We start from the raw sequence: 288,358 nt of genomic DNA, 5'->3' as shown, positions 1-288,358 counted from the left end.
CTTCTACCACACAGGAAACCCTTCCAATGTATTTAATGTTCATCTTTTTATTTGTATGTGTTCTTTGGTGGTCCATCCAAAAATTGACTTTTAGTAGTACTGTATTCTGTACTTCATTCTATAGCTTTCTTTATTTCCATTTGTGTTTTTAATATTATACCTGTTGCTATGTGTATTTGGATTCTGGCTTTCTAGCTGCTCAACCATCACCTTTCACCTTTGCATGTCTTCGCCTCCCCCATCTTGGGGACTGAGCCCCTGGAGAGCTTCCAATATTCTGTCCCTATGGACAACTTTGAAAGTATAGCCTCTTGTATGTCCCCTTATGGATGTGTGCGAGCCTGTGTCTGTGATAGGTACTCAGGAAGGGGGTTCTAGATGTTTACACACTTGACCTGACCAAATGGTGCCATTGATTTGCCAGGTTGTATGACAGAATGTGCGCCTGTCTACATGCCTGCCGGCACAGCGTGATATTGTTACCTCTCCACCAACACTGGGTATGACCCAGCTCTTTAGGATCTGCCCATATTAGAGAAGTAAGATATGGCCTCATTTTGCTTTCCTTATTTTATTTCTTTTAAAGATTTTATTTATTTATTTGAGAGAGAGCATGAGCCAGTAAGCACACAAGCAGGAGGAGTGGCAGAGGAAGAGGGAGAAGCAGGCTCCCCATTGAGCAGGGAGCCCGATGACACAGGGCTGATCCCAGCACCCTGAGATCAGGACCTGAGCCGTAGGAAGGCAGCTATTTAACCAACTGAGTCACCCTGATGCCCCTACTTTTCTCATTTTAAATTGACCTTATATTTTAGAGCAGTTTTAGGTTCTTAATAAAATAAGGGGAAAGCAAAGAGAGTTCCCGTCTATAATCCTGTCCCCACACCAGCCGCCTCCGCTGTTAATACCCTGCACAAGAGTGGTACATATGTTACAATCGATGAAGCTGCAATGACACATCATAACCACACAAAGTGCAGGTGTACATTAGGATTCACTCTTGGTGTTGAACATTGTGTGTTTTGACAAATATATGATGACATATATCTACCATTACAGCATCATACAGAATAGTTTCACAGCCTTAAGAATCGTCTGTGCTCTCCCCTGATTCATTCTTCCTCCTTCATAACCTCTGGCAACCACTGTTTATTTTTGTTTTTGTTTTTATTTTTTTATTTTTTTTTTTACTGTCTTTTACTTTGCCTTTCCCAAAATGTCATATACTTAGAATTATACAATATGTAGCCTTTTCAGATTGGCCTTTTCCACTTAGTAATATGCATTTAAGATACCTCCAGATCATTTCATGGCTTCATTGCTTACTTCTTTTTAGTACTGATTTAACCACAGTTTACCCATTTGGCTACTGAAAGGCATCTTGGGGGCACCTGGGTGGCTCAGTGAGTTAAAGCTTCTGCCTTTGGCTCAGGTCATGATCCCAGAGTCCTGGGATCGAGTCCCGCATCAGACTCTCACCTCAGCGGGGAGCCTTCCTTTCCCCCCGGCACCCCCCTGCCCTGCCTCTCTGCCTACTTGTGATCTCTGTCTGTCAAATAAATAAATAAAATCTTAAAAAAAAAAAGACATCTTGGTTATGGTAGTTACAAATAAATCTACTATAAATATGGGGGGGGCATGTTTTTATATCAATTTTCAACTCATTTGAATAAATACCAAGAAGGGCCATTGTTGGATTGCATGGGAAGAGTATGTTTAGTTTTATAAGAAACCACCAAACTGTTTTCCAAAGTAGCTATTCCATTTTGCATTCCACCACCAATGAATGTGAGCTCCTATTCCTCCACATTTTCACCAGCATTTTGTGTTGTTGGTTTGTGGATTTTAACTATTCCAATAGGTATTAGTGTCATCTCACTATTGTTTTAGTTTGTATTTCTTGAGTGATATATCATGTATAGTATCCTTTCATATGCTCATTTACTGACTGTATATCTTCTTTGGTGAGGTGTCTATTTCGGTCTTTTATCCCTCTTATAAATCAGGTTTTTAATTTTCTCACTGTTGAGTTTTAAGAGTTCTTTGTGTATTTTGGATAACAGTCCTTTATTAGATGTGTCTTTTGCAAATAATTTCTCTCAGCCTGTGATTCATCTTCTCATTCTCTTGACAATGTCTTTTGCAAAGCAGAAGTTTTTAATTTTAATGAAGTCCAGCTTACCAATTATTTCTTTCATGGAGCACGCCTTTGGTGTTATATCTAAAAAGTCATCACCAAACCCAAAGCCATTTAGATTTTCTCTGTAGATTAGACTTAATAGATTTTCTCTATTTTGTAATAATGGCTGTGTTTAGCAATCAGCTCACAAAATTCCTGAAAATTTAACAATCATCTCTTATGAGTTGGCATGAGCCTACTCCAGCATACCACTGCATGTAGCCATATGGGAATAGAGAAAATTGGATTCATTATTTACAGTATGTGCCAGAATAAATTCCAAATGGATCAGAGACATAAGTGTAAAAATAAAATGAAACCATACAAGTACCAGGAAAGACGTGGATAAATTCTCTATAACCTGGGAGTGGGGAACAATTTCTGAATTATGGCTTAAACTCCAGAAGCCTTAAGGGAGGTTGGATTATATTAGTTTCATAAAATGAACTGAGAATTTTTCTTTTTGCATTTTTTGGAACAACTTATATCACATGGGAATTGTCTTTTTAAAAGTTTAATAGAGTCCATTTAAAAAGCATCCAGGTCTAGAGATCTTTGGGATGGAGTTTTAACTACCAGTTCAATTTCTTTAATCCTTCTGAATCTATTTTAAATTACCTTTTTCTTTTTGTGCCAGTTTGGCATTTCGTGTATTTTCTGGCAATTTGTGCCTTTTAGCTATGCTTGCTCTAAAATCTATAATTATTTCCTCCTCTTCAATTTTTTATTGTGTTTTACTTAGTTTTTTAACTCATTTATTTTCCTACCAGTCTTTTTAAATTTTTTTATTTTTTTAAAGATTTTTTAAAATGTATTTTTCAGAGAGAAAGAGGGAGAGAAGGAGGCAGAGGGATAAGATGGCTCCTGGTTGAGCAAAGAGCCTGATGTGGAGCTGGATCCAAGGTCCCTGGGATCATGACCTGAGCTGAAGACAGACCCTTAACCAACTGAGCCTCCCAGGTGTCCTAGTCTTTTTTTTTTTTTTTTCTCTCTCTTAAGAATGTTATTTATATACTTGGGAGACAGACAGCTCACAAACGGGGGTCGGGGGGTAGGGGGAGAGGGACGAGCAGACTCCCCATTGAGCAGGAACCCTGATGCAGGGCTGGATCCCAGGACTCCAAGATCATGGCCAGAGCTGAAGGCAGTTGCTTAACTGACTGAGCCACCCAGGCGCCCCTCCTAATAGTCTTATCAGTCTTGGTTATCTTTTCAAAAACAGAACTTTTAGTCTTATTAATCTCTGCCACTTAAAAAAATTATTAAATTATTATAGTGTTTTTTTGTAATCAAATCCTTTCTAATATTCTTTTTTCTTCTTTGAGTTTCTTTTTTTCTTTTTTTTAAAGATATTTATTTATTTATTTGACAGAGATCACAAGTAGGCAGACAGAGAGAGAGAGGAAGGGAAGCAGGCTCCCTGGTGAGCAGAGAGCCCAATGTGGGACTCGATCCCAGGACCCTGGGATCATGACCTGAGCCGAAGACAGAGGCTTTAACCCACTGAGCCACCCAGGCATCCCCTTTGAGATTCTTTTGATGTTCTTTTTTTTAATCTCTTCTTGAGTTGGATGCTGAGCATATTTCTTTTAAACTTTTATTGTTTCCTGATAAACACATTTAAATATATATGTGCTCTTCTAAATTTCTTTAATGATGCCCCATATATTTTGTGTTTTTATATTCATTTAATTCTAGATTTCTTCTCCTTTTTTTTTTTTTAAGATTTATTTATTTGAGAGAGAGAGCTCATGGGAGAGAGAGAGAGAGAGAAAATCTCAAGCAGACTTTTTGCTGAGTGCAGAGACTGACTTGGGGCTCAGTCTCATGACCCTGAGATCATGACCTGAGCCAAAACCGAGTCAGGACAATGAACCAACTAAGCCACCCAGGTGCCCATAGATATTTCTTCATTTTGATTATAATTTCATTTTTAACTTATGAGTTATCTAGTAATATGGTGTTTTCAAAATATGAGACATATAAAGAAATTCTATTATGTATTTCTAATATTATTTCATTATGTTTGGAAGATATAATATACAGGACATTGTTCCTGGTGAGTTTATTGAGACTTCCTGTAGATATGATACATTCATGTTAATATGTGTATGTTTCTAAAAATGTATATTTGCTTGCTATTTGTTGCATGAACTATTATGGCATGTATATATCAGAAGATATAGATTATGCACAGCATACCATCACAACATACCTATTAAAGATCTGGACAGTATAATTAATAGCATTAGATAAAAATCTACTTAATTTTTATTTTCTTAATGCATTTCTGCTAATTGCATGTTAATAATTACAACTATTTATATGTTTCTGTCTGTATGCTGTCAGTTACCATAACCTGTTATTAGGTCCATATAGGTTTGTGATGGTTATATCTTCTTACTTTATTGTTTTGTTTACCTTTCATCTCAACTTCCTTTTTGTCAGCTACTATCATTGATGTTTTTTTGTGTGTATTTGGGTTTTATGAACGTTTCTCACAGACAATATATTTTGGATTTTGTTTTTTTAAGATTTTATTTCTTTATTTTGATAGAGAGAGAGAGCATGAGCAGGGGTTAGAGGCAGAGGGATAAGGAGAAGCATACTCCCTGCCGAGTAGGGAGTTAGAGGTGGGGCTTGATCCCAGGATGCTGGGATCATGACTTGAGCCAAAGGCTGACACTTAACCCACTTAGCCACCCAGGTGCCCCTGTTTTTATTTCTTAATACTATTGGAGAGCACTTGTGTTTTTACTTGTGAGTTAACTGCATTTACATTTATTGTGATTGCTTTTGTGTTAGAAATTAGCTCTCCTACTGTGTCTCTTATTTTCAATTTACTGCATTTTCTTTTTGTTTTCTGTTGGCTCAAAAAACTATTTTGTTTTTGTTCAAGTGTGGTTGTCTTTAAGCCCTTTGTTCATGTTTACTTGTTCTTATTCTTTTTTTTCTAAAGATTTTATTCATTTATTTGAGAAAGAGAGAGAGAACATGTGCATGAGCAGGGAGAGGGGCAGAAGGTGAGGGAGAAGCAGACTCCACACTGAGCAGGGAGCCAGATGCGGGATTCAGTCCCAGGACCCTGAGATCATGGCATGAGCCAAAGGCAGATGGTTAACCAACCGAGCCACCCAGGCATCCCTCTTCTTCTTAATTTCTTAAACTTATCAACATCTGTATCTTTCTCCTAACTAGACAAGTAATTTAGTGAAATTGTGTGTGTGTGTGTGTATAATTGCTATTTTACACACACAAACACACCCATGTCATAATGGTTCTGCCTCTCCGATTGAACTCTATTATACCCAAATACAGAAAGAGAGCAAAAGTGAAAAAGAGATAAGGAAAACCCCAAACCAAGAATCATCAGAGTAAAACTCAAGACTATCAAAGACAAGGAAAGAATTTTAAAAACTTCCAGATAAAATGAAGAGATCATTAACAAGAACAAGAATCAGGTTGAACAGTGGGCACAAGATGACAAATGGAAAAATACATTCTAAATATTAAAGGAAAATAAATTTGAACCTTGAGTTTTATGGTTAGCCAAATTGTCTTTCCAATGTGATGGCTTAAATATAAATATAAGTATAGATGTGTATATATTTTTTAAAATAAGACTGAGAAGGATATGATAATGTAAACAGGTATTGCAAACAGTACTTAATATTCAAGAAATATGGTAAAGGGGATACAATTTCTTGGTCAAGTTTATGTTCTTATTAAGGACCAAAGTGAGAAAAAGAACAACTTTACAAATGTATCCGAAACAAGCTAGAGCTAAAACCGAGATAACATCAGTATGATAGGAATGGGAAAGGGGAATACATGTATTGCAGGGATTTAACCTCATGAAGCATGAACACTGGTCATACAGTGTCTGCAGGAGTGTGGCCTTTGTGTCCAGAACTGCAGCTGTCACACTACAGATCCAGAGGTTGAGAACAGAAGATGGAAGTGAAGTGGGGGTGAACAAGACCTACTGGGACTCAGGAGCTCAAGCTGGAGCCTGTGAGGCCAGACAGAAACTCGCATTAGTTCTTGTTGCCTCTAACCTTAATTGTATGTGTTTCTTACAGAAACCAGAGCCTTTCACCTGAGCCAGGGGTCAGTGACACTGTAGTGAGGATCTGTGCAACAGGCAGAGGTTGGAGGAAACCCCACGGCTGCTTTGCACCAAGGAGGTGAGCTAGCAGGTTAGTGACAGTACCGTTCAAACCCTTCACAGGGACCTGGTTTATGGCCCACGCCAATGGAAATGCTCAGGAAATAGAGTTTGGGGAAACCAGATTTGGCCTAGCCAAGTGGATACAAAGCCACTGCTCCCAGGTGTCAGCTCTCTTGCTCCCACTGTCCACATCTTCTAGCTTTCTTCAGGATTTCCTCTCTTTACCCTTTTCTGCTGACTTCTAGGAGCACTTGTCCATCTGATCTTTTTTCTTTCTTTTAAAAAGATTTATTTATTTGTTTCAGAGAGAGAGAGAGCGCACACACTCCTGCACACACACAGGCCTGTGCATGCATGTTGGGGGAGGGGCAGAGGGAGAGGAAGAGAGAGGATCTTAAGCAAGCTCCATGCCCAGTGTGGAGCCTGATACAGGGCTTGATCTCACCACCCTGAGATCATGACCTGAGCTGAAATCAGGAGTCAGACACCTAACCTACTGAGCTACCCAGGTGCCCGTGTCCATCTGATCTTTCAACTCAGCGATGTATGCATCACCTTTATCCATCTTGCTTTATATCTTAACCATTGTTTTATTCACTTCAGCTATTACATATTTCATACCTTACACTCAATTAGGTCCTTTTTAAAAACAGTTTTCTTGGTCTTACTTCATATTACTGACATCAGCCTTAACTTCTTAGTATATTTATCATCATTAATTTCTCAGTCTGTGTCCTCTCATAATTCTGATTCAGATGATCTATACTATTGAGTTTGCTGTTTTTCTTTGTGTTTTGGTCCCAAGAACCCCTCCTCTGTTTGACTCTCAGTTACCGTACGTGGTTATGGGTTGGGAGGTGGCTATAGCCCAGACTCTAATTGATGTACCTGTAGGTGAGTTAAAACCAGGGAAGAGAGCCTTAGGGGCCATGGGGCAGCTGGTGATTATTCCCATTTGACCACCATCCAGAAATAACTTTTGTTTCCCATTTAAATGGTGAACAGCCTCTAGACTCTGGAAGCAGATCAGTCTCTGTAGATTTGCTGTCCTTGTCCTAGGGGTTTAGGGTGGGAGAGTATTCAGTGGTGGATACCCAAGGGAAGCTGGTCAGTATCCATTCCCGGTCTTCATCCCCTTTTATTCTTGCAGGGCCTTTGGGCTGGCCTCTGCAGCCTCAGCTGTTGCTGCCAGTTTCCGTGGTGATCAACATGCTGTTTGTCCGTGTAGAGGAGAAGCAAGAGGAGAACAGAGAGTTGTCCTTCTCTGGCTGCCTTCCCCCAGGCTGAAGCCATTCTTGCCCCAACCCCCTGCCCCATCCCTGCCCCCTATCCATCTCCTGAGTCTGGAGGCTTCCCAGAGACTTTTCATAGTGTTTTATTTTATTTTATTCTTTGTTGTTAATTCCTCAAATTTTAGTTTCCCTCTGGCTTCTGTGGTTTCTTTAGGGTTGATTTCAGGAAGGAGCCAGTGGCTAATGTAGTTTGTCATCTTGACAGGAGGAGAGAATGGTTTATAGAATGAGCAGGTGTGCCACAGAAAGGGGAGAGAATCTGAGACAGCAGACACATGAATCTTAAGAGAGGAAGGCTACAAATGAACCACAAGAGTTATTTTCTCCTACGTTTAATTTAAAAATTTTAATTAATATGTTTGAGTGTATCAGTGTGTGTGCATACCTATGTATGTATATACAAGACTTTAAAAGTGAAATTATGCTGTCAGGCTTGTGATGGAAAAACAGCAATCTTCACCTTTTCCTACTCCCAATATTCTGTGCCCTCAAGGCAACAATTTTCAACTCCAGAAAGAAACCTTCCTTTAAAAAAAAAAAATAATTTTTTTTTAAAAAAAGCTTTCTTGTGGTGTTTATTTCCACATTCTTAGTAACATGTGTATATCACTCTTTCTTGGTTTTTAAATGTTAGGTACTATGTTTGGCTTCCTAAAGTAGAAGATAAAGAGTCAGGGCTTGTACCCCACTGTGTTCTCCGTTCAGTGCACCTTCCTCCTTCTTACCCCAGCCTTGGGACAGACTTCTGGGCTCCTTCCAACCTCGGTAAGGAGTGTTTATCCTACCATGCCTGTGCAAGTCCTGTTCATGCCTGAGACACGTAGCATGCTAAGATCACATTTCCTTTCTTAAATATCTTTTTAGTTTCTGAGGGTTAATGCTGGCCTGCCCCACCCTCCCTCCCTGCCCTCACCCCCAATTGTTCAGTGTTCTCTGTGCCTTTCATAAGTCCCTGAACACTTTGATATGAGTTGAAAGCTTCGGGTAATCTAGCAGATTCTTCCCCTTCTCCATTCCCATCCCTCTGTGCAGACTTCGTCTTCCTGCTCACCCTGGACTTGGACTTCATCATTGTCTCAGGAACTTCTTTTGCCTGCTTCCTCGTGTTAGATCTCCTGTTTCCTGACTTTATGTCTCTCTCTTCCTGGATTCATTCCCTTCTTTGGTGCTGAAACATCAGTAGTATCTTTTGGTTGCTTTGTTACAAAGAGTCTATAAGAGGCAGAGTTTTTTTAAGTGTGTGTGCAGTGGGCATTTGCCATTCAGGCTGCCCTACGTTTTTGAACAACCCTCCTCATTGTTTTAAGAGTTTCCTGCATTATAAATTCTTTTCTTTTAAGATTTTATTTATTTATTCGAGAGCACAGAGGCAGAGGGAGAGGAGGAAGCAGACTCCCTCCTGAGCAGGGAATCTGATGAGCCGATCCCAGGACCCTGAAATCATGACCTGAGCCGAAGGCAGATGCTTAACCGACTGAGCCATCCACATAACCCTAAATTCTATATTCTTAACAAAGAACATTTTTAGGTCATTTTCCAGTTGTGAGGTTTCAGGTATGTGGCTTTGATTCTACCAGTCAGCTGCATTTATGCTGGAATCAGACTCTGGATCCAGAGCTGTATGACCCGGGAGAGAGGCAAGGCCAAGGCTTCCACATGGCAGGTGCATAGCCAGGTGAGGCAGTCCAGCAGGCTTTTGGAGTCCAGAGTGTGACCGAGGCACCTGCTTTTGCAGCCTCCAGATGATGACAGAGGCGGAGGTTGGAACTGGCCCCTGGGACAGCAGTGTCCCGAGTTAGTGGCTTCTGTCTGAGGCACTGACTCCCTCAGTGGGCAGGACTGTGCTGGGGTGTCAGCCCTAGAAGGGTGGTCCCTTTTCTCCCAGTCTGTGAGCTCTCTCTATCTTCTAACTAGTCTTTTGGGCTTGATTTGGTATCTTAGTTTGGGTTGCTATAACAGAATACCACAAACCTAAAGCCAACAGACATTTATTTCTCGAAGTTCTGGATGCTGGAAGTCCAAGATCAGGGCTCCAGCATAGCCAGGTTCTGGTGAATGTCCTCTTCCAGCTGGCAGCCTGCTGACCTCTCCATGTGGCCTCAGATGGTGCAAGGGACAGGAGAGCCTTCTTGGGTCTCTTCTAGAAGGGCATTGGTCTCATTCATGAGATTCATTCACCACCTCATGACCTCAGCACCCCCAAATGCACCCTCTTCTAATACCATCCACTGGGGGTGAGAATTTCAGCATTTGAATTTGGGGGCAGAGGAAACACAAATATTTAACTGTAGCAACTGTCTAGAATAACTTCTGCTGTATTAGCTTAACCTGGCCAATGTGCCTTGTATGCCTAAAGGTATCTTGGTTCTACAGCAAGACATATGAGTTTGATTGAGAGCAGATTTCTAATTTGGAAACTAGTTTCCTCAAAAACCAGAAAACATTTCTTCATTGCCTCTGGCTTCTAGTGTTGTTGCTGAAAATTCTGAAGCCCTTCTTTTTCTGAGTTTGCATGTGATTTACTTCTCTGCAAAGTTTTTTGTTTGTTTGATCTCACAGTGGTGTTTATTCTTACTTTTTTTTTGTTTTTATATTTTGAAATCTACAAATGGTCATATTTTAAAGAGTCAGTTCTGTGTGTTGTTTTATGAAAAACAACTGTTTTCTGACTTTGCCTCCCTCATTTCCTTACCATTAGAAGCAAAGGCTTTCATCACTAGCATATATGAATACAATTAAATGCATTTTTAGCACACGTGTAATGGATCCCAGAAAGTCTTTCAAAATTCTCGCATTTGGCTTGCTACTCATCTTTAAAAAAAAAAAAAAAAACAACAAAAAACATTACACGTAAAAGTAAATCATTGCTTTGTACTTAGACGGACTTTAGGGTGTAGGGGTTGGAGATCCCATAATAGCAATGGGTTAGTTTTTTCTCCTCTTTCACTCATTTGGTAGTAGGATCTGAACCCAGGCTGGGATCTGAAAATACAAAGAGGCTCTACTTCTAGGGGGTAACAAGTAAAAGGTCTGGTGTTTCGGGGTCCATTAAGTTCCTGGCACCAGCATCTTGGATAAGACTCCTGACTTGGGGAAAAGGCTGGGGAGTGAAATCTAAAGAGCTGAAGTAGGAAGCCCAGGAAAGTTGGTATGGAGCTTCTTGGCTGAGCTGAGCACTAAGAGATTGGACTGTCCCTCCATGGAATCTACAAAAACCACTGTAACCTAGGTAGGGGTGTATACTGGCAGAGGCCAGCCTCAGCCCAGCACTTGGGACCCTACTTAAGCACCAGCAGAAACAGCAGCATCGGGCAGAGGAAGCCATTCCAGGCTGTCCAGGCCTCAGCTACAGCTCTGTATGCCTTTGGTGTGCCTCCTTGTTCTATGCCAGTGAGCTTTAGAAAATGTCACGAATTGCTCTGGCTTTAAGAGAGTACATCTAGTTCCAGTGCTGGAAAATAGTGAAATAGGAACAAGCAGGATTCCCTCCTGAGACTATTTAGAATCCTGGAATTTCTGTATTTATAGAGGTGGGCCACGGAATCCAAGAGATAAACTGATTTCCTGCTAAAAGGACATTGAGTGTGGCATCAGGAACCCTCCTGGGACAAGGCTGGCTGCAAATCAAGAAACCTTCTATGAAATCAGACACTAGCATCTCTGTTGTTATGGATAGAATGTTTGTGGCTCCAACCCTCCCCCAATTCCTATGTTGGAATTCTAACTCTCAGTGTGATGGTATTAGGAGGCAGTCATTTGGCAGGTGATTAGGTTATGGTTATGAATGGGATTAGTGTCTTCATCAAAGAGACCTCAGAGAACTTTTGCCCCTGCTGCCATGTGAGGATACAGTGAAAAGATGATCATCTATGAAGCAGGAAGTGGGCTCTCACCAAACACCACTTCCGTAGGCACCTTTATCTTGGACTTCTCAGCCTCTGGAATTAAGAGAAATAAATGTTTGATGTTTAAGCCATCCTATCCACAGTATTTTTACTATAGCAGCTTGAATGTATGAAGAGACCAGTGCTTGCTTGCTTGCTGTTCGTATGTGTGTGTGTGTGTGTGTTTATGTGTATATATACATATATATGTATATATATTTGTTTGTTTATTTTTAAGCACCTCATGATAAAAGGTGAGGGAGAGAAGGAGCGCAAAGGGGAGGGACTGGACCTGACATGCCTTTCCTTGCCTAAAGCCCTCCCCATGTTTTCCCTATTGAACCAAAGCAGTTTCCACGACTGACAAAGACATAACGACATAAACTGGTCTTTTGGAATATGTTGGTTTTTTTTATGTTTTGTTTTTTAAATCAAATATAGGGAAGAAAAGCATAAGAGCTTAAGACTGAACATAAGGGTCTCTGACTTTAGGTTCCCTGAACAATAGCCAAAGACAAAGCAAAATCAAAAATGGACCTCAAAAACAAAAACAAAAGTAAAAACCTCAAAAACAAAACCCAAACTATAAAACAAAAACCCAAATGAAAAAAACACTTGGTGCATTGCTGGATTCATACACCAGGGTGCATGACACAGTTTTCAACAGACAGTGATAAGCCTGATAGGAAACGCAGGGCGGAACTGGCTGCTGAAGCTTTTCTGGAAATGAAAAGAGGCAAATAGCCCAAACCAGGCCCCACATCTGTGACTCGCACTAAATGGACCGTCTGCTCCATCACAGCTGTTTTCAAGGTCCTGGAAATCTGGACTCTCGGAATCTTTCTGGTCACACTCAATTCTTCTGTAGCTGTATTTGCAGACATTGTGCCAGCTGTCCTGATTCCTTGGGTGACGTGGGGGGTGTCACCATGACTGTGACTAATGAAAGACACATTTGTCCTTTGTAGGCAGGGAGAAAGGGCACTAAAGACCACTTCAATAATTTAAATGGAAGGTGTGGGTTGGAAATGAACAAATGGATCCAATAAGATAAGGGAGATTATTTAAGTTTGATAGCAAGTGGTTATAACGTGAAGAAATTCGAATATGAGAGGTTCTAGTCAAGCATTTTTCACTAGAAAAAGCAAATCTCTAAAGTAAGCAAAAGTAATCAGAATGTATCAACTCAAGAGAGAACAAGATATGGCACTTGGAAAGGAAAGGTAATAACAGGGATAATAATGTTCAGGCTCTGTTATTTTTTGAGGTTGGTTCAATAAAATGTAATGCAACATTAACAATTTCTTGGGAAAAAAACCAATCAACTGCTCTTCTCTTTTTTCTCTATGGCTCTATATTCCACATGAATTATTCACTGCTGTGGTTAGTCCCTTTTAGCTGGTGCGTCCCTGAAGAGTTCTGGGATGTGAAGTAACAAGGAAAGTAGAATTTGCGATATTTTATTTAAGGATAAATGTTAATTAGAGCTTTATTTAAAAATGATCATCTGTTTGTTCTTACATGCTTCCTCATTTCAACTATTGATTTCACTTCATTCAAACCCAGGGTTCTTCACGTGTCTGTTGTCGTCTGGTACATTACGCCATCTTTTTCAATTCAAAATACCCTGTTTACAGAGAGAGTGATTCCTTTCACATTGCTTGCTAACCTGTTATCTTTCCATTGCCTCTGAGGGATGCTGTGTAATGTGTTACACTCACCGCAAAAGAAAGCTCGAGGCATTGTTTTCTAGGCTTCTTTGTTTACTAAAGCTGCACAGCAGCAGAACCCTATCATAATGTTCAGCTTGGGTTTATTTTTCCCAGGTATGGTATTTTTGAGAATCTTTTTAACCAAGGGCTTTACAAAGATAATAAAATAAGTTTTTGAGACTGATTGAAACCAAACCCCGGAATTAAAACTAATGATCAAGTTTAGCAGCAAAACAGACAACAAACTTCCCACTATTTTAAAATGGAATTTAACCTAATTCTCTCCCTCCTCTGTACATATGGCTCAGGGAATATTTTCTGTTAGGGTATCTGTTCTGGGTTCCTCTTTTCCTTAACCACAGTCCATATTCTTCAGTGCCCCAGGCTTTCTGTGACAGGATGGGTCCATATTGCTCTTTTCAGACTGTTCTCTGGCCCTATGTATGTCATGGCTAATTTTGCTTCAGGTCCAGTTCTTACCAGTTGTTTCTGTAGATCTGCTTGGGTGTAGAGCACTCTGGAAAATATGAATCTCCTCCTCTACCTGCATACCTGGGAGCAACTCTGGGTTCTGTGCCCGTCCGTCCCTCCATTCTCTCCTTTTCATCTGAGCACTGTCCCACATCCACCTGCTCTCTTCCAGCTGTGCTGTGGTCCTCCCTCTGTAGTCCTGGGTGATGTGGACGGTTCTATTCACCTTCTTTTAGCTGAAAGAGTTTTCTCCCTCATGGAAGTACAATGAAATAGATTCATTCCTCCACTGAGTAGTTCCAAGATATTTCCTACATAAGTGCCATTAAACAACCCCCTAAATAATAGTGGCTCAGGAGATACATGATTCCATCCTACAACTCAAGCAAGGAAACCACTTAGACACAAGGATGTGTGTTGTGGGATTTAGGGAGAATTGCTTGTTCCTCCATCACCAACCAACCTCTCTTCTTCCCTCTGTCTATTTTGCCCTTGCACTCTTCCTTCCTTGCCTCCTTATTCCTTCCAATTACTTCGGAAAGAAGTTTGACTTACTACATGCTAGATGCAGGATTGGTGGCTTGTTAACCCATGTTCCCACACATTCTCAATCTTGACTGCATCAGATTAGTCTCTAACAGCTTGAGGGGGTGGGGGGAGAAGATATTTGAGCCCAACTTCTAAACTACTGAGACAGAGTCTGTGGGCATGAGACTTAAGAAGTCTGTATTTTTAAAAAAATCTCCAGTCTTTTAAAAATACTCTAATGTGCAGGCAGGTTTGAGAACCCACAGCCTGAATATTGCCTGTGGTAGCCACGATGTGTTAAATGCTGTATCTGATCACTCTGATTGTGTTGGAGTTAATTTAGTTTCATTTAACTCTCTCTTTGATAGCCTGGCTATGGGGACAGAACAGTGGCAAGGAGAAGAGTGTGAACTGTCACATCAAAATACCAAAGTTCAAATTCTGACTCTACCCCAGGCTGCTTCATTGAGCAAGTTATTTGGTCCCTCCATGCTTCAGTTTATTCATCTATAAAATAGACATTAAAAATAGTACCCATCTTATAGCATTGTTGGATGATTAAATAAGATTAAACACATCAAGTACCAAGAATAACACCTGACACACAGGAAATGCTGGTCAAGTCCTAGCCATTACCTTCCTGTGATCATGATGGAGTCATAGACGTCTCTCAAGTTCAGAAGGACTTTGAAAGATGATCTGGCCTTTAGGCAGTTGGATAGTCATGATTCCCATTTTACAGATTAGAAACCTCAGGTTCTCAAGTGATGTGCCTGCCCAAGATGATTCAAGATGAAAATAACAACAATTACAATAACAGAAGTAGTAACAATATCTCTTATGCGGTTCCTATAGACCAAACACTGCAGTAAGTCCTTGGACTTCTTAGCTCATTCCAGAACCTGTCTCCTCAGCCACCACACCCGACTTCATTCATGTGTGTGACTGTGGTATCTATGCCCATTTGGCTTTTCCTATGAAGCAACAGAATGTGGAACAAATGGCATATGTTCCCCAAAGTTTTCAAGTCATGTCCCTACTTAAAGCAGAGTTAGTTATGGAATGTTTTATATGGTTTTAATTCTACATCACAGCCCTGACAGTTTTGGGCAAAATGACCCATCCATGCCTGTGGCTTTTCTTGCCTATAATAGAAAGTCTTAAATTCCAGCTGGTGTCAGACCTAATGCTCAGGTCATTCCTGAGCTATAAAATGGGCTCCCACCTTTTAAAATCCTGACCTTCATTTGGTTCGAACCTGTTTCACCAAGTTTAGAATTTTGGCTCTGTGTACTTAATTTGGATCCATGGCTCTCCTGTACTTTTTTTGTCTTGGCCTATGCAGCAGACACAGAGATACATCTCTCAGACTCCCTCTGAAGAAAGAACGTGCTGCGCACTGTCAAGGACTGGGCTTAGCTGACACTTCCAGCTGTTAACTTCTTCAGGTCCGCTTCAGCTTTGGGGCCCAGGCCAAACCCTTCTCAGGCCCCCAGGCCTGGCCACCTCCTCCAATGCTGGTCCCTCTGAGACCTCTCTTTGCTCAGAGCTTCTCATCTGGCTGGCAGAGATTTTGTCAGGTAGGTGTCCCAGTGTGACAACTTCCCACACCCAATCCCACTCCTCTTTTTGTTTACACAAATGTTACTCACCAGTAGAGTAAACATTTTGTACTCCTAACCATCTCAGAGCTTCTTTCCGGGGGTCCCAATTGACACCTCCCACTACTCAAGGGAGAGATCCCAGTCAACCTCATTCAAGCTACTGACCTTCAACTGTGCTTGATACTCGCAACCAGGACTGGCTGGGTACTCACTGCCCATCTACAACCAGACAGGTGCTTAATTACGTATAGTCACGCAATAAACAGATGCATATTGAGTAACCATGGTGTACTTACACCTTCATAAACGTGATCACCTCTTCTCAATGTCTGAGATAAAGAAGAAATGTGGCAAATTTATATACCATGCCTCTATGTAGCCTTTGGTTCCTGCGGTGAATTGTTGGCCAGAGTTTTAACTTGAGCAATTACATACTGTATTTTAGGATCATTGGGTCCTGCCTACATAATTATAAGGTTTTAACAGAGTGAGGAAAAACAGATGTCATCAAAATAAGATAAGAAGTGACTATGTCTGTGGTGAAGAAAAATACAGTGACCATGAGTCAGCAACAATGAACTAGAGTTCACAAAGTAAATCACGGGCTGGATCTAGAAAAATAAACACAGAGTAAAAGACTCTGAGGGTTGGGTTTTTGTTGTTATTGTTTCTTTCTGTTGGCTTGCTTGTTTATTTTCTAGTTTATTAATACTACACAGAGTACTGAGTCTGGATTATGATTTTAAATTGGGAGGCAAGCAGTTGTCAACGTGATTTAATTTCATGGGCTCTCAGAAAGCTCCCCATATCCCAACATTGCTATTTTGAGGGGTTTGGAGTTTTGAAGGGGGAATGGTCATTATTAAACATGGGGCACTTCCCACAATTATAGGCCTGTGTCATCACTGTTTAGACGTGGTCTAGACATATGTCATTGGAGAGGTGATAACACAAAGGCCAGCTGTTCCAGGGGACAGGATGGGATCTTTCAGTCTCTGGAAAGGGAGAAGCAGCTGAGAGGTGGGGACAGTGTCAGGGAAGAAAAAAGTAAAAGACAAATTCAACTTTGATTAGAGTAGACTAGGTACCAAAAAAGAGTGCTTGAAAACCTATTGAGGGACTCATAAAGTGGAGGGCTGGGCGGTAATATCTGTGGGACAGGCAGAAAGATTTGGAAAAAAAAAAAAGTTTATTAGGCCAAAGAAGGGAAGTGAACTTTCAACAAAATCATGAGTTTTTTCTCCAGAAAGTGGGCTTCGCTTGATGCAGAAAGTGTAATGGGGTTAGCTCTAAAGTAGAATTTCTTGTCAACAAAGACTGACATTATAAATTAATAAGGGAGGTTGTGAAATTCATATTCATCGAAGATAGCGCGAGTATGACCCCACATGAAGTTGAGAAAACAAGACACAATCAGTTTTAAAGCCCTTTTAGCCCCACAATTCTCTGATTTATGGGAAAAATGAACATCTTTACTTTTTTCTGTATCACCTGTAGCCTGGCACATGCAGTAAAGGTCTGAGAGTGTGGTTTTCTGAATTACCAGCCTAGAAAGCCACCAGAGCACACACAGTGAGGTGACTCTGTCACCCATGGAGCAGCTAAAATGACATCAATAAATCATAAAATATGCCCAAGAGGGCATTATAAATCATTGAAAGTTGCTATTAATATTTTAGACTTGTTCATTTTTAGCAGTGTGTTAAATTTTTAGCATTTGCATTCCATTTTAATTCAACACTTGATAACTGAAATAGGAGACTGTTAAAAATGATTTTAGTTTATTTTGTTGTTGTTAATCATTTAGGGATTAGATGGAATAAAAGAACTAATGGTCGTTAGTTTAATTCTCTCTAAAATTCCTACCTGGCGCTCTGGGCACTGGTTCTCCTGGAGTGTGGTAGAGTGATAACCTTTGGTCTTCTGTGGTGACAATGGAGCATTCAGATGCCCTTCTTGGTAGATAGTTCCCCTTCCAGGCTGTGAAGCTTTCACTTTTCAGGGAACATAGCCATGTGGTAGCTGGTAAGGTGACCAGTTCCTTCCTAATTATCCAGGACTTTATTAGTTTTAGCACTGAAAGTCTCAAGTTCCAGGAAATACATCAGTCTAGGTAAACTGGGATGGTTGGTTAATCCAGACTTGTCCCTGAATCTAAAAGAACATTCTTTGACAGTACTGGACCCATGGTGGATTCTAATATATTCATCTTTAGAGCCTTCTTAGTTACTTTCTGTGAACTGCAGTCACTCCGTTCTTGACTTTTTCAATGGCTTTATACCTCCTCACGTTGGTCAGGGTGTCCTATCAGATTATCCTCCTGGGAGTATCTACTCTTCCACATTATTGAAAACCTCCCAAGTTATTAATAAAAACTACTCTTTACTGAGAATCTATTTTGTGCCCAGCAGTGTGCTAAGTATTTTGTATTATAGTATCATAGGTCTTTACAGAAACACTTTGAGGAAGAGAGCGTTATCACGAACATTAGGCTTGCATATCAGGAAAGGTGTATGGTCAACAAAATGTGTTTTCCCCTCTTGAAACATCATGCTTTATTTAAAAAATAAATCTTGATTTTCTTAATACTTATTGCTTATAAGGACACGCAGATTCAGAAGATTAAGAAATTAGGCAAAGATCTCAGAAGTGACCATTGGAAACTGTATTCTAACACCTATGGATTTTGCTTAATCAGAATTGGTCCCCTTACAAATTGCCTGCTAATACTTAGGGCTTCAGTGAGTGGATCTCTGCTAATAGATGCTATTATCTTTGTGATAACTCATACTTCATGAGTTATGACTTATCAACCCCCTCTTTCTAGAATACTCATTTTCTTTTAAGCACTAAAAGACAATTCAGGTAGCTGCTTTCAGGGGACCAGCAGTGTCTCAGAGTAGGGCTGTAATAGACCAAGTGGCTCTATTTTTCCTAGGGTTGGTAAAGGGTAGAGACTGTATCTGCTGAACTCTTGATTGTGAGTGACATAAACTCAACTCACACAGGATGAAGGATAAGAGTGCCTTACTGAGGCTCTTGGGTGGCTCAGTCCATTGAGTGTCTGCCTCTGGCTCGGGTCTTGACCCTAGGATCCTGGGATCGAGTCCTGCATGGGACTTCTTGCTCAGCCGGGAGTCTCCTTCTCCCTCTGAAACTCCCCCATCTCCTGTTCTCCTTCTCTCACTCTCTCTCTAAAATAAATAAAATCTTAAAAAAAAAAAAAAAGAGTGACTTACTGCATCTTGTAACTGAAAAGCATCAGGGTATCTTTGGCTTCAACTGTGACTGATTCAGGTACTTAAAAGCTTCATCAGGACACTGTGCCCCTCCGTCTCTCAGCTCTGCTTTCCTGTGGGTTGGCACCATTAGAGACAGCCTTTCCAGTCACAGTGATTGCTGGGAGCTTTCAGCTTAGAGCTCTCTGGTTTACAAACTTCAGGAATAATCCAGAATTTAGTCTATGGGATGGATTTAAGTCGTGTGTCTTCCTCTGAACCAGTCCCCGTGGCCAGGGAGGTGGAATACACAGCTTAAGCCCTAATCATATGTCACACTTGGATTTAGGGATGAGATAAGGCCAGTCTTGTCTGAATCACATGCAAGTGGGAGGGGCATGCCCCGTGAAAGGAAAACTGAGGTATGTTACCAGAAGAAGTGGGAGGAATTGATTCCGAGCACAGAAAAACTAGAGATGGACACTTGAAATACCTACTTAAATTGAGTTGGTTTGAAGATGAAAAGAGAAAATATAAAAGCATTTTATAAACTAAAAAAGTACTGTTCAGTTAAAAAAATACTTCTCTTTTATTAATTGATGTACTGCTGCACTCAGAGTTTAGAAATGAAAGGCTTTAAAAGCCTGCACTTTTATTTGATTAGATCGCTCAGTATAAACCAATGCAATTAAGCCAGCACAGCCTCACTGGGGCAAGACAGCTGTGGCATATTCTTTGTTTTCTGTTGACCGTATGGGAGAGAGAATCATGGAGACAGTCAGGAGAGGGGAGAGGGGCTGGATAACCTTGCATATCAAGAAAGATCTGTGGTCATCCAAATGTGCTTTCCCCTCTTCAAACATCACACTTTACTTAAAAAAGTAAATATTGATTTTTAAAAAATATTTTATTTATTTATTTGACAGAGAGGGAGAGGTCACAAGTAGGCAAAGAGGTGGGGTGGGGGTGGGGGGTAGGAAGGAGGCTCCCTGCTGACCAGAGAGCCCGATGTGGGCCTCGATCCCAGGACCTTGAGAAAGCAGAGGCTTAACCCACTGAGCCACCCAGGTGCCCAATATTGATTTTTTTTTTTTTTAACAAATGAAGTTTATGTGCAGTTGAAATTATTACTATTTAATCTCCCCCCGTCTTTTTTCTTCTTGGAGAGAACTTTTGTTTTTTCATCAATATTTCAGCTGTTCAAAAACCTACATAGCCACTCCCATGACTCAGGAAGTTTTTTTGCTTAGATGTCAAAACCCAGGTAGGCAGTTTTTCTCTAATTTTATTACCTTCATGGGTTTCCTCAGGAAGAAAGCAAGGGATGCCCACATACCCTGAGCATTCCCAAAATCTTCTCTGCTCACTCGCCTGCCCTGAATTCATTTGGCTCCAAGAAAAAAAAATTCCCTTAGGCCACATGGTTCAGCTATCAGGAGAGAAAGTATCTGTACAATACTTCTCCCTTTCAAATCCCATTTATTCATTCTCCTTCACATTAAATGCTCATCTCCACTGAGAGTGCACTTTAATTAAATGTAGCAACATTTAGAAATGGAAAAACCTGACTCCCAAGAAGACATATACAGAAAAGTGCACAGATATATACATATAATTATAACTTCTATGGACATTTTCTTATAGAAATGTATGTTCATAAAAAATTTTTTTAGAAAGAATTGAAAAGAAGATTTATAAATCTCCAACATTCCATGACTCAGATATCAGCACTATGAACATTGTAGAGCCTGTTTTTTTAGTTTTGGGGGGAGGAAGGAAAGTCTGGCATTTGCATATTTTTTCATTTATAAAAATGAGATCATGTTAAAATGCTCATTTATATTCTGCTTCCTTTCATATAACAGTATCTGATTAATATTCTTTTCTACAATAGTTTATTTCTTAAAGGAGTTATATCTTATTTTTTCCTTATTTAAACATCTACCTTAAATTATCTTAAACAGAACAGCAATTGCTAAACACAAACGTATAGAGATTTTTTTCTTTGCTTGAATGTGTTGCTGCCCCTGCCAAGAGAGATGTTTGTATTTTAATATTGCTCTTTTGTAGATAATGCCCTAGTAAAGCAAATAAATCTAACAGTTGGTCCCATGGGGGACATTTTAAAACAGAGTTCACTCATTATTTTCATTATGACACATAGTCTGTCCATCCATTTGCCCGTAAAAGTGACCTTGCTCTAAAGCAAATACTACCCCTTCTTTCCTGATGAGTGTTTGTGGAGAGAAAGGAGGAATCAGACTCAATATTCATTTTAAATGACATTGATTAAAGATCTTTCTCTTTATGCTCGGCATTGTGTCAATGTTAGCTGCACCCTTGAACGCAATGCATGACTGGTATACCAGTTAGCCACAATCACGTTTAAAAATTGTGCTCCTCTATTCAGTTATCTGTGGCACCCGGTGATGTTAGATTTTGGAAAAGGAACAAAGAGCCATCCCCTACTAGCATATTTCTGTTACAGGTATTTGTCAGAACATTCCTCAATGAACAAATGTGAATTTTTCTTGTGCAAATAACTTTGTAGGGTTGAAATGGCATTTCACCAGCTGGAAAATATCATCTTACTTTAGAATTGAAATATGAGGGGCGCCTGGGTGGCTCAGTGGGTTAAAGCCTCTACCTTCGGCTCAGGTCATGATCCCAGAGTCCTGGGATCGAGCCCCACATCGGGCTCTCTGCTCAGCAGGGGGCCTGCTTTCCCCTCTCTCTCTCTGCCTGCCTCTCTGCCTGCTCGTGATCTCTCTGTCAAATAAATAAATAAAATCTTCTAAAAAAAAAAAGAATTGAAATATGATGATTAACTTGGGTAAAATAATACCAGGGAAGGTGTTTGGAGGAAGGAAAGTTGCTGACTGGTAAGAATGGAAATGCCAGATATTGTCAGACTGAATGAAAGTGGGCTAAAAGGCTAACTTCTAAGAGTCAGAGAATGAGGCTGCATCTTTAATCAGAGCAAGGCAGTGAAGTAGGAAGCAGAGTAGCCTTGGGGAAGAAACTTTATCTGAATATTCCTTTACTTGCCAGGTAGTTTGATTATGGTATCTCTTGAGTTGCAGGGGCCATAGCAAAGTAAGATCGGAGATTCAGGCAAGGTGTCAGGAGGCAAATGTTAGCTCCACATCAATTCCGACTTCATACAAACAGCTGCAGGTGTGCTAATTGCTAATGTCTGGGGTTAGTCTCATCTGGGACCAGCAGGTGAAAACCTATGGCAGCAAGCAGATTAGATATGGCTTCCCAGAAGGATCCTGGCTCAGAGCTAACTGTAAAAACTAACTTTACTCTTAGCAGAAGAGTTCTACGTTGTGGATAGAATAATGGTAAGTAATGCCAAGGGCATGGATCAACGCAAAAGCTAAAAATATTCTAAGAACTCATGTTTTGGCAAGAACATCATGTTTGGTGGGGGGGTGGCAGTCTGACCAAAAACCCAGACGGGACTTCATGGTAATTTTTTAAAAAAAGATTTTATTTATTTATTTGACAGAAGGAGACACAGCAAGAGGGAACACAAGCAGAGAGGGAGAAGCAGCCTTCCCGCTGAGCAGAGAGCCTGGTGTGGGGCTTGATCCCAGGACCCTGGGGTCATGACCTGAGCCGAATGCACATACTTAATGACTGAGCCACCCAGGCACCCTACCCATGGTACATTTTTATATGCTGAGGAATTTGGATGTGTTCTGTGTGTATGGTGGGAGAACTGTTTGGTTAATATAAAAGTGTGACAAGATCGATCCTGCCATGGAGATAGATTATTCGGGCAGAAATATGGGGATCAGAAAGCTAGTGAGGATTAATATAGAAGACAAGGGTGTCCATGATAAGACTAGAGCAATTAAGAAGGACAAACATATTTGTTGCTGCACTATTTATAGGGACAAAACATGTGAAACAATCTAAATATCAACCATCGAGAATGGAGCTCCGTAGCTATGAAAAAGAATAAAGCCATTCCCTTGACATACTTGGAATATTCTCCGAGACCTGTTAAGTGAAAAGAGCCAGGTACAGTATGCATACTACCACAAATATTTGAAAATAAAAATATATGCTTGCACATGAATAAAACTTAGTATCAGGGTTAGCTTGGTGGGAACTTGGGATGGGAAAGGAGCTTATGAGTCACCAAACAGTCTTTTTGTATTGTTTGAATTCTTCATGTGCAAGAATTGTAATGCTTAAAAACTTATCTTAAAGCGTTAGGAAAAAACCTCTATAAGAGGATTTTTCCCTGAAGAGACGCATTTCCTTGAAATCAAATCTCTTAATCACAATTCCTGAGGTTTCTAATTTAGTGTACAGCACCTTGCGCCATTTACAGTTGTTCCAGCATCTCAGCTCTGTCTCACCTGTCTCTTCTGCCCAGGTGGGACATGGCTCATGAGAGAAATTAGAGGAGCAAATGCGGACAGTGGGCATTCTTGGAAACCTTGTCTCCTCCACTGACCATTCTCTGCTGTGACCTCAGATTCCACCTTCTTTCTTCCCTTTGCCACACAAGTTAGCTTTATGGAGATGAGAATAGCTAATAATATTTAGGTAGTACCGTGTTTTGGATGCCAGTATTTGATGAATACTACAAATTTTATTTTAAAAACAGTTGTTATGACAACTGCAGCCAACACTGGGATTTCATGTTGTTAGGGGGGAAAGTTAGCTCTCCCTCCAACCACCATGCCCATCCCTTCAAACCAAGGTTAGGTCTTTGGTGGTTTTTAAAATTTTAACTTCTGGATATAATGTGTAAATATGAAACCAAGCTGAGGTCTCTTTCCCAGTGGGTTATTCGTACGCTTGCCTTTTGTCCAAGATACTTCAGTTTTCTCGTGTTGTTCTAAGGCTTTGTAGGAAAAAAAAAAAAAATCCTAGAACTCTGTGGTATAGATTTTTCAGTCTCCCTGAAGCACCCAGAATTGTTTTTTTTCTCTACCCTTTTGAATCTAGGAAAACAAGCCCCCTTTTTCTTAACATAGTTTTATTCACACATCATTAAGCTGATTTACCATATTATGCACCACTGTAGGCTTAGCAATCCTGGCTTTCTCTCAAGGAGAGAATGAAACAATTATTCTGAGTCTACCATAATAAAGGGATTTTGCCCAATTCTGAAAGTACACACCACTGGGGATTTTGTTTAAATCCCTGATTTTATTAAAGTTTACATGAAGGGAGGGGTGGAAATTAAGTAAATTATAAACGCAACAGATGAAATGCTAAATTGTTAAGCAGGAGTGTGTGGTCCTGAGAGTTCAATTGGCTAACACGAAACATTTCTGAGGAGTAGTTTTTATCTGGGATTTCATCATTCCTTATTTTCTTTCGGGAAACGCATTGTGTTTTGGAGCTCCATCATTTCATTTGCTTTCTTTCTTTCTTTCTTTTTTTTTTTTTTTCAAATATTTTATTTATTTAGTTGACAGAGATCACAAGTAGGCAGAGAGGCAGGCAGGGAGAGAGAGAGAAGGAAGCAGGCTCCCTGCCGAGCAGAGAGCCCGATGCGGGGCTCGATCCCAGGACCCTGAGATCATGACCTGAGCCGAAGGCAGAGGCTTAAACCACTGAGCCACCCAGGTGCCCTCCATTTGCTTTCTCAAGACACACACTCAGTTTTTGTTTCCCTCAGTAAATGCTAGAGTTTAAAATATTCTATGGTTTTCTCTAACATAATAAAGTGTGAAGGATCAAAAGTGATTATCCACTAATGTTGGCCACACAGAGGCGGGATTACACAGAACAATAATCCTGCAACACACAGCACAGTAAAGATGAGTAAACAAGAGACCTCCACTGCCTTCAGCGAACAAACCACCTGGAAGCTGAGACAGTGGCACGTCCTAATCAGAAAAATAAATGACCAGCTGCAAGGTTAAAAGCTCGTCATTCACAGAGCGTCCTTCATATGTTTGAAAGTGTCTGGAAAGTAACCGGCATCGGCATTAACTACAAACTCATTTGTAAGGCTTGGCAGCATTTTTCCACTTGACACCTCCCTAATCACTCATCTCATGGGCTCAGAGTGAGTGGACTCTGCTCGTAAAAAGACAGTAAAAACGGAAAACCTGGAGGATTTCACCAAATGGTTGCTTGCCGTTGCATGCGGAGACACACAGGAGGACCTCAGAATTTTCAGTCTGTATGTTTCCTTTCCCTGCTCTTTCAGACACATCCATTTCCAGCCATCTTTTGACTGCTTTCTTTGTTTTGTTTTTGTCGGTTTTTTGGGGTAAAGATAATTTTTTTTAGAGCAGTTTATGTTCACATAAAATTGAAAGGCAGATCTAGAGATTTCCCGTATATGCCCTGCCCCACACATGCACAGCCTCCCCCGTAGTCAATATTCCCCAACTGAGCGGTATGTTTGTTACAGTTGATAAACCTATTCTGAAACATCATCATCACCCAAAGTCCATAGTTTACATTCTTGGGTTATAGATCTTCCAGGTTTGGGAAATGTATGATGGCATATATTCAGCATTATAGTCTTACACGTAGTAGTTTCACTGCCTGAAGAATCCTCTGTGCTCTGTCCATTCGTCCCGTCCTTCGCCCTCATCCCTGGCACCCACTCGTCTACCTTCGCCTAGTCTGCCTTATCCAGAACATCGTATAGCTGGAATCATAGCCTTTTCCTACTGGCTTCTTTCACTTAGTAGTATGCATTTAAGTTTCCTCCATGTCTTTTCATGATTTGATAACTCATTTATTTTTAGCACTGACTACTAGTCCATTGTCTGGATGACCACAGTGTACCTCTCCATTCAGCTGTTGAAGAGCATCTTGGCAGCTTCCAGGTGTTGGCAATGATAAATACAGCTGCTGTAAATATCCTTGTGCAGGCTTTTGTGTGTATGTAAGTTTTCAGTTCCTTTGGGTAAATATCAAGGAGTGTGATTGCTGGATTGTATGTTAAGTATATGTTTGGGTTTTTTTTAAGAAACCACCAAACTGTCTTCCAAAGTGTCCATACTATTTTGCATACCCAGGAGCAATGAATGAGAATTCCTGTTCTTCTGCATCCTCACCAGCATTTGGTGTTATCAGTGTTGTGGATTTTGGTTGTTCTAAAGGCATGTAATGGTATCTCATTATGGTTTTAATTTGCATTTCCCTGATTAGATGTAATGGAGCATCTTTTCATAGGCTTATTTGTCATCAGTTTATCTTCTTTGTGAAGTACCTGTTAAAGTCTTTGGCCCATTATTTAACTGGCTTGTTTGTTTTCTTACTGTTGAGGATTTTTTTTTTTTTTTTTGGCTTGTTTTGTTTCTTGTTCCTTTTTGAGAAGGAACCAAGTGAAAGGACTTTTCTAATATTCAAAATGAAATTGAAGAAGCAACATGGATATTTCTGTGAAATTAACAACACGGATATTTCTGTGAATTAACTATTTTCTTTAAAAGACTTGATTTAAAATGACAGTACTTATGGTACCTAATATTTTCCAGATGCTCCATAGAGGAAGAAGTATGGATTTACAGTTAAGTCAGATGTATGCTTCTAAATGTCCCTTTCAAGGTGGGGGAGGCTAATTATAAATTGGCAATTTACGTACATCGGAGAAAAAGCCTTCCTGATGAAGATTAGAAATATCCTTCCTAGGAAGGCAGCATGTTAAGGAGCCCATATTATGTTCCATTGATTCTTTGAGATTGTCAAACAGTGTTGTTAACAGCAGGTCCTAAGATGTCACCCTATATAGGTTTTACTGTCCAAAGTAGAAGGTGGGACCTTAACCTCTGGCACAGCACTTTACATCAAAAACTGATCAGCAATTCCAGAAGATAAGCAGCTCTAATGGTCACCTGTGCTTCAGATTCATTGTAGGCTTGAGTTGCATGGCTTCCCCAAACTCATGAACCCATGTTGAGTGTATTTTAGCAAAAAAAAAAAAAAAATCAAAATGTTTGATGACATAGGTGACTTTATATGTGGAAAGTGCTAATAGCAAACTCACTAACTTGGAGCAATTAATCTGCCCTAAGCCTCTGTAGATCAAATGATGAGGCTTCCAGCACATGGCTTGAAACTAGTTGGCAACACTCAGGGACTAGAAATAATATCATTGTTTTAAAGACAGACTGAATTGAATGTATGGCCAACCAATGCCTGCTTGATCTTTGAGAAACCATTTTTTCCAGAGGAATAACATTGATTCTTTCCCGAACAGTTACAGCAGTCCCCTAACAGCCCGAGCTTCTGATTGTAATGTTTATCAGATGAGAACTGCTAAGAGCTGAAGAAAAACCTATTTACAGGTAGGTGAGGACCAGGGAGCCAGAGGAAAAAATATTTTACTTACATACATAAATTCCAAACACAATATCTTTTTCCCTTGAATATACTTCCTGTAACTTTCCAGTTAAGATATCTGAAAGAAAGGAATGAAGCTCAAATATGGAAAGCTGAGATACACTTAGTATCTGGGAACCTTGTGGAGATACTTCCATTCAGTGTAATGTTGCTTTCTTCTTTTTGGATACAGAAATTTATCTCCTTGGGTTCAGACATCCCCCAAAGCAATGATAACATTGCTCAAGTTCATAGAAAAGCAAAAGCTTGAGATGAGTCAGAAAGGATAAATGTTCATGTCAGGGGAGATTTCAGTTCTGCACATGACAGTTGGAGTGGCTCCAATGTGGCCCCTGAGTTTGGTTTATTCTGTTTGGATGAAGAGAACTTGCTTCTTGATTTGAAGATGCAGAGTGCAACTTCTGCTGTGAAAACAGGGCAGATACTCAGGAGAGTGTTGCAGTGATGCTGAAGAAGAACAGAAGCCATCGATTTTCCTTTGTTGAAGGTGGTACCAAATGATTGCCCAATGATTTCTTAAGATATAGAACCCCCAGCTTTATCTCCAGGTGATGGAAAGCTAGCTGAGTCCAGGGGCCCAGACAGTGGCTCTCTAGAGTTCTTGAAAAGGTAGAAAGGAATGTGTGCCATTCAGTCCTTAAAGCTAGGCTTGCCATGTTTTGAGAGTGTGAGCTTGATTCTAGTTCAAGTTCAGTAGTGACCCTCTCACTGGTAGATATGGTGACCTGACAGCTGAACTGACTTGACTAAAAAGGTGCAATATTTGAGCTTGAAAATGATGAATGAGTTTAGAACAAGTCAGTGGAACTACCAGGTCCTTTACATTATGGATTATAAAACCATGAAACTTGTCCCAAGAGGAGAGAAATTGGAGCTAAAGATTTTTAGAACATTTCCATGTTTAGAACATTTCCATGACAGAAGTAAATGTGTTGGTCAGGGGAACTAAAGTATTTGGGGAGGTGTACCTTTTGTTTCTCTAATAGCAGGGCAGGCAGTCTTTCCTTTCCATAGGGTTAGAGTAAGAAATATGGGGTTGAAAGTCTTTTGCGTTAAATCATTCCCTGAGCTGGGTGGTAGGAACTCATCAGGAACTGGAGAAGGGTCTCTCTATACAGTGATCACACATTTTTTCCCCATAGATGGTAGCACAGCTCTAGTTTCTCTGGGACCTCTTTGCACAGAGCATCACCCTTGAGCATGATCCTGGCTCCCTAGCCCAAGAAGGCTGTGTTTGTCAGTACTGATAAGTAAGAAGCATCTCAGCAAAGGCTGGTGATGGCATTAAGGGTCCTGAATGAAGGCTGAGCATGGGGTCCAACTCTCTTCTCACATGGCCTCTTCCCATTTACCTTGAATTTCACTGAAGACACAGGCTCACCACCACTACTTTCCTCACTTTGGTAGAACTGGACCATTGTGCAGATCTCTGCTATCCTCTCTTTCCTTAAGCACAAGGGTTTATGTGATCAGACCTGAACTTCCCAGTATCACAGGTGTTAAAACCCTCTCTTCAGGGGACAGCTGAGGGAGCACATAAGTATAAAAGTCTCAGACAGGTTCCAGCAGCACTAATGGTAGGATGCTACCTAGCATCCTACATGGCAACAAGCAAAGTCGCCCTTGAACTGAGTCCCTTCTCATTATGTAGGTTTCCTGGGATTAAAAAGCATTTGGCAAAACAAGTTTCTAAGCATTGTGATCCATTTTGGTTACATCAAGCAAAGCAATCCTTTTAACGTCAGAAACCCTGAAAGACTTTATAATCTCATTTGAAGAAAACATTGAAAGTCTACATTTGGTGTCCCTTGTAAGAGTGAAATATGACCTAACTGGCCTGGATCCCCCTGCAAAAACCCTGGGCAGCTAGACAGGGTGGCTAAGCTTAGAAGAGGAAGCAGTAATGATTTAGATTTAGACATTTAGCTGCAAGTAACAATGTCCTGAGAAATAATATCTTAAACAAAATAGTTTATATCTTTCTCATATAAGAGAAACCCGGAGATAAGGCAATTCAGGGGTGGTGTGGTGGTGTGGCAGCAATAGTGCCGGGAAACTGTTCTTGTTTTGCTATATTCTGTGTGTGTCTTTCATTCTCAGGGACATCTCAGAGTCCAAGATGGCTGCTTGGATCTAGCCATTATATCCTCATCCCAAGCAGCAGGGTAGAGCAAGGGGAGAGAAAATATGCACCTCTCCCTTACAAGATTTCCTGACCTTGCAACATAATGCTTCTTCATTCAGTCTGTTGGCCAAAACTCATTGTGTCCTAAGCTGACTGAAAAGGAAGCTGGGAAAATTTATTTTCGGTGAAAAGCAATGTATCCTCCTTTTAAAAATTCAGAGTTCTTTTATGAGGAGGTGGAGGAGGTAGATATGGAGAGGTAGCTGGCAGTGTCTGCCATAACTAGGTAACTGTCATGTTTTCCTATCTCATGAGCTCTTGGATTACAGTTTTCCTTAGTTGTGTTTTTTAGATCAAAAGACCCCATCATCAGATGACCAGGCCTTGGCCCTTCCTCATACCAGTCTCAAATTTACCTCCCTTCCCTGCCTGGACACCTGGCATCCCTTGCTTTTGCTCTTTTTCTCTGTGTACTTTCCAGTCATCGTTTGCTACTGATCTGGTTGCAGTGTATAGATAGACCTTTAGTCCATAAAGCCTGATATCTTAGAAGTGGGATGCCACAATATCCCACTCTGTGTACCCATCCTCTTACAGAAGTCAGCTTCTGGCTTTCTTTGAGGAAAGGCCCAGAGACCCTACTTAGTGCCAGCAATTCAAGTAGCATCTTTGTAGCAGAACAGACATAAACCTCTTCTCCTTCACATGCTTTGATGCCCCTGCAACCAGAAGGCTGTGCTGTGAATGGAGTCTCTCTCATTGACCTTGGCTTCATTTATGGACATGGTCCACAAGATGTTTCTCACATTGTGAATTTTAGGTCTTTAGAGGTTGCCAGCCAGAGCAGTGAGGTTGATGCATCTTTCCATAGTACAATTGTTTTGGTGGAATATTTCGTTTCCTAGGTAAAATTTTCCTGCGCTCTTTGGTCTCTGCTGACTTTAATAGAGTCAGTTTAACCACCTGGTTCTTTTCATCCCAGTACATTTGGAGACCAGCAGGAGACTGGGTCAGGAAGAAATAGAGTATTATATGGGAAGAAGAGTGCAGAGCTAGGGCCAGAATGCCATAACCCAAATGCCATGGAAGTGGGAGTGAACGCTCAGTGGCTAGCTTCCAGGCACAGATCCAAGCCTCAGTTCCAGAAGAGCCAGGTCCCCTGCCAGATCTGTTGTTACATCTCATTGAGTTGCTCTTCAGTATGATTTCTTTAATGAGAGAGCAAGAGGTGGAGTTCTAGCTGTGCTTCTGGATGTTTCACAAAAACTTGAGCATGCCCAGGGAATATTACCTGAATGTTATCTGTGAATGTAGTAGGCAAAAAAAAAAAAAAAAAAGAATTGAAAATCATGGGATTAGAGAATTACAGTAGTCCTTATTTGGACCTCTCCAATCTCTTTAATCAGTTTACCCATGACATTCTTGAATTTGACAGAAAAAATGCAATATATTTGAGCCTGATTGAGTTATCATATCTGATGGGTGCTTATTAATGAAAGTGAGTTTTTTTCTTTTTAAAAAACAATTTATTTATTTATTTATTTATTTGAGCTAGAGAGATCACAAGTAGGAAGAGAGGCAGACAGAGGTGGGGGAGAAGCAGGCTCCCTGCTGAGCAGGGAGGCTGATGTGGGGCTCCATCCCATGACCCTGAGATCATGACCTGAGCAGAAGGCAGGGGCTCAACACACTCAACTACGCAGGCACCCCTGAAGGTGGGTGTCTAATGGGTGTAACGAGGCTCTGTCCTTGTTTGATGAAGATACAGAGGCATGCCAAACAAGTTTTCAGGTAACATTAAATTAGCAGTGATAGCTAACATGCTAGATAATGAGTCAGAGAGACTGGGGATCCAAAGCCATCTCAGCATCTGAAATGAACTTAACAGCATGAAGATGAGTGAGGAATACATGTGCTATCCTCTCTAGTGTTCAAACTATCAATTTTACGCATATATGTTGAAAGGGACATGCTTAGATCCACTGCATTTGAGGAACATTTTAACTGTCATTCATTCCTTTATTCGTTTGTTCAAAAAATATTTTTCAACACCTTCTTGGTTCAGTGATGGGGATTTGAAGATAATCAGGATAGATATAATTCCTTTCCTTATGGAAGCAAGTAAATAAGAAAGAAAAATAAAGGATGATGTATGCAATGGTAGAATAAAAGCAATATCCTAGGGAGTGCATAACTTTAATAGTAAGGGAAGTTCATTTTGAGAAAATGACATTAAAGCTGAAATATGGAGAATGAGTAGGAGTTGGCTTACCAGGCAACAGGGAGAGAATGATCCAGCAAGAGGGAACAGCATGGGTAATGGCTAGGAGGCAATATGACATAAAACAGTGAAGGAAGGGGAGGTTTATTAAGACTATAACGTAAAGGGTGGGAGAAATAATGAGAGATGAAATTGGAGAGGGAGCACTAGGGTAGATCTGGAAGGGTTTTGCAAATCAGGTAGAAGAACTTGGGTAGGTTCTTTTCTTTTTTCTTTTTAATTAAAGTTTAGTTGACACACAATGTTGCATTAGTTTCAGGTGTACATCATTGTGATTCAACAGCTCTGTGTGTTATGCTCTCCTGACCACCAGTGTAGCTACCATCTGTCATCATAGAACATTATTAAAATACCGTGGACTGTGTTCCCTATGCTGTACCTTTCATCCTTCTGACTTACTCAACTTAGATGGTTTGTGTATGGGGGAGACAACAAGTGAGGTTGAGAAAGCATGAAAAAGGCTGAAGCAAGGAAGTGACTTAATCAAATTTTCATATTAGAAGTTTCCCACCAGCTTTAGTGTAAAGAAGGGAAGAAGTGGGAGGGAACACAACTGGGTGCCCAGTGACCTGTTTTGAGGGTGTTGCAGTCATTGAGGTGAGAGCTATTGGTGCCCTCCTCCAGTGACAGTTCAGATGGAACCAAGTGGGCAGAGCTGAAAAATAGATGGAAGAGGAATCTGGACTTGGTTTGGGTGTGGAGGCAACAGAAGTTTCAAGAGTGACACTTGGACTTTTGCCTTGGGAAAACTGAATAAATAATGAAAGCATTATCTGATTTGGGAAAGAGGGGGAAAGGAGCATATTTGGGAGAGAAAGTGATGTATTCAAATTGGACATGTTAAATTTGAGATGATAAGTTGTTATCCAAATAATGATGTCCAGCAGGCAGAGGGATAAGAATCTGGAAGCCAAGAGAGATTGATTTGGGCTAATGATACAGATTTAGGAACAAACTCAATCAAAAAAAATAAAGAGAGAGAGAGAGAGAGAGATAGAGAGAGAGAATGAGAGAAAAGAAGAAGAAGAAAGAAAAGAAAAAGAAAAAAATAATTTGGTCTTTGGCCATAGTTCTAAAAGTAGGGAGCCTAAGAATACAGAAGGTGACAATTGTGGCTCTGGAGTATAAGATGGTGCAGGAGCAAAGAGCTCTGGCTCTGCTCTCTGCAGTCTCTGAGTTTTGGTTTCTTCATTATAAATTGGGGATTATTTAGATGAGATACTGAAATGTGCAACTTTGTCACCCGAAGAACTGTTCAAGAGCTTGGGGCTGGCCAGCTTCATATACTGGAGGTTTGAGACAGCAATTTATAAATACACAAAAAATTTCCAGAAGAAAAAGGAGATAGAATTGCCCAGTGGGTTCCTGGAGGATAAAAATAGGATAAACTGACAAGAGTTTTAGGGAGACTGACCTCAGCTTATTATTGTGGGAACCTGTTGATAATCAAGATTCTCTAAAGTTAGAATAGTTTGTTTTTCTGGAAGGAGGACTTCCTCCTTTCTGAATTAGAGATCCTATGATTGCAGCCGGAAGAGTCATAGCTATTGTTGGAGGTGGGGTTGGAATGAGCGCCTCGTTTGAATAGGGTGTTTATTTAGGGCCTGGTGTCCTTAGCAAGCTCATTAAAATTTTTATTACAACCTTCGTTCTCACATTTGTTCTCTAACCATAAAAGAGATTGTTTTCTCCACTAGGGAAGAGGCTGGAATAGGTCAGGGGCTGCAGGTTTTTTAGATAGAAACATCTTCCTCACTTGAGCCCCCATTCTGCAACAGGACAGCGTCCGTGTCCCAAATACACACGGCGCAGCGTCATGGGTCAAGGGCACAGAATTGCCCCGGAGTGCTGCTGTGAGGTTTTGTTTTCTCTCTGACCTCTCTTACCCCTGAATGCTTCATGATCCTTCCCCAGCTGAGCAGTCTTCCTCCTCTCAGCCCTCCCTCCAGGGTACCTCTTCAGGGAAAGCACAGTGGTGTGTAATAAATAAAAAGAGGTCAAGATTTTAAATCTCACCGTCCTGGGTTTATTTTCTGATAGTAAAATGGAAGGAAAATAGAGTGAAACCTCCATGATTTATGGGCTTCCTTCCCTTCAGAGGTTTTCCAGTTGCATCTTTGTGCTATGCTTGACATTTATGATATAAGGGATTAATATCTGGAGAGAAGAGCTGCTGGTGCTAATTATTCAGACCGGCACTGACAGTGAACTGGTGAGCAGCACTCATATGTCAGATCCTATCTATACATTAAGTCTTTAACTTAAAAGAGGTGGGAATTATGAGGCACTATGGGCTTTCTCTGTGTAGATTTCACAGAAAAGTCTATAGGATCTATTAGTAAATCAGCCATGATAGAGTTGCTGAAAAACAAGCCAATAAGTATCTGATATATGGAATCTTCAGGAAAGTCTTTGACTTAAGAGATGTGCCAGAGACAATAAAATGCTACAAAGGAGGGAAAATGGAGATGATGGGACTAACTTTTTTTTTTTTTTTTTTAACTCAGAAAGGAAAATGTTTGCCTCATCTTCCAATTCTTCGGGTTGTCAGATGTGCCTTATTTCTACTAGCTTTTTGTAAAATTAATCATTTCAACAGTATCAAACAGACTGGGTTGTTACACTTGAAAAATTTTTGATGTTAAACCTTTGAAAAATGCGGTAATGTGATTTTTTTTTTCTCAACCGTTTCTTCCCAGAAGCCAGTTTTAATTTGCAGATGCCAACACATGACTAATGGTTTTATCTCAAAAGATTAGTACACATTAAATCAACACAGGACTAAGGACTCATATTTTATTGCCTTTTGTATGCGAGAGTCCAGATTTTGTGATTCTGACAGATATATTGGCAGCCATCTCCTCACTGAGGAATAGTAGTTTTTAAGTTAATCGGTCACTTGCCTGGTAGACCCTGTTGTTGCCTGTCTAACAGCCGATTCTTCTTCCTTGTTAAAGAACACTGATGGTTCTGTTCAGGAAGCAATGTGCTCTGTCTCAGATAATAAGATAATATTGGTATAAGCCAATAAAAGTAAACTATGCTTTTGCCTGTGACCGGTATAGGATCAAGGAGGTGACCTATTTCTGACCAAAAAAATGTAAGAGAGGTAGAGTTTGAATGGGCTCGAGGGAGAAGGGATGATGGTTTCTGGAAAAGAAATGAGAACAGATTATCATGTGGGAGTTAGTCCCTTGTGTCTCTGCTAATTTCCTTCTCAATTTTGGGTGTGGTTGTGGGAAAACTCATGTTGGAATCATGAGTCGAGACCATGGCCAGTGTTGTGGGTGGCAGAAGAGAAACAGAAAGAGCTGGGCTCTTTCTCATGTCATCAAGCCACTAAACCTCGGCCTACCTCTGGATTCCTTTTGAAACAAGTGACATGTGTCATGATATAAGCCAGTCAGTCATGTTTTCTGTATATTACTAACAATTACAGTTAGGTTGGCAGGCTTGGGAATTGTTCTTGCTTTGTTTTTTTAATTTATAAAAGTCATACTTGGATATAGTAGAACGAAACATTGAACACTATATAAAGGCATTACATAACAAGTGAACGTCCCAGCCCCCAGTACCCTCCTCAGAGGAAATTGCTCTACTTTTAATCACTGCTGCTTTTAGTCCTTGATGGTTATGACTATAATTTAATTTGCCCATTTTTTCCATTCTGAATATACTACTTAGACAATATCTATTGCCTCCTACTCTGAAAGATGAGGATTTATCTTCAACTTCTACTCCCGCCCATATTTATTACATTTTCTCTATTGTTTACATTTGAAGCTTTAAATCAACAAATACACTTTCCACATTTTTACCATATAGAATGCAGTTCTATGATACTAAACTATTCAAGGGAGTATGTTGAAGGCATTGGATTCTCTTGCTTCAAATTCACATTCTTCAAAATTATGCTGTACTTTAGTTCATATTTGTACATTGTTTTCTTGAACAACCATATTTGTTTTTCTTTTATCCTAAGTTGCTAATTGTTTTACCTTTTTCTTGAGGAAAATGGAAATGCAAATGTTTACATTATACCACTGAGATAACTTTCTCCCCTTTTTTTAGTTTCAGGTATACAACATAGAGATTCAACACTTACGTACTTTGCAAAGTGATCACTGTGATAAATCTAGTTACCATCTGTCACCATACCGTGCCGTTATATTATTAACTATATTCGCCATGCTGTATATTGCATCCCCTTGTCTTATTTGTTTTATAACTAGAAATGTGTACCTTTAATCCCCTCTCAGCCTCCCATCCTTTCCCCTCTGGCAAGCACCAGATTGTTCTCTATCTCTAGGAGTCTCTTTCTGTTTTGTTTTGTTTGTTTTGTTTTTTATATTCCACATATAAGTGAAATTATGTAGTATTTATCTTTCTTTGTGTGACTTATTTAATTTAGCTTGATACCCTGTAGGTCCAAATATGTTGTTGTGAATGACAAGATTCCATTCTTTTTTAAGGATGAAATATGTATATATATATATGTGTGTATATATATACACATATATATACACACACACGCACACTTATGTATATATATCATTATATAATATATGTTTATAATTATATAATATAATAATATATATAATGCTGCAGTAAACATAGGCATGCATATATATATTTTTTGAATTAGTGTTTTAGATTAAATAGCCAAAGATGGAATTGCTGGGTCATATGGTAATTTTATTTTTACTGTTTTGAGGAACCTCCATACTGGAAGATTAAAGAGGCTGTGCCATTTGCATTACCACCAATAATTCATGAGGGTTCCCTTTTCTCCATATCCTCACCAACACTTGTTATTTCTTGTCTTTTTGATACTAGCCATTGTGAAAGGTATAAGGTGATACCTCATGGTGGTTTTCATTTGTGTTTCCCTGATGCACATTTTTCATGTGTATTTTGGCCATCTCCAATTCTTCTTTGGAGAAATGTCTATGCAGGTCCTCTGCCCATTTCTTAAGTGGATAATTTTTTTGGCTATTTTTTGCTATTGTATGTTCTTTATATATTTTGGATATTAATGCTTTATCATTTATATCATCTGCAAATACCTTCTCTCATTAACTTTTCATTTTGTTGATTGTTTCCTTGGCTGTGAAAAAGCATTTTATATTGATGTAGTTTCATTTGTTTATTTTTACTTTTACTGCCCTTGCCTAAGGAAACAGATAAAAAATATATCTATATTGCTAAGACATATGTCTAAGAGGTTATTACCTGTATTTTCTTCTAGGAGTTTTATAGTTTCTAGTCTTACATTTAAGTCTCCAATCCATTTTGAGTTTAATTTTATATATGGTATAAGAATGTTGTCCAGTTTCATTCTTTCGTGTGTGGTGGTCTAGTTTCATTCTTTGCTTATGGTTGCCCAGTTTTCCCAGCACCATTTACTGAATAGATGATCTTTTTCCCATTGTATATTTTTGCCTTCGTCAGATTAAATGATCATGTAAGTATAGTATTTTTCTGGGCTTTCTCTTCTGTTCCTTTGATCTATATATCTGTTTGTGTGTGTGTGTGTGTGTGTGTGTGTGTGTCAGTACCATACCGTTTCGATTACTGTGGCTTTGTAGTATAGTTTGAAATCAAGGAGTTTAATACCTCCAGCTTTGGGTTTTTGATTTGTTTTGTTTGTTTTTCCCTCAAGATCACTTTCACCATTTGGGCTTTTTTGAGGTTCCATGCAAATATTAGAATTATTTGCTCTAGTTCTATGAGAAATTTGATTGGTATTGTGATAGAGATTGCACTGAATCTGTAGATTGCTTTGGGTAGTATGGACATTTTAACAATGTTAATTCTTCCAATCCATGAGCATAGTATATATTTCCATTTATTTGTGTTATCTTCAATTTCTTTCATCACTGTCTTACAGTTTTCAGCGTACAAGTGTTTCACCTCCTTGGATAAATTTATTTCTAGGTATTTTATTTTTTTAATGCACTTGTAAATGGAATTACTTCCTGCATTTCTATTTCTAATAGTTCATTATTAGTGTATAGAAATGTGACAGATTTATGTTTATTAATTTTGTATACTGCAACTATACAGAATTCATTTTTTAGTTCTAATAGAATTTTTTTTGGAGTCTTTAGGATTTTCTATATATAGTATCATATTGTCTGCAAATAGTTAAGTTTTTACTTCTTTTCCAGTTTGGGTACCTTTTCTTTCTTTTTCTTTTCTGTTGCTGTGGCTGAGATCCAATAGTATGCTGAATAAAAGTGGTGAGAATGGACATCTTTTCCTTATTTCTGACCGGAGAGAGATAGCATTTAGCTTTTCACCATTGAGTATGATGTTAGCTGTGGGTTTGTCATATATGGCCTTTATTATGTTGAGTTGTGTCCTTTCTAAACTGACTTTGTTGAGATTTTTTATAATAAATGGATGTTGAATTTTGTCACATGCTTTTTCTGTATCTATTGGGATGATCATATGATTTTTACCCTTTTTTTGATGTGTTGTATCACATTGATTTGCAGATGGTGAATCTTCCTTATATTCCTGGAATAAATCCTACTCAATCATGGTATAGTGTTCATTTAATGTATTGTTGGATTTGGTTTGCTAATATTTTGTTGAGGATTTTTGCATATATATTTATTAGGGATATTGGCCTCTAATTTGTGTGTGTATGTGTTTAGTCTTTGGTTTTGGTATCAGGTTAATGCTGGCCTCATTGAATGAGTTTGGAAATGTTTCTTCAGTTTTTTGGAATAGTTTGAAAAGGAGAGGTATTAATAATTTTTCTTTAAATGCTTGGTAGAATTTCACTGGTGAAGATGGCTGGTTTTGGACTTTTGCATGTGCAAAATTGATTTAGTTGTGTTATCAGTCTGTTTAGATTTTCTATTTCTTTTATTTAGTTGTGAAAGACTCCACGTTTCTAAGAAGTTATCTATTTCTTCTAGGTTGTCCTATTTCTTGGCATATAATTATATTAGTTTCTTAGGATCCTTTGTATCTCTGTAGTATTGGTTGTAACTTCTCTTTTGTTTCTGATTTTTATTTGGATTCCCTCTCTCTCTATCTATCTTTTTTTTTTTTTTTTTTGGACGGTTTATCAATTTTATGTGTCTTTTCAAAGAACCAGGTCTCACTTTCATTGATCTTTTCCATTTAAGGGGTCTTTGTTTCATTAATTTCCACTCTAATCTGTATTATTTCCTTCCTTGTATTAACTTTGAGCTTTGTTTGTTCTTTTTTCTAGCTTCTAAGTGTAAGGTTAGATTGTTTCTTTGAGATTTTTCTTATTTGTTTTGATGAGCCTGTATTGCTATGAACTTCCCTCTTAGAACTGCTTTTCCTATGTCCAGTAGATTTTGGACTGTTCATTTCCATTTTCATTTGTCTCAAGGCATTTTTAAAAAATTTATTCTTTTTTTTTTAATTGGCCCTTTGGTTTTTATTTTTTTGAGACAGAGAGTAGGGAGGGTGCAGGAGGAAGCAAGAGAGAGAATCTTATGCAGGCTCCAGGCCCAGCCTGGTGTGGAGCTCCATCTCACAGCTCTGATCATGACCTGAGCTCAAATCAAGAGTCAGGTGCTTAACCAACTGAGCCACCTAGGTGTACTGGCCCTTTGGTTTTATATAATAGCATGTTGGTTAGCCTCCATATGCTCATATTTTTTCCAGTTTTCTCTTGAACTGATTTCTAATTTCAGACCATTATAGCTGGAAAAGGTGCCTGATATGATTTCAGTCTTAAATTTATTGAAAGTTGTTTTGTATCCTAACATGATCTGTGTTGGAGAATATTCCACACGCACTTGAAAAGAATGTGTATTTGATGTTTGACGTTGGATGCTTTGTATATATCTATTAAACCCACCTGTTCTAATGTGTTATTTAAGTCCAGTATTTATTGATTTTCTGTCTGCATGATCTACCCATTGATGTAAGTGGGTTGTCAGAGTCCCCTACTATTATTGTATTATTGTTGATTTCTCCCTCTAATATCTAATAACAATATTTGTGTGATTTATTTAGTTGCCTCTATATTGGATACATAGGTATTTAAATACATAGGTATTTAGTTGCCTCTATATTGGATACATAGGTTATATCCTCTTGTTGCATTGAGCCCTTTATTATTATATAATGTCCTTTTTTGTTTTTTGTTAAACTCTGTTTTAAAATCTGTTTTTAGAGTCTTGTATCAGTATTGCTACACAGGTTTTCTTTTTGCTTCCATTTGCATGGAATATCTTTTTCCATATTTTCATTTCCTGTCTGTTCATGTCTTTAGTTCTGAAATGAGTCTCTTGTAGGCAGCAAATAAATGTTTTTGTTTTGTTTTGTTTTTTGTCCATTCTGCCACTCTTTGTCTTTTAATTGGAGAATTTAGTCTGCTCACACTTAAAGAAATTATTGCTAGTTATGCACTTACGGTTGTTTTGTTGTTTTCTGGTTGTTTTTATAGTTCGCCATTCCTTTCTTCTTCTCTTGCTCTCTTGCCTTGTGATTTAGTGACTTTTTTTAGAGTTATGTTTGTATTCCTTTCTCATTTGTGTTTATGTATCTCTTATAGATATTGAGTTCGAGGTTACCATGAGGTTCATAAAACTTCCTATGTATATAGCAGTCTGTCATCTTAAATTCCATCATGTTCTAAAAGCACTATATTTGTTCTCCCCCACATTTTATGTTTTTAAGATCATATTTTACTTCTTATTAGTTTGTGTATCCCTTGACTAATTATTACAGGTCTAGATGATTTTCCTACACTGTCTTTTAGCTGCATACAGGCTCCAGGGGATTGAGTACATAGGATTTATACATAGGATTTTCTCTCCCTTCTGTTTCTGAGATAATCAGACCAGCTTAATGTGTTGGATGAGATGGAGATTTCCATTTGTCACAACTCTGCGTTGTTAGGTAAGTAGATAAAATGTCCAGGACAGCTTAAGACCAAGTCAGATGTCAACAACCTCAGCCTTCTTTCCTTTCATGGGTTTATGCTTCTTTTCTTAAGTTTAGGTTTTTGGGGTCATAATTTACATTTAGCAAGTTTCAGCCTTTAAAGATATTTAGTTTGGTGAGTTTTTCTAAGTATATACAGTTGTGTTACTACCATCATAATCAAGACAGAGAATAGCTTCATCAATCCAAAAGTTTCCCTTGGGTTCCTTCTCAAATCTCTCATCTTAGCTTTGGATTTCTTTGAGTGTTAGTAAAACTCAGTCCTATAGATAACTGTGACTGCTTCCCCCTGCTGCTGTGTGGTTATCCTTCTCTTACAACTGTCTCTACTAACCAGCAGAACCAGTGATCTGACTGTGAGCTTTGTGGGTGGGACAGAAAGGTCTTCCTTTAGGGCATGTGAGTCCAGAGTGGGTAACCAGCAAGTCTTTGGCTCAAACTCCACAGTATATAGTTCTTTTAATGCAAGGGGATAGGAATGGAGTGGGAAGTGCTACCTGGACCTGATATTTCAGAAATAGTCCTTTAATTAATTACATTGATTATTGCTTGACATCCTATTTCCGCTCCTGTTTCTTTTTTTTTCTTTTTATTTATTTGACAGAGAGAAATCACAAGTAGGCAGAGAGAGAGGAGGAAGCAGGCTCCCTGCAGAGCAGAGAGCCGGACGTGGGGCACGATCCCAGAACCCTGGGATCATGACCTGAGCCGAAGGCAGCGGCTTTAACCCACTGAGCCACCCAGGTGCCCCTCCGCTCCTGTTTCTTGTCATCTACACATTTAGGGGCTCCTAGGTCTCTCCTATGAAGAATGGCTCCCACCTCCGTGGTAGCCTTCTTGCAGCTGTGATCTGGGTCTCAACTTCCTTCATTCTGGTTTATCCAGTAATACAGTCCCTTCTTCTTCTTTGCCAAGAAATTTATCGAAATATATTTCTTACCACTATTCTTCCCCCTAATCACAATGGTGTCATGACTTTAATACAGCTGTATTTCTTTATCATATGTGCCATGTGACTTCCTTGAAGGAATGGAAGAAAACACATGCTTGGTGTGTCATCTTGAAGTGCAGGTCTTCAAGAGACCGATTCATAGGATTCTATGATATATCCAAGAGGTCAGCAAGGAGACAAATTACTTAAATGTCTTCTTAGATGAAACATTTCAGGTAAAAGAGGAAATGTGATCTATACCACTGAACAGGCTTCGTGACTCACATTACTGTTAGTATGTACTTTGGCTTCAACATTAGAGTCATTTATTGATTGATTTTCAAGTAAAAGGAAGTAAAATCTTAATTAAAAGAAAAATGAACAGACTCACAGTTTCATGAAGCACCCCAAAGATGCTTATGTATTGGCATCTTAGACAAGTATAGTTTAGTTTTCACTGTACTACAAATACGGACTTAGAGTAGGTTACTTCACCAACCCACATAACATGTTTGTGATATAGACGGAAGCTATAATTTAATCTTTACTGATGTGGAACCTGAAACAAGTCAGCTTGATCTAGGTCATAAAGAAATTTAAAAGAGAGTCAGGGCATTATATTGAAATCTACTAAAGTGAATATAAAAATACAGGATCTACAATGCCTCACCTTGCTTCCCACTACTTTTCTTTGGGGCAGGAGAAGCTTTAGAAAAAGAGAGTTAATTTAAAATCAAAAACAAAGCACCCATTTCTCTTTCTAAACCATAATTTATCACTGAGATATCTTTAATTTTGGTCTTCTCTTTCTCTTCATTAAAATTATAGGGAGCAGAGAAAGGGAATGATATTAAAAATATTCTGTGTTTGCATTGCAGAGAAAGAATCTTCCTGCAAACACATTTTTCTAGTGGATGGTCTACAGTCTTCTCACCATGGGCTCATACAGTTATAATTCCATCAGTAAGGACTCTGTATTCAATGAGGAGAGAATGGAAGAGAGGGAGGGCATCCCAGCTTTGAAACCTCTTGTGAGAGGTCGGTGCCCAGTATGTTCTGTAGGTGAGAAGGTGGTGAGGAACTCATGTTGATCACCTGTTTTTCTGTTGGGCCTTAGCTGTCATCTCTTCCCTGTCCTTCCTTCGAGGACCTGGACATATTAAAGAGCCATAGTACGGGCCTAATATGTTTGATGTTGAGATGGTGAGAAATCCAATGTTTACCTTGCAAAGCCCTACCAGAGATGCTATCCTGCATGATAACTTTGCTCCCGATATGTACTTTTATGTAGGTCAATGATGTTTTGGGTAAGCTCTCACTGCAGCAGTAGAATCTAACCCAGCTCTGTCATGACCGTCTGTCTGATGAGAGCAGTCTGCTTACCCTTCACATGGGCTCAGTTTCTCACCTCTCAAGAAGGGGTTGTCATGTAGGCCTGTCTTACATGAAGTAACAGGTACACAGAGGTGCCTCAGTTTTGGAAGGCACAAATCTCACTGCAAATATAAGACTCTGATACCATGGCTTCCCTCTCTCCTGTTCCAGTTCCATGCCTGGCCCTGCCCATAAAAACCAGCAGTCTTTTATCACCTGTGGTGGCATCTTGGGCTCTCATGCATTGGGCTTGGTCAATGTCTGCCAGTAGTCACTCGGGTCATTCACCGATTATGTCCTCCCTGCTGGGGGCCTGGGGCAGTATTCCAGCAGCCAGTCTCTCTGCAGTCAGGCTCTGCCTCGCCTTCTGCCTTGTTATCACACACTGAGACCTTGTCAGAGCACAGTCGCCACCTCCCAGTCCCAGGTCACAAGGTCTGGGAGCCTGCCCTGAGCTGGAGATGAGGAAAGACAGGGAGGTGCTGAGTGAGTTGTGTGTGAGCGTGGCAAGGGTGAGGCCAGGCTGAGCTCACATGTGAAGAATTTGAAGAATTGGGTGTAGGGAGAAGACATAGAACAGGCTGAGGCAAGGGGAAGCATGTGTCCAATGGGTGTGAAGGCAGCTAATGCTGTGTGAGTGAGGAGGAAGCAAGAAGACCAGGATGTGCCATCTGTGAACTCGATGTTGCTTGTTTCTTTTCAAGGCATTTCCCCCCTGCTGCTCCTGGGCCCTGTGTGCACATTTCCCTCCATTGTGTCTCTTCCCCTCTGAACTTAGCCAGGAGGGCGATGGGAGGAAATGTGAGGGTTCAGTTAGGGAGAGAGAATTGCACTGCCCTCCAGCTGCCACAGCAGAAATGACGGCAAGAACCAGTCTGTCTGGAACAAGAAAACTTTGAAAAACACAACCTTTGGGCAATCCTATTATTTGGGCTTTTTCCTGGAAGGAAAAGAAAGGACAAATGAGAGAAGTGAAAAAAGAAAAACATATTTAAAAAAGGACCAGGCTTACTTATTAGTGAATTTTCATGGTTAACATTTTAGTTGTTGTTAACTAAACATGTGTTGAGGACAGCATGTAAGACTATCATCTCCCCTCCTGTAGCATTGTATCTGGTGACTTTCAGTTTTATTTCATTGGCCTGAACTGTGTTACATGGCCATTCGTAGATGCAAAGGAGGGTGGGAATAGTAGCTTTGACCTGGGCTCATTGCTACCCTGACAAAAATCAAGGTTCTCTTAGTAAAGAAGAAAGGAGAATGGTTATTGAGTAGGCACTGAGCAGTGAGTTCCACATTACATACCATTTTGGCATTTTATTCAAGTTAATGTTCCTTCTGGGAGAACAAACCAAACTTTAGCAAACAAAAGTAAATCTTTTATAAGCTCATCTCTTCTCGGTGTACCCATCCAAAAGCATAGAAGTGATTTTTGTTCTGATATTTCCTATGATGCATGTTACAATTTTACTCTGGTAGTATAGATCATCCTCAATTGAGTATATTTGTGGGTGCCTATGTGTAGTTATTTATACAGCTGCCTCTGATGATTAAGCATCTTTTAGTACCTTTCCAACTCTCACTTTCTTATTTTCTATGTGGATACTTCAACCACTATTTCTTTCCAGCTCCCAAATCTGGACATCCGAGCCAATCTTCACTCATGACTCTGTAGTCCAACATATCTACCTTCATCAGGTTCAAGATTTAGTCTCCTGGGAAACTTCATTTCAACATGCCCAAGTAAACTCATTGTCTTTGTCTCCCCAATTTTTCCCTCTTCTGTGTTGCTCGCCTCAATGAGTGTACCTGCCCGGGTCAGAAATCTGGGAATCTTTCTGAATCCCCCTTCACATTCCTTCCTTCCCACAACCATCTCATGTTAGAACCTTGTCCAGGTAGTACACTCCATATTCTCCTATCTTTCCTCTTCCCTCTTCTTCCTTGCCATGTCTTGGGCTCACCCAGTTGGGACCCAGCTGTTTTTAGCTGTTTTGTTGTTGCCACAATAAGTAACTCATGTTAGATTTCATTTTGTGAATAGCTTTGCATGCCATCCAGGATGTGTAGCTCTCTGTGATATTTTCACATTTAGTGTGCTTTCATTTAGATGACATTTAAAAAATCTAAGCAATTTGGGATCACCCGGATGGCTGCCTTAGAAGTGAGTGCTGACAATTGACTTCAGTGCCTGCACAGGCTTTTGTGTTTTTATGATAGCAATGGGCATTACTATAATTACCAATAGCCTACCCAAAAAAAGAAGGCAGAGGGACTTTGTATTCCAATATGAGGCATTTGGGAAATATAAAGTTCAATGAAATCACTGTCTTTTGTTATTTTAACAAAGGTTTTACCTTAGTTTAAATAAGTAAAACCATGGCCCCAAAGGTATAAGTTGCTGAATTCAAAAAAACCTATACTGGGACAATGAGTCCACTGTTAGGAGTGGAAATCTGTTTCCATACCATTGGTATCTTCATTCCAGTTGATACCACTTGTATTACCGGTCACATTGAATATCATTAATTTGAGTGTTATTATTTTTGTTAGTTTAAATTTAATGTATAGATGTTTATCCTTGCACAAGAACTCTAGATGTAAGATGCTCACACATAGTTTAGTTTTGTACAAATCTAAATAGTAATATGCTAACGATATCCAATGGCACTTGAGGTCTATGCATACTCTTAGGGTGAGTCTATCACTCAGGTGGTCTAGAGCAGGGTCAGCAAACTTTTCATGTAAAGGGCTGGGTGGTAAATACTTCAGGGACTGGCAGCTATACAGTCTCTGTCAAAACTGCTTCACTCTGGGGGTCCCTGGGTGGCTCAGTTGGTTAAAGTCTCTGCCTTCAGCTCAGGTCATGATTCCAGGGTCCTGGGATCGAGCCCCGCATCAGGCTCTCTGCTCCGCGGGGAGCCTGCTTCCTCTCTTTCTCTGCCTACCTCTCTGCCTACTTGTGATCTCTGTCTGTCAAATAAATAAATAAAATCTTTAAAAAAAAAAAAACTGCTTCACTTTGACACGGTAGCATGAAAGCAGCCACAGATAATATGTGAAACATATTTGCATCGCTAAGACTTTGTTTACAGAACCAGGCAGGTGACTGATATGGACTTCCTGTCTTGTGCACTGACTCCGGGCTAGAGAGTATGATCCCAGTTCCTTGGCTTGATATAGGTCTGTTTCTCTCTCTTGATTCCTCTCCCACCCACTCTTCTGAAGACTCGCTGTGTTCCAGCCACAACAGAGCTGCTTTATCTCCCAAGCATGTCACACTCCCTTGTGCCTCAGCTCATGTGCCCTGACACTTCCTTTCTTATTTTCTTAAACCAACTAACTCCTCCTCACCCTTGAAGATGAAACTTAAAACGTGCTTCCTCTCAGAAGATGTCTGTGGCCCCTGGTGACTGAGTTGATGCTTCTCTCTGCCCCTCTGGGTTTCTTTAAATTCACTCCGTGCTCCCATAACATTTTTAAGAAACTCATCTGTATTGTAACTGGACATTTATTTAACTATTTTGCTGTCTTCTCATCTAGGCTGAACTCCTTCTTCTCTGTAGCAAATGCTGTTCCATCCTTGCAATTATTATTCCCAGTGCCCCAATTTAGAGGATTGATGGAGAGAACAGAAGGAAATGAGCAGGAGTGTCACATCAATGATGTATTTACCCAACAAAACTCAGAAATACCCACGTTTTCCTGAAATAGGCAAAGTTAGGTATTCTTCCCTCTGTGGGAATGGGGGTTTGTGAGTTTTGTCAGTTTTGAAGAAGTAAAGGGAGTTTTATGTTTATACATCTGGGCTTTGTGACTGCAAATCGATGCTTGGGACAAAAGTTCACCATGACAAATGGAGGAAAACAGTTGAAAAATAAAAGACAAGAAGAAAAAGAGGAAAACCTTTCATGTATGTTTGGGGTGTAGGTAGGTAAACTGAGTTGGAGATGTTAAGTCTGGATTTTGAGCAGGGGGGAGCTCAGAAGGGACTGTTGAGGGAAGCAGGCCTGGAAGTGGTGAAGAGGATGGGAGCAGTAACCCCAGGGAAGGGGGAGATTTGGGGAATCAGGCATCAGCAATACTGGTTCTGTCCCTTTGCCTCTCCTCTTTGCTCCCTTCCTCTCTTTCTATTTCCTCTAGATGTTTCTACCTTACCTTGTCTTTTTCTGAACAAACTATAATATGGTACCAAAGTAAATATTGTATTACTCATTTAAAGTTTTCTTTTCTCACACTCCAAGACCTAGCAATTGCACTATCATACCCCCAAGATACAGATGTGATCCAAAGGGCCATCTGCTCCCAATGTTTATAGCAGCAATGTCCACAATAGCCAAACTATGGAAAGAGCCCAGATGCCCATCTACAGATGAATGTATAAAGAAGATGTGGTATATATATATATATATATATATATATATATATATGAATGATGGAATATTACTCAATCATGCAAAATCATCCAATGTAGCTGGAACTAGAAGGTATTACACTAAGCAAAATAAGTCAATCAGAGAAAGTTAATTATCATATGATCTCATTCATATGTGCAATTTAAGAAACAAAAAAGGATCATAGGGGAAGAGAGGGAAAAATAAAACAAGATGAAATGAGAGAGGGAGACAAACCACAAGAGACTCTTACTCATAGAAAACAAACTGAGGGTTGCTAGAAGGGAGGAGGGTGAGGAGTTGGGGTAACTGGGTAATGTACATTAGGGAGGGCACGTGGTATAATGTATACTGGGGTATTATATAAAATTAATGAATCACTGAACTCTACCTCTGACACTAATAATACATTATATGGTTTTTTTTAAGATTTTATTTATTTATTTGACAGAGAGATCACAAGTAGGCAGAGAGTCAGGCAGACAGAAAGGAGGAAGCAGGCTCCCTGATGAGCAGAGAACCCGATGTGAGGCTCGATCCCAGGACCCTGAGACCATGACCTGAGCTGAAGGCAGAGGCTTAACCCACTGAGCCACCCAGGTGCCCCTAATACATTATATGTTAATTAATTGAATTTAAATTTTAAAAATTCCTTTCTCTGTTTGAAAGTTGTTGTTGTGTTGTGTTGATGTGGGTCAGTTGATCTCCTTTTTTTTTTTTTAATTTTTTTAGAGGCTCAATAAATGTTTATTCAGGAAGCCAAATTGCCAAGTTCGTTAGCTACTTTTTTTTTTTTAAATACTGTATTTTTTTTATTTTTTATTTTTTATAAACATATATTTTTATCCCCAGGGGTACAGGTCTGCAAATCACCAGGTTTACACACTTCACAGCACTCACCAAAGCACATACCCTCCCCAATGTCCATAATCCCACTCCCTTCTCCCAAACCCCCTCCCTCCAGCAACCCTCAGTTTGTTTTGTGAGATTAAGAGTCACTTATGGTTTGTCTCCCTCCCAATCCCATCTTGTTTCATTGATTCTTCTCCTACCCCCTTAAACCCCCATGTTGCATTAACACTTACTCATATCAGGGAGATCACATGATAGTTGTCTTTCTCTGCTTGACTTATTTCGCTAAGCATGATACGCTCTAGTTCCATCCATGTTGTCGCAAATGGCAAGATTTCATTTCTTTTGATGGCTGCATAGTATTCCATTGTGTATATATGCCACATATTCTTGATCCATTCATCTGTTGATGGACATCTAGGTTCTTTCCATAGTTTGGCTATTGTGGACATTGCTGCTATAAACATTCGGGTGCACGTGCCCCTTTGGATCACTACGTTTGTGTCTTTAGGGTAAATACCCAGTAGTGCAATTGCTGGGTCATAGGGCAGTTCTATTTTCAACATTTTGAGGAACCTCCATGCTGTTTTCCAGAGTGGCTGCACCAGCTTGCATTCCCACCAACAGTGTAGGGGGGTTCCCCTTTCTCCGCATCCTCGCCAGCATCTGTCATTTCCTGACTTGTTGATTTTAGCCATTCTGACTGGCGTGAGGTGATATCTCATTGTGGTTTTGATTTGTATTTCTCTGATGCTGAGAGATATGGAGCACTTTTTCATGTGTCTGTTGGCCATCTGGATGTCTTCTTTGCAGAAATGTCTGTTCATGTCCTCTGCCCATTTCTTGATTGGATTATTTGTTCTTTGGGTGTTGAGTTTGCTAAGTTCTTTATAGATTCTGGACACTAGTCCTTTATCTGATATGTCGTTTGCAAATATCTTCTCCCATTCTGTCAATTGTCTTAAAGCATGGGAAGCAAGGGCAAAAATGAACTATTGGGATTTCATCAAGATCAAAAGCTTTTGCACAGCAAAGGAAACAGTTAACAAAATCAAAAGTTGATCTCCTTTTGCTTAAAATAGTAACAACTCAAGCCACTCAACTTTTAGAAATTTTATTTTTTTCTATATTACTTGTTCAGGGAAAAGAAAAAGATCTCTACTATGGTCACACATTTTAGGAAAAACTCAAATCCTAAAAATACAAAGTTAAGGATAATTCTTTTATCCTATTTGATAATGTAATTATTATGCTAAAGGGGAAAATATATTAAAAATTAAGTAATTAAGCCATGACTGACTAACAGTGAAAATACTATATGGAAAATAAAGTAATTTTTTTCAAAAAAGGGTAATGGGATAAAATCAGGGAGAATGGCTGGGGCTGCCAGGAGTTGCACCAACATGCACACAAATATACATAACAATATGGTGAAGTAAAGATAAGTAAAGATACTGTGGCTGAATTGCCTAGTCAGAAAAATGTCTTTGAAATTTGAAAACCAAGTTGCGATTTTAAGATTTATGAGTGATCTTAAGACTAGACGAGATTCTTGATTCATTCTCTGAGCTTTTCTCTGTGATTTAGATACTGCTCTGGGAATTTCAGTATTATATATGTGCTTTTATACCAAACACAGGTCATGTATACATTACTAAGGAACAGGAAGTAATCAGATCCTCCACAGGAAACAACATTGGACACATTTTATTGTTAAGATTATTGCTTATGATTTGAGAAATGTTAACAATTGTCATCTGATCATTAAAATCAATATTCTTCTGTCCTGAGTAGTTCTAATTAGATGGTGTTCATGATTTTATGCAACCATGATGATATTTTACCAGGTTATATTACTAATAGGGTTCAAATTTCAGATTTTTTAAAAAAAGATTTTACTTATTTGAGAGAGAGAGAGAGAGATTGAGCATATGAGTGTGTCTAGGGGATGGGGGTAGAGGCACAGGCAGAGGGAGAAGAAGACTCCCCATAGAGCAGGGAGCCTGATGCAGGGCTCAATCCCAGGACTCTGAGATCATGACCTGAGCTAAAGGTAGACGCCTAACCCACTGAGCCACCCACATGCCCCTCAGATTTTTTTTTTTTTTTTTTTTAAATCAGGAAGACCTAGTATCTTCTTTAGTCAACAGATGGAGGCCAGTCATCCTTGCCTGGAAACATCATCATCACACCTTGTTTTGTACCAGATGTGTGTAGCAGCTCAGTGCTCATGTCAACCATGTAAGATGAGTTCTATGATTTCCCATGTTACAGAGACAGACAGGATAGGTAACTCTCTCAAGGTCACACAGGAAGGGTAGAGCCAGGATGACATCCCCTACGGTCTGGCTTCTGAGGCTATGTGCTTTACTGTACCACATGCTTTACTTCTGCTCATGATTCTAATTCCCACGTATGCCAATTTCCTCTCATCGCTGTAGGATATTCCTTCCTTGTCACAGTCTATTTATGATCTATATGCACCTTTCGTGAATAAAACCGACAGAGCTTTGTCTGTATAAATGACCTGTGTTAATGTCTCTTGGCATTAAGATGGCTCCTGGGGAAATAGAAATTATATTTTGCAGCCCTTGTCTGGTTTCCTCAGTAATGGATTATGTCTACAGGATATGAATTCAACCTGTGGAAAAGCTGAAAGAATCATCATTAATAACGGGACAGCTGACATCATACCACTCCTGATGTGACACACGAAGAAGGACACAACATCATCTATGTGCTGGTACTGCCAACATGTTTTACCTGAATCTAATCATGAGGAAACAATCAGGGCACCGCACATTTAAGGACATCCTGCACATCAGCTGACCTGCACTCTTCAAAGGCATCAATGTCATGAAAGACAGAAAGGATGAGAAACTCTTGAAGATTGATGGAGACCAAAGAGACAGGAAAATGAAATGCAATGCGTAGGCCTCATTTGGGTCTGGATCAGGAGGGAAAAAGGCTGTAGAGGACATCGTTGGGAAAAAGAGGTAATTGTGAATCTGGATTGCATATTTGATGCTGTTGAGTCTCCTGAGTGTGATAATTGCGTAAGAGAATGCCATTGCTCTTAGAAGACAGATATAATTGTGTGTGTGTGTGTGTGTGTGTGTGTATAAATATACCCATATCCACACAGATAGATAAGTTAATAGAATGTTAACAGGGAATCTATACGAATGATAAATTGGTGACTATTGTACTATTCTCAGAACTTTTTGGAGGGTTTGATATGTTGATAAATGCTTTAAAAATGGGATACAGAAAAGGGGAAGTAAGTGGGGATACATATAGATTAAACAGGATTTGTCTTGAGTTGGACATGCTTGAAGCTCGGTGTCAAGTTTGTAGAGTTCATCATGTTATTCTACTTTTTCATATGTTTGGAATTTTCCCTAATGCAAAATGGTGAAAATCAGAAAGACTCAGTCACGTTTCACCATACTTATTCTCAAGAAAGGATAAGGATAAACTGCTATGAAGATTCTCTACTTTTCTGTATCTTGCCTTCACCCCTACTCCTGCCTACCCCAGCTACCATTTTCCCTTGCCTGGATCCTGACTCCACCCCTACGACCCTTACTCCACTCATTTCTTATCCAGCTTGAAGCCAAAGTGATTTTTTATTTTTTTTTTTTAAATCTTACCAAGCCCTACCAAAAGCCCTTCAAGTTCTGCCCACCATTTTTAGAGGAGGCTGCCCACTTCTGCCCAGCCTGGGCCTCTTTTATGCTCCACCTCCTGTCCCTGCGTCCGAGGCTCAGTGCTGTTTCAGATCTCTGCTTCCTAGCCCATTCTTCTCTACACCTGTGGCTCCTCCCTCTCACTGGAATGCTCTTTTCCCTCTTTATTTACTTAGGTGTGTATTCATTCTTCAAACATCAATTCTTTGTGAAATCCTTTCTGGGTCTATCTGCTTAGGATAAAGGCCTAGTATGGGCTTTTAGGGCAGTAGGCACATTTCTCTGGTAATATTTACCCTAACAGGAACAACAGTTCTCTGCAATTGCATTAATGTTTTCTGCTGTCATCAGGTTGCAAGCTCTCTCCTGTATTTGTTTTGCTCACCATTGTGTCCATAGTCAGATCTCGATACTGATACACATTTGTTTTTCTGATACATATATATTTTTAAGATTTTATTTATTTATCAGAGGGAGAGAGGGGGAGAGAGCGAGCACAGGCAGACAGAATGGCAGGCAGAGGCAGAGGGAGAAGCAGGCTCCCGCTGAGCAAGGAGCCCGACGTGGGACTCGATCCCAGGACGCTGGGATCATGACCCGAGCTGAAGGCAGCTGCCCAACCAACTGAGCCACCCAGGCATCCCATATGTACCTTCCAAAATAGTTTTTTCCCACTAAAAATATTTAGAATTTTTGTCTTTATCGAGTTCCATCGTACTTAAAAGGGATAGGCGATTGTCTCCTGAAGCTCTCCATTCCAGGTCTTTTTTTTCCCCCTGTAACTGAGGCTAATTTCAGTTCTTAAGTTGATGTGATCCCCTCTGACAATATAGAAACATTATTGTCATAATGCTCCTTGAAAAATAGGTTAAGTCACTTGGCTTCTGTTTGCTTTCATAATCGATATGACTTCATGCAAAATGATGCAGCAGTTCACATCATTCTGTCAGTCCCTGTGAAGGAAATATTGTTTTCCAAAATTAAAATTGCGAATCAACTCACAGGAGGATGTCATCAAATAAACAAAGAATCATCGCTTATATTGCACTGCCAAGTTTTTGATAAGCTTAATTCCTCTAAATGCATTTAACTTTAATGAAGAGTAATACAATTTAATAACAACATAAAATGGAATCATTTATCTTCCCAGTCCTAAACATTGGGCAGATGTCTTCTCCTTAATCCATCCTTTCACATGCCAACTTTTTTTCTTTCTTCTTCAGATTTGTCTCTCCTCATTTCTGTATATGCAGTTTGGGGAGTGATCCATATGTACATGTTTAATTAAATCACTCATCAGGCTATAGTTTTCACGGTTGGAAATCTCTGGGGTGTGTTATTTCAAGTTCTTGAGGCAATGATATTTATATAACCCAATAAAATTTGGTACTTATTAGTATATTAGTCAAAATTGTTTCAGTTGGAAGTGACATAAAACCAAACTCAAACTGACTTAAGCAGAAAGGGGGAATTTATTGAGACACATAACTGGGGAGACCAAAGGTGGATGCTGGTTTCACAAGCTCAGATGAGGTAGGTAGATGTCTCTCCTCAACTCCTGACTTGCTTTCTTCTGTGTTAGCTTCATTCTCAGGCAAGGGCCTTACTAACACCTGGCAAACGAACGTGTGTGAAGCAACAGTAGGTCGTTCATTGATACAGGGTGACCTTCAGATATGTACAAATGAGGAAACGGTCTTCAGCGCAGACTGGGATTTGGAGTCTGCCTGGATATCTGTTAATGTAATCTGCATTTTCATTTATTTATTTATTTATTTAGGCTTATAGAGAGAGGAGGGATTTTGTTAGAAGGCCCCTGTGAGAGGGGCAAGGTGGGGGAGCCTCACTAGTTTTAGTTTTTTCTCTATGAAAGGCAGAATTATAACAGAAGGTGAAATCACTGTTTTTATAAAGGATTTTATAAACTATGAAGGGAATGTAGCACAATTTTGGTGTTTTTAGGGCATGAGAGCTTTGAAATGCTTCCAGGGGACATTAGTGCAACAGAGGACAGCATCTTACAGAAAACAATGATGTGCGTAAAAGCTTTAGCTTCATTCCTGAACACCCTCTGGAGACTTCCAGAGCTACTCGAGTCTCTGGGGCACAGAGGCAGAGTAATATGGGCTACAATAACAATAGAGTTAGCCCCGTGTTCTGTGGAGGGTATTTCGAATTAGTTTTATATGGTAGATTCCATGACCCCAAAGGTTTTCTACAGAGAGGGAAACATTGTGGAAGACGTTGTCAGAGTTAGACTTAAGTACATGAGAAGATACAAAGGAATAGGTTATTTTGTGTTGATAAATATTTCGCTTTGATAATTCATGCAATTTATATAGTAAGCTAGGGGCATCATCGCAGGATATTTTCCATTTGCTGCCTATAAGAAAGTTGTGTTATTGCTCTGTATGGGCTTTCAAAAATAGAATCAATATTAGAAGAGCCATTTCAGACATGTTGCCACAAACTGAGAAGCATGAAGATTTCTCCACATTGAGAATGCTCTTCCTGAGTAACCTCTTCTCTGGTTAAAAGCATTTAAGATATTTGAGGAGCATATATAATGGGATTGCAGAGATTTATACTTTCAAATCAGCCATGTGATCTGCAAAGTTAACTGTAAATTGTTATCTAGGAAAAAGCCTCCATTACTTCTGTTTGTATAAGCTCACACCCTAAATAAAACTGCTGCCAGCAGAATGCTCATTAAAGTGGATTTAAGATTCCAAATGAAAAGGTATTGATTTCAACAAGGATAAACACTACTAAGCCTCTAGAATCATCTGAAGTTATTAAATTACCAATTTAGTTACTGTCATTATTTTTTTTTTACTATCTTGGTTATTTATTAAGCAAACTTTATAAGGTATAATGTTTGAAATGAAACTGGAAGATATTAGCCAATAGTTATTTTCCACAAACATTTAGAAATTAATGATCTGCTGAAAAATGGTGATGGGTTTGGTCTCCCTCACCCCAAATTCCTGGCCCTCATAAAAAATATAGCCTACTTCATGTCTATGGGAAGGCAAGATTAGAATGGGTGTCAGGTGATAAATTTTTAGCCACCAGCCTCTAGCCAAAAGAGCCTGACTTAGCCCTATCACATTTCCCATGTATATTTATGTACTGTACCATTTGGGTATTATAATAAAAATTTTTATCTGTCCCTGGAGGCAAAATTGAGTTATATATTAAATGGCTATTTTCTTTGTTTTCTGCTTAGGTATGCATGTAATGTGGTAGCATAATATATATTCCACACTTGTTTCATTCCTGCAGAGAGATAATATTTTTGCAGCTGACACAGTAAAGACATCCTGTGCTTCTAGAATAAGAGAGAACATATTGGCAGGATAAAATGCAGATGTTCCCAGTGTTTCTTCTACCTCATGGTAGTATTCATCACAGGTTAACTTTCATAGGCATATTTCTGTCCTTGTTTGGGCAGTTGGACACAAAAGTTTATAGTAGTTTTGAGATTCTAAATATGGTTTCAAGGAAAGTATTTCAAAATGCTTTTAGTGGTAGGAAAGTAACTTAAAGTTTCCTTCCCCCCCCTTAATAAGAATGTTGGCAACAAGGTAACATCCCTGTTTCTCTATAAGGAAAGAATGTGTATAGCCATTTTTTCTCTTAAAGAATTTTACTATTCTTAATATAATACAATACAATGGAAAATTTGTTTTGTTGTAGTTTAAGAAAAATAAATTTCTATGATAAAGATGATTCCTAATCACATGTTTGATCCCTTCCTTTTTCCCATTTCAGAAAGAAACAATCCAGGGAATATAAAGGGAATATGTGTGTATTACTGTCGGAAACATGTCTATGAAGGTGAAGAATTTTGACTGAAAATGGAGCAGGTAGGAGTGAATAAGGGAGCACTGATGAGCCACTATTGGAAAAACTAATTTTTCTGTAAGGTTAACAGAAAAATTTCCAGATAAATTAAGAAACACAGTAATTCAAATGAGAGGGATCAAATGCGAACATTCAGATCAAAGCATCTATAGTAAAACAGACTTCGCATACAATAGAGAGAAGAATGTAGGGATTGGGGAGCTAATTTTCTTAATTAGATTTAAAAGGATCATATATTATTATTTTTTAAAGTGCCAACTTCTACAAAAATGTACAAATTGAGAGGCAAAAAACAAGCCAGGAATAAAAAGAAGAATAACTGAGGAATATTCTTTCAGAATGCACAGCACAAACTTTAAGATTTGGGAATTCAAGAGAAAAATCAAGAGGCAGAAAATGTTGAAGCAGTAAAATTAATATCATGATTATATGGATTCCAGAAAGAAAAAGTAGCAGATGAATGAAAAGCAATAATCAAACAGAAAAAGGCAACTTCTCTGAATTGAAATATTCAGCGTTGTACATGGAGCAGGGTTAGCAAAGATTAGATGGGTATAATGAGAAGGAATGGTACCCAGGTGGTTTTGGCCGGAAGCAGTCAGCTGGGAGAAAAAAGTCACCAAAGGGGGAAAAAAGTTCAAATAGCATTAGACTCCTTATTTATAACACTAGTGTTAGAAAAGCTCAGAGAAAATGTATAGCCTCCTGGGAAAAAAACATTATGTTCCAAGCATTATATTCCAAGCCTACCTATTATCTTAATGCAAAAGCAAATCAAAGCCTGGCTCAGATTTAAAAGAATTCAGAAATTATATGACTCACGTATGCTTTTTGAAAACTACAACTTAAACTAGACCTTCAAGCAAAAACTAATCAAAATAAAGAATTTAATAAAGACAAAGACATGTTTTAGGAAGAAAGAGCAGAGAGCAAGAAAAACTTAGATGTAAATCTAAAGAATTGCTTGTAAAGTGGTTGTGAAACTGTATAATTGATAACAAAGAATTTTAAAAAGAAAATGTATATAATTTTTAAAACCACCTGGAGACATGGGGTGAAGAGAAAGGTGGAGGAGGGAGTGAAGTGTGCTAAAGTTTTTATATTGACCAAGGAGGGTCCATATCAGTAACTTTGTTCTTGATACTGATAGAGAATAAATTAGAACATGTTTTAAAAAATTAAAACCAGATCAAAATAAGGCCATTGGAGAAGAAAGAAAATAAAAAGGGAAATATTATTATTCCAAAGGATGGCAAAGTGTGTGTGTGTGTGTGTGTGTGTGTGCGCGTGTATGAGAAAAAGAGAGAGAGAGAGAGAGGAAATAAGAGCCTAAGAGTGAGAGATAGAGAAATATCAATGAGGTTTCTCTATTACAAGTGTGGCGTTTTTGTTTTTAATTTCATTTATGTATTTGACAAAGAGACAAAGCACAAGCAGGGGGAGCAGCTGGCAGAGAGAGAAGGAGGAGCAGACTCCCCACTGAGCAGGGAGCCTGACATGGGGCTCAATTCCCGAACCCTGGGATCATGACCTGAGCCAAAGGCAGACACTCAACTGACTGAACCACCTAGGTGTCCTGCTCTATTACAAGTTTATTTCAAGTCCAGGGTGGAGTAGCTGCTGTTGGATTTACTGTTCTATAAAACTGAACCAAACTTGTGAGGTGGTTACTTTTAGGCATTGGAAGATAGACTGTGCAAGACTATAGTCTGAGCAAGGCAAGGAATAAATGAGGTGAGTACCATATTCAACTTGGTTTTATGTCTGGGGGCAGTTTCCTGAATTTGCCACAAAGTGGAGCCCAAGTGAACAACATCAAGTCATACTGAAGTGTGGCAAAAATTGCAACAGAGGGGATGAAAAGGCAGGTGAAATTCACAGTATAGAACTTCAGAGACAAATGAGATCTACAGAAGGGAGATTTACCAAGTCTGTGTAGAGATTCTTCTCAGCTTTTTGGCTAGGAGCTACTCTGGGCTTTGCCTGTATAGGTTAAGATTTTGTAAGACCTCATGATTCTGCAAGACAGCAGCTCCTGTGAATGGAAATGCCAGAAGTCATGCCATGCCATGCCAAAATAAATTGAACTGGCAATCCAGCTATGGTAGAAAGACTTTACTGAGCCCACTGGACATTCAGTTGAGACCACAGAAAGGCCACTCTTTTGGAGTAAGGAGTAAGATCATATCCTAGGATTAAGGTCAAAATCAATGTTGATTTGCCCAAACAGAGCATAAAATGAGGCCTGAAAGATGAAGAGAATGAAGCTTATATGCGGTTGCTGACCATAACCAAACATTATACCTTTAAATGAGAAACAAGATGATCCAGATGCTCTCCAATATATCGCCTGTAACATGCAGCATACAATTAAAAAATCACTACATGTGCAAAGAAGCAGGAAAATTGAATTCATAATCAAGATTTTAAAAAGCAGACAATTGAGGGTACTTGGGTGGCTTAGTCATTTGAGTGTCCAACTCTCTATCCCAGCTCACATCTTGATCTCAGGGTTGTTAAGTTCAAGCCCCCCACATTGGGTTTCATGCTGAGCATGGAGCCTAACCACACCCCCCGCCCCCAGAAAAAAGTAGAAAAATAATCAAAGGTGATCCTGAGAATGACTCAGATTTTGGAGTTAGAACACATTTTAAAAATGGTGCTTATAGGAGTGCCTGGCTGGCTTAATCGGCACAGCTTGTGATTCTTGATATCAGGGTTTTAAGTTTGAGCCCCACATTTGGGTGTAGAGATTGCTTAAAAATAAAATCTTTAAAAAATGGTGATTGTAAACATGCTCAAGGAAAAAAATGGACATAATGAACAGGTAAAAATCTCAAAAGAGAAAATATAAGCTGTATAAAAGTACCAATTAAAAATACTAGAAATGACAATTTCCCTCAATGGCTTAAGAGGAGATTGGGCACTGCAGAATAAAAAGTATAAGAGCCTGAAAATAGATTAATTAGAAAATATCAAAACTGAAAAACAGAATAAACTGTTATTTTCTAGTTTCTAAAATGAACAGAGCCTCAATATCTTGTGGAATGATATCATTTGTCCCGTATGTAATTGAAGCCTCAGAAGAAAAGGAAAGAAAGAATGGGTCAGAACTATTTGAAGGAATAACAACCCCAAATATTCAAAACTTAGCAAAATAAATAAATAAATAAATCATTCTATAAGAAATGAATATAAGAAACTCTTAAGACCCAACACAGTGTATCTTTCAAAATAATCTTCAAGAATGAAGGTCAACAACTATTTTGAAAGGAATATAACCTGATAGTACTCATGACACTAAAACAAATGCCAAAGAAAGTTGGTTGGGCTAAAGATAAAATGTAGAATGATAGGATGAAGGAATAAATGGATTTATTTTTTATTTTATGGATAAAACATTAATGGATTTCCTTGTGTTGAGTCATCCTTGCATTAATAATAGTTCTATGTGCCCGGAGCTATGTTAAACACAGTGATTAGATGAATACGCATTTAAGACTGTTGTATCTTCTTGACGAACTGACCTTTTTTTATTACAAAATTTATTATTAACTGGAATATTTAGTGCATTCTCAGTCAATGTAACTATTAACATGGTTGCATTTAATGGAATGGGAATGCAATGGGAATTGTAAATATGTGCATAAATAAGAATTTTATTTTCTTATCTTTGAACTTCCTTTAAACATAATTGACTGGTTCAAGCAAACATAATAATGCACTGTTGTATTTTTAGCGTATGTAATGGTAACACATGACCATAGCATCAAGAGTTGCAGGGGGATTAAATGGAATTCTTCACTTGGAAGTTTCTTATATTCTACATGAAATGTTATAACATTAAGTAGAAGTAGACTGTGATAAGCTTAAGAATGTATACTGGAATCACTATAGCAATCACTAATACACACACATATACACACACAGAGGAAACCAAAGAAGGAATAAAATGGAGTATTATAAAATATTTTATGGGACCAAGAAGGCAGAAAGGACTAACAAAGAAACACACATGAGATGGGACAAATAAAGAGCAAATTGCAGGATGGTAGAATTAAATGCAACCCTGTTAATAGTTACATTGACTGAGAATGCACTAAATATTCCAGTTAATAATAAATTTTGTAATAAAAAAAGGTCAGTTTGTCAAGAAGATACAACAGTCTTAAATGCGTCTTCATCTAATCACTGTGTTTAACATAGCTCCGGGCACATAGAACTATTATTAATGCAAGGATGACTCAACACAAGGAAATCCATTAATGTAATTCATTATATAAATAGATCAAAGGGGGTAGAACTCATGACATTTCAATATGGGCAAAAATGCATTTACTAAAATTCAATCATCACTCTTGATTAAAAACAAGTAAACAATAACTCTTGGCAAGCTAGCAATAGAAGGAAAGTTTTTTGAATTGATAAAGGTTAGCATAAACCAAAAGCAAATACTTGGTATAAAACATTATAGTCATTCCTCTAGTGTTAGAAATAAGATAAATTTGCTCCCAGCATTGTTGCTATTGAATTTTAAAATGGAGAGTCTAACTAATGCAGTAAGACAGAAAAGAATAATGTATCTAAATATTATAAAGGAAAGACATAGGTATAGTTATTTGCAAATAAGAAATTGTCTTAGAAATCAAGAAAAATTACTAGAATCAATAAAGAATTCAATATGAGGTTTAGATACAAAATTAGCATAGCAAAATCAATGCTTTCCTACATATTATCAACAATATATTAAAGAATAAAACAGAAAAAAGGAACCTATTCTCAACAAAAAGAAAAATTACAAAATGCCTAACAAAAGTATAAGATTCATAGATGGAAAATTATAAAGGTCTAGAAAAGAAAATGATCCAATAAATGCAGATAGTCCCTTCCTAAATGGAAAGCTACTATTTTTGAGATATAGATCTTCTCAAGTTAATTTAGAAATGTATTGCAATTCTAATCATTATACATGAAACTTAACTAGCTGATTCTATAGGTTACATGACAGGGAAAAAAAAATGGCAAGTAATAGCCTGCAAAACTCTGAGAAGAAAGAAATTGTACTAACTTCTCTTTCAGAAATTGAAACACATTTGAAAATATAGTTGTAGAAGTATAGGGTTGGTGCAGGTATAGGCAGAAATAGTGATGAATAAAGCTTGGAGTCTGTACACTGTCCCTTGGCATTGTAGTTAAGAGCACTGAATCTCAAGCCAAGGCCTATTTGCTATGCATTCTTGGTTAAGTTACTTGTGGTTGGCTACATAGTTGGCTTAAGTGTAAAATGGGCATTATACCACCCATATCATAGGGTTGTTGAGAAGATTAAATAAGAAAATAAGAAAAGCACTTAAAAGAGCCTGGGATACGGTTAGAACTATGTAAATGTTAGCTTCTATTAGTAATGAAGATGGTAAACAAATTCATAGGAAAAATATTTACTTTTCAAATCAAGGTGAAGTTTGGTTATCAATTTTGAAAGAAATACACCTGGGGTGATGAGTTGTTCATTTTGGAAGAAATATACTTACACACACATGTTACCCAATATCCAAAAAAATAAACATAAAGGGATTAGATGAAGGTATAAAAAATAATTCATGAGAATGGGATGAAGAAATCCTATTTCAGCAAGATATAAAACGTGAGAGTCGTAAAGGAAGATAATGATATATTTAGGGTGGGAGGGAGGGGTGGCTGGGTGATGGACATTGGGAGGGTATGTGCTATGATGAGCACTGTGAATTGTGTAAGACTGAAGAATCACAGACCTGTACCCCTGAAGCAAATAATATATTCTATGTTAATAAAAAAATAAAAATAATTCACAAATAAATAAATAAACAACATTTAGGAAAGTTAAAAAAAATAAAATAAATACACAAAAATTAAAACGATATAATAACAACATTAACAGACAACATGCAGCCTGGGAATAGGTTTACATGATACTAACAAGGGATTAATATCAGTGCGAATCAATAGGGAAAATATAAACACTCTAATAGAAGAATAAGCAGTGGGAACACCTGGCCGACTTAGTAAGTAGAGCATGGAACTCTTGATCTCAGGGTTGTGAGTTCAAGCCCCACATTGAACAGAGTTTACTTTTATTATTTTTTTATTTTTTTAGAGTTTACTTTTAAAAAAGTAAGTAATGGATAGGAAAAATAGTATAGATATTCAACAAGCTCTACAAAAATGTTCAATGTCATGGGTAATCAGAGAAATGTAAATTAATGTGATGCATTTTAAGGAATTTTTACTTATCAAATTTGCAAAAATCTAAAAGCTTGATAATACCCAAAGTTAGTAAGGATGTGGCAAAAGATACTCTGCTGGTAGGACAGTAAGATGACAAAACATTCTTTGGAGGGCAATTTTTCCAGTATCTACTAACATAAAAGCTGTCCATCTTTGTTGGCTTAGCAATTCCATGTTGAAGACTTTATTTTAGAGAATCACCATGGACTAAAGGTCTGTGTGTGAAAATGATCATAACAGGATTGTTTATAATAGTGAAAAAGGGGCAACTGCCAAATACTGATCGTTAGAAGAGCAGTTAAATAATTTCTGGTAAAGCCATAATGTTGAATATCCCACAACTACTAAAAAGGATGAAGTATATATTTCATATTTTTTAAAGATTTTATTTTTAAGTAATCTCTGCACCTAACATGGGGCTTAAACTCACAACCTGAAGATCAAGAGTCACATGCTCTGCCAGTGGAGCTAGCTATATGCCCCTGTATATTTTATGTCTTTTACAACATATTAGTGGAAACGTTTCAAGGCAGGTTTAAAAAAAAGTAAATGTTTCAAGACAATTCCTGGCTTTGTTATTTTACACACACACACACAAGTGTGTGCGCACTTGTATGTTCACCTGTAAATATGGAAGGGCATAAGAAAAATACTGAAACAAAAGTACTCAACTGTTAAGCCTGGCTGTCCCTGGGCTTGTGCTGGAAAGGTAGATAGAGCCTCACATTTTCAGTCTTTACACTTAGGTACAGTTTTAACATTTTATAATGAAAGCATGCTCCCACACATCTTGAATAAAAAAGAACAATGAAACATAATAGAACGCTAATGACTGAAGAAGTTCAAGCACCAGGACGCAGAGTATTTTCTGGGCAGATGCTCTTGATTTAGGAGCTAATTCATATTACTTTAAAATAATTATAGAGCAAACATATGCAATATTTTAATTATTTTAGTATGGCCAGCGTCCTGAAACCAAACCCGACGAAGATAACCCATAACAAACCTACATTTCATACTTAATAGGCATAGATGCAGACATTTAAAATAAAATACCAGGAAATCCAGTTAGTACACCACAATGAAGTAAGGTGTAGTCCATAAATGCAAAAGTGGTTTAACAGTATGGCAGATATTAATCTTTTTTGTAGGCTAAAAGAGACAAAGCAACATCTGACTATGTAGGGGTGACCCGTACATCATGGATTGATACATTCATTCAACAAATTTGTAGAGCCAGGCATTACTCTCTGTTCTGGGATAAAATCAGATGCTCATCCGTAGCATCAGAAACACGCATTGTAGGGGGGAAAACAGACAAGTAAACAAATGCTATTTGCTAAGGTATGAAGGAGTATTTAGACAGGGGAAATATTAGGAAGAGAATAAAAAGATGATCAAATTTCTGTCTGAAATCAATAGAAAACATTATTCATGTTAGGAAACACTAGAAGTCTTTTCATTCCACTTGAAAGCAATACACCTCCTCACTCCATTATTAAAGCTGCACTCAACAAGTTGGAACCCATGCGATAAATGGGTGAAACAAATGAGTCCTCTGCATGGGGAAGGAAAATTGGGATATCCAATCATAATTACTGAAGATAGTCAGTTGGAAAAAATACGAGAGAAGTGTGTAGTAAAGTGGCAAGCTACAAAAAATATAGAGCACTTTTTGAAAATCTATTAGCAACAGTTACACAATGGAAAAACATGTCATTTATACTAGTAAATGACACTGTAACATGCCTTGATACCAATGGCAGAAAATGCGCAAGACCCATTACAAGGAAATGATAAAACTCTGAAGATAAAAATGAAGAAGTCCTAACCATCTTTGCAGAAAGAAATATTTGGAATTATAAAGATGTCATTTCTTTCTAACTCACTTAGAAGCTCAATGGAATTCTAGTGAAAATAGTGGTATAATTTTGGAAATTATATTGGGAAATTGTTCTTATTTAAAATTGTAGTCTTTATTTTTGTCCAAGTTATACATATTAACTTTAAATATGATGAGTTCTGCTAGCTTATAACAGCAATCCTCAGCTTTACTCTTCCCAGCGTTTGATTCACACTCCCCAAGTCAATAGTACCCAACGTTTGTGCAGTTTCTATTTATTTATTTATTTATTTATTTATTTATTTATTTGAGAGAGAGAGAGAATGTGAGAGGGGAGAGGTCAGAGGGAGAGCAGACTCCGCGCCAAGCAGGGAGCCTGCGCCAAGCCGGGACTCCATCCCCAGACTCCAGGATCATGACCTGAGCCAAAGGCAATTGCTCAACCAACTGAGCCACCCAGGGGGCCCTGTTTGTGCAGTTTTTACTGGTGTTTGTATCGTTCTTATTTTTCAATGAGAGGATTTTTCTGCTAATTAAGGTTTTTTTTTTTTTTCCAGTTTTGGAGATGATCGATTCTCTTCTTACTGCAAAAGGTAATAATCACTTCTCTGATCCACTTTTCAAACCTCAACCAGACTCTCTCCCACAGTCACATATTCATCCTACAAATGTGTACATGTACACATGTACAAGCTTCTCTTCCCCCCAACGGTATTTTTGATTCCATCAATGTTCAATGTTATAAGCAGTATGTCTGAGTCTCACAGTATTCTATGCTTTCCCTTCATGAACAACTTGCTTTTCTGGAAGTTAATGACTGCTTTTCTCCTCCCCCTCCTCCTCATTATTATTACGGTGATGATGATGATGATGATGATGATGTAAACTCTACACTCAAAGTGTGACTTGAACTCAGATTCCTGAGATCAAGAGTTGCATGCTTCTACCGACTGAGTCAGCCAGGTGCCCCAATAATTGTCTACTTTTAAATTTGCTTTGTTATTGATACAATGGACAGAATTAAGAGAACAAGGGAGAGGAGAGAGAGAGGAGGAAGAAACAAACAACAACAAAAAACTTCTCAACTCCATCACACACTCGAGAAAAGCCCGAGAATTTAAGTTTTGCTTGAAACTGTATTCTGGATCATCCTTCCACATCACTGTGGACTGGTTCTTCTCTGGACTTGATGCTCAGCTTTGCCAGAACAGCAAAGCTGCTTCCCCTTCTTGGTCATTCTAGGAACATTCCTTTTCCTGGTGCTGACTTTGGCGCTCCTGCTTGCTGGATGCCGTGTCTTCCACTGTCATGGTTTACACTCTTGTTTGCGGGGAGCACTTCCTCTAGTAGGTTCCAGGGAACTGTGGCCTAGAAGTCACCTAGGGAAGAAATGCTACTGCCACTGACTACGTGGCACTAGAGGAAACTGCTGTCACCTTGGCCACTCCACCTCACACCAACCACTGGCAACCCGTGGGAGATGTGTTTGACCTCCCCTCCCCCCACTGATGCCCAGAAGACCATCCATTCCAGCCATTTAGAAACTCTCACTGGCATTGTATTTTGAAATTAATCTGTTAGACCCTTTCTTCAAATCTGTCTTTACAAGCCTGTTTCTAAAAGTTAAGAAATGTTAGTGCTAAGAAAATCTCCTCCATTCCTTCTACACAGGTTGAAATAATTCAAGCTACATCAGGTAGTGCCCCAGAGGGTTCATGCTCATTAAGTTGGTGGGTAAAACCAATCTGTTTGACAAATCTGGTTTGTAATTTTAAATAAACATGCACAGTTTTTTATAGCAAACATTTTAGCTAACATGGTAACCCATAACACATGGTCTAATTCCAGGATTGTAAGCCAACATTTGGTAGAAATATTAAAAATAAACCTTCAAATATTACATGAAAGATTTGTATTTAGCAAACAGACTTAGGCAGAAACTCAAGTTTTTGGTGACAAGGTACAGAAAACTATAGTTCTCATTTAAATTTATCATTAATAGGTATGTACCTAATTGCTATATATTATTCACCAATTTTTAAAGTTGTAATAGCTAGCACATAAAGTAAAAGGACTTTTTAAAAATTCATTGAAAAATTAAGATCTGTTTCTACTATTCCAGTAACATTTTCAATCAAATGTTTCCCTAAAGAATATCATTAATATAGTGGTGAAATACGAAGATGGAATTATTTTCTGCAAGTCAGTGGGTTTAAATTTGTTTTTAATAGAAGGTTGATAACAGGAATCAGAAACCCATTGATCTGCTATTTAACTTTCCTTTTCCAATTGTGTTCGGCATTCTTGCTTTGCACAGCGAATTTCCTTTTCTCTGGAATGAAAACTGGAAAGTTTTCTTCATCTCGGCATAGGGACCAAATGACATTTGTGTTGACATCAGTCATCTCTCCTTGGGGTAATCTATGGCAACGTTGAGGAAATGAGATTGATTTTAAGGGACTGGAACGTAAGTGAGGAAGAAGAAACTTAAGAAACAAGAAGTGAAATCACAATAACAGCTTCTTACAAGCCGTGTGGCATTTAAGTTCACAAAATTAATCAGAAGAAAGAGTTGTAACTACATTCATTTTCCAAGTTAGAGCAACTTTGACTTGAATATTGTCCATCAGGAATTCTTAAAAATTTATTCTTTGCCTCAAATTTGGAGCAATATGACTTTGAAAGACAGGCAAGGAAGAAGGGATAGGGCTGCAGGACCAAATTATGGCCATCTTTCTGAGTTTCTCTTACCTAGTTTTATATATGTATAAATATTTATTTTAGACAAAGAACGGGGCTGAGGGCCCCTAGAGAGTGACCAGCGGTCAGTGTTCTACCATAAGCCTTCTGGTCAGGACTGTACCCAAGAGCCACTGCAATAAAAATTCCATTTGCAAGAGGATGTGAATTTGAGCTCTGAACAATTGCAGATGAGAGGAGGCAGTGGAAAGAGGACTTGATTAAGGTTGATCGTGATCCTCCATTTAAGGTTGATAAATCCGGGATGGGGATGGAAATCCATATAATCATGCTACTCCTGCCACCCACTGGCCGAAGAATGAGTTCTGCGTAATTGAAATGTACCCATTTAGGGTTATTATTTTTCTCCACCCATAACTTCTTTCATTTTTCTATGATCCAACAGTCTCTGTTTTGAGCTTCTGTCCTTTTTGGTAGTGGAAAACTAACCTAGGCAATACATTATCCTTCTCCCAAGGTTTCAGGGCTTTGGGGAAAGGCTTTAAGTTACACTGAGTTGTCAAGTGGACAAGGTGTAACTGCATGTTGTCTTCTAGCCTGTCTGGTATTCGCTGTGATGGAGCAACCCATCTGGGTCCTGGTTGTCATCACCCTCCTGTCATGATGTTCACATTCCTTATGTCGTTTCTGGTTTTACATGGTCATGCTGCTTTGTCTCCTCTTCAGGCTGCAAGGCCCCTCTCAGTCTACCAGCCGCCTCTCAGCTAAATTTCTCAGGGTTTGGAGATATCACCTAGATGATATCTCTTGCCACTCTGGGGCTGTGGGAGACTGGGGAGTTACCTCAAGCCCCATCTGCATAGAGGGACTGCCACTTCACAGTATCTCAGAACATAAATTAAGATGTTTCCAGCAGTAATAGGAAATTTATGTCAAACTGCCTTAAGACAAGTTATTAGCTCATATAAGAAGTCAAGAGGTGAGGTGAGCTTCAAAGTGTGTTGATGCAACAGTTTAAAAATGCAATCAAAGGCTTGGGTTCTCTCCGTCTCTTTATCCTGCCCTCTGCCTGTGATCTTCATGTTGAAGTGGATTCGTGTCTTGGTTGTATGATAGCCGCCTGCAGAAATTACTCCTTTGTCTTTTGTATCTAATCGATGTCTCAAGCTTCTTTCTTCAGAATGAAGTAGAGCATTCCTAGAAGGCTGAGGTAAAATCCTCTTCCTCTTATTGGTGTGGCTGGATCACATGCCTCTTCTCCCCTCCTTTTTTTTTTTTTTAATTGAAAATTTTAATTCCAGTTAGTTAACATTGAGTTTTATAATCACATGCTTATTTTTGAATTATTTTTTTAGCAAAAGGAATGGGATTACTGCTAGTCCAATATCAGGTTGAACCCAGAAGTTGGGATTAGAAATCAGTCTCCTGGAGAAGGGGTGAGTACCTGAAGAAATTTGGAATTTTTTAAGGAGAGAATGAGGAGGATAGCTTCTCTCTAGGAAATAATATCAGCCAGGATTTAGTTAGGAAAACAAACCCCTCTAGAAATTTCCAGCAGAACAAGATTAACATAAGGAATTAAAGCCGCGAAAATCATTTAAAGGTGTAGAAGAGAGAAAAATGAGGGGGTAAGATGGAATTAGTCAATGTTCAGAATTCCAGGAAGCTGCTCCTGCTCCTATAGGAGAGCTCACCTGTCTAACCCCGAATTGCTCTGAGCTGGTGGTCTTCTGCCTCTGAAGACCGAATGCCCTTGTTGCAAGGTCATGCTGCTTCTACAGCCAAAGCCTGGTGTGGCTCTGGCTTCCTTCTTAAAAAAAAAAAAAAAAAAAAAAAGATTACTTATTTATATACCATGCAGTTGAACAATTTTAAGTGTGCAAAGTGTATAATTCATTGCCTTTAGTATATTCGCAGAGTTGGGTATCCACCACCATAATCAATTTTAGAATATTTTCATTATTCCTGAAGAAACGTTTTCTCCTCAGGCATCATCCCCTCACTCGACTCCCAATCCCTCTAGTCATCCTCCCCTCCCTCCCCCATCCTCCCCCTACCCTACACATAAACTAATCTCCTTTTTGTCTCTGTAGATTTGCCTCTTCTGGACATTTCATATAGATTTTTATAATGTATGTTCTTTTGTGATTGGATTCTTTCACTTAGCATAACATTTTCAAGGCTCATTCATGTTGTATCAGGACTTCATTTGTTTTTATTGCTGAATATTCTTCCACAGTATGAATAGATCACATCTTATCTATCTATCTATTCATCAGTCAATGGACATTTGAGTCGTTTCTACTTTTTAGCTTTTTATTATGCTGCCATTAACATCATGTACAAGTTTTTGATGAATGTATATATGTTGGGCAGAGACTTTGGAGTGGAATTGCTAGGTCAGGTGGTAAATCTAAGTTTCACCTTTTGAAGAACTGCTAGCCTGTTTTCCAAAATGGCTGCACTATTTTGTACCCCACCAGCACCAATCCAATGAAGTTTCCATCATTTCTCTAAATCCTCACCAGTGCTTGTGATTATGGTTTTTTGTTTTGTTTTGTTTTGTTTTTTGATGATAAACTTTCCTACTGAGTTGGAAGTGGTAGCCTATTGTGGTTTTCATTTGCATTTCCCTGATGGTTAATGATGTTGAGCATCTTTTCTTGTACTTACTGGCCATTTGTGTATCTTCTTGGAAAAATCTTCAGAGCCTTTGCCCATTTTTTTTTTTAAAGATTTTATTTATTTGACAGAGAGAGAGAAATCACAAGTAGGCAGAGAGGCAGGCAGGGAGAGAGAGAGGAGAGCCCCGACGTGGGGCTCGATCCCAGGACCCTGGGATCATGACCTGAGCTGAAGGCAGAGGCTTTAACCCACTGAGCCACCCAGGCGCCCCACCTTTGCCCATTTTTAATTGGATTATTTGTCTTTTCCCTATTGAGCTGTATCAGTTTTAAATATATTCTAGCTACAAGTCTCTTAGTAGATACACAATTCGCAAATGTTTTCACTGAGATTGTGGATTGTTTTTTCACATTTTGATAATGTTCATTGGTGCATAAGGGTTTTACATTTTGATGAAGTCTAATTTATCTGCTCTTTTTTTTCTTTTGCCACTTGTGCTTTCGGTGTCATATATAAAAATGTGGAATTTGAGATTATGATGACTGACCCTTCTGTAGTCTTCTAAGAATTTTATAGATTTAGTTCATAGCCTTAGATCTTACATCCTTTTTGAGTTAATTTTGGCATATGGTTTGAGGTAGGAGACCCACTTCATTTTCTTGCATGTGACTATCCAGTTGTCCCAGCATCTTACTTTAATCTTACGCAGATTCTTTCCACTGGCAGGTCCTGAACTGAAATCTTCTTACAAGAGGAGACAAGGAAATGTAGCCCCTGTGAGAAGGAGAACTTAGATAGGTTGGAACTAGCCCATAGTATGCAGCAAATAACTTTTAACATCAGCCTTTCTGAGGATTTGCTGTCTCTTTGGTGTCTAGACAGAAAAGCAGGCTACAAGTATCCTTTTATTCAAAGATCCTAAACCTGTCTAGAATCATTTTGACACCCTTATAACTTGAGAAATATAGAGAATATAGGGCTTAACTCACTTTATTCTATTTTTCTCTTCTGTGTTCTTCTTTCTTCCCAGTCCACACAATTCTAAAATTGAGTCTAAGAGAAACCCAGCCATATACTTTTCCAGATAGTTCTGTTTCATGTGCTTTTGTTCTGAAGAGCTATATTTTTCTTTTTAAAAGAATGAAAAAAATTGTAAAGGTACAAGAGATTATTTTAGATACACTATTAGACCATAGAAAGCAGCATTTTGTCTGACAGATTGAGAATATGGTTTCACGAATGTGATGCAGAGCTCCACAGACAGGGATGAGACTTTGGGGAAGGGAGACAGATTCTTAAGGAAGAGATGAGTAATTATAGATAAGGAGCTAAAATTTATAGGTAAGTAGGACATTGATGCCTTTGCTAGAGTTTTCCAGTTATGACCATCCAGGTATTAGGAGCAACTTGGCAATGGTTTTACAACTGTATTTTGCAATAAACTGTAGTATACTAATATAGACTGAACTGTTTAAACATTTTGGAGACTTTAATTTATTCAGCTTAAGAGCTTAGTTGAAGGGAAAAAAAATAATGGAAAGTAAGCTGTGGGATTGCTTTTCCTGAATTCTAAATTTAGCTTAAATATATTTCTAATCCTCTGTGCCAGGGATATTTTCTTGGAAATTCATTTGAATTGTATAATCTGATCACCTTTATTAATGCATGGATTCAGATGGGCATAAACATGCTTACTGTATTTTACTGTGTCAATTTTTAGCCTAGGTAATCCTGTAAATGATTAGCTAATTATATTCCGTCTGATTATCAAGCTACTTAACTTAAATCCAGTATGATTATAAAAGGTGAGTAAATCTTCCATGCCAATAGAGGAGATTCTACACATGGTTACATTTAAGAAGGCAAAGGAAACCACCATATAAGCAAAGCCTGTGCAAGATTAAATCCCCATTATCTGGATGACAGAAACTAGGAAAGAATAGAGTTTGAAGAGCAACACAAATTCACAGCCATCATTTTGAGTCCATCTTACCTTCAAAGACAAATATGATCACTCCCTGAACTGATTGTCATAAAACTAGACAAGGAACATTCCATCACCTACTTTAGGAAATGACCCTCTCTAATTTTAATTAAATTAAAATTAGTTTTTAATTAATGTTCACATTATATCTGGGCATAAATGGAAAACTTCTAAGTGATGGAGAGAAACGGGAAACAGTATGTGAGGATTCAAGAGTATGATTTCGTTTCAGCTCTGGGAGAAATTAAAAAAATGGAAACTAGCATATTCAGAATGTCTTTCACATGCCCATCACACTATCTCATCAAGTGTTCGTGACAGGCCTAAGAGGAAGGCATAATTATCCCAGGATCTCTAGATGGGTGCACTGGATCACAGATATATTAGAATCCAGTTTGTCTGATTCTCAATTCTATGCTCTCATGGTTGTTAAATTTTGACAGCACCCTCTCAGGTACAAAAGACAGAAAGAAATACTATTATAATTGGCTTAGGAAAACCAACTAATTTATCAGCTCACAAACTGTCATGTAGAGACCAGATCCTCCTCATTCAACATTGCCTGCTACAGGGACCAAGAGGAACTCTTCCTTCTACGTTTCATTTCTACCTTTCTCTGTATTGTGCTTGCCATCAGGCAGGCTCTCAGAAGCTTCGGCTTCAGGCTTTAAAGCTTTAATCCCATGGAAAAAGAGATCCCTTTTCTAAGTTGGGGGTAAGAGTTCCAGTATTGAATTCTACTATTCTTTTTTGGTCTAACTAATCTTAACCACACCATGAACAACTTGAAAGGAATGTGAATGTACAGGGTTGGCTATATCAGGAAATGTGACTTGTAATTCTTAAGCCTATGTATATAAGTTAAAGATGCAGATATAGGTGGCAGAATGACTCCACTATTTCTGAGATTTTTTAAAAATGTAGATCATGAATATACCCAGGTAACTGTAGCAGTTGGTGCTGATCATGAAGCTTCCTGAAGTCAACAAAAGCCTTTACTTCTCTGCTACTGAAAAGGTTTTATTCACACCATAAATTCAAACATACAGCCTCATTCAAGTCAATATGAAAATATATTACATAGCATGTGGAAAAGTATGTATTTGAAGGGGAAGAAGACCAACGTTTATTAAATAACTGCTATGTACAGGTAAGACATAGGTACATCATACCTATTTTTTTTTTAAGATTTATTTATTTTAGAGAGAGAGTGTGGGAGAAGGGCAGATGGACACAGAAAGAGAAACCCAAACAGACTCCTTGCAGAGTGCGAGCTCCACATGGGGCTTGATCTCATGATCCCAAGGTCAGACCCAAGCTGAAATCCAGTCAGATGCCCAACTGACTGCACCACCCAAGTGCCCCATGTTATATCCACTTTTATGTTAGACAAATGATTTGGTGGGCACTAGCCACATGTGGCTGCTTAAATTTAAAACTTAAAGTGACTAATTAAAATTAATTTAAAATTTAGTTCCTCAGTCGCAGGAGCTGTACTTTCACTGTTCTGTTGGACAGCTCTGACTATCCACCTCAATTTTCCCCCTTTTGTCAGAATGGAATCTAACAATCTTAAGTCATATGAGATAAGACTATTAAGACATAGCCAGTGTAGAATGTGTATCTTCTGTAAGAAAACCACTGCGAACTCAGAGGAGCCATTGTCATAGGCCAAAAAAGAAGGAGGGGAGGTATTAGATACTAGATATTAAATGACATGATGGAATTATTGTCAGATTTGTTTGGTGTAATCAAGATATTGCGGTCTTGTTAGACTATAGTCCAGCTCTTTGGAGATCTGTGCTAAAGCATTTAGGAGGAAAATTTTGATGTTTTTCTTTTACTCTGGAATGACAGAATGAAAAACAGAGAGATAAAGCAACAATGACACAATGTAAACAATAGTTAAATCTATCTAATTGGTGCTGTTGTTTCTAATTTGAAACAGAATGAAAATAGTTTTGAAAAAGCTAACTTTCTTTTAAGAGTTTTGCCCTTTGATGTCACACTCAGAAAATGTTTTCTTAAACTAGACTTTTAAAAAATAGTTACTGAGGCAATCTTCTAGAATTTTAATGGATCATTTCTTTAAAAGCTTAAATCTTTTATCTGTTTGTAATTTGTTTTGGTGTAATGGGCACATTAAAGATTACTTTTATTTTTATGTAGTTAAATGGTAGTGAATATTTGCTTCGCTTTTAAATTCATTCACATTTTTTTTCCTAGAAAGAGCCCCTGATTTTTCATAGAGAGTTTCACCCTCCCCCCTTTCACTTTCTGCTCGTATGTTTTGGGTAATACAGAAACAGAACATTAAAAGCCTGGTATTCTTTAATTTACTCTCAGCTAAAAAGCCCTTGGGGCAGATACCATAGTCATTTTGGTAGTATCATAGGCAGTTAAAGCATGGGAGCCTGTTAAAACATGAGCAGAGAACCCTTTGCTAGCTACTACATCCTACATAATAGATTAGAAAAAAGTTTAGAGAATATTAACATATCTGTTACCAAAAGCAAAAGTGAAAGTTGTATGTTTCTTTAAATGTCTTCTATCAAAAAGTGGAGTTTCTAGATTTATTTCCTCAGGAGGACATTTCACTCATGGCTCAGGGAAGAACATAAAACGCTGTATTAAGAGGTCTTTGTACAAGGACTCATTGCTCTATTACAGGGGCTGAAGAAGCCTAGGCAACGGCCCACCACTAACTTTTTGGTGCATGACCATGGAAGATCAGAGACCCTCTGCTTGCCAGAGTCATGAACATGCAGAAACCTCCTATACATCTCCTGGTACTTCATAGATCCAAGATGGAGGGAATGGGAAGGGAAACAGAAGCTACTTCAGAAACTGACATTGGAAAGGCCCATGCTATGCCTTCTACTGCTCCAGAGAGAGGAAAAATGACTTGGGGCCGCCCTGCAGTCTTTCAGGATTATGTGAGTTTATTTGTGAAGACAGAGCCTAAAAATGCATTCAGAATGCTGGCGAGGGTGTCAGAGAAACCTACCTTTCAGGCTTTCAGCTTCTGCAATGTAAGGGAGATAGAAAAGTTTTCAAAGGTGGCGGTGGGGCCGTGGGGAATGGGTGCTGGGTGTCACCAGACAAATACTGCAGAAGAGGTGAGGAGCTTTCCCATTAGATTGAAATGTTTATTTTAAAAATTTAAAGGATCATTGATTTGCAAGTTTGAGAGTAGGGTATGTTTGTTAGAGTATCTGGTGAAGGAAACAATTTGAAATTGTAACATATGTTTATCATAGAGGATTGGTTTCACTTACCATTGCTGAAGAATTAACTTCTTATGATAACATGTTGCCTAGCAGAGCTCCTTCCCCAGTGGGTTTCCCACTGCTCTAAGGGTGACTAAGCAGGCTGGGTCACCAGAGGAGCCTTGCAAAGGGCTCTGATCCTTTGTTGATCCCAATATGGCATATGAACGTAACTATCCTCTTAATATATCATGAAAAAAGCTATTAAGTGCTGCATTTTAGTGAAAGTGTCTTCTCTTGATTTAATGTGAATGTTGTTCCTGAATGTGAAAGCTGTGAAGTGAATTAGTGTACAACAAGTATCAGGAAAGACTCTTTGGGGGCATTCCTTGTGTGAATACCTCATGGCCATGTAAAGCTGCAAATCTCAGGATTTAATATTAATATTCCAGAGAGTTATGTTAGATAAATAACAGAGGAGGCTGATAAAAATTCCCTGGGTTTTCAGAAAAGTTAAAGGCTTTGATTAATTAATTCTTTATCTTCATCTCCTCCTCCTTTTCTTTTCTTGCAAGAGTGAGATAGTTATAATCTGAGAGATAAGACAGAATCTACTGAGAGCTGTATTTGTGCAACTCTGTGGTTTGGGCAAATGTGTTAAATGAATGAAAGAAATTCATGTTGAGGAGTCTCTGCTCTTAAAATAATTTTCTACTTAAAAAAGATAACTTCCAAGTGGAAAATAAAAATGCTCTACTGATTTACAAAACTTATGTTTAAAATGTAGTTACTATTTTTGAGACATTAGTATGCACAAGGACAACTCTTGGTGCTTGAGATATATCAGTAAACAAAATAGATATCCCTGCCCTCGAAAAGCTTATATTCTAATGGGGAAAAGACAGATAGCAAACTATAAGCATAGTGAGTAAGTAGATTATATAGGATATTAGAAAGAATAGAAAAATGCAGAATCTTTTTTTTTTTTAAGATTTTATTACCTATTTGACAGAAAGAGCACAAGCAGGAGAAGTGTTGTAGGAGCAGGGAGAGGGAGAAGCAGGCTTTCCACTGAGCAGGGAGCCTGATGTGGGGCTTGATCCTAGGACCCTGGGATCATGACCCAAGCCAAAGGCAGATGCTTAACCGACTGAGCCACCCAGGTGCCCAAAAATGTGGAACATTTTAAAGGGGGATTAGGTGTGTTGCAGGGGCAGGGATGAGTTGAGATATTTGATAGGAGAAAGCACTATTGAGTTAGAAATGAAAGAGATGAAAACAATAAGCTCCCTGTCCGTGAGAGGGAGCGGCAGGGGACCTAAGGGGGAATGATCCTTGGTGTTTTAAAGTAAAGAAAGGAGATCAGTATGTCTGGAACGGAGTGAGCAAGAGGACAGCAGACTACACAAAGAATTCTTGCAACTTACGAAGAACAACCAATTTTGGGGAAAAAAAAAAAAGAAAGCTGGGTGAAGAACTTTAATAGACATTACTCCAAAGAAGATGCAGATTACCAACAGCACATGCAGAGATACCCAATGTCAAAAAATGCAAATCAAAACCACAATGACAAACCGCCTCACATGGCTACTATCAAAAAGTGGGTGGGGCAGGAATAACAGGTGTTGGCAGGATGGGAAGATATTGGAACCCTTGTGGATCATTGGTAGGAATGTAAAATGGTGCAGTCACATGGAAAACAATATTGCTGTTCTTAGAAAAAGTAAAAATAGAATTGCCATGTAATGCAGCAATTCCACCTTTGGGTATTTATCCTGAAAAATTGAAAGCAGAGTCTCTAAAAAATATGTGTAAACCTATGCTCATGGTAGTGTTATTTAAAAGAGCTATAAAATAGATTTCATCCAAATTTCTATCCACAGATGAATGGTTATCAGGTATGGATATACATACAGTGCAATACCATTCAGCCTTAAAAAGGAAGGACATCCTGACCCATCCCACAATATGGATGAACCTTGAGGATATTATGCTAAGTGAAATACATCAATCCCCAAAAGACAAGTACTGTATGATTCCACCTGTGTATCGAGAATGGTTACTTTCATAGAGAGAAGATAGAATGGTATTTGCCAGAGGCTAAGAGAAAGGGAAATGGGGGAGTTAATATTTAATGGGTACAGAGTCTCTCTTTTGCAAGATGAAGAGTTCTCATGATGGATGGTGGCTAAAATAGCCAGGGTCGCCTAAGCAGCTCCATTGATTAAGCCTCAATCAGGTCATGATCTCAGAGTTGTGAGATGGAGCCCTGTGGGGAGCCCCACCAGCACTGGGTGTGGAGCCGGCTAAAGATTCTCTCTCTCTGCCCTTCACCCCCTACCCCCAACTCACACACATGTTCTCCCTTAAATAACTAACTAATTAATTAATAGCCAGGAACTCTTAGTGAGGGAGAGGCACTGTCTCTTTCTCTAGTGAGGCACTGTTCCCCACTGGGTGATTCCCAACAAAATACAAAAACAGTAATACCTCCCACTTTAGAAAACCTTTCTTTGATCCTATATGACCATGGTCTCATTTTTCTGTTGAGGTTGAGAACACAGTTTGGAAAAGTTGTCAATACTCTGTGCCAGATGCCTCCTTCTAGTCTGTCTTCATTTGTCTCCAAATAGACTTTCTATCCACTACTCCACTGTAGAATGGCACTCCTGACATAATTATGTGTAAAATCTACCAGCCTAAAAGCACTCATTGTGTAATACATGCATGTGGAATTGATCTGAGGCAGGAGGGTTTAATTAAATCACATCTTCTTCCCCCTGGCCTGGTTAATCAGTATGGAATAATCTGATAAATTTTCTTACTTTTACTATTTCTATAGTTTACAAGATAAAAAAAATAGGAATAACTTAAGAATATCTACTTTTAATTTCATAATGGAAATTGGCTAAAAAGTTTTTTATATAGATTATTATATAGTATTAAAATAATACATACCTTTTCTTTCAGATATTCAGTTATTATAACTGAACAAATGATTATTTGTTTTAACATGAAAATATATAACTTTTTCTCATAAATCTTCTCCTCTTGTGTTGAGCGTAAGGTAGTTATTTCATGAACCAGGAAGGGAGTTGATGTCAATTTCAATATATTATATCAATTTAAATTTTTAATGGTTCCTAGTAATTCTGCATTATGAATCAGAAATGCCCACCATAGGCCAATATTGCTTTGTGTTTCCATTCATTGGAAGCCAAATTCCATACATGATGAAGAGAGACTCTCCTAGTGATGGTGATTCAGTTTCCATTAAGTGATCACTCACCACAGTCCAATTTTTGCCTAGATTTTGTTCACTTGTCTTGGTTTCACGAGAGCATTTCTCCACTGGTCTTTATCAAGCTCCATGCACATGACCACTTAACCATATTTCTAAGCTGGATATCTTCCTTTAGTATATGTCCATTATCTCAGCTACACCCCCTTTCTGTGTTCTGGATGAACATTCACCTTAACAGGGCTACTGCATACAGACATTCATTGTATGCTCTGCACAAAGACTCCCGCAGAGTGGTCCAGTGGAACTAAAAGTCAAGCATGCTCTGCTCCCAACCCTGACAGTGGCCTGGAATCATTGGAGAAGGGGAAGACTCATTTTGTCGACAGGAGATGTGCGTTTTTCCTCAGTTGTACAAAACAACAGAGGACTATTAGTAATCCAGCTTATGAGACTTGATTTTAGGAAGAGGCTTCCTTTCAGGATAGAAATACAAAGGACAACCACTTGCTTCTTCAGACACTTTTGCAACTGGACCTTGGACATGGGACTTAGGCTCAGCCGATGAGAGGCATGTGCCCTATACTTTGATTCAGAAACTGGGACAGTAGAGATTTCTTGTTGCAACTAGAATAGAGAATGTCAGAAGACCTTACATACAGTGAGTCAGTGTTGTTTCCAAGTTCATATAAAATATATATACTTATTCCAAGTATATATAAAGTATGAATTTGGTCATCATGAAAAATGTGTTTCTTACTGTGGATCACTGTATGAAAAAATTGGAGAGAGAAATGTCAGCAAGATGGCCAATATGACCCTCCTCATTATGTGCCCACCATCAACAAAAATTTGGCATCAATCCATGGGAAGAAGTTACTGTGGGAGCTGTAGGGTCCAGCACCATATCACAAAGGACCAGTGAAGACTCTTACCCACCTGTGCATCAGGTAATAGGCAGACCTTGTCCCTGAATGTGGACCGTTAGGTGATCCATGAACTTGTATTAGCCCCACACAGCCATGGTCCAGGTGACTGACTTAGACAGTCACCCACAGATGAGAGAGTCCTTGGGAAGTCCAGAAGAGTCCATTGGAGAAGTTCCAGCCTACTGTTATAGAGACATAGAAAAAAATATATTTATCTATATACATTTTTCTCAAGTGCGTGTGGATCATATGATAGGTCATAAAGCAAGTCTTGGCAAATTTAAGATTGAAATCATAGCAAATATCTTTTGCTATCACAGTGGTTTGAAACTAGAAATCAGTAACAGGAGGAAAACTAGAAAATTCACGTGTGTGGAAATCAAACAACACACTCCTGAACAACAAATGGGTCAAAGAAGAAATCAAAAGGGAAATTAAAAAAAAAAACTTGAAATGCAAAAATGGAAACACATCATACTAAATTTTATGGGAAGCAGCAAAAGCAGTTCTAAAGGGAAATTTATAGTGATAGATGCTTACTTACTTTAAGAAAAAAGAAAAATTTTAATCTAACTTTTCATCTCAAAGAACTGGAAAAAGGAAAAAACTGAGCCCAAAGTTGATGGAAGAAAGGAAATGACAAATATCAGAACAGAAATAAATAAAATAGAGATCAGAAAACAATAGAAAAGATCAGTGTAGCTAGGAGCTAGCTTTTCAAAAAGATAAAATTGACAAGCTTTTAGTTAGCATATTGTGGGAAAGAAAGAGAGAAGACTTAAATAAAATTAGAAATAAAATATATTACAACTGGTACCACAGAAATACAGAGGATTATAAGAGGGTACTATGAACAATTATATGCCAACAATTGGGATGACCCGGAAAAAATGGATAAATTCCTAAAATGTACACCCTACCTAGATTGAATCATGAAGAAATAACCCCAAACACGCCAATACTCTGAAAGGAGCATGATTTAGTGATCAAAAGTTCCCTAAGAAAACCCAGGACTATCTGGTGAGTTCTTCTAAACATTTAAGCAAAACATTTCAAGAATTAATTCTAATCCTTCTCAAATTCTTCCAAAAAAATTGAAGAGAGTGAACACTCTCAAACTCCTTTTACAAGATCGGGATTACCCTGATACCAAAGCTAGATAAGGACAAGAATTCTATGGACCAATATCCCTGATGAATATAAATGCAAACATTCCCAATAAAATATTATGAAACCAAGTTCAGCAGCACATTAAAGGGACCATACACTGTGAGCAAGGGGGATTTATCATTGGGATACAAGGATGTTACAACATATGCAATTAATAAATGTGGTCTCTCACATTAATAGAATGAAGATGAAAATCATTTGATAATCTCAGTAGATTCAGAAAAGGCATTTGACCATATGCAACATCCTTTCATGATAAAAATTCTCAACAAGTTTAGTGTAGAAGGAATGTATCTCAACCTGAAGACCATATATCACAAGCCCACACTAAAATCATACTCAAAGGTGAAAGGTTCAAAGTTTTTCCTCCAAGATCATGAATAAGAAAAATGTGCTTACTCTTACCACTCCTACTAAACAGAACACTGGAAGTTCTAGCTAGAGTTGTTATGCAAGACAAAGAAATAAAAGACATCCAGTCAGAAAGTAATAAAATCATGTAATAAAGTTTGCAGATAAAATAACCTTATATTGAAAGTTTTCAAGACTCCACCAGAAAACTTAGAATTAATTAACAAATTCAGTAAAGTTGCAGGATACAAAATCAACATACAAAAATCAGTTGTGTCTCTATACACTAATGATGAAATAGCTGGAAATGAAATGAAAAAATAATTGCCTTTACAACAACATTAAAAACAATAAAATACTTAAGAAAAAATTTAACCAAAGAGGTGAAAGATCGGTTCACTAAAAACTAAAGCTGTGATGAAGGAAACTGAAGAAGATACAAGTAAATGTATGTTTGTGGATTGGAAGAATTAATATTGTTTAACTGTCCATACCACCCAAACTGTCTAGACTCAGTACAAAATTTCTATGAAATTTTTCAAAGAAATAGAAAAAAATTCTAAAATTTGTATGGAACTATAAAAGACCATGAGTAGTCAAAGTATTTTGAGAAAGAACTGAAGGCATCACATTTACTGATTTTTTTCAATCTATATTATGAAGTCATCAAAATAGTATAGTATTGGCATAAAAAGACACATAAACCAGTGGAACAGAAGAGACCAGAAATAAATCCATGAATATTTGGTTAACTTACATTTGACAAAGGAGCTAAGAAGTACTAAAAGGGGAGAAAGCACAGTCTTCAATAAATTGTGTTGGGAAAACTGGATAATCACACACAAGTGAATAAAATTGGACCCCCAAAGCAGACTACTCACAAAAATGAACTCAAAATGGATTAAAGGCTTGAACATAAGATCCAAAACCATAAAACTCCTAAAATAAAACATAGGGAAAAGACTCCTTGACATTGGTCTTGGCAATGATTTTTCTGATATGACACCAAAGTCATAAGCAACAAAAATGAAAATAAGTGGGACTACATCAAACTAAAAATCTGCACAACAAAAGGAACAGTCAACAAAATGAAAAGGCAACCCACAGAATGTGAGAAAATATTTCCAAACTTATATCTCATGAAGAGTTAATGTCCAAAATACATAATTAACTTACATAGCTCACGAGCAAGCAAAAAACAAAAACAAAAACAAAAAACAAAACAACAACAACAAAAAAAACCCAACCAAATAATCTCCTTAAGAATGAGGAGAGGACCTGAATAGACTTTTTTCTGAAGAAGACATACAAATGGCCAACAGATGTGAAAAGGTGCTCAACATCACTTAACATCAGGGAAATACAAATACATTTCAAAACCACAATGAGCTACCACTTCACACCTGTCAGAATGGCTTTTATTATAAAGTTAAGACATAACACATGTTGGTGAGGATGTGGATGAGGGGCAGGTACACTATTCATGGGACAGTAAATTGGTTTAGTCATTATGCAAATAGTAAGGAGTTCCCTCAAAAGATTAAAAGTAGAGCTAGTGTATGATTGATCAAACTCACTTCTTTTTTTTTTTTTTTTTTAAAGATTTTATTTATTTATCAGAGAGAGAGGGGGGGAGAGAGCGAGCACAGGCAGGCAGAATGGTAGGCAGAGGCAGAGGGAGAAGCAGGCTCCCCGCCGAGCAAGGAGCCTGATGTGGGACTCGATCCCAGGACGCTGGGATCATGACCTGAGCCGAAGGCAGCTGCTTAACCAACTGAGCCACCCAGGCGTCCCTCAAACTCACTTCTGGGTATACATCCAGATGAAGTGATATTGGGACTCTGATATCTACACCCCCACATTCATTATAGCTTTAGTCACAGTAACCAAGATATGGAACCAGCTTCAATGTCCTTTGAGAAATGAATGGATAAAGAATATGTGGTATATATATAAAATGGAATATTATTTAGCCACTAAGAAGGAGATCCTGGCAATTGCCACAACATGGATGGATCTAGAGTGTGTTAATGCTAAGGAAGTAAGTAAGAGAAAGACAAATACTGTATGATATCACTTAGATGTGGATTCTAATTAAGGTGAACTCATACAAACAGTAGAATGGTGGTTACCAAGGACTAGGAGGTAAGGGAAGTGGCGATATGTGGTCAAAGGAAACAAACTTCCAGTTATAATATGAATAAGTTCTGGGGAACTAATGTACAGCATGGTGAGTATAGGTAGCCATACTGTATTATATATTTAAAGGTTGCTGAAAGCAAATCTTAAATGTTCTCACCACAAAAAAGAAATGGTAATTATGTGACATGATGGATGTGTTAAATAACCCTACTGTGGTAATCATTTCACAATGTAAAAGTGTCTCAAATGATCAGGTTATATACCTTAAATTTGGACAGTTATAGGTTGTATAGCTCAATAAAGCTGAAAAGTAATTTTTAGAGATAATAGGCAAAGTTTAAAAAAAAGAAAAGAAAAAAATTGAAAAACACTAAGCCAAGGGAACTACGCAGGTGGAATTTTAATCCCATTGTTCCCATCTCCCTAAGGATACCAAGATCCTTCACATCTGTGGAGACATCTTACATAAGGGGAGAGAGAAAAGTGCCTCTAACTTCTAATTCATGGTCAAGGGCTGCAGATACAGTTTTCCTGTTTATTGTCCTGTCTCCTCCCTTCTTCCCACCAATATCTTAAAAAGAGAGTAATTTAAAAAAAAATTTATTCATTTAAAATTTTTTTTAAAAGACTTTATTTATTTCAGAGAGAGAGAAAGATCACAAGCAGGCAGAGAGGCAGGCAGAAAGAGAGGAGGAAGCAGGCTCCCCGCTGAGCAGAGAGCCCGATTCGGGGCTCGATCCCAGGACTCTGAGATCATGACACAAGCCGAACGAAGGCAGAGGCTTAACCCACTGAGCCACCCAGGGACCCCCATTTTATTTTATTTTTAAAGATTGTATTTATTTACTTTAAGAGAGATAGAGTGGGTGGATGGAGGAAAGAGAGAGAGGGACAAGCAGACTCTTTGCTGAGCCTAGAGCCCAACATGAGGCTAGATCCCATGACCCCAAGACCATGACCTGAGCCAATATTAGGTCTGATACTCAACTGACTGAGCCACCAGGCAACCCTTATTTATTCATTTTAGAGAGAGAGAAAGAGAGAGACAGAGCACATGTGAGTGGGGAGAGGGACTGAGGGAGAGGAAGAGGGAGAATCCCAAGCAGACTCCTGCTCAGGATGGAGTCTGACACAGGGCTCGATCCCACAACCCTGAGAACATGACCTGAGCCAAAATCAAGAGGCAGCCACTTAGCCGACTGAACCAACCAGGAACCCCAGGAGAGTAATCTTTTTAAAAAGATAAACGGGGGTCATCCTCCATAAAGAAGTGTAAAGAAAATCTAGGTCAACAGGAAGAGACCAAAGAGAGGGAATCTGAGGGAACTTTCATCAGACCGGAACTCCACCTTGCTGTTTCTCCTCATCCTTTGGCTGAGATTTAGGATTAACGGTACAGTCTATTTCCATCTGGCTTGTATTTGTACTGGGGAGAGGGGAATGAAGCTGTATATACCCAAGATCTAGGACTCCTGAGCAAAGGCTCGAAATCAACCCTACAAAGTCCGTTGGGGAGAAAGTAAGTAAACATAGCACTCTGGCAAGAGTAGGAGAGCTGCAGTGGGCTATCAGGAGACAAGAAGAGGTAAATGTAGTTTAGAGGCAGGTGAAACAGTAGAGAGAGCATGGTGTTTGAAATCAGACCTGCTTTTGCCATTTACTAGCTAGGTGAGCATGAATAAGTTAACTGATTTTTCCGAGTTTTAATTTTCTGTAGAACAGCAATAATGATACATACTTCCTGTTGTTAGGATTGGATGAAGTAAAAAATGTGTTGTGCTGTATTTATAAATTAATGCTCTGTAATGTGCCCTCTTCTTCTTTTTCTTTCTTTTTTTTTAATGGGAAGGAAGTAAATTCTATGACCTCTATTCTATTGCTGTAACTGAGCAAGCTTTTAAACCATAGATTTAAAGACATGACTGAGAGCACTACAGAGCGGAAGTCAAGAGTATAAAAAGCTAATCTTGTCTGCTAAGAGGTAGAACTACTAGGCTGACTTGATTTCCTTTATGGGAAGTATTACCGGACGAATAAATTAAAGGCATGAGAATACATCCGCAATTATAAGGTAATAAAAAAAATCATGTGAAGTCCTTGTGTATCTGATGAAGAAAGGGTCTGGATATAATAGAGTTGTAGTGTTTATAAGTGGTTGAATGACATACTACAAGATGAGAATAAATATAAACAGAGAATAGCATCTCTGTTAGAGTATGTCTTTGAATTTTACCTTCTTTCATATGTTTAATAGGCATTTGCTAAAGAGTATTGTGGCTTGTTGATCAAATTTCAAATTCATGATTTTGAGCTGGCTAGCTAACATTCTAGGACAATAATTAACCCCACCAAGATCTCGAATTCTAAAGATTGACAGCATATAGAAAAATGGAATTTCAAAGGACAAAATGAATAGTCCCATAAAATTACTATGAAAGTCCCAACTAATTGTATAAATATTTTTAAAAGTCAGGCTTGATAGCAAATAGGAATCATATTGGAATTTTAGTAGATTATAGATTTCATGTTAACAGAATAGTATAGTTACCACCACCAGCACCAACAAAATCCCATAAAACCTTCTGTTAATAATGCTATAGAGTTCAGAATAAAGGTCAGTAAAAGCCTTGCAGTAATCCAGGTTGTTCAAGGCTTGGTCTGAAATGCTTTCTGTGTTCATTCTGGATAGTGCACATGTATCATTTGAAGGTCTTTGGATGAAAGAAGCAAAAACCAATTCTATTGGGGCACCTGGGTGGCTCAGTGGGTTAAAGCCTCTGCCTTCAGCTCAGGTCATGGTCCCAGGATCCTGGGATTGAGCCCCATGTCGGGCTCTCTGCTCAGCAGGGAGCCTGCTTCCTCCTCTCTCTCTGCCTGCCTCTCTGCCTACTTGTGATCTCTATCTGTCAAATAAATAAATAAAATCTTTACCAAAAAAATTCTATCCAACTCAAGTAAAATAAGTAAAAACATAGAAAAACACAGAAACATATGGAAGATTTTTCTTTTTCTAAGAATAGCTCCAAAAAGTAAAGGAAAAGAACTTTCTTTTCTGGCTATGAAGGACTAGCCTGGCTGGACTTGGGCTCCAGCTTTAAACAAATAAAAATTAGACATAATACAAAAAAACAACAAAACAAACAACAACAACAACAACAAAACCTCCTTTCAGACGTTGGGCCAGAGGACTGTGATCCCTGAGAAATGGTAAGCAAATGCAACGAACCCCAGAATCATTCTGTCTTTCTGACGAGCTGGTTCCTGGCCTACAGTGCAGGGGAGCACAAGAGAGTGGAATTCAGGGAGGTTGGCATGGCTGGATTTTGGAGGACAGTGCACCAAAGAGGAAAGATTTATACAAAGAAAGACTTACAGAAATTTGCATAGGGTCCTTCTATTGCTTAATAATAAGCCATGATGAATGGGCTAACACGGTGTAAGAGTAGGTACATACCAATCGGGAAAGTGAAAGCAGAACAGTTCCCAGAGTGCTGGCCAGATTGATAAGCAGAGTGGAGAGAGAACAGTCTTCAGTGAACATCCAAAAAGAGACCCCCAAAAGGTCATACCTTATTACAGTGCATCAGCCTGAGTCGGATCAGAAGATAGAAGCCACGCTGTCAGTTAAACAGGGGCATTTTAATATGGAGGCTTATTGACTCTGATGAAAAGCGACTGATGATATGACAATTCTGCATGTTACTCTAGGGCCAGGAAAGCGCTTAAGGAAGGATAAAATTGAAAAGGGTTTAGATCTCATTGGAAAAGGTATAGTTCAGTATATACTGGATAGCAAAGAAGTTTGCTGGTTTGCCTAGGCTCAAGCTGCTCTGAAGTCTCTTAGGCATCAGGAAGCAACCCCCTGGAGAGCAGGCAAAACCCTGGTGACGAGTAACAGGTAGTGGGAGCATGCAGAGAGAGGAAGAGCACTGGAATAGCACCAGGGAATGCTCTGGACCACAGATGAGCCACAGAGGGTCCTGGAGAGGGAGCAGAGTCTCAGTAGACACCTCTAGTTCACAGGCAAGCTGGGTGGGAGGTGTAGAGTATACAGGGACTCAAGAGGAAACTTCCAGGCTGCAGACAAGCTGTGGCTGAGATAGTAAAGAGGGAACTGGAATGCTGGTGTGGGCAGGAGTCTTTGGAGTGATGATTTGTGCCAAAGACCTTCAGGGCACTATTTTCTTGGTTGAGAGGATTGGAAAATACTTAGATCGATTTCAAAACATTGATGAACCTCCTGCCAGATGGAGTGATCATGAGAAAATAATAATACAGATCAATATTCCACCATTAGTCATTAGGGATACATTAATTAAAACCATAATGAAATACCACTGTATAGCCAGGAGAATGCTAAAATAAAAAAACTGACGGTACCAACTGTTGATGTAAAACAACTGTCCTACATTGCTGGTGTGAATGTAAGGTGATACATTTACTTTGGATAACTGTTATGTCATTATACCCTTTCTGTATAAGCCAGTAATTCCACTGCTGTGAAATAAGGAAAAGGACATATGTCTGCAAAAGGACTTGTACAGCAGTATTCCTAGCAGCTTTATTCATAATGAGCCTAAACTGGAAACAACCCAAATGTCCATCAACATTTGGTGAATGGGCAAACAAATTGTGATCTACCCATACAATGGAATGATGCTCAGCGATAAAAAGAAACAATCTGCTGATTTAATAAAGATTAGTGACTCTCAGAAACATTATGCTCAGTGAAGGAAGCCAGACACAAAGAAATACATATTATGTGATTCCATTCTAGAACCTCTAGAAAAGACAAAATTAATCTGTAGTTACAGAAAGCAGCTCAGGGGACAGGGATGATGTGGTGTGTGGGAAACTGACTTCAAAAAGGCACAAAGGAGCTTTTTGGCATAATGGAGTCATTCATTATCTTGACTGTGGCTCCATACATGTACAGATTACTCAAAACTCATCAAGTCATACACTTAATATGAGCACAACACATTGAATGTAAATCATGTCTCAATATAGTTGATTAAAAAAAAAGAGTCAGTGGAGCAACCAGGTTTCCCAAAACATAAAGCAGGGTAGCTTTGGGGATTAAGTGACTTGAGCTCATGGTCAATCTTTAGAACCCTGTCATCTGGTCCATCAGTTCTAGATTTTTGGTCCTTGAGCTGTTCTGATCAAAGTTCACATTCCTGCAGAGAAGGTCTAAAGGGACCAGCTTCAGTCAGGTGCTGGCTCTTGAACCTGGAAAAGATGGACCTTTCCAACAGACCTTCTCATCCAGATTGAACTAAGTGTGGCAGGAGTGGTCCCCCAAGGAAAAATGGAGCAGCCCTTAGCCGGAAGAAGTGTCAATAATGTCTGGTAAACAAACAAACAAACAAACAAATGCACACTTCCCCTGGGAATTTCCAGGGGTGACCTAGGAGGATGGTGATCTCTGTATGCTTATTCGTGCCATTCCTTCAAGTGTAATTTTGAGTATGGACTATTTGCAGATGCTGTTACTGACTGGAGACACATACGTATTTGAGATGTCTCCAAAAAGAAAGAGTTCATATTCATGTAAGCAAGAGAAACCTGGTAGGAGATCGTCTGGCGTGAGTATGGCGCAAAAGCCTTTTCTGGAGGGGTGGTGGTGGTGGGAGGTAGCAGAGTTCAGCTGACTATAAGAATTGTCCAGGAGTTTGAGGTTTGTGTGTGCTTCAGTTCGGAAGCGGGGAAATTCTTTGGTAGAGAAGAAGGTGGACAGTTGGAGAAGCAGATTGCAGAATTCATGTCTTGGCCAACCCACAAACGGAGAAAAACCTTTTCATTATTCTTTCTGTGATTTGTCTCCCGGGGCCTCCTTGGCTAGACGGCAGAGGGAGCCATTCCCCAAGAAATCTCCGCGCGAGGCCCGGTGGAGGGCCTGGAAAGATTTTCTGAAGGTCCTGGGAGTTCCCTTTGCCCCGCCTCTGTAAAGCAGGCTCCCTCACTTCCCCCGCTCTCCCCGCGAGTTCCTCGCTCCACCTTCCCAACCACTGTGTTGCCGCGTCGCACACTCTGTCACCACTAGGTCATCCACCCCTTCTCCGTCCTACATTCGCTCTCCTTCCCTGGCACCACTGGGGACGTGCCGTCCATCCAGCTGGCCACTCCGGCGCTGTCCCCAGTACCCCAAGTCCTCAGAGAGGGTCTAGAACACCTCCCACGGACTTTGGCGCGGGGTGCTCACTACAGGCGGGCGGGGGCACTCTCTCCACCACTCCTTGGTTCATTTCTCGCGGTGACCCCACGGTTTGCCAAGTTCGTGACAGGACTATTTGCTGGGATCACTTCTGGGCTGTGGAAGCCGCTCGGGGCAGGGGCAACCTGCGATCGGGATCGGGACTTGGGAGTTGGGCGGGTAGGATCCTGTCGGTGGCACTAGGGAGTGCGCGGCGCCAAGCTACACCCCCCTTCGGTCACTGCCCCGGCGGCAGCAGCTGCGGCAGCGGCAACTGCTCGCATCCCAGCCCCAGCTCGGGTTACTCCGCTCCTCCTCCAGCATCTCGGGCCAGACCAGGAAAACGTAGTTTAAGTTTGCAGCGAGTACTTTTCCCGTGCGCAAAATTAGGGGTCTGGAAACGCTCCGAGACTGGCCTTCTTTCCCGCGTGTGCACATTGAAACCGGAACGGAGACCACCAGGTATCGCTCTCTTCTGGGACGCTACTTGGAGGCTAACTGCGCTGTTGGAACAAATTTTGCTTCTTGGCTGGCTGGCGTGGGGTTGAAAACCGAGCAGAAAGTGCTGTGCTACAAATCTCAGGATCCCAGGACCTGGGTAAGAGTTGAGCAAACTCAGTTCTGGCAGCCAGGGGACCTTGGCCGGACGCTGCCCGGTTTGTTATGGGTTGGGGGCATTTTTTTTTTTTTTTTCCTTCGTCAGGAGACTCGGGGGCAGTGTGAGGTGGGGCGGGATGGGCTCAGACTGGGTTGTTTACGTTGTCTCAATGGTTTATTGTTACTGTTTATATTTGGTCTTGTTCTTTGGAGCCGTATAGGAACTTCCAGGAGTATTTTTCCTGGAGAGACACCTCTGTTACGCATTTTATTTTGCATTGCCTCCTCTGTGTTTGTTCTGTATTGACGGTGTCAAAGCTGGTTGTAGGGAGGTGAGGAGAGTGGAATCAGACTGAGAATGAAAAGCAGTTTCAGCAGGACCCTTTCTTCCAGACCAGCTTTACCTCTCTGGGATCTTAACTTCTTTTCCAAACTTTTCTTTTCCCAGTACTTGATATTCACATTGTGCACAGACTTGGGATGCTCCCCCTTCCTGTGTTCTCAGGGTTCTTTAGGGGTATGGGGAGCAAGCCTGGTGATTTAGACGAGAAGGGTCTTTCCTGGTTGCAATGCTAGGCTCCTCAGGGAATGTTGGGAGGGGACATTCTTCAAGCCATAGAAAGATCTGTCTTGTGTTAGTCCTTTAAATAACTTCGATCTAGGACTTTTAGCCCTGGCTTGAGAGAAACCTTTTGTCTCTCTAGTTCTTTCTGGAATTAAGGATGGTACCCCCAGTGCACGAAGTGTCCTCACTTATTTGATGTTTCTTTAGATAATATCATCATAGGAGGACCCAAATTCTTAGGGGAAATTTAAAGTTTGGGATTTTATTAGCCAAACTTTCTTAGGCAGTGAAATCTGTACTGTTCCTAGGCAGAGGAGAATCACATTCCTTGCTGACTCTTCTTGCCTTTCTCCCTTATATCCTGGGTCTCACTTTATATATGGTCTTCTCAACTAAAGATGATTCTTCATTCCTTATGGATGAAAAGATTAGCATCTGATCTTTTTTATACAGAAGTGCCATCTTCCTGACACTACTGCTCCAAAGGGTTCCATTGCAGAGGTTTTTTTTTTGTTGTTTTTTTGTTTTTGTTTTTTTTTTGTTTTGTTTTGTTTTTTTAGCTCTAAGATCAAAGAGTTTTGTAGAGGGTGAGCTTTGGGAGCAGGCAACCTGAGGTCAGCTTCAACCCTGCCACTTTCCAGTTGTGTGATTTGGGGCAAGTTACTTGATCTCTCTCTCTGCATCTGTAGAATCTGAATGATAATAATAATCCTTCTTATTGTTAGAATTGTGAAGAAGATTCAATGAGTCTATGCCCATAGAGTGCTAAAAGCCTGGCAGGTAGTTAGCTATTACTCTGATGAGGAAATAGCTAATATTATCAACCACTGCATCACTGTAATGTAGCTAAGTGTTAGTTGTTATCTGTGTTGAGCTGAGCTTTGAAGGCTGTGCTCATGTGGGCTTCAGTCCCGCCAGGACAAGATGTGTTGCCAGATTTATCACACACACGATCTTTGTATTGCTTTCTGCTAGGACCCTTTCAGAAGAAAGAAAGGTACATGCGTCAGGACTGGGGCTTTACAGAAGGGGTGATGGTTGGGTGCCAACAGGTGCTTGAGAAAGGCTGGCAGGTGGGAAATCTACACTCACTTTACACCCTGCATACTGCCTTAGAAAGGCCGTGCATTAATATACCTCATTTAACCTGTTTCTTAGAAGTCCATCATTAATTTGTTCAATAAATATTTATTAAGCATCTAGGGCATTTCAAGCACTGATCTAGGTTCCATGTTATTTAAGTTCGTTGGCTTCATTTTTAAAATGCAGAAGTATTTGCCTTTTGTCTCCCCTTCCCCCCACCCCAAGCATTTGAGGGCATCACGTGACACTAGCTCTTCATGAATTAAATCCCAAATACTTTTTAGCTATAATGATTTCAAGATCTGTTAAAATGAGGAGAACATACCACTGAGGAATTGAACAAAATATTCAGTATAACCTACAGCCCAGTTACTTCTCCCATCAGCTTCATCATATGTAAATTTGCGGGGAGGGAGGTGGAAAGAGCTGGATAATCTCCAGCGTTCCTTCTATCTCTAACAATCCTTAGATTAACTGCCTTATTTCATCAGTTATTGCTTTTTAACCTTTTTTTCTTTTAACATTTGTCTTAGGTATATAAATTCTGTCACTTCCATCATTGCGTATTAATCAAGTGGGTAATGGCACAGATAATAAAAAGAAAGAGAAGTATTTAGTTCTGCTTGTATTTCATTAGTAATTTTTAGCTTTCATTAAACTGTGAGAAATTGCCAAAATTCGACCGTTTTTGACCTACAGAAAATGGCGATTTCATACAGTTCAATTTAGTATAAATCCTGGCCCCTTCCACTTTGATTCAGATCCAGTAAGTCTTGGGGGATATGGGAAATTGTGCGGTATTGCAAGTTCCCTATTGCAAACCCAAGTCACAGGCTCTTGTAGTAGCACTGAATCTACCTTCCTTGTGATTGTCTGCTTGGTCTAATAGCATCTTTCTAAGATACAAGTCTCATCGTGTCTTCGCCTTGTTTAAACATCTTTGGCAGCTCTCCAGATGGTGACCAACAGTGTCACCGGGTACTTACTGAAAATGCAGATTCCAAGGGTCCACCCGAGATGCAAGGGCCAGATATCTGCACTGAAGCAGATCCCTAAATGAATCTGGTGGAGATAACAATTGGCCTAACACTGTAAAGAAAGCCTAACTTCTTTATTATGATGCACAAGACCATAGCACATCTTCTCTGGGTTGTTTCTTCTACTTTCTTCTTCCTCTGGCCTCCAGGTAATCTTGATCTGGTTCCTTTTCCTAAAAGCATGCATTGCCTGCCTTTACTTCTTATGTGTGTGCTATTTTCTCTGCCAGAGATGTCTTTGCTCCTCTTTTCAGTCCAATCAACTTCCTACCGATTTATCCTCCAAGACATGTTCAAAGAAGACCCACCCTGTGAAGCATTTTGCAATTCTCTCTGTTATCTCTTGTGATTGCTACTCTACTTTGCAGATGGCTTTCATTTGACATCTATTATATTATGTCATCTGTATTTATGATCTGAATGTTTGGGCAACTGATTGGTGAATTTACCATTCCTTATTTTAAGCCTTCATCTGCATGGCTGGCACATCATAGTTATATGATAATGCCTAAAGAATGGCAGGGAAGATGGAATGAATGAACACTAGTTGACTTTCCCTAGCACACGAAGTATTTGGGATGGTCCGGATATGTGAATTCAGGGCTGTGGAGAAGCCAGTCAAGAATTTACAATTTGGCTAGACATAGTGTGCAAAGTTAGTAAGAGAGCTAAATGGGCAAGATAGATTATCCTAAGACTTATGAAACACTATGTGCCACTGAATTAATGTTACATGTTCAACACTATGGCAGCACTATAATCCAAGAGCTGATTTTATTATACCTTTGGGATGGCTCTGGCTGTGTATAACAGTGTTGGGGCACCAGGATGGAAGTGCCAATGCCAATAAAATAAAGAACTTTTGCCCTGTGCTTGTCAATTTATACATTCTTTTGTCTTTGTTTTTATATTTGATCATAAACGTGGTGACTGGCTTAGTACTGTTTTTCCTACTTTAGTATAGGGTGCACTCTTTTTTTTTTTTTAAGATTTTATTTATTTATTTAACAGACAGAGATCACAGGTAGGCAGAGAGGCAGGCAGAGAGAGAGAAAGGGAAGCAGGCTCCCTGCTGAGCAGAGAGCCTGATGCGGGGCTCGCTCGGATGTGGGGCTCGATCCCAGGACTCTGGGATCATGACCTGAGCCAAAGGCAGAGGCTTTAACCCACTGAGCCACCCAGGCGTCCCTAGGGTGCACTCTCAAAAACGGTCCAGATATTGATGGTGCAAAACCCTACATTTTATAAGGGATGCTGGCCCTATGAGCTACATATATTACCAAATATCTCATTCTAACTAGTCATTTATACTCTGAATTCAGTGTTCACGCCTTTCTTTAATTTTTCTTTCTTTGAACTCTTTGTAATTTTGGTGATTTCCTTCTCATTTGAACAACAGTTGATCTGTTTAAATTCAATTAATGTCTTGATTCAGATGAAATATTTGCCATTTTTGGCATGCCTAATAACCTGCGTTTTTGTCTCACATTAAGTTTTATGAAACCCAGAACTTCCCTTTGTAACTTGAGGCTTTTAGTTGTTTCATTTCCCACTCATTTTTGTGATAATATAAATAATTTCAACGAGTGAATAAACATCACGGGGTAATGACAATGATGGTCGTGTTGCAAAAGTTAAACTTTTAGCTCATAGACAGCTTCACCATAAAATAAACCATGGAAAGTATTCATTCATAGACTGATTTATGAAAGTTCCAGTGACATAAGGCAGGGAGTTAGCAGCATCAGCACACGGAGTATCAACATCCAGATTGTTTGGACTTCAGATAAAGCAATAGTAAGAACTGCCCATGCTCTTTATTTCTCAAGGAAGTATAACTAGTATTCTGTATTCAAAATTAGCTTAATTTTAAGAATGAACTAAAATTCATTAGCTGTTGTTGATATGTCTTCTTTTTCCATTCTGTTTCCAAAGTGAACTTTTTCTACCTGAATTTAAGCTTGCAGCTGAGTGTACTTCTGTAAGTACATTTGGTCTGAATCATTCATTCGATCTGAATTTCCCAAGGTTTTGTATTTATCTCTAGTCTCTCCTTTCTTCACAATTTAAGATGATTTTTCACGGTGGCCTTTCTAACTCTTTTAAAAACGGTTATTGCAGAAGATTAATTTATAGCACTTGATCAGAAGATTTCTCATATGATGGGGGAGAAAATAAGTAGAAACCGGTGTTGTTTCACTTTATACAACTTTATTTGCAAAATTCTGGGTCATCATAAGGATGTCGTTTGATAATGTGTACTCTGCCATTAGCTAGTCTGGAAAGTGTGAATATGATCATGTATCCTGCTGTAATGAAGCTTCATGTCTAGTGATTTCCTCTCTTGTTTTGTCTCGTGACTTATGCTCTTAGATAAAGAAACTATGTAAAGCATTTTAACCACCTCAATTTCCTACTTAGAGGGTAATAAATCGTACTCTTCCCCTCACTTCGAAAACAAAGAAAACAGTATTTCAGTATAGGAAACCTCATCTTGATAGGTGCATGTGCAGGATATTAGCATCTGTTGAAATCATTATCTTTGAGAGCAAGGAGGCCCCATCCTAGAGGCTGACTGAGTGCCTCTTCGTGAACATCCTGGCTGGTCTGGATGAGTGGCACAGATCTGGTTTGTCTCGCACCTCACCACAAGTGATCATCCCACGATGTATCTTTAAATACCTTCTGGTGAAGACTTGCTTGTCTTCTTTAACAAAAAAATTTTGCGGGGGGCACCTGAGCAGCTCAGTGGGTTGGGCCTCTGCCTTCAGCTTGGGTCATGATCTCAGGGGTCTGGAATCAAGCCAAGCATCAGGCTCTCTATTCAGTGGGGAGTCTGCTTCCTCCTCTCTCTCTCTGCCTGCCTCTCTGCTTACTTGTGGTCTCTATCTGTCAAATAAATAAATAAAATCTTAAAAAAAAATATTTTTGATAGCAAATTGAAAACCAAAACACAAATTTACCTTTTTCCTTTAGGAGCAAAACAGAAGTATATACTCTTTGTTTTGGGCCCAGGGGGTCCAATTCTGCAATGAAAATGAGGAATTTAAACTATCTATTTCCACTGGTAGCTTCAGAAGTGTACTTTATGTTTTTGGACAAGGAATTAATGATAAGATGTGACTTTTGTATCCTTTAAAAAAAGAAATGGGTGAGTTTTATTTTTGCCCATCCGTTATTTATTAGGTGTATAGGGCATAGGGATGATTATTATATGGAATTACCAAGATTCTTGCCTTAAAAATAAACAAAGATAAAAATAATACAACTGACTGGGTAAGGCTGGATGTAGTAAGGGCCAGTGGGCGGTTCTGAGAGCTTCTTTGAAAGTTCATTTGGGAGAGAGTGAGGGCTCGGCGTGCTCAACAAAGGTTTCCTGGCATGGTGGGGCCTCAAAGAGAGAGGGTTTGGGTTATGGCGCATTTTAGACAAGGAAATGAGCTCAGCAAACATGTGGCTGCAGACATTCGCAAGACATTTTCAAGCAATAGTAGCGAAACCATTCCATAGGAGTGGTGAGGTAACATTTGAGAATCATTTCGTGGTAACCACACAGGGGCTCTAGGACAAGATTCTGCCTGCTCCCACAGCACAAGGTACACAAGAGGAGCCCCTCAGGTTATGATGCCACAATTTCATTATGTACAGCAGATGTGCTTTAGGGCATCTCTGGGATTCATTTAAAAATGGAGCCCTGTTCCATGAGGAGGTACAAAATGAGGAAATGGCTAATTCACTTAACAACTCTGGGGCTTCTTGGGGGTGGAGGGTGGGGTCAGGGATGTGGTTTTTCTAGCATCACCGGGATCTGAATTCATACTTTCCCGTAAGATCTCCGGTTTCGTGATTATCTTGCCCCACTCCTGTACTATCTCTTTTCACATGAAGTTGTCCACAGAAATCCAGATATCACTTCTCTCTCTCACTTTGTAAAATATCATCGAACGTGTAGCTCTGAGTGGCTGACCTTTAAGGCTTGGGACTGTGAAGGAGGTTCACATCTTAAAACTTAAAGCCATTAAACCATTTAAATGATTAATTATTGTTATAACTATTATATGTTACCTATAACCATTTCATATACCGTCATTGGTTACTATTTAGCAATTAAATTATTTAAAATGAAAAATACAAAATCCCTATGTCTGTCCGTACCATCCAGGGAGCTTTCTTCCTGTCCATCTTTTTCCTAAAGGCTCCAGCCTCTGCTAGATTACTTCTGAGTCTTCCTGCAACTTTTGCTGCCCCTCCCTCTTTGTTCTTGTTGCTGGTCCTCCCCTCAAATTCTTATTCCCTTTGGCCAGCGATTTTTTTTTTTTTTAATTTCCAGTCTCATTTTCCACGTTCTTCCGTGCTGTGATCATTCTGATCCTTCTCACCCATCTTCTCCTCATGTTCCCCCCACCCTAAAATCTGGTACACATGCTATCAGCTATCTCCCATCTTCTCTGCCTTTCTTGAGCAGAGAGACATGCACACTCAGCCATGAGTGAGGTTAGCAAGGCCTCTGTGCAGCCTGTTTTCAAACAGAGGCCTGAGACTCACCAGCAAATACTGGCTCGCCTATCAGGATTTGGACTTGGTAGATGTGTTGCGGGGACCCGGGAGGTGTATTTTCGACAAGATATTCTGATGCAGGTGGTCCATGGACGCTCTGAAATCTCTTTTAGGGCTCTGTTCCTCCGTTCAGTGGGCCCAAGTCTTTTTCCTTTTTCTTTCTTCTTGTAAAATATTTTAGTGACTTGGTCAGAGGGGGTCAGGGAGAATAGCTGGTCTGTGAGAACCCGTGCCTCTCCTTCTCTGCTGGGACAATGCCGTTCATGTGACAGCCAGAGAAAGGGGCCCATTGTTCTGTGGTTGGCTGATGCTACATTCAGCTCTGGCCAGCCATCCAACTGAGCTTGGTAGCCCCAAGGAAACAGACACACTTGAATCGGAGAGACAAAGAAAGGAGGTCAAGGCCTTTCACAGTTAAACTACTTGCAGCAATGTGTCCGAGGTAGGATTTGGGAAGGAAGAAAGTAATTCTGTGGAAGCACCATTAATCTGGCTTGGGAGCGTGAGACGTGGTGTTAGGGGAACAAGTCTGTTAGAACTCCCAGTTGATCTTTGGCCAATGAGGTATTGTTTCCGAGTACGTTCCACTGGCTTACTGCAGGGTTTTATTATTGATTTGAAAAAATAAAAAAGACCTCTCTGTTCATGGGAAGGCACATTTTCACTGCCTGTTCTCCCCAGGTTCATCAAAGACAGGTGTTTGGTCTGAAAGTATAAGGCCTATGACCTCATAGAATGATTCTTTGTTCCAGGGTATGGTTACTGTGTATATCGTGATGTGTTCCTAATCCTTCCAAATCTAGATTCAGATTAAGATTTGAAGCAGAGAAGTTTTGTTTTGTTTTTGTTTTAGATTAAAATACAGTTAATTCCATTAGAAAATTATGGATCTATTTAGACAGTTATGATGTTGGGGGATTCCCTAGAAATCATTTCAATACCACCCCCCACCCCCAACTTCCAAACTGGATTCTAGCCCTGGAGGAAGAGGCTTGCAAACTTCCTGTGAAGATCTAATCCAGAGCTCAACAATTGGCTACATTCTTTGTGTCCCAGGATTCAAATTCAAGGTCATAGCCTCAGCAAAGGTCACAGCCTTTTTCACACAGGATTGTTCATTTAGTCTGATTACTCCCTTTATGAAAAAGTGTGTTATTCATTCAGGCTTTGACTCTGAGTTTCCTTCAAAAGGGAACTTAGTCCCTGGTTCCTGTGGATATTTGTACGTGGCTATTTTTTCTTCCTTGTTCTCTCTCTCTCTCTCTCTCTCTCTTTTTTTTTTTCCAGTTAGGCAGGGGATATAGCCTTGAGTGGGGCAAAAATGGGGAAAGCCTTTTTTGGATATAGTGGGCTGTGAAGAGCCCATTTACAAAGAATTTTCAGGGAGTTGGTGCTCATTGGCCAGTAGGGATCCTTTTGTCTCTGAGATAAGAGGTTTCCTTACTGGGAGGATTAGGCTGAAGGAGGTTTGTACCCAGGAGAGGGCCATATATGATTTTCTCGAGGTCACTTAGAGCTCCTTGTAATTAAGTCTATCATTGCACCTTGATGGTAGACTATCATTGTAAATCCATTAAAGAAGGAGAAGCAAGTGGATTGCAGAGAGGCAAGTGGCTTTATTTTCTTCATTAGACTTCCCCTCTCCCTCTCTTGCAGTTTGTTTATACTTTACTGAGTGGATATTTGCTTTTACCAGTGAGGTAGGTGCCTTTGAAGTGTTGAAGGGGAAGACAAGACTGTTCTTTGCAGGTGGCAAAAGGATTGTGTTAAACATTCTGCTGATGAGTTAATTAATTTTCACTTCATTGTCATTAGGCTGTTCATTTGGCTCCATTCCTGTGATTTGGAAAGGCTCATTCCTCAGTGCTCTGAGGGATGAGTACAGCGCTCTGCTTGAACGTCTGCGTGGACGCAGCTTTTGAAAAAACAGGGAGGTGATATGGTCGTCTTTTATTGTGGTTATGTCCCAGGTTGCACTGAATGCTTTTTTAGGCATGAGGTGTTAGCATGGGGCTTCATTTTCTATCAGAATTAGAGCCCTGCCCCAAGGAAGACTTCTGAAATGCAGACATAGTTGTGTTTAATCTGGGTGTCAGTTACATGTGGGTATTCATTTAGTGGACATATGTTGAGCTGTTCAGTTCTGTTTGTGTTCTTCTTTTTTTTTTTTTTTTTTGTATGGATTTTATACTTAAAAAGCTCAAAAAAATTTTAAAGCCTATATTCTAAATTCTAAAGTTTACTATAGAATTAGAGCTGTAGCAGTGATAGAGAAGAGTAGACTTTGGGAACCCCAACTGTTGTATAGTTTGGATCTTGGTGGAGCTGGGAAGGCCTGGAGCTTTAAACATCCATGAATTTTCCCTTCCTTCCATTGTTGGTAGAGCCCAGTGTCAGAAAGCAATGGACCAGCCACAGCATAGTTGGTTTTTTTACCTTTCTAGGCAGCAAATCTGGTGCCTAAGAAATCAACAGTGTCAGAGGAGACCCGCTCTTGAGAATCTAAAACACAAGCATCCCTCCAACTTGGCCAACTACAAAATCTCACTCCCATTACTCACCTCCTTCCTTGTAATCTGTCAGGAAAAATCAAAGAAGACTCTATACATTATTTATTTTTTTCTGAGTCTCTAGGTAACATCTTCCCTGAAGTCTAATATTGAAATACTTTTATTTTTTTCCTCTCATTTTGCTAACTGAGACTTAGCAGTAGGAGGTATGGGGCCTTGGGCTCCTCTCTCTTTGCTTATTCCGGCCGTCACCTCCTGAGCACCACAGTGAGCTTCAGGAGCAATACTGTTAAAGTAGCATCGCCATAAGCAAGGGGACACTTCTGGCACAAGAACAGTCTGTGGTCCTTGTTCCATCTAGAGGACATCAACCATCACCAGTGTGGGTCATCATGCCTGTGGAACATTCTAGCTTGCTGTTACAATATGGAGCTAGTATACTCAAACAGAGAAAACAGGAGTTTTGGGGTTTGTTTTGTTTTTAAGGAGAACTTGGAGTTCTTGGCTTTAAAATGGTTCTAGTACATCTGTGAGATGTGTACATATCCATTCTGTACACTTCCTTTAGGTATTGGTCTTGAAGGTTAACTTCAAGTTAACACAAGGACTTACACAAACGTGTGATTAAAGTCATGAGTTAAGAGACAAGATTTTGATGGTCTGAATCTAGTCCTGGCTGTTCTCATTTACCATATGACATGTGATAACCTGGCTCAGGCTCCCATGTCCACCTTTTGGACCTTCATGACCCTGGGCAGGCTACTTATGCTCTCCAAGCTTCCTTCCATCATCTGGGAAGGGCAAACAGTATGTACTTTGAAGACAGCTATGTTTAGCATAGTGGGAGGCACATAGTAAGCTCTCTGTCAATATCAGTTATCACTATTTAACACAAATAATCTTAAAAGAGGGAAGAATAATTAATAGGAATAAGGTTTGCATATACCTTTTATGAAAGAATCATCCAAGGGCTTAAGTAAGATCCCATTAATTAGAAAATAGTTTCTGACCCAAAATATAAGCTATAAGAAATTTAAAATATTCTGGAATGCAACAGTTAAATTTATCCACAGGCATCAGTGTTTTTTCATGGAGATAGTATTATCTTATAGTAGGGGATCAGCGAATGAAAGTTTTCCAGGGGCACCTGGATGGCAGAATTGACTGAGCCTCTTGGTTTCAGCTCAGGTCATGATCTCAGGGTTGTGAGGGAGTCTTCTTCAGACTCTCTCTCCCTCTCCCTTTGCTTCTCCCCACTGTGCACGCTCACTCTCTAAAATAAATAAATAAATCTTTAAAAAAAGACATTCCAACAAAAACATGTGCACAAATGTTTGTATCATCATTAATCACAATAACTACAAGGTAAAAACAACCCACATTTCCACTGACTATTGACTGGAGACTGGATGAAAAAAATGTCATGTATGTATACAGTGAAATATTACTCATTCCTTTAAGAGGAGTGAAATCTGATACATGCTATCAAGGACATGGATGAACCTGGAAAACGTGATGCTAAGCTAAAGACACCAGACACAAATGACCACATACTGTATACTCCTATTTATATGAAATGTCCAGAATTGGCAAATCCCTAGAGACAGAAAGTAGGTTAGTGGTTGCCCCGGGCCTAGGGAGGAGGAAATGGGGAGTGATTGTATCATGGGTATGCGGTTTTCTTCTGGGGTGATGAAAATGTTCTGAAATTAGGTAATGGCAATGTTTGCACAGTGTGTTTAAAATGGTGAGTTCTATGTCATGTGTATTTTAACTCAATGAAATCTTTTTGACCTTTATTAAAAAAAAATACACTCATCAGTAGGTGTTTTGCATTTAAATGAGATGTATCTGCATCAGTCAGTCAGTCTCTGCTCTTGATGTGTCTGAGTTAAGCCTTTTGTGTGTTACAGAGAATACCAAGATCTAAATAATACACAGTTGGGGTTCCCAAAGTATACTGTTCTCTATCACTGCTACAGCTTTAATTCTATAGTAAACTTTAGAATTTAGAATATAGGCTATAAAAATTTTTTGAGCCTTTTAAGTATAAAATCCATACAAAAAAGAATGCAAACAGAATTGAACAGCTCAACACATTTTCACCAAATGAACACCCACACATAAACTGACACCCAGATTAAACACAACCGTGTCTGCATTTCAGAAGTCTTCCTTGGGGCAGGGCTCTAATTCTGATAGGCAGGCATGGCCCCTACCCTCCATCTGTGAAGACAGGGAAGGATGAAGAAGCAGGTGATATGTTCCAGGTGAATTCTTCTTAGGAGAGGGAGAGAGTACTGTGACTTGGGTGATGAGAAAAGGCTTTACACCTTCACCTGAGAGAAGGTGATGAGTGAGCTTCATATAATTGGCAAAGATTGAGAAAGTACACCAGTTGGTAGAAATGTACATGGCCAGGGTGAGAGCGGGAGGGGCAGGGGTGAGGGCTGGCAGAGGTACCCGGAGGGGAGTGTTTTATATTGGAGTATCAACGCATGAGGTCAGAGGTGTATGTTGGAGCCAAGTTTGAAAATCTTTGAAATCTGCTTAAATTCACCTGGCAGTGGATAACAAAAGATTACCAGTGATGATAGGAGTAGAAAATCATATAAAAATTAGAAGACAATTGGAGAGAATAGTACAGTAATTTCATGAAATCTCACATAATCTGTTCTTTTTTTATTTAGTAAGTATTATTGAGCACCTGTTTCCATCCATGTGATTTCCCTTGGTCAGAATGGGATGATACCCAAGATAAACAAGGTCCCTGCCCTCTTGGATTTGCACTCTAGTATACATTTCAAGCCCTGACTGCTATGTCCTGTGGATGAACGTACTTGGAAAGTTAATGCCCAGGTCATGGAGTGGTTTTGAATGTGGGTTCTACAACCAGACTTCCTGGATTTAAATACTGTTTTGTCTCAATGTCTAGTAGATGTATGACCCCAAACCACTTACTCCAGACTTCAGTCTCTTTATCAGTTAAGTGGGGGTAATAATGCTAGCTTTCTCATAGACCCATTATGAGGGTCAACTGACATAATGAATGTAAAGGACTCTATCTGGCATATAGTAGATGCTCAGTAAGTTTCATTTGTTTATTTGTATCTGATTAGTTTCAAATCAAGGACTTGTTGAGGTCCCGTCTCTTTTTAATTCCAGAGAGAGTCTTGCAGAGACCTGCTATGGGACATCTCAGGTCTAAGGTCTTTAAGATGCCGTACTATCATGAAGGTTGACTTTGTCAAATTACTTAGCATACAAACCCTACATTCATACTTCAGGAAAACAACAAAGTTCCTCTCTCTGACAAACTATAATCTTGATCTTGGCTTGGGAACAATATTCCAGATAATGCTTCTCCTACATTCTAGATCAAGAAGCCTTTAGGAACATGTTGGTCTGAGTGGTGCTCCCCGGTCAGCATTAGGAGTCTGGTGATGCAGAATGTGGTTGGTGTTGCAGACCTGAGCACCTCAGGTCTCCTTTTGGAGACTTCACCAGAGTTTGAATTTAATTTCACAAGTACCACAGACCACCTCAGATCTCTGTGCCTCTCTCTGTGAAGCAGACTGAAATAGCCAACCACCTTTCAGGAGGCACATTTTGGAGTATGTCTAGAAGGAATCCTTGGAGCTTATGGGAAGAGACGGCATAGACCTTGAGGGCCCTTCTATTTCTAGAATAAATGAATTCTAGTTTTTAAACTCAAGGAGTTTAAAAATGCTATGGACTGAATTAGATCTCCCAAAATTCATATATGGAAGCTTTATCCTTCACTATGACTGTATTTGGACCTAAGGCCCGTCAGGAGGTGATAAAGGCTAAATGCGGTTATAATGTGGGGCCCTAACCAGTAGAGCTGAAGAGGAAGAGAAAGAGACATCAGAGCTCATTCTTTCCATCCTCTAAGAACACAGGGAGGAGGTCATCTAGGAGTCAGGAGGGGAGCTCTCACTGGAAACTGAGGTGGCCAGCACCTTCTCCTTGGACTTCCCAGCCTGCACAACTGTGAGAAATACATTTCTGGTAAGTCACTCAGTCTGTGGTGTTTTGTTAAGGCAGTCTGAGCAGAACCCGGACATGCTGACTTTTTTGTTTATTCTCTTAAAAAAAAAAAAAAAAGTCCAAGAACTTAAATCCTTGTGGGCCTGATTAATTTCAAAATTATTCAGAACTACATGAACAGGACTTTACAGAACAGGGATGTTCACATGAAAAAGTGAACCTGACCCACAGTCCTAATCTTCATTCCAATGGATAATCTTGACTTTGTCACCTGCCATATACCAGCAAGATGGCAAGGGAGTATCACTGCTTGATTCAAACTTCCCCAAGACACCCAGTCTTTCCCCTAGTGGAGGTGCTTATCAGCAGGGGAATAGTCAATGAGGAGTGCACACTGTTGTTAGGAGGACAGGAGGCACGGGAATAGCCCACACAGTTTCTCCACTAGATTTTTGGGTTTTGAACCACTGACCCCCTAGGTACTCTTTAATAATGCAGCAGGACTGAAGGGTAGAGGCTATGAGGGAAGGTGAATAATGGAGGTCGTGCCAGCAAAGCAGCCCCTTGCCTCAGCTAGGAGAGACGAGGCAGTTCCTCACACCAAGGAGTGGAGGTCCTCCTCCAGGAAGGACCATGATTGCATCTGAGCCCCGCCATGGATTCAGGTACAAAGGGTGCCTCAGAAGAGCTGGCCAGATGGTCTACTTTTATTTTGGTGAAGACCTGCCTGGAACAAAGGCAATTTACTTCTGCCGCCGGTCAATACAAAAACAAAAATGTTTATGATGTCAAGCTCAGCCAAGCTAGGGCTGGGGGCAAAAAAATCCTTGCCTTCCTTTCAAGGCAATATGTAAATGATGCTTTGTAGTTTTGTTTGTACAACTTCTGGGGACCATTCAGAGGGCCTCCCTGTAGCCCATCACTTCTGGAGAGTTTAATTTTTATGGTGGTGATGATCCCATAAGCTAACCCTCTGAGTTCAGTTGTCACCTGCCAGCATAACTGTCTTTGGCTGAGGATATTGCATTGTTACAAAGTCCAGAGATCTTCTCAAAGCAATCCCCTAAATTTGCTTTTAGAATTTCAAACATGTGCTTATGGGTCGCCTTCTCCCTAGAGGATCAAACTCCAATCTTTCTCAATTTGTCTGAGTTCAGGTGTGGCAGACAGAGAGATATTAAGTCTCTATCCAAGAAGGATTTCTTATAGCTTGACCTAAGGAAACTCCTGTCTAGCCAGAGAATTTGGAAGAGAATTTTTCATTTTTTGGCACAGTTGTAACTATTTGTAAAAATGGAACCATGAAATTAGAGTCCAGCAGCATGTAGTTTCATTCACTGGCACACACGGGAGACCACAGTGTTTTTATGTGTTAGGGGCTGACGTGTCCTCTCTCTTTCCTTTGATGGTGAGTGTGTCCGGCTCCACTGCTGAGAAGGAGGGCAACCATGGCCTGACAGGCAGATTTCAGAGCAAAATGTCAGTGAGTAAAGAAAGGGCTGTGGAAACCAGGCAAGTTTTGTCATTGACTTCTGAGAACCTGTTCTTTAAAACCAAAGCAGCTTCTCAATCTCTGCTTAGGAGGTGGACCTATCACAACTCAGACCCCAAGCAGAGCAAAGCCTCTTCAGGGTATACTGTGGCCATTTGTTCCACGGTGTGCTCCCTGGTATGTGGGGAGAAGACCACGCCTCTGTCTGGCTCTGGAGGCTGTGCCCACAGAAAGTAAGCCATGCACAATGGCCGGCCTGCCCATTCTTTTTTTGCCCAGCCGTTGCTGGCTGCTGAGAAGCTCAGGAAAAGTGAAGATGCTTGTGGGCGGTCAGTGTGTCAGACCTCAGAAGGATCCCCAAGGCCCCAGTGGGGAGCGTACGGTTAGGGAAAAGAAGTCCAGATGAAGAAAATGATTTAAGGAGAAAGTAACTTTTGGGACATTTCATTCCATTGGTTCAGTTCAAGTTGTTGTGTGTGTGTGTGTGTGTGTGTTTTTTTTTTTTTTAAGATTTTATTTATTTATTTGTGAGAGAGAGAGAGAACACAGAGTCAGAGGCAGAGGGAGAGGGAGAAGCAGACTCCCTGCTAAGCAGGAAGCCTGATGTAGGGCTTGACCTCACAAGTCTGAGATCATGACCTGACCTAAAGGCAGATGCTTAACTGACTGAGCCACCCAGGAACCCTTGATCCAGTTTAACTCTTTCATGCAATGTGCTTTATGCTGAGTTCTGGGAGGTTGATGGAATCCCCCAAGCATGAAATTACAGTACAACCCATGAGTGTAGCTGCCCACTTTTAAAATTGTATCAATGTGAGGTAAATGTTTGTGTTTTCTAATCTGGTGCTGAGGAAAAGCATTAGAAGTGATGCAGGGGCACCTGGGTGGCTCAGTGGGTTAAAGCCTCTGCCTTCAGCTCAGGTCATGATCTCAGAGTCCTGGGATCGAGCCCCGTGTCGGGCTCTCTGCTCAGCAGGGAGTCTGCTTCCCCCCCTCCCCCCGCCTGCCACTCTGCCTACTTGTGATCTCTCTCTGTCAAATAAATAAATAAAATCTTTAAAAAAAAAGAAGTGATGCGGACGTTAAGGTCAGTGTCACTAATCCATACAATTTTAAATTTTTTTAGCATATTCTTCAGTGAAAGAAGTAAACGTTTTTTGAGTGAGGGAGCATATTTCCCCACTAGCACTCTGTTAGGTAGCCCCGAGTGGTGGAATGAATATCTTATCTGGAGATTAAAGATCTTGTCTTGAGATCTAGCTGTTCCTCTATTTGATCTTTGGCAGCTACAAAAAAAAAATACTCTTTGGTGTGTGTTTCCTTATTTATAAGATGAGGAAATTAGAAAGGCCTGTTTGCACTGCTTGAACTTGACTAGGAAGTCTCTTGGGCTGTGTCTGGAGTGTGTGGGTGCCACTGAGTGGGCAAGTGAGAATAGGGTAGGTGAGTGATGCAGACAGGCTGGGTCTAGGAACCGGGGAGGGTCCCCCAAAAGCAGTCAAGAGGGTCCCTGGCTTCACCCAGGATGGAAATCAGGTGCAAGCCAGAGAAAATGGAAACAGAGTTTATTGCATAGTGTCAGTGACAGGCAGTGAACAGCAGACGGAGTGTCTGGGAGACTCAGAAAGGAAAGGAGAATGAGTCTTGTCCCCATTTGGGGCTCGGAATTTACATTAGAGAAGGATCTAGGGTACATGGTCCTCCAGGCTTCCACTGTAGGGTCCAATCAAAGGTGAGTGTCGGGTGAACAATAGGCATTACTCTGAATTACCAAAGGTAGGGATCTTGAGGCCAGCATTGGCCAAGATTTCTTTGAAGCTGGCATCCTGGAACACATCTGGGATCTGGCTCTTGGTGGTATTTGCAGCCTAGGACAAAACTCAGAGAATAATTTACTTTCATGCTTCCCCTTGAAATGGGAAGAGAGCTTTCCAAAATGGATTCCCTTTAGTATTTCTGCGTTGTGAGGGTTCACTGCCTAGCCCCCCTAGAGCAGAGCCACAGTTTCGCCACGGAGCTGGATGGTGGATCTAGACACCAAATGCAAGAAGCACAACTGTGTGACAAAGAGAGCTTACCCTTTCTGCTCCCTTCTGTGGACTGCAGGAGCTGAGGACGAGCTTTGGGACAGCTGTTGTCCTGCGGGTTCCTCCTCTCGGTCGGCTCCTGGTTAGGGCACAGCCTGCGACCAACTGTGGGACTCTTGCCTCTTAAATTGTAACTTCATCGAAGTCTCAAAATTTAGCTAACTTCGGACTGAGTCCAAACCTTCTCCTCTGGATACATTTGCTTCTACTCCATTATGACGGGTCTTTGGGAGAACGGATAAAAATGAAGTATTCTCTCTCTCTTTTTAAAATTGACACACATGTTAAAAGTAAGCAAGCATTAGCTTTTATACATTTTGAGAAGTCTGGTATCTGCTCCTGGTCCCCAAGAGACCCTGAAGAGAGTCAGGTGATGGCACAGAGCCTCAGTTGGGGAGGGTTCTGCCCCACTGGGTCCTAGAGGACTGGGACTCTCTAATCCGCACCACATGCTGTGACCTGAGCAGACCCCACAGGACAACAGAGGTCTTGCTGTCTCCTTGTGGAGCAGTTGCTCAGAAGCCGGGCTACAGCTGTGGCCTGCTTTGTGGGCAAGTGCAGCGTGCTGATTAAACTTGATCTTTTAAGCCCCTTTCTCCCTATAGGTATTATAAATAACAACTGGTCCTCAGGAGTACCTGCCAGAGGGGGGATTGAGAGCTCCATTCTGTACTCCAGAAGGCGTTGTTTTGTGTAACCTTAACTTCTTCAGCCGTGAGAGGGGTGGGAGACTCAAACCCCAAAGCAAAGCCATTTTACTGTGACCCAGAAAATCCAAGGTGAGGAATTCAGAATTGAAATCGAGGAAGGCAAGTTCCTCCCAAACCTCAAATTCCTTAGAGCGTCTCTAGGAAAGTAAGAAGTACACACAAGTACAGCCCTCTACGTGCCTTCGTTCCAAGTCAAACAATCGATTCAGAATTCGGGCCAACAAGTCGCCGAGAGCCAGAACTCTGCCCTGGTACAGTGGCTTTGGGATGTTCGGTGCCCTCTGGTTTCTCTTTGCTTCAAGTTGAGAGACAGTGAGATGGCGCTTTTTGGGTTTCTGAGTCTGGGTTCTGGAGGAATTTTTATATATGTTACAGCTCTGCGGGAGAGCAGGAGAGGTGATATTCCAGCTCGGGGTGGGAGGGGGTGGGGGGGTAGACAGCGATGGGTCTGGGGCCAAGAGAGGATTACACTGTTGTCATTACACTTGCTGACATTTGCCTCGGGTTCTCCCTACCAGATTACAGGTCTGTGCATGAGCCGTGGAAGAATGTGTGAATGTTTGTTTTAATCATGCAGATGGGTAATAAAAAGAAGCAAACAGGAGTCCCCTATCTCTTGGGCAGACATCTGTTACTTCTTAGAACTTGGCTGACTCTAGATAGTTCTTTCCCCCCCCTTTTTTTTTATTGTGGTAAATTAACGTGTAACCCTTTTTAAGGGTAGGGTTCTCCAGTGTTAAGCCTATTCACACAGCATGCAACCCTCACCATCCTCCCTCTCCAGAACTTTTGCATTTTCCCGAACTGAAACCCTGTATCTGCTAGACAGCAACTCTCCATTTTTCCCCTTCACCTCCCACTCTGGCAACCACACTTCCATTTTCTGACTCTATGAGTCCGACCATTATGGATATCTCATATATGTAGAATCATACACTATTTGTCGGTTTTTGTTCAAGATTTTATTTATTTATTTTGAGAGAGAAAGAGAGAGCATGAGCAGGGGGAGGAGCAGGGGAGAGAGAGGATCCCAAGCAGACTCCACCCCCAACACAGTGCCCGCTGCTGGGCTCCATCTCATGGCCCTGAGATCATGACCAGAGCTGAAATCAAGAGTCAGGGTCTCAATCAACTGAGCCCCCCAGGGGCCCCACCATATTTGTCCTTTTGACTTAGTTCACTTAGCATAATGTCCTCAAGGTCCATCCATGTCACAGCACATGTCAGAATCTCCTTCCTTTTTAAGGCTCAATAATATGGCATCATATGTATATACCACATTTTATCGATACATTTATTCCTTCATAGACATCTGTGTTATTTCCACATTGGGGGTATTAAGAATAATGCTGCTGTGATCCTTGATGTACAAATCTGTTTGAGTCCTTGCTTTCCATTCTTTTGGAATATATGCCCACAGGTGGAATTATTGCATCATGCGGTAATCCCATGTTTTAAGGTTTTTGAGGACCGGCTATACTGTTTTCCACAGCAGCTGCAGTATTTCACATGTTCACCCGCAAAGCACAGGGTTCCAGGTTCTCCACAGCCTTACCAACACTTGTCATTTTAGGGGTTTTATTTGTTTTGTGTTTTGATCATAAGCCATACCCGTGGGAGGGAACCACTGACTCTTTGTGATTTTGATTGCCTTTCCCTAATGATTAGTGATGCTAAACATCTTTTCCTATGTATATTGACCATTCCTGTTTCTTCTTTTTTTTATATTATTTTATTATTTTTTTTAAGGTTTTATTTACTTATTTGACAGAGAGAGATCACAAGTAGGCAGAGAGGCAGGCAGAGAGAGGAAGGGAAGCAGGCCCTCTGCTGAGCAGAGAGCCCGATGCGGGACTCGATCCCAGGACCCTGAGATCATGACCTGAGCCGAAGGCAGTGGCTTAACCCACTGAGTCACCCAGGCGCCCTCCTGTTTCTTCTTTAAGGAAATAGCTGTTCAAGTCCTTTGCCCATTTTTTAATTAGGCTGCTTATTTTATTGTTGTTAAGTATAGATATCTTTTTTTTTTAAGTTCTGGATTTTTATCAGATATATGATTTGCAAATAGGTTTTCCCACTGTGTGGGTTGCCTTTTCACTCCATCAGTAGTGCCCTTTGACACACAAAGTTTTTGTTGTTGTTGTTGTTTTTTACAAAGCCCGATGTATCTGTTGGGTTTTTTTTTTTTTTTCCTTTTGTTCCTTGTGCTTTTGGTATCATACCCAAGAGATCACTGCCAATTTGCTTTTAGATATTTTAACATATAGCTCCTTTTTCTCTAATACCACAAAAACCATGACTTGTGGAAATTTTTCTTTTGAAGGAATTTTGCTTGGAAATAGCTCTTTTGTTTGCAGTGGGCCTTAATATAATTTCAGAATTGGTTGACTTCACTTCCGCCATGCTCTACCCATCATTCTTTTCTTCTCAACGGATCACAAAGGCTCACTTGTGGATAAAGAAAAAAGAGAGTGAGGCTTAGTTTGAAAAAAGCCTCAATCATGTATATTATATGGGCTAAGGAGAGAAAGTCCAGATTTAAGAAGTCTGGAGAATATGAGAGGGCCCTGTGGTAACCATGGCTGACAGGAAGTATATGACAATAAACTGGACTGCCATTTGTCTGAGAAGGCTGAATTCTATTTTCTAAAGCTCTTTTTGCCTTCCTCAGGCTGGAAAGATTATTTGAAAATAAGGCAGGCTCTAGAGGCAAACCTCTAGGGAACTAGCTTCCAGTCTCTATCCCGAGAACTGAAAAACTTGTTCCATAGACACTTCTCCAAGTGTATAGATAATGGCTTTTATCAATGTTCATTCCTCTTTAGAAAACACTAAATGTTCCTTTTATTTTTATTAAATGCTGGTAAGACTCTTCTAATAGCTCAGAAAAATGCTTTCCCTGCTTGCTCATTTCTCACACTTTACTTGTTATTATTTTGGGGTTATATTCTGTGCACTAATCACCATTAACAGGAACCATGCATCCAAAATGCCACGCATCTTGCTTGGTAGAAAACAGCAACTGGGAAGTGCATTGTACATTTATACAATCTCATCCTCAAGGAGAAAATTCCATCTGGAGAAAGAATGCCTCCTGGGCCTTCTTCTTTTCACTGGTCTGTTCCAGAAGAATGTATTTACAGGATATCTGTGTTCTAGTATTTTCCTCTGACTTCTGCTGCAACCACATGTCACACTTTCTGGAGCACTGGGATGTTGTTTACTCTAGGCGTTGGTTGTGTGTCCCTACCTGGCATGTGCTCAGGGTAGACGTTGCTCTGACATTCCTGGCTGTCCTGTGGGTCTGGTCTGAAGAGGGCTTATCTGTGCTAGTCACTCCCCCCACACTGCTGCTGCCCACACAGTCACTTGAGTTGTGGGTGTCTGAATTTTTGCACCTTTAAAACATGGAACTTCTTAAAAGTGCAACCCTTTTCAAAGGAGCCATGGATTCATGAGTAGATCCACACTTGCCTGTATGCTCAGACTGGAAGGTATCCGTGATGAGCTTTCCTGGGGACAAGGAAGGGGGGCAGTAAGTTCCTCTGATTTTCACGCTACAGAATGAGATGCTCTTAAAAGCCAAATTTGGTGGTTTTTTCCTAGGACTGGGGATCCTGAGATACCTGCTTCTTGGTGCTGCCTGTGCACTGTGTGTTTTAATGTCATCATGACATCAGAAGCTGGGAAGTGCTTTCCACCTGCCGTGTAACTAACTGAATGATCATCCCCAACTTTAGTGTCTGCAAGTAGGCATTCCAACAAAAACGAAAGCCCAGCCCCTGATGGCCTCCCCTGGCTCCTTTGCCTCCCCAGCAGTGCCCCTTATGTCACAAGCTGCAGGGAAGTGGGGTGGAGGGAAGGAGGGAGAGGAGCAGAAGTCAGAGCAAGCGGACCAGGCCCTGTGACCAAGTTTCCTTGGCACCGGGAAAAAGTGCCTTCAGCTGGCACGGGGGCTTGTGTGCGCCAAGCTTTGCTTGTTTGCCATGGAAATCCTGGTTGTAACAGAGACCGGTGCCATTCAGGCAGTGAGCGGGAAGCTGCTTTTATGGGGAGGCTTTTTTGGCACTGTGTCCGACATACACTCCAGTCAATCACGGGAAAGTGCCTAATAACAGATGTGGTAATTAAGCCTGAAGAACTCTGTCTCTATTTTTCCGTTTTTTTATTGCAGGGAATAACAAAGTGCCTCATTAAACCTCCAATCACGCTGATTTTTGAATTGGGCCCACCGATATTGTCAAAAATGACATCGCTGCAAGGGCTTTCTTCCTAAGTCCTTATCAGCCCGCGGTGCCGCCAGGGAAAGGGTGGATTAGTTTGGGGGAGGATGATCCTGTTCTTTCTGTAGTGCCCTTTGCACTCTGGTACCAAAGCATGTGAAGATTCCAGGGGCACAATCAGATTCCTTCAAGTACCTTCCATAGAAAAAGGTTTAGCTTCTATGTGCTTGTGTGAATATAAAATGCCCCCTGATTCTCTTAGGTTCAAATTATACTGCTTATAGCAAGAAATTAACTTTGGTTTTCAATCCTAGAAAGGTTTCAGATAACCTGAAACCATGGTAAATTACCATATTTTAATAGGATAAATTATCTGGGAAAAAAAGTTTAATTACATCTGAAAAGGTCTGTCTTTGATTGTGACAGTTTCTAAGGCAAATGTCTTCATTAAGGTTGTTTTTCCTTCTTTCTTTTTTTAATGATGAACATGAGTCTGGCTCATCATTAAAGAAAATGAATCTAAGAGTTTAATGACCTGGGACAGGCAGAAAAAATATATGTCCTTAATAGTAAGAGAACATAGCTCAAAAAATTCTCTTAAGCTCCTCTGAATAGTTCAGAGCTGGTTCTGTGTGATTGGGGCACTCTTGGGAAAGAGCCAAGTGCTCTGCCCATTTCTGACTTGGCTCTGTTGGGTAGTGTAGATTTGGAAGCTGCATTTATATTCTGGAGATAATTTTTTTGTTTCTAAAAAATGGCCATAGGCATAGAGATTTGGGCAGACATTTTGTTTTAAATATTTTGAAAAGGCTCGGGCTCCCATTTTCTAAAGATATTGATTCATTTCCTTGATTCCTGATGCATAATTTTGAGTTTTTCAGGATATTTCCAAGAGAATTTCTAGTTGACTGTATTCTTAAATGTAGCTCTTAATCTGAACCACACGAAACAGGTGATTTGTAGAGCCTAATCAAGATTTATTTTCAATTCGTATATTAATGAAGCATAAACGTGACCTACTGGTAATTTGTATATATTTAACATTTGTACATATACATATATGTAAAGGTATACCGACTTGAATGTTACTCCCTCTTTGTTGACTCATCTGACACCGAATATTTGTAATGTACTTTTATCCATAAAGGCAACATTCTCCATCATTGGTGTCAAACATGTTCTTGCCAAATATGAAAGCAGGCATGTTTAGAGTCAGATTTTTACCACATTAAAATTTGTTTTAAGAAACACCGATACTGGGGTGCCTGGGTGGTTCAGTCGGTTGAGCACTGGATTCTTTTTTTTTTTTTTTTAAAGATTTTATTTATCTATTTGACAGAGAGGGCGAGAGCACAAGTAGGCAGAGAGGCAGGCAGGGGGGCTGGGGAAGCAGGCTCCCCGCTGAGCAGAGACCCCCCCCCCCCCCCCCCCGATGCAGGGCTCGATCCCAGGACACCGAGATCATGACCTGAGCCGAAGGTAGTCGCTCAACCAACTGAACCATCCAGGCGCCCCAAGAACTATATTCTTGATTTCAGCTCATGTCATGATATCAGGGTGGTGAGATTGGGGCCTCTTCCTCCAGCTTTGATTTCAGCTCTGAGTCTGCTTGAGATTCTCTCTTTCCCTCTCCCTGCTCATCTGCTCTGTCTCTAAATAAACAAATAAATAAATAAAAAGAGAATAGAAACCCAAAACCCAAAACTCAACAACAAAGATACAGTAGGAAAGACCCAAGGTTTAAGCGAAGATGCTATGGTCAGGATTATTCAGTTGTGGACCAATCAAAGCTTTTCTTTACATGAGAATCAGATTAGTTTTCTTCTGTTTTTCCTAAGAACAACAAGATCTTCTGGGATAAAAGAGCTCATTTGTTAGTTTCAGTTCTCTTGCTGGGGAACTATTTCTATAACTTAATGGATAGGCCTTTTAGAGGAAGTGGCAACTTGGCCAAGTCAGAGCAGCCCTGAGTAGAAGCGCCATCTCCTGGGGGCAAGGTTTCTCAAAGCCCCCCCCAAGTTCCCAGCTGAGGTGTTTGTTTCCCTTCCTACCCTTAGTTATTGGTCTCTTACCTCAAACCTCTGGACTCATGTCAGCTGCCCATGACTCACAGAAGGTGATCCCTGATTGCCCTTCAATCTCTCAGATCACTGCCCGCCATGATGTGAGCGTTCTATGCTCTATAGCCCTAAGTTTTGATCTAGCTTGGTTAATGACCATTTATTGAGCATCTATTATATTCTTATAGATGTGAAGAGAGGTGGTAATCAGGGACGAGTGCAGGAGAAGACTAGAGCAAGACTCGGGCTTTGCTTTCAAGGTGTTTATAGCTTAGGAGATGGGATGGGCTACGCTGAAGACGAACCTGCAGCCGCGGGTAACAAATCCATATCAGATGAAGGTTGTGCAGCTTTAGTTCCATTGGAGGTTTCTATGCAGTTTTTAGGGAGAATACTAAAGGATATTTTTACTCAGGTCCCAATGCATCATTAACTAGATACTTAATGAGAGCATAAATTATTGCAGAGAGAGAAATAAGTTGACAGGAAGCTTATGTAATGGTTTGAATTTCAAACACTTAGTGAGGCTTACATGTTGACCTAAGGGAATTACAGAAATGAATCATAGACCCTTGAAAGTTAGCAGGACAGGAAAAATATAATCTGTGCAAGAAACCACTTCCACCCTGCGTAGATTCTTCAATTGAGATGGTCTTCATGGGCAGTTTAAGTCCATTAGGTTTTAGTTTTCCTTTTTAAATGAAATGATTAGAGGGTTTAACACCTTGAACAAATGACAGTGATACAGTTTATAGGAACTGATTCTTTGTAAGAAAGAAATGAATGTATTCAGTGTGATGGGGGTCAGCTTAAACTGGATTGCTTTCTGTTCTCTGTAGTTTGCATTATTTATGATAAAGTGAAGATGCTATTAGAGATTTTGAAATTTTAAAAAGTGTTAAGGAAGAGGAGTTATAATAAAAGCAAAAGGGAAATGACATTTTTAAAAGAGCTAGAATGGAAGAAGGAAAGAAATTAAACAAAATGTCGCAAATTAGGCCTGTGTTTCTGCAGACTTCAGAGCTCATGCCTTTAGTTCAAATACTTTCAGCTTCTCTGGTTCAGATTGCCCTTTAAAAGTTAGCCAGCATTTGCTTAAAAGCAGAGGTGTTATTCACCATGAAGCCTGTAATTACTTTAATATTAATGTTATAAATAATTAATATTATTTTAATATTAATATTTGCTATTTAACATTTAATGTTAAATATTTAATGTTAATGTCATTTATTTATTTATTCTTAACATTATACTTCGTATGTATTTGTGGCTACCTGTGCTTTTTGTTTTCTTGCCTCATTTAGGTAATGTACAGACCCTTACGTGCATTTAGGATACATTGAAATGTTCTTTATTTGCAGTCACATTGTGAGCTGCATCAAAGACCATCAGAGACCTTAGTTGTTTTTCAAAATTAAGCCTTAAAATTATAGGAACCCCTTCCTTTTCCTTTTGTCTATATTTCAAAAATATATTTTAAATAACCTTCGATATTCTTTGCCCTTTTCTAGCTTGTTTTTATATTACACTTCATGAACTCAATGAAGAAAGGCAGTCCTGTAGTTAACTGTAGACTATAATAATCTGCCAATAAGTGAGGGGTTCATTCTAGGGTATTCCCAGACATTGTTTTTCTGGAGAAGTTTGCAGAGCTGGGTCCCTATACTAGCATACACAGTGCACCCTAGGAATTGTGCTTTTCAGCCGTGAGGCTGAAAGTTTTCCTCTTAGCATAGTAAAGCATTGCCATTGCAAGGTTTGTTCCATTGCTCCTTTCTCCCTGACTCCTATACCATCCTTTGTTACTTCTGTCGCCTGACTCTCAGCCCATCCTGGACCACCCCTTTGGTGCTACCAGTGTATGCTCCTGGTCACTTCCCTGTGGCCATAGCGGAGATGAATACCAGGTCCCTAAAAACATGACTACATGTGGCCATATCAGAGGAGAGCCACTTAATGAGAATACAGGAATGCCAGTGAAAAGAAAGCCTTCAGCTTTCAGTGAATGTACAGAATAACTACTAATTAAGCCCTTGAAAGTATCCATAGAATTCTCTTATGAAACAGCATCAGTTTTTTTCTCTAATTGAACCACATATTTTTCCAGCAAAGTGTTTGTTGTTTTTCTATACTTATAATCTCCAGTATTGTCATCATTTTTTTTCAACGCTGGGATTTTCCTTTGCAGTGGTATTGTTTAGCAATAATGGGACAAAGTTTAGCAATTAAATGGGACAATCTTGACCTTCCATTTTTCCCCATATATATTGAGAAAAATATTTCAAAATTCAGAGAAACTGATTTATGTATTCTGAGCTTTGTCTTTCCCATGGGTCATTTATTCATTCATTCAGTCAGTCAGTAGACAAGAAATATTATTGAGCCCCTCATCTGTTGCAGGAACATGTAGAGTGACCAATGTATTGTTTTGACATGAAGGAATTTACCAGCTGGTAGAAACATGAATAAGACAATGGTGAATAAAATAGCGTGCTTTTCTAGTCTGAAAAAGTCGATGTCATCTACTCCCAGGATGCACCAGGTGGATGGGAATAAGGAAGGATGTTTGGATTGGCCTGGGAGCACTTCTATGGTGGCATTTGCTTCTTGAAGGATAACTGGTAAAGTCAGGTAGCAGGACAGGCACTGCTGAGGTAATAGAAATGATACGTACATGCCAGAGCTTTCTGGGCGATAAGGATGGACTCAGATGATCTTGAGTGAGGAAATGCCAGTTTGGACTTCCCTGAAAAGAAAGCTTGCAAAAACTTTTAAGTATAGAGGTACCTGAGTGGCACAGTCTGTTAAGCATACAGCTCTTGGTTTTGGCTCAGGTCATGATCTCATGGTCGAGAGACTGAGCCAGGGTTGGGTTCTATGCTCAGTGTTGAGTCTGCTTGAGATTCTCTCTCTCTGCCTTTCCACCCCTCCACCCCCATTCTTGCTCTCTCTCTAAAATAAGTGAATAAATCTCTAAAAAAAACTTTTTAAGTATAGATGTGTGATATTCTGATTTGTGTTTTGACAGAATTGGGGGCAGCATGGAGGACCAGCTGGAACTGAATTGGTAAAAAGAATAAATCAGTCAAACTGAAAGCTATTCAGAAGTTAGTGTTTTTAGACTTTGGTTTTAAGCTTGCTATTAATAAAACCTACTTTATCTTTACAATAAAAAGTCAAACTAAAGGACCCGTACCATCTACCTGCTTACTGCTCTAGTTAGAACAGGGAGTAAAGTAGGTGAATGACAAATGACAGATGCATATATTTCTCAACTTTTTATTTCATATTTCTGTGTTAAAATGAAATTTAAAAACTGAATGGCCCTTTCAGGAAGAGTCAACCAACAATTGGCCATTTCTTCACCTCTAATAGAAGTTTCTGCTAAAATATAGAAGTGATCATTTAAGAGTACAATCATACTTAGTAGGTACAGTTGGCATCACTGACTGAAAATGATTTTAAAAGCAGATATGATTTTGAAAGAAGATAAAAGGGTCAAATGATATGTCCAAAAAGGTAAAATCATCCTATAATATACAAAGCTTATAAATGCATGAGGTCGGGGGCACCTGGGTGGCTCAGTTGGTTAAGTTCCTGACTCTTAATTTTGGCTCTGGTCATCATCTCAGGGTCATGGGATCAAGCCCCTTGTTGGGCTCTACGCTCAGCAAGGAGTCTCCTTGAGATTCTCTTTTTCCCTCTTCCTCTGCCCTTCTCCTCACTCTTTTTCTCTTCCTAAAATAGACATACAAGTCTTTAAGATAAATAAATGAGGTAAGAGATGACAGCTCTTGCAACAATTTTTCCACTGGGACATTGACTGATGCCTGAAAAATGATGAAAAATAAATTAATGGAAAGCACTTCCAATTTTAGTATATGTACTGCAGAGGCAAGCACTGAAAAACACTTCCAAAAAGCAGATCAAGTGTAATTGGCTGAGAATAAGAGACAAACTCTAAAATGCCCATGGAAGTTGTAAACTTGCCCTATTTAAATTAACAAGGTCAAAGTCTCCCTACCCTGAAACTTTCAAAAACAAAAAAAAGGTAAGTGTTTTTAGGGTAATTTAAAGTACATAAGGGATGTGCAACTGCCTCATGGTACATAAAAATTATTAATTCTTGAAAAAATCATGACTTGAAATATCTATTTCTTCACCAGATTTTTATTTGTCCCATTTACCAATTCCAGATCTTGCTAGACTCGAGAGGTCTTACTAGATCCAAGATTTTTTTTAGTTCTTTGTTCAGATCCACATATATGACTCCTGTTTATACATTCTATTCTATACAGATACATATGTCTATACATATCTATTCATTAAATTCATTCATTCATCCATTTAGCCTCCCTCTGCTAGGTGTTGCTCTAGGTACCAAACTATCACAGAAAACCAAAAAGCATCATTGCAGTGAAGAAATTGGGGGTGTCCATTTGTCTTTTATCAGCATCAGCTCCTTTGTGACAGCCCTTAGCAGAACAACTATGAAGCTCATGTCCAATTTGCTCCTTTTTTTTTTTAATATTTAATTTATTTGACGGAGTGAGATCACAAGTAGACAGACAGGCAGGCAGAGAGAGAGAGAGGAAAGCAGGCTTCCCACTGAGCAGAGAGCCCGATGTGGGACTCGATCCCAGGACCTTGAGATCATGATGTGAGCCGAAGGCAGCGGCTTAACCCACTGAGCCACCCAGGTGCCCCCAATTTGCTCCTTTGATGCACAGACTGAGTAGACATAATTCATTGTGAGCTCCTCCTCCTTGATATGAAGAGGAGCATTCGTAAGTTGCCTTATGAAAGTCTTGGGCATTTCATCAATATTTTAGTATTAAACTTTTATAAGAATGCTTGGACTTATAATTTGTATTATATTCTATTAAGACTGGCATCAGCCACAGGAAAAAAAATGTAATTGTGTCTTAATTATCTTTGTGGGCAGCAATTCATAATATTGTGTACACTGACAAGATCTTGAATTTGGGGCCAATATTAGCCTAGGGAGAAGCTATTTATGAAAGAGCTTTGTGACCTTGGGCATACACTGAATTTCTCTGGATCACAGTATCATTTACCATTTGTAAAATTAAGAGTATTGGACCACCTTCCTTCTACAGGCTATGTTCATACAAAAGCTGATGAAACTTAGGCATTTTGGAAGTTTGTAAAGAAAGACAAACGGGAAACTATAACTCTATAAGTTTGCTTGCCATTCAAGCTGCCTTCCTGGCTGGTATTTATGAAAGGGAAGTAAAGCAGAGAGAAGATAAATGGCCTGACATTGGTCAGAGTCTGATGCCAAAACACACTAGAATTTTCCTTGGTTGCCATACTTTCCTGTCCCCATTGCATACAGATCCTGAATTACCCTAAAAATGGCAGAGGAAGATAAGAACAGAGACACAGGGACATTAGAAGAGAGAATGATGGATAATGTGAATGAAGAAAGTAGTATGGGGAATGGCCCTTGATTTCCTATCAATATGAGATTGTTCTCGAACCATTATTCAGGGTCAGACAGGGTCACTTTGTGAATAAAAGATCTGTCTAGATACCACAGGAAGTGGTGTTGCTACTTCAGCATGTGGTACTTCATCTACTAAAACAAAGCCCTATTTTAAGAGTCATAAAGTTGGAGTTTGGGTTGTGGCTTCTCATATTTACATATATATGCAGTTGGCGAGGAAGCTGAGGTGGGAGGGAAGGCTGCCCAAGTATTTTCTCCTTAATGGCTGGGCCAAACGCAACTTTGAATAATTATGTTCTTCCGCCTACTTACATTTCTTCAGCAATTTCCTCACATTTTGCCTCAACTCTTCAAAGCCTTTGACCATGTGGGCTTAAAACCATGAGGATGAAAGTGTCCAGACTCTTTTGTGACCATGCCTGCTGTGAGCCATCCCTGTGGTCATTCTGTATCCTGGTCTGGGTTTGTGGTTCTGAATTGAGCAACCCTGGGAAGAATGGCAGTTGAGTCCCGATGTTCCTGATTATTTTAAACATCAGTACAGTGTAAATATGGAAATACCTTTTGTACTTTCTTTCCTTTCCTTTTCTTCTCTTTTCTTTTAAGTAGGTGATGTGCCCAGCATGGAGCCTAACAGGGCACTTGAATTCATGACCCTGAGATCAAGACCTGAAGTGAGATCAAGGGTCAGACACTTAAACGACTGAGCCACCCAGGCACCCCTACCTTTTGTATGTTCTAATTCAGGTTCTCAGTGTTGGCCAGAAGATAGCTTAATCACTTGCAGGATCTAGCTTATAATGAATTTGCATTTTAAGAAGAATTTCTTGCTCCATTGTACAAGTAGAGTGTTATTTTAGAAAGAAAGTGGCACTGTCACTGGATGAAGATGGTTTGCCTGAAATCAGGGGGCCTGACTTCTGGGTTCTAGAGTTGGACCATTCACAAACTTACTCTGTGATATAGCTGAGTCACCATAACTTGGGCCTCCAATTATTTCTTCCATAAAAATGAAAGGATTTTGGTTGAAGCCCGTAAGGCTTTAAACTCTAACTTTCTGTTCTCTTTTTTAGTACAAAAGCTCTCTGGACCCTAAGATATGTGTAGTGCACTGGAAACTTTTGGAAGCCAAATGACTGTTACAAATATAAATTATTTGGCCTGTTATGAAATATTAAAAAAGAGGAATGCTGTGTGTGTGTGTGTGTATCCCTCCTTCATAGAATCTGGACAGATGCATTTGATAGGAAAATTTTCTAAAATCTTGGTCCCATAGATAGTCTTTCCCTCATAGAGTCTTCATTTCTCTGTGTTTTCTTATGTGAGAAATAACCTTCAGGGAAAGGAAGCTTTGAGTTGGATTGTTCAGCTGTGCCTGAATAGTATTTCAGGAACTGAGTGTTAGTACAATGACCCAGAGATGACCAGGTGACATATGGGTGGCCCTTGTCATGCCAGTGATGGGGGCAGAGTGAGTGCCATCATCCTTCCTACTATAGCTCTATGCATCACTGCAAAGGACCTTCCCAAGAGAGGGACCGAGCAACTACATAGGCTTCCCAGTCCTGTCTCCATCCACCTCTGACCCCATGTGCGAGGAAAGACTTAAGATTCTGATGACACCCATCTATCCTGCTGTATGTCAGAGAGATATATTTTCTCCTTTTCCATTGTATTATGATTTGGCTTTGTCTAAAGGAAACTACCTTTTTTGTCATGTATTCTGTTACAACTGGATTTTCTTCCTGCTGGTATTATGTCAAGGGATTGGTCCAACCTGACAGTCAGCTTCTTCAATCCATATTATTGGTTAAAAGAAGGAAAAAGACAGTAGGTCTCTCTTTCTTCTTGGGCTGATCAAGTTCTGTTTTCTAGTTCATTTCTCTCAAATACATTCATTCTTTGCCTGAGGTCTCATGAGGTGTTTGGGTATTTTACCTCAGGTCAATCTTAAACCATGATATTCAGTGCCATTCCTGACATGGCTCTAAAACTCCTTTTCACTCACTTGGTTTTCCACCCTATGTTCCAGACAATCTTGCCCATTTGCCTTTCCCTCTGGGAAGTTTCTTTCTATGCCTTTGTTCCTAGTGGCTCTTCTGGGTACGCCCTTCCTTGCTCCATGTAATCAGCAAAACCTGCAACATTGCTTTCTCTTATGTCTATGCACCAGTTGGGAAGACTTTCTCAACTCTACATACTTATTTGGTAACCCTCTTGGACCCTAATCCCATTTTACATTGCTTTGTCATTATCATAGACATGATACTACTCTCCTATTCGACTGTAAACTCTTTGAGGGCAAAGGCTGCCTTTGCCAGGGTTTGCTGATTGAAAGAACAGTTGTCTGTTTTTTAGCAAAGCCTTTGAAAAATGACTGTGCGAAAGATGATTAAAATAATGACATGATTAGGACAGTTGATGAAATTTGAATCAGGTCTAGATTAGATAATAATAGTGCATCAATATTAAATTTTTCCATTTGGATTGCATCAATGTTAAATTTTTTTCCATTTAGGTAATTGTACTGTAGTTACATATGTGAATGTCTTGTTCTTAGGAAATGCACATTAAAATATTTAGAGGAATAGGGGGCAAAATTTCATGTATAGATTACTCTCAAATGGTTAAGTGTGTGTGTGTGTGTTTGTAAATGGATAGTGGCAAACTACAAATTACTTTCAAATGGTTAAAGGTTTGTGTGTGTGTAAGTGGATGGTAGTAAAGTAAATGTGGCAAAATGTTAGCAGCTAGTGAGTCTGGATGAATGTCATTCTTTGTTCTATTTTCATAGCTTTCAAGTAAATTTGAAATTGTTTCAAAGTAAAGAGTTAAAAAATTAAAACAATAATTAAATTTTATTTATTTTACATATATTTTATTTCTATCAATAAATTTTTATGTATTTATTTCAGATACAATTTATATATATTATCAGAGATAATCATGGAAAACTAGTTCAAAGGCAGGAAAGGAAAAAGAACATTTATTTGTAAATGAAAAAGCAACCCAGAGAAAAGTTTAGAATCCGTTCATTCAATATTTTGTAAGTGACCAGTAGCACTGAGCACATGATGAACTCCTGGTTATCACAAGGCAGGTCAGTTCTTCTAGGTAGTCAAATGCTAATGGTTAAGGGTAAGTGGCAGGATAATCTAGGGCACGACATTGTGTGAAAAAGCAGCAGCTACACCTCAGAGCACAGGCATCTCGAGGTCATGCCTCCCAGAGCAAAATAACTGAAACTGTAATTAAAAGTCAAGGGGCTCCTGCCAGGAGTTACAATGCAGAGAAAAGATTTCAGAATCTTTGCAGGTTGTTTCTGCTTGATGCTCCTGAAGATACCAACAAAATTGTGAGCATTATTGAGAGCATTTTGGAAGTCCAACAAGATATTTTTGGTATAGACATATTAAAATAGAGATGTAGTGGTTTTCTATTGCTGCATTACCTCAGTTTCTGTGTGTCAGGAAATTGGGAGAAGCTCAGCTGGTGGCTCTGGCTCAGGATCTCACGAGGTCATAGTATGCGTCATTGGCGGTTACGGTCACCTGAAGGCTTGGCGGGGCTGCAGGATCCACTCGTGTGGCTGGTGGTGGGACACCTTCCGTGAGGCTTCGCCTTGCTGCTTGAGTGTCCTAATGACATGGCAGCTGGCTTCCTGGCGGTCTGAAAAGCAAGAAGGGAACCGTGTTGCCTCTGATGATGTAGGTCTGGAAGTTACACTCTTGTCATTTTTGCCGTATCCTATTGGTTACACAGTCTATTCATCAAGAAAGGGTCTGACACAAGGCAGGGATAGTCGGAGGTCAGCCTGGAGGTTGGCTACAACCCTGGGGTATAATTAGGGTTGCCAAGGCATAGTTGTTGAAAAAGGAAAGAAAGAGTAAATCTTATAATGGGGCTAATAGAGTAGTTTTTTTTTTCTTTTGTGGACAGGCCAAATAAATTAGGACCCCAGATTGAGAAGAATTAGTGGGAATGTTATTGAGGAATATTAAGTCATGAGAAGTTTAGGAAAATCAAAATGATTTTATTCGCTGAACCCTGGAATGAGAAACGGTGTTTGAAATTTCTTTTTCTTATAAAAAAGAGAGGTATTGTTTCACAAAAGGAGATAAGTAGACTGAACCAAGCAAATAAAAGTGCAATTCATAATGGTTTAAGCCACAGCAGCTGTCCTTTTTTTTTTTTTTTTAAATGAGAAAGAGTGCCCAGCTGAGGGGCAGGGAGGAACAGAAAGAGAAGGAGAGAGAGAATCTTAAGCAGGCTTTATGCTCAACATAGAGTATAGAGCCTGATGTGGGGCTCGGTCCTGGGACCCTTGAGATCATGACCTGAGCTGAAATTAGGAGTCAGTTGCTTGAGCCACCCAAGCACCCCAAACATCTTTTTTGAGTCTGTTCTTATGTCTCTCTTTGTATTTCTGATATTGGGTCTTTTTACTTTCTTTTTTTCATGATCAACATTAGAAGTTTGTTTTCTTAGATTTTTAATTTTTATTTTGTATTCTTTTATTTTATTATTATTATTCTTTTAATTAGGCTCCATGCCCAGCCTGGAGCGGGAACGTGGGGCTTGAACTCACAACCCTGAGAACAAGACCTGAGCTGGGATCAAGAGTTGGATACTTAGTTGACTGAGGCACCCAGGTGCTGCCAGCTGTCCTTGGTATTGAGCCTATTTTCTGTAATTTCTCCCAGTCTCACCAATTCTTTCACTGGTTTCTCACATACTTCCCTTAGTCTACCTTCCCTCCAAGGGCAGTTCCACCCCACCCCTGAATGCACAACCTCCACCTCTTCCTTTGCCTCCAGTCCCTGTTCCCTTCTTTGGATTTTGCACACCCTCTCTGTGTTAATCTCTGAAACATCTCTTTCATATAATAATGTGCCCTGCTCAAAGACTTCAGTGTACCCCACTGCAGGCAAGATAAAACCATATGAGCTCCTTAGCCTGGTGCTCAAGACCCTTATCACTGAGCTCTGCCTACTTTTCTAGCACTGCCTCTCAGGATTCCTTACAAGTCCTCCTGCTCTCCACCCGCAATCTTGGCTCCCACTTCTCTCTTTGCCTCATGGCCCTTTGCCATGGTTTTCATTTACTCAAGGCTTCCTTTTACCCGGATGTGATGCCAAGAACAGATCACAGATGTTGTAGTCATCAGCCAGATTGGTTCAAATCTCTGCTGTTCTAATTGTTGGTTTTCAAGTGAAACATTTAATCTCAGCCAATGAGATTACATATGTGAGGTGCAAGTCATGAAGTAGATACTCAGAGATTTCTAGTTCTTTTTCTTTTGAATGCTTCTGTTCATATTCGACCTCTTTTATGAAACTTTCTTTCTCACATTGGTTTTTTTCCTCCTCTTAAAACCCTGGTCATCTATTTCTATGTCAACTAATTTGGCAAAATAATAGCTTATTTAGAATTTTCATTCCCTAGTCGATTTGGACGTGTTGAGGCTGAGACTGTGCCTTATAAGTCACCATGGTCCCCACAGTTGCTTGAGCTTCAATCCTTAGTGAGTATTGTTTGTGGAATTTTCCATTCCTGGGGGCGGGATTCATAGGAGTGTTTCGTAGTACTACCCAAAGTTGAGGACATGTGGGTGATCAGGGTGTCCCTTCAAACTACCCTTTAATGCCACCTAGATATTACGTGTGATTTCGGCAGGTTAAGTCTATGAGACTGTACCTCTCTGTTCCCACAACAGCCTCTTCTGGGCTTAACTGTGCCGGCATTGTGCTGTATTGAAATGGTCTGTTTGTGGCCATTCTTCATGTGGTTGGTGAGCTTCCTCAGGGTGGCCGGCCCAGCGCCTGGCATCCTCGGGGTTTGTCCAGTTCTTGTTTGGTGTGAAGTATCTAGTGAATGTCAAAACTGGTGTGAAACACTCAACTTCCTGCTAATGTTTAGGGATATATATACATATATATATTTATATAAATATTTATATTTATTATATATATTTATAATATATAAAAAATTTATTAAATCCTATACTACAAACTTACGGTTTTATAAGCAACATATATATGTCTCTTATAATTTATAAATTATAAATTTAAATTATTGTAAATTTAATTATAATTAATTATATTTATATAAATATAAATATATAATATATAAATGAATAACATAATAAAATAAATATAAATAAAATAAAAATAAAGAAATAAAAACAAAATAAATAAATATATAAAATAATTATGAATTATTATAAATTTAAATTATTAAATTATAAATTATAAATAACATTTATTAAATCTTATACTGCAAACTTATAATGGTTTTATAAGCAACATATATATATATGTCCCTATACTACAAACTTATAATGGTTTTATAAGCAACATATATATATGTTTTATAAGCAACATATATATCATGACCTGAGCTGAAGGCAGAGGCTTAACCCACTGAGCTGCCCAGGCGTGCCCCCCCCTTTATAAAGTAAGTTCTACCACCAATATGGAGCTTGAACTCAGGACCCTGAGATCAAAAGTGACATGAGTAAGCATTGACATATTTGGTACCTCTGAGCTGGAGCTCTGATACTCTATTCACAGGCTTGAAGCTCCAGGAAGAACACAGCATGCTACTTGGGTGGCCTTTCTGAGGAAAAGCTAGTATATTATTTATTGATTAATGTGATGGGGTGATCAAGGGATGGGGGTTGTGGAAATGTGACTATTCTTAATCGTGAAATTTATTTTCGCTTAGAAAACTGTGAGATGATTTTAGGGAAATGAGTTTGAGAAAAAACTGGGTGAGGGCACCCAAGTTATTTCTATCAGTGCTCTTAATGATTCTAGGAAGGAAATAGATTTGAAAGGCAGAAAGGATTGTCTGGCATCATTTATATCTCTGTTGTTGCAAAAATAAATTAGCAAGTCAACGCCCCATTATTTATTTCTCCCTAATACACTGATCAACTACTCCCTATCATCAGAACCCAGATTCATCCACTGTAAGGAGTGTATTTAACCTGATTATTTATTGTGGGTTTTGTGAGACTAAGCAAAGCCTCCCTTCCTAGTAGACAGCAAGAGTTAATTCTACCTGCTGTGTTTCTTTTTTCTAATAGGAGCACTTTAGCAATGCTAATCAGTTGTACTGATTTTCTGTTTTGATTTTTCCATAATAATTAAGTGAATGATATGGAATGCAATCAAGTTTGGCACTAGGGGGTTCATGCAAATGACTTTTTTTTTTAACATTTTAAATTTTGTTAAATGGAACCATAACGAAAGTTATTTGAAGATGAAGACTGAGTGGGTGGGGGGTAGCAGAACTCTCCATTTAGAGTTTTGAATATTTTCCAAATGTCTGTTTTAATGAAGCAAATCACTACTGTATTACCTTTTTTTCAATTGAAATAATTCTATTTTTTAAAGATTGTGTTTTGTTTTCATTTGTGCTCCAAAGTGGAAGATTATAGTGTAAGACAAGATAGCACAGCTTAAAAGAGAGAAATGGGGAGAAAATTGTGTCGAACTTTCTTCTTTCAGGGTAGATACAAAGGAAAAATGGTACATGAATTTTACTCAGTGAAACCTATAGAAGAAAACAAATAAAGCAGGGAAAGAGTATATGTAATGCCCCGGACACTTCTTATTTGGGTTGTGTCTCTCAGTGCCTTTTATTCAACAAGAGACAGAACAAAAGGAAGAAGCATCTGTGTTTTTGAATATAGTGAAATGTATTATAGACTTCTACAGCTCATTGACATGTCTATGAATCCCTCCACAGTATATAACATTTGAATTATTTTCTCAAAGGGTTTTAACCTGTTTATGTGAAGTTGCATGATCCCTGCATCTGGGTCTAGCAATTCTTTTTGCTTTTGATGTTTTATGCTCTAATGCAGATTATTGTAGAACTCCATTAATTTCTTATTTTCATTAGGAAAATCCTTTGGGAATGAGACCCGCTGATATATATATACATTTTTTAAAATGTCCTTATATTTTCCCTTCTGTAAACACCTCCAGCAACTTGGCAATGCAGTTAGGTTTTTTCTATGCCAAATTTCAAAAGCACAGGGAAGATGACCAAATTTTGCTTTTTTTTTCTTCCTGCCATCCTCATAGAGAGGTTAAAGACTTCATAGAGCTTCACATCAAGTGCAAAGCAAGAAAGGCTTCAAAAAGATTAACATTAACATTTTTACATTAAAGGAAAACACACAACCTTTTTTCTTTTTCTTGGCAGTTTGATTCATTGCTTGCAGCAATTTCTAACTTTACAGACTAAACATTTCTAATTGGAAAATGAATGGTTTGAGTCTAAGATGGTGACTCACGATATAAACTTTCCAATTTGGGGTAATTGTTGGTAAGTAGATGGCAGATTACTGCTGACTAGCTCTCATTTTGTCTTTGAGGAGAGAATGAAAGTTAATATACATGTTTCACACTTTGCAGCAACAAAACGCTTATCCTGAGGTAGATAAAACAATGAGACAGATATTTGCCATGCTTGTTTGTTACAACTAAGTATATTAGAGGTTTGCTTTTTTTGATGAATGAGGAAAATATTAGCAGTATATTACATGTCTTCAACTGTGAAATGGGGATCATAAAAACACCTTTTTCTTAGGTAAATGGCAGTGAGGGTTGGACAGATCATGCACATAAAATGTTCCGCCCTGGGCCTGGCCCCCAGCAATCAGTCAGGAAATTATTAACCATCATCATCATCACTCTTGGTCACTCCTGTTAAGTGGAAAAACTTCTTTGGTTTTATAATGTTGAGTTTCAGCTTTTACAACTTCATGACAAACACCAATAATTTGAATTGCTTTTTAAACCCTATTTTGGCCTCCCATTTATGCTTTTTATGTTAGAATATATTTTGTGGTGATGGAAACTCCCCTTTTTAAAGATTTCACAACCTCTTATTGTGGCTTGCAGTATCTTTTCATTGTCCTACACATTCATGATAATATTTCCTTGTTCTAAAGCAAATGTTATCTTTAGTTTTAGTCTTTGTGCAGTTAGAGGCAGGTGACTTGTCATGATATACTTGATATACTTATCCTTATAAACAGCCATGATTCCAAAGGACTGAGTACTTCTTCACATGATCTAATGTCTTGAATTTGAAGGATAAACTATTTCCTAAGGTTAGGTTTTTGCTGGTATTGTTGTTTATTGTTCATTTGAAGATAAACTTAACCCCCTCTTTTTAAAGTGATCTCTATACTCAGGGTGGGATTTGAACTCATGAGCCCAAGATCAGGAGGCCCACACTCTGGGGTGCCTGGGTGGCTCAGTCAGTTAAGCATCTGACTCTTGGTTTCAGCTCAGCTCTTGACCTCAAGGTCCTGAGTTTGAGTCCTGAGGAGTCTCCATGCTCACTGGGAGTCTGCTTGAGATTCTCTCCCTCTGCAACTTCCCTGACTCATGAGGAAGAGCTCTCACACACACGTGCGTTCTCTTTATCTCAAATAAATCTTTTTTTTTTTTTTTTAAATAGGAGTCCCATGCTTCACGAACGGGAATAGCCAGGCATCTGAATAAACTTATCTTTTTAAACTACAAGGTCATTATTGAATAAATTTTGCTCCCATTTGTTTCTGTCCCTTGTGGTGTAAAAAGTTAGTGTAACTTCTCAAAATGCTAGCTCTCATCTGGAAAATAACTGCTTCAGTCACATGATCTGACCTATTGTTACTAGTTTTCCTAGTTTACCAATAGGCAGGTTAATACTTATTCTCTTTTTAAGTAGTAAATGGATCAGCTATTTGTATTCCCGTGTCCATTTTTACAACGATTTCATAAAGTCATTTTATTTAAGTGTGGCAATTAAACATTTCCTTCTGACTAAATGGTAAGTTCCTGGAGGTGAGGAGATGGGTGTGAGTTTCAGGCACAGGCTGTGCCTGCTGTGACACACCCGAGCTGGTGAGTCCCGGCACATAGTAGGTGTTCAGTAAATGCCTGCAGATGACTTCATGTGAGTATCTCCTGGGAATCTCAAACTTGTTGTATCTAAAACTGAACTAAAGCTTCTTCCTCCCAGAAGGGGAGGGTGTCTGTGCTTCTCATCTTAGTGAAGGGCACAACACTCCATCCATGGGGCTCTTCCAGCAAACACTCCTCTCTCTTAATCCCATATTTAGTCACCAAGTTCTACTGAATCCAAGTCTGAAAAGTCTCGCAGATTTGCTCAGTTCCCTGCAGCATCTGTGTTATTCCCCCGGTGAAGTTCATGAACTTGGTAATGGTGTACCAAACCTTTGTGATATGCCCGTCTCTTTCTCGGCTGAATTAATTTGCGCTCCCAAAAGTGTGCTTGACCCTGCCTCCCTCTGATTCCTTCTGCATGGAACATTCTCCTTCATCTTGTGTCTCCTTTGTGGGCCTTTTTGGCAAAAATGCTGCTGTTTGTTTTTCCATTGTGTTCCTTCTTCCTCTCAAGAACACGATGTTGGTTTTCTCTAACACAGACCTCTAAACAGACTTACATATTTTTCTGTACACGTGCAAACAAACTTCTGGTTCTGGTTTAGCTGGTTTTGTTTCTGTTGAGCAGATGGGGAATTGGAATCACTAAATGTAAGAAATGAACATGATGATTATGAAATTATACACATCTTAATGGCCAGGGGCAGGAACCGTATCTGTATTTGATGCCCAGTTTTTGCATGGTGCCTAGGATAGAGCAGACCTAGAAGACGTTCAGTGCCCAGGGAATGGATTTTTGAATGAATCTCAGTTTGAGCCTGAGGTGCCTCTCTCTTGAGTCAATGGAGCTTCTGTTTCATCCTTTACCCTCCAGGACAAATGAGGCCAGATTCCTCTGTGAGCCCTCTTCTTCCAGAAGGGAAATATGCTTGGTGAAAGAGTCTGGAAGCCTGCATTGCTCCGAATTGTTCGGGAAGATTCCTTTAATGTTGGTTGGCATGGATGAGAAGGGCTTTTGTTGTAGTGGCAATTAATGATGATTTGCACATTTTTGTAATTTACAAAATGGTGACCACCCTGCACAGCACAAGAAATACCTCTCTCTTGGACCATGAAATCTGGTGACCCTTCTATTTAAACACATGGCTTGTGATGTGTGGTTTAGCCTTAGTGACAAACAGGTTCTGAATGGTTGTTGTACTGAAAAGAATTCTGTTTGGGTCATTTTCATGCTTCTCTAATTTGGATTTTTGTTTTCTTGTAGGTTTTTCTTCCCCAAAAAATGGTTATTTCTTTGAACCCATGCCTGAGCTTTATCTGTTTCTCATTATGCCTCTGGAGCAGGACAGCATCATCACTGAATCTTGAAGACCCTAATGTGTGCAGCCACTGGGAAAGGTAATCATTTTGAAAGTAGTCTGAGAAATAATTTCTAATTATTTTTATATATTGGTATTATCAACCTGATATATAAAATAGACTTGGAGAAGAGTTTATAGAATTACTTTTATGTAAATACCAGTAGTTATAATAATAAATTAGTATTATTGCATATAAAGTGAATTTGAAGGATAACCTATTTCCTAAGGTTAGGTTTTTACTGGTATTGTTGTTTATTGTTCTTTTGAAGATAAACTTAACCCCCTCTTTTTAAAGTGATCTCTATACTCAGGGTGGGGTTTGAACTCATGAGCCCTCACTCTTATGGCATATAAAGTGAAAAAATTTTGATCTATTGATTCTAACACAGGAGTAGTTGTAGCATGCTGGGAAAATATTACTAGCTCCATTCACATGATCTCCCAAACATCTCCCTGCTCTCAGTCTATTTTGCAATAATCTGGGGGAGCTGGACTTATGCATGGGAACCAATGGGTGAGTGGTGAAGGACAATATGAAATAATGTACTGAAGGGTGGCCATGTGTAGTGCAAAAAGTTTGGGCTGTATGTGGCCTGAAAAGGGTGACATGATTTCTGGAGGCACTGGTGAGGGTGCATGGATGTAATGTCAGCTAAGATGCTCTCAGAGACCTGAATAAGACGGAGCGGATAGCAGTGATTGCGTGGAGTTCTAGGAATGGAAGGTGGCCTGAAGCCAGTGCTGTGCAGACTGCTGAGGGTCTTGAGCAACAGATCTAGAATCAGCCCAGTACTGCAGGAAGGCAAGACAGATTAGATTACATAAAAGCAGATGATGTTGTATGCAGATGAAGGCATTATGCAGTGGGAGAAGCAGAGGCAGGACAACCAATAGGTCATTGTCAGAGAGCTCAGAGTCAGTTTTTGGAACAGAAAAATAGGACAAACCATCTAGCGCTACCACAGTATAGTCAAGTGTAGTTTGTACAGCTCCACTGTGCTACTTGCTTTTCTCTTGAAGCATCGTTAGCCACAGGTCACCTTGCAAATGTCAGTTTTCCAGAGAGAAGGTGGCACCCTTCTAGTCCGCTCGAGCACTCCAGAGTAATAGGTAGTTTTGATAGCTGTATGTGCCATTTCATCAAACTCTCTGTCTCTTTGCCCTGTTCTCCTCAGCACCATGGGGAGCACAACACAGGGGACACATTCCTGTCACTGTCATCAGCACAGGTCAAAATGAGCACACCCAGAGCCTTTCAGGCCCAGCAGCTATGTTATTGTAGGGGCACCCTGGTCCCTCACTCACAGCATTATTTTTTTCAGTGACAGCTTCCCCATGTCTAGGCACAGGCTTACAATCACGGTAACAGAATCCCACTTCTCTGATCCATCCATGGAGTTACGTATCATTAGGAAACTTTAAGCTATAGAGGAAATATGTACATGTAATCAAGATCTATGTATCTATGATATTAACTGTATTATATAGAATCAAAGGGGAAGGACCTCTTATTAATTATCTTTACAGTCATCACAGCACCTCCCATAAACATTTCTGCTACCAACTGCATAATAAATATCCATTCAAGCAATTAAAAATGAATCAGTGAATATAAGGATGGTTACCTATCACATTTCAAAAAGGGAGAGGCCATTGGTGATAGAACTTCTGGGAGGATGAACCCTTTGGAATAGAAGGAAATAATCACATTCAGAAGATACTGTGAGATAAGAATCAACACATCTTGTTCATACGTGGATTGTAGGATGGGTAGGAGTCAGCAGAGGTGAGATTTAGAACCTGCTCTGTGGGGCGCCTGGGTGGCTCAGTGGGTAAAGCCTCTCTCTGCCTTCTGCTCGGGTCATGATCCCAGAGTCCTGGGATTGAGCCCAGCAGCCAGCAGGCTCTCTACTCCATGGGGAGCCTGCTTCCTCCTCTCTCTCTGCCTGCCTCTCTGCCTACTTGTGATCTCTGTCAAATAAATAATTAAAATCTTAAAAAAAAAAAAATGAACCTGCTCTGTGAAAACCTGGAGGTGTCATTGCACATACGAAAAAGAAAAGGAAGAGTACTGATTTAAGAGGGAAGAGATGAGTGCAGGTGCCTTGTCACGTCGCTTTGAGAAATGGGTCTGGTAGCGTTTTGGAGCCCAGAATCGGGAGTCTCCAGCTCGATGAGACGAGACGTAAGCGGGTGAACTCCCTGAGGAAAAGGCTAGAAAGAGAAAAGAAGCCAGGCTTCAGGTAACCCAGCACCCACTCAGACATGCGCATTTCATCCTGATTCCCTCCTCATTATTCAACAAAACTTGGCAACACATAATTGCATGCTTTGTTCACTAGGGATAATTTCCAGGGTCCAAAACCCTGCCTTGCTTAGGGCATGTGCTGGATAAATCACTGTTGATTGAGTCCACTCACCTTTTGACAGGCAATGAAATGGCTCAATACGGACGCCAGTGGGGGAACGGGTGGGAGAGGATGGACAAGGGGCACAGTAGTCTCTAAACCTCATGCATTTCCACTGTTGCAGAAGTGATTAGAGTGACCTCTAAAACACTTACTAATGAGGAGGGAAAATGAGGGTGAAAGAGTTAGGGACATGATGGAGATTTTTTTTTCTCCCGACTGTATTTTTTTTCTTTTTTTTTTTTTTGACTGTATTTTTTTTCTATGACTTTCTAGAAAGAAGGATTGACAGCCATACTTTTCTTACTGATACATTTCCTATTTAACACTAGGTAATTATTCTTGGAAGAAAGGTAAAAGAAAGTGTGATGGTCGTGATAAGAATGGAGGAAGGAGCATAAATTAAAATGATCCAACAAGAGTGCAGGGGACACGTTCTGTATTTTCAGACCTGAATTGGGGCTTGAATGGACAGGGGGAGAAGAGGATGAAGGTCAAGGACAGAATTCTTGGTGGTAGCGCTGAGTAGGGCTCATTGAGGCTTACCTTATCTCAACCCCACCTGGATCAAATGGACTCAGCCAGAGCCTTGCTTCTCACAGTGTGGTCTGTGGGGCTGTGACTTGAGCCCTACCTGGGTGCCTGTCAGAAATGCAGACTCTCAGGCCCTGCCCCAAGCCTGCTGAATCATTTATTTTCAAATAAAAGTAGGCCTCATTTTCATGTAGCAATTGTGGTTCTTAGAAGTCATACAGAAAATGAAATTAAGGAAAATGAAATCACTTAAAATACACAAGGGGTGCTTGTTATTAAAGGAATCCCATGCAGCAGCCTTTCAGAAACTGATAATTCCACGAATTATCTGTTCCTTCTCCACATCCCCTTTCCCTGGTCTGTGAGTTTACGTGTCAGCATCTACTGGGGTTTCTGTTAAAGAAGACACAAGAGAAGAGAACCATTCTTGGCCCATCCCCATGGGAGGTGGCACACAGAAGTGGTAATAATTGAAGCAGCAAGTCCTGAAGCGAGCAGAGATAAGGAATGATGATTATTACCATATCTGATTAAAGTAACAAGATCATTTTGGCAGATAGAATGTAATTAACCACTTTGGAATGTGGCCAAGCAATGATGGCTTCTCCCCGCCCTCCCTCTCCCTCCTCCGCCCCCTTCTTTGACCTTAAATTAAATCTTGCTGGGGTTTCTCCCTGGATGATATTTAATAGGTTAAAGTCCCGGTGATGATATGTTTTCAGTGTCTTTGAGAAGATTAAGCACACAAGCAGGAGGTGAAGAGTTACACATCTCTGTGGTGAAAATAGTGTAGAATTGAGATCAGATTCCCTTTATACCACAGTTTGGCACTCATTGTCTGCTTCAGAAGCTTCAGATGTTCTGATGACATCTGAGAGGTGGCACGGGTCAGCGTGGTGTCTGGGGGACACGGTGTTAGTGCTGGCTCTAGGCTGACTGCTAGCTCAGGGTTGCTCATTTGTGATAAAAACAGGATTGGACTAGACAGTCAAGAAGGCTCCTTCCCGCTCTGACTTGAGAGCCGCTGATGAGGAACACAGAGGTGTGGACGGTTAGCAGAGGGAGGCACTGATTATGTTCAAACAGCAGCTTGGAAGTGGTGATAAAGACCCAGAGGAGGCTGGCCTGCCCTCAGAGATCTTTTCCTTCATAAGGCAAGCACACAGCCTCCACAAAGTGGCCCCTTGAAAAGTGACATGTTAATTCTTCAGCCGTAGGTGGGTATTAAGCAAATCAGGTATAGTCAGTTACAGAGTATTTGGCAGTCATAATTTGAAGAATATTCATTATTTACTAACCTGCTTAGGATGCACTCAAGTTTAAAAGTAATTTTCAGAATTATGTGCATAGTGTGATTATATTATGATAAAAGCCGAAAAACTAAACCAACACAAAAAGCTAAAAAACCCCTAGGGACTATAAAAAAGCCAGCAAAATGCTGTTGGTGGTTATTTAAGAGTCAGAGAACTCTCAGTCTCCTAAAAATATTGTTTTCCAAATTCTGTAGTGTGATTAGAATACCATTAAAAATGGCCAGGCGGGGGTGGGGGAGAGCAAGATTGTATGGAAAAGAAAAAGAATGTATAAAAACCAATAGGAAGGAAATTTGGTGTGAAAAGCCTAAAAGCCTTAAAGCCCTTCCCCCATAGACTTCACCAGAAGCCTGTTTGTGATCAACGTGCAAATTAGTTTTCAGTCCCTTCTGAATCAGAGGAGTCAAGCTGGAAGAGAAATGCACAAAGCATAATACATTTTGTCTTTGTGTTTATGTATTTCTCTATCAGAGCCCTGTTGTGTTATTTCTAGCATTATGGGCTGGCCCCTCTTGAGAGCTCTTTGGGGGCGGGAATTGCAGAGATGTTCAAATAACTGTTTGTTGAATTGGAATCCTAAATTGTTTGATGACCCTTTTCTAGAGAAGAGCTTTTTTTCTGTCCTAAAACCAGAGAAGCCTCCCTCAGATGTGTGCTATTAGTGAGCGGCAAGTGGCTAGAGGAAAAAAATGATATATTTCAGCATCTCCTCTCCTTTAAGCAATCCTCCAGACCACAAGAAATTAGTGATTTGCCTGTGGAATCCATTTGCCTGTGGAATCCATTCTTCTGTCCACATTAAATAGGATGTGTTTGGCCAGGACTTCTTTGTTGATTATCACTTCTGCTCACCAAGTCAGACAGACCTTAACCATCATAACACGGCCTTTGAATTTTATGGGAATAATGCATCAAGTTTAGTTCCAACAAACCAATTTATGGGGATAATGCATCAAGTTTAGTTCTAACAAACCAATTTAGTTCTGTTTAATTAGTGCTGTAGAGCCTGGTAGAATATTTTTGTCACCCAATCGGCCTGGATGGATGGTAGTTTCTTTTTTACTCCCCTAGCATGTGTGGACCATAGCTGCTTTGTTCATGGGTAATACAGGACTATACCTATATGCAGAGAACATTCATTCATTTTGTTCTGCACTGAAAATGGAATGGAGTAATAACGCTCTAGGCCTCGAGATTCAGTTATTTACAAGCAGCTGGATAGGCAGGGAAAAAATTGGTGAGAAAGTCTTAGAATTTGCATTAACCTGAACCTCAGAACCGTGCTAGAGGTCAGAAGACATTGTGGTCCATATATACAACGGAATATTACACAGCCATCAGAAAGGATGAGTACCCAACTTTTGCATCAACATGAATGGGACTGGAGGAGATTATGCTGAGTGAAATAAGTCAAGCAGAGAAAGTCAATTATCCTATGGTTTCACTTACTTGTAGAAGATAAGGAATGACATGAAGGACATTAGTAGAAGGAAAGGAAAAGTGAAGAGGGGAAAATTGGAGGGGGAGACGAACCTTGAGAAACTGGACTCAGAAACAAACTGAGGGTTTTGGATGGGAAGGGGATGGGTATTAAGGCGGGCGCATGGGAGCCCTACATCAAAAACTAATGATATACTGTATGGTGACTATTATAACAAAAAAATACCTTATTGTGATAATTCATTCCAAGAACCTTTATATTTTAATAGAGGCCTCTTTTCCCCTAAAGGGGTTGTATCACAGACATGGGCGTTTGTATCGCATATACTCATTGGAACATGCTCTTGGGGTAGCCTCAGGTGGCATACAAGAGAAAAGGAAATAGTCACCTAAAATGCATGGAAGAAATTCAGAGTGCCAAGGAGGAAAGGATCTTCAAGACCATCTGTGATTCTCTGGTTTTAAAGTGTGATACTCAAAACCCAGGGAGTAAAATTATCTGCTGATGGCAGTCTAGTTTCTCCACGCCCAAAGAGGATAACCAGTTATCCTGGTTATCAGATTATTCTGCTAATTCAGTGATCTTTTCAATAGGGCCTGTTGGATCTGCATGAGATTTGTGGAGCATCCTGAAATTAACCTACAAATCAAGTTGCGATGATCCAAAGAATGAAATACACAAAAGTGTGAACAGTATGATTATTTTATGGATTTCCTATTGAAGCCTAAGTGCAGAATAGCAAATAGAGGCCACGTGGAGAAAGAAATCCCCCTGTGGGGGAGCCCAGCACCACATAGCTTTTCAAATGAGAGGGTTGTACTGTGTGTCTAACCTGAATTCTTCATGCTGACGTTTCAGCCACATTCCTTCTGTACATTCTCTAGTCCATAGCTCCTAGTAATGAAGTTGGACTATTGATTTGCTGCAAGTGAGTCCTTTATTGGGGCCCATTCCATTTGCTAGTGTGAATTAAAGATTTTAGTGAAAATCTTTGAGACTGTTCAAGAGAAGAGGATTAACTTATTGGGCCAAGAGGATTCTCCAGGTTTTCCTGTAGGCAGGAATTCTAAGCCCTTGAGCCTGTAATGGACTGCTTTAAAATAAAGAACTATGACATTGAACACTGAATGCTCTTTATGTTTTATGGATGTTTTCCACCTACATTCTCAGGACCTTAAGATTGCATGTTTTTACTTTAACAAGAAGCTGTTAGTGAAAATGTATTCGAAACCAGGCTAAGTAGCAGCAGGCCGTGGATATGTATATTTCAGGCTAATTGTTTCAGTGATATGTTTAGAGACTTTGTAGTTTTTACTTAAAGGTTGCATATATTCTCTCAGTGCCTGAGAAGTAGGGCAGGCACACAAAACCAAATTAATTCAAGTTCCAACCTGAGAAATATGTTCTTTCTGGTTTTCCGGAATCAGTACCAAAATGTATCGCTATGAATATTCACATGGTCTCCGTGCTTATTATTTGCATTCAGACTTAGATGGAAAACTTCCTGTGAAAGGTCTGGATTAACCCTGCATGTCTGAGATAAGGGGATGGAATTAAATACAGAACAATATGTGGCAATCATATCTGTAATCATGTCTGTAAATCATGTAGGATTATCAGAGTTTATGGTGAATGGGAAAGAGAATTCCTTTTATGAAATTTAGAACATGAACTCTTGTCTTTTGCGTGTATCATTAATATCTGTCCTTTCAGTGCTCTGGTTCAAATGGACACCTGGAAACATTCTCTATTAAAAGTCAGTGTAGAGTCACAAGTGAAGATATTAACCTCTGATTTTTTTTTTAATACATGGTATATCATGACTGTAAGAATAAGAAATATTGATTCCTTATCTTTCTTCTTTTTCAGCTACTCAGTGACTGTGCAAGAGTCCTACCCACACCCCTTTGATCAGATCTACTACACTAGCTGCACTGACATCCTGAACTGGTTTAAATGCACACGGCACAGGTAATCGAAGCTCAGGTGTATTTATGAGTTTGGCTAACTGGGAAGGACTGTAGTGCGGAAAATTAAATATTTGATACAATGTGTCCATTTGTCTCATAAATAGTTATTGAGTGCTTGCTGTTATCCTAGCCTTGTTCCAAACCATAGGAGTTATATAGAAAAAGCAAAACTGTTTCTGTGCCCTTGAGGAGCTTACAGAGACAGTGTCTACTAGCTACCATCCTTTGGTTAGCAAGAATTCATGCAGCTTTTGTGTGGTGCATAAATGGGGGAGACCCTCTTGAATATGGACATCACTAGGTACCAAGACATTCATATTCCAGCATATGTGTCTACTTGATTATCTGACTCAGTTTAGACTAACTTAATTGTTTTTTAAGAGAGAGAGAGAGTGCATGCACATACATGCACTGGGGGATTGGGGAGAGAGGCAGAGGGAGAGAGAAAATCTTAAGCAGAATCCACACCAGCACCGAGCCTGATGAGGCCTAGATCCAAGCTGAAATCAAGAGTCAGATGCTTAACCACTGAGTCACCCAGTTGTCCTTAGACCAACTTAAATTTGACCTCAATGTAAGGCACATAATTTTTTTCTATAAATGTGAAAACAGAAAAGGAAAACATCTTAAGTAATAACGTTACTATGGAAGGGAACTGTGATACCTTACTTTTATTTGTAAAATGCTTACAGTGGTGTGAGTCATGGGTCTAAATATGACACCTGTTGATTTATGCTGCATTAAACATTAGGCTCAATATTATTTCTTCAGACATTCCTTATCCACTCTATCTAAACAAGTATTCCCTTCCTGCCCACTCTCTTCCCTTACTTAGGCCTTATTTTTCATCACACCATATAATCATTACCAGTCATTGTATGACATATTTCTTTATTTAATATGGATCTTACTGTAGGTCTGTCTTCCCCAGTAGAATATAAGTTCCTTGAGGGCAAGGCTTTATATTGTTGCTCATCATGAGTTATTTCCCCAGTGCCTAGAGTAGTGCCTGGAATAGAGTAAGTGCTCAGAAAACATGTGTTGTATAGATAAATCAGTGAATGGATGAAGATTTAATTAAATGAGGGTCGTTTGTCTATAACCTTCTATTTTATAGTGGGATGAGACTGCATTGTCATAGATTTTTCAAGGAATTCTCTGAATTCTTCTTTAAAACATATGTAAGGAAAGGATAATTAGATCAGTGTCATATCTGAAATTATTTTTAAAAATTTTATTTATTTATTTGAGAGAGAGAATGAGAGCATGAGCAGGGGGAAGGGTTGGGGCAGAGGGAGAAGTAGGTTCCCTGCTGAGCAAGGAATCCTGCATGTGGCTCAATCCCAGGGCCCTGGGATCATGACCTGAGCCGGAGGCAGACGCTTAACCGACTGGCCACCCATATCCCCATCATATCTGAAATTAATCAATAATTTCCAAGTTATCTCAAGATAAGTGAAATAGGAAAGTCACGAAACTTCTGATCCCTTGAAATAAAGTATAGGTTGACTAAAATGGGCAATTTTAATAAATTCTTAAACAAAAAGATAAGAGCATAATATTGGTCAAGACATGTAGTACATGCTCCTTCTTACCTATTTTAGAATACTTCACTTTTCATACCTTTATTATATTTAATAGCTCTTCTGTATCAAAATATAAATTCCTTATTCCTAATCAAATTGCCAGTCAAAAAAAGTAACAATGTGATTTTTCCTTCCATGCAGAATCAGTTATCGGACAGCCTATCGGCATGGGGAGAAGACTATGTATAGGCGCAAATCCCAGTGTTGTCCTGGATTTTATGAAAGCAGGGAAATGTGTGTCCGTAAGTAAGACCTTTATCCCCTTGTGGGAAGCTTGTGTTTCCCAGTGTTGGTGTGCACTTGTGAATGGCAGCCGAGAGGGAGGCCCGGGGAGGTGGGGCAGCTTGAACCATTCCCTGTCACCCTTGGCTGCTGCTTTCCTGATCTATGGAATGAGGGAAGCATTGCTTTGTCCCTCTGTCCTATCAAAAATCTCCACATGAGTGTCACTTGAGGAGAAAACAGATGTTATAGAAGGATGATTTAGGGCCGGATGTCTCAGTGTTAATTACCATTTTGCAATAAATGTCTCTTTGGAAACTGGTCAAGGAGTCACTAGACTCAGGTCACAGAAGAGAACAGAGGCAGGACTTCCCCGCAGCAGCTGACCGGAGTCCCGAGGCAGCTTCTGAGAGGCCACTGTGTTCTTTTCTGGTGCACAGAATGATGAAGCTTACAAAAAGCAGAGGAGCTTTCACACTAAGAAACAGCTCTAAGTCTGAGTCACAAAGTAGACCTTCTTCTTTGTCATTTTCTGTCTCCCCTCCCCATCTCACCAGTTCATTCTGAAATGTTTCAGGGGAAGTTGGAGATTTTATGATGCACTTTAGAAGACTGTGGAATTTCATGTCAATTAAGTTTGCAACTAAGGTTTCTTTCCACTGTGTTTAGGATGTAGAGAAGAGAGATCAATAGAAAGGGGTGTATTCAAATATTTTGGCTCCGCACACAGCTAGAGGGGCAGCATTGCTTTCTGAGCTGAGGCACTGGTGTTGAGTAGCATCGAGAGAGACAAGGTTCTGCTTTAAACTGAAGACATTAGGAATGGTTGGACACATCCTGGCTTAAAAGAGCCGGGTAATGTAGCACTGGGTGACTTTGGAGAAGCCCTTTATACCTCTTGGATGCTCCTTTGATCTCAAGTGCAGAGAGAACTTAAATGGATAGTATATGTGTCCTCTTTCTTCCAATGACTGGATTCTATTCTTTTTTTTTTTAATTCTATTTATGTATTTTAGAGAGAGAGAGAGAACGGGGGGAGGGGGAGAGGGAGAGAGAATCCACAAGCAGACACCCTGCTGAGCATAGAGCCTAATGCAGGACTTGACTCCAGTCTCGATCCCAGGACCCTGAGATGATGACCCAGGCTGAAATCAAGAGCTGGCCACTTAACTGACTGAGCCACCCAGGTGACCCTGGATTCATTTTTTTATAGGAACGGGTGCAGTTCCTCAACTTTGATTTAGAGCCGGGGCTCTATGTCATAATAAATGTTCATTGAAAAAATTAGAAAATGTAACAAGAGAAAAGGAAAGAAAAGAAAGAAAAAGAAAAGAAAGGAAAGGAGAAAAGAAAAGGAAGGGAAAAAAGAAAGAAGAAAAGAAAAGAAAAATACAGTGTGAATATATTTCTTGGTTAGTAAATGTACTTCTGTAACATATTGCAAATGTCAGTGTGTTACTGAATTATAGATTGTTAGCTAATTTCAGCTGTTGAATATTTATGTGATTTCCATGTTTTACCTATTATGAACTGCTGGAGAAGACATCATTGTGGTTAAATCTTTGTTCATCCCCTTAATGAATAGGTAAGGATAGATTCCTAGAAGTAAAATTGCTGGGTCAGAGGTATACATGTATTTTTCAGATGTTTGGTGTGTTTCCACTTTATGTGGGATTGCTTTCTGCTTATCCCTGTGCCAATTTTCCCTTTACTAATATTTTCTTAATTTGCATGTCTTTGATTAATAAGGATGCTGAATAAGAAAAATTACATGTTTATAATCAAACATCTTGGAGGATAATCACTAACTGATCTCTGTGGCCCCAGCTGATGGGAATTTTCCAAGGAAAGCCCTGAGTGCACACAGGGGCACAGGGGTGGGGGTGGACCTCAGCTGTCTCGGGCAGCCACTTTCCCCAGAAGCTTCAGGGTAGCATTATCTTGGTGCCCATGCTGGGGCTCAAACTTACAAGAACAGTGGTCAGTACAGTAAAGGAGTGATTCTATCTCCCAAGGTTCATTTCTCTTACCCATTTGCCAGAAGTTGCGTATAAAGTCAAGAAGTGACACAGAGCCTGGAGGGCTACCTTCTGGTCATACCTTCTTTCCTTGAAGGCTTGCACATGGGAAGCTAGATTTTACTGGCAAGCTGGTGAGACCGTGGATCCAAGCAGGGTCGGTCGGTGTTTAGAGCTTCATGGTCCATGCCTTCCAGAACCCAGCACCTCTGTCATTTCGTTCAGTACTGTGTCCCATCTCAGGAAGCTGGGCAATTCCCCAACCCCATCATACCCGAATATTACAATGGTAAAAATAACTTTTCCTGTATCTCAAACTAGGCAGGTTGCAAGATGTCCTCCTCACTGCTTGGATGGCTAGCTCTAGCATTTGCTTCTAAAATTTTTCTTTTTCTAAGCCTTTCAACCAGTCAACTGCCCCTGGAGACTGAAACATTTTTCTTTTAGATATGTTAATATATTTAAGCAGCTCTCTGTCTGGTCACAGAGGCCTGGGAGCTATTTGGTCTCTTTAAGGGTATTTTCCATTTCTCCACTCTGATGTGTTGATTTCATAGCTTAACCTCAGTGGACACTCAAGCTTCCCTTACTTCCTTGTTCCAGGAGATGCCTCTGGTCAATCTTCTCTGCCCTCAATAGCCGGTACCAGTGAGGCACCCTTGTGGATAGGAAAGGAAGAGAGAACACAGGATTCTCTTTTTTTCAGTTAGGTTTTGCTGTTGGGCACCTAGTGTCGTCACCATTGTTAACTGTCATCAGTTACCAGAAGGAATAGAAACACAGGAATCAGTACTAATTTTAGTTTAATTTTTGGTAGTAAATTTTCCTAGAAGGCAAAAAAGGGCGATTTCATGCGACTACTTACTTGCATTTGGAAAAAAGTTTCCTTCGGGTAGCTGGAGTAACTCCTTCCGGAGAGCAAGCTCCATCCTCCCAGTTCCTCCCACCCCTCCTTCCTCCGGCCAACGACGAAGCCCACCTCCTGGACTCAGACTGTACAGAAGCTGCTGGTTGGCAGAGTACACTGAGTGTGTTCAGAAGATAGATTATGTCATCAGGCAGGAAGAATCGAAACAGAAAATATAGGGTATGGCGTTGGAATCTGGGTGGGGGAAAAATGGTTGGAAAAATTTCCAAAAGGCAAATATCATTAGACGTGACGATGTCCATGATTTCTTAGTGAGGTTTTCACCTGTTCCTAAAAATAAACTTTTTACGTTTATTCAACTTCCAGGGTTACTCTTCTAGCCTAATCTTGTATTTAATTACTCTTGATTTAGAGAAATTAAAATGTTAATGAAGAAATGCCCAGAGGAATGAAATGGATTTAGTATGTGTGTGTCTGTTTGTACATTGTATGTGTATATAGGTTTGTGGTGTATGTAACATGTATGTGTAGATATGATTTTTTGTTATCTGTTAACTTTTTAAATTTGAGTCTAGTTGACACATGGTGTTATGTTAGTTTCAGGTGTGATTCACATAGTGATTCAGCTTCTCTATACGTTATGCTCTGCTTACCACAAACTTAGCCACCATCTGTCCCCATAGAATGCAATTCCAGTATCACTGACTACATCTCCTATGCTGTGCCTTCTATTCCTGTGACTGATTCCCTCCGAAACTGGCAGCCTCTACGTCCCTTTTCCCTTCACCCGTTTGCCTGTCCTTCTACCTACTTGCCTCTAGCAACCATCAGTTTGTTCTCTGTATTTACAGGTCTGATTTTACTTTTTGTTGTTCATTCATTCATTCTGTTTTTTAGATACATTACACAAGTGAAATCACATGGTATTTATCTTTCTCTTTCTGACTGACTTCACTGAGCACAATACTCTGTAGGTCCATCCATGTTGTCATAAATGGTAAAGTCTCATCCTTTTCTTTGGCCATATGATATTCCGTGTGTATGTGTGTGTGTGTGCGCGCGCGCACGCACTTGCATACATGTGTGAATGCATCCCGTCTTATTTATCCCCTCTTTTTTTTTAAAGATTGGCCACCTGCATGTCTTCTTTGGAGAAATGTCTGCTCAGATCCTCTGCCCACTTTTTAATTCGATTTTTTTTTTTTTTTTTTTTTTTTTTGCTATTCAGTTTTATGAGTCTTTATATACTTGGGATATTAAGCCCTTATCAGATTTATGATTTGTAAATTTTTTTATTAGTAGGTTGCTTTTCATTTTCTTGATGATTTCCTTTGTGGTACAGAGCCTTCTTAATTTGTTGGAGTCCTACTTGTTTATTTTAATTTTTTTTTTTTTAAGATTTTATTTATTTATTTGACAGAGATCACAAGTAGGCAGAGAGGCAGGCAGAGAGAGAGAGAGGAGGAAGCAGGCTCCCTGCTAAGCAGAGAGTCCAATGTGGGGTTCGATCCCAGGACTCTGGGATCATGACCCGAGCCGAAGGCAGAGGCTTTAACCCACTGAGCCACCCAGGCGCCCCTGTTTATTTTAATTTTTATTGCCTTTGTTTTTGGCATCATATCCATAAACTTAACACCACGATTGATGTTAAGAAGCTTACTGCCTGTATTTTCTTCTAGGAGTTTTATGCTTTTGGTACCATGTTCAAGTCTTTAATCCATTTTGAGTTTGTTTTTGTGTGTAGTGAAAGACAATTGTCTGGTTTCATTCTTTACATGTGACTGTCCAGTGTTCCCAGCACCATTTATTAAAGAGACTGTCTTTTCCTCATTATACATTTGTGGTTCCTTTGTCGTAAATTAATTGACCATATATGCATGGATTTATTTCTGGGCTCTCTTCTGTTCCATTGATCTCGTGTGTCTATTTTTATGCCAATACCATACTGATTTGATTACTCTAGTTCCAAATCAGGAAGCATAATGCCTCCAACTTTGTTCTCATTTCTCAAGATTGCTTTGGCTGTTTGGGGTCTTTTGTGGTTTCACACAAATTTCAGGATTGTTTGTTCTGTTTCCATGAAAAATATCATTGGGATTTTGATAGGGATTGTGTTGAATCTGTAGGTGGCATTGGGTGCTTTGGGCTTTTTAATAATATTAATTTTTCTTTTTTTTTTTAAGATTTTATTTATTTATTTGACAGAGAGATCACAAGTAGGCAGAGAGGCAAGCAGAGAGAGAGAGAGAGAGAAAGAGGAGGAAGCAGGCTCCCTGCTGAGCAGAGAGCCTGATGCGGGACCGATCCCAGGACCCTGAGATCATGACCTGAGCCGAAGGCAGCGGCTTAACCCACTGAGCCACCCAGGCGCCCCAATATTAATTTTTCTAATCCATAGCATGAGATATCTGATATATTGAAGTTATGAACATAAAAACCTGGTGTTTCTCATACCAAATTCAGCTTATAGATGTTCTATTCATCAGTCTAACAAACTCTTACAAACACAGTGAAGGGCTTCTAACTAATGTTTTACAAATTTAAACATGATCAAGTTTTAAAAATGGAACTTATGCTTTTAAAATGGAATAAACATTATAGGGTTTGATTGTTTCACACATTTCTTTATTGAATTTAAAATATTCACAAGGCTGAAATATCATTACCCCCTAAGAAAATAATTATGCCATCTCATGTTTTTGCTTTACCGTTAGAAAAAAAAAACTTTTAAAAAAAAGTTTGTTGAAGTTTTTAATTAATTAATTTGTTTTCTTCAATTGTAGTAAAAAATGCATAGCATGAAATTTCCCATCTTCCTAATTTTTAGGTGTATTATTCAGTGGTATTAAGTGTATTTACTTTGTTATGCAACAGATCCCTAGAACTTTTTCATCTTTTAACACTGAAACTTTACACTTATTAAATCTGAATTCCCCCTTTTCCCTTAGCCAGCCCTTGGCCATTCACCTTTTAACTTCTTTCTGTTGCTGGGGTTTTGCTACTTTAGAGACTTTATGTGAGTAGAATCATATAGTTTTTGTCCTTTTGACAGACTTATTTCACTGAGTATCTGTCCTCGAGCTTCATCCATATTGTACCCTTTGCTAGAAATTCTTTTCCTAAGCCTACATAATATCCCTTTGTATTATTTTCTGAAGTTTTTAAAAGCAGGCAATATTGTCCTTGGTAGAAGATACCGAGCCCATTGTCTATTCTAGATGTATTCCATATTCCTGAAATTTGAGACTTATCTAGTCCTCGTCCTATTTTTCAGGTTAGGTTAGAACCATCAACCCAGTTGGTGTCCCTGTTTGATTGAATTTGACATATCACTTAGTCATTAAAATATATAAATGTATTTGTGGCCTAACTTTACTATGGTAATTGCTACAATTATGATTTATTTATTTTCATGTAATTCTTACATTTTATGACACCTATCTCTTGTAAATATTAAAATGATATCTGATGGCCTCTTGCAAATCTTGTGGCTAGGTTTGAATGTGAAATCATAACCTCTCAGGTCATCTTGTTCATGCTCTTCCATCTTGCCTTGATGCTGGTCCCATATACAGTCTGAAGTTTACAAGAGTGGCAGTTGTGTGGCTGTTCTTCCAGGGTATTAGTTTCCTCTATAAATAGATCATCAGTCCCCAGATGCTTTGCATTTTCCATCTTCTCAAACACCCCACCCCTATGTATATATATTCCATGCAGTTCCCTAATTTAGAATTTTGGTCTTGTTCCTAAAGTGAAAAGATGAGTAACACAAATTGACCTAAATGTAGTGGTCAGTTGACCAAGACTATGTATGAACATCTATTTCTCCCTCATTGTTTTGCCTTCCTCCTTGATCCTTCCCCCCTTCCTTCCTATCTACATACCAGTTCACCCATCCAATTATTAGAAACTGAAATAAGTTAGTGGATGCATGAGTATCATTTTGTATCTCACTTTGTACATGTGAGTGATTCATAAGATAAATTAGATGGGATTCTGGGACAAAGGGCATGCACCTTGTATCACTAAGGATCAGGTTCAGCTATGAGATGGCAGTTTGTTTCTTTCTCACATTGGAGCCTAGAGTTGGGTAACCCAGTAGGGTCTCCAAGCAATGTTTACTTCTTAGCTCCACCGTCTCTAGGGTACAGGCTTCATCTTCATATACCATTGTGGATCTCCACGTATCTATCCTGCTCCCAAAGCAATGAATGGAAGAGATGGGAGAAGGGGCAAATGGCAATGCCAGCTGTCTGTTTTTGGGGTTTTTAGTGTTTTTTTTTTTTTTAAGGATTTTATTTATTTATTTATTTATTTATTTGAGAGAAAGCATGACCAGAGAGAGGGGGCAGAGGAAAAGGGAGAAGCAGACTCCCCGATGAGCAGGGAGCCCAGGACCCTGGGATCATGACCTTAGCTGAAGGCAGATGCTTAAGTGAGGAGCCGCCCAATGCTTCCAGCTGTCTTTTTTAAAGAAGGTTCTTTTAAATAAAAGTGAGCACATTCCATTGCCACTTTGTCACAGTATGCCCTAACCTGCAAGAGCATTTTAATTCTGAATGGTCAAGGGCCCACTAAAAATATATTTTTATTGGAAGGAAATAATGGATATGAGGTTGAAGGAGCCGTCTTAACCACATTTTAAGATTTTTTAAAAAAGATTTTAAATTTATTTTCAGCGTAACAGTATTCATTGTTTTCTCACCACACCCAGTGCTCCATGCAATCCATGCCCTCTCCAATACCCACCACCTGGTTCCCCCAACCACCTACTCCCCGCCGCTTCAAAACCCTCAGATTGCTGTCCAAACAGGTTGTAACAACTTGCTTGTCCACTAAAAGTATATGAAGATACCTCTTCTCCACATCCTCACCAACACTAGGTAATACTATTGCTTTTGGCTTGTTGGGGGAAAATGGTATCTGCCTTCCTATGCATTCCCATAAGTACCAGTGAAGGTATTCTCTCCAGAAACGTACATTTATTAGCAATTTATAATTTGGTTCCAAGGATGAGGATAGTCTAGGGGCTACAGTGAGACTGCTTTGTTCATCCTTTCCCTTCTCATCCCAGAGTTCCCCAGGTTCCCCTTTTCCCAAAACCTTAACTGTTGGCAGCTCCAGGGATGGTGTGGAGCCAGGGCGGCCTCTTACCTTCTCCCCGCAGCTCCCTCCATGAGCACTGAGGAAAGAGGAATAGTCTGTGGTCCTCTGGCAGGAAGGGCAGCTTGGAGCAGCACAAGCCTAAATGCAGCGGTGTCCATGGAAAGGAGCTGAGATCCAGACTCACGATGTTTATGCTGCCGCAGTTGTGGAATAAATGAGCGTTTGAGGCAGCTCTAAGGGTCTTACCATTATTTACAACATTGGAATCTCAGGATGATGTGTTTGGAGTACATACAACTGATTTCCAAACACATACTTGAAACCGACTTCTTAGCAAGTAGGAATCTCCTATATCTATAGGAGATACAGATATATAGATATAGATATATAGATTAGATTGGGTTCATGATACTAGGAAAATCTCACAGGAAAAGTAGCCGCAGAGTGGGAAGTTGATGCCTCTCCCTCCGTGGGAAGGATTGGTTAATTCCAGGACAAGGCTGGCCATATGTTCTCACTCTCATGTCCTAGGTTTCACCTTGACTGATGACAGGGACTACAGATAGGGACTGAGCTGAGCTGCTTGGGGCAGCACGAGAATGGACACGGGTCATGGCCAGGGTTCCCTTCTCTAGGCCGGCTCCCATCCTTTTGCCTCAGATGCCCAGTGTCCTTCCTGCTGAATGCTCCTGTAAAAGAAGGAACTACCTTGAGACCTATCTCCTTTGTGGGGGACTTAACTCTGCCTCTCTGTTTTTGTTAGATGGGGAAGGTCAAGTGGTAAGTTCAAATTAAAGCTGTAATGGGGGAATTGCAAGCAGTGTGGCTTGTGAGGAAGACCTAGGAAGAGGTTTGGGGACTGAGTCACCCACTCTATTGCCTTGTAGGCCAACCCTGATGCCGGAAGATCAGCTTCCATGGATGTGCCCTGCATGTCTTTGGCAATCATTAAGAGAACTCTGGAACTGTAAACAAGAAGCCTTAACTCCCACTCCCACACACTGAACAGTATATGATTTCCTGTTCTTAGTAGAGACCAGTGTGACAATTGATTACCGTAGCAGTGAATGAATATTCACAGCTGATTTTTAACTTGGCCAATTTTATGAAAAACAGAACTGGTTGTAGGGAAATAAGGAATTAGTACTGGGGCGCTGTTTATACAAAAAAATAATTACTGCAAATGTACTTTATTCTTGTTTGAATGCCCTGCTTCAGTAAACAATGGGTTTTATACCAAATTTGGGGTTAACGGCTTAAAGACATCTGTAGCTCACTCATGCAGGACTATTTTTCTTCCAGGAAGCAGATAGACCACATAGGTGGCACTTAACACAACCCATACATTTTCCTTCTTTCCTTTCCTTTCATTTTCTCTTTCTTTCTTTCTTTCTTTCTTTCTTTCTTTCTTTCTTTCTTTCTTTCTTTCTTCCTTTCTACTAGAATATTATGTTATGCTAAGCTGGAATCAACAAAAACCTTCTCTTTTGGGAGAGGGCACCATCTCTTAGAAGCAGTGACCTGGAACACCGTACCTAGAAGGATTCTGAGGGGGAGTACCTGAGTGGCACAGTTGGGGAAATATCCAACACTTCGGTTTTGCTCAGGTTGTGATCTCAGGGTCGTGAGATCAAACCCCACGTGGGCTCCACGCTGAGCAAGGAGTCCGCTTGAGATTCTCTCTCCCTCTGTCCCTCCCCCAACCTTTCTCTAAAATAAACAAATAAACCCTAAAAACAAAACAAAACAAAAACAGAAGGATTCTGAGGCCACGTAAGTGCTAAGAGAGAACAGAGTGACTCATCAGTGATGTCTGTCATTGTCATTGGGTGGCCTGAGTGCCTTATACTTGCCATAGCTGTAGTAGACCCTAGTAGCATTCTGTAACATTTTGGACTTCTGGAGTCATGGGGATATCATTTATGGTTCCTGAATCATGCAGTTGGCCATAGCTTCCTATTATACCCACCTTCCCCCTTGAACCATGAAGTCATATACCATTGTTTCTGCTATTGTCCCCAGGAATAGAGCAAGCTCTCTCTTCATGCACTGGAATATCTGCCAGACTTACTCAGGATTATATTGTCAGCAATTTACGGAATTGAAAAAGAGACCCAACAGCCACATTTTGCCCGGTGTCAGCCGTAGGAGGGTCTGAGAGGAGGGAGAGTGCAGGCTTGGGCAAATTGTCCTAATGGGCAAGGCTTTTGGGAAGAGCTGCCCTGTGGATCCTTATTTCCTTCACCTGGAGTTTGTGGAAGAACACAGGAAACTCCTCAGTCTCAGGCTTCATGTCATTTTGGTCTTTTTTTTTTTTTTTTTCTTAAGATTGTATTTATTTATTTGACAGACAGAGATCACAAGTAGGCAGAGGCAGGCAGAGAGAGAGAGAGAGAGAGGAGGAAGCAGGCTCCCTGCTGAGCAGAGAGCCCGATGTGGGATTCGATCCCAGGACCCTGAGATCACGACCTGAGCCGAAGCCAGGGGCTTAACCCACTGAGCCACCCAGGCGCCCCTGTCATTTCGGTCTTTTGCTGCTGCAAAGTTTTGGGCTCAGATTTTTCAAGATGAGAAGAACTAGAGTACAGGGCGAGATGCCTTGTTCAGGCTGTGAAGTTTTTGCTTTTGACAGAGGGCCGTTGATTGACGAGCTTGGTGTCTCTCTAGGGAATTTAGAGGGACAGAGTGAGACCTTAAGGAGAGAGGAACAGCTCCCTGATGCTGAAGGCTATTTGAGCCTTGTGCTATGGATTTGCTTGACTCTCACAGCCTCGATTAATAATAAAGTTGTGATCTTGTGAAATATTTCCAAACAACTGTGGCTGGTAGACCCTTAAGCAGACCCTTTTGAGTCCACATAAAAGCGAGACAATCCTGTTAGGCTAGCCAAAGGGATCTTGAACTGACAGTAGTCAGATGGTGTGTTTCTAAATATACCTACTCATGATGCCCTTTCTGCCACTGGCAGGGGATTTTTTCATGTTTCCATAGGGACCCTGTATTCTGTTGCTATGGAGCCCAACTTGGTGCAGAGGAACCTATCACTAAATACTGGGAAAGGTCCTTTGTCCACATTCTTCACCAGTAGAAATTCCAATTTTCCCACACATCTATTGGAACCTAAACTTCAGGTTTCCACTTTTGGTTTTTGGTCTCAGCTAGTAGTAAAGATAACAAACCTGATAAACAATGCAGAGAAATCTTTATTGGTTTACTGATGGTCAGTGTTTGCTCACTAGTTAGGATTTTATAAAGAGGAACTGTGGATTTAATAATAATAGTAATAGTAATAATAAACCATGAATTCAGGATAACCTTTGCCAAACAGAGGGAAATCATGTCTGCTGTCCATTTTTTTTTTTTTTTTAACTTGAGAAAGCCTGACATTAGAGTCCCATGGAGGCAGGGCCAAAGGGAAGCAATGAAAAATCATTGCCTTATCTCTAGAAAATTAGTTCCTGCAATTTTAGCTTTTGCAGGACAGGTGGAACTCTCACAGGTCTAACAATTTACGTGGTCTCCTTACAGGGATAGATAATAGTTAATAGAAAATCTCAGAACAGAGAAGCATTTTTTATTGTACTGTGGCTCAGAACTTTTTATAGCAAAGTCATTTTAAAATAATGGAAAAAACACATTTAAATCAATTGTTGATTTAAATGACCAACCACAAAACATTGACCTGGCCAGGTAATGACAGAACTTGCATTTTTGTCTTCTGGCATGGTGACTGTCAGCACTTTCACAAATAAACCAGTAGTAAACCTGGTACATCCCTGTGGGCCACACACAGAGTTGCTAAAGGGATGGGGGGGAGTCACGTAATAATATAAGCAGGATTGCATGGACACTATTCTTCCCGTAAGCTGCAGCAATATCCCAAGTTCCAGAGGTGGTTTTTGTCTTGATCAATAATTCTGAAAGGGTTGAAGGAAATCAGCTATAGCTGAACCACCCCAGAGAGAAACAGCCTTCTTAGGTAGACCACAAAGGATAGCATGATTTGAAGATGGGTTTCCCTGGCCTCTTGGGCACATTGGAGGGGCAAAGTCTGTAGGAGCAAGTCTAAAAACACGGCCACCAAACGGATGTTTAAGCTCAGAAGCAACTAGATTGATCTATTGTACTTAACATATAATTGGGCGACAACAAAAGAACTCTGCATGTGGCCTCATGTGAAGTTGATCTGCTGATCCAAGGAGGAGAGTAGGTTTCCAGAAACTTGGACCCTGGGTGTTATCTGTAGTTATATGCCCCTAGTGTGAGCTACTAAATTCCCATCCCATAGTATTCACTGTTGCATTATCCAGTAAGTTTGGGAAATGCCTTGTATTTGGTCCCCTTTCTCAAAGATTTATGGCAGTTTTATAAAGGCTCTGGAAATGCTTGGAGTAAAAAGACATGTTTCAAGTTTATTTGGCCATGAAATTCCACCCCCACTCCCACTTTTCTTCCCCAAGATCCTGATAAAACTGATAGTTCTCAGACTCTACTTATTTGGGAAACAATGCTATAAGGAATTTGGTGTTCTTTTGTATAACCTTAGACTGGTAATTATAAATATTTAACTAATCAGGGACTCGTTGGATCTTTAATTTCTTGGGTTTTCTTCCTAGCTCCCTGAAACTGACATACGACAGGCAAGTTTAAGGTGTACAATATTATAATTTGACACACTTGCATGTACTGCAAGATGATTATAATAGGGTTAGTTAACACCTTCATCATCTTATAGAATTACTGTTTCTTGTTTGTGATGGGAGGATTTTTAAAAAAGATTTATTTATTTGCAAGACATGAGAGAGTGCATGGGGGAAAAGAGAAAACATCCCCAGCGGACTCTGCACTAAGCATGGAGACTGATGTGGGGCTTGGTCTCACTATCCTGAGATCATAGCTTGAGCACATGGTGAGAACATTTAAGACCTACTTTTCTTAGCAAGTTTCTTTATATAATACAGTATTATTAACCTTAGTTGTGATGCTGTACCTTAGAGCCCCAGAACTTGTTACTGCAAATTTGTACCCTTTGGATTGTTTGGGTTTTGCTATTGAGTTGTATGAGTTTTTATATATTTCGGATATTGACCCCTTATCAGACACAAGATTTGCAAATACTATCTTTCATATTGTAGGTTGACTTTTCATTTGGCTGATCGTTTCTTTTGCTGTGCAGAAGCATTTTACTTTGATGTAATCCCACTTACTTATTTTTGCTTTCATTGCTTTTGCTTTTGGCGTCCTGTCAAAAAAAAAAAAAATCACAGCACTCTTTCCCTATGCTTTCTTCTAGGAGTTTTATGGTTTCAGATTTTATATCTAAGTCTTTAATCCATTTTTGAATTAATTTTTGTAAGTAGCATAAGATAGGGGTCCAGTGTCAATCTTCTGCATGTAATTTTCAGGTTTTCTTAGCACCATTTATTTAAGACACTCTCCTTCCCCCACCCCCCTGAGTATTCTTGGCTCTCTCATCAAATATTAATTGACCATCTATGCCTTATGGGCTCTCGAATCTGTGGCAATGGTCTGTGTCCCAATACCATACCGCTTTGGTTATGATAACTATGTAATATAGGTTGAAATCAGCAAGAATTATGCCTCCAGATTTGTGTTTATTTCTTAAGACTGTGTTGGCTCTTTAGGGGTGGTTGGTGGTTGTAGAAGAATTTTGGGATTGTTGTTCCTATTTCTGTGAAAAATGCTATTAGAATTCCAAAGCTATTGGGAAGCTATAGAGAGAACATTGAATAGGCTTTGGGTACTATGGGCATTTTAACAATATTAATCCTTCCAATCCAGGAACACGACATCTTTCCACATATTTGTGTCTTCTAAAATTATTTTCATCAAAATTGCATAGTTTTCAGTGTAGAAAAGTTTCAGCTCCTTGCTTAAATTTATTCTTAAGTACTTTATTATTTTTGATGCTATTGTGAATGGAACTGTTTTCTTTCTTTCTTTTTCAGATATTTTGTCATTACCATACAGAATTGAAACTGATTCCTCTGTGGTCAGTTTTTTGTGTCCTGTAACTTTACTGAATTTGTTGATTAGTTCTGTTTTTGGTGAAGCCTTCAGGATTTTTCTTTATATAAGATTATATTATCTACAAACAGAGACAGTTTTGCTTCTTCCTTTCCAATATTGATGCCTTTTTTTCCCTCTTCCTTACCTGACTGCTCTAGATGGGACTTCTAGGACTAAGTTGAATAGAAGTGGTGAGAGTGGGTGGTGCCCTTGTTTCGTTCAAGATCTTAGAGGAAAAGCTTTCACTTTTTACCATTGAGCATGGTGTTAGCCATGGGCTTGTCATATATGGCCTTTCTTAAGTTGACCTGCATTCCTTATTTACCCAATTGAGAGTTTATATCCTGAAAGCCTGCTTTATTTTGGCAAATGCTCTTTCTTCACCTATTGAGATGATCATTCAACTTACCTTTCATTAGATTAATGTGGTATATCACATTTTTTAAAGGTTATTTATTTGACAGAGAGAGAGAGAGTGATCACAAGTAGGCAGAGAGGCAGGCAGAGAGAGAGGAGGAAGGAGGCTCCCCACTTAGCAGAGATCCCGATGTAGGGCTCAATCCCAGGACCCCGAGATCATGACCTGAGCTGAAGGCAGAAGCTTAACCCACTGAGCCACCCAGGTGCCCCTATCACATTTTTTTTTTTTTTTTAATGTTGAACCATCTTTGCATCCCAAGGATAAATCCCTTTTGCATAGTGTATGTGATCTTTGTCATGTGCTCTTAAATTTGCCTTGCTAATATTTTGCTGAGAATTTTTACTTCTATATTCACCAAGGGTATTATTTGATAATTTAGTTTTCTTGCAATGTCCTTAACTGGTTTTGATATCAGGATAACACTGCTTTTGTAAAATGAGTTTGGGAGTGTTTTCTTCAAATTTGGAGAAGAGTTTGAGAAAACTGGCATGAATTTTGTAAATGTCTGGTAAATTCACCAGGGCAACCTTTTGGTCCTGGGCTTTTCTTTGTTGGAAAGTTTTGTATCTCCTTACTCTGATCAGTTTGTTAAGATTCACTTCATGAGAGGCACCTGGGTGGCTCAGTGGGTTAAAGCCTCTGCCTTCGGCTCAGGTCATGATCCCAGGGACCAGGGATTGAGTCCCACATCAGGCTCTCTGCTCAGCGGGGAGCCTGTTTCCCCCTCTCTCTGCCTGCCTCTCTAACTACTTGTGATCTCTATCTGTCAAATAAATGAATAAAATCTTAAAAAAAAAAGATTCACTTCATGATTCACTTTTGGTAGGTTCTATGTTTCTAGGAGTTTATCCATTTCTTCTCAGTTCTCCAGTTGGTTGATTTATAGTTGTTCATAGTAGCATGTTGTAATCTTTTTTATTTCAGTGTTACCAATTGAAGCATTCTCCTCTTTCATTTCTAATTTTATTTGAGTCCTCTCTATTTTTTCCACAGGTAGTCTATCTAAAGATTTGTCAATTCTGATAATCTTTTTTAAAAAAACCAGCCCTTAGCTTCGTTAGTCTTTTTTACTGAGTTTCAGTCTCTATTTCTTTTATTTCTGCTCTTTATCACTTCCTTCCTTAACTTTGGGCTTAGTTTGTTCCTTTTTGTTTTTGTTTTTTTCTAGTTCCTTAGTTCTTTGATTTTTAGAGTTAGATTGTTTTTTGAGATATTCTATTAACGTCTGTGTTTATTACTATGAACTTATCCTTTAGAACACCCTTTTGCTCTATCCCATAAGTACTGTATGTTGTGTTTCCTCTTTGGTTTGTTTCGAGACATGTAGGGTTTTTTTTTAATTTTGTTGACCCATTGGTTGTTCAGAAGTATGTTGTTATATTTCCACATATTTGCGAAATTTCTACTTTTTCTCCTGTTAGTGATTTCTACTTTCAACCCACTAAAGTTGAAAAGATACTTGATATGATCCCAGTCTTCTTAAATTTGCTAAGACTAGTTTTTGTAACCCTTATCATTTGATATCCTAGAGAATGTTCCATATGCAGTTGGGAACAACACTACTCTGCTGTCTTAGGACAAATGTGTCTTATATATCTGCGTCAGGTCCATTTGGTCTAAAGTAAAGTTCAGATTCAGCGTTTCCTTATTGATTTTCAGTTGAAAGTAGGATTTTGATATATCCACTGTTGAAAGTAGGATTTTGAAGTCCTTCTACTATTGTTATATTATTGTTTATTTCTTCCCTTATATCTGTTGGCATATGGTTAATATATTTAAGTGTTCCTATGTTGGGTGCATATGTATTTACAATTAACTGACCTCTTTAACATTATATAGTAATCTTCTTTCCCTCTTGTTACCCCTTTTGGCTTACAGTCTCAGTCTCTTTTCTCAGATACAAGTATAGGTTGGTACCCCTATTTTCTTTTGGTTCCCATTTGGCTGGAATATCTTTTTTTCATCCCTTCACTTTGAGCCTGTATGTATGCATAAAGCTGAAGTGAGCCTGTTCTGGGCAGCATATGGTTTGGTCTTTCTTTTTTCTTTCTTTTTTTTTTTTTTTTTTTTTTTAAATAAGATCAGTAATTCTGTGCCTTTTGATTAGAGAATTTATCCATTATATTTAGAGTACTTTTCAGTAGGTAAGGACTTAATAATGCTGCCTTTTTGTGTTCTGACTGTTTGGTAGTTGCTTTGTCCTCCTGTCCCTCTGTTTGTCCCTCTGTTGCTGCCTTCCTTTGTAAACTGATGATTTTTCCATAGTGGTATCCTTTGATTCCGTTCCCTTTGGGTATCTTCTGTAGGTTTTTGCTTTGTGATTACCATGAGGCTTATGTAAAATATATTATAGATATAATAATCTCTTTGTGCCCTCTTGTATTTTTCATTCCATTCATTATGTTTTTCAGAGTCAGAATTTCAACTTAGTTCTTTTCAATTATTTTTTGTTAAACTTCTCATTTGTTTGAATATTGTTTTCCTAATCTTAGTGAATTCTTCTTCTTTTGTTCATGTAGCTAGTTGAGCTTCCCTTAACAGATATTTTGAATTCTTTATCTGGTAAATTGCACAGCTCTCCATGTGTCTTTGAGGTTAGTTATGGAAGATTCCTGTGTTCATTTGGTGGCATCATGTTCCCTTGATATTTAATGTTCCTTGAAGTCTTTGTTACTGTTACCTTCACATTTGTAGTACCAGACACCTTCTCAGGTCTTTACTAACTGACTTTAGAAGACAATGTGTTCTGTCAGCCCTGCTAGGGATTCTGAGGCTTTCTCAGACTCTCTATTGATGTGTTTGCTTCTTTCTTCTTGCTCCCTCTTGTGGCAGAATTCTTAAACTTGCATGCCTTCTATTCTGGAACACACCAGGCCACGTGCTCTCTTTTGCTTTCCCAAAGCAGAGTCTCTCCTTGGCCCACAGATTTGGGCTGACTTTCAGGATATGTTCACTAGCCAGCTGCCAAAGCTCATTCTTACCACCGTTGAGAGCATACACAGAGAGCTGGACACAGAGTTTGTGTGGGGAGTAGTTTGAGGAACATGGAGTGTCCAAAGTGTTCATGGGCCGGTTAGGAGAATCCTCAGGCTGGGCATTCCCAGTGGCTCATGGGTGGGCTTCTTGGTGAACTGTGAAATGCAGATGGTAGGATCCACGTTGCTTTAATGCCTTCCAAGATTCCTATCTGCTGCTCTCCCAGCCTCTTCCCTCTCCCCAGTCATGTAGGTCATAACTCTATACTCTGGATGTGACAAGAGAGAAATGGGCCTCTCTGACAAAGTTCTACACATTTGGGGGAGCTGCACACTCATTCCCACACTCTCTCTTTTTCCCTGGCATGAGAAATCACAAGCACAGAAGGGCCCTTGCGACACTGAGCTATGCTGTCCTGGGGGAGGAGTGATGAGTAAAATACAACTCTTCCTCTTATCCGCTCCATTGTGTCCACACTTGCATTTTGGTTTTTTTGTTTTGTTTTGTTTTGTTTTGTTTTTCTTCAATGATGTGCTGGAGCTTCTCTCCTGGAAACCTGGTCTCCCACAAAGGCTGTCTCATCCATGGGTGATTGTTGAAGAGAGTGTTCTTCAGGGGCTTCTGGGCCATGGCCAAGATGGACTGGAGACAGTTCATGGGCCACCACAGGGTCCACAGCTGGGACTGAGGTCTGTATGTCTACTCCCTGATGCATGGGTGGGCAAGACGCCTGGGTCCTTTGGAGTATGGCGCTGAATCCCACAGCTCGCATAAAGGTGATTTTTATGTCCCTGGGGGAGATGCTGAATTGCTTTTGAGGGAGAGTACAATCTTAATATCTGTTTTAACAACTCAAGAAAGGGAAATACTTGGTTGAGTCATGAGAGGATATAGCAGACCTTCTACCCTTCACCATGACATAGAAGATGTACTTATTTCCTGGCTTCACCATCGGAGCCAGCATTGGTGGGGCCTCTCCTCCAGGCTTTGAAGATTATTAATCCAGACATTTCATGGCCAACAATTGTTCACTGAAAATGAAGTCATCAGTGAGTATGCCTATGAAGTTGATCTTGATATTACATTCAAAATAGCTATATAAATGATAGATTTGATTAGAGGGCAAAAACAAAAACTAAGAAAAAAGGACAGTTATGTTAAAAATGCCGTCTGTTAAAGAACTTAAAAGCTGTTTATTCTGAGCACCTTTAGGACCATCACTGCTCTTTTCATAAAGCAGGTCTAGTAGTTTGTGCCAGAGGGGGCAGACCCGCAGGCTGGATGACGTGATGTATAATCATATTTGATTTGGTCCACAGAGTGTTTTACATTTTTTTTTATTTAACATGAAACTTGAGACTTTCCTCTTCCATGGAAAAAACAGGCAATTGGTAGCATTGGCTTGATGTTATTATGTGGCAGGAGACTAGAGCCATTGAAGAGGAGCTGCCCCTTTTATTATTTTCCTTTTATTATTTTTAGTTGAGATATAATTGACATATAACATTACATTAGTTTCAGGTGTACATTTCAATATATATATGTTGCAAAATGTTCCCCACAGTAAGTCTAGTTAACATCCATCACCACACATAGGGGCCAAATATTTTTTTTCTTGTGATGAGAATGTCTTAGATTTACTCTTAGCAACCTTCAGACATACAATACAATATTATTAGTAGAGTCACTGTGCTGTCACTTATTTTATAATAGGAAGTTTGTTCCTTTTGACCTTCTGGAGCTGTTCCTTTTACATGAGCAAATGCTCTCTCAATATTCTCAGGCCTTATTTGACCTGCTTATTCTCATCTTGATCCCACATGACTTCTGGAGGCATTTGAGTTCAAGTTCCCTGGTTTTCGTGGGACATTCTAGTAGCAAAGGTCCTGCTGCCAGTTTTCTCTTGGACCCTTCATCCTCCTCTCTTTGAAGAAGTTCTACCACTTATTTCATATATTTGGCTTAAGTCTTCGATCCTGAAATGCACATATGTCCCTGACAAGGAGATAACCTTTGTTGTTATTATTAGTCATCAACCCTTGGCTATGAGGACTCCATTTATTGCCAGGCTAGTGGAGATAAGGCTGTAGAAAGAACATGAGGGCACCAGAGTCTAAAAGGAAGTGTCCAGGGACTGCCACCAAGGAGAAGGGAGGTGTGAGAACACTGAATGGGAAAAGCAGCTACCATAACTCTGACACCCATTACCCTCTTAACTGCCTTGAGCTGGCCTTTATTATGAATGTGTGAATCAGATGTATTGGCTAACCGGAAGCAAAGTGTCTGGAACCAAGTGACACTGAGATGAAATACGGCAGACTAGGAGAAATGCCGTGTGGCAGAAAACATGCTGTGGGAAAGAGTATTTGTGCAAAAATTCCGTGGCTCCATGGAGAGTGGTCGAAGCAAGAGGAATGCCTTTCCAAAAACTGAGGAGCCTGGTATGGCACTTCTTGTAGAATCATCTCACTTTCCCCACAGACATCCACATGACAGGACCAGGAGGGAAATGATAGATCACAAATGAAGGTGCTCTCCTTCTGGTTTCTTCTCTAAACTGTACACTGATGATTTTGAAATCCTTCTCATATTGAAGTAAGTTGGAGTTTGTCTCATCAGACTGGTTGTAGGCTGAGCTGTGGTAAATTCATGCTTAGGAAAATCAGAGTTTATTCCAATGCTTATTAACTTCTTGAAAGTATGATCCATTAGGATCCTGTTACTTATGTGACTTAAATCTGATTTAGTCAAAAGAGACAATGGGAGGTCGTGGCCAAAATAGATAATGCCCGTGTATGTGTGGAATTGAGCTAAAAACTCTTTCCATTTTCAAACAAATGAATAGGATTATGTACTCCACATATGGCATTTCAGTCCCTTGTGTGGGATCCATTACAGTAGTCTATTTCAACACAAATGTTTTTTTCCTCCTCTAGAAGTTATTCACATGGTAGAGGAAAAGTTTATAGAATATTACATTGTGAGTTTTTAGCATAAGAAATTCCCCCAAATAATTATTTCTTGGGAGCTTCTAAGCCAACACCTTCATAAGCATTCGCAGAGCCCAGCCATCAAAGACCATAGATTTTTCTAGAAATTGCCAAGCGTGTACACTATTTTAGTGTTCCTTCAGTTTTTTTTTAAAACCTGCCCGCTTGTAGAGAGGTCTTTCTCTCCTACTTTGGTAGTTCTCCTCACACTTTAGTTCTGTTTGTTGTTGTCTTTAACAGCTTTACCGAGGTAAAACTGTCAGAGAATAACTACAAGTTGAAGTGTACATGTGGTAGATATTGGCATGCATTTCATGTCTACAACTGTGAAACCACCCGTCTCAGTCCTGATAGTGAACATATGTATCACACACAAACATTTCCTCATGCGCCTTTGTAGTTCCTTCCATCTACTTTGCCTGTCCCCCACTTCCTCAGGTACCCACTGATCTACTTTCTGTCACTCTTGATTAGTCTGTTTTTTCCTCGAGATTTATATAAATAGAATCATACAGTATGTTATGTTCTGTTTTATGTCTGGCCTCTCGCATTCAGTGTAATCATATCAGTGCTGATCCATATGGTCGTGCGTCTCATTAGTTCATTCCTTTTTATTGCTGAGTAGTATTCTACCATATGGACCTACCGCCATTTATTTATCCTTCCGTGTGTTTATGGACTGTTTGGGGCAATTACAAAGAGCACAAGTTCTTGATATGGATGGACATAGACCTTTTATTTCTCTTTTCTCAAGTCTGGGAGCAGAGTGGGTGCATCATTTGGTTCTTATACACAAGTGTTCGGAGATGCTTTATTTGTAATTGCCAAACACTGCAAACCATCCAAACATTCATGGAAACATTTTAAGGAAATTTCCACCTTTTCCAGAGTGGTTGTCCATTGTACTTTCTCACTAACGATGTAGGAGACTTGCAGCTCCTCCACCTCTGTGCCGTCTGTGAGCACAGCCCTGTTAATTTCAGTTGTTTGACTAGCTGTGCAGTATTATCTTGTCATTTTAGTTTGCGCTGTTCTGGTGAGTGATGATAATGTGCATTTTTTCATGATCTTATTTGCCATTAATACATCTTCTGGAATTAAGTGTTCAAATCTTTTGCCTATTTATTTATTTGTAATTGCACTGATTATTTTCTTAGTACTCCTTATGTATTCCGGATACAAGCTCTTTATCCGACAATAGTTTTTTAAAAACTTAGTTTCATTCTATGACTTATCTTTTCATTCTCATATTGTTTTTTGAAGAGCAAAAATTTTAATTTTGTTGGACATATTCATGAATCTGTTCTTTTGCAGATTGTGTTTTTGGTGTTGTATCTAAGAAACCTTTGCCCAGCCATGGTCCCAAAAGTTTACTCCTCTGTTTCTTCTACAGGTTTTATACCTTTAGGTCTATGATTCAGTTTGAGTTAACTTTTGTATATGCTGTGCAATTTCCCACATTTATTTATTTGTCTATGGATATTCAGGCTTTCCAGTGTTGTTTCTTTTTCACTGAGGCCTTTCTACAGACTTTGTGCCTCTGTAAAAAGATAATTGTTCATACATGTGTAAATTAATTTCTGGACTCTCTTTTCCATTCCACTAATCTATTTGTCTATCTTTACACCAACATCTTTAGATCAAGTAGTATTGTATTTCTTTTTCAAAGTTGTTTTGGCCACTGTAGGCACTTTGTATTAACATATAAATTTTAAATCAACTTGTCAATATTTATAAGAAAAACTGCTAGGGTTTTTAACTGTTTTGAATCTATAGATCTATTTGGAAGAGAATTGATATCTTAAAAAATATTGAATCATCTGGCTTATTAACAAGGTCTACCCCTGGAGAGAATATGTATGTTCTGCTGTTGCTGTGTGGAGTAAATTCTGTAAATGTCAAATAGGTCAAATTGATTGATGATTTTGTTAAATTCTTTACTTTCAGAAGTGTTGTTAATTCTTAGTGTATATGTCTTTCACATTTTGGTGAGACTCACCTTTTTTTTAGTGCTATTGTAGGTAGATTTGAAAATTTCAATGTCCGCTTGTCTATTGCTAGCTAGTATATAGAATTAGTATATAGTATATATAGTATATAGAATTAGCATATAGTGTATATATAGTATATAAAATTAATATATAGTATATAGAATATATTTTTGTACATTTTTTTATTTGTAACTTTGTTAAACTCTTATTATTTTTACTAACTTTTTTGTAGATTCCATCAGATATTCTACATACATAGACATAGTTACATAATCTATAAATAAAGGTAGTTTTACCTCTTTTGTCCAAGTCTGGATATCTTTTTTTCTTTTTTGTTGTGTTATTATATTTGCTAAAGCCTCTACTGTAATGTTGAATAGATATTGTAAGAGCTGACTTCCTTGTCTTCTTCTTAATCTTATGTGTGTGTGGGGGGCACTCATTCTTTTACTATTATTTTATTGTATTAGTAGTAGGTTTTTCCTATTTGTCTTTTATCAGGTTGAGAAAGCTCCTTTTTTATTCCCAGGTCACAGAAAATTTTTTATCAGAAATGGATATTGGCTTTTTTTTTTTTAAAGATTTTATTTATTTATTTGACACAGAGAGAGATCACAAGTAGGCAGAGAGTCAGGCAGAGAGAGAGAGAGAAGCAGGCTCCCCACTGAGCAAAGAGCCTGATGCGGGGCTTGATCCCAGGACACTGAGATCATGACCTGAGCCGAAGGCAGTGGCTTAATCCACTGAGCCACCCAGGTGCCCCTGGATATTGGCTTTTGCCAAATGCTTTTTCAGCTTTTTTCGAGATAATCATTTTCTGCTCTCTTATTTTTATTTTTACTTTTTTAATTGAAGAACCGACTCACCTGATATATCTCCCAAAAGGGCAGCTTTAGTTAGGAATCATGTTTGCCTCCAATAAATAGATACCTGAAAAATAGAGACACGTACATACTAAGGGTTTATTGTCTTGATGTAATGAGAAGTCTGAAAGTAGTTGACTCGCGGCATGCATTCACCCACACAAGGAATACAGAGCAAAGGGTTCCATGTTTCTCTGGGCCCTTCCTTCAAGGTCATGATGGTATTTGCAGATTTAGTCATTTTGTCCACATCCTGGACATCAGAATGGAGAAAAAGAAGGGGAATGACACTTACTAATTAAGTCTGTCCCCTAGATTGTCTTCCCCAACCTGGATGCTTCAATCCAGAAAGAGGCTGGGAAATGTAGTTTATTGCTGGTCACATCATTGTCCCTGGTAAAAGTCGGATGGAAGGAAGAACAGACATTAGGTATACAATTTCGTGATGTTTGCCAAAGACACGACTAATAGGCACTCATTGCGCTTGTCTTTAAGAGCCATGGAAGCCCTATTAGGAATGGAGGGAAAAGGAATTTGAGGAAAGTATTTTTTAATTACATTTATTAAAGGCAGATTTCTGGGCTCCCCATGTTCTCTTACTTTCCATGACTCATCAGCCATCTCTGCAGGTCATTTGTGGACCACCAGTGGCTGTGGGGCAAGAGACCTGATTCCAAGCAGTGGGGTTTTGCAACTTTGGAAATGGATGGAAGGAGAAGGGAGTATGAACAGCTGTTGTTAGCCATTCTTTCCTGCAACTGTAATACAAATGTGTCCACTTCCTCCTTTAAGATGTTCTTTAAGGAGAGCCTCCTTGATCTCACTTCAGTTGCAATTAACTGCTCTTTCTTTTCTTTTGTAGTATTTTTTTTGACAGCTTTATTGAGATATAATTCTCATACCTTATACTTCGTCCACTTAAAGTATACAATTTGGTGGTTCTTAGTATATTCACGGAGTTGTGCAACCATCACACAATCAATTTTAGAATATTTTCATTCCCTCGGAAAAACCCTGTAACCATTAACCACATTCACACCTAATCCCTCCCCATCCTCGACGACTAATGCACTCTCTGTCCTTATGGATTTACCTTTTGGATATTTCATGTAAATGGAATCATTGAATATGCTCTCACAGTATTGTGCTCACACCCCTGCATTCTGCTCTGGGTCCGTTGAGTTTGAGGCACTTGTATTTGACTTCCTCTGCAGAGGGAGTGTTCCTGGTCTGCTGTCTCTGTATCCAGAGTAATGCCTACAGTGTGCCGGCAACATCAGTAAACACTAAACTGAAAGAAAGAGAATTCCCTTCCCCTTTCTAAACAAACACAGTGGGGTAGGTTGCAATGTGATGTTTAGATATAGGAAAATGAGATTATTCCTGTCTGCACCTGAATACTGTAATAGCAATTAGAGGTTTTTTTTTGTTTTTGTTTTAGATTTTGTTTATTTATTTGACAGAGATAGAGGGATCCACAAGTAGGCAGAGAAGTAGTCAGAGAAAGAAGCAGGCTCCCTGCTGAGCAGAGAGCCCAATGCGGGGCTTGATCCCAGGACCCTGAGATCATGACCTGAGCCGAAGGCAGAGGCTTTAACCCACTGAGCCACCTAGGCGCCCCAGCAATTAGAGTTTTGTAATAACTATATAGTTGGCCTCAAACAAAAGTATTATGGATAAAGTTTATCTTAGAAGTCTACTCTCCTTGTTGTAATCTTCTTAGTTACAACTCCTAGCCGTCTAGTTCAGCTGCCCCAGTAGGGGGTCCAGCATTACCTCTACCATTCTTTCCACCCCTGCCCCCCACCTCTCTCTCTTAAGACCCATCAGAAGCTTTGGTCTCCTGTGAGTCAGATACTAAAGTTTAATCCTTCTTTTGCCTCTAACACTAGCTATAAATGTTGGGAAAACCATTCCATATTCCTACCCTCGGTTTCTTTGTCTGAAAAAAATGTGGTGATTATGTTCAGTAAAGGCACCTTTACCTCTAAAAATGTATGTTCCTCAGGGCACCTGGGTGGCTCAGTGGGTTAAAATCTCTGCCTTCGGCTCGGGTCATGATCCCAGGGTCCTGGGATCGAACCCCACATTGGGCGCTCTGCTTAGCGGGGAGCCTGTTTCCTCCTCTCACTCTCTCTGCCTCCCTTTCTGCCTCCTTGTGATCTGTCAAATAAATAAATAAAATCTTTTTAAAAATGTGTGTTCCTCTATAGAAACTCAGAATAAAGAGTGAAAACAAGATTTGTGACTTATTGTATTCATTTATAATATCAGAATGAAAGGAATTTCTGAGGTAAGGTTAGCTAGAAGGTTTGTGTTTCCACCAGACAGTTATTTTTAAGAGATACTTGGATCATGGAAACATTTTTCAGATTAAATGAGCTGATGACATTATGTCCATTAGAACAACAGTAACTATTTATTGTATTAGGAGATATAATTGGTTTATAAAGGAATCTTTAGTCTGCCCACTTTTTTTTTCCATACCCTGGGTGTAAATCCAAAGTGAAATGTATGTGGCAGAAGAGAAAACCATTGAGTATAGTTCAGTGTCTCTTGGTATTAAAGCCAAGTATTTACAAGTGAAAGGAATGAGGTCCATGGCACTAGTAATGGGATTTAAATGGATTTAGGAACTAAGGCTGAAATGGGAGCCTAATTAGAGAAGATTCTGGGGTCATCATGTCAGTCCTCACCTGTCCGTCAGGCAGACAGGCTGTCCACAGCTTTCACTTCAAAGATGGGGCATGTTCTTCTCATCAGTGTTTCCTGCCTGCCAGTTCTTGAGCGAGAAGATGCCTTGGCTGCCATTCACAAGTCATGTGTCTCCAGCAGTGCATTTAGTGGGGGTGCAGAGGTTCAGCTTACATCTGGTTCCAAAAGAGGACAACCCGAAACTCAGAATATGAAATGTGATGATTTTCTTAAAGGGAGGTGTGAAAAATAAATCATATTGCATAGGTCATTTTTGATAGCATTTTCCTGATTATAACTGCCCTTTTAAAAATAAGAAGAAAGGACCTCAATAGGGAATAAAGTGACTGTTTTTCATTGATGCAAGAGCCACACTTATGATGGATCTTTTGTTCCTATTCTTTTTTTTTTTGTACCTATTCTTGAAATCTAAGTGATAAGTGATTAAACATTTGTTAAGAGGGACTGCTGTTCCTTATTTCTTTCTAGTTCACTTTGGGATTTTTTTACAGGAAAAATCGATGTCTTTATCTTACTTTGATTTCTCACATGGAGTTTGTTAGTTATGGAAGCTTGGACCCTGGAGTAGGTGGCATCTGAAGCTAAATGAGGAAAGATGAGACTAGAGTAGGCATTGAGGTCCACTGATGTCCTTGGGAGAGGTCTGTGTTTGTCCATACATATACCATAGTGAGTGTTCCTGCAATTTGGCCAATTGAGATATTTGAGGACATAGAGTTTTATGGATTATTCTCTTTTCTTTTGATGTCTCCCTTTGCTCCTGCTGGTCTAGCTGTTACTTGGTGAAGGCTATTGCTAGATGTGGGAGTCCAAACTGGTGGGATAAGGAAGGACATGGAGCACACATGGCCCTTGTGTGAGAGTCTAATGTTGTGGGAAGATTCTGCAGTATGGCTATAGAATTTGTATTCTTTCCCTTTGGAATCTATACCAATAATATTCCCCTTCACTTAGTTAATTACTTGACTTGAGGCTTCAATGCTCAGAGACGATTCCATTGGCTTTAGCTTTAATTAAGAAAAAAAATCGTTAGGAGAGCAGAGTCTCCCTTCCAGTTTCTCATTAATTTACAGATGAATTTGTTTGGTGCTAACTATCTATTGACAGTTTGCTCCAGACTTTGGCTAAATGTTAGTTTGAGACTTCTATAAAAGTAATCTGGATTTTTAAATTACCATCACAAGATTTTGTTTTATTTATTTTAATTGACTGGACTTCTCGGTGTTCATTTCATAAAACACAGAATTTGTCCCCTCAGGAATAAAACATGAGAGCATTTGTATGAGGACCCAGCAATCTCAAAAATTTGAAATTTGAGGAGATGGGGGACACATTTTTCTTCAACTACCATATGCAATTTCTGCACTTTCTTTTAAATGCACAGTATCAGACAAAACTTCTTTCATAGTATCAACTCTTAAAAACTTCTCGAGATATGTGGACAGAGTTTTACATAGTTTTAGTGTCTTGAATGAAGAGAAATTCATAAATTTGGGTCTGAAGACTGATGTTTGCAATTATGTTGCAAACAGATGTCATGAGTACATTAGACAAGTGAGACAAAGCACTTTCATATTTACATATCACGGTGGACACCAATGTTCTTGGTAAGGTGGGAGTGTCCTGGGGTGCGCACGCTACCATAGAACATAGTGTGGTCCAGAATATGCCCTCTGCACCTGAGCTTTTTGTGGAATCTAGTTGACCCTTCCATGCTCCATTTATGGTAGTTTGCTGGCTTGTATGTGCATAGCTACACTTTAAGGAACATTATGGAGCTATGACCTTACAAATGAATGGCACATCTACAGTGTCAAACACACACGTGGAGATGGTAGGAGGCAGTGGATCCTGAGGCTGGCACGTATTGACTTAACCTGACAGCATGAGTCAGGCTTTACAAAGCCAGTGTGTTCATATGTTACAGGCTAAGCTTGCTTTTAATTACAACCCAATGTATGATTGTCTGAATCAAGTACTGGGGAGTTGCTAAGCATCTCCTTGGAATGCTAGTGTCCAGAACCTCTACTGTGGCCTCTACTGTGGCCCAAGTTCACCTGGCCTGGCATCCCTCACCAAATGGTCTGGGGGCTAAATAATTATTCTGGTGAAGGAAGTAAGTCTTTAGTTCCTTAAGTTTATGGTCACTTTATTCCTTTATTCCTTTGTTGTAATAATTCTGTATATTTCATTAGAGTATTCCCAGTTAATTCTCAGAGTAAAGTCTTAACACCTTAGTTTGGTTTTCAAGCTCTATATCTTTCCAAAGCTATTTCTCCCAGCATTGCACCCAAGCAGATCTTCTCATTCCAATTTGACTTCTTTCTACCCCTTCTTTGTGCTTTCTTTTCATCTAAAATGCCTTCCCTTTTATCTCTTCATGTCTAATATTTTTGATAAAGACCTTAGAAGTGGTTATTGTTTTTGGTCCAGAAAATATGTAATATATAAAACACATACACAGATATGTACACACATATAAATATGTACATAAAATATATATCATGATATATATATTATATATACAATATAAACTATATTCATACAACCCTGCCTGTATCACATAAAGGAATATTCAACATCAGGGGAAGACTTTTACCATTACATTGAGTGGAAAGGAAAATCGAAAAATATTGTGATTCTTTTTTTTCCTTGAGGAGAGAAATATATAGGGAAGATTTTCTGAAAGGATCTAGGTAAACAGAAATGTTGAGCTGATGGAACCAGAGATAGGTTTATTTTGTTTTTTGGTATTTCACATGTAGACAGTAAATCTGTTTAACTTTTGTGATAAGACACGCATTAGTAAAACTTATCTGTGAAGCATAGGATACCTTACCCCATCCTTACATAAAATTTTGGAATACCTGAACTCCTAACTATGCGTTGTGCCTCTCCCAATTACTCTTATATCAGGGTACTTACATTTAGCACAGTATGTATTTGACGCTGCTTTCTGTGGGTCTCTGGACCTTTGCTTTAGACATCCTCAGACAACCCATCCGCTTACGTTTGCAGTGATAAACCTGACTTCCCTGGGGTGGGTCACACCCGACCTATTCACTAATGAAAGAGAAGTTGAGATTGACTACTCCCTAAAGACCTCAGTGACATTTTTTGAATAGAAAAAGGGTGAATAGAAAAAGGGTGTTTAGTTCTGCTGTGTCATAGTTGTGAGTGACATGTGCTCAGAGAAATTTGACTCTTGTTTCCAGTGAAGGTGTCATGTGAGGGGAAGACCCCTCTGTTTACTCTGCCTCTCAAGTCTTCATATCCTGCTCTGGGGTTTGTTGCTACCTCCTCGTATGCTTCTCCTGAAACGAGGAGGGTATACTGGGTAATCATTGATAATTCTTTTAAAATGTGGACTAGGCCATTTTCCTTGAAACTTCTTTCCTAATTTGGCATGAAGTAGAATTAGATAGTAGAAATGAAGGAATTTTTTTGGTGATCTCAAAATAAGAAGGGAATTGTTCGGTCGCACAGCAGACTAGGAGAGGGCCAAGGAATGGATTGAAGGAAATTATCAAGCATGCATGTTGTTTTTAAGTGATACTTGAGACTGGGATGTGAAACAGCTGTGTTGTTGGTTTTTCTTTTTTTTTTTTTTTTTCTTGTGCCAACTTTCCTTATTTGATTGATTTTCTCTCTGACAGCCCACTGTGCTGATAAATGTGTCCACGGTCGCTGCATTGCTCCAAACACCTGTCAGTGTGAGCCTGGCTGGGGTGGGACCAACTGCTCCAGTGGTAAGTTTCCACCTGCTCTTGTCTGTCTCGGCGTGTTGTTGCTGTATGGGCTCCCTTGTCTGCCGATTATCCTGAACCACTGGTTTCCCTCTTGTTCCCTGTACAGAATATGGTGTGGGTTCCCAGTCCGGCTCAGGAATACAGTTTCTATTAAATCAGTATATGTGTTATACTGATATAACAGTATATGTTGTTAATTGAGGATAAAGAAAAGTACTTGGAAAGAAGGAGATTTTAATAATCTGATGCTGATACATCTGTAAATATGAATATGTCTTCCAGAGTAGGGTCCAGACTTGAGGTTCTTTAGTTCAGTAAAGCAGTTTTGTGGTTACAGAACTATTCCATCCTAACTGCTATGTTTATATGTTGATTTATCTAGCATTCTTCCTTGGTGATTAAAATGTATCACCTGTTGGCTTTAAGTCAGAAGTAAAATTGATAGGGTCAATGTTTAGTATATTTATTTCCCTCTGAATTCTGAGATGCACATAATGATACTCAGAAAACATGGAGGACAAATATTGGTAATAACTGAAAATTCATGAACATTTTGATACTAAATCAAATTGTAATGTGGTATGTAATTTGTATATATATGGTATATAATTATAATTCTAGCATAATATTTTGGACTGTAAACAGTTTGTACTTAAAGCCTCATATTCTTTATTAAGAGGATTAAGCAGTGGAATGTCATCTAATACAGTTGCTTTTCTGAATTTCACAGTTAAAACTTTAGTTTTCTGCCTAACTTGTTGCTGCGTGTGTAATTGTGGATACTTCCTGTTTCTTCGTACTGCTTTTTGCTTTGAAAAATGTGAGAGGGAGTCCGAGGGCAACTGAATTTTAATGCATGAAATGTGACATTGAGAGAAAGGAAATCAGCAGGATCTCATGACAACACAAATTCATCCCATTTCTACTGCACAATTTTCCACAACTAGTCCAAAAGGATTTCAAGCCAACTAGATAAACCAGCTTTAAGAATTTTTTCTTGCTTATATTTGGAACCAGGTAGATTACTGTGTATCTTCTAAAAACTGCTTGTTTTAGGCTTGTGATCTCTTGGCTGTCCCCAAAACAGCATCTCCAGGGGTAGTCCTTGTGCTGCCTGTGCACAGAACGTTCTGTGTGAAAGAGCCTTTTTATTGTGTCTTAAACAGGGAGTGTGTGTGTGTGTGTGTGTGTGTGTCTTTCTGCCCCTGAAAGACTTCCAACTCCAATGGATAACTGTCTTGCGGGGTTTTGTTTTGCTTCTGCTGGAGATCAGGAGGAGAGTGGGCATTTTGTTCACAGGCCGTGGAGGCAAAATGTTTGGGATGTGGGATTTGGCTCACAGCCATTTTTCTGGCCGGCTGACCTCAAATGCAATGTCGCTTTCATTAACTTTTCCAGCTTAAAAATCAGTTGTGCCTACACATTTTGAAGAAAAATAACATTATTCTAAAAACTAACAGGAATGGAAGGAGTGGATGTATTCTTCATTTGAGAAGTGAGGTTTGTTCCTAATGCCAGGGCACGTAAGCTGTGGGATAGAATGGTTGTAGCCGCATTCAGAGTTCGTGTCCTAAGGAGCCCGCAGCCGCCTACAGCTGAGAAATCAGACTGCTGAGTGTTGATGTGCAGAAAACAAAATGCTACATGAATTTCAGGCTGTCCAGAACTGATTCAGGACTTCTAGAAAACAAACTATTGCTTTCTTTTGGAGTGTGGGCTTTCTGGAAAATAACTTGTTTCTTGCTTTTAGAGTTTACTGATTTTTGAATGAAGCCTCTAGAATTCTGAAGACACATGTTCTTTCCATCCTAGAATATGATACTGATGCAGCGTCTAATCTCTTCTTTACAACTTTGGGCTCTGTAATGACCCAAAGTGTAAGTAAACACAGGCTGATAACTGAGGTCTGTCAAGATGCTCTGAGAAAAACATTTCTGACACTTTTTTCAAACACCTAAGCAAATGCTCTTCTGAGCTGGAGCACTGGATACGGTTACCTGGGCTTTGTCTGCAGTGGTTCCTCTAATACCACTTATTAGAAGGTGTGTCATTTAATTACTCTAAGCCAAGTAGTTCTTGAAACAAAAAGCATTCTTGAATAATCTACTAGGTAGCACAGTTTAAAATGACCTCATTTCGGGGCACCTTGATGGCTCAGTCAGTCAAGCATCTGATTTTTGATTTGAACACAGGTCCTGGTATGGAGCCCCATTGGACTCTGTGCTCAGCAGGGAGTCTGCTTGAAATTCTCTCTTCCTGTCCCTCTGCCCCTCCCCCCACTCATGCAAGCACATGGGCTCTCTCTCTCTCTTTCTCTCTAAAATAAATCTTAAAAAAAAAATGACCTCATTTTCAAGGATTCCTTTTCTCTGTTCCCTCCTTCTCTGATTATGGTTATGAAGACATTGAATGCTGTTTGTTAGGTCCGTAGAATGATTGCCTTGATAATCAGACTAGGTACTTGCATCAGTCATCCCATCAGCAGAGAGAAACCACAATAAATTTTCTTCAATCAAACCTTTTATTTTGGAACAATTTTAGATTTATAGAAAAGTTGCAAAGATAGCAGAGAGTTATCCTATACCTGCATCCGGTTTCCCCCTTGTTAACACCTTATCATTAGTTTGTCAAATTGAGAAACCGACATTAGTACATTACTATAATTAAACTTCAGACCTTGGATTTCATTGTTTTTTTCCATTAATGTCCCATATCTGTTCCAGGATCCAATCCAGGGCACCATGTTGCATTTCATTGTCATGTTTGCCCAGTCTCCTATGGTCTATGACAATTTCCATCTTTGGCTTTTCCTGATCTTGACAATCTTGAGGAGTGCTGGCCAAGTATCCTGTTGAATGTCCCCTGATCTTTGTCTAGTGTTTTTTCTCATCATTAGACTAGGGTTATGGGTTTTGAAAATAATACTATTGAGCTGGAATACTCTGCTCTTCACATTGTATCAAGGTATCATAATGTTCATGTGACATCACTGATGATATCATCACTTGGTTAATCTTCATCGTTAGCTGATGCATAGTGTACACCACTATGTTTCGCCACAAAAGTTACTGGTTTCCCTTTTCCTAGTCTATGCTTTGGAAGCAAGTCTAGATCTAGCCTACCCTCAAGGGTGAAGGGCAGGAATTACATTCCTTACATATGTTATGTTATTACATATGTTATTTGGAATTCTTCTGTAAGGAAGATTCATCTTACTCCCATTTATTCAACCTTTGTGTCAGTATGGACTCAGAGATATTTATATGAAATTTTGAGTTATAGGCCAATATATGTGATTTTATTGTTCAGATTGTTTCTGCTTTAGAGATTGGGAGTTATTTCAGGTCACCCCTGTGTCCTTTTGATGTGCCCCCATCCTTTTTTGTTCTGTTTTTTGTTTATTTGTTTTGTTTAGTGAGCACTTCCTTCCTTACTGGTTCTATAGGATACTTCAAGGCCATGGTATGTTTTTCTGCCTCAGCCTTAGACATCCATTGGAGAATGGCATTTAGAAAGGAGAATCTTGCCAGGTCTGCTCATTGCTCCTGGGACGCACAGTAACGTGGACAGGGAAAGTTGATGAACAATTACTAACTGTACCAGGGGACTGGAGTAATGGAGAACTGGTTAGTAGAATTCATAACTCTTGAAAGGACACAGGAAGAGCAGATTTAAGGAGCAGCCACTACTTTCAGGGCTAAGATAGGATACCCAAAAGGAATCTCCACTAAGGCTATGATTCATTAGGGAAGGCACACCACAGCTCACTGAATAGCGAGAGGCTGCATAATACTACTCTAGGAGAACTTGATGGACATCTGTCCTCTGGAACTTGCTAGAATTCTGCCCTATAAGGTGTTGGGGAAAGCTCTTCATGGAGGAGTGTCTGATCAGAAGCTCTCTGCCCCAGAAGGTTGCCAGGGGAAGCTGCTGACTGATGGGTGCTTCTGGCTTTCCTGTTGATGGAGAAGCTGGGTGCTGGGAAGCTGCCCATGCCATGGGAGCCTGGAATGAGCTCGGATGGAGAAGCTGGTTCTGTTGCAGGAACTGGGCACCATGCAAGATGGTGATGCTCCATGGCCAGATGCTGGAAAACTCGTGTGGCAGGATCTGGGGCTAGAGAGGCCCCCTGCTCTGCACCAGTCTTTTGAGCTAGCACTGGAACCACTGTGGAAGACCTTGCTGCAACTTTGTTGTCTGTTGACTGTTGACTTCCGGCCATGGAAGTACTTCTTAGAAACCCACAGAGTCTCTTGGCTTTCAGACATAGTTCTCTGTTTTCCTGTCTTGTAGTGACAGCCCAGTTTCTGCCTGATAATCAGGACCATTCACTCCAGCCAGAAGAGTAACTCTTTTTATTTACATTAAGAGCCTAAAATAAGCAGATGGTAATAAATCAATGATGGTCACACACAGCTATCTCTCTGGGGTTTTTTTCTTTCCTAATATACATGGGAGAAAAATGGGCTAACAGGTACTTTCATGTGTACAGGGTTACAAAGACTTCCCATGGAGATTTGATCTGACTGTTTACCTTGTCTGTGGAGGAAGGAATCCTGTGTTTGATATACAGTCTTCCTGGGTCTCAGTGTATTGTCTGTATAAAAAAACCAGGTGTGTCAGAAGACTGTACAAAGTTTGTTCCCTGGAGTGAAATCGTGATTTATTTTACTAAACTCAGACGTATAGCTTCTTTTTAAATTTGATTAAATGATTTTAAAAAAACCGCACACACTCGTATTTTACTTTTATTGGCAGCCTAATGCATACCCTAGCCTATATGCCATTAATCTAGCCTACCTCCATCTCTCTCTACCCTCCTCTTCCCTGCTGTCTCTCCTTCTCCCCCCATCAATCTCTCTGTCCCTCCATCAATCCCCTATTCCTCTTCCTCCTTCAGGGGATGATAAACCACTCATAGAAGGCAAGCACTGTGTGTTATTAATCTCGTTAGCCACCATTGTGGCTGGCATGTGGTTGGAGCAGAGTTGTTCCATTTAATTAGATTGAATGAATTGCATGGTTCTGTGAAGGTCATTCACGTGTTTATGGTGTGAACTTTCATTGAGTGATTATTGGATGCCAGGAAATGTACTAGATGCTGGCGATAAGGAAACGTGAGTGGAGCAGTGGGGGCCTCACAGAGCTTACAGCTTTGAGACAGGTAGACAGAAGTGCTAATGTCTCATCCTGAGGAAGAGCACAGTCTCAGCAGAAGAGGTGGATGGAGAAAGCCAAGAATGGAGCTGGGTATGGGAGTGAGAATTGGTTACAGCAGGAGGAGGAAAGAGTGGCCGGTAGGATGTCAAGAGGTTCTAGTATCAGGGTGCTAGTAGGCAAAGGCAAGGAGAGCTCGAGGGAGCTTGTATCTGATGACCTTTCTTCTCTTTGTAAACCCAGGAGTAGAGACAGTGTGCTGAACCAAGGAGGAGCAGGAGTTGGGTCATGTTGATGACGATGACAGTAATAGTTCTGCTTAAATGAGCTCTAAGTACGTGCCTGGATTCCCTATAAGGGTTTGATAGACATTACATTTAATACTCATAGGAGACAGTGAGATGATTGCAATTTTTGATCTGATTTTATTGATGAGGAAATAGAGCTGCAGAACAATTACATGACTTGCCCGAGTTTTGACATCTACTGAATGGTGGAGACACATTTGCATCCTCTTCATAGCCAGTCATTTTAACCATGAAGATATGGTGACTTCTGCAACTGGAAGGGAGGTTTGATGAAAGTGACCAGGGTCCAGGGCTCTGAGGGGAATGAGAGCAGGAGGCAGGGGCTAACAGCCCCAGACAAATGTTAGAATGCATATCCTGAGAGATATCGAGGGTACTGTCTCAGAGATGATGAATTTTAAATGGCATCCATTTGGATGGACTCGTTTGTGGTTTTTAATTTCCTCATTTGTACAATGCAGACTGTTGGGAAGATTCTATTCACGATCCCTGTCCACCCTGTGAGTCTATGTGTGGTTTGCTCTAGTAGTCACATATCTGTAATCACTGGGCCTTGCTTTGTGCTGGAAACCCTTTAAACCTTCTGTATGAGTAGCAGTAACACATTTGTTCTCTCAACCTGTATCATCCTGTTGATGATTTTCTAAACATCTATAAAGAAATATATTTCTCCTCAGGCTATAGGGCACTTCCAGAATGCAAGAGGGAGCCCTAAATCAACCAGCAGCCAGAAAATAGCTTTCAATAGCATGTCCCTCAGGCTTTTGACGTTAGTAGCAAGTAGAGGCAAACATGGAAATTAATTTTGGTTTAAAAAATTCCAAACTGGGGCTTCTTTAGTCACCAGTAGCATTTCTGGTTAAATGTACTTGGAGGTAGTAAAAATATGCCTAGGAGGCAAGACAAGTTGAAACCTTTTCAGGTGCAGCATTAAGAACACTGATAACCTTTTATATAAAGCACGCATGCTGTGCAGCACAGGGTAAGTAATAAGACTTGGCCTGCGGGATATTCCAATCGGGGAATCCATTTGAAGGATATTACAAGCCAAAAATCATAAGACACAAAAAGCTGACTTATTCCCCGGCAAGTTCTGCTGTAAAGCTCTATGGACTGGACACAATAGTCGGATCGATGGTGTCTGGCAAGAGAAGACACTCAGAACCCAATGCTCACAGAGAGTCATTAACATACCCATCGCGCTGTCAGAATTACTTGCGAGATCAGGTTGATGAAGCAGCAAGAATAAGAGTAAAATCATTCGGGGTCCCTGGCGGGGGTACGGAGGAGGGGGCCAAGGCATTGATGATAGGTGGGAAGAACTGGGCAGGGGATGGTTCATCACAATCGCCTGAAGGCAATTTCACTGATGGACTGTCCAAATATCTTGATAGAGGTCGCAAACACAAGCTGCTGATGTTGCCTTTCCAAAAGAGTCTGAAATCCGGGCTGTTCTTGGTTTCTCTCTGGAGGGCCAGAGAACCTCCTCCACCTGCTTCCTCCAACCCCCCCTTGGAACTGAATTGCTGCAGTCCATTCTGTGCTGTTTCTGAGTCTCATGGTCCTCAGGCCTCTATAAAGTTAAGAGTATCTAACTTCATATGCTCATGAGGACTGACTGGCACCATACCTGTGATGTGCTCAGCCCCACACCTGGCTCAGGAAATGGTCCTCCCTTGCAATTCCTTGTGTGACTAACACGGCTTACCCCAGACCTCTTCAAATCAGTGCAGTGTTTGGATCAGACAGTGGATGGGAAGGCTCATTGTGGACATCTCGTTTAGTCCTGGGGGCCACCCCCCTCTTTAGCAGAAGCCTCTCTCTATCCACGGTTGCTTGGCAGGAGGCTCCCCAGACAGAGCCCTGGTGTAGTTTTCTGCATTATTCCCAACCTCCGACCCTGGATGTCCTTCCCAGATGAATTCATGTCTGGTTTATGTTGCTTGCAGCATAATGAGAACACTATTGACATTTCTGACTGACACGCTAGTCAGTTCTCATGCAGCGGCTGTAAACCCCAGGCTGGGCTATCACGTCATTAACTCCATTCTACATCATTTATTCATTTGTCTGCGTTTCCTTTTCTTTTTTTCACTGTGTATAATATGACCGGCATCTGTTGATCAGAAGATCTTGGTTCAACCTCAAAATTGAATAAAATCTGAGCTTTTCTCACCATCTCTGCTGTTCCCTCTCCAAGCCACATCACTACTTGCTTTTGCTTGGAGATCACAAGCGTCTCCTCACTGCTACATCTAACTGGGCCCCACTGGGATCCGTTCTCTGCAGTGAGACCAGAGTGACCTTGGAAAACTGCAAATACTGCTCCATTTTCTGAACTCCCCATATTTCCCATGATAGAATAATCTCCAAAGCCCTTTTGGACTGTGCCAGTCTATCTCTCCAATCCCTTGTCATTCCACTCCCCTTCTGGTCATCATACTGCCTGACTTCTGCCTTCCTCTCATGGGACATGTTGATTTCTTTTCTGTCTTTACACTTGAACTTTTTGCAGTCTGGAATACTCTCCTCCCTAGATTTTGACATGGTTGGCTTCTCTGGGTCACTCAGGTCTTGGCCTAACCACCACCACCAGGAGAAGCTTGCTCCAACCTTTATATATATATATATATATAAAGGTGATTCTCCATTATTCTGGATTATATTTCCTTTTTAACTTCTTTATGGCACTTTCTGAAAATATATTTTTTTCTTTTGCTTTTTCTCTGTCTTTCCTTCTAGGATGCCAGCCTCATAAAATTTTGTCTTTTTTTTTTTTTTCCACTGCTATTTAGCTAATTTATCACTTAACATCCAACACAGTGCTAGGCACACCATCATGCTCAATACATATTTGTGGAAGGGAAGAACGACAGCATCAATATTTCAGGAATAGTCATGGATATAAAAACAAGACATGAGAGATAAAAAAGGCTCTGTCTCTTTGTTCAAGGAGCTTTAAGTTCAACAGAGGGGTTGGAAGTATGTGCACAAACGGAGAGCAAAGTGTCCAGAGAAGTTAAGGAAGTAGTCATATATCTTCTAGAGAAAGGGTATGACCTAAAATCTTCCCTTCAGTGGCCTTGAGGTAGCTCGGTCTCATGTGGCTCCTGGATTGACCTTGACTATTTGTACTGGGGGCCCATTCCTCCTTGGTGACTAGGCACAAGTTTCTTCATCCATAAATGGGCAGCTGCAATGAAATTTTTAGAAGCCAGGTGAGATATGCTAGATAGGGTTTTCCATGAACTACGAGGAAATGTGGATGTGGGAGCTCCTTACCCTCAAGAGAGGGAAAGTTATAGAATGAACTTCAAGGTTATTACTTATAGAGGGGTGAGGCTTCTGACATGGTAGCCCCATGTCAGTCTAGGAAAGTTGTTTGAAAGTCAACCTTCATTTGAATGGGGAATGCTTAATGGTTCTGCTATCCAAACTTCCACATATTGATTCTCAAGGTGGAAATTTCATATGACAATGTAGAACTTAGCTGTTAAACTTGAATCAAAATGGAGTATGAGCAGTAAGAAATTAGGCAAAGAAATTCAGACTACAAATTATTCCAAATCACATAGCAACCATTTTTTCTTTCTTTCTTTCTTTCTTTCTTTCTTTCTTTCTTTCTTTCTTTCTTTCTTTTTAATATTTATTTGTCAGAAAAAGAAAGAGAGAGCACAGGTAGGGGGAGGGGCGGAAGGAGAAGCAGGCTCCCAGCTGAGCAAGGAGTTCGATGTGGGACTTGATCCCAGGACTCTGGGATCATGACCCGAGCTAAAAGCAGACACTTAACTGACTGAGCCACCCAGACATCCCACAGCAACCATTTTCCAAGAGTAAAAATGTGTTTCCTGGCTCTTCTGCTTAGAGTGAAATAATGATATGTATTAGGTGGTCTTGGAGCCTCAGTTGTTATCTGACCTATAAAATCAGGTAAGCTAATACCCAATTTTAGTAGAGCTACATCCATTTCATCATATGTTAATTGGATGACATTGAGTGCTGTGATATATTATATAGTCTGGTATCTTTTATGATTATATCTGACTTATGTTTGTGATTATATCAGAGAGTTTTTTTTAAGATACTTGAAAGTCTCTTCAGGGCATACAAGAAAAAGGGCTAGTTAGTGTTTTTCCTTCTTTGGTCAAACAATCTCTTAATTCATTGACAACCTTAGTGATTTTTATTGTTTTTTTTTTTCTTTTTTCAAAGGTTTTATTTATTTAAGAGAGAGGGGGTGAGGATGAGCTGTGGGGAAGGGCAGAGGGAGAAGCAGATTCCCCGCTGAGCAGGGAGCCTGAGATCCCAGGGTCCCAGGGTCCCAGGGCCCTGAGATCATGACCTGAGCTGAAGTCAGACACTTAACCAACTGAGCCTCTTGAAGGATCCTAACAACCTCATTGATTTTTAAAAGTTCAAACATTTGTACCTGTATACTGGAGCAAATTAGTCATGTTTGCCATGTATAAAACTAAAAAATTGTAGAAAGTAATAAAATGAGTAAGACTATTCAAATAGAGTGAATAGAAGAGGTTACAAGCGCCTAGCTCTTGAACCATAAATGATGGGATCATCTTAAAATTCCATGAAAACTTAATATTTCAACTCACTACTGTTACACAAAACTAGGAAGTAACTGCCAAAGTTTAAAAATTTTAATGGAACTGATATGACCTGGATCTTGGTATATAACTGTGAAGTTTTGTTGATATGTTAAAGAAAAGCAGCCACTTAAAGAAAAAAAAAAAAAAGAACCTTATGTTATAAAATTAGTATTGTGAAAATCAGATTTATCCATGTTACAAATTAGTGCTTAAAATAATTAGACTACATTAAAGTTTAAAACTTCAAGACAGAAGATATTGTAAGTAAAAGTTAAAAGAGAAGCAAGAATGGGAAAAGATTTTTGCAATATATAAAACAAATGATTAGTATATAGAATTTGTAAAGAATTTCCACAAATCAATAAGAAAAAAAAAGCCCTTCAACTTTAGATTATGCAAAGGATGTAGTAAAATAATTTAAAGGCAGGGAAACCTGATTGGCTGATAAGCATATGAGAATATGATTCTCTTTGTAATAATCAGTGACATGCATCCTAAATGAGCAAGATGTCATTATTTGCAATCACATTGACAAAGTTAAGAAGTCTGACAATACCATGTGTTGGCAAGGATGTGAAAGCAAGATTCCATACACTGCTCTCATGAGGGTAAATTGGCAGAATAACTTCAGAGCAATTTGTCTCTAGAATAAAATTTTAAATTGCATACACCATATCATCCAGTAATTTTTCTTCTACTTCTTTATAATTTGTTTCACATACCTTGAAGATACCTTTGATTTTAGGTACTGGGGGATATATTCTTTGCATCTTTGTAACTGTGGATATTTGGCAACAACCGCAAATGGCTGCGGTTAAAGGAAAAGATAAATTTATTAGAGGCTATTAATATAGAGGAATTCTGTGTAGCCATTACTTGCTATAAATTGATATATAGTACTCTTCTGTATTAGCAGATATAGTAACATTAATAGATCTCAATATCATAATACTGGGTGGAAAAAGCAAGAGGTACAGTGTTATATAGATTTTATGTTGAACTAATGAATACATAAAATGATACAATGCACTATTTCTGGATACACAGAGGCTAGAAGGACGCACATTAAAATCATGATCAGGGTTATGGAGTAAGGGAAAGAGCTGGGAACCAGACACAAGAAGACAAAGAGGACTTTATCTGTCATGCTTTATTTCTTGCATCAAATGATAAAGCAAAGGTGAGGACATGTTCACAACAGTTAATTCTAGGTTGTGTGTCATGATCCTTTGTTATAGTATTACATGTTGTCTCCTATAGTCAAAATATTTTCTTTTCTAGAAATCTGTATTCAATTTTTTAGACCATCCAGGTAGCACTGAGGATTTGGGTGCCTAGTTTCCCTACTGTGGGATTTTTTTAAAAGGTTTTATTTATTTATTTGACAAAGAGAGGAGTGATCACAAGTAGGCAGAGAGGCAGGCAGAGAGAGAGAGGGAGAAGCAGGCTCCCTGCCTAGCAGAGATCCCGATGTAGGGCTTGATCCCAGGACCCTGAGATCATGACCTGAGCTGAAGGCAGAAGCTTAACCCACTGAGCCACCCAGATGCCCCTTACTGTGGGATTTTAAGCAAACATTTAAGCTACCACCCTTTGATCTCCCACATCCATAATGAAGATAATTAGATGCACAGTGGTGATCCTGAGTAATTAGCCTGGGGTGCTTACCTGAAGCCACCTTGCCTGGAAGCCTTCTCCCCATTCCTTTTCTCCTCTGCCCAGAGGCACAATGCACATAACACAGACCCTCTGTGCTCCTTGAGCATCCTGGGTACTGCAACACCTAACACAGTGCTCTGTGATAAGTCCCACCATGGACCATGGGAGACAAAGAAATCTGGCTGTAGACCATGTCAGGCAGGAGCAAGTAGCACGTGCTCAACAAACTGAACTTAGTAGCCATAGAAGAGGCTTCATACATTTTTAATGAAAAAATACGTGAGCAAAAGAATAAAAACATGACAAGAATTGATAAAGCAACACACCCCACAAAGGCTCCTGGGTCTTATTATTCTTTTGACTTCATTGAATAAATGTAATCCCCCCAAATGCTTTACTTAATCCCAGCCTACCATGTATATCCCTGAGATTTTCCTGCACTGTGAATAGGGTCATCAACAGGCTCTCATTGAGAGCCATCAATATTTATATTTAGACACGTTAAAGAATAAACATTTCACACCCTTTTTTCTGCTTCATCATTTGAGATAAGCATACGCTGAAGTTCTAAAATGACATTTCATGCTTTGAAAATTCATTTAACAAACATTTTTTAAAAAGAAGAGTAAAGGTTTTCTCTCAGCCACTGAGTAATATTAATATCAACAGCACTGGGTGGCTGTCCACAGTGACGGTTGGCACTCTGTCAGCTCTCCAGTGGGGTTTTTGACATGTGAAGGACATGGGGTTTTAGTGTCTTCAGAGGATCTGGAAAATACATTTTTATTGTTCTTCTTCATGGATGGAGAAGCTTTACAAAGTTGTTTTATTTTTGAAGCACTTGATGTTTTGAATGAGGATCTTTTCTTCTATATTAACAAAGGGAATGACACACCACCGCCTTGTTAGCCTGAAGCACAAGGAATGAAATCACAGGGAGATAAAAGGCCCTGAGGGGCACCGAAGCTTAGGAAGAAAGGGTGTATATTTCAAGAAGGCCCATGTTTTTCTGTGCTTTGAGACTGTGGAAGATTATTTTGGTCCCTTCCAAAAGATACTTGTTGTGTAGAGAGATTTTCATGAAAGTGACTTCCTTGTGCTTTGTCTGTATATTAGAATATGAAGGGCTGAATTTTCCTCCCTATTAATTTCTTCTGTGGTCCCAAATTTTCCTAAGTTTAAAGTCACTTGAGAACATCACAGCAAAATGACACATAAAATATATTTTCAAGTCAGTGTGGCTGACTGCTGTATCCTAACAGGTGCTTGACATTTAAATGTTAAGAACGCTTAAAGAGTCTTACTTCAAACAGCAACTCTGGTGAGGGTAGTTATGTATTATAAGCTGACATCACTTTCCCTCTGATAAAGCTGGGCTCCAAGATTCAATATCATCCGGCTGTCAGTGTTTGGTAGAGGTGTATCCACAAGTTTCTCGAACCCCTTATAGTTCCACAGTTTGACTCCTTAGATGCTGGAGGTATTACGCCAAGACCAACAAAACCAAAATAAAATGACAACCAAACACAGACTTCTCATTTCATCTAGTATTTCTATAGACCTAATGCAAGTTCTACAGAATTGGCCACTTTTGTGGTTCTCAGTAATTTAGAGCCAGTTGCTTCAGAAAAGTGTCTTAAAGTTCAAAGTGCGTTTGAACGCTGCTTCTGTTGTCTCAGTGGGCATAGATAAGCTGAGGCAAAATCAAGTAAGTGGGATGGGTGCCTCCTAATATGGCAAGATCGTCCAGATTTTATTTGTGACCACTTCTTTCTTCATGCTAAGGGGAGGATTACTAGGGAGTTCATGTGTTCTTTCTCAATTTCTCTTTTTACATTTCTGGGCTCTACGTACAGGCCACTCCTCTGGACACACTGATCATCTGCAAGTGGGGGAAATTTCTAAATCCAGTTCTTGGTTGGCAGTTAAGAATAGGATGTCACGTAACAACTGGGTTTCACAGTGGGGCTGAGCTTTTTCCAGTCGGCTTTAGGGAAACGGTTGAAAGGGATGATACCAGAGCTTGTTTTTCACTTTGTAGAGTTAGTGGTCAATTTGTTTTTGAAATTCACATTGTGAGACCTAAGTTGTCCTTTTTGTCATGAATGATTCATGCAACACAAACAAATACTATGAACCAGTAACAGACCTGTTATTCTTGCTTTACGTACAGTTGGAGGATATTTTTCTAGGGTGTTCTTTTTTCTTAGGGTGGGATGTTCCACTGTGCCAATCATGGAATAAAATTTCTGATACACAAGGTCTGTGCTGTGTCACACATACCAATAAGTACTTTTTGTGCGATTAGTGTGTTTTATCATTCCCATGTGGCAAAGAGAAAATTAAGTGTAACCGAGGTTGGGGACTTGCTGAAGGTTCTATGGCTATGAAGTTGACAGTGGTCTGCTAGGGTCCAGGTCTGTCTGATGCTAGGTGATTATACCCTTCCTTGAGCCTGCCAGTGATTGATGACTTTTGTAACAAGGTGAACTTGATGGTAAGCGTGACTCCTTAATCTAAGAGAAAAATGACTTCATCCTTTCCTTTTTGTTGTTGTTGTTCTTGTTGAGGAGCGTTTAGGCTGAGGCAATATATTAATGTGCCCTTGTTATTTCCTCCAGAGCATCTCTCAATTTGGCATTTATGTTTATCTCTCATTGTGCTTCTTTTCTTATTCTTCCTCTACACAAAGACATGAGATTTACTAAACTGTCTGCCATTTGTTCAAAGAAAGTTCCAGTGTCTTTTGTCAGCACTTGTGCGCCTATGGACATGTGGAGACATTCCGTATCAAAACCATTCTGATGGTGCTGCTGTTGACACTTTAAAGCCTGAGAAATACCACTTTTAGGCAAAAAAAAAAAAAATTATCCTTCAAACATCTGTGAGACTTTTGTCTTAGAATGTTCTCCTTTGAAAATCAGGGGATGCAGTGAATGTGCACTGACTGATACCAGATTTTGTAATTGATGACCATCACTTGCTTGGGACGGTGCATGTGGCATGGGGGCAAGATCACAGCTTCGGAGGTATTGACAGGTTTGGGTGATTCACTTGTGTTCGCTACTTGCATGGTAAGTGACTTAGCAATTTACCAACTGAGTCCATTTTGCACATGAAATGTTGGAATGAGTTATTCATTGAGTTATTGTGATATTTGAAGAAAATAGCTGCATAATGCTGACACATGTTTGCAGCTTGATGTATCTTACAACCCCTTCACTCTCTTCCCATCCTTTGGACGGGAAATTGGACTGAAGGTTTGAAGTGGGCCGGGGGGGGGGGGGGAAGAATGTTCCCAGAAGTATTAAGATGGTTTAACAGATTTGTTTGCCTGTGAAAGTCATAGTGCTCCATATTCATGATCATCTTCATTCGTTCACCAAACAGACCTTGAACTCTGGCCATGTGCCATGTGGGTCTAGTGTTCAGTCCGGTGTGTTCAGTCTGGTGTGCTCCTAAAGCGAGTGATATTATCACTGTTTTCACAGTGATTTTATTGGCTTTTTTGTTTGCATAGAGTCATTATCAACTCAAAGAAGCTCTTCAGATCTGATATCTCCTTAATTTTATTCTCTCTTCAAGAAATGCCCTATGTTCTCACGACTGAGTTAATTTCCTATTTTCAGTGCCCCTATCGGCTGACACCACAGGCTTGCTCAGTGAAAGGTCTTAACATTTGCTGCTCTGCTTCAAAGAATCATATTTGATGAAATTGTGGGATTCCATTTAACCAAAATGTGTAATTTCACTCCTTTAGGAGCCGCATGGCTGCATGAAAAATGCTTGGACTTCTGTTCACAGAAAGTCCTGGATTTTTTAATACTGATGCCACCACTTGCCAGGCAGGTGTTTGAGGACATTTTACCCACAAGGTCTCATCCCAAATATCCTCTGTGTGCTGAATGTGATAATGATACAAACCTTGTTGTAATTGCTGTGATGACTAGAAAGAGGCGATAAAGCATGGAGCATAGAAGCTGGCACAATAGAAATGCTCAGTGGGTCAAACCCTTTAAAAAGCCATTTTTCAAAAAAAAAAAGCCATTTTTCTGCATACTCTTCTCTTACTGCCAAAAGAATATCCAACGATTGCAAAAAAATTTAGAAAATCTAGTTAATCTAAATGAGCAATAGAAAAACCGAGCATATTCTTAAGACCCAGAGTACCATTTGACCATTGAGCCTTTTAGTATCTGTCTGTCTGCCTCTCTTTCTGTCTTTGTCATGCTCTCTTTCTACTCCCCTCCTTCCCAGGTATTAGGTTCAGCCTTATGAAATTGCTGATATTTGGCCTTTTTTAAACCTAAATTAATAGCAATTTCATCTGATTTTCATTCTAATATTTCATTCTAATATATCTATATATTAGATAGATATATCTAATATATCTAAAATTTCATTCTAATATATCGCTAAAATTGGATCATATGGTGCCTATCATTTTTAATTTACTTTTTGCAATTAAGATATTGCTAATGTCTTTTAAGTACATTAAATATTCTTCTCTAATATCACTTTTAGTTGATGCGTCATATTCATTATGTGATTATACCAATTCCTTTTTACCTATTTTCTATTACTAGAAAATTAGATTTTGTCAGTTTTATTACTATAAACAGTACTGCGATTAAACATCATGATAGTTTTAGAGGGAGTAAAATATAGTGGTTTAATAAAGAGACTGAAGACAGGAGGTCTGACTTCACTGTTTACTGCCCATGTACCAGGTGAACAAAAGTCACCTGGATCTCCATTTCTTCATCCGTAAAATAGGGATTACATTAGTACCTATTCACAGGGCCATTGCAAGGGTTCATCTGTCCCCATGCTTATATAGGTATCTGTGGGCACATTGTAAATATTTTTAATGAGTGAACTATTGTGAATTGTTACTATGTTTACACCCATATGTTTATTTGTGTTGGAAAAGTCTCCGAAGAGGAATTTATGACTGAAGAGCTTTTGATACATTATTCTAAATTAAGGTCTAGAACAGAGGTGGTAATCTTGCTCTCCCATAGATGTGCATGTGAGTGCTAGTTTTCATGAAAAGAGAGAGGTTATCACCATCCCAGTAAATATCAGGCTCATCCTTGTTGGCACTTTACTTCCTGACTGAGGCTGCACAGTTTTTTCCTAGTTTAATATCCCTGAAATCAGAACGCTTCTAACCATCAGAGTCAACTGGGTGGCTCCCATGATGTGGCAGGGTGAAGGCTTCTGTTGTCAATGACTGAGATCAAGAAAAGCTGTCAGTGTGTCTTAACACCTGTGAAATTCAAGTTTGCTAGGGAACAGGGCAAACATATATAAAAATTGTGATCTGAGTGCAAGATGAGTTTCATGGAAAATATATACCGATGTCTTTTTCAGAGAGCATCTCAGATTGGGTCTGAAAAAAATGTACCTGAAGGACAAAGGTTTCTGGGCTAAGCTTGGAAGACTGGTGAGGGCCAATGAAAAGAGAGGGTATCTCTCCGTGTCTGCTTATTTCTATACTTTCTACTTTTGTTGTACACAGGAAGATGATAGTGGCCATGATGCAGTAGAAGGCGTTCAAGGGCATTTGCCATTTCAAAGCCTTGTGACTGTTGTATGTATCATTCTCTCTGAATATAGTACCTCCTGCAGCTTCCTCCCTTTCTACTGCCCCTCTTCCTATGTTCAAATCCTCCATCCTTTACTTAAGTAGGGCGCACTCTGCCTTTAAGTCTCAGCCTGGACATCATTTTAGTTGGAGAGCCTTTCACAGTTCAACAACACTGGTTAGGGGTCATCCCGGTGTTTTCTCTTGTACCTCATCCATATTCCTACTCTATGGCTTATCACAGGGTATTTTATTGTCTAAGAACTTAAGGCCTCTGCTGATAACCTGTAAGCTTCTAGAAGCAGGCATTCTACCATTCTCTTTTGAACTCTAAGCCTAGTACCATGGCTGGCACATGGTGGGCCCTTGAGAGATATAAACAGAGTGAATTTCAGTACTCAGCCTGCAGATGTAAACTGTGGTTACAGGTGTCACTGGAAGTTGTAGGGTGAGCCCATTGTCTTGCAAGGACCCAGTGCTCCTCTAGTTGTCACTGAGGGTTTTAGCATGGACCCTGTACTTCTGACCACAGTAGTTTAAGCTTCCTTTAATTTCTATCTTATTGTGAGAGCATATTAGAGTATGCTATCTGTGCTGCCTGAGACCCTCATTAAGCTACCCTCTGAAACAGCTATATGAATCTGGGTACACTCTGTCTAGAGCGCACTTCTAGCTGTAGCACAACTCAACAAGAGATGAAACCAGAAGCTGAAAACGAGTCCCTTTTGAGTATTAGGGTTCTTTTCAGTTTGTTCTAAAACAAGAGTTTATTCATATACATTTTCCTATTAGAATATCCCATTTATTGCCATGTTAATATTAACTACTTTTTTTTTTTTTAAGTTGTCAGTGAGAGTAACCAACCCAGTCACTTTTTCTTCAGGAGTGAACCACTTGGCTCTTGAGATTAGATCAAGGTAGTAAGTAAAAAATGTGAACTGATTTGACCTCAGAGTCTCTGAACTGTCTTTCCAAATACAGTGCATGAATTCGGGATAACTGGTCAACCTTGGCATTCAAAAGGAACAAATTCTGCCTCTAGTCTAGACAGTCAACATATTCTAGTGTTTGGAGTAATCAGGCTTTTGTGTCATAAGCTGCAAAAATGGATGTGTAGCAATAGTTAAATATGACACACGAAGAAAGAAAAGGAAGCCCCAGTGATGCCTAAATTCAAGCCAGGCTTCCGTGTCTGACTTGTTCTACTTCCTGCTTATTTGTCTGTAAACTTTTGTATGTGGATTTTTCCCTCAGCACAGCTTATGTTGATGCCCAGTGTTCACACTGTGAGGCCCATGTATCAGTGGCCTGTTAGAGAAACACAGCCACAAGGCGAGAAGCTGTCACTTCAAAGCATGCCACAGTGCTTAGATAGAGCCAGGAAATTAACCATGTCGGCATGATAATATATCCTTAAAAGCCTGAAATGCTTTCTTTGATGCTGAGAGTTATCATTTTCTGCTATGAACTTGTTTCTGTCATGAGGAGGTGTCTTAAGGGTTTTTGTTTTTTTGTCGTTTGCATTTATCTAACCCCAAGAAAATAGAAGTGGTCTCCGCCTGACTGCTCCTCTGGGAGAGAAATTGTTGAATGGGATGTGGAAATGTGGCACAAGGAAGAGACACCAGTTCTGTCCCCTCAGTACCTTGACTTCTTCCCACCACTCTTCTGATGTTGTAAAACATATTCTATAAAATCTATGTGCTCCAGCCCACCCTTATCCCAGTGTCACTGTGGGGAAAAAGAACTTTATGCCATCATGGTTGTTGTTTTCTAAACGCTTCTGACACGATTTGGATGTCCTTATCAAGGTAGTTTTATTCACTAAGATTGTATTAATCTGCCATGATATGATAAGAAAAAAAATGAATATTTAATTTAATATCTGAGGTTTCCAGAAGTTGAGAGAAATATGAAAACTTTAGGGAGGGTTGAGCAAAGAAAATGAGTGAAATTGAACAGACTTTTAAAAAAATTAAGTAAAAATTATTGAGGGAGTAGTTAGCCTGCAAAGAGCACGGTCAAGGATGCATTCACATTTTAGGAATAAGATCATTTCTAGTACAGACAACAGTGATGAACCATGTCCCATAGACCATGAGGAAGACAGAACGAAAAAGGGTCAGATTCCACAGTAACAGATTTGGCTTACATGGAATGAAGATTTCCTTACTCTTAGGACTGATGAATAAGGGAACAAGTTATGAAGGACTCTCTAACTTACTTGGGTGTCCCTTAAAAACAGGAGAAATTCTTCTCTACCCAGGATATCTGAGGGCACTTAAAGAACATACAGTGTAATTTTTTTTTTTTTTTTTTTTTGGTAAAGAACAGATCCTAGATTGAAAGAGTTGTAATTGAAAAACAATTCTTTGACCCTATTCATAGGCAATAAAGAAGCAACTATATGAATAACAATTAGGTTTAAATCTTAAACTACTACCTAATCTTATTCTGTGAAAGAAGATTGTGAGTTCTCAGGTAATTGCTTTCTTGATCTGACTTAGGTTCCCTGATCCTCTCATTGTTTTTAATTGTGTTAGAGTATGTTTATTGAAGTACTAATGAGAACAAAACCGTACTGATTAAAAACAAAATTATTCACTTAAACCTTTTGATATTATGAAATGGAAGGTAGGTTCTACTGTTGGAAGATGAATCCTGCATGTCTAATAAGTTCTTTCCGGTGTGCCTGGTTTTATTTCTCTCTCTCTCTCTCTTTTTTTTTTTTTCCCAATAGTTCATTCTAGATCTGTAGAGGTTACAAAATTTTTATGATATGAAACTGTTTTTTAAATCATAAAAGCAGTTTATCCTAAGTGCTCCAGGCAGAGCGCATCTTCCCTAGTGATTTTTATAGCATCTAATTAATAAATAAATAGGCAGCTGGCTAGGCAATGAATATTAAGAGTTGGTTTTGGCTTATCATCACCCCTTATAATTTTTAGGATGTTTGGGATCGAGGATTTTTCCTTTCCCGCTCGCCTCTTCCCGCTCATTGTGAATTGCAGCCACTTTTCCTCTCCTTTGGAAAGAAAGAGTGTGCTTGAGTTCCTGTGTGAGTGGGTGGACAGGGAGGATTGGTGGGGGGGGGGGTAAGGAGGGAGGGAGAGGAAGTGCCAAACTCCACACAGGGCTTGATCTCACAACTCTGAAATCATGCTTATTGTCATTTTTCTTTGCTGTCCTAAGTGTTTGTTTTATTTTTTTTTTAAGCAAGTCAGTGAATTTCAGTGTTCAAATCCATTACTCTCCGTTTTTTTCTGATTACCTCCCAATCCATGCATCTTTTGACTGATAGCTTGAAAGCAGATCAGCAGTTTTCCTTTGGATTGCTCTGGCCTAGACGTATAGTGGGGTCAGTCTGCTTCCCAGTAGGTCAGCCTGCAGGACCCCTCTTGGTCTTCACCGCCACTGCCCAAGGTCAGGTCCCTGAATCTCATTTACATTCTGATCTGCTGTATTTTTCCTGCCCTTCTCCCTGCCTTTTGTTGTGAGCTCCTTCCTGCCCCTTCCCCAGACTATAGCCCACTGACCTTACTAGGATGCAAACCTACATTGTCTCTCCTTGCTTAAAATCCCTTATGACCAATTCCTTATTCACAAGATGCACTCCAACTCCTTCCTGTGCATTCAAGCCCTTGCCTGAGCTGCACCTTCCCATCTGGGGAGCCAGCCTCTTCTCCTTCTATGCTTCTTACATCCTCCCATCACCACATCAGACTCAACACTCCAGGTGCTGGAAACAGGCTAAGCAAAGGCATGAAGCTGGACATCGTAGCCCTGCTTCAGCAATGTTGTAACTAGAAGTGGCCCATTTAGTGCTGAACACATTTATGAGACCTTACCCTGGGCTGGTGCCAGGGCCCTGCTGTCCAGCTATGGACAGGCGATGAAGGGATCACCAAGCCATTCTCATCAAGAGCAGAGGAAAGCTGGTTTTGAAGAGCTTGCTGTTGCCTCCATCCATCCTCTGATGCCCTCTCTCCTTTCTCCCCCTACAGCCTGTGATGGTGATCACTGGGGGCCCCACTGCAGCAGCCGGTGCCAGTGCAAAAATGGGGCTCTGTGCAACCCCATCACAGGGGCTTGCCACTGCGCAGCAGGCTTCCGGGGCTGGCGTTGCGAGGACCGCTGTGAGCAGGGTACCTACGGTAATGACTGTCACCAGAGATGCCAGTGTCAGAATGGCGCCACCTGCGACCACGTCACAGGGGAATGCCGCTGCCCACCAGGGTATACTGGAGCCTTGTAAGTGACATGCCGCAGAGCAGCGGGGCACAGTCTGCTCACCTTCTCCATTCATGCTGCTTCCCCCTTCCTATTTCTGGGCTCCTGTTTCTGTTGCTGCCTGAAGTCACTGAAAGGGCGGGGCTCTGGGCACAGAGCGGGGAGATCAACAGTGACAGCCCTGAGATGTTCCTTGAACTTCAGACTCCAGCCGGAGTCTGATGGCCAGCTTCCATGTTTTTCCTTTTGGCCAGGCAGAGATAGAGAGGACCAGGCTTTACGTTGAGTGGTGATATTGGTGGTGGGAGGGGGTTGGGACAGATTTGAGGTTCTGCTTTAATTCCCCCACAATTGCATTTATTATTAATGGTCCATGTTGTATTGCTGGATAAGGCTGGGTGGGTTCAGTGCCATAGAAAAGAGAAAAAGGGGAAGATGTTTGAGACAATCCACGATAAAAGGCTAACTGGGTTATTTAATGCCTGTGGATACATATGTTGCTCATTGACCATAAAAGAAATATGTCAGATCTTGGTAGGATACGTGCACACAGATAGTTTTATTTTTTCTGGATACAATTGATGCAACTTCTTAACCTCCACTACTTTATTTTGTGTGAGGGACTTTCTTCAGTTGGCTGGTATCAGTAAACAGAATAAGAGGCAAAATTTGCCAAAAAAAAAAAAAAAAAAAAAAAGAAAGAAAGAAAAGAGAATAGAAAAATCTTGCTCCCTTACTGAGAAAATTACACTTGTAAATCATAGAATTAAAACTTGAAAAAATGTGGCTGATTAGGTAAATACTTCCTGCCAACAGTATTAACAGCTATAAAGTAGAGCTAAAGAAAAAACTGATTAGCCTAGAAAGCCCTCATTTTCAGAAGAATGAATGATCATCTCAAACTACTTAATTGTTAATATTGCTTTTATGGGTTTTTATCAAGGCCACAATTGAATAGGGCTTTGGGAAACTTGGAGCAGTTTTATTAGAGCACAAACAAGGCAATTAAAGGCTTAGAGAAGAAGGTTCATTCATAGGAAAAGGGTGGGAGTTAAGGACACAGAAAATGATGAGGCTCAAGAAGAGAATGCTGGAAATTGATTATGAAGAATATGTGTACAAAGCAGGGGATGTGCAAATGTTTCAGCCTCCTCTGAGGTTGGAATAAACCCACAAACAACAGCAGACCTCAAATATCACACAGCAGCTTTAGACTAGTTGCATGGAATATTCCTGTCACCAAGGAGTGTATGGCTGAGAAGAGTCATCCTCGGTGCTCTTAGATAGGAAGCATTCTCTTCAAATTAGGAATAGTTTCACTAGAAAATAGCCCCAAAGAAAGGAAAGGTGTAGACCACCCCTCAAAGACCTTTCCAGCCAGTGTGATTAATGCTTTGATGTTAATGAAATGAAGAATTTTGAGCTGAGAAAGCTTGTCTATTTCAGGTCCCTGGGCAGGACCCTGGGCAGGTCCCTGTTTCAGGTCCCTGTTGAGTCTGTGAACCTGAGGGTCTTGTGGTTGGGTAATAACGATATCCTTTGTCACACATCAATTCCTCAGCTGTGAGGATCTTTGTCCCCCTGGCAAGCATGGTCCACAGTGTGAGCAGAGATGCCCCTGCCAAAATGGAGGAGTTTGTCATCATGTCACTGGAGAATGCTCTTGTCCTTCCGGCTGGCTGGTAAGCTCCCTTCCTTCCCCACCCTCCAAAGTCACCTGTTGAAGGATGCTCAAGTGAAAATACACATGGAGGACTCTAGCACAAAGGAAAGTTACCCTGATGGTTAGAGATTGCGAAATTGGAGATAGCTGACCGTTTTCAAAGCTGGTGTCCTTCCTTCCCTCTTCAGGTAGAAGGTGATTAAATCTTGACATGCACTGGGGCGTCTGGGTGGCTCAGTGGGTTAAAGCCTCTGCCTTCGGCTCAGGTCGTGATCCCAGGGTCCTGGGATCGAGCCCCACGTCGGGCTCTCTGCTCAGCAGGGAGCCTGCGTCCCCCTCTCTCTCTGCCTGCCTCTCTGCCTACTTGTGATCTCTGTCTGTCAGATAAATGAATAAAATCTTAAAAAAAAAAATCTTGACATGCACTAAGGGTCCTCATGGAAAACATAGGGGCCATCTGTCCTTCACTTTCCCTCAGGACAAAAAAAAAAAAAAAAAAGAGAGGTAAATACCTCATCACACATATGACAGGGCTGTCAAATACTGGAAATTTCTAAATGTTGGTGTACCTCAGATATACTTTGGGTTTAGTTCCAAACCTCAGCAATAAAGTGGAATCACAATAAAGTGAGTCAAATTAATTTTTGGTTTCTTCTTACACATAAATGTTGTTTTATGCTGTGCTATACTGTAATCTATGAAGAGTACGATGGCATTATGTCTAAAAAACCAATGTACATACCAAAATAATTACTGTAGTAATATCAGACATCACTAATCACAGATCACCACAATGAACATAATAATAATGAAATCTTTTTTCAGATATCAACAAGAGTTACCAAAATATGACATAGATACACTAAAGGAATAAATGTTGTTAGAAAAATGGTGACAGTGGACATGCTCCACTGTCAGTGGACAGTGGACATGCAGGATTGTCACAGGCCTTCAGTTTGTTTAAAAAATAAGAAAAAATATATCTGTGAAGCACAGCAAAGCAAAGCAGAATAAAATGAAATATGTCTATACTTGTTTTTATAATTAAGTTCCATAAGTCATTGTTGTTCTTTGAAATCATTATTCTCAAAGGAATAGGTCATATGTGAAAAAATTATCTGGTCATGTACATCCAGAGACACAATGAGGCAAACCCAGTTATCAAGTATTGCAGAGTTTCTCAAATCCTTCAGCATGAAAATCCAAGAGGAGCTGTCACTTACCACGTTTCCCAAACTTTGACCATGTCACACTTTCTTCATGTAGTATGTCACAGACTTGGTGTTATGTGACACACTCAGTGTCAAAGCTGGTTTGCTAATCAGATTTCTCTGAAACCTGGGAATGGTATTGATCCTTACCGGCATTGGTTTATGCGTACATCTGCTTCAAGGCACAAGAACAAACGACCAATGTCTGTTTCCTTCATTAAACAAAATTTAAGAAATTTCACTCTCACCTGCTATCTCCAGGAGCTGTAGTGAAGCTGAGTTCCCAAATCCAGTGATGACTCTTCTGTTCTCATACTGCTTGATTAAGCCAAAACATACAGCCCTGTTGCTCATCCATCTCCCTCCTTCATAATCTTTCCATGCCTCTGCTAACCCTCTACCTCTGTTACTGAAGATCTCTTTTTCCTAACCTCCATCTTCTACATACTGCATTGCAGTATTTCCTGGGTTTCAGTCTTATTCTTCTTCTCTTTTCTCCTTATAAATCTCTGGCAGTCTCACCAGGTTCATGGCTTTAACAGTCATCCTGTGATTTTTCTAAATCTTGACCTTCCCTCACCTGAGTCCAGATACATATTTGTCACTCTTCTGTTAGACCCCCAACCTAGATGACCTGTACACATAAAGCCACAATCTGATGGGGCTCCACCCAAGCTGGCACCTTAGGAGCCAACTCTGGGATGGAATGGGTCCACTGATGTCCTTGTGGTAGTCCTGAAGCAAAGGAGAACTGGAGTTCACTTCCTGGTAAGAATCACGGGAAGAAAGGGAGTGCTCAAGGTGTGAGGGCCATGGAGAAAAGTGGAAAAGAAATACCAGACCCAAGGTGAGAGTTAGAGAGGTAAGCAGGTGAGACAAGGTCTGGTTCTAGAGGCAGAGCCTGGAGAAACTTCATGAGGCAATGGAGTCAGAGTGAGGGGGCTTTTATTGAGTGCCTGATGGTGGGGTGAACAAAGGAGCTCTTGAGGAGTGTATGCCCAGCAAAGTCAGTGTTAATAGGAACAAACTTGTGACACACCCAGGCCTTTCTTAAGGCTACTCCTTTTTGGATTTTTAAAAGTCTTAGTTAAAACCAGCATTTCTTTCTTAGTTGCTCAAGACGGAAGTATTGAATTATCTTTGATTCCTTCTGTTCTTCATTTCTTGTGGGCATTCTTTTGCCCTTTTGGCCATTGTTTGGTCCTTGGCCAGGGAAGGTTTTTGTTGGGGCAGCAGAGTGTCCAGAGAGCTCTGTGTTTGGATGAAGAGCGCAAGCATTCTACTCTTAGTACTGGTGTACAGACATTGTTGGTAGTGTTGCCTCATCTTGAGACCGGAAATTTCTTCTTGATTGGGGTGGTTATGATGCAGGATCGTGGCAATCACAGGCTCGGACAGTGAGTCCCAGTAACTGGGTGGATGGATCCATCAACCCAGTGGGGCCTCCCCTCCACCTCTTCCTCTATATTCCGGGCCCCCTACCTGGACAGAAGTTTCTTACTGAATGCTTTGGGTCATTTCTCAATCTGCATAGCTTAGCTCCTAACTTATACTTCTCTCTACAATATTTTATTTGTGCTGTCTCTCTAGGTGCTTTTCAAAGATGAATATATATTCCTTTTCACATACACATGTGTGTATTTCAACTCAGGAGAGGAATGTCTCATTTAAAGCTATTTGCTCACATAAATCTTTATTCATAAACAGTATTTCCACAGCATCTCTGAAGCTGATGTGGGACTCTTAACAAATGCAGCCAGAGTCAGTCCTTGAGAGAATGAGAACTTTGACCAGAACTCCAGCTTACGGCAAATTGACTCCTGGCACACTATTTTTTCAGGCATGTTGATAGTTGTGCTAGAATGGAGGAATTAGAGCTATTTTTGCATTTATCCCCCAGCACCACATTGTGAACAAATTAAAGGTTTTGACCTTATCTTTGATTCTCAGAGCTTAGCTCTATGCCTGACACATAGATGATTCTCAGTGAGGCATTGGTCTGAATCATCTCTCAAAGGCTTTTTTGGTTCCAAGAGTCTGTGGAAGAACTTTCCCTGTTTGTAGATAGCTAAAAACCACCAGAGGAGACTTAATTAGCACACCAACTGCCTTTGTGGGTAGCCAGGAGTTAGAGGAAATGTATTTTCTTACGCTATCCAGAATAAACATTTACAAAACCATCTGGTGTTCGCTAGCCTCCAATTTCAGAGTGCCCACAGTCTGCCTTTTTTTAGGGAGAAGGAGGACAGAGCAACAGCTTGCAACAGTTAAAAAAAAAAAAACAGTTTAAAAATCTCTGTTATTTGGGATATGCTGTTTGTGCTAACAGTAACTCCAATAAACAGATGATAAGCTATAAGCCCAAGTTATATAGCCACATGAAGTAGAAAATCATAGTATTTCATTGACCTATTGGTACTTATTCCTATAAACATAGGATTGGAATAAATATAATGATAGCGCATGACAAGATGGACAGCTTCTAGGGTGAGGAGACATGTCCAAGTTACTCTCTTGATTTTTCTTCCCAGGAAATAAGCTTTCTTATTGATCTTGGCCCAGCAATGTTTGTTCAACCTGCTGAAAATAAAAGTGTTTTTCTTCTGAAATAATATGTCTGGGTTCATTCTTACAGGACTACTGTCTTAGGTGATGTTACTGTTAATTCAGGTACACAAAATTTCCATCTCATGCTCCATTATACCTTAAGACATAAAACCACTGATAATGTATATTTTCTTTAGAACATATGGTAAAGCATTTGGATATTCCATTTGCACCAGATGTTGCTGTTTCTGTAATAGATGCTCGATAAGTATTGTTGACTTATTATACATGTAAGGATGCATGGAAAAACACTTAGGAGGATTTATAAATTTCTGAGGTTACCATAATAATTTCATGTAACTTTATCTTATACTTCAGTTTTTTAATATGGGTGTTTCTTAAGATTATTCTGCCATCTTCAAACATATCTTGAGTTTTGGCTTTCTAAGTAAATAAGTTCATTTAAAATTTCTAATGTTTTAAAGATGCTGAGCAGAGTGCGTGTGTTCTAAAATCCCCTTCATCTAATTCTCGTGAAGCCCTGTGCCCCTATACCTTCCTCCCTTTCTGTTTCCTCTCTTCTTTCCCTCCTCCTTTGGCCCTTCCCTGGCTGGAGGCCCATGTAATTTTCCAAGTCTCTTTGAATGCAGGGCACAGTGTGTGGTCAGCCTTGCCCGGAGGGTCGCTTCGGAAAGAACTGTTCACAAGAATGTCAGTGCCATAACGGAGGGACGTGTGATGCTGCCACAGGCCAATGTCATTGCAGTCCAGGATACACAGGGGAACGGTAAGGGATAGTCTCATCTTTCTCCAACTGCTTGTAATGGCGTGAAAGGAAAGCTTGAAGAGCCCAGGGAACACCTCTGTGATTATTCTGTAACATTCCAGAGGTATCTATAAAGTATCAGTGCATTTGATATATTATTTCCCAACTCAGTGTGTAGAAAGTGAGACACAGGGGTGCCTGGGTGGCTCAGTGGGTTAAAGCCTCTGCCTTTGGCTCAGGTCATGGTTCCAGGGTCCTGGGATGGAGCCCTACATTGGACTCTCTGCTCAGCAGGGAGCCTGCTTCCTTCTCTCTCTGCCTGCCTCTCTGCCTACTTGTGATCTCTGTCTATAAGATAAACAAATAAAAAATCTTTTAAAACATGTTAAAAAAGAAAGAAAGTAAGCCATAGATGATACTTAATTGAAGATATAGAGGAAACATTCAAAAACATAGATTAAAAAATATCAGCTATCCAGAACCTATAGTGAGTATGTCAGGTTCAACCGTCGAGTGGTTGGACAGCCACTTCAAAGATCAAAATATATTTCAAACATTTTTTGGTAGATTTATTTCAAAATTGGATGTGTACCTGGTTATCTTTAGCAAGTATGTGGGGCATAGAGTTAGGGTCTTACGATTCAGTATTTCATTAAGAAAATCAGTTATTTTCCTGTGCGGCAGTGACTGAGGAAGATCCGATGGGATTGCTAGTGCTCTCCAGTCCCACATGAAATAAGAGCAAATGTGTGGCTGTACTCATGTGACTCTTCCAGCCACTGTCATATTTCATATTAGATAATAAAGTGTTACCCTAGACGGTTTTGCTCATGCTGCGCCTTCTAATTTGCTCTTTCATTTCTTATATCCTGAAAGACCAGCTAACCAGGCTTAGTGGATGTGTGTGTAAAATTGAAGAAAAAAGTTTGGAGAGATAGGGGACTATGTTGGCTCAAAACAAAGATTTTTGGAACCTGTGTCCTTCGACACATCCTCATTGCTAATACTCAAATTATAATTTTACTCTCTTCTGGAGTTGAATCAAGATTGAATAAGTACATTAAAGCAGTTAGAACAGTGTGGAAGCTTACAAACATTAGTTCTTATTCTAGTTGAGTAATTTCTCTGAACCGTCTAAATACCAGTGATTATCAATTTAATTTATGTCTAGGAACTCAATAAAAATTAGCTATCATTATTTTTTAGTGAGATCTGTGACCTAAGTATTTCTTCAACCTTCTTTCCTCCTTTTTTTTTTTCTTTCCAAAGTCCTGATCTTTTTTTTTTTAACTTTTATTAAGATACTGTAGCATGGTTTCCCCCCACCCCCACCACCTCTCAACTTAGAATTTCTTCTTAACTTTAACTCTAATTAATTTGTATTTTTTGGAAAAATGTCATTTCTGTTTCTAATTGGCTACTTCAAGATAAAGGAAAACTTGTTCCTGAGTGTTTTTTTTTTTTTTAAAGATTTTATTTATTTATTTGACAGAGAGAGATCACAAGTAGGCAGAGAGGCAGGCAGAGAGAGAGAGAGGAGGAAGCAGGCTCCCTGCTGAGCAGAGAGCCCGATGCGGGACTCGATCCCAGGACCCCGAGATCATGACCTGAGCTGAAGGCAGCGGCTTAACCCACTGAGCCACCCAGGCGCCCCTGAGTGTTTTTTATTTAGCCTCTCCACCAAAATTTTTAATTAATTCTGATGTTATGTTTAGCAAATACCAGTTGTTTCATCATTTATCAAAAAAGGTACTTGTCTCTGCTTTTCAGTATTATAATGATTATTTCCTTTCTTGAAATGATTGCATTAATTTAAGCCTCTAAATCAGTAAGGACAAATAGAGGTCAAAGCAGAAACTCCTATCTTAATTTTATTGAAAATGGCTTCAGTGTAGTTTCATATTTGTTACTGGTTTTTAGTAAACTTATTGTTAAGTGGTTTTTTTTTTAATCCCTGTTTTTATTAAGAACTTCTCTTAGTAGTATTTGTTTAACTTCATTAAAAGACTTTTCATCTTTTGTTAATATAGCTATGTATTTTACCTTAATTTTTGGATGTTATAAATTATTACAGCACCCTTCAGAGCTTGGTCTTTGTAATATATTTTTTAAATATTGTATTTATGTATTTGAGAGAGAGAGGTTAGTGGGAGAAACAGACTCCCTGCTGAGCAGGGAGTCCAATGTGGGACTTGATCCTGAGACTCCAGGATCATGACCTGAGCCTAAGGCAGTCACCTAACCAACTGAGTCACTGAGGTACCCATGTAATATGTTCTAGGACTTCTTAGAAAGTTTTTGTGACTTATATCTTGGCTTACGGTTGTGTTTTAGATAGATGTTTTTAGATGAATTCTGAACTTACTATCTTATTCAGAATCCCAAATAATATTTTTGCCTAATATTTTAGGGCACTAAAAAATCAAATACTGTTGACCTTTGAAAAACTCAGGGCTTTGGGACACTGACCTCTCATGCAGTAAAAAATCATATGTAACTTTGGGGGGCACCTGGGTGGCTCAGTGGGTTAAAAATCATATGTACTGTGAAGTGTGTAACCTGGTGATTCACAGACCTGTACCCCTGGGGATAAAAATATATGTTTATAAAAAATTAAAAATTAAAAAAAAATCATATGTAACTTTGGGCTCCCCCAAAACTTTACTACTAATAGCCTACTATGTAGGAAGCATCACTGATAATATAAACAGTCAATTTACACATATTTTTATGTTATATGTGTTATATATTGTATTCTTACAATGAAGTGAGCTAGAGAAAAGAAAATGTTAAGAGAATCATAAGGAAGAGAAAATATATTTCTAGTACTGTGTGTATGAAGGAAAAAATCCGTAAGTGGACATATACTTCCAAAACCATGTTACTCAAGGATCAGCTATATAATTTTTTTTTCTTGTCCCCTCACAGTTTAAGGCTCAAATTTGAGGCAACACAGAAACAACAAACATGTCAGGCGAGCCTATAGTCATCTGATTTAGAATGCAGGGAAGGGGAGTAACAGCTGATTTCCAGGTGAATTTTAGATTAAGGCAAAGAGGGCAAGGAGCCAAAGAAAGACAAAGGAAAGTGAAGAGGGAACTTCTCCTTGCGTTGTTGTTCTGATAACTTCTGTTTTGCCAGTAAACTGATGATGTGATTTCTGTTTTCAATTATACCATCTCCATCTGGGTTCCAGACACACACACACACACACACACACACACATGCACATTTGTCACTACAGTAGGGAAAAATGAGTAGCTATGGGGCAGTTTGTGGCAGAAGGTGTGGTAAAGGCAGCTTTGAGGGCCTGGGGTCTTGGCATTTCCCTGTTTTGAGAAGTCAGCGGAACTTGATCTCTGAGGTTAAACCAGAGTTCTGCTGCCTGAAGGAGCAGGTACCACCACAGGGCGCTGCTGGCAAAGCCTTCCCAGGATGTGGGGATGGCCCTGCCAGCCAGAGCGAAGACAGAACAAACAAAACAGATACCTTGTAGGCAGGCAGAGCAGCCCAGGGGATGCCCGCATAATAGTCTTGGGGGTTTGCGGAAAGGTTGGGAGGACATTGGGGTGGGGAAATGTACTGTGGCCCGGCCAGGCAAGAAGGGAGAGAGGATGATTTCCAGAGCCTCCCAGAAATTCCTCTGAAAGGGTTAAAAGAGTGTTCTTCATGATGATTCCCTGGAATTGCTCAGGCCTTTGGGGCCATGCTCGTAGCTTGTGTTTCCCAAGAGTGAGCCAGAGGGAGAGATCTGTACCTCGGTCATGCTCCCTGCTCCGGCGAAGGTGGGACTGTCCGGCCACACTTGTGTTCCGTAGAACCTGCAAGTGAAGAAGGAAAGTGAGTCAAAGGAGGTAAAGTCAGAAATGACAGACAGGAATTGGGGGGACGTAGCGTTGGTCTCCACTGGGAGAACTTTCCTGGATCTAGGATTGTGGAAAAGTTGGCTGTTTTCCATTGCTTTGTATATTTCCCCCAGAGCAGCACTTCCAGATGCTGAAAAGGCAGGCAACTGATCCATGATCCCAGGTTTAATGAGGAATGCGATTCTTTCACATTAAATCATGGTTTGGCCCAATTATTCCAGGCACTCTGGAGAGGGACATGCTCAGAAGGACCAGGCAGGAAGGAGTTGCCACCCTTTATATGCTAACTTATTTCCTTCTTCATCCATTTGTAATAAGATGCATTGTAGTAGTCGAAATGATATTAAAACAAGCCTGTGAATCTCATGGGTTTGGGGAATTGGTGTCCTATTTTATTATATCTACTTAAAGCTTATCCATTTTTTTCCCAATTCCAGAGCATTATTCAAAACCAAAAATTTTTAAAAATAATAAATGAAAACAAATATATATACATTTTATATATGAGATATATACATATATTCATATATATGATAAATACATTTGTATTATATATATAATTTTATATATAGTGTATACACACACACACACACACACACACACACATATATATATATATTCCAAATTAACATATTTCTACTGGCTGATATTTTTTGTTCTATCTTTATCAGCCTCTCTGCCTTCACTTGTAAGAAAATCTATTACCTCTTTTACTAATTTCTAGGATAGCTTTTTTTGTTGTCGTTCTGCCTGGGACCACATAAACAACATGAAGGGCATGAAATTCACTGAGAAATGATGCCTCTTTTGGATAAAGGGGCCAAAAAGGGAGATAAGTCTGTTTGACAGAGACTTTTAACCCTGCTAACCTGAAAGCTATAAGCTACTTTATGATTGCTGTTTTTTTTTTAATTTTTTCTTCTTACTTATTTGAGAGAGAGTGGACATGTGCAAAGAGAGAGCATGGGCTGGAGATGGAGGGCAGAGGGAGAAGGTGACAGAGAAGCAGACTCCCCCCTGAGCAGAGAGCCCAGTGCAGGACTTAATCCCATGACCTGAGCCAAAGGCAGATGCTTAACTGATTGAGCCACCCAGGTGCTTCTGCTTTTATGTTTGAGATAGAAAAAGTCTACTACCAGAACGATATCCTGTTACCTTGGTTTGGTAGATGGAAGTAGACATAACTATTATAAACAGGGTTTCCTTACATGTGCAACTTTGATGAAAAAGAAATGAGAATATGAACCAAGCTTTACACAGTGGCTACTTTAGTAAGGCAAATTCACATGGCTTCTTGCCATTTATAATATGAACTAGTAGTATATTTTATTACAGGTTTGAAAAGTAAATATGGGTCAGGACCAGCTATTATGGATTTTGTTTTCCCAAAGAAAAGGAAGTCCCTGCCAAGATAGGATAAAATATACACGCTGCTTCCATGTCATTTGGCAGCAGACGGTTTTCCAGGCTTCCGATCTATACTCGGTTCACCCACTATTAGAGCTAAGCTTTTTACAAAGTTAAAATCGTGGATCCCAAAGCTTAACAATTGGATTTGTTTTCCCATGCATGTAAGAGAGAGAAAGCAATGTTATTTTATCTTGTTTATCTTTTCCTTTTTCGTACTGAATCACAAGAAAATCTGGACAGACAGGCTGCAGAGTTCTTACCAGCCTTTAACGGAATCCATGACGAGGCCCAATGACTGCACCTCGGCATTTCTTTCCCTGAAGTGTACGTCCTCGAGGAATAAACTAACTGACTTGGCTTATTAAGACTTCTTACAAGTCAAAAATAGAGTACCTTTTAAAAATACTGTGGTCTAAAAATAGGTATACTCCTGCGTAATTTTAAAGCACACATCTGATTTTATGCTATATTGTAGGCGGTTACTTCAGAACTTTGCTAATGGTTAGTTGAGCAGTGGATCTGAAGATTTTACCTTTTGACAAACACACTTCAAGATGTCTTAAGCATCAGGTGAAACCAAGTTTACAAGAGGCTCCTTTTCTTGTCTCTATCACATTAAGGATATGCTACAGCCAGGGTTAACGGCCAAAGAGTGAAAGAGCTAGGGGTGGAGGGCAGAGGGAGACCGGATTTAGCTTCTACACTTAAGTAGAATCCCATCCAAACTTGGTATTGTTACTAATCACACCCTATTATTAAAAATATGCCAAGCCTTGTGGAAAAGGTTTGCTTTTCAGCCTGTTTGCTCCTGCCTTCAGATATCCTTGAATTCATTATTATGCACCTGCTGCTTGTATGATACTGATCTGAAAAAAGGCAGTGCTGACCTACATTTCTGACCATGGGTCTGGCGTGACTCGAGAGCCACATGGGAAGTGTCTGCTGATTCCCACCCACAAAGTGTACCGTCCTTATGGCAGGCGCTTGGCTAGACGAGACCCCGTCTCCCTCTCCCTTGGCAGGAAGTGCTCCTTCTGTCGCAGGAGGCTCCGTGAAGTCACCTTGCCAGGTCAGAAAGAAACTTGGCTGGCCTGACAACCGGTCACGCATTCTATGGAGTGATGAGAATTTTCTCTTCTCCATCACCGTTCCTTCCAGCCACTTAGCTGCCCACCTGATCCAACTTATCCAGAGCCTGTCCTTCCTCTGGCACCAGAAATGACTCTAATGTCATTTTTTAAAAGATAAAGTGAATTTTTGAGACCTGATATTTTTTTCCTTGCCATTTGTCAGTCCTTCTAATAAGCAGGGGATAGTAACCCCCTTAAAATTTTTTTTGTACTAGGAAACTCCATGTGTCCATACACCCCCTGACATGGGTTCCCCAGGTGGAATTGAAGAAACCTGGTTGCAATAGCTCTGACTTGCCCAGATCTGAAGAGGACTTTCTTTATTAAATATATAACTTTCTAAATGAGGAGCAATTATTTCCATTTAGCTTTGCAAAAAGCAGCCACATGGCTAAGATTAAATATTAAAGCCACCATGAAAGCCAAGAGAATTAACATTGTTTGAAATTTGCTACAAACTTTTCTCTTTGAAACAGGGAAAGCAAGTATTTTAATTTCCTCATCTGAGCAGTCACTTTTCTCTCTCTTCTGGTATCTCCTGGTATCTTTCCAGTATGTATATACATGAATGTATGTATATCTTTAGCAAGCAAAACACTAGGTATAAAACAGGATTCCTATGCCAAGTTCATGATTTTACTTTGTTTTTGTTTTTGTTTTGTTTTGTTTTGTTTTATTCCTTTGAATAGGTCATGTGGCTATTACTACTACCTGTAGCCAGAGTAATACAGCTTCCTGCTTTTATACCTATAATGGGGCCATCACTAAAAAACACAACAAATGCAAAAAGCACCTTCACTTTCTACTTTATGAAGCCTGTTGGAATCAACTGTGTGTTTGTACATGGCATTACATAATCTGTCTTCTGCTCCCACCCGCCTGCTTGGTAGGTGCCAGGACGAGTGTCCCGTTGGCACATACGGAGTTCGCTGTGCTGAGACCTGCCAGTGTGTCAATGGAGGGAAATGCTATCACGTGAGTGGCTCGTGCCTCTGCGAAGCAGGCTTTGCTGGTGAGCGCTGTGAGGCACGCCTATGTCCCGAAGGGCTCTACGGCATCAAATGTGACAAGCGGTGTCCCTGCCACTTGGACCACACTCACAGGTGAGGGTCAGCTACCTTGGAAGGATGTGCCCTATTAACATTTGAATGTCAGTGTCCACTCTTTGGAAGGATGGATTGCCAGAGAGATGCCCACCCTGAGACCTTCTTGCCCCTGGGTCATCCTTCAGAGGAACCACCAAGTACATGGACAACTTCTTTTTTTAGTGGGTGATGGTCCAAGTTAGAAACATTAAAACTGGTCATGGGTGGATATTAAGTTCTAGTCTCGATGAATGGCCATTGCCAAAAATTAAATTTGCTGGGGTTAGTAGAACATTGCCCTAAGAGACAGATTCTGTGGCATTCCCTTAGAAGCAAAGATGCAATGAGAGACATGAGTTAAGCCAATTTCATATGTGAAAATATCACAGAAAATGATTCTTGCTGCAGCATCTTTGACTTGAGAGCACATCTGTGTAGTGAGGAAGTATACCAGTGGAAGTTTTATAGAAGTGTTTCACATGTGGCTGTCATATGTGAAATATGTTTTCAGAATTGATTACTCTGACATAAAACTCACAGGGGTCTTTTAGCTCAAAAAATCTCTTGAAGAATTTAAGAACAGGAAACCATAGTTCCCACCCACCCTACTGTACCTTGTCTGCCCCTGAAAATACCTTTCCACCCCCTTTCTTCCTCTCCATCCCCCAAGGACCAGATACATATCACTTAGAATTCTGGGCTTCATTTGCAGACTGCTGGAAAAGTTGGGTCTGACAAAAATGTGGTGCATTGTATAGCAGTTCAAATGTTACAAGAATTACTTAATTGCATTCAGCACAGCTCTTACTTCATTTATGCTTCTAAAAGGTAAACTTGTGGCCCTGTCAATTCTCAAATGCACAAAAGTTAAATGTAAACAGAAGCCTGTGGTTGGTCTCTTCTTTAAACCATTGCTAGGAACAAAAAAAAAAAAAAAAAAAAGGACTTTGTACTTTGAGAGGTTTTGTGTGTGTGTGTGTGTGTGTGCATGCACGCGTGCATGGATACATGTGTGTGAGCCCATGTGTGCATGCTTGGAATACCTTTTACTGGGACATATCAAAGAAGTGCATTCTTAATGTATCTCAAGCAACTTTGCAAGCTGCTTTAATCAACTTTGGTTTTCTTCATTGGAACATATTACCACTCTTTATGTGACAAGGTTAAGTAAACATTTGGGGAGTGAAAATGAATCATCTCTGCAGGACTGTGTTTGTTTTTTAACTCTCAAGTGTTTAAGGAGCTGGCAGGATTAGGGAGAAGTCATGAGTTTGGCTACCTTTCCTGCAGTGTTTAAGGCTTGTCTCAGCAAAAGGTAAGCCTCGTGTAGTGACAGCTAAGAACTTCTTAATATCAAAGTGCTGTTTCATTGTACAATCCTGACATCAAGCAGATTAATAAACCTACAGAAGGGAGCTGTGTTATGAGAAGCATTGGGGACACAGAGAGAATGTAGGTTTTGTTAGAATTGGGTACCATAGTGGCAAGGTCCCAGTGGATAGTCACTTGGCTGACATCAATACCCTGATATATTTGACTTAGGTCACATGAACCTAAGCATGTATGCTTTACCAAAGAAGTATGGGAAATTATTTGGCAATCACATGGATCAAAGGAAAACTAAAATCTGTCCAATAATGTATAACAAATAATCAGATTAAAAACAATTAACCTAGGAAGTGCTTGCCTGAAAGCTAGTTTTAAAAAGTAGCTTTTGTAAATAAATAAATAAAATTTAAAAATCAAAAAATAAAAATTAGCTTTTGCAGATTTCTCTTAAAAATAGTTCAGTATTGATGAAATGACTCTGTCTTATTGAATTCATAATTGAAGCCATCACCTTGGTTCTTGTACCTTAAAGTACCCTAAACTTAAATGTGAAATTCCTAGAAACACAAGATTCGTTTGAAACAAAAGGCATAGAACCTTTGTATTTTTCTTGAAGATTTTATCTATTTATTTGATAGAGACAGAGATCACAAGTAGGCAGAGAGGCAGGCAGAGAAAGAGTGAGAGAAGCAGGCTCCCTGCTGAGCAGGACCCTGAGATCATGACCCAAGCCAAAGGCAGAACCTTAACCCACCAACCCACCCAGGTGCCCCGAATCTTTGTATTAATTGGAAATCCAGCTAGTTCATTTCACCATTTAATCAAGCAAGTGGAGCTTGCTATTATGTAATTCGTGATGTGTATTTACCATAAAACTTTTCATTTTAATGACTGAGATAACTTACACAATGCAGACTATTAGTTTATATTGTCTTTAGGTAAATATTCAGTTACATGCATGTACATATCGACAGATAATGCAACCACATATCTGGGTTAGTGGTTTGTATCTGTTAGCTTTTGCTGCATTAAAACAAAACAAAACAAACACCGCAGACAGTGGTATAAGTTGATTATTTATTAGCAGTTGTTTTTTTGCTTGACTGTTAGAGCTAGGCTCAGCTTGGTGGTTCTTCTGCTTTCCTCCCTGTATTCAGCTGGTGGACCAGCTAGAGGTAGAGGGGTTCTAGAATTCCTCTCACTTGTCCAGCATCTGGCCGGTTGTGATGGGCACCTGAGCCACATGTCTTTAGCAGCTAGCATGTTAGTTAGCCTGGGCTTCTTTTCAGGATGACTGGCTCTCAAAAGCAGCAAGAGACAGAGCAAAATGTCAACATGCAAACACGTTTCAAGCCTTTGGCTATGTTGTGTTTGCTATCATCCCTGGGGACGAAACAGATCACACAACGAGCTATGGTTTCAAAACACTCCACCTTCTGATAGGAGGAGTTGCCAAGAATTTGGAGCCATTTTTGCTTTTACAATCTATCCTAAGGTTGAAATGAATTTAAGTATAATTATAAGTGACCCTCGTGTTTTTTATCATAGTATTACTATTGACCCTAAAGACTTTCACTGTGACCTGTACTTTTCAGCCAAAAACTAACTCTTAGAATGGAAATGGTTTTGAACAGCAAAATAAAATCGGAGATTTATTAAGATTCCACATGGGAGATGTACAGTAGCTCTTGTTAATAAGGACATTTAATAGCTGTGGGCAATCAGGATGTGCCTATTTGCAAATGCCACATAATTGTCATTACATTTGAGCATTAATAACACCTAAGGAAATGAACAAAAGGAAGTTTGATGACTCGTTCTATTTTAGCCAATACTGTATTAGACTCATGTAATAATTTAACTCTTAAACTGAAAAGCTGACCTGAATGTTTATATCTAGTTGTATATGTGTACAAAGTGATAGGTATTCCTATGTGTATATAATCCTATTTTCATATACATAGAGCAATCTGTTCTTTAGAAAGAAAATGAGTAGGAGTGTGTTACCCTTCAACCTCCAATCCGCCTCTAACATCAACACGTAAATCTCATTACCAATTAAGCTGCCTGCAAGAGAACCCATCAAATGCTTCCAAAGTGCTCTGGCTTCCTATATCTAATTACAAATTGCAGAATACTAATTTCAGTGCCAATCAATCAGAGAGCCAGTGTGCTGCACTAATCCTCACTGGGGGGTGTTGAATATCAATCTCTGTGTCTGCCTGTAGCTTAGTCAATTCCCCTATCTCTGGATTGTCTGTTTTATTTAACATTTGTGTCTACACCGGGAATAGGATTTTCTCCTTTTTAATGTAAAGTAATATTTTCTACTAAAAGATGTCCTTTTTTTTTTTTTTTTTAATATATGTCAAAGTAAGGCAAACTACTTTAACCAATCCACGCTTAAAATATTTCATTTCCCGGGGGCGCCTGGGTGGCTCAGTGGTTTAAGCCTCTGCCTTCGGCTCAGGTCATGATCTCGGGGTCCTGGGATCGAGCCCCACATCGGCCTCTCTGCTCAGCGGGGAGCCTTCTTCCCCCTTTCTCTCTGCCTGCCTTCTGCCTACTTTTGATCTCTGTCTGTCAAATAAATAAATAAAAATCTTTAAAAAAAAATTTCATTTCCCAGGGCACCTGGGTGGCTCAGTAGGTTAAGCCTCTGCCTTCGGCTCAGGTCATGATCTCGGGGTCCTGGGATCGAGCCCCACATCGGCCTCTCTGCTCAGCGGGGAGCCTTCTTCCCCCTTTCTCTCTGCCTGCCTTCTGCCTACATTTGATCTCTGTCTGTCAAATAAATAAATAAAAATCTTTAAAAAAAAATTTCATTTCCCAGGGCACCTGGGTGGCTCAGTAGGTTAAGCCTCTGCCTTCGGCTCCAGTCATTATCTCAGGGTCTCCTAGGATTGAGCCCTCACATCCAGCTCCCTGCTCAGTGTGGAGCCTGCTTCTCTCCTTTTTCTCTGCCTGCCTCTCTGCCTACTTGTGATCTCACTCTCTGTCAAATAAATAAATAAATTCTTTAAAAAAATTTCTTTTCCCTTTCTCAAATGTAGGACCTTCCTGAAATAAATTTAGATTTGTCTCTGCTTTTTCACAATACAGGCTTTTATTGGTCCTGCTGACCCATTGCTCAGTGCTAAGTCCTACATTTTCGCCATTCTTTTTCATATCTAGCCTTCCTAGCAGGCTGCGACAGAGCCTCCTTTCTCTTTGGTGTAAAAACAAATCAATAAATCTAGGTCTGGGTTTGATTCCGTTACTACCTGTGCTGGGCTTTGAATAAATTACTCTTTCTAGGTCGCTCTTGCCTGATTTATAAAGTGGGATGATACCCAACAACTGGAATGTGTTGTGAGAATTAAATGAAATAATGTGCACACGGATTCCTGAGCATGACATTGACACATACTCAGGGCTCGGTCAACGCTTGCTGCTTGCACGTGTGTTGACTTATGGTAGCACCAGAAGAGTCACGTCAGAGAGTATGCCTTGTAATTCAGAGTGGTTCCCCTTTGGCCACAACTCTGACATTTTAAAAACATTCTAGGGCGAATCTTGCCTTTCTATGCAGATGTACCGATTATCATTCAGAGTGGCTGGGTGACTCAGGGAGGTAAGCAGATCCATGTGGGAAAGCAAGACTTCAGAGTCCGAACCTTCTGTACCTCAACTGCCGTTTTCCGTCACGCATTCAGTGTTTGCTGTGTGCCCACTGCAGGCTGGGGACAGGTCAGGTCACATGCCAAATTCTTGCCTTCACAGAACTCGAGGTCTAGAATGGAAGGAAGACATGGGTAAAATGGAGATGCCCAGGTGAAGAATGGGGAAGCAGTCTTCTAGATGTATGGGATAGCCCACGTGATACCCTTATATTGGCAAAACTCAGTTCTTTTCCCAAGTAAAAGAAATCCATTGCTGTTGAGCATGGTAATAAAGAGAGATTAATGACTAGAGGACAGGTTGGGAAGCAGGCAGTGGTCAGGTAACAATGGCCTGTGGGCTGCATTTAGGGCAACTTGATGTCTAGGGTCACAGGGACTCTTTGGATTAGGGGCTGTAGTCCTAAAAACTCCCTCTTCACTCTTTAAAATGTCCTGGTTTAGACAACAAAGAACACAGTCACTATAGCTGTGTTAGACAGCACAGATTTTATTCCCAGTGCAGTGGGGATTTTTTGAAGATATTTAATGAGAATGATAGGAGAGCATCTACTTTTTAGGTGACAGGGCTTGAGTGAGAGCAGAGGCTGCAAGACAGAAGGCCAGCCTGGTTTCCCAGCCTCAGTGTCGGGTAGTGTAGTGATGGTGTGGACGGAGACATGGGGGTGGAGGCCAGCTCTTAGGTCCTAGGGATAAAGAGGATGGGAAATGAGGGAGGAGTTCCCAGGAATAACTGAGGTTTCTGGTTTAAACAGCTGAGTGGTTGGTGGTACCACTGCTCCAGTGTGGTGACTGAGAGTAAACACGGAGGAACAAAGGACCAGAAGAACTAAGACGCGATATTTGACAGGCCTAAGTTTGAGATGAAGGCGCCCAGTGTTTGCTCAAGGATTGGGAGCACACGAGTAGATCTGATTAGGTCTAAGGAGATCCAAGACAAACCCTTGCCTTTCAAATTAAAACCTTTTTTCTTTTTTTAGGATTTTATTTATTTATTTGAGAGAGCCTGAAAGAGAGAGCTTGAGCAGGGAAAGGGCAGAGGGAGAGAGAGAGAGAGAGAAGCAGACTCCCTGCTGAGCAGAAAGCCCAACATTAGGCTCGATTCCAGGACCCTGGGATCATGACCTGAGCTGATGGCAGACACTTCACCAACTGAGCCACCCAGGTGTCCCTCAAATCCAAATCTTCTATACCCAAGAAACCATGTTAAATATGGAGTGGCACTTGGGTATTTCTTCACAGCGTGTTCCCTGAATAACGCTTGTGCTGGATGCCTTGTCTTTTGCCTGTGGGCGCTTAGTTGCAGCAGAGGAACAAGCCATCCTCCCCACAGGGGTGTGGCAGAGACCGGCCCTTGACGGACTAGGACTTCAGGCCTCAGGGGCTGTGTGCTTTCACTGAGGTACCCAGGCAGTGGGAGAGCTGTTGTGCCATCTCCGCCTCCTCCTCTCCCCCAAATCATTCTCTCTAAGACCGAAAATCCATGGATTGTCTCTGGATGAGAGTCCCTTACCAAAGTTCCGGATGAGGCAGTGGATTCTGCTGTGGGCTGTAGTTACCAGGAAGGGTTTATCTCCACCAGGGGTGGAAGAGACGGTCTTCCACAGCCTTCCGATTGTGAACAGAGCCAGTTTGATTGCTAAGATATTCCTGTGGTGAGAAGCACATGTGTTTTGCGTGCCACAGAGTGTCCTATTGTGTCAGCCTCACTAATGCGTGCCTCCCAGCACAGCTGATGTATCCGTTTGCTCCAGAGTGACAGCTGGCCGCCTGGCCAGTCCCTGCGGCAGCTGCCTCAGGTAGAGACAGCTGCTCTGCCAGCAGGTATGGAGAACAGAAACAGGCAAGGAAGGTCCGCTGCTTTTGGAGTTCCTTGGACATAAAACCCCGGTTCACCACTTTGGTGTCGTGCACTGGACAGCGTCGTTCTTTAAACCCTCTCATCTAGGGGACCTATGGCTGAATTAGTGCTTTCAACTTATAAAGATCATCATGAGTTTCAGACAAAAGGAAGCCATTGTAATAGTCTTCCGGTTAGAGCATGATGCCGATTTCACGCCGCATTTCTGTGGTACCAGTCGGGTTTCAGCCAATTAATTAAATCATAGCAAGCCTGGGAACGAAGTTTAAATTATTGTGCATGGAATTACCCACCCATTCATTGCTCATGGCTGAAGCAACATTTGCATGGGCCCTGGGTGTCATGTTCACCCGGGAGTGACTTTCTCCTTTCATCCGTGTCTCTCAGCTGTCACCCCATGTCTGGAGAGTGTGCCTGCAAGCCGGGCTGGTCAGGACTCTACTGCAATGAGACGTGTTCTCCTGGATTCTTCGGGGAAGCTTGCCAGCAGATCTGCAACTGCCAAAACGGGGCTGACTGTGACAGTGTGACCGGGAAGTGCACCTGTGCCCCAGGATTCAAAGTGAGTGGCTCTGGAGGAAGGCGACGCGGGGTATGATGAGGAGCGTTTTGACACCGTGTACCATATAGGACCTTTCCTCAAGTACAGGGAATGTACTAAGATCTGTCACATCATTACCTAGAAAGAGAATGAAAAGCGCTAATAAGAAACATAAGGAAATACCTTATTGCCTGTGCGCCCACCGGGCAGAATTTTCCCTTAGTTTCTGGGATTCCTGAACTACAGGTTAGGAATTTTTGTTTTAAAGGGAAATGGGGGGGAAAAAAATAAAGGAAAATGGGTTAGTCTTGATTATTTTCTCTCCTTTGAAAGAAGACAGGATTAACCAATGAAGATGTTGATAATTATTCCAGAGTGTGAAATGTGGGGGTGAGTAGGTAATAAAGACTTAGAGTTGAGGGGATCTTTTACAGGTTTTTCTAACCTGTATCACTATTCTTCGGTGGAGCCCTTCATTTAGCCTGTGTTAAGTCTCTTCTGTTTTTCTTTTTATTTATTTTTAAAGATTTTACCTATTTATTTGAGAGGGAGAAAGAGAGAGAGCATGAGCAGGGGGGAGGGGCAGAGAGAAAAGCAGACTCCCCGCTGAGCAGGGATCCCAAGGCAGGGTTGATCCCAGGACTCTGGGATCATGACCTGAGCTGAAGGCAGATGCTTAACCGACTGAGCCACCCCAGCACCCCAAGTCTCTTCTGTTTTTAAAGAAGATGACCTCCAGCCATCCTTGATAATCTACTTCTATGTTTTAGGCTTATTGTTAGATAATAAATTGAATCATGCTGTAGGTGGTATGTGTTTTGTTGCTTTGCCTCACCCACTAATCATTTTACATATTATTCAAAGAAGGCTAGGAAGCATTGCAATTTAATCTATAGTTTATATTTATGCTTATTTATTTATTGGCTGTAATTGATAGTTTATTGTTCTGTATCTGCTTGTCTGAGCAGGGACAAGGGTTTTTTGTATTTGCTAGGAGGAGAAGCTCATGAAAGCAGCAGGCTTTTTTGAGTCCCATTTAATATTGAATCCTAAACAGGCCAGCTAGCATTGCCCTTGAATCTTTAAAATTTGTATGCTGGGGACATTTAACAATAAAATAAAATACAAGTGTTAAAATTAGACAGGGAATATAATTAGCAGTGCCAAGATGTATTTTTGTTTGTTTGTGTTGGCCTTATTTCATGCAGTAAAATTGCATGCCTTTTCCTCTCTGTGCCTGTCTAGGGCATTGACTGCTCTATCGCATGCCCACTGGGAACCTATGGAATAAACTGTTCCTCTCTCTGTGGCTGTAAGAACGATGCTTTCTGCTCACCTGTAGATGGGTCTTGTACTTGCAAGGCAGGTAAGTGGGTGAATGAGTCTTTTCTCTGCTCTTCATTCTGTTACCTTCTAAAGTCACAGGGAAGAAACCTCCTCTAGGGTTCTAGCTCCATCGGTGCCAATGTTCAGCGTCTAATCAGCCAGCCCCTCATCCAGGGTGGGTTCTCCTACATTTGTGAGCCAAGGAAAGGGACTCATGTAGGATCTCCGAAGTTGCTGCCAGCTCCCAAAGTCTGGGAGTCTGTGGGCTTTGGGTTAAAGTGAGCAAGCAGACATACAGCCATGTCCCGAAATTGGCCTGGAGTCGCACCAAGAAATGCAGCCAAGCGCCAATTTTAGGCAAAGAGCAAAATGTATCTATCTCTAGTTGCTGCAACAGGCAGGGTCCTGGAAATTCATGTCCATGGTCCACTGGGTTTGCTTTAAAGGTAGGGTTGCTCTTTCAAACACATGCCTTCCTTTAGCCTCCCATATAGATATTTCACTTTCCTGAGCAGAGCAACACTCAGCATTCTGCATGGCTTGTCGCCACACCTTAGAGGTGCCCCTGCTCCCTGTCTTATCCCAGTAGCCCAGCGGTGCCTCTTGCTCCTGGCATCTTTGACCAATCATATATATAGCACAGATGGATTCTGGGTACTTGGGTCATTGCTGATGGAGGCGCCTCTCGGCAGCGCCCCTGCTCTCTGTGCTGGGCCTGGGGGCCCTGATGTGCACCATTGTTTCCTCCACACTCTGGCGTTCTTGTTGCTGCAGGCTGGCACGGTGTGCACTGCTCCATCAGCTGTCCCAGCGGCACTTGGGGCTTTAGCTGTAACCTGACCTGCCAGTGCCTCAACGGGGGAGCCTGCAACACCCAAGATGGGACCTGCACGTGTGCACCTGGTTGGCGTGGGGAGAAGTGTGAGCTCCCCTGCCAGGTATGACAGAGCCAGCGCCCCAGCTGGGAAGGCATGGGGGGGGGTTGCTGAGGGCAGAATGTTTGCTCACTGCTGCAATGTCCCCAGTGTCAGGCATGCATGTGTGAACCCAACAAAACCCTCAGAAGAACTGACGTCTTTGAAGTCAAATCGGACATAAGATCAGAGGAGAGATAGGCAAGGAAATTGGTTAGGTAGCTCCGGGAGAAGCCCTCCCTTCTTTCCCTTCATCCCTGCCTGGTTCCCCACTCCCCCCCCACCGCCCCCACCGCCGTTCCTATAGCCCCATGTCTCCGTGGCAGCCAGTCAACCACCCAGCCGTCTGCCTTTCCAAGTCTGTCAACTTTCCAAATATTGTATCTCCATTATCATGGAAATCCTTCCGTCTCAGGGCGGGAAAGTGGCAGAGGATTGAAAGGGGGTGGTGACCAGTGTCTCAGAAATGCTTATTGTGGTGGTGAGAGGTTTAGAAACAGCCGTCTGTTAAACACAAGTGCACCTCAAGTCACAAGAATCTCCAAAGATTTCCCTCGTTCTATGCTGGCTCCACTCCCCTGACCTACTCTGGAGGCAGTCGTCACTGTAAATCTCATACCCTGTCCCGCTGCAGGCAGACAGAGGCTGCAAGTGGGACACATGTTCTGTGGTAATGTGCTGATTTCCCTTTCTTCCTCTGAAGCCCGCGGCCTGTTTCTTGCCCTCTTTTCCATGACTCTTTCTTCCTATCTCACTTCTTTCCTCCTAAGGCATTAAGCGTTAGCTCAGCGATGTGCATTCTCGCCCCCAGGAGAGATGGCGAGATGACACCGTGACCCTCAGAACTGAGCCCCTTGTGGTGGGAGCAGTTTTCCCCTGGGCTTCCACTTCATCAAGTACAACCCACTTCCCAACTAGAGAGGATCGCCCCCCTGGGCTCTCATGTGCCCTCCAAACCCCAGGGAAAGAGTTCAGTTAGCTTTGCTGCCTCTCATCCACCAGTGAACAAATTATCAATGCTCTGTGACAGGCTTGAAGAGCACCTTTCACTCACAATCTGATGGTAGGTAAACCGAAGCACCTGGCACAGTCTTGCCCTGTGTGTGTGTGTGTGTGTGTGTGTGTGTGTAAGATGCTTTAGAAAATTCATTGAAGTCTGCTGCTGGTTTAAGTGGCTCATATGGTGGCAAAGCCCCAGCAAACATTAGTGGAGCCTAATTTTTTTTATTTTTAAGTTTTTTTAGTTGTAGTAAATTGTAGTGAAATGATGGTGCTCTCAGATACCCACCACCTGTTTTATGCTGGTTTTCAGCATCATTGCCCTGGGTTTCTATGTACCGCCTGCAGGTTTATAGTGTCCTCCCTCAGCTTGTCAGGACCTGGCATGAAAGGGCAGTGTTGCTAAGTGCAGAGCTTTCCATTCCTTTCCCACAAACTAAACGATTACATGTGTGAAGGGTGTCGTCTCTGCTGGACCGAAACGGATGGGCACCTGAAAACATTCAGGCCTGGGAACAGACCAGGGAGGAGTGCGTGCCAGCAAGTACTCCAGTCTTCCTTGGGATCTCGAATCAGAATACTCACGTCCTTGACACTTCCTCATGGAAGGGAGGGTATTGACTGGGGAAAGCAACAGAAGATTTTCACTTCTCCTAATGGTTCTTTGTATCGCATTGGAAGTTTGCAGACATGAACTTCAATTAGTGCTATGATTTTCTTTTAATTTTAGAGCTTAATGAGTAGCGTGCCCTACAAGGAACATGTTATAAAAGTCTTCAGGAGCAAAAGACTATTTCGTTATAAGCGGTGACTTATGATAAGACACAAAAGATTCTCTTAATTAATGAGCATGTTTACATATATTTGCATGTGTGCATATCAGTTGGCTTCACCATTCATAGGACCAACTGTTACCTTAGACATCAATAACAGTCTGAATTGTTTTAAAGCACCATTGCCTGCATTTGGGGAAAGACAGAGATGGCAAGAGGGGATTATAATGTTGTCGCTGAGAGGTGCTTGGGAGAGGAGGGTCCTGGATCTGAGGTGGCTGACTGAGGTCCCCATCATCTCACTGTGGGTTTCCATGACCTTGTCGCTGTCTTCCACACAGGATGGCACGTATGGGCTCAACTGTGCAGAGCGCTGTGACTGTAGCCATGCAGATGGCTGTCACTCCACGACGGGCCACTGCCGCTGCCTCCCCGGATGGTCAGGTGAGCCAGGGACCACTGCTTGAAATGGGAAACGTACCACCTTATACCAAGTGCTGTTCCTTGCTGCTTTGGAGAAGCACACCCAGGTCACCTTTTCAGGGAAGAAGAAATGATAAAACCTCCGGTGAAAACGGTCACATTTTTACCCAAGAGATATCAGCATGAGACCTAATTCAGTAACTGGGGATGTGTGAATGGCTTGAAGGGCCTAGCAAGGTTTCTGTGACATTTTGGAGCACTGAGGAAAGTATGATGGAAAGAAACCATAAGAACATAACTAAGTTCATCTTGGTGAGGCAAAAATATTCAGTATTAATATTAATATGGTTAATATGCCATCTTAAAATATTCATTGCTAGACATGAAAGTTTTAAAACTTTCTTTTTCTTATAATAATACTTAAGTCATAAAAATTCATAGTATGATCGAATATCAGTTTTGTAGCCACAAGGTGGAGGTTTCTCCTTATTTATAGGGCTTCACGTTTCCAGCTAGGAAGTTTATCAGACTAGAAAATGAACCCTGTTTTTGCTCATGATAAACAGACTCAGGAGAGGGCACTGAATGCTCAGGCAAATTGGGGTCCTGCTTTTTTGTTTTTTTCATGAAGTCAAGCCTATTTTAAAAAATAAAAACAAAACCTTACAAAATGAATGGAATTTTAAATGCTTATTTAGAAAAATTACAAATGGATGGGGCGCCTGGGTGGCTCAGTGGGTTAAAGCCTCTGCCTTCGGCTCAGGTCATGATCCCAGGGTCCTGGGATCGAGCCCCGCATCGGGCTCTCTGCTCAGCAGGGAGCCTGCTTCTTCCTTCTCTCTCTCTGGCTGCCTCTCAGCCTACTTGTGGTCTCTGCCTGTCAAATAAATAAATAAAATCTTTAAAAATAAAAAAAAAGAAAAATCACAAATGGAAATGCACCAAGAAAGTTATTGAACTTGGGGATGAGTAGACTGGGTCTATTTATGAGCGATTTCTTCTGAAAGTAAAAGAAAATGTTGGCTGCTGATACACCAATTGAGAGTCAAGTACTGTGAAGCTTGGGTGCGTGTTATAGGTGGTTAAATGAACCCAAACTCCCTTTTAAGATTCTCATTCTTAGTCATTTGTGTATGTGTATGTTTGGTTGTGTATTTGTATTTGTTGTACTTATATCTAAATATATGTGTATCTATATTCAGAAGAAAGAGGGAGATTTGTAGGAAACAACTATTTCCATACTGATGGTGCTTCCCTATCTTCTAAAATGGTTTTTTGACTTACCTTCTTTTTTTGTTTGTTTTTGCTTTTTTTTGTTTGTTTTTATTTTGACATGTCTTCTAAAAGAGAAACTGGTAGTAACAAGCCAAGTGTCCTCTGTAGTGATGGTTCATGTTTTGAGAAGATAGGTCTTTCAGAGGAGAATCTTATGCCTCCAATGCCAGAAATGGGACATTTAGGAAATTATGGAGTCAGGGTGATCTTACCTCTTAGCAAAAAAGCATGAAAATAAGAACAGAGAAATAAAAATAAGTAGTGTTTATTGAAGGGTTACGGCAGGCTTGCAACAACTCTGTGAGATAGAAAATATCATTCTGTCCTTTTTGCAGATGAACAAACTGAGGCACAGAGAAGTTGAGTGTCGATCAAGGCCCCAGGGTCAGTAAATGGGAGAGACAGGATTTGCACTAATGCCCTCCCACTGCATCTCCAGCTCCTGTCATGACTGTACAGACTGTGTGCAGACTTCTTCCAAAATGTGCGGAGGGAAAGGACAGTTAGGCTGAGATTAATTCTGAGCATGAATGAGGACTTCTGAGAATTATATGAGAGGACTGTGGTGATAAGTGCTGATAAACTGCAACCTCTTCATATATGTGCACATGTGTATATGTGTATGTTTATATGTGTCTATACATACCTAGGGAGAGAGAGAGTATATATGAATATGTTTATAAATATGCATTTATATATAAAGAGACAGAGAGGCAGGGGCAGAGAGAGAGAGAGGAAGATATACTATAGAATCCACCTATTTGTATAATCCGGTGGTTTTGAGTATAGTCAAAGAATTGTACAACCATCATCACTATCATTTTTAGAAGACTTTCACCACCTCATAAATAAATTCCAGTTGTACTTATTAGCAGTTATTCTCCATTTACGCCCAACTCACCACTAGGCATACTCCCCTGCCCCAACCTAAGCAACCATTAATTTACTTTCTGTCTCTATAGATTTGCCTGTTCTGATACTGTATAGATTCATGCAATATGTGGTCTTTGGCTACTGGCTTCCTTCTCTTGGCTTGTTTTCAAAGTTCATTCCTACTGGAGCATTTATCAGTGCTCTATTCCTTTTGACTGCTGACTAATATTCCATGGTATAGGTAGACCACATTTTATTTGCACGTTCATCAGTTAATAAGCATTTAGGTTGTTTCCACTTAATGGCTATTTTGAAAAATCCTGTTAAGGACATTCACGTACAAAGTTTTGTGTGGATGTGTAAGTTTGGAATATAAACTAGGGGTGCAATTGCTGGGTTGTGTGATAACTCCAAGTTTAACCTTTTAAAGAATTGCTACACTGTTCCCCCAAACAGTTGTACTGTTTTCCACTCCCACCAGTAATGTGTGAGGTTTCTGTCTCCTCACCCCAAATTTTTATTATCTGTCTTTTTTATTCTGGCCATTCAAGTGGTGTGAAATGTTATTGCATTGAGTTTTTGATTTGCATTCCCCTAATAAAGGATGATGTTGAACGTCTACTGTATTTAGTTCAGCCATCTGTATATCTTTTTCCAGCCATCTGTATTTCTGCTATCTACTCAGACACTTTGCTCATTTTTTAATTGGGTCACTGTATTTTTATAATTGACTTGGAGTATTTCTTTATGTATTTTATATGTATGTTCCTTATCAGATCTATGATTTGCAAATATTCTCTCCCATTCTGTATATTAATTTTTTCACCCTCTTCATGAGTCTGTTTCCACAGAATAAGTTTTTATTTTGATGGAGTTCAGTTTATCTGTTTTTTTCTTTTGCTGCTAATGTTTTTGGTGTCAAATCTAAGAAACCATTGGCTAGTCCAAGGTCACAAAGATTTATATCTGTGTATTCATTCTTCTAAGCATTTTATAGTTTTAGATTTTACATTTAGGTCTTTGATCCATTTTGAGTTTGGTTTTATATATGGTGTGAGATAAGTGTCCGACTTCATTCTTCCACATGCTGATTACCATTTGTTCCAGCATTATGTCCTGAGATCATTCATCCGCCTCCCTGCCCATCACCTCTATTGGTCTTGATACCCTTGCAAAAAATCAACTGACCACATGTGTGAGTGCGTTTATGTCTGGACTCTCACTTCTGCTCCTCTGATACGTATCCTTATGCCAGTATCATGCTGTTTTGATTACTATAGCTTTATAGAAAGTTTTGAAATATGGGGAGTGTGAGTCCTTCAATTTGGTCTTCTTTTTCAAGATTGTCTGGGCCATCCCGGGTCCCTTGAATTTCTATATGAATTTTAGGGTGAACATATCAATTCCTGTGAAGAAGCAAGGTGGATTTAATGAGGAATGAGTCTATAGATCAATATGGGGATTACTGCTAACTTGGCAATACATGTCTTCAGATTCTTGAACAGAAAATGTCATCAGGGACCTCTTTGTCAGTGTCTCTCAGTCCTTTGGAATTTGTTGAGAGCTGCTTTGGCTTCTGACAGGAGTAAACTGAGATGAACTGTCATGTGCTTGATTTCCTGTGTCTGAGAGCTACCTGGGTAAGAACACCAAGGCTGGGGTAATGGACTTTATTTCCTGTCAATAGAAGTTACCCATAGACACAAGGACTCTTCTGCCCTCCAGTTTCTCCTTGACCTGCAAAAGTTAAGATAACTCTGACCTCACAGTGTGAGATTCCACCTCCCCATGTTTCCATGTGGCTCTCAGTTGCTAAATGTTAAAACTGCATCACACTAAGAGTAAACCAGATTTTGTGACTTCCTTAGCATGCTTGGACTACTCAAATAAAATGACCAGTACTAAGTTCTCCATCATTACAATGAAGAGAAGGCATTTTGAACCCCCTGGCAAATTCAGAACTTTTCTAACAGAGAAGTCCTGTCATTTGTTTTGGACCACATTCCACCAAATCTCCTTTTGTTTTATGAATACAGAGGAGAAGTGAGGTGTTCCTGAACACACCAGTCACTGCTCAAGTATCTACCTGCTTTGATGATTTAGAGCCAGACTGTGAAAGGCAAACTCGTGTCTACATGAGAAAAGCAGGAGATATGATTTGGCCTGAAGCCAGCCAGAAAATGTGTTTGTTGCATTCCACAGTCTGGGTCGTGGGGTAAGACAAATTACCCCATCTGGCCTTAGACCTATGGAGTTCCTGCGGGAATGCAGTGACTTTGTCACACAGCATAATCTTGTAATACTCTGTCCATCTGTGACTGGTCTGCTTCTCCAAAGGGGAAGACACTCTGCTGCTTCAAGCTGCTCTTTACTTATCAGCCCCATGTCTCTTTGCTTCATGGCCCCATTGTCTCATTTTTCTGGAGGCTGTTGATCTCTGAGGGTCTAAGACCACCCCAAGAAATTTTTAAAGAGAAATCATTCCCCACATTCACAGTACCACTAGGTATATGCAAACGTACATCAAGGAGAAGAAGGTTATGAACATTCCAAAAACCCTCCACCAACTGGACCAAGAACTGGCTCATTTTCCCAAGAGGAAAGAAGAGGGGACCCTGTGTTATTTACATAGAGCGCCATTTCATTGTCAACACTGGATAGACTCATAATTTTTCATCAACGAACTTGTTTTTGAGGAAGTACCTCAGAAGAATCTTTCTCCACATAAAGAAAGCCTTGGCTTTGCATTTGGATACCAGATGCCAGGACGGATAAATAACATGAGTCTGGGGAAGTCAATGATTCCATTTCCTCTCCTCCCTGTTGCTGAGAGTGCTGTAGCTGAAATGTGCGGTATCACTGGACAGGGTAATAACATTGGGGTAACAGTGAGGTTTTGGTGTAGTCTAACAACAAGAGTCTAACGGGGCTCTTCCCCTGACAAATCAATAAGAAGGCACAGAGTCACCAACAATGCAAGGTCATGGAGGACAGTGTGGTGGGGGATGCTCATCAGACCTCTGTGTTTAGAGCCAGAGATAAGGGTTGGGAGAGCTTTATTCCTCTTTACAAAGAAAATGACACACCTCGGGCACCTGGGTGGCTCAGTTGGTTAATCAACTGCCTTTGGCTCAGGTCATGATCCTGGAGTCCCAGGATTGAGTCCTACCTTGGGCCCCCAGCTCCACAGAAAGTCTGCTTCTTCCTCTGACCTTCTCCCCTTTCATGCTTTCTCTCACTCCAATGGATAAATAAAATCTTTGAAAAGAAAATGACATACCTCAACTGAGGAAATCATCTTCTAACCTGATACACTAAGGAAATCAGCTTGCTTTCTCACCGCGGGGCTCATCCACCACTCCTCCTGACTTGACCGTGTTTTCTGACATTGGACTGTCTTTCTTTCCTAAAGGAACTGAGACTCTATTTCTATCATCGACCGTTCCATTTTACCTGGTTCTAAAACAGGTTTTCAAAAGGTACTGCCATACAGATTACCCAAAGCAAAAGTTGCCTCTGATATCCCAGTTACTATTTCCAAAAGAAATGTACCATTAAAAAAAGACAGGCACTTTTATTATATATAGTTATTTAAAACCTTACTATATAGCTATTTTTAGCCATTCGACTATTTTATCAAAAAGAGGCAGATTGCAGTTGAAAAAAATGGGCAGAAAACTGAAACACCGTCCAAAATATAGGCTGCGTCCTGGGCGCCTTCTCCCACACCTCTCCCCACGTACATATGAGCCCACATGTGCATGTACGCAGGCACACACACACACACACACACACACATGCACACTGCTATAAAATGAGACTGGCTTTTCAAAATGATTATTCTAAAGTCCTGGATGTCAATGAAATGTAGTTAGTTGTGTGTGTGTGTGTGTGTGTGTGTGTGTGTGTGTGAATGTGTATTTCCAGAGTAGTGAGGTAATATGCTTTATAAATATTTTCCCAAAACAGTAGAAACATGCTGATGTTTTTTCTTCCTTTCTGCCTTGACTTCAGCCAGCCAGAACACCTCTTCACTGGGTGTGAGAGCTAATCAAGATTTTATTCCAGCTGTGTGGGGACATAGGTCATCTCCAGCCTGGTTCCCAGCCCTGGCTAAGATCACTGTCACCTGGTTGTATTTTTAACTTGTGTGTTCCCCGTCCCCACCTCACACCTACTGAATGACAACCTGGAGAGTGAGTGAGGAAGGGGATGGAGCCATTGCCAGCCCATAAAGCACCTTTTGTACAGATTTGGAGAAGATTTGGAAATCTTTCAGGTTGCACTTCTTGGCAGGTCAAGGGCAAGCTGGATTTCATCTTCCCTTTGCTCTGCGGCCCGGGGCTCTTGTGCAGTGTACAGCCTGCACAACTTTACATGGTGGCCTCGTTTGTCATTTCAAAAGCTGCGCTGGTGACCCGTGCATGGACATAGTTACCAGTCTGTAGACTGGCCTCTGCTATGCCTTTTTACTCTCACTGTTGAAGAGGTGGAGGGGTCCCGGGGAGAATTTCTATGACAGAAGCCTTGTAACCAGTGGCAGAAGGCTTAGGATACACTGATACCGGGGTTGGGGAGTTAAATGCTAAAGTAAGAGAAAAGAGATTAGGATACCAAATCAACTTCTAGCAACCATGGATGAGGGTAGCAGGGGCCAGAAGAATAGCAGGAGGGGTGGGGTGATTCTCTGAGTCTGGCCAGGAGGAGTGTGTTAGAAGGAGGAAAGTTTCTGAGAAGAGCCCAGCTTTTCTTTTCTTTTAAGAATTTATTTATTTATTTGACAGAGAAAGATCACAAGTAGGCAGAGAGGCAGGCAGAGAGAGAGGGGAGGAAGCAGGGTCTCCACTGAGCAGACAACCCAATGTGGGGCTTGATCCCAGGACCTTGAGATCATGACCTGAGCTGAAGGCACAGGCTTAACCCACTGAGCCATGCAGGCACCCTGAACCCAGCTTTTTGGCTCTTCCCAGCAAGCACAGCTAAGTCTATAATGGTCCCAGCCCCTCTCCCAAAGGATGGCCCCCTCTGTGCATTTCCCCAAATACTCCAAGTAGGACCAGGTGAACAAGTGAACTGCTACATAGGTACTGATCTGTCCCAAAGCGATCTCTCATGTGACTTAATAACACCTGAGTTGTTATGGTAAGGGTCGAAACTACCTTTCATTGTGCAGTAACTTATATAAGTCCAAATTCAGGCGCAAATGAGCTTCAATTAACATGCATGCACCCAATCAACCAGGGTATTGAAGGGTGGACAGCATTCATGCAGGAGCGAGCCCTTGTAGGTCTGTCTATGTGATTTTGTGGGGAGGGAGTTCAGCAAAAGCAGAATGTGGGGTCCCTGAGGTGACGGTGGAGGAAGGGGCTTGTGTTCTGAAAAGAAAGGCTGCAGAAACAGCCAAAGCTCCCCGAGTTCCCCATCTGTTTAGCAGTCTGTCCTGTTTGCTTTTATCCGGGAGTCCAGGGTGAGGCAGGTCATGCTTTCTGGTGCTTTTGTCTTGCAGCTGCAAATGCAAACATCAATGCTTTCTAGGACTTTTCAAGTTGTTTTTTTCAACTTGGTCATCCCTAGAAAGCAGATCCTTTTTTTTTTTTTTTTTTTAAATCCATCTTTAAAATTCATGCATCCAAATAGAAAAATTTAGCAAGCCTTTGTCGAGTGTCTCCCGGGTTGTGCGCAGCCACAGTGCTGGCTGGTACTGAGAACACGAGGGGAAAACACTGTCAGCCCCCAGCCTGCAGAAGCTCACGTCCTCTCGGGCCGACCCTGCATGGGCACCAGTGGAGACGCCAATGAATAATGTCTCTACGCCAACAGTAAGTGGCCGCTTTGTTAGCAAGAGGATTAGGAAAGCAGAAAAAGTCTTATGACTCTATACTGTGGTTCTTCTCTTCTATAGTCATCAAGCCCAATGATTATTAACAAATCTCTCCCTTCGTTCTAATACGTGTTTCATAGCTTGTTGCTCAGGAACCAGACACTGAATTGAAATCATGTCCTTCGTTCACTAATGCCCCCAAAGGTTGCAGTGCTGGCAGAAGAAATATGAACAATTAGCAAGATGAGGAGTTTGGGTTCTATCTCTGAGAGGGAGAAGTACTGACACCCCAGATGATTTCTTTTACTGCATTCATGCGATCACAAATGCTTAGTGAATGCTGGTTTCACACTGAGGCTGCCGGCATAATGCATCAGGCATGAAATGCACGAACATTTCTTTAGAGCTGCTTAGCTGAAGTTTATCACGATCATTCAGCCATTGCCTAGCAACTTGGGAAGGCTATCAAAGAGCTCTTTGTCCTTGGTCCTGGCAAAAACAGTCCCTCACAGATCGCCTTATCAGCGTTAGAACGTTTATCAGGAAAAAAATGCTTCCATTGAACCAGAGATTTCTGCAAATTTAAAGATACCCCTTTCCCGTTTTATCCCCTCTTCCAAATACCTTAGGGAGTTGCTTCATGAAGTAATTCCTATTAGAGCCTTTATCTGTTCTTTAGTAAACCTTCCGAAAGAATTTCTTCAAGGTGCCTCCATAATTTTTCTGCTTTGTAATCTGGGCTAACATTAAGAAACACAGACCACAGACCCGAGCTCATGAAGGTCTGTCGTCTCCAAAATCAGCAAGGCAGACACTTCCACCCCCTCAGATGGGAAAGGTCACCATTTTAGGCACACAGAATAGAAATACGCTGGGTTTCTTGGTTTGCCTGTGCTTCTCATCACTTCTTTCGGAAAAGAGAATTATATCGTTGCTCCATCCACTTGGAAAATGGTTCGGAATATCATGGTGGAAAGAGAGACTCTGCTTATTGATGCATTCAACAAATATTTAACACCATTTTTAATAATATCTTTAACACTGTAGGGAGCAAAATCCCCATCTCGCTTTCAGGGAGCTGCCAGAATTCATTCATTGCCCTCTGTGGATAGGTACAGATATTTCATCTCCATTTTCTCTTATGTTTCTCTGGAATTTATCTTCCCTGGATTCCAACTGCCAATGACTTAGTTTAAGACCTTGTCATGTATATCTTTTTTTTTTTTTTTAACCTGTGTGACCTACAATAGCCACCTGACACAAGCCTTCTCTCTTCCAGGCTCATCCTCCTCATACTGTCTTCTGCCCTCCTGCCAACCACAAATTTAATTATGTGCTTCTCCTGCTTAATTGTCTATTTCATCCCTGTCACCCCCTAGGGGGAAGCTCACACTCCACAGCATGGCCGTCTTGGCTTTCTCTGCATGACGTGAACTGGCTTCCCAGAGACCTTCCCATTCTTTCTAACCCCAGTTTTGGCTGTCCTCAACTTTGGCTACTTCCTTGGACTTTAGGGTCTTGTACACACCATTCCATCAGCTTGGAACCCTTGTCCACCTTCACAAGCTATTTCCTTTTCTGAAGCTATTTCCTTTTCTGACTGGGATCCCCAGACAGAGTTAACGGTGCTTATTCTAGGGCCGTTGTCATTCTACAGCTGGAGGTCTTTCTTAGAGAACCTATTACCAGTAAGCCAATAGCTTACTGGACCCCTTGAATGTTGATTAAGTTGAATTATTTTTTCTGTCTTTGATTAAAAAAGGAAACAGAAAACTGTCTTGGAGAACACCAGCCAAGTTTGCAAAGACTGAGGTGAAATCAATGGGAATAATTTAGGATTAACACACACACTAAAAAAAGACGGTTAATGCAAACTCAGAATTCCCTATCCTGAAAAAAAAATTTATTGCAGGAATACCTTCACACAGAAGTCACATCGTAGCCGTATACCAGTGTAACCTAGAGAAGAACTTACCCAGTGAGCCTCACTGCTTGATAGGTATTTCACAATTAGAGATTTATTTCTTAGGCTCCTTACATGTATATTCCCTTAAAATATAAGTATTCTCTGGAGAAGATAACAATTCAACAATAATCAATTTATCTTTTCTTGACTATAAGATGAAGGGAAAGATAACAGGAGGGCACAGAGCTCTGAAGAGGATGAGTAACAAAGGGAGGAAATGGGACAGCAAGAGGAAAAAATGCAGCTTCAAATATACAAAGTCTACAAAGAGATTAAGCATTAATATCTGAAAAATGATGATTTATTTTTACCAATGGTAGAGGAGAAAGAAAAGGGATTGAGTTTTTTTTTTAATTTATTTTAAGCATAACAGTATTCATTGTTTTTGTACCACACCCAGTGCTCCATGCAATCTGTACCCTCTATAATACCCATCACCTGGTACCCCGACCTTCCACCCCCAACCCCTTCAAAACCCTCGGATTGTTTTTCAGAGCCCATAGTCTCTCACGGCTCACCTCCCCTTTTTTGAAGATTTTATTTATTTACTTGACAGACAGAGATCACAAGTAGGCAGAGAGTCAGGCAGAGAGAGAGGAGGAAGCAGGCTCCCTGCTGAGCAGAGAGCCTGACGTGGGGCTCCATCCCAGGACCCTGGGATCATGACCCGAGCCAAAGGCAGAGGCTTCAACCCACTGAGCCACCCAGGCGTCCCAAGGGATTGATTTTTAGGGGAAGTTGATAATAGAATTATTATAATTTATTTTTTAAGGAAAGACTTATTTGCAATCCTAAAATAAAGATTTTTAAAAAGTAAGCTAGGTTCTGTTGAAATATGCTTATATGTTCGGAGACAGAAGATTTGACAGATGATCTCTAGAATTCCCTGTGATTCTCTGGAAATGAAATCATGGGTAAATCATGTGAAACAAGCGTATCATTGTAATGGATCTCTTTGCTCTATCGTGGGCCCCTGTTGCTCTATGAAAATTACCTCGATAAAGCTGATTATGACAGATGGTTATGTTATCCAGCTGGACAAACCTATTAGGGAAGACAAGTCAGATATGAAATAAAGGATCACTTTATTCAGATTTGCCAATCTTCCCTGGAGTCATTTTCTCTTAACATGCTCTGATTGAGAATGTGCTAGGTCATATATAAATTATGGCAATCTATAATGTAAAAAAGTGGCAGATAATTTTGACCTGAAGTGTGCTCCATTCCAGCTTCACTGCATTTGTTGGATATGAAGGAGAGATTTGGCAAGAAGCTGATGAACCAAATCGCTGTGAATGGCTAACTCCCCCCCTTCCTCAAGCTTCCACCCCACAAAAAGGTGCCAGAAATGAGGACTCATTTTCAGGATGATTTTCAGATTAACTCAGCTTCGGCATCTCAAAAATCCTAACTGGGATTTGCATGAGTGGCTCCCAACCCAAACGGTCAGGGTTGTCTGAGTGTCTGTGAAGTGGGTATCCGTATCCTGGCTGCCATTAACTAGGAGTTCTGGATTATGGTCAGGTCTCGGGACCTGAATTTGAACAGACTGAAGCCTGTAACAGGCTACCCTTGTTGATACCTCCTTCAGACTCACAAAACAAAATTTAGGTTTGCAGCCTCCTTTTGAAGTGGTTTATTCCTCAGTAGGTTTGATGCTTTGCCTCGTCAGCCAAAACACCAGATACAACCCTATAGCTGGTGAATCACATTTGGTGAGCAGAGCATTTGCATGTCATTCCACCCTAGCTTTTCAAAGAGGTTTTTAGGAAAATAAAAAACGGTCACATGTTCGTGAAGTCAAGGGAAAAAAATCACAATGGGCTCAAATTCTGTATTTTATTCTATAGGAAACCCCGAAACCCTGGTCAGCTTATAACAGGTCTGATCTCCTTCAGCCCGCAGTGCAAGCTCAAATAATCATCTATTGTTGGGTCAAGCTAGACACAATGAGGTCTGTACGCTTTCGTGACTACTTAGCAGCCTTTACTAAGGGGGAGACTTTTGGAAGGAGAGAAACGGGAACCAAAGCGGAGTTATGGCTCGGCAGAAATGACTGTGTACCAATTAGCCATGTTCACGTTGTGGTTTGGGGCTGCACCTGTTTTAAGGTTTGGGCCACAGAAGCAAAAACTGTAATTCAAAACATGCCTTTCTCAGCTTCCTTGGTGCTGGGTATTAACAGCGTTCTGGAGTCCCGGAGTGTGTACGTGCTTGTTTTTCCTGTGTTTTCCCTTGGTCTCAAGCCAGCCGTCGCTGGTTCACTACTAATTATAACTCATTGCTTCTCAATGCAGAGAGCATGTCTTTGAATTGCGGAGAATTCTGACTTACAAGAAAGAGGTGCCTGTTGTATTTCAAAGACAAACATACCAAAAAGACTTCTATTTACCTCAAAAAAAAAAAAAAACCCAAACTGGTTTTATTTTTATTTTGGGGACTTTGGTAACCCCCCCCCCTTGTTTTTTCTTTAGGCATTTATTCATTCATGAGTAGCTCTAGAGTTTCTGTTCCCAGGGTGAGAGTTAAAAACCTACATATAGTATCCTAATAATCAATAACTTAGATAACAGCTATAAATAGCATCAGTTGTAATATTCTGCCTTTATCTGCCTGATGTAAGGTTAAATTTTTAAAGAGGAATTTAGTGGCACAGATGAGTGTATCTTTCCATCCTCTACAATGTATCATCAAAATGTTTTAAGATGGTGTCTGCTCCAGGGGGAAGGTTCTCTTTATGTAAAACAATTTAACCACTGTTTTACTTCTCTTTCTCTTTTTACGCTTTGTTCATTTCTCTGTAAATATGAAGAATGGGGTGGGGGAGGAAGTCTTCAATGATAAAATATTTTTGGTAAATTTTGCTTTTAATAGAACTCTTGGGCTTCCCATTTGTTCCCTCCTCCTTAAAGAGGAAAACCAATATAACAAAGGTGTTTTATTCCTGCTCTTTTATGACTCCATAGAAAATCATTCTGGGATTATTTTAATGTTATGGTGACACAATGAATGATTATGCAATATGATGATGTACTGATGTACGTAAGTGAATTTTAAACCCTATGCCATGCCCGCTTATGGTTGCCTAGGATCGCTCAGCTTGGGGACCAGGACCATGCTCCTTGTCCTGGACTTTGCATCCCCGAGGCACCTGTGCTCCCTGCCTCTCACTCAGCCTCGCTCGTGTGCATTGTTTCAGGTGTCCACTGTGACAGCGTGTGTGCTGAGGGGCGCTGGGGCCCCAACTGTTCTCTGCCTTGCTACTGTAAAAATGGAGCTTCGTGCTCCCCAGACGACGGCATCTGTGAGTGTGCGCCGGGGTTCCGAGGCACCACTTGTCAGAGAAGTAAGTGTCTCATGAGGGGCGATGTCTGCCTTCCCTTGTTAGTCCCCAGGAGTTGCGGCTCCTGTCCTCTCAGCGCTTGGTGCCTTCCTGTTTCAGTCGAGGGGAGGGAGAGGAGAGAGACTAGGTCTCCCTGTTTCTCAAAGGGCTGTCCTTGATAGCACTCCCCAAGAGCTTTATTCTTTCCAGCCTTCAGGATGAGCCTAACAGATGGGGCTAGAGCCATTCCTTCTCAGTAATGATTTCTTTCAATGCCTCATTGGCATTATCATCGGGATACATCTCTCGATCCTGCCTTAAATCTTACAAATGGTGTTCCAGAAATCCATTGACCTGTAAATATTTGATTCAGCAATTTTGGCATTGGCCTTACCTCAATTACCAGAAGTCAACATCAGCCAAACCTAGCGGCAAATCATACATCGTGCTATTAGACTTACAGCCAGTGCTGTGGGGAAAATAGCACTGCGGAGTTAAAAATGGGGCTGTTGACATAGGTCAACAGGACTTGAAGTTAGGAAGGGATCCGTAAGATTTTACTAAATTTTTTAGTAAATGCAATCAAGAAAAGAGTATATGACTTTAAGATACCTTATTCTACTTTTTAAATAACTTTTTTTTTCTTCGCTTTGCGCATTCATCCTGTTTAATTTAAATTCAAGGAATGTCTTGAGAAGGACTTAGTTATGTAGCATTTTTTTGCTTGCTCCTTTTTCAATCACCATCATTTACCTGGATCACGTTGAGGAGGAACAAACCTTTCAATGCAGACTGGAGGGGCGCCTGGGTGGCTCAGTGGGTTAAAGTCTCTGCCTTCAACTTCGGTCGTGATCCCAGGGTCCTGGGATGGAGCCCTGCATCGGGCTCTCTGCTCAGCGGGGAGCCTGCTTCCCCCTCTCTCTCTGCCTGCCTCTCTGCCTACTTGTGATCTCTGTCTGTCAAATAAATAAATCTTTAAAATAGATTGATCGATCGATCGATAGATAAATAAATGCAGACCGGAGATCTTTATTGCCAGTAATGACTCTTAAAGAATAAGGGATTGACACATGGCTTGAGAGTATTTGGGGGGTATTTTAGAATTGAGTTTCCTTTCATTTGTTTCATCAACAAAAATTTCTTCAAGCCTCCATTCTGGGTCATGCCTTGAGTTAAGTAGGACCATAAATGAGAATTTTGAGAGGACGGAGACATTTGCCTGCCCTCGAGCAATCCAGTCTAGCAGTTTCTTTTCATTATTAAAGAGTACCCTTCTTCCTTCCATGGTGGTGATTTTATACTTGGAAAATTCTCAATATTGTTTAAAAAATTTTTTTTTCTTTTTACCCCTAACTGTAACTGGAGACTGATGTGGAATTTGAGACACACATCCCAGGAATGATAACTGTTGATGTCTGATCTATTTTCAGTCTGTTCTCCTGGTTTCTATGGGCATCGCTGCAGCCAAACATGCCCACAGTGTGTGCACAGCAGTGGGCCATGCCACCACATCACGGGCCTCTGTGACTGCCTGCCTGGCTTCACAGGTGCCCTCTGCAATGAAGGTAAGGTGTGCGAGTGTTTCAGAGAGACGTGCAGTGGTGGGCGAACCACATACAGTCTGCCCTTGGCGGAGCCCGAGGACACGTTTTCCGCTCTCAGCTCCCCATGCCTTCTGGTGCACTGTGTCTGGAACTTCTGCAGATATGACTAGGAACTTCTGAAAAGCTGGCTTCCTGCTTTGGCAGAATCTCTTTATTCTCTGAGCTGTGCTACTCTTTGGTATTAACTGGAAACAGCCTCCCGTGAAAAATCAACAGAGGGAAGAAGGGTTTTGGCTCCCTGAGTGAGCAGCCATGAAGTCAGATTTCTAGAAATGTGATGATGTCTCCTGGATTGGGATGCCTTCCCTTCCTAAGAACCTTTGGCTTCATGTGTCTGCTTAAAATGACCTCATTCAAGATGAGGAATGCTGTTGAGTGGCGGCAGCCAGGAAATGGGAAGCTGGGGAGATGACCTTCAAAGTCCTTTCCTGCCCCAAGACTGGAGTTCCATGAGCTGAGATGTAATTGTGCATTACTGACCCTGTAACTTATTCACAGTGTGTCCCAGTGGCAGATTTGGGAAAAACTGTGCTGGAGTTTGTACCTGTACCAACAACGGAACCTGTAACCCCATTGACCGATCTTGTCAGTGTTACCCAGGTTGGATTGGCAGTGACTGCTCTCAACGTGAGTCTTGTTCGAGAACAACCATGTGTATCTGTTTGTTTCCACATTCCTTAGGATGGAAGTATGAGGGTTTCTATAATCAGGAAATAATAAATGAATAATTATAATATGCCTTATTTTAATTTTAAGTGGCTTTATTCCCCATTAAGAGCTCTATGCAATGCTAAATCCAAATGATGTCTTAGAAAGAATCTAAATAGGTAACATTTTGCTTATTCACTTTTCAGTGCTGGGTGCATAAGAGCCCAATGTGCATTTATTTGTTAAAGAGTTAAATCTGTGCCCTCAAGATGATTGTTGCTCTGCCCACCTTACTGTGCAGTCAGCCCACGAATACAGTGTCCGTTGTGTCGGTTGCTGTTGCGGTCAGCATTGCCCTCTGGGCATCAGGCAGATCCGGGGCACCATGCTTGCTGAGTCCTGACGCTGCTAACGTCTCGCATGCTAGGAGGTGGGGTGGGAGGACGGCGCCCTCTCTGCCGGGTGCTGACCCCCAGGCTCTAACAGAACTCTCCATGCGTGTTGTGGTTTCAGCTTGTCCACCTGCACACTGGGGTCCAAACTGCATCCACACGTGCAACTGCCACAACGGGGCCTTCTGCAGCGCCTATGATGGCGAATGTAAATGCACTCCTGGCTGGACGGGTCTCTACTGCACCCAGAGTAAGCAACCGGCCTTCCGAGGCTCTCGGAGGGGGGGGGGGGGAGGAGCCACACCCAAGGAGGATGCCAGCTCACCCTCCGCGCACCTGAGCTGAGCTCAGCTGGGACTCCTGGAGTTGGAGGGTCTTGCCCTGATGACTGCTAGACGTTTAAATGTTTCTGTATGTTTAGATGCTGTCAAGGTCCAGGTTTTCTGTCTGCATGTTGTGTCAGGATGGAACCTTGCTGGATGTGGTGGTGTGCGGCTCCTTTCCCAACTCTCCTTCAGCCAGACCCTGTTTGTAGGCACCCAGCTCCCTATCATTTGTACATACATGTTCATGTCTGTACATATACATGTATATGTGTATACACATACATCTACTGTTTCTACCATGTGATCCTTTATTTATTTATTTATTTATTATTTATTTGACAGAGAGGGAACACAAGCAGGGCAAGTGGGAAAGGGAGAAGCAGGCTCCTCGCTGAGCTCCTGGGAGCCAGATGCAGGGCTTGATCCCAGGACCCTGGGATCATGACCTGAGCTGAAGGCAGATACATAACGACTGAGCCACCCAGGTGCCCAGGATGTGATTCCTTTTATTTGAAAATCAAAAACAAATCAATCTGTCAATTGATTGGGAAGGTGTATGGAGAGTGATGAAAATCTTCTATATAATTCTTCACATTGGGGTAGTGGTTCCATGAATGTATACCCTGTTATTTATTCCAACAGCACAAAGGTTAGGGTAAGTGACAGTGACTAGAAGGCAGTGAAGATGACAAGCCCCCCTCCCTAACATAACTCGTGCTTTTGGGGAAGGTTTCCTTGAGTGAGTTTCGGAATCACCAGGGGGCTCTATACACGCATGCGGCTGGCCCCGCTCCCAGAGTGAGTGCCTGAGTCACCGGGGCTGGGGTGGAACCTGAGAATTCACATTTCTGACAACTTTCCACATGGTGCTGCCAGGCTGCTCTAAGAGCCACTAGTTCTTTTTTCCATTTTATATCCCATAGTGTCCTCATTGTTTCTTCTTGTATGAGGTTTTTGCCTTCATAGCCTGTACTGTGCAAAGTACTCCACAGCTCAGCACTGTCGGGGGAAAAAAGACTCTTCTCTGCCCTCTTGCCTTCAAATGAATGAAGGAAACAAGACAGGAAAGCACAAATTATGATTATTAATAAAATTGTATAGTTTATTCTTTTAAAACATTTTTAATAATAAAAGAATTTTAAGTCACAGAAATGAGCTGAGAAGGAAAGATGGGTCAGAAATTAGGCACTTCTTGTTGAATACTAATAGGAGATATAATTAGTGAAGAGGCCGAAAAAGTGTTTTAAAACTTTATGGGAGGGGGTGTAGACCTTGAGCCATGATTCGAAAGGAAGAGCTGGCAAGGAGAGAGCTTGTCTTGCGCATAGTCTGCCAAGATTGTATGCTGAAAGGGTTTCAAGCTCATTAGGGAAAAGTGTTTATAAGTTATTATTTATCATTCTACAATCTGGGTCTACCTCAATCAGAGGACCTTTTTGAGTGGATGTAGCAGAAGATGGTGGGCAGAACCCAGGGTCTGGAGCCAGACTTGTCTGCGTTTGTATCACGGCCCGGCCAGCCTGCTGCTTGCTGGCTCTGTGACTGAGGGAACCTTCGGGGCTTAGTTCCCATTTGTAGGTTTATAGGTGGGACTACCATAAAGATTCAGTGAGAGGACACATGGAAAGCAGCAGCTGGCAAAGAATAGGTGCTGAATAAAAACATGGCAGTGATAGTTGCCCCTGCAAGCTGACCTCTGTGCTGTGCCTCTGTTTCCTGAGAGCTGAACTTTCATTAAAACCTCTCTTGAGAAAAAGGGAAAGTAAAGATCCCATGTGATACTTAGAAATAACCCTAGACGCAGGCTGTATTGTAGCTTGCCAGGGATCCCTGAAATCCCCCTGCGTGTCAGCTGCTGGCCTGTGACAGCCTGCAGGGCCAGTGCCTATCCTTAGCCCAAAGGCCCCAGGGGTCTGTTTCTTGCATATCATGCACCGATGGAAAGTTTGTTGCTTTTTTACAAAGCGCCTATGAAGGGCAGGGGTTTAGTTTTGCTTTGTAAGTTTAGCATTCTACATACACCTCTGGTGAAGGAGCTAGTATTATCTAAGTTAGTGACAAATACAGCAGATAGAGCTACAGCAGACTTAGAGACACTCTGTACTTTTAAGTAAAAGCATAGGTGTGATTTTAATATAAAGTACTCATTTCAGTCCATGGCGCTTGAGTCTGGGAGTCTAGTAGCTGAGGGAAGGAATACAAGGAAATGCCCCCATACCTCCATGGGGCTGAAAGCATGCTTTGCTAGAAGACACTCATCTCTGGGAGCCCCAGCAAGGGTTAAACTATCAGGTGTGGAACGGTTCTGCTTCCCACTCATGAATTATGACTCCTTGCAGGAGCATCCTGGGACTTCAAAGAAGCCTTTGTGACAAGCTGAGATCTGTGTTATTGTCTTTATTCACTCTCCAGTGGCTCCGCATCCTTCAGATTTAAACACAAACAGTTGGAAGCAAGAGCTTCTTTCTGGTTCTCTCAGCAGCCTCCTGACTCTGCTATCTTTCCCTCCCTTGCAGGATGTCCTCTGGGGTTCTATGGAAAGGACTGTGCATTGATATGCCAGTGTCAAAATGGCGCTGACTGTGACCACATCTCCGGGCAGTGTACGTGCCGCACTGGCTTCATGGGGAAGCACTGTGAACAGAGTGAGTATGAGAGTGTGACACATCCAGCTGGTATTTTCCCCTAGCACCAGTTGTCCTGTATGCCTAAGAATATGAAGGCAGGACCTGCAACTTTTAAGTTGTCTAAACCGATGGCTGGTCACTTCCCGGCCCAGCTGACCGTTCCCCTCCCAGAGGCCACCTGGGGTTCCTTGCTGACTGTCTTTTCCTTCAGACCTCTTCTGGGTAAGTAATCAGCGCTCTGGGTGGAGGGGGTGCGGCTCCAAGGATGAAGACAGAATTCAAGTTTTCCATCTGTTCACCCTGGCTCTCACTCTCACTGTCCTGCTTATTTTTGGAACGGGGCTGCTCAGAACTGTACGAGTCAGTCAGGTTTTCTTCACGGCAGACACAGAGCCCAGGTTGCACCCTGGACGAGAAAGCATTGTCTGGGGCCAGACCAAGAGCACAGGAGGCAGGTGGGCTCCCAGTCCCACTGGGGGTGGGAACCAGGTCCACGCAAACGTTGGCACCCCCTTCTGACAGCCTTCTCTAGATGGTATTTTTATACTGTTTCCCCTAGCAACTTCTCATCTTAGTCTATCTGACCTCCAAGACAATAGATTGCCTTAAAACTTTTTGTTGCAAGACTCCCACTCCAGAAGAACATGCTCTGTTGCAATTATGCATCCTTGTCTTGCCATTTCTGCCCCTACAGCTGTGCATCTGCAGGGCTATAAGAAAATTAGTGCTAGACTGAGTATTTCAATGTAGTCTATTGTTCCTTTCCTCTGACTTTCATTCAATATTTTGAACGGATAGATAGGGTCTTAGAGCTGTATGGGGCTCACCCTCGTGTCATAGATGGCAGGAAAGGGGGCAGGACCTTTGTGGCTTATCAGAGGGGGCATTCCTGGGAAGGTTGCATCAAAGATTATATGGCTGTAGGAGCAGTGTGGCCTGGAAAGGTGGATCAGCATAGCAGGAATTTGGCAATAAACAGTCTCCCTCTCTCCACTCCAGTAGCATCTCCCAGCACCCCTGGATGGCTAGGTTGTCTCCGTCTGGTGTGCTGAACCTAGAAATATTTTTGCGTATTTTCCTATCTAGTACATAGCAGGAGTTACCTCTAGGAATCAGCCTGGGCAGAAATGGCCCAATTTGAGTTTTGTACTGGTATTCATCTCATCCTGAAACCCATACTGAGTCACACAGTTGCCTGCACACCCCTTGTGTATGCAAATATTGTGCATCTGTGTGTATAAATGTCTAAACATATGTGCACATACATATACGCACAGAAACCAGAAGAGGCTCTAAACTGACTTTCCCTTGGAAGCCAGACTGGTTATGGTCTTATTTTTAAAAAGCTTCTTAAGTCCCTCCGTGATTACTTTGAACATCCAATCAAAATGTTCCTATTTTTGGAGACCCCTCCTGATGCTCATTTGTAAACAGAAACACTGTGTTTGACAGAGAACTCCAATAATAATAGCACATTGCCCCCTGCTGCCCACTTTGCAGAAAACATTAGTATTTGGGGATGATTTTTAAATTTGACATGCCTATACTCTTCTTTGAATCTATACCCAGCTCTTATTAAAAGTGCATCCTAAAAACCTCTCCATTTTGGTCTCTCAGGCTTCAACCTGCACATCCCAATTTTGAGTCATTCTATAGTAAATGAAGTTCTTATCTAGAAAATTAACAAAAATTGCCCCTCTTTTGTCCCCTGCTCCCAGCTAATCCAAGTCACAGTGTGCCTGTAGGAGGATCGCTGAGCCTTCAGTAAACTGCTCATGTTCTCAAGGATTTGGCTCTGGGTTATGCTCTTCAGTCTTCTGTCCCACCTTTTTGCCCAGTGGGGTCATCTCAGATTGCCCTGGCAGATGGTCTTCATCAGTTCCGTTGGGCTCTACAGAGTGTCTACTTACCCATCAGAGAAGTGGGTGCATAAATACTGAAGGAGTCAGGAGCTGTGGCAAGGAGCTCAGTCTCTGGCCCCGTGCAGCCTGGCCTGTGAAGTCCCCCCATAAGTCAGGGAATTCCTGTCAGCTCTAGGACTCCCTGGGTAGTTCTACCTGCACAAGGATCCCCTGGAAGTTCTGCCCTCTAGACACATGGGATCATGTAGTAAGAGACAGCCTTTTGCCCAGATGCCCAAGACTGGAGAGCTTACATTGGACTTTCAACTCCTTCTCAGAGTGCCCTGCAGGAACGTACGGCTACGGCTGTCGCCAGATATGTGATTGTCTGAACAACTCCACCTGTGACCACATCACTGGCACCTGTTACTGCAGCCCAGGCTGGAAGGGGGCACGATGTGATCAAGGTAAGGACACTAGTGCCTTGAAATGTGTAACCCCCATGTAGCCAGTGTTAAGAATTTGCACCTACCTTATCTGATGTAAATGGGCTTGGGACACTGCAAGGCACAGCTGGTTATTTACTTGCCAGATGGATGCCTTATCATTGCTGTCCTACAGGTGAGGAAACTAAAGCTCAGAGAGGCTAAGTAATTTACCCAAGGTTGAACAGCTAATATGTAGTACATGGCTATATGTAGGTCAGGGCTTAGATGCCAGATTTGTCTGATTCCAAAGTTCATGAGCTTTCCAGTGTGCCTGCAAATGTTTCCACCTTTATTGAGGTATAACTAATCTGTGAAAAGCAACACGTGTATGCTACTATATTAGAAATAGATATGCACACACACACACACACATATATATGACATATATGACATAAAGTGTACAACCTGATAAGATCTGACATATCCACCCATGAAACCCAACCACAGTAAAGACAGTGAATGCAGCCATCACCCCCCAATGTTACCTCATGCCTTTCCCTGCCACTACTGACCCTGAGGCCCCAGGCAACCCCTAAACTAGTTTCTGTCACTACGGATGAGTTTGTATTGCTAGGATTTCATGTAAATAGAATCGCACTGCATTCTCTTTTGTCCGACTTCGTTTGCTCAGCATAATCATTTTGAGAATGAACTGTATGGTTGTATATATCAGTGCTTCAGTTCTTTGTATTGCTGAGTAGCATTCCATTGCATGGGTGTATCATAATTTGTTTACTGATTCACCTGTGGGTGGACATTTGGATTGGTTCCAGTTTGGGGCTATTATAGGTAAAGTTCTTATGAACAATAGTGTATCAAGTCTTTGTACGGAGATACAGTGCCATTTGTCCTGGGTAAATCAATAGGTGTAGAATGATTAGCTCGTATGATAGGCATATGCTTAACTTAAAAAACAAACAAACAAACAAACTTGTGCAGGGCCTTTGAGAAATTTCTTCTGATGGTTCTGAAGTGTGATGCCCAGAGAGCTCCTGGTTTGTGTGGCTATCTTCAGGAGATAACACTCTCATGGACTCTAGAGTTGTAGGTGCCATCCCCTGAAATTGTGCACTACATAGGCATTCCTAGTTCATTTCCTTTCATTAGGTAACTTCTACGTGCTCACAATTTGTATTTGTCCTAACAATAGGAGGTCGAGTTTCACAATCACATCATTAATACACATGGCTTGTGATCACACGGCACTAGTCTCCGTGCTCTGTGTTATGGGGCTGGCTGTCTAATAAGTGTAACCCTCAGAATCATAAAGTTATAGGGATGTTTGAGCTGGAAGCACCTGCATTGGGGCCAGTTTCCTCCTCTATAGTTAGATGGTAAAACTCTGGCTGAAGTGCTTAAAGAAAAATTCAGCACCTCTGGATCAATTTTTTTTTAAGACACCCAGTTTCTTGACTCATGGTTCATATCTTTCCTGTCCTCACTAGACTGAATGCAAGAAAGAATTATGTAAAGCTATGGTTTAAATTTTAATAAGTAAGCTTTTAGGGCCATGTTGTCAGGTGTTAACTGGGACGGACCTTTCGGTCATGGAAAAAACTGCATAGCGCAGTATCTCCCAGGGTAAAAAGCCCACTGAAATTAGGATAAGGCAGACCCTCATCTTGGACCAGATTTATAATGGAGTTCCTTGCTTGGAAGGACAATTACTCTTAGAAATGTTAAGGATAGACATAAAATTAATTAGGCAGTTGAAGCATTTAGAAGTTAGCCTTTCATAAGCTTACTGTTGCTTAAGAAATAAAGCATGTTAAAAAAAAAAAAAAGAAAAAAAACTAGATAAATTATTACCTCCAGTGAATTCCTGGTCTGGTCTGAGTGTCTATTTAGTGTTTATGCGAGAAGCTCCCAAACCCTACAGTGAAGTCTTTGGGTTCTGGAAATCCAGTCGGATTTTTGAGGCATAGAGCTGCCTTTTTCCGGGCACAGACCAGCCGACAACATCTGCAAATGAAGAATGTTCGTTTTTCCTTCTGCGGTTTCTAAAAGTTTCCAAATTAACCTTTCATGAACTGAAAATATCCCGGCATGGGCCCACTGGGAGAAGTTTGTAAATTGGGTTCAGACATTTGGCTGGCACCTGTCGACCTTCCTCAGACCTCGTCTTCTCCTTTCACTAGCTGGTGTCATCATAGTTGGAAACCTGAACAGCCTAAGCAGGACAAGTACGGCTCTTCCTGCTGACTCCTACCAGATCGGGGCCATCGTGGGCATCATCATTCTTGTGCTGGTGGTGCTCTTCCTGCTGGCCTTGTTCATTATTTATAGACAGAAGCAGAAGGGAAAGGAATCGAGCATGCCAGCAGTTACCTACACCCCTGCTCTGAGGGTCATGAATGCAGACTATGCCATTTCAGGTAAGACTGGTCCCTAGGGCCATCTTACTCCTTGAGAAGGAAGGTTTCATCCTGGTTCTTTGAAACTGGGGCATGTGGCTGGGTTCTCCGTTGTTGTCCAGTAGCCTTGAGCAAATATTGTGTTTGGAAAAGATACACTGTTAAGGATGTGCCATAGAAGTCAATGGTAGCAAAATCATCACTGTCTTCTTCCATGAGGGTTTTTTTTTTTTAATTTATTTCTTTCAGCATAACAGTATTCATTGTTTTTATTATTATTATTATTATTTTTAATTTATTTTTTTCATTCCATGAGGGTTTTTAAACTGGATTCATTATGGATTCATTCATTATGCTTTAGATTTTGGGAATTTCAACTGGGAGGAAGCTTTGCTGGGCACCTAAGCTTTTGTCATATGTCAGGGACTGGGAGCGGAGAGGAGGAGGCACCCATAAGTTTGTAAGGTCATGGAGCACATCAGGAAACAGAACCAGGTCTTCTGTCTCTGGACCTGGGCCTATACAAATCATTAATCACATGGCAACAAACTTATATAAGAAACAGTTTTGTCATATTAGCAAGAACAAAGCTGTTCTGTAAGAAAACTCTTTAAAAGCTTTCTGTCACATGTGCCCAGAAATGTACATGTTTAAGTGATACGCTCCTTCATCAGAGAAAGTAACCACTTAGGGGCGCTTGGGTGGCTTAGTCAGTGAGGTGACTCCTGATTTCAGCTCAGTTTGTGATTTCAGGGTTGGGAGATCGAGCCCCACATCAGGTTCCACATTGAACATGGAGTCTGCTTAAGGTTTTCTCTCTGCCCCTCCTCCCAGCCCACCCCTGCCCATGCTTGTTCTCTCCAAAGATGGAGAAGGAGAAGAAAAAAAGGAAAAAGGAGGAAGAGGAGGTAGTGAGGAAGGGGAAAAAGAAGAGGAGGAAGGGGAAGGAGGAGAAGAAACCACTTAAATTAAGGAATTTGTACCCTTAAAGTCATTTATTATTTTAGACAATTACTGTAGGATGGGCTACATGTTTATATATACGCTGATTCTAGGGGGAATACCTAAAGCTGCTTCATAGTACATTTCTGGCACAGAATATTATGATAAGAACTATAGGGTCTAAAAGATTAAAAAAAAGATTTCAAGAAGATTAAAAAAAGAGGCAAGTTCCAGCAGACATAGCTTCAAAGTGATGGCTTCCCAGGCGAAGAGGAGTTGTCTGAGGACACTTGCATGGTTTTCCAGGAAGCAGGAAGGCAGGCACCTGCTGCTTCTAGAAGCTTTGCTGCGTATGCCGGGCAGGAGGGGATTCAGCCCAGCCTGTAATGTGGAAGCGGTACAAACATTTGTTCTGGTTATTTTGCTTCCCTTTGTTCCACATAGACTTAGAGGAGCCTGTCATCTGAATCATTTCCTTCTCTTCTTACAGAAACCCTTCCCCACAGCAATGGGGGAAGCGCCAACAGTCATTACTTCACCAACCCCAGTTATCACACGCTTACCCAGTGCGCCACATCCCCGCATGTCAACAACAGGGACAGGATGACCATCACTAAGGTGAGAGGAAGTGACTCCCAGGCCCTGACGCGGGACAGGAAAGAGAAAGTACAGGAAGGAGCATGGAGGGAGAGCTTCCGCTCTGGGCACTTTCCATCTCTTATCTTGTTGATTGCATATTAAAATCTCAAATTTACTGGTGAAAAATCTGAGTGGTGGGGAGTTACATTCACTTCGAAACAGAGCTTCCCAGTTCGTGAGGGAGGCAGTTGGCGTGTGAGTCACAGTCTCCTTGTCTCCAGTTTGTACTGGTTCTGGTGTAGGTCTTTGGAATAATGTTTCTGATATTGCCTGAGGTTTTAAAATGGTGTCTCAGAGCTGACCTTAGCAGACTCCATCCTGGGTCCTTTCTTTTGTCTTTTCAGACCACCTGTCTTCCAGTGCCCTGCCGGGTCCCCCTGTCCTTTCTTCACAAAAACAGCTGCATGTATTGATTTAGGTTGAACCACAGGAAATTGCTTTTTTGTAGGTCAAAAATGATCAAATAGAAACTGTGTGCCAAGCATTTCTAATCAATCTGCAAATATAAATTCATTTAATCTTCACATCGATCCTGTGACTCAAGAGTTATTGTTTTCCTCATTTTATAGGTACACAGGGAGGGTGGACGCCTAGGGCTGCTCCTCCCAGACCGCTCACCTCACCCCCAGTCTCCTTGAGGATGCTTGGAAATTCCAAGCATTTCTTCCTTCCAACTGTCCCAAATTATATTTATAATCTCCATTGTCATATTCTGGCTCTCTGCTAGATGAAAACCAAGCTAGTCAAATTAATTCCATTGCAATTAAATTAATGCTGCTGGATTTTAATTATGACGCCTAATAGTTAAATAGCCCTTCCCATTCCCTCAAGACTTTCGTGTTCATCATTGCATTTGTTCTCCTACATATTCAGGGAAGGAGGCAAAGTACATAGTCTTATCCTCATGTTTATGGCTAAGAAAATGGCTCAGAGTAACTGGTGACTCATAAGAAATCATACAGTGTTTGACAGGAGAGCTCCAACCAAGAATTTAACTTTTTTAAATTCAAAGTTCCATGTACATTAACTCAAGTCAAGTTGAATGGGCATAGAGTGACTAAGGGAGATGAAGAATTTGAGGCAGTAGGGGAATAGTTGGGGCCAAGGGATGGATACTCCTACTGCCCTCTAAGGCCCACCCCATGATGATCTCTGTCCCCTTGCGTGGCCTCCTTGAAGAACCAGCCCTTGATCCATGCCACAGATGTCCTTTCCCACATCTGTAACACTGTGCTGGGCTATGCTATGTTCTCTTTTTACATCTTGATGGTTTATATTTTTAACAGTCGAAGAACAATCAGCTGTTTGTAAATCTGAAAAATGTGAATCCTGGGAAGAGAGGCCCAGTGGCAGACTGCACGGGAACACTGCCAGCAGACTGGAAACATGGCGGCTACCTCAATGAGCTTGGCAAGTTCTCCCAACATCCATCCTCAACAAGCTCCCTTACCTTCTAGTCCCCTCAGATAGATTTATAGATGTGCCAAAGAGATCTATTGGAAATATGCATGAAAAAAACAGAATGATAGAATTATACCTAATGCCTGTGTGGGGCTTATTAATGTCCTGGGTGCTTTATCTACCCAACAAACATTTATTAAGGTCCTAGTGTGTGCCAGGAATTGATAAAAAGAGATGAGAATCTCTGCCTGCTTGTAGCTCCCATTCTAACTCTACAAATATTCATTTGCATGATTCTCACAAGTACTCTGAAAAGTAGGTACTGTTAGTGTCATCATCATGTCCGTGTAACAGTTGAGAAACTGAGTCAGTCCCCCGAGAAAAGTCTTAAAGCCTATTAAATGGTAGAGCTGGAGTCTGAATTCTGTCAGGCTGGTACCAGGATGTGTGTTCCCCTTTGCTGTCTTTTAATATGGGGCACCCATACTTGAGGGCCGCTTCCCCTTTAGGTGAGGAAATGAAGATATCAACAGGAATATAGTCAGTGCTTCTCAAACATTTTGGAATCAGACCCGCTTCATAACTCTTGAAAGTTATCAGGAGCCCTGAAGAGTTTCTTTCACTATGGGTTATATCTATTGATACCACATTACAAATTAAAACTGAGACCATTTAAAAGAGTTATTTATTGCTTTGTTTATAATAACAGTAATTAATTTCATGATAATGTAAAACACATTTTTATGAAAAAAAATACCCACATTTTCTGAAACAAAAACAAATTAGTGAGAAGAGTGGCACTGTTTTACATTTGTTGGATCTCTTTAACATCTGGCTTCAGAGAAGATGGATTCTCATATCTGCTTCTCCATTCAGTCATTGGTGATCCCACACTTGGTGCTGCTCTTAGACAACCACAATGCACTTGAGAGAGAACAAGAGTGAAACAGGCACATAATGTCGATGTATTATAATGAGAACAGTCTTGATCTTGTGGGCCTCCTGGAAAGGGGGCGAGGCCTCCTGGACCAGCCTTAAAGAGCTGCTGTGACACCCCACTGAGTGAACTGTGCCATTACTAAGCCATTGCCCCTGATTTCAGGGAGGTGCTTGATAAAGCCGTAACTGATATGTGCTCACCTTATGGATAGCAAACCCTTTTTTGTATTTATTTGATGGTGGAGTGGCCAGGAAAACCCAGTTAAATTTGAATTTCAGATAAGCAACAAATATTTTTAGTATAAACATATCCCAAAAGTTGCATGGGGCATACTTACCCTAAAAATTATTTGTTGTTTCTCTGAAATGCAAATTGAAATGTCCTTCCTTTGTTTTTATTTGCTGAATCTGACGACCTTACTGGATGGGCCCTTCCATAAATCTTGTTTTTTAGAGGAATAAACTGGGAAACCCAGAGAGGTTAACTTCTTGCCCATGAGAGGATTTCATGGAAGGAAGAGGGTAAAGCCAGGTCTCAAAGTTCATCTTCCAACTACTTACTCCTCCCCTGCTCTTTCTGGGAATACGCCAAATTACCTAAGCCAGATAGAGGAACCAGTCAGTATGGGCTCCGGAATCCCCTATTACTGTAGAAATGTAAATGTTAAAGTAGAAAAACAAATACAAATTCTTAACTTCCGTCTGCATTCTCTATCCACATTATTAAATAGCTGTGCATTTCTGAACACGGTCAAATTATTTAGATACCAGATTCACAGTATACTTATCAGCCAAATCATATAACATCAGAGAGATTTCTTGTAGCTCCAAGGAATATGTGAGTTGATATCAGCAAAGTACTAGCTGGCACTAATGAGGGAAAAGTTCTCTTACTCCACTTTCACCTGCTACATATAGTCCTAACTCTAGGACCCAGTCCCTGCAGTGGTAACATATAAACTTCTCTGCTTTTTATCTCCTTAAGACCCACCAGACTGAGAATGTAACATCTTCATTGGAAATTCTGGGTCTCCTTCATGAGTTTCCATCCAAGAGCAATTCTACATTTAATGGCCCTTTATAGTTGTTGACCAGAAAAAGTCTTCCCTTACAATGGACAGGGTAGGGCACACTATGGATGCTGAAATGTGTATGTGCTTGACATGATGGAGAAGTTGTTGTGATGTTGTCTGAAAGAGCCTAAACCTGGCACAAAAAACCCTGGGGTCGACTCCTGGTTCTGTTATATGGCACTGGGCTAATCACCCCCATGAAGAAGATCCATTCATTTGTGGCATAGAGCTAGTGATCATGTTGTGACTCATTGTGTGAATTAGATTAAGCAAAGCATTTGAAAGCATCTATCCAGGGATTGGAACAAATGGGAGTTTATATGAGGAAACCCGCCTGCTCCCTCATTTAAATAGTCTCCAGAGAAAACCTGGCAGGTGTGCTGGTGTCACGGTGCCACTCTTGTTCCCTAATTTACTCTCCACCTCAGGCTGTTCCTCTCCTGAGCCTCTTGGGGGAATGCTAGCCATTACACAGCTAAGATCAAGATGGACAGTTAACAAGACTTTGCTAAAGTCTGGAGACAGCTAAGTGAATCCAGCAGAGCAGCAGAGACAGAGTTGTTTCATAGGGAGTTCTCAGAGGCCACAGGTCCTACCCTTCTTCATGCTGTCTTTTTACAAAGGTCTGGGAATCCCTAAGACCACCCTCAGGATCCATAATTTGGCAGAAAGAATCATAGAGCTCCCTGCGAACTATTATACTCATGGTTAGAGTTTATCACAGCCAAAGGATACAGGTGAAAATCAGCCAAGGGAAGAGGCACAGTGGGCAGAGTCAAAGAAAATTCCAAGCCAGAAGCTTCCAGCTGTCCTTGCCCAGTAGAATCATGGAAAGTGCTAACTTTTCCTGGCTACAGTATATGACAAGAGGCGTGAAGTATTACCAGCCAAGGAAGCTCACTTCAGCCTTGGTGTCTAGAGTTTTTATGAGAGTTTGGTAAGGTCAACATGGCTGACCGCCCATGTGGTTGACCTTTTGACCAGCCCATCTGGAGATGGAGCTGACATGAAGTGGCCCAAATCCCCTTCCATAAATCTCTTTGTTACACTACCCAGTGGAGTCCTAGGCCCCAGGTCAACAAAAACACTGTTACTGGGTGGGATCGTCCAAGGACTTAGAGATCCCCTCCCAGGAACTAAGGGCAAAGGCCAGAGCTTACTTTGATTAGGTTAATTCACTATACATCCTTATCCTGCCTCCCTGCATAATTGGGCACCTTTCCCGTCAGCTGGGAGCATGGCTAGGCTTCACAACCCAGACCCAAAAGAGAGAAAATATTCTCTGAGAAAAGAGGACATTCCTGTATCCTGTCCCACGATATTAGACACACCCTCTCCCTTTAAGGGATGCTCCCTCTTCACAGAAGTGTGTCCTCCAGGACATCAGAACTTGAGTCAACTACCACTCTAAAGGAGACATGCACAGTCGCAGGGGATCGTCCCCTAGCCATTCTCCTACTTATTTGAATATTTGTCATTAGTCATTACTCTCTGTTTCTGATGTAAGACTATAACATTTCTTTAAAAAATCATGGAATGATCTTGGAATGCCTCCATGTAAAATGAAGCTGGGGGTCGTAGGACACATTCTGTGTTACCATTCATTTATACAGCGCCTCAGAGTTTAGGACCCCTTTTCATGCGGTCTAGTTCACTTAATGATCACACCAGCCCTGTAAAGTTTTATCTCATTTTAGAGATAAAAAAAAAAAAAATTGACAGAGAGAGAGCTTGCCCAAAGTCATGTGGTGAGCGAGTGATGAAATTGAAGTCCTTTGTCTCAGTTCTAGCCCTGGCTATGTCCTTTCCACAGTGCAACCTTGAATCAAGTATACCAATTCACCCATGCCTTATTTCCTACCTGTACTGATCAACCTTTCCCGAAGTCACTGGAAATGAGTAGGAGGATGATCTGAATGATATATATATGTATTTTAAATTCTAAGTGCTGAAAATATCAAGCATGAGCAACCTGGTAACAAAGGTTTGAAAAGCAGCACTCTTGGTTATTTCTTGCAGTGGGCAGATCATAGGTGCCCAAACCATCCTTCTCCATGACCTTGGAATATTAGATGGGTTTTCTCTTGTTTCCAGATCTCACTGGGGATTTTTTTCTTCTTTATCACAGGAGCTTTTGGACTTGACAGAAGCTATATGGGAAAATCTTTGAAAGGTATGGTGTAAATTTAAGGAAGAAATACATCTATCAGAATCATAATTTAAAAAGCAGTTTATATCAGAGACTGAAATAATTGGCTAAACAAGCAAAAGTGGCAGTGTAGAGAAAATGGTCAGTTGTTGGTGTGGTGAATTACACCACTAGACACACAGACATGTTTGACTGAGGTCAAGAGCGTGACTGTAGGTGCGTGGTGTTAGAGCATAAGTCTGCAGGAACAAAGGTTTCCATTTGCTGGGGAAACACTCCTATTTCTTTGAAAAGATATAGGACTTACGGAGAGAGAGAAATGTATGAAAAAGGAAATAGCAAGGAAAACAAGAGCTCAGCATCTTTACATGAATAACTTCTTGTGCCCAGTCCTGAAGTTTTACAAGGAAGTCTCACGTCACAAAGACCTCCCTCACCACAATGATAGAACTATCTTGTGCTCCCAGGGGCATCCACGGGTGGTTTCTTGATTGAAGCCTCTGAGAATTCAGAGACTATTAGTAAATTAGAATGGAAATTGTTTTGAGTGTGAAACAAAATCAAAATGAAATCAAATCCACAATGTTTTACATTGATACTCACCTGAAAATGGAGCTAAAAATTACAGATGGGTAATTTTAAAGCAGATTCTCTCCAAAACAGGTGGAAAATGTATGGTGTTGCTGTTGGTATATGTAATTATAGAAAACTAGCTACAAAGAGAAAAAAGTAACCTGAGTATATTACCACCAAGAAAAAAATTAATGTCCCTGCAATAGCATTTGCTTTTCTCCCCCATCTCTCTTCACAGATCTGGGAAAGAATTCTGAATATAATTCAAGTAACTGCTCCCTAAGCAGTTCTGAAAACCCATATGCCACTATTAAAGATCCGCCTGTACTTATCCCCAAAAACTCAGAGTGTGGCTATGTGGAGATGAAGTCACCAGCACGGAGAGATTCCCCCTATGCAGAGATCAATAACTCAACTTCAGCCAACAAGAATGTCTATGAAGTTGGTGAGTTCCCCTAACCAAAGAAAGAACCTAATATAGGAATTTTTAAAAAACAGTTTTAAAGTCCTTGAGCATACAGTAACAGTTCTTATAAACATGATTGAAGACACTGGTCCATATTTTCAATGCAACCTGTGTTTTCAGTGACCATATTAGTTGGTGTCAAATAAATTTTAAGGGAAACGAAAATAACATTTAGCAAAATTAATTAAATTTTCTTTATCTCTCACTTGGCTGTCCATCTTTCGTTTTGTAACCATAGTGACTATTTGAGCACACCTGTGGAATAGCATATGTCTCACCTTAGCTCTGGTGTGGAGTTAGCCTAAACAAATGGTTCACGGGGATGAAACAGGTGTTTCTACTTCCTGGTTGCATATTCATTACATTAATGCTTTTAGCAGGATGGAAGCATTTTACTTTTAAATTTGTCTGATATATTGGTAATATTCTTGGATGTGAATGGGATGGAAATTAATAAGAATTCAATTTAAAATTAGAATTACTTTGATTGCCCCTTACAAATACCTTTTGGGGAAAGCTGAAACACATCAGAGCTGTCACCGGGTAGGTAGAATAGGGCTATATATTTAGTTAGGTTTTTTTTTTCCTGTCTGTCTCTCTCAAGTTTATGATTTAAACTTCAAAAAATTCTCTATTACTTGTTAACTTGTAAATGAAGTAGTTAATTTAACTCCAGTAGCTAGTAATTAATTTATGTCACAGACATGTCTCTGAAAAGATAACTTCTTAAAGAATTAAGACAGCTTTTTTTTTTTTTCTTTTAAATGGGAGGTATAGTGACCTAAATTTATTTTTTTTTTAAGTTGGTTACAGTCCCCCTTTGAACCTTCTGGTAAACCCACCACTTTAACATGGGAACTCAACTGAGAGCCAGGGTCCTGAGTCCTAAAGTCACCTTGTTAAGTATTTCCATGAATTGAGTTACCCTGATAAGACCTCAGTCTTCTCACCTATAGGGTAAAGGGTTTGGACTAGATTATCTACAGAGTGCTTTTCAGACAACAGTTCACATCCAGGGTTTCTGTCGAGTCCCTGGGTATCTTCATCCCAACCTACGGTCACCTTTCTGTTCAGAACTCCAATGTACACATCAGCTGGTCTGACAGATGTAGAGTAGCCACCTCAATGTGATTATAAAACCCTCCTTTGTTCATTAAAATAATGTTTCTTTACATTTTTAGAAGTGCTCCTCCTATATGTGTGAAATTTTCAAGAAATGCCATATTCTATTCTTTTTAAAACTTTCCATTGCTGATAAATTAATGTGTCCCTGGTTGTCACAGAACCTACAGTGAGTGTTGTCCAAGGAATATTCAGCAATAATGGGCATCTCACCCAGGATCCATACGACCTCCCAAAGAACAGTCACATCCCTTGCCATTATGACCTGCTGCCAGTCCGAGACAGTTCACCCTCCCCCAAGCAAGAGGACGGCGGCAGCGGCAGCGGCAGTGAATGACACCCAAGGACTGCTTGGTAGCCACTGAAACAGTTTCCAGAACTGCAGTTCGGTTCTTCTCCAGCTCAAGTTTGCCACCTTAGGTGAATGTTAATCTACTTGGTAGGCAACTGTTGGACATGAACCAGAAAGCTCAAAAAGCTAAGGCTGACTGACCGTAGGTCCACCTTGTACAGGTGGCTGGGAAGGAGAGATCAATGTGACTTCCTGTTCTTCTAAGCATTAGAACTGCACTTGTGAAGCATGACTTCCTATAAAATCTGGGCTGAAAGCATGACTGCGCGGAGGTCTTCGGGAGGGGGTCATGGGGTACGGTGGCTGTTGGTATTATGGCTTGAACAATTAAAATTTAAATATTTTCTTTCTCATTTGCATTGCAGACCTGTACCGAGGATTGTGCAGTTATCATAAAATCTAGTGTGAATCACTAAACATATAGAAGTGAAGGGGTATAGTATTGAGTCCTTATGTTTATTTTTTTCAGCTGGACTCAGACTTAGAGAGATAATATGAACCCAGGAAGAAATGTTCTGTCAAGTGGCATGCCTGGAGAGACTTTGAGTAAACTCTAGAATTGGTTAGCCCATTTAAATATGAAAACTTTAGACTTTTTTTTAGGATGAAGAAATGAAAAATTAGACTTATTTTAGAAGTAGTAGAATTATTTCGGGAATCAGTATACAGGTGTAGTTGGCTGAGGGTTATCTACTTGGACCCTTGGCCCACTTTTGACCCATGATGTCATTCTGATCGTTGTCCCTCTCGTACATATTCACCACTGAAGGTCCATAACATATCAATAATTATTTCATAAATATGGAAATGAAATAGTTTTATTTTTGATAGACCGGGTTAAATGAGTGTATAATGATTGGAAAAGGTTGTAAATTTTAAGTGTAAGAAGATGCTTCGGTTTTGTAAACCATTAGTAACACATGCTGTAATATAGAATTAGCAGAAAGTTTTGATTAACTTTTCCCTAGAAGTGACCGGAATATTTTTGTGCATATTTGAGAAAAGGGCACTTTCCTTTTATTAATTGTTGATTTAGAGAAACTATGCTTAAGCTGGTCTTTTGCATTGCTAATATGACGTGTACCCCATTTTTCATTAATTTGTATTTCTGTTTTTAAGTTGTATATTCTATGTTTTGTAGTGCTTGGACTGTTAATGAAAAAAAATTATATTATATGTTCATTGTTTCTTGTATTATTGCCACTTATCTTTTTTGCTTGATAAAATGCATTGTACTTTTTATTCTTTTAGAGGGAGGAGATGAAAATGCATAAATCAAATCTATTAAAATTGGTCATTACTAAAATTGCAAAGTAACCAGGGGTGAGTAGCTTATAATCGAAATAGAGAAGCTTTTTAATAGTAATGGAGCTCCTTTTGATCTGTGGGCTCCAAATCTTGGTTAAGCCAGGGGGTAGGGGAGTGAGTAACTGTTCATTATGGAACGAGTACCACAGATTGGTCTTACTGAAGACCTTCGTTGGGAGGATCACACAATTGATCTTCCAGACTGGGACACTTATGAGTGTAAATGAGGGCATTATGAATATTTAACCCACAGTGGGCGTAAATCTGGACTGTCCCAAGCAAACCAGAATGGATGCTCATCCTTTGCATACCTGTCATGCACTAACATTTTTCACTTCAAGGTAGTTGTCTGAAGAGAATGCCAACGTGATGCAAGGAAGCCAGTTTCTCCTTGACCTACCTGGGTGAGCAGAAGGTCTGAAAAGCTGCATGAGGAAGCAACTTCATGAGAGGAAACAGTGACTGTGAATCTTTAAAGACATGAAACCCTATGTGGTGTCTCAGTGAGTCAGTTGACAAATATGTATTGTGCACCCATTCTGATAGGCATTGTCCCTGCCAGTTATCAAGTTGGGGTATCCAGTGAGTTCATATCACATACCTGCCCCTGTGATGGTGATGATACACACTTTGGACATTCACTCCTTTAATGGCTGTTTCTTGTCAAGAGCCCCAAAGTTAATTCAAGGACATCTTGAATTTCCTGGAACTCGCCTTAGAAACAATTGGTTCATTTCAGCAGTTACCCTTTGGTGGACCATTGGCTCTACGGGGTGGGTAGACATTTAACTGAGACACTTGTGGGTCAATAGCCATGAAAAGTCCTTTCTGGTAAAAAAAAAAAAAAAAAAATCTTATCCCCCTTCTTGTTTAAGAAGCATCTCTTCATTGCTCCACGATACATTTGAGTTTCCCCATAATGCCCTCAATATAGTTATAAAAAAAAAAAAACACCTTTTTTCCCCCTCATTATATTACCAAAAAACAAAACAAAACAAAACAAAAATTCACCAAAATCCTGAGAGCTTCCTGTACAAAGACAAGAGCATCTTAAGCAGAAAGCCGGGCAGCAGATGTGGACTCGGAAGGAGCCCTACCATCCCTCCCTGTACATTCTCTCTGCTGGACCAGCTGCTCAGGATTGATGCTGTCCTGACACCGTATTTGTATCAGAGGTGAGTCTTGCTCACCAGAGTTCACTCTAGATTTTTCAAACATCAATTACACATAGAGCCTTTGGATATTGTAAAAACAACATGGTATATTTGGAGAGATCTAATTGAGAAGTCAAAACTTCCTAGATATTTTGATCTAGATTTGGGAAAGGAGAGAATTTCTTTTGTCAGAATGAAAATTAAAAGACAAAAAGACCTGGCAAGTTTCCCACCCCACCCCACCCCCGCTGAAATTGCCACCTTTTGGACCCCTGCAGATATATGAAATGTAATTTAGTGATGATGTCATTCTTCATACACCGTGAATCTATTCTCATGACCTTGAGCTCATTCATTTGGGACCCTAAGATTAATTTCTTCCTCATATCCTACATTGGTCAGAGCAATGAATATGCTTGGCAATACGAAGGAAAAGCCATTCACGTCAGAATGTCAGCCAAACTCTTCTTTCCCTAGAGGGAGATATGTCAGACAATTTATAAACTGTTTGTATTTATAGATAAATAGACCAAAAGTGGCCCAAGTAATAGCTTATATACTCGCTTTCATGTGGACATTATGTTACTTATAGTGAATTACATGATAAGGAATATTTCATAATTATTTACAGTGCTTGATAGAAATTCCTTTCACATGCCATAGTAGTCATGCCAAGAGAGTTTAATATGTTTAGCATTATGTCTATGGTAAATTATATTCACCAATTTTAGGAAAGCCAAGGTAGAATTTTGTAAGATAGTTACAACCTGTCCCAGCCAACTCCATTAGCACAACCACTGTGTGCTGTGAGAAATGCAAACCACTTTATGAAAATGTGGACCATCCTAAGAGCCACAGCAGTACTTGACAATTACTGGGGAGTTTTAAACCATAAATATTGAAAAAGTTTCATAGGAGTATTACACTATTAATTCATGTCAATATTAGAAGTCTAGTTACCACTTAGAATAAGATGAAGTCATAAAAATTGTGTCTTAAGGTTATGGGTTTTTTTTTTTAATAACCAATCATCTATCTTCAGGAAATGTCTTTATTATTCCAACTCAGTATTTAATAGATATTTTGATCTTAAAAGCTTTACGTAATGGCAGTGTATACAGATGGGCAAGTGTGAGTCACAAGGTGTGGATGAGTGCTTATTTCTTCACTAAGATGTACAGCAAACTGCCCTTTTAGGGTCTTCTGACACTGGGTCTGACACTGGGTCTTCATTCAGTATTTACTCCATGCTTCCTTTTGATATGAACAAATTGCAGCATATATTTTTAAAAGGAAAAAAAAATCCAAATACGTAAGAATTTTCCTGATTGTAGCAAACAAAAATTACTTTCAGTGTGAAAATCTCTCTCTTTTCCAAAGATGGTAAACTCTGGTCAGTATGAGCTTACGTTGTCATTTATATCACCAAATGAGTATAGATTAATGCAATAAACTTTCTAATAAAAAAAACTTTACAGTGGTGTTTATTTCTATGTGTGATTCAATTGTTAAATTAATAAGAAGAAAAAAACCTTATGATCTCACTTGAAAAATTAGTAGTTTTTCATGTCTAGCCCTATAGCACTTTATATAGACATGTAAAAACCATTGCATTTTCTTATATTTAACTGCTCAAGCATCTACTTTCCCTTCAGACTGCTTGTTCTTTAAGGACAGAGGCAATGTATTGTACATATTTGGATTCCAGCAACCCAGGTTAGTGGCTAAGAGTCAAGTCTTCTGTAAATAGCTTTAGGTCATCTTATGTGAACTTGTTTCTTAAATCTCCATGGCTTGTTAATTCCTTACTTTATAATTAAAACATTTCTGCAGTGTGCTGTGTTCTAGAGATCAATTATGAATAAAACATTGCTTCTTCTCTCAATTACTGTTTGTTTACTGAGGGCCCAAGTGCCAAGCACAGTTGGGGATACAGGAAAATATGATACATGAGCTATTTTAAAGCTATTATTTAATTAGGGAAATAAATCATTTTACTAGCCGTGTGACTTTGGTAAGTTACTTAACTTCCCAGGGCCTTGGTTCCTAGATTATAATATGTTAGAAAGAATACTACCTATTTCATAGGGGGTTCGTGAGAATTTAATAACTTTATGCATACATAACACTTACTTCAGGACCTGACACATAGTAGATAGCTAGTAAATGTTAGCTATCATTACTATTATGAAAAATTAGCTAATAACCTGAGCCATTTTATAGTAACCAGATGAGTGATGAGGCTGGTAAATCAAAAGTGAGCATTTAATGAATATTATAAAAGCTACATATTTGTGTGACCTTATCCCAATCTATTTTTGTACTATTATGCATTTCTGTATATATTTTATTTCTAGAATGGTGATTTAGGAAAGCAATAATAATATGATTTCATCTTCCAGGAGTGTGTTATCTTCCTCAGAACTAAGAATGCTTTTAAAATGTGTGGATGTGGGTTTCTGGGAAGATGGTGACCTGGCTTCACCTCCCCATCCTAGAGAATACAGCCATCCAGAAAAAGTCAGGGGCTGACCTTGGCAACCTGAAGAAGTTCCACACACTGTGAGATACCAAGTTCCTGAAAGAATATGCAAATAGGAACAAAATATAAATAGGGATTGCTGGAATTGATGGGAGTGGACTAGGGAAGGGGCTGCATGGGAAGGGCCGGCCAACCTGGGGGAAGGGAAAAAAAGCATCTTCTGTTTGCATGACACAGTTGTGAGAGGCTAAGTGTCCCTTGTCTGATGGCATCTCAAGAGGGATAGTTTCTACATTGAGCTAAGGTCAGCCTATCCCTCCTTGGACTTGTAAACTGAGAGGCTTTCACAAAATGCCCTTGGAGATCACTGGTAACCACCAAAGGAAAAATCCCAGGGGCTGTCAGTATGCAGGAAAGAGCCAGAGAGACGCACAGGTGTAGAAAGCCAGCACACTGTCATATGAAGAGACAGAGAAACATCACAACCGCTTCATGGGAACATTGCAGCTCAGATGGAAGCAAGATCGGCTGGTGTGGAAAAGGACAAGAAACTTCTGTTACAGAGGCAGAGCCAAGGTGGAAAGCAGAGGAAACCCTCATAGAATACGATTTAAACTCTTGTAGGGATGGAATTAGAGGACCAGAGGAGTTTCTTGGAATTGAAAACAGTGGTTTCCCAGTTTAAAAATTCAGTAGAGGAATATGAGATTCAGCTAAGGCTGAATTCGTGTTTCCGAGAATGAAGCACAACCACAAGAAAAACAGGAAATCTCATCCAGGACACTCAACGTTGAAACAATTGCTACAGAAGGGGGAAAAGGTGCCATGGCAGAGTAGTAATCAAAGAAAACTTCTAGAAATGATGCCCTTCCATAATGTGAGTCTTTTAGACCTTTATATCTTTCTTTCAGTTGTGAAAGGACCTACTGGGCTAATGAAACAGAACTGATGAAAAGAAAAATGGAGGGCGAGAAATCCTGGTGACCTTCCCAAACTCATTCATTAATTAAATATTTATTAGAAATACCCACCAGCAGATCGTTAAATAACCTGTCTTCCATTCTGCTGGAAACCTCTGCCCCGACTAGCATGGACCAGAAAGAGCCAGGGCCCCAGGATTTGAGAAAGGAGCTTGTGTGATAGACGGGCACAGGACTCGCTGAAAATACTGACACGCCAGCTTAGCACCCTTCATTGAATTTGCTATGAAGGAATCACCGAAGTGCGATCAGGAGGAAAATTGCCACTTGCGTGGCTGTGGGCTTATGAAAGGCTGCTCTTTCTCCTGTATCGACGGCCTGGACTTCTTCAATGGTGATAGAGCAAAGGAAAAATCCACATATGCCACAAAGCGGGTAATCTGCCGTGGTATACTTATTAGCCGAGGATCGAGACGCTCACGGAACAAGTGATCTTGAAATACCTAAAAGCGCATTTCTTGTAACCTCTCCTAAAGACCACACAAAACAGAGAATATACTGCTTGACTAACATTTGAACCTTTTGTTGTAGCTGCAGCTTGGACATGGGGACTGTTAGGAAGACAGACAGAAACAGGGTCCCCTCTGCAGTTCCAGCCACGATCAGGGATTTGAGACATAGCTTCCCATGGGTTTACAATAGAACTTCATTTTGCTTCCCTGAAATTCAGGTAAAGAACTGAGTGTTTGTCGACAAAAGCCAAAATAGATCGTCACAGTAGTCAATGCCTATCACGGGCATGTTTGGAGGCTCTGCACTTGACTTCTATGAAGTCAATCCTCCTACAGAGGATTACGAAGAAAGCAGAGCTAGTATTGGTCATCATGTTCCAATGATTGGAGCCATGTTATAAAATTGATTTTATAATTAATGAGAAAAAGATCATCTTTCTTATTATGCATTTTGTATAGATGGCTCGTAAATCTGGTTTGACAATAATATATTTTTATATGATACAATAATTTAATCAATATATCAAAGCCAAAATGATGAATTATTTTGCTTCAGAGAAATATCTAATTCCTAGGTGTAACAAAAAAAGGGGGAGGGTTGGTTCTTTCTGGGCCTCTCATATTTTGTATATGAACTACCTTTTCAACCTCATCATCCAAAATTGGGTGGACTTTAATAACTCAAGGTAATAATGCTTAAATTGTAGAAACCTAAATGTGCAAGAACTTTTTTATTTTGCACATGTTATGTCTTGAGAGAAAATAAAAGGAGTAACTGTTATTTTTAAAGAAAAAAAGTAAAAAAACCGTAAGAATCCCTGTGGTCTTGTTTACATATTCATAGGATTCTAGTTATCATTATTTTTAAAAATTTACTATTTTCCCCCAAAATATTACAGTGGTTTTTTTTTTAAATAAAAATTACCCTTGGAACAAAGAAATTAGCAAAGACTATTCTGCTTCAAAGTATTAATCTGTAATATCCATTAGCTCTTGAGCAGGTGGTAGATAGAGAATAAGGTCAATATCAAGTGGGTGTTGTGTTAGTTGACATGTGATTATTTTGAGCCAGAAGGAACTAGAATAGTTGGCGTTGAATTATAGTCTTCATCAGGAAAGGGGAAAACTCTAATCACGGTTGTTGCTCAATCATTAATTCTTGAGAAAGACCTTTCCTAACTACTTTTGTGGGATGAAATCACCATCCTGTATCATCATCTTTGATGATTACCTCCATCAAGACTTGATCTCTGAAGTTTCATATTATTTAATCACTTTGTTCATTCCTTTATTGTCTGTTCAACTAGAATGTAAGCTTCATGAGGGCAAGATCTTTTCTGAATGGTTCACTGCTGTATCACTAGAACACTAATGTCCAGCTGATGACAAGGGTCCAATAATGATTGATTGATTGATTGATTGATTGAGGGGTGCCTGGGTGGCTTAGTCTGTTGAATGTCTGACTCTTGGTTTTGGCTCAGGTCATGATCTCTGGATCATGAGATCAAGTTCCATGTCAGGCTCTGCACTCATCGGGATTCTGCTTCTCCCTCTCCCTCTGCTCCCATCTCCCTGTGTGTGCTCTCTCCCTCTCTTTCATAAATAAATCTTTTAAAAAATAATTTAATGGATGAATAAATGCCTTCTGCTTACTTGAACAGTGGGATTTGACTTTGCTCTTCCTCGACATTCTTCTTGGGTGACTTGGAAATGTTGCTCCTTCCATCGCATGTTACCACTGCCGTCATTCATGATGACAGCTTCAAGTTCAGGAAGCTGGTGACCTGAAGGGATGAAAGACAAGAGCCGGTCTATCTAGCAAAATATTTTCTTACTTTCCTTCAAAGCTCGAGTTAGGTCTTTGACATTTCACCCACAAAGCTGAGAGTACCAGCTCCGGAGGTTTGGGATGTCGAGAGAATATCATTGTATTTTTGATAGATGTTGCAAAGGAGTGGATTTTAATTAAACCTGTGATAATCGCCATCACCCACTCTTGGCTTCTACTGAGCACTGTATCATAGCCACATTACACTGTTTGGTGGCCTCCAGTCTTCTCCCCAGCTTCCACCGTGCCTACCTCCACATCGGCCCCAAGGCTATGCTTCAGATAGGCTGCTCTCACACAGAGATTGAGTGCAGGAGGGCAACTCAAGAAAGCTTTTTTTTCTGTGACACGAGGGATTCCTTTGGCAGGTGGTTTTGGCTTAAAGAACCCCACTGGCCTGACCTAAACTTTGTTAAAATTGTGCTTGCCTTGTAGACTCTTCCTTCTCTCACCTTCACAGGACCATACTTGAATCGAGCTAAAGAGAATGTATGACTCAGGTGCTCCTACATAAAAATATGCCTTGTGAAATGTGCTCTGTGGAAACATCTATGCTGTCTCCTTTATGGAACAATTCTGATTCTGATTCTGATTCTTAAATTCATGGTTCCCTTCTGTCTCTGGTCTCAGCCTGTTGAACAATCAGCTCTCTGAAAAAATTAAAAGGTATTGATTTGTAGCATTTTTCCATTTCTGTGGTGTAAACACTCCCCTTGTGGCCTATTTGAAATTACCAACATGGCATCACGGAATGTGGACTTGGGGAGAGATGCTCCCTATCACAAAATCATATAGAATTTCCACATTACAAACACAATAGAAGTCAATGACCTCAAGATCATAACTAATAGTAAGAGGTAGTGAAATAATTAAGATGGTTGAGTTGAGTATTTATTGCTTATAAAAATAGAAATTATTGAACTGTAAGTTAATATACTTCAATTTTTTAAAAGATTTTATTTACTTATTTAACAGACAGAGATCACAAGTAGGCAGAGAAGCCGGCAGAGAGAGAGATGGGGGAGAAGCAGGTTCCCTGCCAAGCAGAGAGCCCGATGCGAGGCTCGATCCCAGGACCCTGAGACCATGACCTGAGCCCCTATATACTTCAATTTTAATAATGGCTGGGTTTGGGGCGCCTGGATGGCTCAGTTTTTAAGCATCTATCTTCAGCTCAGGTCATGATCCCAGGGTCCTAAGATCGAGCCAGGCATTGAGCTCCCTGCTCAGCTGGGAGCCGGCTTCTCCTTCTGCCCCTCCCCCTGCTTGTGCTCTCTCTGTCTCTCTCAAATGAATAAATAGGGTCTTTTAAAAAATAATGGCTGGGTTTAACAGCTGGATCACAAAATTCTGGAAAACTTAATAACTGGCTCTCACAAGCCTGTATGAAATGCTTTCAGTGCAGCATTACCATAACCCCCCTTCAAAATGTCCAAGCAAGGGGTCCATGAGCTCGACCAAAACACCGACACTGGTGAGTAACAACATAGGGCCCGGAAGGGAGGAGCTCAGAGGACATTTCTCTCTCCCATTTTCATTTCACGTCTGGAAAAACCGAAGTCTAGCAAGTTTATACGCTCAAGTAAACACTGTGTACTGAAAATACCATACGCTGAGTCTCCTCTAACACATATCTCTGTTGTACTCATTTCACCAGAAAAAGACAATAGGAACCAGATTCCTTCTTTCTTAGGAGATTTTCAGGCTAATTATTCGGCTGTGAAGGTGTCCTCTCTTAGGTTTCGCAGCAAGCACTGAATGAGGGGGTGACCTTACTCAAAGGTCTTGGGCTCCATGTAATATACGAACTCTCAGCATGAAGATCTGTGAATTGCCATTCAGGAAAAATGCACTGATGCATAAAGTTCTGTCACCCCTATTGTTTATAGTTCTACACAGACAGGCTTCCTTACCCTGGGGAAGTGGGTAGCAGGACGCATGTGAGACTTCTGGATACATGCCCAACTAACAGAGGCCATTAGAAAGGGACAGCTCACACTACATTTAAAAAGAAATGTTTCATATTTCTGCTCACCAAGTAGCTGGGGAGGGGAGGGGAACAGATACATAGCAATTGCTGGCCTTATGTTTGAATTGTGGCAGCAAATTCAGTTAAAAAAAAAAAAGAAGAAGATCCCAAATATTTTATTTGTACTGCAGGTAGATTTTATTTCTGGCAGAAAACAAATGAGGGTTGAGTCTCTTGACAAAGGTAATTTTAAACCAGCAGGAGGAAATGCAGAGTTTTCCGTGCTTTCCTGAGATGTTGAAAGAGAACCTTGACAGACTAAGCTGAAATGTTGATCTCTGGGAGAATGTATTATTTAAAGACTAGAGAAAAGGAGGGAAAGGCCAGGGAAAAAGGATCCAGAGGATCAAAATATTGCTATTTCCCCTCATAGAGAAAAGTATAAGGTAACTGGCAGGGAATATCTTAAACCTGGGATGAGGAACCATGTGGCCAAATTAATTACTAGAAACTGTCCTTTTGGTTATTAAAAGAGTGCCCTTTCTCTTCGGAAGACATCTGATTCTTCGATGAGCTCAGCACCTAGTATATATAAAATAGGTTTCCATGAAATGGTTTTGATTGAATGAATAAATACAAGAACATTGTGTTTTTCATTAAATGCTTTAGACACTTTCAAGGCAAAAGACAGTTTTAAATAGCACATAAAATACAAAGCCACAGTGCCATTAAACAGAAGCTCAACGCCTAAGCATAATGTACTAAAACACTGTCATGTCACTCTATACATTTCATAATACAAGACGATGATAATAATACAATTCCTTTTTGGCTTTTACTGCTTCTATAGACAGACTGACTTAATCTAAGACAGCTCTCTTAAAATAATCTTGTCACCACCCAAGGTGATTACTTTAAGGAAAACATTTGCTTGGGTGTTTACATCCTGAATTACTCATTTTTTTTTTTTTTTTCAGAAACTAGACTCACCAATTAACAGTCAGAGCTCTTAGATTGTTATAAATTGGCTCAGGGGCTAAGGGCAAACAAGTTGTCCAAGGAAAAGTTCAAGGGAACTTGGGAAAACCACCGAGTGTCCTGCTAGGGGGTGAGGGACTGGGCCCCTTATCCCATGACGGAGCTGGCTGGTGACCTCAGCTCTTACGGGTGTGATCAGCCAGCACCCCAAACCCCTGGTCGTGGTGGATTTCTTCAAAACATTTGATTCACAGGTGTTCACAGCATCTTGTTACTTAAAGTATGCAAAAGTGGAGAGACCGTTGCTCATGCATAGCCATTGCTTTGTTGATGAGGAAAGAAGGTGTTGATGAGGAAAGAAGGTGAAGCTGTTGGTCTGATTTATTTCTGCTGATCTAGGAGGGTCCTCTCACCGTTCCTTGAACTCATCCACTCTCCCCACATCTCACCACATGCAGACCACACCATCTCTTCCAAGTGACATTGCTTTATGAGGCAAAGAACGTTTTGCTACTTTTTTAAGATTTGATTTATTTGAGAGAACATGCGAGCAGGGAGAGAGGCAGAAGGAGAGGGAGAGAGAGACTCTCAAGCAGACTGCAATGAGCATGAAGCCCGATGTGGGGCTTGATCTCACAACCCCAGGATCATGACCTGAGCCGAAACCGGGAGCCGGATGCTCAACTGACTGAGCCACCCAGGCTGCCCATTTTGCTATCATTTTTAAGGAATTCTGATATCAGTTTTATGGTGAGTCCCTGTTATTACTGATCTCCATACTTACTTATTTTACCTTCTCTCTTTATACCTTACTATCTTCATTGTCTATTTTTGCAGTGCTGTAGAAGTTATTATTATGAGTACAGATTCTATCTAGGATTGAGAGGAACATCCTTTAAATCAATATCATGTGAGAATGATAGAAACAAGAGGGAATATGGAGTTGGCAAGATGGGTGACAGAGTTCCAGTTTTGACGCCTGTGTGATCTTGGTCAAGGTTATTAATTCATTTCACTTGATGCTAGTTTATTCACCCAAAAAGAAAACATATTGACACATGTCGACACTGTTGTTCTCCATAGAACTGGTATAACACATAATGTGTAAATCATTTGAAAATTCCAAATATTGGAAAATAACATAAAAACAGCTTTAAGAGTTATTGAAATATTTTGTCAAAGTGTGAATTTATCAAAATTATCATTGTAGAAGGATCAAGAAGGAAGAGCCATAGAGGCGATTTCCTACGATTAGCAGAATGACACCAGAATGCTGGCCTGACTCACCATTCAGTAGATTCTTGAAGGATAGGGTCATGGGTGTAACCATGGAAAGGATATATTAGTAATTTCCAATCCTGATTTAATCCCGCTCCACTGACGAACCTTCCAGGCAGCCCTGTTTAAACCATTGTACCTTCTACTGTATGAGTAACATCTAGAGTTTCCAGCAGATGACCCCATCAGAGAAATAATGATGGGGAAGAAAATGTCCATGAGATAATTTCTGGAAAAGCTCTAACCTTTTTGGAATAATGTTGCTATAAAAATGGCAAATATTTTTAATACAGGAATAATTTCATAGAAGTAAAATATTACTTTTAATAAATGAACGAACCTTATTTTTTAAAGCAATTTTACACTGACAGCAAAACTGAACAGTAAGTACAGTACAGTTCCCATACACTCCCTGCCCCCCACATGCACAATCCAGTTATGACATCCCGCACCAAAGTGATTTATTTGTTACAATTGACAAACCTACAATGACACATCGCTCTGACCCAAAGTCCATAGAGTACATGAGGGTCCACTCTCAGTGCTGTACATTCTGTGGGTTTTGACTAGTGTTTAATGACACGTATGCATCACTGTAGCTTCCTAAAGAACAGTTTTACTGCCCTAAAAATCCTCTGTGCTCTGCCCAGTCATTCCTCCTTCCCCACTAGTCCCTGGAAACCAGTGACCCTTTTAATGTCTCCATCATTTTGCCCTTTCCATAATATCACACAGCTGGAATGATACAGCATGTAGCTTTTTCAGATTGGCTTCTTTCACTTAGTAATATGAACTTAGTATTTCTTTTCATGGCTTGATAGCTCATTTCCTTTTCATGTGGAATCATTGTGCATTACCTGGATGTACCACAGTTTATCCATTTGCTGGCTGAAGAACATCTTGGTTCTTTCCAAGGTTTGTCAGTTACCAATAAACATCCATGGTGTAGGTTGTTGTGTGGAAATAAGTCCCCGATTCATCTGGGTAAATGCCATGGAGTGCAATCACTGGATTGTATGGCAAATATATTTCAGTTTGTAAGAAACCACCAAACGGTCTTTGAAAGTGGCTGTGCCATTTGACGTTGTCACCAACAGTGAATGAAAGTCCCTGTTACTCCACATCCTCACAAGTATTTGGTGTCAGTGTTTCAGTTTCAGGCCATTTTGGTAAGTGGGACATGCTTATCTCGTTGTTGCTTCAATCTGTAATTAAACATTGGAACATCTTCTCAGACATGTATTTGCCATCTGCATATCTTCTTTGGTGAGGCGTCTGTTAAGATACTTGGTCCATTTTTTAATCATGTGTTTGTTTTCTTACTGATTAGTTTTAAGAGTTCTTTGTATGTTTGGATCTACAGTCCTTTGCCAGATGTGTCTTTTATCAGTGATCGCTTTCACAGATCAGACCTCGGTGATGTACGTAAAAAGTCATCATGTCCATGGTCATGAAGGGTTCGTCCTATGTTATCTTCTAGGAGTTTTATAGTCTTGTACTTTACATTTGGGTCTGTGATGTGACTATCTTGGGAAGCAGTGGTCTGCCCTGTGACCTCTGCCTCTGATGGATCTCAGAGGAGTTGTTCTGACCACATGTCTACTTTCTAGTGGTTGTTCGGGTGGAGCGGTGATGTCTCAGCCCTTTACACACCAGACTCAAAATGGTAAGTCGGAATTAGCATTTTTATTCCAAGTAAATGATGATTTCTGAAAATTAGGAGTGCAAAGTTGTGCCGCAGAATACATACCAAATTCTTTGTTTCTCCTTGATGAAGCAAAAGACGTTGACCCCTTGGTTCAAAACCGCACACACCTAGGTGGGCTTACTTTGTATTACTCGAAATAGTGATGAGCATGTCAGCTGTTTTCTTGTAATAACATAAGACATTCACTTTGAAAGTTGCATTTTTCTTACTTTCCATCATGGTTTTTCCTACATAGGGTGCAGTGGGGACTACCATTACCCTTTGGGAGCCTCTAGTCCAAACTGAACTCTCTCCCTTGCACACACCAGCTATGCTCATGAGTGATGGCAAAGCCAGGAGGACAAGTACAACTTCCTTTGGTCTTACTTGTTAGTCTTAGAATACATAAAAAGCTCTAAAATATTAAAATGCTAAGAACAAGTCTCATTAAAATAGTCTTTAATGTAAATGCAAGCAAGCATTTTTGCACTGTTCATGTCTGACTGCTGCCTATTTGCTTGAAAGGATCTAAAACTCATTCAAACTTGTCTAATTCCATGCTTTTTTTCTTCTGTTTTTCTCATCCAAACATGTATGGATTAATGGCTGAATCCTTCCCTGTCAAGACATTGCCAGGCAATAAATCACTTTCTATTTTAAGCAATACATGATTTCATTTATCTCTGATCAAGGCACCCAAACCGTTGCATAAATGGCTAAGACAAACCTAAAAGAAATAAGGGCTGGATACTGCAGTTAACCTTTTATTTCTTTGCAATTATTTTCAGATCCCTTGTTCAGTGGTCTCATTATTTTTCAATACTTGTTATCATCTCTGCTCCTGCTATCAGAAAATGTTTTATCCAGATTCCACACCATATGTGATCTATCCTAAGTTTGTTTGTTTGTTTTTAAGTATTTCCACGGCTTAAATGAAAGTGGAGAATGGTCATTTATTACTTTTGAAAGCTCAAGATTTTTTCACAGTCCTTCAGCACATCAGTGAGATAGGGCTTGGCTTTGAAATAAGCAGTCCGCAACTCGGGGCTTACAGTGGTGTGAGAGGCATTATAACGTCTGCATGGCGAGAACGTCCCATGGCTTTGCGATTTGTTTTTTCTTAGCTTCCTAAAGTTTCTGTGAGGCAGCCAATACGAAATGCAGAAAGTCCAAGTGCTTGATGACTTGACATTTTCCATAGAGGGCTTTGAGTTCTCCTGGTGCAAAGCTTCAGTCAGAAACTAAGTGGGTTCCACGAGAGGTGGAATTCTGCCTCAGTACAACCTCTGGAAGGAGTAGGAATTCTTTCAAGTTTGCAATGACACACCTGAGCTCCTGCCATAGATTTGTTTTCAAACGGGAGACTCCACATGGATAAGTAACCCAATTTGCTGAGGTAGCCCGTGAACATCTACAGAGTGTTCTGTGACCCAGCAAACATTCCCATGTGTGGAGGTCCCGGTCAGAGATGTGTCAGAGAGGGTGATGGCAGTTTTCCTTGAGCCTCTGCTCAGGCCATTTCTGGCTTAGCTGGAAGCACGTACATTTGAACGGGAATGGATTGTAAAGAGACGCTTCCGTCTCAAGAGTTTCTTAGATGTCTGGCCTTGGGAACATGTCAGTAAGGAGAGTTTTATTCTCTGAGTGCCCCGAGTGCTAATATAATTAATAATGCATCACTTTTTATTGCATATAATACCTAGAGATTAATTTCCGATTTCATTATAATGTTTCAGCAAGTATACACAGATAGTTTTGACAGCTTTTATAGGTTACAGGTTTAACTATGAAGAAATAATTTGGATATACTGATAATCACTTTTTCCTTCCAGATTTCTTTAGTTGAGGTATAATGGACACGTAACACTTTATTAGTTTCAGGTGTACAACATAATGACTCAGTATTTGTATGTGTTGTGAAATGATCACATCGAGTCTAGTTAACATCCATCACACTTTTTACAATAACTCTAAAGATCTACTCTCTTAACAACTGTCAAATATACAGTACAGTATTATTAACTCTAGTTTACTATGCTCGGCATTAGATCCTCATGACTCATGTATCTTATAACTTTCCAGTTCATACCTTTTGGTCCCCTTGTGGCAACCACCAACTTAGCATCTGTCTTCATGGAACTTGTTTTTTTGTGGTGAGAGGGTTAAATTCCACATATAAATAAGATCACATGGTTTTGTTTTTCTCTTTCTGGCTTATTTCACTTAGTATAGTGCCCTCAGTGCAATTTGTTACAGATGACAAGACTTTTTTTTTTAATGGCGGAGTAATAATCCATCGTGAATATGTATCATGCTTTTTAATTCATTTATCCATCAGTTGACACTTAGCTTGTTTCCATGTTGTGGCTCTGGTAAATAATGCTGTATTGAATATAGGGTGCACGCTTCTATTTTTAATTTTTTGAGCAAACACTGTACTCTCTTCATATTTACATTCCCACCAACAGTGCACAAGGGCTCTCTTTTCTCCACATCCTTGCCAACACTTATTTCTTATCTTTTGGATAACAGCCATTCTGACAGACGGAAGGTAATATCTCTTTGTGATTTTGATTCAGGTTTTCTTGATGAATAGTGATGTCAAGCACCTTTTCATGCGTGTGTTGACCATTTAAACGTCATCTTCGGAAGAATGTTTATTGAGATCCTTTTTTTAAAAAATCAACTTGGGGGCGCCTGGGTGACTCAGTGGGTTAAAGCCTCTGCCTTCAGGTCAGGTCATGATCTCAGGGTCCTGGGATCGAGCCCCACATCGGGCTCTCTGCTCAGTGGGGAGCCTGCTTCTTCTTCTCTCTCTGCCTGCCTCTCTGCCTACTTGTGAACTCTGTCAAATAAATAAATAAAATCTTTAAAAAAAATCAACTTGGCTTTTTTTGACTATTGAGTTGTAGGAGTTCTTGATATGTTTTGGATATTAACGTCTTATCAAATATATGATAAAAATGTTTTATTCTGCTTGGTAAGTTGCATTTTCATTTTGTTAGGGTGTCCTTGCTTTATGGGGGCTTTATAGGGGCATAGTAGTTTGATGGAGTTCCATTCGTTTATTTTTGTTTTTGTTGACTTTGTTATTGGAGTCAAATCCAAAGAATTATTGCCAAGACCGGTATCAAGAGCAGCTTATCACCTGTGTTTTCTTCCGGGAGTTTTGTGGTTTCAGGTCAAACATTTGAGTCTTTAATCGATTTTGAGTTAATTTTTGTGTGTGGTGTATGAAAGTAGTCCAGTTTCATTCCTTTGCATGTGACTGTCTGGTGTTTCCAGACACCATTTGTTGAAGAGGCTGTCCTTTCCCAGTTGTATATGCTTGGCTCCTTTGTTGTAAATTAATTGACCACACATGTGTGGGTTTATTTCTGGCCTCTCTATTCCATTGCATTAATCTCTTGTTTTTAATGCCAAAACCATATTGTTTTGATGATGATCGCTTTGTAATATAGTTTGAAATTGACCAGTGTGATGCTTCTAGCTTTGTTCTTCTTTCTCAAGATAGCTTTGGCTATTCAGAGTCTTTTGTAGTTTATAAATTTTAGGATTGTTAGATTCTATTTCTGTGAAAAATGTCATTGGAATTATGATAGGGAATGCATTAAATCTGTAGATAGCTGAGTCTGAAGAGTTTCTCAGATGTCGTGGCCTTGTGATATTTGGAATTAAAGTTAAATTTAGCTGAACAAAATTCATAATGTAAAATTAATGTAAAATTTATCTTTAACACACATGGGTTAGGTTACATTCTTTGTACTGTTGGAATACGCCTTCTCAGAAGGTAGTTACAATGGGAAAACGATGTTACAGTAACTTGGTTTTTTTTTTTTAATTTTTTATTTTTTATAAACATATATTTTTATCCCCAGGGGTACAGGTCTGTGAATCACCAGGTTTACACACTTCACAGCACTCACCAAAGCACATACCCTCCCCAATGACCATAATCCCACCCCCTTCTCCCAAACCCCCTCCCCCCGGCAACCCTCAGTTTGTTTTGTGAGATTAAGAGTCACTTATGGTTTGTCTCCCTCCCAATCCCATCTTGTTTCATTTATTCTTCTTCTACCCACTTAAGCCTCCATGTTGCATCACCACTTCCTCATATCAGGGAGATCATATGATAGTTGTCTTTCTCTGCTTGACTTATTTCGCTAAGCATGATACGCTCTAGTTCCATCCATGTTGTTGCAAATGGCAAGATTTCATTTCTTTTGATGGCTGCATAGTATTCCATTGTGTATATATACCACATCTTCTTGATCCATTCATCTGTTGATGGACATCTAGGTTCTTTCCATAGTTTGGCTATTGTGGACATTGCTGCTATAAACATTCGGGTGCATGTGTCCCTTTGGATCACTATTGGGTATTTACCCTAAAGATACAAATGTAGTAACTTGGTTTTTTAACACCATCTAAATTCTGTCAGCAGAGGAACCCAGAAGGAGAAAGGAGTTACAATTTCATGTTGAAACGGAAGCTTTCTAATATTAGAAAAGGTCAGAAATAAAACCAAAGGATACAACCTTCATTTTAAGTGACACGCCTCTTTGGAAGTGTGGAATGTAATGCTGATAAAATTTGGAAATCCCTGTTTACTTTATTTCCCTTTCTCCTTTGGCTTCTGTTGCAAGCTGGTTACTGAAACACTACAAATTGCCCGCTCAAAGGTTTTGTCACTTTTACCATCTATAAAGCTTAAAGGGGTTATGGGAGAATTCATTTATCAGACAGTGGGATAGTTTTCCTATTCACTTTGACTAGATCAATTCACAAAATTTTTTCTCAGTAACAATGGAGATAAGCTCTAAGGATAGAAAATAAATTCACTCTTAAGCATTTCTAAGAAAGCAGGAAAGAAACAAAGAGTATGTGGAGATGAAAACCAATCAAGCATCTTTGTGTGATGATGCAAAAGTGTAGTGACTTTGGAGTTGCAAGTATGTTTCAGAATTAAAGGCCTCAAAGTTCAACATGACGTTTCCAAAACTTTTGAGGGTAATCTGTCCAATGGGGGCCAACACACACAGTATTTCTCCCCTTATGTAAGCTATTCTGTTTCATACATTTAAACATTCCTTTTTTTTTTTTTTTCTGTTCCAAGCATGGGATTCTGAACTCCAGCAGACAATGAACAGAAACCCAAAGATCAGTGTGTCTCTAAAGGATTATATTGCTGCCATTTCTTCCCAGACTATAGGTTTATTGAGCGAAACTTAACTCCTTCAAGCTTTTCAGTAATTCACTCCTTTTGTCCATGTCAAGATGAAGTGGCCCCTTGTTTCTAACAATAGACCACATCATCAAAGCCCCTGGAAATGCACAAAGCAAGGAGGAAGGTCACACTGTGCCAACGGTCACTACTCTCACCACTGTGTCACAAGCAGGCAAAGCCAGTGCCACAGGGGACTGAGAGTCATTGGGTGGAGCCACTGCCCTGGATGGAAAAATTCACTTACCACACAAATGCAGTCCATGACTGAATTCTTGGGACAAATTGTATTTTGCTTACAGATAGCTGCAAACCAGGAACGTGATTCTCAACTCTGCCTGCAAGATGGTTTTAAGTAAAATGCAAATGGAGGAAAAAATAATCAGAGAAGACGGTAAAAGAATGATCCCTCCCCATGGAGAGAATGGCATATTCTATTCAGAAATAATTCCTCTTGGGTTTTGTCTGCATTTGCTTCCTTTGTTTATGAGAATCTGGCACAACAGAATTCCTTGTTTCAGATGGGAAAATGAGGCCTCTTTTCCAAAGAAGTTGGATGCAAAAGATCTAAGAAGGAAAAAAATGGGGGGGAGGTACCATTATGCAATCCTTTCTCTCTCTTTTTTTTTTAAGGCAGTAGCTACTGCAGTCAGATGCTTCCTCTCTGCTCCATCTGCATGAAATCTATTTTATCAGTGTTCACACCACGTTGTAATTTTAAAGCCAATGTCTGTCTCCTTCAGTAACCTATAAGCTCCTTGTGGGCACTATGATGTCCCTCTTGTTTCTTTCTTTTTTTTTTTTTTCTATTTTAAAATTTGCAAACTTAATATTTGGACATGGTTAAAAAAAAATCAGAGTAGAAGTACATATAATGAAAAACAACTTTGTTCCTGCTCTGGAACAATGCTCCGCTCACCAGAAGCCACGGTGATCGGTTTTTCTGTGTGTGTCCTTCAGGAGATTTCTGGGCACACATGCATTGTAACAAGACGGCACTGTTACAGAACTTACTCTGAGCATTGTTTATTTCCCTCCAATACTATTTTCAAAAAAGTTTTCCACATGACCCTATGATTAACCTCCTCCTTCTGAATAACAGCAGGACATTCCTTTTTCTAGATATGACATATTTATTTAACTGCTGTCTTAGGAACAGACATTTACATTGTTTCTGTTTTTGTTAAAAACAAAACCTCAGACATCCTACTTGTTCCTTTGAACAAGTTGGAACAAATTCCTTTGAATTTACCTGCATGTTAAATTTCCAAAATCCATCGATGGTGTGTGATACTTTCCCCACATCTTAGTGCTGTGTACCATTAAACATGATGACCTTTTCCAATCTGATCAATGAAATACAGCATCTTGTCTAAATTTGTGTTTTGGGGGCACTGGTTGGCTCAGTTGGTTAAGTGTATGCCTTTAGCTCTGGTCATGATCCCAGGGTCCAGGGATCTCAGCGTTGGGCTCCCTCTTCAATGGGGAGTCTACTTCTCCATCTGTCTGACCCCCATTGCTCATGCTTTCTAGCTCTGCTCTCTTTCTCTCTCTTAAATAAGTAAAAATAAAAAGTCTTTAAAAAATTATTTAGTTTCATGCAATAGTAGAACAGGTTCTTAGACTTTACCTGCTCCCTCTACAAAAACGATTTTATACTGATGTTGAATTAGTTTCATTTGAGAGCATTCATTGATGCTGACTTTCCATTCTCTATATTACCCAGTTGGTGAATTCTCTATGACCAAGTGATCCAGATTGTCTTTCCCTTGCCAAGCTATACTGATTCTTTCTATGATGGACTGTTGTGTTCATGAAATGAAAGATTATTTTAATGCTGACTTCAGTAAGATACCCTAAGACAAACTGACCACCTAGAGATAACATGATGCTTTTTAAAGACAAATGGAAATGGATTCAGATCATCTTCCATTTGTGATTATTGGTACCACTATTCCTTTTTATCACTCCAAGGAATGAGAGCTAAGTGTACTTCCCTTAAATTCATCAAAGGTATTTTGATGGTTTATATCAAGATTTTTGCCAAGTGTCTTTAGTTTCTATTCCTATCCAGCCCTCAATCTCTACTGCTAAACAAATGTTTAGCACAGATGAGTCCCCTACCTTTTTTTTAAAGGTATCCCGTTCAACTTCATATTTCCAATACTTAACCCATTGCCTGGCCAGTAGGAGATGCTTGTCTTTATAGCTACAGTGTTGCTCCAAACCTTGTATGTATTAATGAATATAATACTCATAACAAGAAGAATTAATGTTAAGAAATAGTACCACCATTTTACAAATGACAAAACAGAGTTGAAATGATAGTCCAAGGTCACCTTACTAGAAACTTAGGCAATCAGGCTCCAGATCCTATGTTCATCATCACTGAGCTATGCATACTCAAGCAATAATAATTTCACAGAACTGACTGCATTGAGCACTTTCATAGATCCCAGGACCAGTGAGGGGATGAGTAAAGTCTGATAACTCAGCAGATGGGGCAACTCTCACTCACCTTCTAAAGTATTTTATGCTCCTTTAAATACCAGGGAAATGTTTCTTCTGCATGTGTCTGACATACTTGCCATTTATAATTCTCCCAGAACATCATAATGCAATTTAGGTTTGCTATTTTCATCATTCAGTTTATTTCTCTTTAAATGAAAGATTCATTTTAATTAACATGCAAGTCACATCCTCTCCAAATGTTCTTTACTGCATTTCCATGAAATCATGCAAGTACACCCTTTCAAATGTTTTCTTTCGATTCAACAAACATTGATGCAGTGTGGAATAAAACATATTTTAGATTTGTATGATTCACTGAAATTAATAAAGCCCTTCTCGGTAAACCATTTTTGTTATCTCCTACAACTCTGCAAAGTAAGTAGAGTCAGTGTGATATTTTATATTATAGATAAGTAAAATGAAGTTAAGCCACTTGAGTATGTAGCACTCAAAGTAGCATTTTTCCCCACGACACTGTGTTTATAGATAATACTGTGTTAAGTGGTTGACTGTGGCTACATGCCATTTTCCTCAAAATTCTAGGTAATCCAATAGCTATTATTGAGTGGGGACATGCTGTGCCATAAGACAGATATTAAATAATATAGTATTATTGTTCAGAGAAGAGAGTGATTAGTTCTGGCTGAAGGAGTAGGGTGTGGCAAGCAAGATACAAGGATAAAAAGAATATAGACCTAAAAAAAAAAAAAAAGAAGAAGAAGAAGAGGAAGAAGATGCAGAAGACTATTCCAGGTAGAAGGATAATCAAAGAAGGATTTTTCTAGTTGCCAAAACATGGTAGGTGCAGCTAACATGGGACCTCTCCTGCCTCAAACACCTGAAGATTCTAGAAAGAAACTTAAAAAATAATGTAAATACATAACTAATGTTGCAAAAGAAAAAAAAATAACTTGAGGGGGCAATCCTCCTGGTGTCAGAACAAAGGAGGCAGTAGAGACTGATACTGCTAGGGTTGGGAGGGATGATATCAGACCCCCAATTAGGCTTTAGACACTTTGAAGGTCAAGACTTAAAGTCCACATGGAAACAGAAGATAAGAGCTGGAATTCAGCATGAACATAGGAGGGGCTGCTCACACCATGAAAAGAAGCTAGAAAAATCACATTGTCAGGACCAAGGATGGGAAAGAATGTCCTGAGGAGTACACAAGAAAAAAATCTCTAGAAAATAACTCCCTTGGTAAAACAATCTTCCAAATGAAAACTTGATAATAAATCATTGAGAGTCCAGTGAAGCCCCTACAGTATCAGATATTGTAAAAACATTAATACTGTTCAGGGATGTCATTTCTACAACCCAGACCAATTAGGATTATCAAAGAGAAAATAGTTCCTACTGAAGATGAGCTCATGAAAGTATTAGAAGACATCAGGAAGTGATACACCCTGAGTGAAAATCAGCAAGCATAAACAGAAGAGTAATACCTCCAAAAGTTGAGGTAACAAAGCAATCTGAAAGAACAAAGTAATGATGCTTTTATTATAGAGAGGATAAACAAAGGAATGGAACCCATAAGGAAAACAAAGACAGGACAAAAGACTTCAGGAAGAATAAAAAGAAATTTCTAGAAATGAAGCATGTGGACTTGAAATTGTCAGTGTTGAACAGTAGATTATAAACAGTTAAGTAAAGCATCTGAGGCAGCCATGATTTTGGGTCACTAAGATCTTCTGTAAGGGGGTATAATGTATGGGTGGCTTAGTTCTTTTATCCCGAATCTGCTGTTACTTTGGTTCATGCCAAGATGAGGCTTCCAACAGCCTGGTTCCAGCCAGAGCATCAGTGTACTAGGGAAACTGAGGCAGACCTTGTTCTATGATTCTCAAGACTCCACTTAATGCCAAGCCTTCCTACTGGTCTAACTGAAACTTTATCAGGCTATTTAAGACACTGCTTGCCCAACACTCCCTCTTTCCCAGGTGTTAAACCTGAATCCCAGTCTGTCATCTCCTCTCTCCTCCAATGCCTCCCTTTTTTCTTCATTGTCACTGCACTCAGTAGATGTCTTGTACTCTAATCCCAGCTTGATGGCTGCTCCTTAGGGGTCCCAAGAAAAGGCAGAAAAAGATCTGAAATATAAATTGGAGAATAATCATCTGGACAGCAAGATCATGATATGAACTACCATCTAAAATTGAGGGTAAAGATAAAACATTATAAACAAGACATTTTACTCCTAGACCCTTGCTAATGTAGTTCAGGAATAAGAAACAGCAAACCCAAAACGAAGGAATGGGCCCTAGAAAAAATAGTGATAAAATGGGGATATTTTTAAATGTGGAATTAAATTTAAAAAACAGCCACAACAAATAATAAAATTGGTGGGATCTTTATTTTTTTTAAAGATTTTATATATTTATTTGCTGGAGAGAGAGGATAAGCAGAGGGAGCTGCAGGCAGAGGGAGAAGCAGGCTCCCCATTGAGCAGGGAGCCCAATGTGGGGCTCAATCCCAGGGCCCCGGGATCATGACCTGAGCTGAAGGCAGATGCTTAACCTACTGAACCACCCAGGTGCCGCAATTAGTGGGACTTTAAAAACCACCCCAAAATCCTGAGCCATAATAGCTTGGCAGTTGGACAAAGAGGCACAGTTCAATCATCCTGTGGACCTTTTATTATTCTGGAAAAGGATAGATCTATTTGAATAAATTAACCCTTCCTAAGTCATGTAGGCATACAAAAGTAAAGGTAGAATTGCTTATAAACATGCCAGTTTGTACGTAGGTGTTTAGCACCACTTATTCCCCAATTCCCATTAAAATGGCCACAAATGAGTAAGAAAGAAGGAACCCACGAGAAAGAAGGTAACAGAGGGGATGGTAGCACAGAGCCTCGTGTTTAACCATGAGAGACTATGGACTTTGAAAAACAATCTGAGGGTTTTGAAGGGGTGGGGGGTGGGAGGTCTGGGTACCAGGTTGTGGGTATTATAGAGGGCACGGATTGCATGGAGCACTGGGTGTGGTGCAAAAATAATGAATAGTTATGCTGAAAATAAAAAATAAATTAAAAAAAAAGAAATAGATTGGCAACACAAAGTGTAGGAACTGGAAGAAGGTATTAGAGCAGGGAAAATGGAAATTCAGGAGCATCTAACAGGTGAAACCCATATGAAAGCATCAGACTCCTGTCACAGTATCAGGAAAGGCAGGAGCAGTGGGGGCAACAGGTGTTGCAGAAGTTAGGTCTGGAGGATGCGTGACACATGGAAGAACAGCACCAAGAGAGTCTGAACCTCACACCACCTCTGTGCTGCCAACTCCCCTTCCCTCAGTGCAGCAGAAAATAGAATTTGGTCTCTGCAGAACCTGGGCTAGAGAAGTGGAGAGCTCTGGGTCCTTGAGATGTCTGCAGCAGAGGTGTAGCACTAAGATGACTACCCTAAAGCTGCAACTTGGACCTCAGCCACATCTCTGGGCACTGAGCATGCGGAAGCCGGGATCCCACTCTCAGCTGGGAGATCTGAAGTTTCCTCTTAAATGGAACTAACTAACCCAAAAGGACAGAACAAAGGACAAAACAAAACAAGATCGCATTCTCTATCACTTGGGAAGGACAGCAGAGTGATAGAAATTCTAGTTTGCTTTTAAGGGCCTTGTTCTTAATTATGAATAGACAGCTCATCATTGCTACTCAATAAAGGGAAACCCCCATCATAAAAAAAGGAGAAATAAAAAAAAATTGAATAAAGAAGAAAAAAGGGACTTGGAAGATGAAGCAGATCTTTCAGTGTAGCTGTGATTAATATTCTGTGAAAGACCAAAGTTACAACATCCTCGAAATAACAACAAGAATTTTCATTGAAAAAGTAGAGAATTAAAAAAAAAACTGGAAAGGAAAAACAAGATTATCAGAGCAGAAATTTTCACAGAAGAGTCGATATACAAAATTGAAAACCTATTCCAGAAAGTAGAACGAAAAGCACAGGTAGACAATAGGAGAGAATGGATAAGAAAATTAAAGAACCACTTCAAGTGGGGAAAAACAGTTCCTTAGGAAAGCTCAGCACTATGAAATATCAGACCAATATATTCAGATACAAACTTGAAGGTTTCTAGGACAAATCACACAGAGAGAAAATAATGTCATTATACCTCCCGATAGAAATACTATAAAGTAAGATGCAGTGTGAAAATGCTTTTGAGGTTCCAAGGGAAAATGATTTTCTTTTTTTTTTTTAAGATTTTATTTATTTATTTGTCAGAGAGAGAGTGAGCGAGAGCAAGCATAGGCAGACAGAGTGGAAGGCAGAGTCAGAGGGAGAAGCAGGCTCCCTGCGGAGCAAGGAGCCCGATGTGGGACTCGATCCCAGGACGCTGGGATCATGATGTGAGCCAAAGGCAGCTGCTTAACCAACTGAGCCACCCAGGCGTCCTGGGAAAATGATTTTCAATTTAAAATTCCGTACCTGAATACCTACACAAAGAATCCAATATGAGAGCAGGATAAATATATATATTTCAGACATGCAGGTTCTGATAAAAATTTACTTCCTGGGCACTTACTTTTTAAGTTATCTATGGATAGATACATTGTCTCAAAACAGATGGGTGAACTAAGATATAGAAGTTATGGGGTTGAGAGGCAGGAGAACCAAAATACAAATACCAGGATAAGTGTACAGAGAAAATTCTAGAAAAAAGTCATAGTAGTAGCTCAACAGAGAGTGTCTAAAATTTAAAAATTTTAAAGTAAATGTTGTTTAGAGATTTGACCATTATTAGAGGAAAGACTGAAAGGAGATGTTCCTGGAGAGTGGAGTTGAAGAATAGGAAGGCTTAGCTTACTCCTTTATATAATAAGTCTTAAATACAAGAGCTTTGGGTTTTAAATTTCTTACATTATTGTAAGAAAATTAACTTTTTCAGGTAAGTGTTCCTAAAAAGTATAGAAATTAAGTCGGTGTAGGGGCCAGTCTGTGAAGTGGAAAATGGGAATTATGGAAATATTTATTAATCCAACTGAAAAAGAAGGAAAAAAATCCTTAAAAAATCATTAAAAGCACAAAGTAAGATCACAGAAGTAAACTAAAATATAAATAAAAACAAAATGAATTAAACATGTCAGATGAAAGTCAAAGAGTCATATATGTAATAATAAAACTCGGCCCTCTGCTTTTAAAAAGACATAATTATGCATAACGATGCAGGAAAGTAGACATTTCAAATACAGAAAAAGATACACCAAACAAAAACCATAGGAAAGGTGCTATTGTGAGATCAATAGCAATAGATCATAAGACAAAAGATTTATTAGGGACACTAATTTTTACATGTGGACAAAATAATCTAGACAGAAACCATAATTCTGAGTCCTTGTGAGCCTCACTATGCAGCCCCCATTATACAAAGAAAAATTGAAAGAATTTCAAGGAAAAGTGAAAAATGTCGAAGTTTGGCCAAGTAGAGCATGTTTTAAGAGCATAATTAACCTTAGGTAAACATAAATGAGTGTGTGCGTGTAGATATAAGTATAGGTACAGAAATGGATAAAGGTACAGATATATTTGTTTGTGTCTTTATATATGATTTATTGAACTATCGATCTTGTTAAAAAGTGCAAGGAGAAACTAGCTCATCTTTCCACCTCTAAGGACTCTGTCCTAAACGTAATCTTGACAAGCTCTGAGCTTCAGTCACTGAATACAGATCTAGTCCAATGTGACCAAAGGCACAGCCTCACTCAATTGTAGATGATTTTCTTCCTCAGCTCAGCAGTCACGGGGTCAAAAGCCTTCCTTGGACAAGCAGAATTTGGTTGTTGGCTTCTGGCTTTGTCCTTGGGACACACCCTTCCATACTTCCTAGATGAGTTTGTGGCCAATGGGGGAGAGAAGGAGCATCAAAATGGGATTAGGGAAAGAGGAATGATCTTGGAAGGCTCACAGAATTACAGTCGGATGTGAAATTGTGCCCTGTATGCCACACCCCAATCCTGGCTCATTCTCTAAAGAGGCACTTCTATGGGTTTTTTTGTTTGTTTTGTTTTCTGTTTTTAAGAGACAACCTTAAAGTTCCTTCTAAACCCCTAGCTTGGCAGTTAGCTTCTAACAGTTCACCCTTCTGTTGTAGTCACCTCATCCCCCCAAGTCATGCTTTTGGGGGTGTCTCCCTCTCACACATCTATAAATCTTGAAAGATTTCATGCATAGATATTACGCATCTGCTTCTGCCTTGACAGACTGTGAAAGTACATTCCATCTTCAGAACGATGCTTTAGCCAGGCTCATACCTTTTGAATATTCATTCATGAGTCAGGTGCCGATTACTGTGTCCCCGAATTCTAGGGACTAGGTGCCTAGCTCTCTAATTGGTTCTTCAAAATGTGCTCCTCGATTAAAATGAGAATAGCATTAGTAGCACATCTGGATGGAGAAGAGAAACACTGAGGCTCTCTTATTCTCTCGAAAGAAATATTTCCTTTCTGACCCTTTGTCATCCCATAACCAGTCCCCCAGGCTGGTCACACACCCCCTGCAAGTGAGTGATGACCCACAAGTGATAAAACCAGTTTCCCATTGTCTCAAAATGCCTAGCAGAGATGTATGTGGACAAGCTCTGTGACTTCTGCTGTAACACCAAGACAACAAAAGAGGTCACATCTTGACACACACCACCCTGCATCCACACTATAAACCCTTAGGAAAAAAAACACAGTGTAGGAATGTCTGGGTGGCTCAGTCAGTTAAGCATCTGCCTTTCGCTCAGGTCATGATCTCAGCATCCTGGGATGGAGTCTTACATCTGGGTCTTTGCTCAGCAGGGAGTCTGCTTCTCCTTCTATCTGCAGCTCCCCCTGCTTGTGCTCTCTCTGTTCTCTCTCTCTGACAATAAATAAATAAAATCCTAAAAAAATCCACAGTACAAGTTTCAACATTCAGCATCAAAGAACTGACATGATATGGACCACGTTTTTGTATGTCAGTGCAATAAAATTAAAGATTATTAAGTAAAAAGATGAACAAAATCCACATCTATAGGAAAGTATAAGACACTATTCTCAACAAGGCATTGTCAAAGACAAATGAAATTAGAAAATAATTAGAATTACAAAAAAAAAATCCCCATGTATCCAAACTTGTGCATTAAAATGAAATTTAAAGAAAAAGGTAAATCCATATATACTAGGAAAAAATTTACCCATATAAAGATTTTAAACTACTAAATGGCCAGTAGGAGGTTGCTTATACATTTTATTATATTAGGTCATATATGTACTCGTGCTTTTTTTGAAAAATGATTCATTCTTATTTTTTCATTTTAATATTTGAGGATCTCTAAAGTTATTTCTTTTTCATTTTTTAAAGATTTTTTAGTAATCTCTACACCCAAAGTGGGGTTCAAACTCATAACTCCAAGATCAAGAGTGTCATGCTCCATTCACTAGCTAGCCAGACGCCCCTAAAGTGATTTCTTATCCTTCTCATGGTTAAAATGGTTAACAAGCAAATTATTATCTAAATACTGAGACAATGAGATAATACTTTCATATTATTATAATAAGTAATTCATTAATGGCAATTCACTTTTTTAACCAAGTAGGCATATGAGGGCACATTATCTGCACTTCAATTGACCTTTTATTTTATTTTTTTTTTTTTAAGATTTTTATTTATTTATTTTACAGAGAGCGATCACAAGTAGGCAAAGAGGCAAGCAGAGAGAGAGAGGGGAGGAAGCAGGCTCCCTGCTGAGCAGAGAGCCCGATGCGGGACTCGATCCCAGGACCCTGAGATCATGACCTGAGCCGAAGGCAGCGGCTTAACCCACTGAGCCACCCAGGCACCCTCAATTGACCTTTTAAAAAGTCTGGGAAAATTCAGCGTCTTACAGATGTCTAGGCATGCTGAAAAGTCTGAAAGAAAAAAAATGCGCATCGTGCGCCCTCTTCCGGCCCAAAGAGAATATTCCTAGAAACCGACAAATTCAGTATCAAATTTCACACAAGATTTATTTAAAATTTTAGCTATTCAGATGGCTGCTTCACTTTAGGTGGAGTGTCCATGATGGCAAAGAATGGATGTATATCCTATTAATGCCGTGGTAATAACCCATTCTTAAACTAGGTATGCTGCTCACGGGACCAGTATCTCACGGGACCAGTATCTCGCCCCCTAGTGGGCACTTACAAAAATGACACAAAGATATTGTCAAACTAAGAGATTAAATTATTACAATTACAGAATTTAGAAACCATTGAATGAGGCTCTCAATACTGTTTAGTCCAATACGTCCTTATGTGCTTGAGAAGTAACAACGGGAAAAGAATGTATTTTCCATGTGTAAATGTTGATGAATATTTATTGTTAAATAACAGGATTTCATGTTTCTCTTGTTTCATGTTTCATTTCATGTTTCTCTTCATATTTCAATATTTCATGATTTTCAATTCCTTGAGGTTGCTTTTAGTATTTGCACACATTTCATTAATAACTGAGTTAGATTGTGCTTTTAATGTTCTTAAAAGGTGTGTGATTATCGCTAAACTGTCATGAACTCATACCATTCAAATCACCTACTATTTATTGAGTACCTGGACCCTTGAGATACAAAAATAAAGCAAATTCCATGTTATTAAAGAGCTTATAGTCTAATAGAGAAATTCTTTTTTTTTAAGCCCTGAAGGCTGAGAGGATAGTGAAAAAATGACATTTTATAGTGAGTATTTCTGTGATCAGCTGTGCTTCCTTTGTCAGTAACTTAATGTGGGAGTAACTATTAATTTCAGAGAAAGCAGACTTGAGAGCAAGAAAAATTATCAGGGATAAAGAGGTCATAGTGATGAAAATGTCACTTTGTCAAGTTTTTACTGTGTGTAACTAACAACAGAGCATCAAAATACGTAAGGCAAAAACTGATAGAACTGCAAGGAGAAATAAATGAATCTACTTTTAAAATTAGTGACTTCAAGAGCTATCAGTAACTGGCACAACCAGCAGGCAGGAAAACAGCAAGGACCTAGTTTAACTGAATGGCATCATCAATCGAACGAATTTAATTGCCATTCATGGAATACTGCAGGAGAATATACATTTTTCTCCAGCTCATGTGGAACATTTACCAAGACTTACCACATTCTGGGTCTCAAAAATCACTCTAACACATTCAAAAGAAGAGAAACCATAAGATGTATTCACTCAGCCCACAGTGAAATTAAATTAGAAATCAATAAATCAATAACAGAAAGAAAGCTATAAAGTCCCACTCTGCTTGAGTTTAAGCAGCACACTTCTAAGTACCACAAAGGATCAAAGAAATCTTAAGAGACATTAAAATATGGTGAATTTGATGAAAATAAAGATTAGAGCAGAAACCAATAAAATTGAGATCAAGATTGAAAATTGAGATCAAAAAATCAATAGAGAACATTAATGAAATCAAAAGTTGTTTCCTTGACAAAATCAATAAAATGACAAATTTCTAGCAAGGCCAAGAAAACACAATTACTAATGTCAGAAAAGTAATAGAAGTTACACCACGGGACAGTGAAACTATACCATCAGTATCCGCTCACTGGTAACAAACATACTACATTAATGCAGAATGTTAATACGGAGAAACTTAGGTTGGGGGTGATCTATGGGAACTCTATCTCTGTACTTTCTTCTCAATTTTTCTGCAAACTGAAAACTCTAAAATACACAGTATTAATTAAAATTAAAAGAGAGAGAGAGATTTTAAATCTGGCTAAGATTTGAATCCTACCACTTATAATGTGTGTGGACTTTGGCTCTTTTAGAGATTCATTTTTCTCATCAGAATGGAAACGTAATAATAGAAGAGGGTTTGAGTGAGCTAACGTCTGAAAAGCTCCAGAGAGAGCCTGGTACACATTGGGCACTCAACCTTTACTACCTTCTCTAGCTTTCCTTCTCTTTGTGGACATGAGTACTTGATAGTCAATGTCAGAGGACAGGATGGGGCCAGTCCTTGCCAGGAAGAGTGCACAATCCGAAGTAGAGTTGAAGTTGCAGGAGGTGATCTAACAGGAGATCAACCTTTGGTACTAGCAAGAAGCAAAGACCACTCTTCATCTTACCTTCAGTTATAGGATTGAGCTTTATGGCAAGAAGCACCCTGGCTTCTATAGATAGGAACAGCCAAACCCCCACGCTTAGAATGTGAACTTTCCTTCCCTGACCTCCTTTACAGACTCCAACTTAGAAAATGATAAGAGCACTTCATTTTCATGTACAGTCTTAAAAACAAAGTCCACTTTATTTTGCTTCTCCAAACATAACTGAAAAGCATTGCTTCCCTTCATACCTCCTTGCTCCTCTTTCTCCAGATTTCTGAAACTCTAAGATCTCGGAATAGCCAGTAGCCACTGATTTGATTTTTGCATTTGCCCTGTCAGATTTTCTGCTGCAGGGACTGGGTTTTTGGCTTGTCCTAGTCTCTGGTTTTGCTTCTCAGATGAGGTAAGGGTTTAAGGTTGGTGATACCACCTGGAGGATGAAGAAGGCTCTTGGGAACTGTTTTAAACCAATAAATCAAATAACACAGGGGTTTGATTTAAAAACATAAGGGTAGATGGGGTGCCTGGGTGGCTCAGTCGGTTAAGTGTCTTGCCTTCAGCTCAGGATCAAGCCCCATGTCTGGCTCCCTGTTCAATGGAGAGTCTGCTTCTCCCCTTCCTCTGCCCCATCTGCAAAGCAACTCTCTGTCTTTGTCTCTTTCTCTCTCAAACAAACATATGGGGAGATACTACCAAAAATACATAACTAGCTAAAATGAGCAGGTAGCATTAAAACAAAACAAAAACATGAACTTTCTAAATTATCAGATAATATACACATATATAATACATTATAGATAATATAAGAAAATAGTATAAAAATATAACAGAAAAGATAATATCCTGTCAGATAAAAACTAAACATACATGTCATATAAGTAAAAGTTGATTAACTCCTCATTGAAAGAAAAAAATCAACATTTGAATCATAAAGCAAAATTTAATTTTATTTCCAAAATTCAAGAGATAGACCTAAAATAAAACAACTCCTACAAATCAAAAATTAAAGAATGAGCAGAAACCTGTCAGGCAAATGTGAAGAAAACAGTAAAGGGAGCAATCTATTTTGGTGATCTCACCATTACGACACCCATGGATCAAATAACCTTGTAGCAGCATAGTTAAAGTTAAAATTATAGGAAACACAAGAGGAAATAGAGACCTATTAGGTACTGAAGATTTTAATTCTCGCATCTCAGTTCATGACATAGCATGTGTTTATCCATGGAATACATAAATAATGAAAGTAATAGGTATACTGATTTTGCATGGAATTAAGCTATCATGCTTCACATTATCTTCATGCTCCCACAAAATATTGGAGTTATTAACCATATTGTAGGACACAAGCAAAATCTTGGTTAGTTTAAGAAAGTTAGATGAGAGAAATAAATAAGAAGTGTAAATATGGGGATGGCTGGGTGGCTCAGTCAGTTAGAAAGCAGTCAGAAAGTGTCTGCTCTCGACTCAGGTCATGATCCCAGGGTCCTGGAATTGAGTCCCACGTCAGGCTCCTTGCTCAGCAGGGAACCTGCCTCTCCCTCTGCCTGTCACTCCCCCTGCTTGTGCTCTCTCTCTCTTTCAGACAAATAAATAAATAAAGATCTTTTTAAAAAAATAAGTGTAAATATGGTAAAGGACGAATAAGTAAAAGCAAATCAGTTCATTGGCTATTGGAAACAAAACCATTCTATAAGGTGAATGGTTACAAAATTGATGTGACAGAATGCATAGCCTTCCTATGTACAAGTAATACTCAGTTGGGAAATGCAGTAGAAGAAAAGACTGTTGGTGATAGTGAGTTACAAGGTAAAATACCTAAGAAAAAGTTAAATACTAAAGTTCAATATTTTGTAAAACATCAGACATTATTGGGGCATATAAAAAGAGCACTAGATAGGACGACAAAGCATCATAAAGATGTCAATTTTCTCTAACACAATCATATGTATACACATATATGCATACATACATATATATATATAACACAATTATATAACAGAATTCTAGTGAAAATATACTCTTTCATTTTAATATAGATGAATTGGTTATAAAAGCTAATAACTTTGACTTTAGAAAGAGCAGAAATTTCTATATGGCAACACACACATAAAACTCCACAAAGTCCAAATTACAAAGAAGGCAAAATATTTGTAATATGTTTTGCATAAATGGGTCTAATTTTTTATTGTATAAATACCTCCTATAAACTATTTTTTAAAAAGCAATAATACAACATAATATAAAGATCACTTCAAAAGAAATACAGATGACTTTTAATCACATACAATGCTCAGTCCCATTCTTCACAAGATAAATACAAAGAGATACATTTTCCACTTGGAAATCAGCAAAGACTCAAGTATTTGATAGCAAAGTGTATTTGGAGAAGAGGTAGAGAAGCAGGCTTCATACTTAGCTAGTGAGAGTATAAACTAATAAGTTCTCAATGCAGAGCAATTTGGAAGTATTTATCAAAACTCCAGATATAATTACCATTTGATCAAGTAATTCTACTTAGGGGAATTCATTCAACAGATATGCCTGTATGTGTGTAAAATGACACATAACTAAGTAGGATCAATATAGATTGGCTGATATTAGCTAAAGATTGGAATCAACTACATTCAGGGATTGGTGCAAGTTGAAGAAATTGTTGACAACGTATTCCATTCCGTGGAAGTGTATGTAGCTCTTTTAAATGAAGTAGCTATAAACACAGTGGTAGCAGATGAGCTCCAAGATCCATGGATGTGTGTGCAAGTGTATGTGTGTGGGTCTAGAGAGAGATGTGATATTTTATACACACACACCTCCCCCAAGCAGTAAGGTATAATATTTCCAGTTGTGTAAAAAACCCAAGAGAAAAAATATACATACCTATGTGCTTAGGAGACAGAGCAGTGGTTATCTTGAGGAAGGAAACTAGGGGGTCGGAGAACAGGCTTATGGGAGAAACTTATCACTACACAGTTTTGAGTCTTTGACTTTGGGGCTCTGTCCATATATTACCTATGAAAACAATACCAAATCAAATCAAACTTCTAAAAAGTGTTTAACATGTAAAACAAATTATGGATTTATGCTTACTAAATAAGGGAGAGCTGTGCTTTTAGGATGTGGTCTTTGGAAAAAGCAAACCACTGACTTACGTAGGGTCAGTATTTGAGCACAGGCCCACCATGCTACTGCTACCATCTTAGCTCTGACTTCATCGTGGCTCACCCGGAAGTCTTCCTATCTTCCCTTGGGCCCTCAAAGCTTCTCCGTGGTCTATAACACAATATAAAGCTTTCGCAGGTCTGGGGCTTGAGGAATATGGTTGGTGGAAGGGGGAGAGCTGTCAAATTGTATTTCTGAGTCCTGAATAATAGTGATAAGTCTTCACGAAATGGAAAAAGCAAAATCTTAAAATAGTTTCATGGATGAGTTGATGATTTATCTCTTACCCAACTGAATTTGAGAAGATGGTGAGCTTTCTAGGTAGTTAGAAATGAGAACTGAGGTTTCAGAGAAGCATTGGAGACAGACATGCAGAACTGAGGATTTCTGTTAAAACTCTGAGTAGATTCCTGCTCTTGTCTATACGTAGGGAATGGACATGTGGGATTGGCGGTCTTTAAAAGTGTACTGTGTTAGATGGGGGGGGGGGGCTGTAGAAGAAGATGAAGGAAGTGAGGGCCCCGGGGTGTGGGGCGTGGGGGTTGGTCCCTAGTGACTCTCACAAGCTACAAACAAAGGTTTGCCAACTCTGTGCTGCTCTCTGTCTGTCTCACTAGTAGGAATGTGGGAGAAGTGTCTCTGTGGGCTCTCCTGAGTGTGTGTCTGGGGATGGAAGGAACCAGATGTGACCGAGCTGGGACTGAAAGCTTTGTTTAGCAATTCCAGTATGTGAGCCACATGTGAAATAGGTATTCCTCAAATGAGAAGGCAGGAGGACTAAAAGAAAAGGATACATTTTATAAGACAGAAGCAGAGGGAGCAGGAGAAGCAATTAGTGCAACATGGTGGATGCAAGGGAAGAGTGAGTGTCAGAAAGGAACAGCCTCTTTTGCAGAAGCCATGGTGCATGACAAATACACTGAGGAACAAAACCACCTCCATCCATTTCCTGAGGGCCCTCAGCCATGACTCCCATCCCAAAATCTGGATGGAGGAGATCAGGTGTCTCCCCACAGCCCCACGGAGTGAGTTACTGTCCCAGGGTTGTGGCCTCTCTTTGATTTCGTGCACATTTGCTTTTTTTTTTTTTTTTAAGGTTTTATTTATTTGAGAGAGAGAGATTACAAGTAGGCAGAGAGGCAGGCAGAGGCGGGGTGGGGGGGGAGAAGGCTCCCCACCGAGCAGAGAGCCTAATATAAGGTTCAATTCCAGGACCCTGAGACCATGACCTGAGCCGAAGGCAGAGGCTTAACCCAATGGGCCAGCCAGGTGCCCTAGATTTCGTGCACATTTGTAAGAAGACCCCCAGTTTTCTTCCTCATGTTTTCAGGCTCTGGGTACACTGTCTTTGCGACAGCCTGTGATCTCTTTCAGTGCAGGAATTAGTTCATGTTATTTTTGGCCCATGGCTTCTAGTATAGGGTTTCAGTCAATAAACACTGTTTGAGTGAATATCTGGAAATGTTTCCAGGAACTGTGACGTCTAGAAACGTAAGCCACAGACAATGCCGCGTGCCTCTGCTGACAGATTATGCAGGGAATCTGACCCAACTCCCACCTCAGAGGCTCTGTTTAATGGACCAACCCTAAATAAAAGGTATTTTATCTATATGCAGTAAAGAAGGAACGCGGTCTCTGCAAAAAATAGTTTTGATTTGATGGAATCCAAATTGTGAGGCTTTAGGAAAGAATCGGCTTCTGTTCCCTGAGCTTCCTGACCCTCAATACAGCCCCTTCATTTATTCATTCTCTTGACAGCTGTTGCTTGAGTGCCTACGAAGTTCCCAAGAACAGCACTGAGGATACAGTGGTGAACAAAACAGAGAAAGTTGTTCTTGAATTCATAGCTACTTGCATTTATAATGCAGGAGGTGAACAGGATGCAAAGAAATATTGCCATTTATATGGTAATGTCAGAAAGTATTGCCCTCGACCCGCAAGGACGACAAGAAGCCCCAGTTCGGATGCATCTTCTCTCTCTTTATTTCCGCAAGTCTTCACACTTATATACATTTACATGACCAATCAGCGAGCAGGGTACAGGAGGGAGCGAATCAGGCTGTGCACCTAAACGAACAACTTTGCTAGCAACCAATGCTGTTTACTTCCTCTGTGGGCGTTCTGCTTAGTGTCACGAGGCAATCCTTACCTGGCAACTAGCCAGGCGCCATCTTTTAATGGCGGAGGCCGCCCTGGACAGGGGCCTGCCTCCGACAAGAAAGTCCCAAGATTTAGGAAGGAAAATAAAGCGAGGGGTTGATCAAGAGTCTCTCTGGGACTCAAAGGACTTGAGGAAGAGAAACAGTGTTCAGGAAGAGGGAGCTTAGGGCCCAAGGTGTGGGCCAGGTGGGTGCTCCTGATAATCAGCACCAAGGCCACTGTGGGAGCAGCAGAACAAGGGGAAGGTTGGTGGGCTGTGACACAGAGAGGTTCTAGAGGCTGGATCCTGCTGGACACCCTACAACTCTGTGGAAAAGTACCATAGAGGCAGGAGTAGAGGCAGGTGGGCCCCCGCAGAGTGCTCGTGAAGATTTCTAGGTGTGGATGAGGAAGTCGGGGCTCAGGTGACAGCGGCAGGGGCTACAGTCAAATCCTGTCAAAGGATATGCTCAAGGATTGGGTGTGGAGGGTGAGGGAAAGGGCAGGGGTGACAATTTCTCCAAGGTGGTGGTGGTTTTAGAGATACACTTTCCTTTCACAGCAGCTTTAGAGTCATGGAAGGATGGAGGAGAGGGTCCAGAGAGTTCCCTTGTGCCCCACACCTAGTTTCTCCATTAGGAACCTGTCACGTGAGTGTGGCACATGTTACCATGAAGGAACCTCTCTTGTTCCATTGTTAACTAAAGTCCATACTCGCGTTCAGAGTTCCTTAGTTTTTACCTCACATTCTCTGCAGTTCCAGGATCTCAACCAGGATACCCCTGAGAGACCGAATGTACCCAGGGACGGTGGCCAGACCGTACATAAACCTGCCCAGAAAGGCAAACAGCCAGCCTTGTAGCAATCGGCCTGCAGTGGCAAGGGTTGGGTTAATAATTGATGGTTTCCGATTGAGGAAACCTCCAGAAAGGCCAACTATGTGCAGCTAGTCAGTCACACAGAATGCCGTGCTACTTTTTAAATTTTTTTTTAAAGATTTTATTTATTTGACAGAGAGAGAGACAGAGATCACAAATAAACAGAGAGGCAGGCAGAGAAAGAGGAGGAAGCAGGCTCTCCACTGAGCAGAGACCCCAATGCGGGGCTCGATCCAAGGACCCCGAGATAATGACCTGAGCTGAAGGCAGACCCCTAGCTGACTGAGCCACACAGGTGCCCCAGAATGCCATGCTTCTGGTTGGCCCATCCACAGCTGCCTCCTCCCTCAGCCTGTGATGAGGGTGTACCTGAAGCCTTCCCAACCCACTGCCTGCCTTTGAGTCTCTGCCCAACACAAGTGGTGGTGGCTGACTCCCCTTCAAGCTCTGAGGAAAGAGCCTTACCTCACCCTTATTTGGGTGGGTCCATACCCCTTGCGTTTGGTAGTCTTGTCTCCTTAGACTCCTCCTTGTGTGGGTGTTACAGGCTTTCCTCACTGGGGTTGACCTTGACAGTTAGGAGGAACACTGGGCACATGCATAGTAGAATTCACCTCGAGTCTCATGATTACACCAGGATTATGCGTTTGGGAGAGGAGCGCGC

At 40.2% G+C, this 288,358-nt stretch overlaps 1 protein-coding gene across 2 annotated transcripts; it reads left to right on the top strand.

The window, feature by feature from the left end:
- The first annotated feature begins 88,559 nt into the window (after nucleotides 1-88,559).
- MEGF10 (multiple EGF like domains 10) lies at nucleotides 88,560-251,801 on the top strand. Of its 2 annotated transcripts, none has more exons than XM_045075557.1 (25): nucleotides 88,560-89,101; nucleotides 130,084-130,217; nucleotides 137,746-137,847; nucleotides 139,574-139,674; nucleotides 169,289-169,381; nucleotides 190,704-190,950; nucleotides 192,491-192,611; nucleotides 197,001-197,137; nucleotides 204,413-204,625; nucleotides 211,844-212,018; nucleotides 213,243-213,363; nucleotides 214,098-214,261; nucleotides 216,351-216,453; nucleotides 229,567-229,713; nucleotides 231,120-231,254; nucleotides 231,792-231,920; nucleotides 232,455-232,583; nucleotides 235,176-235,304; nucleotides 237,466-237,594; nucleotides 239,754-239,990; nucleotides 241,402-241,529; nucleotides 242,837-242,960; nucleotides 247,092-247,136; nucleotides 247,924-248,130; nucleotides 249,435-251,801. In XM_045075557.1, the coding sequence occupies exons 2-25, from the start codon at nucleotides 130,102-130,104 to the stop codon at nucleotides 249,608-249,610; spliced, it is 3,408 nt and encodes a 1,135-aa protein (XP_044931492.1). In that variant the 5' UTR covers nucleotides 88,560-89,101; nucleotides 130,084-130,101; the 3' UTR covers nucleotides 249,611-251,801. The 2 variants fall into 2 exon arrangements, with proteins under 2 accessions (XP_044931492.1, XP_044931494.1); XM_045075559.1 differs by having other exon boundaries at nucleotides 88,897-88,965.
- Nucleotides 251,802-288,358: the final 36,557 nt, after the last annotated feature.

The sequence above is a fragment of the Mustela putorius genome, unplaced genomic scaffold (assembly GCF_011764305.1).
Source record: "Mustela putorius furo isolate JIRA1106 unplaced genomic scaffold, ASM1176430v1.1 tig00000145_pilon_pilon_pilon, whole genome shotgun sequence".
In the NCBI taxonomy this organism is placed as follows: Eukaryota; Metazoa; Chordata; class Mammalia; order Carnivora; family Mustelidae; genus Mustela; species Mustela putorius.
Note: the sequence above shows the minus strand (reverse complement) of the source record. Positions and strands in the feature narration are given on the sequence as shown.

What these genes read in the sequence shown, in the direction of transcription:
- MEGF10 (XM_045075557.1), top strand. Translation starts at nt 130,102, where the DNA reads ATGGTTATTTCTTTGAACCCATGCCTGAGCTTTATCTGTTTCTCATTA. An exon ending in AAGCAGGGAAATGTGTGTCC is followed by an intron (nt 139,675 to 169,288) that starts GTAAGTAAGACC and finishes TCTCTCTGACAG; the next exon opens with CCCACTGTGCTGATAAATGT. An exon ending in GGGGGCACGATGTGATCAAG is followed by an intron (nt 237,595 to 239,753) that starts GTAAGGACACTA and finishes TCCTTTCACTAG; the next exon opens with CTGGTGTCATCATAGTTGGA.